The 288,358-nt window shown below is 36.5% G+C and overlaps 6 protein-coding genes and 1 long non-coding RNA gene across 8 annotated transcripts; 3 read left to right on the top strand and 4 right to left on the bottom strand.

Annotated features, from left to right (window-relative positions):
* Positions 1-38,125: 38,125 nt before the first annotated feature.
* slc30a1a (solute carrier family 30 member 1a) lies at positions 38,126-45,128 on the bottom strand. The gene is made up of 2 exons (XM_030128661.1): positions 44,153-45,128; positions 38,126-41,906 (listed from the first exon to the last, which is right to left on the bottom strand). Exons 1-2 carry the CDS (start codon positions 44,724-44,726, stop codon positions 40,981-40,983), a joined length of 1,500 nt encoding a protein of 499 aa, XP_029984521.1. The 5' UTR covers positions 44,727-45,128; the 3' UTR covers positions 38,126-40,980.
* A 391-nt stretch (positions 45,129-45,519) lies between these two features.
* nek2 (NIMA-related kinase 2) lies at positions 45,520-51,695 on the bottom strand. The gene is made up of 9 exons (XM_030127790.1): positions 51,201-51,695; positions 49,190-49,407; positions 48,287-48,527; positions 47,810-47,892; positions 47,553-47,679; positions 47,200-47,434; positions 46,684-46,738; positions 46,536-46,612; positions 45,520-46,377 (listed from the first exon to the last, which is right to left on the bottom strand). The coding sequence occupies exons 1-9, from the start codon at positions 51,294-51,296 to the stop codon at positions 46,169-46,171; spliced, it is 1,341 nt and encodes a 446-aa protein (XP_029983650.1). The 5' UTR covers positions 51,297-51,695; the 3' UTR covers positions 45,520-46,168.
* Positions 51,696-69,341: 17,646 nt separating this feature from the next.
* Positions 69,342-175,657, bottom strand: lpgat1 (lysophosphatidylglycerol acyltransferase 1). 2 transcript variants are annotated; one of them, XM_030128463.1, is made up of 8 exons: positions 175,032-175,657; positions 174,191-174,443; positions 145,354-145,472; positions 138,330-138,425; positions 126,672-126,951; positions 110,369-110,495; positions 75,125-75,231; positions 69,342-71,941 (listed from the first exon to the last, which is right to left on the bottom strand). In XM_030128463.1, exons 2-8 carry the CDS (start codon positions 174,426-174,428, stop codon positions 71,790-71,792), a joined length of 1,119 nt encoding a protein of 372 aa, XP_029984323.1. In that variant the 5' UTR covers positions 174,429-174,443; positions 175,032-175,657; the 3' UTR covers positions 69,342-71,789. The 2 variants fall into 2 exon arrangements, with proteins under 2 accessions (XP_029984323.1, XP_029984324.1); XM_030128464.1 differs by lacking the exon at positions 175,032-175,657 and adding an exon at positions 174,549-174,655.
* Positions 158,874-177,040, top strand: LOC115415049 (uncharacterized). Its single transcript, XR_003934758.1, has 3 exons — positions 158,874-158,883; positions 165,092-165,094; positions 176,883-177,040. It is a non-coding gene; the product is annotated as an uncharacterized LOC115415049 (long non-coding RNA).
* Positions 177,041-178,909: 1,869 nt separating this feature from the next.
* On the bottom strand, positions 178,910-196,585 carry ints7 (integrator complex subunit 7). The gene is made up of 20 exons (XM_030127793.1): positions 196,410-196,585; positions 196,137-196,266; positions 195,092-195,238; positions 194,786-194,923; positions 194,637-194,683; positions 194,212-194,411; positions 193,981-194,103; positions 192,738-192,852; positions 192,477-192,611; positions 192,275-192,372; positions 190,778-191,017; positions 189,777-189,914; positions 188,212-188,418; positions 187,770-187,964; positions 186,174-186,277; positions 186,000-186,068; positions 184,348-184,480; positions 183,647-183,745; positions 182,092-182,277; positions 178,910-179,315 (listed from the first exon to the last, which is right to left on the bottom strand). The coding sequence occupies exons 1-20, from the start codon at positions 196,501-196,503 to the stop codon at positions 179,034-179,036; spliced, it is 2,880 nt and encodes a 959-aa protein (XP_029983653.1). The 5' UTR covers positions 196,504-196,585; the 3' UTR covers positions 178,910-179,033.
* A 2,407-nt stretch (positions 196,586-198,992) lies between these two features.
* On the top strand, positions 198,993-213,103 carry dtl (denticleless E3 ubiquitin protein ligase adapter). Its single transcript, XM_030127794.1, has 15 exons — positions 198,993-199,129; positions 201,254-201,391; positions 201,505-201,597; positions 201,683-201,744; positions 203,070-203,190; positions 203,872-203,937; positions 204,090-204,205; positions 205,474-205,547; positions 205,638-205,744; positions 205,826-205,930; positions 207,625-207,737; positions 207,835-207,924; positions 208,095-208,218; positions 209,533-210,182; positions 212,464-213,103. The coding sequence occupies exons 1-15, from the start codon at positions 199,078-199,080 to the stop codon at positions 212,527-212,529; spliced, it is 1,977 nt and encodes a 658-aa protein (XP_029983654.1). The 5' UTR covers positions 198,993-199,077; the 3' UTR covers positions 212,530-213,103.
* A 2,510-nt stretch (positions 213,104-215,613) lies between these two features.
* Positions 215,614-284,397, top strand: ppp2r5a (protein phosphatase 2, regulatory subunit B', alpha isoform). Its single transcript, XM_030127795.1, has 13 exons — positions 215,614-216,677; positions 238,501-238,697; positions 251,979-252,080; positions 252,407-252,499; positions 265,393-265,523; positions 266,222-266,281; positions 270,046-270,154; positions 271,676-271,729; positions 271,922-271,972; positions 272,072-272,191; positions 273,034-273,161; positions 274,880-274,981; positions 282,587-284,397. The coding sequence occupies exons 1-13, from the start codon at positions 216,530-216,532 to the stop codon at positions 282,858-282,860; spliced, it is 1,569 nt and encodes a 522-aa protein (XP_029983655.1). The 5' UTR covers positions 215,614-216,529; the 3' UTR covers positions 282,861-284,397.
* The last annotated feature ends 3,961 nt before the right edge of the window (positions 284,398-288,358 follow it).

Genomic DNA, 288,358 nt, shown 5'->3' with positions numbered 1-288,358 from the left:
TTAACAATTAACTTCATACTTTAACCAAAAAGTATGAAGTTGAAGCCTGTGGGGTTTTTTTCCCCTTTTTTTTTTTTTGGAGTATTTTCTCAACATAGTAAAAAATTTTGTGCGATTTGTACGAATTGTGTGTGATTGAATGTGTTTTTAGTCTGTTTCTTTACTTTATGGATAATAATGACTCATAAATGATTAGTTTTACACAAATGTCAGTTTATTTTCAGGTTAATTTGTTTAAAAATAAAAGTGATACTGTAGCTTTATTGGATGTAACAGGACATATGAAGAAGAAAATAAAGCAGGTTTATCACAACAGGCATGAAACCTGATAACAGGCGTTTCTCTCAGGGTTTTTATCTGTCTCCGTTGCCCTGAAGAATTTCTCCTCGTCAGACTGTGTTATGCAATCGTAAAGCTGCGGCTTAACACACATGTTCTTCAGCACATCTGACTGAAAGTGAAATTGGCTGGTGCTGTGGGTATGTGTCTGCCCTCTGGTGTGACTACAGGGAAGGAAGTTCAGGGCAGATCACATGAGCGCAGGGGGAAAAAAACTCGGATTTGCTGACATGTCTTTTTTCATTGGCCTTTGTCCAACATCCCATTTCAATAGAAAAGCCTGTGTGGACTGTGGACTAAGGCCAGTGAATCTGCACCGGGAGCTAAATATTCCCACAGCTCATCAGGGACTGGGCCACTGGACCAGCACATGTGAATACAGGAGGTGGAAGTGGAAGAATGAGTCCTGAAAAGGCTTCAAACTGAGACGGCCTGGCTTATTTTTAGGCTTCAATGCTTTTAGTTTTGTTTGGGTTTTTTTACACACATCCTCATTTGGTTTTATTACTTTTGGGATTTCTAGTTTTGTAATATTTTTACCAATTCTACACAGCAAACAGTGGCGGTTTTGTAGAAAAACACACATATCAGGATGAATAACTTGTTCTTTTCTTCATATTTTCCTACACTTTTTCAATGTTTGTTGCAAGAACCTCCTGAGACCCAGGAGAGAGAAAATTTTAGCTTTTTTACATTAACTCATGCATGAATTATGATTACTGAAATAAAGATTTTTTTTTCCTGAATGTTTTTATTCATCTTTAGGCATGAAAAAAACAATGTGACTGAAATTTCTTTATGAAGCTATTTTTCATGGAGTTACAAAAATGTCCCCTCAGCTGGACACCATACATTTAATTTTGGAAGCAAAGAAACATGTATTTACTGACATACTGTGTGAAAACTATGAAATAAAATAATTTTTAATGCTGTGAATCTGATGTTTCCTCACTTTTTAACATACTATAATACTAGTTATCATTGAATCAGATAATATGCAAAAAAAAAAAAAATTGTTTAAAAGAAATTTAAATTACAGTCTAATAACAATTAGCAATTGATTTAGACTCAAATATGTTACTGCAGATCAGGTTTAACAAGAACAGGCACAGTAATGGTATGAATTGTAATGTATGGGGTGTTGCATAAGTGTCCACTGTGTTGGCTGATATGGAACTAAAACAACAAAACCCATGAATATACAGTAAAACAGCTGTAGGAGAACTGTCCACTGTAGTGACCACCAAGGGTTAACCCTTTCATGCATAGGTCACTCCAGTGCACAGTTCTTCTCCAGCTGTTTTACTGTATATTCATGGGTTTTGTTGTTTTAGTTCCATATCAGCCAACACAGAGGACACTTATGCAACACCCCATACACTGACATTCATACCATTACTGGAACTGTGCAGTTCTTGATAAACCTGATCTGCAGTGACATGTTTGAATGTAAATCAATTGTTATTTGTTAGACGAAAAGGTTTTTTTTTTTTTTGCATATTATCTCCATGAAGTGAGTAATTACTAGCATTAGAATATGTTAAAATGTGAGAAGACATCAGATTAGCAGCATTAAAAATGTTTTTATTCCATTGTTTTCATGTCACTTTCTGATATTGGGTTTTAAACACGTTTCTTTACTTCAAAAATTAAATGCATGGATATTTTTGTAACTCCATAGAAAAAAAGACTCGATCACATTGTTTTTTTCATGGCTAAGGAGGAATAAAAACACTCAAAAAATAAATCTTGACTCAAGTTCTCACAATTCATGCATGAAAGGGTTTTTTTTTTTGTTTTTTTGTTTTTTTTTTAATGGAACATCCTTTACAATGGACAGCATTTTTTAAGTTAAACTGTCAAACTTTTGTCCCCTACAGAGGACAAAAATGCATTGCTGGGTCTCAGGAGGATATTTCATCTCTAATTTTAAACATGTTGTATTACCTTGTTTTATACCAGGAGGTATTGTGATCACTTTGCTTTGTGTGTTGTTTGTTTGTTTGTTTGTTTGTTTGTTTGTTTGTTTGTTTGTTTGTTAGCAAGATAATTCAAAAAGTTATGGATGGATTTGGATGAAAATTTCAGGAAATGTTGATACTGGCACAAGGAACAAATGATTAAATTTTGGTGGTGATCAAGGTGGTGGTGGTGGGGGGGGCACTGATCTGCTTTGGCGGAGGTCTGCGCTCTCCGAGTGTTTTTCTAGTTACTAACAACTAGCGGCATTGTACCCGTGGTGCCATTGTATGATAGCGCCCTCCCGCAATAGAGGAATTAATAAAACATCTTTAGTTTCACTTTCACTGTATGGTGTCCCCCCCCCCCCCCCCCAAAACCAGGCCCGGCATCATCTGTTATTATTATTTGTACATACTGTATATGTTATATTTTCTGTGCAGAGATGGAAATATAAAAGACAGTTAATGCTAACACACCTGTTTGTACTCTTTTATTCCCTCACCCGATGAGAATCAATAAGAGAATCAATACGGAGTTGGATTGATAAGCAAAATTGATAATGGAATCGGAATTGTTAAATTCTTATCGATTCTAGGGATGTAACGATATGAAAATTTCATATCACGGTTATTGTGACCAAAATTATCATGGTTATCATTATTATCGTGGTATTGTTGAAATTGGGCTCAAAATGTTCCAAAAGTACTAATACACACATTGAAATAATTTAACCAAGTTGTATTAAAAAATAAATAAATAAATAAATAAAATAATAGGCACAATGTACCTTCTGTTGGCAGAAACGGTCAAGTATTAACCCTTAGTGGTCTGAGCCTATTTTGGCCGTTTTTCAGTCCTTTTGATTTTGCCTTTATATACTATATAAACAAATGTTTACTATACCCATGTTTGGTATCTGTTTTTTTCAGCACAACTTCATCTATATCATCTGCCTATTATTTTCTTCACTTTAACCTACTATAAAAACACAAAAGGACAGAAAACACAAAAAATATATAAAATCCGATTTGAAAAATGTATATAATTTATTGCATAAATAACACACAGATGCTTAACAAACCTTTTCAAAGATTTTAAAAGTGAATATTGGTTCCAAATATTAGGGATATAAATTTAAAGTTGGAATAAATTAAAATTATACTCAAATATTTGACATAAAAGCAGATCTTTACAAAGGGTTTATTTCCCCTAAAAGTGCGGTAATCAAACGCGGTTATCAGGATAATTAGAATTTAAACGGTAATACTAACCGTCTGCAATTTTACCGTGGTTTATCGTGATACCGGTAATCGTTACATCCCTAATCGATTCCCATCCCTACCAGCAGGTGAAGGTGGGGTACACCTTGAATGTGTCACCAGTTCATCACAACAACCATTCACTCTCGCATTTACACCTAGGAATGATTTATATTGACCGACTGACCCATGCCGACACTGGAGTAAAAGTAAATATACTCAGTGCCGATGAAAACGCAACACTTGAATGTGTTTTATTGTTCCTGAGCTGCATCAATATGTTTAAGTTTCACCTGTATAAGATAATCCCAGACAATTTCTTAACAACCTGAGAAGGGTTGAGCTATTGTCACGCTTGAATGAACTTGTCTGCATTCATAAGACTTGTTTTTCTCATTTACTCAACAATGAACTGCTCAGCTTAAGGAATTGTGGTCAGTTAAGGAGTGGTCATGTTCTGTATATAAAGGCAAGCTGAAAAGCACCAAAATCATTTGCAATAATTCAGCGATGCCTAGACTGACACGTGACCAAAGACGCCATGCTATGGGGCTCCTGGAGGCCGGAATCGCTGCTCGGCAGGTGGCGCGCCGTTTTGGATGCAATGTGTCCACCATAGTCAGGATGCAACAGAGACATGAAGAAACTGGCTCAACTGCAGACGGACCTCGCCCTGGACGAGCACGTGTGACCACGCCACAGCAGGATCGCTACATTGAGCTGCAGCACCTCCGGGACCGCTTTGGGACTTTTGGTTTTGGGGGTCCTTGAGTGTCTTTCTTTATCCTTATTTTTTGTCGACAAATTTGGATGTGATTTTTTATTTTTACTGTATAGAAATGGCCTATGATTAATTCCAAAGAGCTTATGGAATAAAAATCCTCATCGATTTAAAAAAAAAAAGTAAGAATCTTCAAGTGTTGCGTTTTCATTGGCACTGAGTATACAGGGTGGGGAAGCAAAATTTACAATATTTTGAGGCAGGGATTGAAAGACAGTGTATGACCAATTAGTTTATTGAAAGTCATGAGAATTTATTTGCCACAAGAAAATTTACATAATAGAAAATGTTTTTATTCTATGTGTCCTCCTTCTTTCTCAATAACTGCCTTCACACGCTTCCTGAAACTTGCGCAAGTGTTCCTCAAATATTCAGGTGACAGCTTCTCCCATTCTTCTTTAACAGTATCTTCCAGACTTTCTCGTAATAGTTTTGCCCATAGTCATTCTCTTCTTTCCATTATAAACAGTCTTTATGGACACTCCAACTATTTTTGAAATCTCCTTTGGTGTGACGAGTGCATTCAGCAAATCACACACTCTTTGACGTTTGCTTTCCTGATTACTCATATGGGCAAAAGTTTCTGAAAAGGTATGGATAATAGTGTTAGGTATGATTATGACATTAATATATGTTTGGTTTCAAAACAACTGCTGAGAAAAAACAACTAAATGTTCATTGTAAATTTTGCTTCCCTACCCTGTAAGTGCATTAAAACTAAATTAATGCACCTGTTTGACGAATGTAATGAGTGTAAAGTAGAGTTATTTAGAGTAAAGGAAGCTCTCGGTGATGATACAGATGGCTGATAACTGTGAGACTAAGTCCTTGTACTTTGTTTCTTCCCACCTGTGTTGTTTGGAATCTCTACCTCACTGTTTCCATCTGCTTTCAGTCTGAGATAATCGAACCTCCCGGGACGATGGAAGACTCTCCCTCTCATCTCACTGTTGGCAACAAGAAGATAAAATATTTGTGGAAAAAACACTGAACTATGAGCTTCAACAATATCCTCTTGAAACACGAACAAAGGCCTGTTTTCATTCTGTAGAAACACGTTATGTAAAACTTGGCCGTGTTCATCCGACTGAGCCCAGATCAGATCAGTGCCAGTTCGTAGTCAAATCGCCCGTTTGGCACCGACACCCCGAGGCCTGAATATGTGTCTGTGCTAAAGTCCATATTGCAGCGACAGATGGCGAGAAATACAACGAAATGACAAACATTCCTCTGCGTAAAGTTTTTAGGGCCAGTGAATTTGCAGTTTATTGACTAATTGATTACGTCTCTACTGAATGTTTGTCACTGATAACATCACATCGTGTCATCTGCAGGTTCCTTTCATGTTTTTATGTGAGAGTTTTCATCTTCTGAACCAGGGGGCTGAAGATAGAGGGTGTTCAGAGCTTGATTTGGGGTTTTTTTATATGAAAAATCCTCATCTTCTGGGTCAGTGCTGCTGTACAGTTGCCTCAGGAGTGTTTTTGCCAAAGCTGAGATAACATGACCCTCTGACTTCTAAAGTAAAAATGTCTGTAAACTCTGACTTATAAGAGAAAACGGAAAGACTGTTTTTAGTTTAAAAGTCTTTCCTTCACTGAGACCATAGTGTCTGTGTAATTTATGTGTTGACAAGAAACAGAACACATTCAACTACTCTGTTTGTGAAGACAGTGACTGCTACGAGGTTATTTATATCAATAAGATATTTACTGAGATCATTTTTTTAGTTACTGATGGTTGTCAGATAAGATAAGATAAGATAAGTTAAGATAAGATAAGATAAGATAAGATAAGATAAGATAAGATAAGATAATATGATAGATAAGATACGATATGATACGATACGATAAGATAGTTAAAAGGCAAGATAAGATAAGATGAGATAGGATAAGATAAGATACAATTTGATATGATAAGATACAACACAATAAGATACGATACGATACAATACGTTAAGATACGAAAAAAAAGATAAGATACCATACAATATGATATGGTAAGATGCGATGCGACACGGTGGTGCAGTGGTTAGCACTCATGCCTCACAGCAAGAAGGTCCTGGGTTCAATTCCAACACCAGTCGACAGGGGGTGGGACCTTTCTGTGTGGAGTTTGCATGTTCTCCCCGTGTCTGCGTGGGTACTCCGGCTTCCTCCCACCATCCAAACACATGCACTAATAGGTTAATTGGTTAATCTAAATTGCCCATAGGTGTGAATGTGAGAGTGATTGTTTGTCTCTATATGTTCAGCCCTGCGATGAACTGGCGACTTGTCCAGGGTGTACCCCGCCTTCACCCCTATGTAGCTGGGATAGGCTCCAAGCAACCCCCGTGACCCTAGTGAGGATAAAGCAGGTTCAGAAAATGAATGAATGAATGAATGAATGAAGATGCGATGCGATAAGATACAATAAGGTAAGATAAAATAAGATAAGATAAGATAAGATAAGATAAGATAAGATACAATAAGATACGACATGACAAGATACGATACGTTAAGATAAGATGCGATGAAATAAGATATGATACGATACGATATGATACGTTAAGATAAGATAACATAAGATAAGATAAGATGTGATAAGATAAGACGTGATAAGATAAGATAAGATAAGATGCGATATGATATGATACGATAAGATACGACATGATAAGATACGACACGACAAGATACGATACAATACGATACGGCACGACACGACATGAAACGATACGATATGATACGTTAAGATAAGGTAAGATAAGAAAAGAAAAGATAAGAAAAGAAAAGATAAGATAAGATAAGACAAGATAAGATAAGATGCGGTAAGAAAAGATGTGATAAGATGAGTTAAGGTAAGATAAGATAAGATATGATACGATAAGATACGACACGACAAAAAATGATACGTTAAGATAAGATAAGGTAACATAAGATAAGATGTGATAAGATAAGATATACGATAAGATACGACACGACACAACAAGATACGATACGATACGTTAAGATAAGATGCGATAACATAAGATAAGATATGATACGATACGATACAATGCGATACGACATGACATGACATGATACGATATGATACATTAAGAAAAGAAAAGAAAAGAAAAGAAAAGAAAAGAAAAGAAAAGAAAAGATAAGATAAGATAAAATAAGATAAGATACCCAGCACAGTGAAATGTATTTTTGTACCAGCAGTCTATAATAAAATAGTAATTAAACACACAGTACATAACATAAAAACATAAATGTATGTATTAAAAAAGATACATTTAAAAGGGGTGTCTGTTGTATATACATACATTTACAGTACAGTGCTGCAGCTGTCTGAAATGACAGTGTTTCCACGGTAACAACGGAGCCTCTGAATGTCCAAATGGGTCATATTTGATGACCATGAAAAGATGACAAACAGCATTTTACACCAATTATTTACATGTAGTGAAAGGACTAATGGTTCAATAGTTATTATATATTTTAGATCAGTAGATGGTTTTGGTCAGTGGTGGATGTTTGGGTCTTTATGGGTTCATTTATTTATATATTTATATAAAACAAAAGCTTCAAGTAGACAAGTGCTGTACCTTTGTGTTTCACTAAACACTTAATACAGTGCGTCTGGTATTGATTTATGGTATTGATTTATGTTCCAGTTCCAGTGCTACTGTTGTGTTAATTCATTAACTCAAATAAAGTCATTATCAGATGCAAAAAAAACAACTCATTGTTCCAGAAACTGTTTTTTTTTTTTTTTGTACTGAACAAACCAACTGTAATGGATGGATGGATGGATGGATGGATGGATGGATGGATGGATGGATGGATGGATGGATGGATGGATAGATAGATAGATAGATAGATAGATAGATAGATAGATAGATAGATAGATAGATAGATAGATAGATAGATAGATAGATAGATAGATAGATAGATAGATAGATAGATAGATAGATAGATAGATAGATAGATAGATAGATAGATAGATAGATTATTGTCAATGCATAAAACACAATAAAATAACATTAAAGCATTTGATCAAAGTCCATTTTCTGGGCCATGAATTCTCCATAAATGTGAAGTTAAAACAGCAGTGACACACATGTGTGTGTTTGGGCTGATGTGTGTGTAGGATGGTACTCAATCAAACCAGTCATTTTCACAGCTTCTTGTCAGATTATTACCCACATCACCATCACCATCATCATCGTCATCTTCGTCATCGTCATTGTGTGTCTGTGTTGAAGGGAGCAGATATGTCATAACAACCCCAGCTTTTCGCACCATGTTTCTTTCTTAAGATAAATGTGACTCATAAAAACCTGTGAGCAGCAGCAGAAGGACATGAGGAGCAAAAGCAGTAAACACATTGTGTAACAGGGACTGTAGTGGCGATGTGTTCACAGCGCTGTCGCTAAAGGAGACAGGAAACTTTTGATCATTTTTACCCCCACCAGGAGGTATTATGATCACTTTGCTTTGTTTGTTTATTTGTTTGTTTGTTAGCAACTTTATGGGAAAACTATTCCAACCATTCATTCATTCATTCATTCATTTTCTGAATCCGCTTTATCCTCACTAGGGTCACGGGGGTTGCTTGGAGCCTATCCCAGCTACATATGGGCGAAGGCGGGGTACACCCTGGACAAGTCGCCAGTTCATCGCAGGGCTGAACATATAGAGACAAACAATCACTGTCACATTCACACCTATGGGCAATTTAGATTAACCAATTAACCTATTAGTGGATGTCTTTGGATGGCGGGAGGAAGCCGGAGTACCCACGCAGACACGGGGAGAACATGCAAACTCCACACAGAAAGGTCCCACCCCCGTCGACTGGTGTTGGAATCGAACCCAGGACCTTCTTGCTGTGAGGCATGAGTGCTAACCACTGCACCACCGTGTCGCTATTCCAACCATCTTTCCCAAATTGTCCCCACAGATAGGCCTAGGCCCTGGGATGAACCCATTAAATTTTGGGCCAAGTAGGTCAAAGTTCAAGGTCACAGCAAGGTCACAAAATCTACAGTTTTCCTATCTCTCATCATTGAGCAATTTTTGAAAATTCATAAAAAATTCAAAATGACTCTGATTAGCCTCCAATTTGATCCACCCGTAGCTTATAACAATATCTTGTATCTGGTACAAAACTGTCCACCTCCACTGTAGAATGTGGACTCTGTGGATATTTCAATTTAACACTGAAAATCCCATTTACCACACATTTTTCATTATAACTCAACAAATAATGATTGGAATTTAATATAACTTGACATCCACATGACTGGTACCGAGCTTCAACTTGTTCTGCTGTATGGAACAACCTTCGATATAGTCGATCCACACATGCACACCGTTCGGGGTGCTTGGCAGAGGTTTGCGTTCTCTGAACACTTGTTGACAATATCTTCTTTCTTATCTACCTTTGTCTTATTGTATCTTTATCAATGTGTTTCTAAATGTGATCCAGAATTAGTGTCATGTCCAACCGTCACGAGTTTACAAGACATCTAAAATTAAATTAAATTAAGTTAAAAATCAAAGCTTCATTGACATCTTAGTTTCGAAAAAAATACATCAAAATGTGAAAGATTAATTTTTTAAAAATGCAGGTTTTATTACATAATGAATTGACAGTCTATTACTTGGTGCATTCAGGTTTTTAATATTGCGACAAATGATTAGAAAATGTAGGTGTTGTTACATGATGAACTGATCTTTTTTGTGTGTTTTTACATATTTTGTCGCAAATCAAAAGTTGTGAAACTCAAACTTTACTCAAATTTCACTTAAAACTCTAATATTTACAATAATTACTCATTTTTGGCCAAGATACAGTACTACAAACCCAAAATTACTACATGAATTATCTGATTTTTTTTTTTGTCTGATTAATATACAGTAGTGGAAAAAAATTTGTAAAGTGTCTTGTAAAGATAAAACGCCTCTGAAAAGTAAAGGTTGCGTGCAGTGAACTGAAAGGAATGAAATGGTGGCACCAGACTAATTAGTTGTAGATCATATTTACCCAGAATTCATAGTAAATCAGACTTATTTAAGAAAATAAAGGACAAAACAGCATCAGAAACACTGAGGTCAAGGTCAAATTTATTTACAATCCTGGAAAAATTATTAGACCACAATTTGTTTTCTTCAGTTTCTTGTTCATTTTAATGCCTGGTACAACTACATTTGTTTGGACAAATATAATGATAACAACAAAAATATATCATAGTAGTTTAATTTCAGAGCTGATATCTATCCATTTTCCATGGTTTTCTTGATAATAACCAAAATCACTTCAGTTCTTACATCAGTATCTATGGCATTGTACTGATAAAAACAGTGCTTTTAGGCATTCCATGTTTTCTTTTCTGTCTGTTTTAGTCACATGATACTCACAGGAGTTAGTACTGGATTGCATAACCATTGTTTTTGATGACTTTTGATGATCTAATCATTTTTTCCACGACTGTATGTGTGTCTAAAAGCTTCACTTTTCTAAGATACAAAAAAAATTGCCGTAACAATCCCAGTCGCATACAGATACTTTACATTTATACATTTTGTTATTTTAGTGAGTTCTTTTTTTTTAATTCCAGATACTTGTGAAAATAAAAGTAGAAACAGTGATTCATCTTCTCTGAAACTCTGAAATTTATAACGTATCCATGGTATAAAATCCATATCTATAGAAAAACAGAAACAAATAAATTATTGAAGCGATTTCTTCCATCAATATCTATGTCATTGTACTGATCAAAACAGTGCTTTTAGGCATTCCATGTTTTCTTTTCTGTCTGTTTTAGTCACATGATACACACACGAGTTAGTACTTGATTGCATAACCACTGTTTTTGATGACTTTTGATGGTCTAACATTTTTTTTTCCGTGACTATGTATCCACTACAGTTACATTTGACATGAAGTTTTCCTTTGAGCACTATGTTAAAAACTTATTTATGATTAAAATTGTGTTTAAGCACCAAACAATTGTAATAAACAGTTTGTGTGTCACTTACTGTGGACACATTTAAGTCATTTTTGGGAGAAGTAAACACATTCAGTTTTAAAATAATTTATGCATGACTGGGTCAATTTGTAATCAACAAAGGTTTTTTAGTCTTCCGTAAATAATGCATACTAATGACGAATGTCCCAGTTAAAGCAGATAAAGTATTGGATGTATTTTGTGTTGAGTTTGTGAGTCTTTACTCACTGATTAACGTGCACATGGACATAAACAGCTATGACGTCTTTTATCTTTACTGTTTGTAGATTACATAACAATGACAGGGGGAGAGAGAGAGAGAGAGAGAGAGCGTGTTTAGGGTTTTGTCTTCCCAGACTTTGTTATCAGAGAGGAATTAATTATTGCACATTGAACCCATTCAACTCCTCGATCAAAGTCTGAGAGGGGGACGACGGTACAAAGGGGGTAACGAGTCAAATATTAACCTCAGCGCTTCTCCATCTCATTTATTTCATCAAATGCTGTAGTTTCTATAACGTTAACCTCCTAAAACCCAGCTATGGGTTTTCTGTCTACATTTGTGGACAAGTTTCACAACTTTAAACAAACAAAAAAAAAAAAAACAAGAAAAGAAAACTGTCCAGCACAAAGGACATTCCATAAAAATGTTAAAAACTGCATCTGAAAAAACTGTTGCATCATGATGTTTCCAATATAGGCACTTATTTAACCCTCTGGTATCCGGGTGTGCTTTTTAGGCACACTTTGCACTTCATGTTAAAAAACTTCATATTATTTTTCACAATTTAAATAAGGTTAGAATTCAAAAGTTGTTCATTTTTGTATGATCTTTAAAATTCTGGCCACCAACTCAAATGTGCACATTGTCAACAAAAGAAAATTACAAGACTAGCATCTGTCTCCCAAGTGTGCCTAAAACGCACTATTTCTTCCATTCTAACCACTGTTTTTGATCTGAAAGCCATTAAGGCATAAATCCTGCTTTTACTGATATCTGGGCTTCATTTGAGAGGTGAGGGACTAAATTAATTTATTAACGTTGTTAATGTTGCTGTTAATCATTGACATATGCCAGGCTGCAAAAATCTAATATTATGTAATCCAATTTTTATGTAGTATATTGAAAAAAAACAAAAAAAAACATATTTTGTGTTTTTTGCATCAAAAAATGTAGTGATATCATGATGAAAAGAGATAATTTAAAGGGTTAAAAACATCTAAAATGAATAATTATTTGATATGTATGATTAGGGCTGACCTTGATTTACAAAAATAAAATCAAATTAGAGCAGAAAAATCAATCAATATATAATATTTAATAGTTTGATTTATAGGTGTGCATTTTACGCACGCTTGGTGACAGATGCTAGTATTTATGAACATTTGACCTAGTGCCAAAAATAATAATGCAAATTAACCAATGTTGTTAATCACTGACATATGCCAGGATGAAAAAATCAAATAATATGTGATCCACTTTTTATGTAGTATACTGAAAAAAATTAATTTTTTGTGTTTTTTGCATAAAAAAAAATGGTTTGTTTACATTACAAACACAGCATTTAAAGGGTTAAAAAATGTGACAAGTATTGAGTATTTGGTATTTTTATTTACAGCTCAAGTTGATAAAATAGAAAAAAGTGTAAAAGAATTAAAAACAAATTGTATGAATTTTTTTTTGACATTATTCCACAAGTGTGCAAAAAGGCACACTTGGTGTTTAGTAAGGGCCTCGCTGGACGGGATACTGGAGGGTTAATAAATAGTATAATAATAATATAGGAAAATACCTGCTTTTCACTGAAAAAATGCATAATATAGAGGATAATATTATAATAAATGGTGATAAATCACTTGGTGGAACTGCCACAAAAGTAACACTGGGTCTTTATGGGTTAATGTGTGTTTTATAAAGTATATGTGGCTGTATGTCTTGTGGTGTATAATGGAACAAAGATCATCTTGTTTGGACTTGATGAGGTTCTTTATTTTTAGCGATGACCTGATGAACAGTTTGAAGGAAGTGTGTTGGGCCTAAAGTCAGACATGGCGGCAGCAGCTTCATGACGAAAAAAAGTGTAAAAGAAATGACAAAAAAGTGTAAAAGAATTAAAAACAAATTTTATGAAAATTTTTTTGACATTATTCCACAAGTGTGCCAAAAAGGCACACTTGGTGCAAAAAAAAAAAAAAAAAAAAAGCTTGTACTTTGCTGAGATTTCCTGGGTCTCAGGAGGTTAAGACGATCTGCTACAGCTCAGGTCTGATGGAGAAGAGGGTGTTAACTGTGGAAGTTACAGCTACATGTTTGAGAGGTTCTACTTTTTTTATATAATGTATTTTTTCATCAATATTGCATTGAAATTTTGTTGCACAGATCTACTGTTTTTCACTTAAAATGCAAATACTGGTGTGTGAATGTGCTCATGATTTGTAAAACCTTAAAAATCTTTATTTTTGAGCAAGCAAAAAGACTATTAATGTTCTTTTTTTTTTTTTTTTTGTTTTTTTTTTTGTTCATTTATGGTTTTAACCCATATAGACTCAAACATCCCCTGGTGACCAAAATCATTTACTGATATAAACTGTTTAATACCTGTTGATCCACTAATCCTATCAATTCATGTAAATAATTGTTGGAAAATACAGTTTGTCATCTTTTCACGGTCATCAGATATGACTCATTTGGACGTTCAGAGGCTCTGTAGTTACTATGGAAACACCGTCATCTACTCATGTTAGTTCAGGGGCCATATTCAGCCTAATATGATCTAAAGTGGGCCAGACCAGTAAAATAATATACATAATAGGATAATAACTTATGAATAACGTCGACTCCAAAGTTTTTTCTATATTTTTGAGTGAAAAAAGTAGGATTCTGTAATGAAAATGTTTACATCTACAACTGTACTTGAACATAACATGAACTAATATAAACACCCTGAAAATTCTTAAGAAAAATAAGTGCAATTTTCCTATATTTCACCATAGTTTATCATTTATACATGTGCATTACAACTTACAGATCACAATGGATCTACAAATACACAAAACATTTAATAACAGGCAGAATATTAGTAAAACTCCACATACTTCTATTAAGACATTTAAGGTTGTTCACGTTTGTTCAGGTTATTTACTTTTTTTGTAAAAAGCTAGTCTGTAAATGTAAACATTTTTGCATAATTTAACTGTTTGTTTTTTTGTTTTTTGTTTTTTTTTTTTTTTTTACAGTAAAACAAAGAGAAAAGTTTGCAGTTTTCATTATTTATAGGTTATTATGATAGGATTTTACTGGTCTGACCCACTTTAGACTGATTGGCCTAAAATAATTTTAACATCCTTGTTAATATCTTCAGTGTAATTTTTGCATTTCACAAATTCATCCCACAGGCCGGTTTTGGCCCCCGGGGCGCATGTTTGACACCTGTGTTCTATAACACTGATTCACCACTAAAACCCATAGAGTTGGATCAATGACAGTGGATTATGAATTTGTGAAATGCTAAAATTACACAATCAAGGGTGTCAATTCATTGTCGTGTCAGACCAGTAAAATTACATTTATAAACTATGAATAACCTGAACAAATATCAACAACCTGAAATATCTTGAGAAAAATAAGTGCAGTTTCAACAATATTCTGCCTTTTATTAAATGTTTTGTGCATTTGTAGATCCACTGTGATCTGTAAGTTGTCAAAATTGCACTAATTTTTTAAAAGAAATTTAAATTATTATTGTCATTATTTACATATATGTGTTATTGTATTATGTGTTTATGTAAATCATATTATATTTGTTCATAATAATAGAAAGCCAGAAACCAAATTTTTTAATAATAAGTTTCAGTCATATTATAGTATATAGTATAGATATGCTTAGTCTAGGAAGGTTATTATTGTTATTAATTATATAAGGAGAAAGGGTGGGAGTTTATAAGTGATACTTCTTCTCACTCCTTTTCATATAAGCGTTATTTGTCTTATATTTAAGTGTTTTGTTTATTTATTTTCTTCTGTTTTGACATTTGTATTCGAAATAAATACATGAATCAATCAAAGAAATTTCAGGTTGTTCCTGTTATTCACATTTTGTAAAGTATATTATTTAGATATAAACACTTTCGTAATGTAATCTAATTTTTTTCACTCTAAAACATAGAGAAACATTTGGAGTTGACCTTATGTATAGGTTATTATATTATCATTTTACTGATATTTAATTTTTTATTTTGCTGTTATTTTACCGATCCACTTCAGATCATATTAAGTTGTATGTGTCCCCTGATCTGTGGTCATTTTAGTGCAAGAAATTTAAGGATCTGTTTTTCCACTGAGGTCATATTTGTGTAAAAACGTCAGAAAATTTGTTCAGTAAATCTCAGCAAATCCTTTTAAGGGTTTTCCTCAGCGTTGGACAGATAAAAAATAAAACTTTAACCCTTTCATACATACTGGTCATTACAGTGGACAGCTATTTTACAGCTGTTCTCTTGTATATTCATGGATTTTGTTGTTCTTTTTGTTGTTGTTACCTCCGCCAAGGAGGTTATGTTTTTGCCAGGGTTTGTTTGTTTGTTTGTTTGTTTGTTTGTTTGTCTGTCCGTTAGTGTGCAACATAACTCAAAAAGTTATGGACAGATTTGGATGAAATTTTCAGGGTTTGTTGGAAATGGGATAAGGAAGAAATGATTACATTTTGGTGGTGATCGGGGGTGGGGGGGCCCACGGGGGGGGGCCACTGATCAGCCTTGGCGGAGGTCTGCGCTCTCCGAGTGCTTCTAGTTTTTGTTTTGTTTTTTACACATATCTTTATTAAAGTTTTAAGACACTACATATCTTTTCTGACATGAATTGGTAATATTATGTAGATCTCTCCTGAGCATAAACCCCCAGAATCACAATCCTTCCCCATAGTTTTTACACAATTTATCAGTAAATACATGTTTCTGTGCATCAAAAATTAAAAATGTGGTGTCCAGCTGAGTGGAAATTTTTGCAACTTCATAAAAAATAGGTTCATAAGAATTTTTTTTTTTTTTTTCATTATTTTTTTTAATGTTTTTTTTTTTTTTTCATTATTTTTATTTTATTTATTTATTTTTCAGATGAAATTTTTCAATCGCATTGTTTTTTTCATGTCTAAAGAGAAATAAAAACACACAGAAAAAAAAAATTTGATTAAGGTTCTCATAATTCGTGCATGAAAGGGTTAAATTGTAAAAAGGTGGTCCTCATTGCTTTTACTCCAACAGAAATGTCACTTTAACTATTGTTCTCCTTCTTTTTAGTCAGTATTTTCAATAATCTACAAATACAAAAACAGGTGAAATACAAAGTGAGCACTGCACCGTCATAGCTTTAACCAGCTCTAAAATGAAATAAACAGAAATAAAAGTACCCTTGAGAAAGTGCAGAGGAAGTGAAACAAACCAAAGGCTCCATTTGCGCTTAAATCCATTAAAGTCTGAGTCATGAGTTTCATGTCTTTACGGCCCACGCAACAACTGACGTACACGAAAAGTGCACCGGTAATAAGGTTAAAGTTCTGCTTTTAGGCCGCACTGTGTTTCATTTCAGTATTTCTGTTTTTGTGTCAGTGAATGAAAAGCTGAGATGAATCATAACTGAGAAAGTCATCGTTTTCTGTGGAATATTACCTGTGGAATACGTCAGCAACGGAAGCACAAAAACATCAGCGTTAATCCCAAAAAGCCGTTTTTATACATTTGTGTTATTTTTATTTTCTGATGTGGTGAATATTATAACTGTATTACAGCTTATGTCATAAATACATGCCAGAGTGTGTCTATTTACCTCCGCCAAGGAGGTTATGTTTTTGCCAGGGTTTGTTTGTTTGTCTGTTTGTCTGTCCGTTAGTGTGCAACATAACTCAAAAAGTTATGGACAGATTTTAATGAAATTTTCAGGGTTTGTTGGAAATGGGATAAGGAAGAAATGATTAACTTTTGGGGGTGATCCGGAAGAAATCCTGGATTCTGGATCACTTTGAAATTTTCGTTAACATTGTGGTAAATGGGGCCAAAATTTTCGTTTCCCAATATCTCGCTTAATTATTGACCAAAACTCATGAAATTTAACTCAGGAATTGACAATGGGGTCCTCTATCTCATTTCAAAGGCTGATCCGGATCTGATCCAGAAGGCGGATTTTATCTCAATTTATATAAAAAATGGGGGTGCCCTTACTTTTTGGCCTACTGTGCCTTTAATATTAAAGGTAGAAATTTCTGACAAGCGCCATCGTGTAGCTCAGTCAGTTCCGCATCGGGAGTATGCCACCGGATTTCATGTAGCTTTAATACTTAAGGAGCTAGATCCAGAAGAAAACCGCCATTACGAGAAATGTGATTTTCGTGAATAACTACTGAACTAATAAGGATATAATTATGAATCCAGTTGCTAATGGTATGTTTTCATGGTCAAGGAATCTTCAAATATAGGTAAAATAAATATGGGACTAATATTTATGGTGGAAATCACAATATGGGGGAATTGTGCAAATCTCATGCAATTTGACTCAGGGATTTACAATGGGGTGTTCTATCAAATGGCAAAGACTGATCCGGATCTTTCAAAAAGTTATGGACAGATTTGGATGAAAATTTCAGGAAATATTGATACTGGCACAAGGAACAAATTATTAAATTTTGGTGGTGATCGGGGGGGGGGGACTGATCTGCCTTGGCGGAGGTCTGCGCTCTCAGAGTGCTTTTCTAGTTTATATATATTTTCCTTATCTTATTGTCATTTGCTCTTACAGGTTGATTATACACTACAGATACATATATATACATGCAAATAAACTTCTATAAAATCATCTTATATTAATATTTTTTCTGCTTTTTTTGCTGCATAAATCTCTTAAACCATATTAAAAACAACACAAAAGCTTGTTTCTGCATAGTGTTAGCTGAGAGGTGCAAAGTTTTTCACATTGAAATCTTAGAAATATTCATTGCACTAAATTTGCATACCAGTGTCCTAACATTATTGTTTTTAAAGCACTTTTTTACAATTATTTAGGTAATTTGAAGAACATTATGAATTCTAAAGCGACTAAAACAAGGAGACTATGTCAAGTATATAATCTTATTTAACCCTTTCATGCATAGTGGTCACTACAGTGGACAGCTATTCTACAGCTGTTCTCTTGTATATTCATGGATTTTGTTGTTCTTTTCATTGTTTTTTTTTTTACACATATCTTTATTAAAGTTTTAAGACACTACATATCTTTTCTGACATAAATTGGTAACATTATGTAGATCTCTCCTGAGCATAAACCTCCAGAATCACAAGCCCTCCCCATAGTTTTCACACAATTTATCAGTAAATACATGTTTCTGTGCGTCAAAAATTAAACGTGTGGTGTCCAGCTGAGTGGAAATTTTTGCAACTTCATGGAAAATAGGTTCATAAGAATTTTTTTTTCATTATTATTTTTTTTAATGTATTTTTTCAATTTTTTCAATAATTTTTATTTTATTTTATTTATTTACTTATTTATTTATTCAGAAGAAAATTTTCAATCACATTGTTTTTTCATGCCTAAAGAGGAAAAAAATTTGATTAATGTTATCATAATTCGTGCATGAAAGGGTTAATGTATATAATTTCTATTTTTATACCTCGAGCTCTTTTATTTTATTTTGATTTATTTTTCATTTTGCCTACATTTGTATCTATATATTGGAAATGTAAAATATTTTGTAAAGTGTGACTATTTTGTTTTTTTATCCTACTTGGTTGTAATATTATTATGTATATGTATATGTTGTTCAATTGTTCATTGTTTAAATAAAAAAGTTTTTCACATTGTTTTATTAAATTATTCGTGACACACACATATATGGTCTGTACGCTTGTTTTAGATATTCACTCATTTAAGTGTTTGTTGTTTGGTTGTGTTCTATTGTCAGACACTTGGTTTTGTTGATTATTTAGCTGATATTCTTCTGGTTACGTAGATGTTTAGATTGGATATATTGTTACAAGCATCATCGCATTACCGTGGCAACACAGATGGAACTGTGGGCAATGGAAGCAACTGGGCTTAAGACACTATGAGATTTATGCCCAAAAAAGCAGGAAATATTATTGATATATGAAGATTTTATAGCATTTTTTGTGCATGTACATTTTTAGGATCAACAATAAAGCAATGAAGTTCCAAAACTAGCAATAAAAAGCCTTGAAATGAACTGAAAACTCAATTTGAACCCATAAAGACCCAAACATCCACTGGCGACCGAAAGCATCTGCTGATCTAAAATATTTACTAACTGTTGATCCACTAATTCTATCAATACATGTAAATAACTGGTGTAAAATCTTTTCATGGTCATCAGATATGACCCATTTGGACAATCAGAAGCTCCGTAGTTACCGTGGAAACACTGTCATCTTCTACAACATTGATTCACCAGTAAAACCCATGGAGTTGGATCAATGACAGTGGATGGAGACGCTAGTTTTATGTTCTGTTATTCGTTGCTTTACCATTGACCCTCAAATTGCGCAAATATAACTTGTGCATAAAAATTTACTTAATGGAAAAACGACAATTTCGCAAAAAGTTTCATTTTTCGATTAAAAGTTTTTGCGCTGGCAAGAGGTGGTTTTTCAGGCGCAGCGCAAATGGTATATCACGCAAAACTGCAATGGAAAGACCTTTTTTTCGCAACTAGAGTCAGGTGAATTAAAAAACAGATGTTACAGCAAGTGAAGAAGAAGAAACATGTTGCAGTATGTGTGGACACACCAGGAAACCCACTCATTTTTTAATTTAGTACGAAATAGAGGGGGAATAAAGAATAATAATGAATATATCTGTAAATCAACACCATATTTATGTTCATCGCCATGTTTATGGAATGACTTCTCATGTCATCTTGCGATAATAAATAAACAAATCATCACATTCGTGAATTAATGGAAAAACTGACATTACGTACTTCTGTTTTTTCGACATTTAGTAAATATCGGTAAAGTTTTACGCAGATGTCCAATGGAAAAGCGACTAGTGATAGATTTGCTGAAAAAGTCACTTTTTCTTATTTTTTCTCTGTTTTGATGGAATAACATTTAAATTTACTCTGAGTTTTCATGAAGATCTACATCATCAGCTAATTGAATAGAAGGGAAAATACATGATTTACACTGAAAAATGAAAAATACAAAAGATAATATTACAATAAATGGTGATAAATCATATAAGAAAGGTTAATTAGAAAAAAAAAATGTAGGAGCTGACACAAAAGTAACACTGGGTCTGTATGGGTTAAGAAACTGTGCATTATTCTTGGTGCTGTTTTACAGTGATTTCTAGCTTTAACGTGACACTATTCCAGATTGTAAATGTCAAAATGAAGGTTTAAAGTCCAACGTGAAAAACGCAAGCTTGTGCATCGACTTTACAGAGAGTCAATCTCAGTCTGTACCTGAGGCGTCTGACTTGTTCTGCCTAAACAAAGCTCAGAGGTCAAACTGACTGCAGCTACAATAGTTACACTTTGACTGCTGCTTTTGTGCCTTGTTTTCATTTGACGGGTCAGAGGACAGACCGGGCCTCTGTCTGAGTTCACACCGCTTTTGTTTCCTTGTAGACTACAACAGAATCACACATACGGCTGTGTTAACACCACACAATTAGACCAAAAAAACACACTAATGAAGAAGAACGCAACGATATGAGACAGACAGCTCTTTTTTTGTTATAATATTCAAATGTTATATCAATCAATCAATCAATTTTATGACAAAATTATTAAAAACAATCAAAATCAACAATTCATTTACAAGATACGTTTTGTAATAGGACACCCCAGAAGCAGTCCTCACACTGTAAGCCCAGACTTTGTACAGTCTACTCTTGTTATACCGCCAACTTCCGTTCACGGCCAAATTGGTGGTATAGCGACAATGGCGTTACAACGGGTTGCGTCCATAATGTGCATGTCTTTACTGTATGATGTCTATGCTGCCTCCGTTAACCCGTTCTAATTGCGTTTCTAAATAAATCTTGATTCTGTTATGTTGTAAGGGATCATTTAAAGTGGGGAAACATTTTAAGCATTATTATACCGTGTCGGGAAATGACACCCCATCATCTTGAGGCTTTGGCTTAATCCCACGTCCTCTTCCCGACATCCTGACCTACTGAGTGTTCTGCGATAAATGAACGGTGGCCGTTCCGTAGACCTACTCGTAGCTTGTCGCGATCAGCGTCTGGCGGGTTTGTTTCAGTGCATTGTTAAAATTTATGTGTACTCGATGGCAATCACGCTGGCGGTATAACGGTCGGGAAATCAATGGTAAAAGTGTTGTTTGTGCATGGAACTGGGCTGGCGGATGGCGATAGGCGGAAATGGCGGTAGCTAATGGAATAATGCATTGGGGATTTTTGTGCAATGGTTTTGGTCAGCGGTGAGCGAAAATGGCGGTATAACGGCGGGCGGTTTAACGAGAGTAGACTGTATTTACTAAAATGCTTTAATTACAATGTACTTAAATGATTTAAGTTTTATTATATTACTATAAAGTGTTAAATATATTCTACTAATTTGTGGACATAGTTGAAAGTATGAAAAAGTTTAAGTTGAATGGATTTAAATCACTAAGTTTTAGTCATGACCACACCTTTTTGTGTCTGCATTGCATTGTGGGTATTGGGCATGTTGCTGAAAATGTGTTATTTTTATGTGCAGGGGTTCAGCGGGGTTGTGGTGTTAGTGTTAATTTGGACTTAAATGTGTGTATGTCAGTGTTTATTGGCCTTTTTGTGTTTGTTTTTGTATTTTTGTAGAGCTGCACCATGAGTCAGAGCCACAGGAAGAACAATGGCTTTACTGTTCATCTGTATTTGTATCAGATCAAAATTTAAGACAATGATTTGCCAAATTAGAAGTTCTTCCAACGTTGACAATGCTTAATGACCTAACATCTATCCATTCTACATTACATTAAGATAAATATTTCTACAAAGTAACTTATGATGCAAAACATTTTAGGTCAAAAGAATTTGGAATTGGTGATGGGACTTTTGGCTCTTTGAAGTGAGCCGTTCAATCAGGAGTCGTTCAAAAGACTGGCTCTTTTATGTTATTTGCATTATTGTAAAACATCAATGTTTTAATGACTAAATAGGCTACATGTGATGATTGACGTTACATTTTAAAAGTGTTTAATTGGCACAGCAGTAAATATTATCTTACCGTAAAAAAGAATAGTACAGTCGGGTGCTGAGTTTTCAAATGGCGGTGCAAATTATTCGTTGACCCAGACTTGAAAGATTTTTTTTTTTTTTTAGCAAATATTGCAAGTTGCATGTCCATCTTTTCTTTCTGAAAAGTGCATCCAAATACTACTCCTTTTTCTTTGGCTCATTACTCACAGGTGGTCACTCACTCACTCTCAAACTTCTCTCTGGTTTCGACCAGTCTTCCAGCTCTGCCTCCTCCAGTATGTTCACCTCACACTTAAAACTGTTGTTTTTTTTGCTAACTTCTTGCCATGAGACATGCACAGAGCACTCTTTTTTTTCTGCTCGAACATTCTCCTCCTGCCCAATGCCTCCCCAGTGACGCTAAATTGACAGGCAATTGGACACTCCCTCCTTTAAAAAAAAAATAAAAATAATAAAAATAAATGAACGGCTTTTTACAAAGACTCGGTTCCCATCATTCATTTCAAAGAGCAGTTCAAAAGATTCGATTCGTTCGTGAATGTCTCATCACTATCAGGAGCCGTTCACTGAAAAGAGCCGTTCAAAAGACTCTAAATAGGCTACATGTGATGATTGACATTCCATTTTAAAGGTGTTTAATTGGCGCGGCAGTAAATATTATCTTACTGTAAAAAAGAATAGTTAGTTCAAATGTGTGGGCTAAATACATGACATGAGAGGTGACATTAGGAAAATGCTGGAATTTGACCAAAAACATCATGGTACATTATGTGGACTAGTTTGTAGCCTAAAAATGAAGAAGAAAATAAAACATTTTCTGATTAAATAACATTTTATTCTCCTCAAAACAAGGACAATAAATGTGTGTAAACATACAGAAAAAACTGCACAAAACACAACAGTGATTAATCACTGTTATTAATCCAAAAAAAAAGTGGATGCTAGTCTTAAGTGGTTAACCACTTAAGACCTTTCTGAAGTGAATTATCACTATTTATTACTTTATCCACATTATTTTTCAGTGAAAATCAGATATTTTCCTATATTTAATTAACTGATCATATAGATCAGGGATGTCAGGGACCACATACATGTATCCAGTTTGACCTCAAATGGGCCGAAACAGTAAAATAATTGTATAATAACTTAGAAATAATGACATCTCTAAATTTTTCTTTTTGTTTTAGTACAAAGAAGTCTTACATTTCCAAACTATCCTTAAACAAATAACCTGAACTTCCATGAACAAAAATAATTTCTTAAGAAAAATAATTGCAAATTCAACCATATTATGCCTCAGCTTATTATTTATTTGTGTGCATTACAACTGACAGAGGATCTACAAATACACAAAACATTTAGTTACAGGCACCTGGAAATGAAAAATATAGAATTTAGCTTTGTGATCAATACAACTCGTCAATGTCTTTTGTGTAATCTTTGCAAATTCATCCTGGGGGCCAGACTGAGGCCTTTGGAGGGTCAGTTTTGGTCCGTGGGCCTTATGTTTGACACCTGTGATGTACAGTCGTCCTCAAAATTATTCATACCCCTGCCATTTTTTGTAACTTTTTGTTTTTGTGATGAAATGAATGAGTTTTGTCAAGTTTGTTTGTGTCTTATATGTGATACACAAGTGAGGAAATAAGAACAAATGATACTTGGAGAAATAATTTTTTTCAGGAGTATTTTATTAGAGGATTTCTAAAAAAAAAAACGCCATGTTCAAAATTATTCATACCCCAGGTTTATTAAGTCCAAAGTCTTTTCTTAATAGTCAATAGAGTAGCCTTTGTTCTTGATAATGGTTCCTGTAAGTGTCCACAGGTTCTCTTCTGTCTCCTGTGGGGTTTTGGTCCACTCTTCCTGGACCAAAGCCTCCAGCTGGGTCCGGTTGGATGGTCTCCTACCCATCACGCTAGTCTTTGGCTCCCTCCACAGATTCTCTATATGATTTAGGTCAGAGCTTTGACTGGGTCATGTCCTTGAACCACTACTGCACTACCTTGGTGGTATGCTTGGGGTCAGTGTCCTGCTGGGACGTCCAGTCAGGACCAGTCTAGAGTTTCTCAGCAGACACTTCCACATTGTAATCCAGGATGTTGATATAATCCTCCTTTTTCATGATGCCCTGTATCTTGATGAGGTTCTCGGTGCCACTAGCAGAAAAGCAACCCCATAGCATTATGTTGCCACCACCATGCTTGATGGTTGGGGCTGTGTTCAGCTTGCGTTCTTCTCCTTGCTTCCTTCAGATGCAGTCAACATCCATGTGGCCAAACAACTCCATCTTTGTTTCATCAAATCACTGGATTGATGACCAAAAGCTTGGATCTTGGTTAAGAAGAGCTCTAGGAAATGCCAGATGAGCCTCCTGATGTTTCATCCTGAGTCATGCCATCTTCCTGTGTCTGCATCCATGGAGAACTCCTTTGTGCAATACTGGCTGGATGGTTGTCTGTGATACCTTCATACCTCAGTTATTTTGGTGGCAACATAATGCTATGGTTATAACCTATAATGCTAGGATGCTTCTCTGCTAGTGGCACTGGAAACCTCATGAAGTTACAAGGCATCATGAATTTAACATAATTATATCAACGTCCTGGATGACAGCGTGAAAGTGCTGAGAAACTCTAGACTGGTCCTGACTGGACGTCCCAGCAGGACACTGACCCCAAGCATACCACCAAGGTAGTGCAGTAGTGGTTCAAGGACATGACCCAGTCAAAGCTCTGACCTAAATCATTTAGAGGATCTGTGGAGGGAGCTAAAGACCAGAGTGATGGGTAGGAGACCATCCAACCGGACCCAGCTGGAGGCTTTGGTCCAGGAAGAGTGGACCAAAACCCCACAGGAGACAGAAGAGAACCTGTGGACACTTACAGGAACCATTATCAAGAACAAAGGCTATTCTACTGACTATTAAGAAAAGACTTTGAACTTAATAAACCAAGGGTATGAATAATTTTGAACATGGCGGTTTTTTTTAGAAATCCTCTAATAAAATACTCCTGAAATAAAGTATTTCTCCAAGTATCATTTGTTCTTATTTCCTCACTTGTGTATCACATATAAGTCACAAACAAACTTGACAAAACTCATTCATTTCATCACAAAAACAAAAAGTTACAAAAAATGGCAGGGGTATGAATAATTTTGAGGACGACTGTAGATGTTCATACAACTTCAGAGTAAATTCAAAGGCTATTATATCAAAACCAATAAAAACAGAGGAAAAAGTGACTCTTTCAGCAAAATATATCATGAATGAACATAAAAACAAGCATCTTCAACCACAGTTTTTTGTTTTTTTTTAATCAAAGTCCATGGGTTTTATTAGTGAATTAATGTTGCAGATGATGACAGTGTTTCCACGTTCACCATGGAGCCTCTGAACGTCCTAACGGGTCATATCTGACCATGCAAACCTGAGAAACTGCATTTTACCTTAAGTTTTTACATGTATTCATAAGATACGTGGGTCAAAACGTATTAAATATTTAGATCAGTACATGAAAAATTTACTCAAATTGAACCAAATTTTACTCTGCGTCAGATAACATTTGGTCCCTCTCTAAAAAATGTACTCTTTTTGAGGAAAATACTTTTGACTCTGATAAAAACGCTCAGTAATTTTTCCTGTGTAGATGCTTTTTGTCAGCGGCATTAAATATTGTGCATTATGTTCTGTTGTTTTTCTATTTTCACATGCTCGAAATAAATGATCAATCTATCCATGCATGTGAATCTATAAACAGCTATACAATAATAAACCTAATGTTGTCACACATGACAAACAGTATCTTGTGTTTGAATTGTTTCTGAGTTGTTTCCTCAAAAATCCCCACAGTGAAATAAAAATGTCAAAGGTTGTTGACATTTGTAGTAGAAGACAAGGGAATAAGCGGATGTTGAAACTAACAACAAATGCTTTCATTTGTGTCAAAACGAGAGTGGAAGTCAAACTCCAGATGTTGTATAATGATAATTAAATGATAAACTGGTTACACTGTGGATATAGAGCTACTGTACATTAAAAGACACACAGCTCCGTGTATTTATCCATTAAATATAAACTCAATCCTCACCGCAGACCACATCATCCTCTTTTTTTATGTAAATGGACCACGTCCTATTAGACTGTAAATAACATCTGTATTCTGTGGTTTATGACGTACTCCCTAGTGGATCAACAGGTACTGAACAGTTTACATCAGCACAGGGTTTAGGTCAGTGATGGAAGTTTGGGTCTTTATGGGTTAAAAACCATAATAAGTGTGTGTGTGTGTGTGTGTGTGTGTGTGTGTGTGTGTGTGTGTGTGTGTGTGTGTGTGTGTGTGTGTGTGCGTGTGTGTGTAGTATGTATGTGTGTGTAGTATGTGTAGTATGTGTGTGTGTAGTATGTGTGTGTGTAGTATGTGTATGTGTGTGTGTAGCATGTGTGTGTGTGTAGTACGTGTCTGTAGTATGTGTGTGTATGTGTGTAGTATGTGTGTGTAGTGTGTGTGTGTGTGTAGTACGTGTCTGTAGTATGTGTGTGTATGTGTGTAGTATGTGTGTGTAGTGTGTGTGTGTAGTATGTGTGTGTGTAGTATACATGTGTGCATGTGTAGTATGTGTGTGTGTATGTGTGTGTATGTAAGTGTGTAGTATGTGTGTGGGTGTAGTATGCGCATGTGTATGTGTGTGTGTAGTATGCGTGTGTGCGTGTAGTGTGTGTATGTGTGTGTGTGTGTGTAGTATGCATGTGTGCGTGTAGTGTGTGTATGTGTGTGTGTAGTATGTGTGTGTGTGTACATGTGTGTATGTGTGTGTCTGTAGTATGTGTGTGTGTGTGTGTTGTATGTGTGTGTGTGTTGTATGTGTGTGTGCGTGTGTGTGCGTGCATGCGTGTGCGTATGTGTAGTATGTGTGTGTGTGTAATATGTGTGTGTGCGTGTGTGTGTGTGTGCGTGTGTGTGTGTGTGCGTGTGTGTGTGTGTGTGTGAAGTATGTGTATGTGTCTGTGCGTGTGTGTGTGTGTGTGTGTGTGTGTGTGTGCATGTGTCTGCCTGGGATTTTCAGTCCAGTCCAGGATGATCAGGACACGGGTTCAGGGTGGGTGGGTGGGTGGTGGTGGGGTTGGTGGTTGGGGGCAGGTAGACCTGAGGCCAGAGGTCAGCACAGTTCAAAGGGTTGACCTTTGCCGACACAGCATTCGTAGGTGACATGTGTAAGCTAAAAACATAGGAGTTAGCGGACAAAAGAGAGGCGGGACGCAAAACAACGATACATGAAGACGTCAGCACGCCGGCCATGAAAAGAGACAGAGTGAGGAGTGAGGGAGCAGCACTGAGGAATGCTGGGTAGGGCCCTGCGCTTGTTGCCTTTGGTATGCCCCCGGGCCTCTTACATAAGTCCCCCTCGGGCCGACGGCGGCTGCTCCGACAGACTCAGCTCCGGTCACAAACCAACTCCACCATCCACGTCTTCACACAGTTTGGAACGCTGTCAGGACACACTTCTGGAACTCACACTCACCTCTAACCAGCGTTCATGTGTGTACTCTGTGGTTTGGTAGCGCTACAGGAGAGGTGAACCCCAAATATCCTGTTGGGGAGTTTTACATAAAGATCTAAAGCTCCAGTTCTAAAAATAACAAAAAGCAGAAACAAGACTGAGGTTCTGACATAAGAATTAAAGTCCTTAAAAGATTAAAGATTAGCCCATAAACACCCAGATATCCACCCAAAGGATCTACTGATCTGAACGCTTTCATACCTGCTGAGCCACTGATCCTACCAATGCATGAAAGTAACTGGTGTGAAATCTTTTCATGGTCATCAGATATGACCTGTTTGGATCATCAGAGGCTCTGTAGTTACCATGGAAACACCGTCATCTTCTACAACATTGATTCACCAGTAAAACCCATAGAGTTGGATCAATGACAGTGGATGGACACACTTCTTTTATGTTCAGTTAATGAGAGATTTGCTGAAAAATTAACTTTTTCTTTAGTTTTCTCTGTTTTTGGTTTAATAACCCTCAACTTCACTCTGAGCTTTAATGAACGTCTACGCGATCAGTAAATTAAATATAGCAAAATACCTGATTTACACTGAAAAAAGGCAAAATAAAGAAGATACAATCAATGGTGAGAATAGATAATAGAAAGGTTAAATAGAGAGAAAAATTCATTTGAAAACTGACACAAAAGTAACACTGGATCTTTATGGGTTAAGTAAAACAAATACACAATATAAAATACTACATATTAAAACACTATTAAAAGACCTAGAATAAACTGATTAAAACAAAACAAAAAAAAAAACAGTAAGAATGCCCCCATGAAAGGTGGGTACAGTAGTTATCGCACATTGTTTATTCTGATTATTGTACATTGTTGATTATTGGACATTGTTGATTCGGATTATTGCACATTGTTGATTATTGCACATTGTTTATTCTGATTATTGGACATTGTCGATTATTGCACATTGTTGATTATTGCACATTGTTGATTATTGCACATTGTTTATTCTGATTATTGCACATTGTTGATTATTGGACATTATTAATTATTGCACATTGTTGATTATTGCACATTGTTGATTATTGCACATTGTTGATTCTGATTATTGCACGTTATTGATTATTGCATATTATTGATTATTGGACATTGCTGATTCTGATTATTGCACATTGTTGATTATTGGACATTGTTGATTATTGCACATTGTTTATTCCGATTATTGCACATTGTTTATTCTGATTATTGCACATTGTTCATTCTGATTATTGCGCATTGTTGATTATTGGACATTGTTGATTATTGCACACTGTCGATTATTGCACATTGTTGATTATTGCACATTGTTTATTCTGATTATTGGACATTGTTGATTATTGCACATTATTTGCCACTTTCATAAAGAATGTTTTTTTTTTCCTCCAGTGTTGGCATGTAACTCATATTTACTCATGTAGACAATGTAAAGGTGCAGGAGGCAACAATCAAAGAATAATAAAGGATTTTTTTTCTTTCTCTTGATGTTGCTTAATTACTGCAGCTTTGAGTACCTGTACTAACATTTCTCAGTATAAAGGTGGTGCGGTAGTGAAGTTGTGGTCAGAAGGGTTGGGAATATAGTGTAGATGGGTGAAAGTAGACACAAATAAAATAGGATTTATACCTAAAAAACACAATATAAAGAAATACACAGTATAAAGAAACAGTATAATTATAAGAAACACTCAGTATAAGTATATAATATAAAGAAATATTCAGTATCTCCTAAAAAAGTTTAATTGAGACTCTCCAAGCAGCACCTTTATGGGAACTTTGCATTCTGGAATTTGGTGTCCCACAAAACAAAGAGTAGAGTTTTTGGGAAAACTCAGCGGTATGGACAGTCACTTAGAATCTGAAATTATGTGACTATTTAGTGTGAGATCCTCTGTGTTTTTGGAGCAGCCTTGATCTTATTGCAGACTGAGTTGACAGAGATGAGCAGGTGTTTGCTGAGATGATCTTCTGCTCTTCTGTGATGACTTATCTCAGCAGCCTGAAACTCATCTAGTGTAAATAGAACAGTATGTATTAGATCTGTGAGTTTGAGCGTCATGGAGCTGCTGCCGCCATGTCTGACTTTAGGCCCAACACACTTCCTTCAAACTGTTCATCAGGTCATCGCTAAAAATAAAGAACCTCATCAAGTCCAAACAAGATGATCTTTGTTCTACTACACCACAAGACATACAGCCACATATACTTTATAAAACACACATTAACCCATAAAGACCCAGTGTTACTTTTGTGGCAGTTCCACCAAGTGATTTATCACCATTTATTATAATATTATCCTCTATATTATGCATTTTTTCAGTGAAAAGCAGCTATTTTCCTATATTATTATTATTATACTATTTATTAACCCTCTGGTATCCCGTCCAGCAAGGCTCTTACTAAACACCAAGTGTGCCTTTTTGGCACACTTGTGGAATAATGTAAAAAAAAAATTCATACAGTTTGTTTTTAATTCTTTTACATTTTTTTCTATTTCATCAACTTGAGCCATAAATAAAAATACCAAATACTCAATAATTGTCATGTCTTTTAACCCTTTAAATGCCATGTTTGTAATGTAAACAAACCTTTTTTTTTTATGCAAAAAACACCAATTTTTTTTTTTTTTTTTTTTTTTTTTTTTTTCCAAAATACTACATAAAAAGTGGATCACATATTTGATTTTTTCATCCTGGCATATGTCAATGATTAACAACATTGGTTAATTTGCATTATTATTTTTGGCACTAGGTCAAATGTTCAAAAATACTAGCATCTGTCACCAGGTGTGCATAAAATGCACACCTATAAATCAAACTATTAAATATTATATATTGAGTTATTTTTCTGCTATAATTTGATTTTATTTTTGTAAATCAAGGTCAGCCCTAATCATACATATCAAATAATCATTCATTTTAGATTTTTGTAACCCTTTAAATGATCTCTTTTCATCATGATGTCACTACATTTTTTGATGCAAAAAAAACACAAAATATGTTGTTGTTGGGTTGTTGTTTTTTTCAAAATACTACATAAAAATTGGATTACATAGTATTTGATTTTTGCAGCCTGGCATATGTCAATGATTAACAGCAACATTAACAACGTTAATAAATTAATTTAGACCCTCACCTCTCAAATGAAGCCCAGGTATCAGTAAAAGCAGGATTTATGCCTTAATGGCTTTCAGATCAAAAACAGTGGTTATAATGGAAGAAATAGTGCGTTTTAGGCACACTTGGGAGACAGATGCTAGTCTTGTAATTTTCTTTTGTTTACAATGTGCACATTTTAGTTGGTGGCCAGAATTTAAAAGATCATGCACAAATAAACAACTTTTGAATTCTAACCTTATTTAAATTGTGAAAAATAATATGAAGTTTTTTAAAACGAAGTGCAAAGTGTGCCTAAAAGGCGTACCCGGATACTGGAGGGTTAACTGGAAACATTACCCACTCATTTGTATCAGCAGAATAGAATGTCAGCTAAAAAGGTCATTGCGGACCACAGATTCTATACAAACATAGATCAAATTTTAATTCCTCTCCATATTTGTTATTCTACAAAATTTGACCAAACACTGGCTAAAACCTAAAGCACACATGCAATATATCTTCCCCGAGGTCATTTCAGACGTTTCAGGTGTATTTCATGGCAGATTTGTGTTAAATTGTTGTCTTTCGGATCAGTTCTTAACCCATAAAGACCCAGGGCTACTTTTGTGGTTGTTCACAAATATTTTTTTCTCTCTATTTAACCTTTCTAAAGTAATTTATCACCATTTATTATAATATTGTCCTCTGTATTTAGCCTTTTTTCAGTAAAAATCAGTTATTTTCCTGTAACTAATTTACTGATCATGTACTTGAATCATCATGCTGAGATTACATTTGAGGGTTATGATATCAAAAACAGAGAAAAGTGAAGAAAAGGTGACTTTTTCTTTCAAATCTATCATTAACTGAACATAAAACATCCACTGTCATTGATCCAACTCCATGGGTTTTACTGGTGAATCAAACAATCAATCAATCAAACAAAAAAACAGAATTTTTTTTTTCTAAAAAAAAAAAAAAAAAACAGGAAAAAAAATTTAGTGGATAAAAAAAAACAGGAAAAAAAATTAGTGTGAAAAAAATAACCCAGGAAAAATTTTATGTGGGAAAGAAACCCAAGAAAAAAATTTTGTGGGGAAAAATAAAAAAACAGAAAATGATTCTATCATATTCTATCATATCATATATATTGTATCATATGGTTTGTCGTATCATATTTAATTGTATCATATCACATATCGTATGCACTTAAAACCCCAAGATAAGTAACAATATGTCATATCTCTCATTAACTGAACATAAACCCAGTGTCTCCATCCTTTGTCATTGATCCAACTCCATTGGTTTTACTGGTGAATCAGTGTTGTAGAACTATTTTTAACCTTCCTAAAGTGATTTATAATCATTTTTTTCTAATATTATGCTCTGTATTTTGTATTCTCCAGTGAAAATCAGTTATTTTCCTATATCTAATTTATCAGTCATGTAGATGTTCATAAAAGGTCCAATTAAAGTTGAGGGTTTTTCATATCAAAAACAGAGAAAACGCAAGAAAAAGTGACTTTATAAGTACAATATATTATTAACTGAACATAAAACAAGCGTCTCCATCCACTGTCATTGATCCAACTCCATGGGTTTTACTAGTGAATCAATGTTGTAGAAGATGACAGTGTTTCCACTGTAACTACAAAGCCTCTGAACATCCAAATGGGTCATATCGGATGACAACCTGTATTTTACACCAATTATTTACATGTATTGATAGGATTAGTGGATCAACAGGTATTAAACATTTGGATATTTGTGTCTTTATGGGTTAACTTGTTGGCAACTTTTTTTTTTTTTTTTCTCCATTAGTGTTTTCATGGCAGTGGCTGGTAATACTTTTTGGAAGACGTTACATTTTTCTTTGATTCTTGAGCTGAAAGATTTTATTAATGAAGTACACGAACACTCGCTCTATAGATAAGCACAAAGTGTAATATACGAAATGTAAAATAAGAAAAACTGTACACGAGTAGACACAAACAAAGTCCATTTACATCGATAACTAAAGTCCTTTTTTTAAGTTTGAACATTTCATTTATTTTTTTTAAAACGTGTTTGGGTTTTATTTATTTATTTATTTTACATTTCAGCATGTAATCTACACACCCTAAGATTTAATTTGTGCATTTTTACTATTTTTGTCCCATTAGTCTCCATTATAATCATGCATATCTGCACCACAAATGCATTGTTGTTCTCATAAATAATTAGTTCCAGCTGCCTCACCCATCTGCCCATAAAAGCCAGTTACTCCGATCACTGTCACCCACTGACATTAAGTGGTTTTAATTGACTGAGTGATCAATTGATTCCTTTTTGCTGATTTTTCCCAGAACAATGAACACATAGAGGCTTAGATCTAATTTGACGTGTATTTGTCCCAGATTTGTACAGCAGTTTGAGTTGTTTTAAATGTGCTATATACAGTTGTGGAAAAAATGATTTGACCAACAAAAGTCATCAGAAACAATGGTTATGCAATCAAGTACTAACTCCTGTGTGTATCATGTGACTAAAACAGACAGAAAAGAAAACATAGAATGCCTAAAAGCACTGTTTTTATCAGTACAATGCCATAGATATGGATGTAAGAACTGAAGTGATTTTGGTTATTATCAAGAAAACCATGGAAAATAGATAGATATCAGCTCTGAAATTAAACTACTATGAGCTATTCCTGTTGTTATCATTATATTTGTCAAAAAGAAAGGTACCTTTAATTGTAACAGGCATTAAAATGAACAAGAAATTGAAGAAAACAAGGGTGGTCTAATAAGATACAAAAAAATTTGCCGTAACAATCCCAATCGCATACAGATACTTTACATTTATACATGTTGTTGTTTTAGTGAGTTTTCTTTTTTTTTTTTATTCCAGATACTTGTGAAAATAAAAGTAGAAACAGTGATTCATCTTCTCTGAAACTCTGAAATCTATAATGTATCCATGGTATAAAATCCATATCTATAGAAAAATAGAAAAAAATAAATTCTGTGAAGCGATTTCTTACCTCAATATCTATGGCATTGTACTGATAAAAACAGTGCTTTTAGGCATTCCATGTTTTCTTTTCTGTCTGTTTTAGTCACATGATACACACAGGAGTTAGTACTGGATTACATAACCATTGTTTTTGATGACTTTTGTTGGTCTAATAATTTTTTAAAATGTAGAACTGGTCTGACTCTATAGCCAACCAATTGGAAACACATTAAAAAAAAAAAAAAAAAAAAAAAAAAAGGCAGCTCAGGGGTATAAGCGTTTGAGCAGATGCAGTTTTAGTTCCTTTAGGCTTGTATTTTTTTTCTATTTTCATTTTTTTCTGTGCTTTTTACTCCACCTCTAAGCCATGTTTGAGCTGTTTTGTGCATGATTTAATGTTAAAACACCTGCATAATGAGTATATATTATCCAAGTGTCTGATGACCGTTGAACTTTGAGTTAAATGAACTATATAACCTACGTTTAAAGCTGCCTCTTAAACCCATTCAGATTAGCCTTTAGTGTTCTCATTCTTATAGACGTTTGCATTTCACTAAGACTTAAACAGCCACTGCAGAGCTACTGATCCTATCAATATATGTAAATTATTCAGTTACAATTCAGTTTATGAGCTTTCCATCAGCATTAAGTGTGTCTTCTTTGTGGGGCTCTACAGTAAAGACAGTCATTTTCTGCAAAACATTCACCTGTAAAACCTGTGTAGTTTGACAAATGAGTGGTTCCAGACGCTTATTTACACGTTAAGATGATGATATATTCTGTGAAGTCACTTTTTATGACATTTTATTTTACTCTGAGCTTTAATAAATGGGTCAGTATATAATTGAGGGACCTTTGAAGTCCATGGGATATACCTTGCATACATCTTTATTAACCCTCCGGTATCCTGTCCACCAAGGCCCTTACTAAGCACCAAGTGTGCCTTTTTGGCACACTTGTGGAATAATGTCAAAAAAGGTTTCATACAGTTTGTTTTTAATTCTTTTACACTTTTTTCTATTTCATCAACTTGAACCGTAAATAAAAATACCAGATACTAAATAATTGTCACATTTTTTAACCTTTTAAATGCCATGTTTGTAATGTAAATAAACTTTTTTTTTTTTGGATGCAAAAAACACAAAAAATTATTTTTTTTCAATATACTACATAAAAAGTGGATCACATATTATTTGATTTTTTCATCCTGGCATATGTCAGTGATTAACAACATTAGTTAATTTGCATTATTATTTTTGGCACTAGGTCAAACGTTCATAAATACTAGCATCTGTCACCAAGTGTGCGTAAAATGCACACCTATAAATCAAACTATTAAATATTATATATTGATTGATTTTTCTGCTCTAATTTGATTTTATTTTTGTAAATCAAGGTCAGCCCTAATCATACATATCAAATAATTATTCATTTTAGATTTTTTTAACCCTTTAAATGATCTCTTTTCATCATGATGTCACTACATTTTTTGATGCAAAAAACACAAAATATGTTTTTGTTGGGTTTTTTTTTCAAAATACTACATAAAAATTGGATTAAATATTATTTGATTTTTGCAGCCTGGCATATGTCAATGATTAACAGCAACATTTACAACGTTAATAAATTAATTTAGTCCCTCACCTCTCAAATGAAGCCCAGATATCAGTAAAAGCAGGATTTATGCCTTAATGGCTTTCAGATCAAAAACAGTGGTTAGAATGGAAGAAATAGTGCGTTTTAGGCACACTTGGGACACAGATGCTAGTCTTGTAATTTTCTTTTGTTTACAATGTGCACATTTTAGTTGGTGGCCAGAATTTTAAAGATCACACACAAATGAACAACTTTTGAATCCTAACCTTATTTAAATTGTGAAAAATAATATGTTTTTTAAAACGAAGTGCAAAGTGTGCCTAAAAAGTGCACCCGGATACCGGAGGGTTAAAAATGTTAAAAACAAACAAAAACAAAAACTTTTTTTTATGTTCATTATGATCATGTCTTTAAAAATTCCATAATTATTTAATTACGTAAACAATCACTTTTTAAGAAATGATTAATAAATAATTCATAAATGACTAGATACACAAAAATGTCAACTAAATAACTGTCTGAATTTAATAACAACCACCTTCTAATTAGCTAAACAATAATAAAATGAGCTTATTCAAAAATTGTTTGGATTGTGTTCTTTTTATTAAGTTGATATAATCATGACAGATATTTATTTTTTGGCAATATATCAAATTTCATATGGAAAATAACAAATTGTATCTGTGTCTGAAAAATCACTTCCAACTAAGTTACCCATGACAAGAACACCTCTGAAGGAAGTGTGTTAATTCTAAATCACATGACCTGCTCCACATGATGTCATTTCCTCCTGAAGAAAACATTGGCAAGACTCTAAGATACATTCTTTCTCCTCTTTCTTAGTTATTTGATATGAAGTAGTGTGAGTCAAGTGTGTATTTGTTACACTCTTATGTCAACAGTGTCACTACAAGATCTTTATAACTTTTGGTTTCAATTTTACTCCATTGGATATATGATATTTAGAAGAATCTTTCTGTAAAAATGCCATGTGGTCTTATGGTTATGTTGATTTTAGGCCTGAAAACAGCAAAAATATTAACTATACCTGTCAACAATGTTACCCTGTAGAGGCAACTCAAAAAGTCCCTCAGTTATATATTGACCCATATATAGGATAATACCTTCTGTTCATAGAAAACTGCAAAAAGTAGAGGATATTATGACAAATTGTGATAAATCAGTCACCAAAAATACAGTTCTAGGTCTTTCAGGGTTAAATGACAGCTTATAAGAGAGTTTAGGAAGTTTCTGGAAGTATTGTTAATAACATTTCCGACCAGAAATATAACACTTTTCATAAATTTGTTTAAAATGCAATTATAGTAGATTCAGAAAGGTTCAATATAAATGTTCATTGTTCCTGAAGGCAAGGTTCTAATAGTTTTGGATTTTTCATTATAGTTTAATTTAGTTTTGACTTTTTTTTCTCTCTAATTCAGTTAGTTTTAATTTGTTTTTAGAGCAGGTTTGCTAGTTTTTATTAGTTTTCATTTTTTTCTAAACAGTTATTTTTTTATATCCTTTCTCTTCTTCTCTGTCGTCGTATTCAAATAAATCCCAGACAGGACTCTGCTTTCTCCCAACTTTAGTCTCCATGTTTCCAGGTAGAGTGGGGACCAGAAGACAACTGGAAACCACAAGTGACGGACCGTTAAATATCCTATGGTGACAGCAGAGAAAATTGCTAGAGCAAAATAAATCACTTTCGTATCAATCTGACATTGACAAAGACGAAAACAAAGGGAATTTTATCCATAATTTTTTATCCGTTTTAGTTTTATAAGCACACAATACAGTTTCAGTTAGTTATTTTTTGTTTTAATTATAGTTTTTATTTCTTTCAGTTTACAAAAACGTTTTTTCCAATTCTAGTTTTTGTCATTTCGTTGACGATTATAATCTTGCCTGAAGGACAGAGTGTGAACATCAGAAGTGTCCATATGCCTGTGGATCATACAGAAATGTGTAAATTTGTGATTACAAGTTACAATTTTACCAGGTTTCTGAATGCATTGTCAATAAAAATCTATTTCTACCACAGATATTCAGATTTGCGGATTAAAGCCTATCTTTTTAGTGTTTACAGGAACAAACAGAAAAACACTTACACCCTGTTTCAGTTGGATTTCCTCGTGGAATGCTAGCTGAGCACAGTAAAGTGACCCAGAGGTCAACCTGCGCCTCTTTAAGCCTAAACCTCCTTATAATCTGTATCACGCCTCTATGGATTTCATAAATTACAGTCAATTACATAACAAGGTTTGAGGTTAAAAACTACTGTAAAGAGTCTAGAGGAGGTTTAGAAATATAGTGAAGGAAATAAGATCAAACCAACAGACACATTTTGGTTCATCAACTGTACCAAACAGTCACATTTTTTTATTTCACTGACACATTGAACAGGTACTGTGGATATACTGTATATATCAAAAACACATCAGCTGACATGTCATATCTAAAATTAAAAAAAAAAAAAAAACACAACACTTTGTTTTGCACACAGAGCTCAAGTCTCAAAGACGCAGCGTAAAAGTGACCGAACATTACAAATGATGGAACGCATCCCAGCACATATTGCATACACATTGAATTGAGAGAAAATCTAAAAATGCATCGATGGCTCACCTTATAAATCATGTCTGAGGTGATGAGGGAGGATTCTTACAATTTCAAAGGCCACTAAATGGACTTCAAACAGCCTGTGGAGGACAGTACGCGCTGTGTGGTGAGTCGTTACCTACAGTTACGAGTTTCGTCGGAGTATACCAGCAGGGACCGGTAAGCAGCAAACGGGAGCTCGCACTGAGCTCAAACACCGAGTCTGGGTTTGGTCATCCAAACAGTAGTCTGGAATTTGGTATTATGCGCTGGTTTGAGGGCGGTGTCGCATTATTTTCGATTGATAAAACCCAATCGGGGAACATTCGCAGGAGTCTGAGTCATTGATTCTAAAAGGTCCCCCCGTCCTTTACTCCGTTACACAGTACAATACAATCCTCGAGTTACAACCAGAGTAGTGTGGACACAAGGTAGAAACGCAGCACAAGATACGCGTTTGAACACAGGAACGTATCAGTGTGGACATGGCCTTGGATCACAAGGCATTAAAACTTGAACATAAACATACTTATGTGACTGTGCCATTGGAACAAATTCATATACACCGTGTCGACTATACTTAGTGCTATAACCACAGCAGTTTATGCATTTAAAAAGGCAAGGTGAGAGGAGTCGAAACAGCGTTTGTATCCAACTAATGACTGCGATAAAGTCTGAGTCAAGGCCGGAGAAAGAGTCCGAGAAGGAAAATCATTATAAAACATCACATTTGAAAAACTGACTACAGCATAAATGGTCTGTCAAAAAATCCAAGACACAAAATTGCAAAAATGTTTCTATATATAATCCAAACTAAGTATTACAAACAGCATCTACTGAGAGAAATAGATCATTTCTAATAACTTAAATACTTAAATTATTATGCAATACAATACTCTTCCATTTGGGGCCAGAGGTTAAGAAAATAGATCTGCTTAAAGCCTACTCATAAAACACAAGGTAGACTCTTTGCAAACAGGTCCATAGGATAAACAAAATAACCCAAACGTGTGTGCTCTGACTTGCATGTAATTGTTTTGTGTGTCCTTGTGGAGGAGAAGAAAAGCGTCTCTGCGTTCCCTTCAGTCCTGCAGTGAGAAGCTTTGGCACAGAAACACCATGGGACGAGATGACGCATCACGACACGGTGCTAATGAGGGACACTCATGCAGGCCTCGCTCCAGTCCTGGAGGAGATAGCGAGGTCAGTGAACCCCGACATGCATCGGCGCCGTACCGCCAGGGCGACGGGCGGCAAGAGAGGGTCCGAGTAGCAGAGGAGAGGCCGGAAGGAGGGGGGAGTGAGGGGGGGGTACGAGGAGATGATGAAGGTAGGTGAGGCTCAGAAACAGGGAGGGCCCTGCAACAAAAGGGGGGCAATGACAGACTAAAAAAAGGAAGATCGTTTCCTTCCCACAGTCATTTTCCTTTTCTAAAGTCCTGGGCAAAAACAATGAGGGAACGGCTTTCATCATATTTTGTGCTTTTAGTTTTTGTTTGACTGAACAGAGGCATGTGAAATGTGTCTCTGTCAAAATGTTTTGAATCGGTTTTTCTAAAAGTTAGACATTTAGAGGTGAATAATAAAAAAAGAGCTCTAATTTTTTTTTTTTTTTGCTTTACTCTAATTATCAGGTAATTCTTTTATACCTATACTTCAAGTGCTTCATTTAACACATGCATATTTTAATGTTGGATATTATCATAATTTCCTGTTCTACCTCAATAAAGAAGAGTTTAAAACCACAAATAATCATTGTGACAATTACTGATGGTCTGATAATACTTTGGACAAAATTACATGGGCTGATGAAGACCGATTGGATAAGGTCTTAATCCAAAATGTCTCACTGTTCTAGAGTTAATTAGAATTGTATTAACCCCTGCTTACACCTTATCTTTAAGAAAGAGCATTAAAGGATGAGTGGAGGGTTTAGCTATGCATTTTTGCATAATCGTAGATTTTTTTTTTTTTCACAGAATGCAGCTCAAAGAAAAACAAATCTATCTTAACTCACTGATGAAATTAACATACAGTTACAATTCTGCAAATAACAGACACTTCCCACTTTTTAAAAGGTTTATCTCCAGGAGTAGAACAACTATTGTATTCAATCTAATGTTACCTCGTCTCGTCACAGTAGTTGAGAAATTTCAGTTTACGAGTCTTCTAATGGTTTGAAAAAGCCTATAGAAATAAAATAGAATTAACTTGACATCAGTTACGAATGAATTATAAAAATCATTATATTAATGTAATTTCCTCCAAGTGTGTGTAAGCAGGTCAAAAAAGCTTAAACACATACATAAACTTGGTACTTTATGGTCGTGTATCTTACTACCAGGTGGTTGGGATAGGATGCAGAACCCATCACAAACCTACAGATGATTAAGATGTATGGAAAATGAATGAATGACTGAATATTTTACCACTATTCAATAAAACAGCAACACAAATATCCTGAAAACAGGTTACCTATTTTAGCCCAGGAGTGAACAGATCAAAAAAAAAAAAAAAAACAACAAAGACCAACGTCCTGAAATGATGACTATTTCTGCTGGACATGGTTGTGTTTCAGCCTCTCCCCTGGTTCCCACCCTCCATCTCACAGAGACGACTCCACCTCCCTAGTGATGGTGACCTCTGGGTTTGTACGGGGACACACCTGGACGGTGGCCTGCTCCGTAGTCTCGCTGATCACCTCCAGGGCAGAGGAGGAGCTGGCGGCGTCGGCAGTAGCAGCGGCAGCGGAGGCTTTGCCGTCACCGCCGGCCTTCTTGTCAGAGTTCTGTTTGTCCGCGGAGCCACAGCACAGCTTTGGAGCGCACTGAGTCCGACAGGAAAGCTCACAAAGGGAGTCTCGAGACTCTGAGCTGAATGTGACAAACTCCGGCTGAATGGTGGTGGCGTGGATGCCTTCGTCGTGGAAGAAGTCCTTAATGCGTTTGGCCACCTCCATGTAGGATGTGGGGTCGTGGCACTTGATGTGCGCTGTGGCGATGATGCGGCTGCCGGCCAGCTGCCAGATGTGCAGCTCGTGGATGGCCAGGACGCCATCCAGACTCAGCAGCCGCTCGTTGAGTCGGTGCATGTTGATCTGCTTCGGTACGGTCTGAAGCAGGATGAGGGCCGACTCCTTCAGCAGCGGGTATGTAGTATACAGCAGGATGCACACCATGATGATGCAGAGGGTCGGATCCAGGTAGAGAACCCAGCAGGGGCCGGCCCTCTTCAAGGGCGATGTAGTGTTACCCTCCTTCAGGTCCACCACTGTGTGATTAATATGCCGGTGGTCCGTGATGTGGCTGTTGACACATAAATTCTCACAAAACTCATCTGTGCACGGTTGCCACACTAAATAAAATATTATAGCATTAACCACCACGATGACGGAGCCCAGGGCGTCGCCGAGCACGTGGAGGAACACGCCACGCATGTTGAGCTGTGAAGACGAGCTGTGCTCCTGGTCCATCTCCTCATAATGGGTGTTGCCGTTCATCTGCACCTCTGTGCTGTCTTTACAGCTGATTTCTGAAGATAAGACAGGAAGAGGTTGGTTTGGTTTATTGGAAACAGATCTATAGGATACAGGATTGTCAGATATATTGTGTGATAGCAGAAATGTGTAATGCACTAAGATGGTTTGCCAAATGCCACAGAAGAAGAGTGTGACAAGAAAACATGGAAGAGGGGAAGGAAAATACAGTGCAGCTGGAATCCCATTTGGAAACTTAAAGCCTCTGTTTTGAGAGAATGTTAGTTTCACTGCTTTGAGCCTTTTATTGTTTTTAATTAAGTTTTGTCTCATGCCATTTTTTTTAAATGGAAAATCCAATAAACAAAGGAAATCAAATGCGATGACATATGGTCTGATTATTTTAGACCAATCAATAATTGAATTATAGATCAGCTACTGCTTTGTTACTGATATCACCCACCCCCAAAGAAATAGGGTAAAAACATAAATTTAAACAAAGAGGTGATGCTGCTTTGAGAAATTACTGGCAAAAACAACGACAATATCATTAGAGAGGAAATGCAGATTTGTAAGAGATTAATCAATAGTAACTAGATTTCAATCATTTGTGATAAGTGAAAGTTACAACCTCAGGAAACTATCAACAGGTGACATGTGGAGTTCCTTTCAGATATAGGTGGCCTGAGGACAGTGACTGAGAAATGAGTTTCAAACATCATATTGGGAATGTTTTTACACATTTTGCTTGCTATACAAGTAACACATTTGGCAGGAATGGTCATTTTTTGCCTTTAAATGTTACTACCATTTTGTAGGTCAGACACAATGTTTTATTAATAATAGTAGCTATGTTGTCACATACTCCACCATTATAATAGAATTTGCAGGTCCCACCATTTTGGTATTTTTAGTTATTTCTATAGCTTGTTCAGCCCCATTTACATTTGTTTAATAGTACATTATGATGACATATTAATCATTTCTGTACTAAAAATACTCAGTGGAGATTCTGAATTGATTGAATGCTGTGTCTGTGGAAGGCAGACCTTTTGCTTCAGGCTACAAAGACAAGTCATAACATACCGCCATGGTGGGTTATAGAAAGGAGAAGCATGAGGGAGTTTCAACACTACAAAACGCTCCACAGGAACTTCCATTAAAGATATTTAATTAGTGACCACAGTCAGCGTAGCAGTGGATACAGCACTGAGGGAATGGCACCTGAGCAATGGCTGCTCTCTTCATCCTGGGACACGGCTGGTAGGGTCATTCATCAGCGGCTAATGGTGAGGCAGGGGCTGTCGGCTGCACTGTTACACTGATGTATGACCCACTAACAGCGATCAGTGCATGGAGCTTTAGGGTGGGGGGTGTAATATAGTAGCCATTTATTGAAACTGGCAGGGTCTAACAGTGTGGGGGAGAAATGGCCTTTTGTATGTGTTTAACCCTTCACAGAATGAAGAGAGCAGCATGTGTACCTTGGAAAGATAATTTGAAAAATGTTGGTGATCCCTCAAGTTATGTTAAAGACAACAAGCCCTCATTATCACTTTGTCCTTCACCTTCTATGAAAAATTAAGACCCTCTAAATGCGCAAATATTGCATATTTGTGGTCACTGTTACTTCCGCAGTGTTGGTGCCCAACTTTGGGCACTGACTTTCCATATCACCCTCAATCTTAAATCACATTTGGTTCAAAAAATATTTGGGATGCCACAAAAGCAGTTATGTTTCTCTTTAAATTCAGATTTTCTCTGAGCACAGAGGAACTTTATCTCTCTAACAGATGGACTTGAAAAAACTTTGAAATGTCAATCTTTCCACAGTAAAACACAAAGTTCACAGTGAATGATCAATGCAAAGTACGTGTTTCAGAATCTGTGAAAAGGCAGTGCAGCTTCATACATCTTGATGGTTGTGACACTTTTCCTGTTGAAACTTGTCTCCAACAGTCAGGTAGGGTTATGTTGCTGACAGAAGTCAGACTTCACAAAGCTGAAACCTGAGGCTTCACCTGTTTTATGTCACTGAACGTGGCCACGTTTCCAAGGAGAGAATGACCCAACACATATCTGATAACTCACACATATCTGAAAATCTCCGCCAAACAATAAAGATTAGTCACTCTGGCAGTGTTTCCTCGGGACAGATCTTGCGTCTGTCTAATTTTGCAATCAGGCCTTCAACAATGCAGATACAATCTGGCACATGCTGCCAGCTTAAATATGAGACACGAATGGGGCTGAATGTGTAGTATTTGGATACACACATATCGTACACAGATTCCTAACTTACCATTTCTCCTTCTCTCTGAGTGGACTTCACCTGGGCTGTTGTGATTTCCCACTAAGTTGTTGGTCTCCTCTCCTGAGGACCCATTCCCAGCCTTTTGGTTTTTACCCCTCTTGCTCTTACTCCCATGGGAGTGACCTCCGTGGGAGTGTCCGTGACCCCCTCCACCCTGTCCATGGAACAAGCACAGTCCGAGCAGGTTGATGAGGAGCCCCGCAGCTCCGACCCCGGCCACCACGGCGGGGCCCTCGATCTCATGAGGCTCGGTGAAGCGCTCGATAGCCTCGAGGACGATGGTGAAGCACAGAGCCGTGAGGAAGACGGCGTTGACCAGAGCCCCCATCACCTCCGCCCGGATCCACCCGAAGGTGTTTTTGTTTGTCGCATGGGTTTTTTCCGCGAATCGTACGGCGACCAGAGCCACCACTAACGCAATGACATCCGACAGCATATGAAAGGAGTCCGACAGCATCGACAGAGAGGAGGTAATCCGGCTGACCACCACTTCCACTATGAAAAAGCCAAAAGTCAATGAGAGCATGCATAGCAGCCGGGCACGGTTGGGCTCACAGGCCATTTTCCCTTTCTCACACTTAGAGGATGGAACTAACGGTGAAAAAGCGTCTTCTCAGGAGGACATGGGCTAGCTAGCTGTCCGGTTTAACTCAACTGCCGCTAATGACTTAGGTTAAGCTAGCTGCTTCCCTGAGACAATACGACCCAAAGCTAACGGCGTCTTCATTCACTACAGTAATCCAAGCACGGCAGCATCACTCGACTAATAGTCTAAAACACAAGTAGAATAAATCGGAAATATGATACGGACTGTACTTATGTGTCCTTTAAACACACCCTGGTAGGTTCCAGCATATTTCAGATGTTTGCCGACGAGCCACTGGTTTGCAGACGGCTGAAACTTTGCACCCGAGCCGGTAAAGTTTTCACACGGAACAAACCCTGACATAGACACGCCCCGCTTGACTTCTATTGGTGGACGCGCTACGAGGTGAAGTGTCATTGGTTACATTTTGCAACTCTCGCAAGTGGGCGGAGCTATCAAGACAGACAACAGCGGTTGCTACGCACGCTAACGGCTTCTGTATTCTCGCGATAGTGTCCTTATGTCAGTATTTGAAAGGATATGTACACTGAAAGCCTCATTTTCTCATGTAAATAACTGTTTAAGCTTCTTGTTTTACCGTATTTTCTCTTTGTTTTACGGATAATTTTGATTATTCTAATAAAATTCTGTCACTGTTTATCACTTTGAACATGTATAGTGTACACACTTTAGCAAGCTTAGCTTTCTGGTGTAATAAGGGTATTATAATTCCTCCTTACCTTTGGCTTTCAATTCCTATTTTGAGAAATAATTAGTGTTGCTTTCTTTTTTGGAAACAGGCTATGTTGACATCGTCTTTTAGGCCTTTTATGTAATCAGTTTTGACTTGATGGTCCACTTTAACCCAATCACGATATAAAAAAAAACAATGTCCCTTTTAATTATAATCTGCCATTAATCAAGAGCAGATTACTTTCAGGTGAGAAAGCTCATTGCTGTGTTGGCTGTTGAAATTCCTCTGGCTGACAATTGCTGAGAAACTGCTGACCTCTTGTGGAAGCTTTTAGTCTTTGGAAACAGAGCTCATATCTGATTTATTCTTTCCAGCAGGGTTTTTGAACCAGAAAACACAATTGCTCATTGCATAGTTAAACGTTATCTACCGTCACAGGTTCTGTGGTTCTTTATAGACGGTTTTCTAAACAGATTTTTCAGTCAAAGATCTTCCTTTTTATGCAAGTTACATCAAGAGTATACAGCACAATCACAGTAGCTGCCTAGAAAAACAGTTATCCACACACACATCAGTTATTTTTCAAATCTTGCAGCCACAATTATACAGCACCTTAAGTCATTTGGCTTCACTACTCAAGCAGCTACATATTATATAGATATTTCTTCATTTACATCCAGTTGTTATGACTTGTAGCCTTTCAGAACCTTTTGCCGTCTACTGATCAGCGGATTCCGAGTATCTGTCTGCTTTTAAACTGACAGATCTTTTCCACATCACTCAGAGTTTGGGCACGCAGATTGGCCGCCTGCAGCCTCCTCAAAATCAGCTCATGGGGCGTAGCACTCATTCGATTGTCGGGCGTGTGGTTCTCTTTACTTTCACCAGCAAAGTGCACCTTCTTCTTGCCAGGCGAGATGTTCTCTGCCGCATCTAGAACCAAACAGGAGTTATGAATAAACCTGGCAGATTGCATTTAAATTATGATTTATTGGTGTATATGAACTTCATTGAAACATGATATAACACATAATAAAAACAGGCTCAGTGTTTCTCTTGTAGGCCCGGAGGTCTTCTTCTGATTTCCATACCTATGTCTTTAGCATGGAAAGGTGCCAGGCCCCTCTGCTGCTGTAGGCGATTGAAATTCTTCAGTAAACTCTCTGCTCTGAAACAGAAGATCACAGCTAGGTTAAACAAATCAAAATGACAGATGACAAAGACTCATCCATCTTTTACCTGGAGAGCTTTTCATTCGCCAGTCGTTCACGAACACAAAGCTCCTGCTCCCTTTCTGCAAAGAAAAGACAAAAAATTGGACTTTTTTAAAGCACCTTTTTCATGATACAGCAACATTTTTCATTTGTTCAAATCGAAAAGTCCAAAAGATCAGGACTAAACATGGCAGGTGTGAAAACACCCTTAAATATGTCTTTTCAGGTACAATGAAATTGTAAGATGTCACAAAAAATGACACTATGGCTATTATTAACATGTTATTTTTCCTGATTAGGTTAAGGAGGGAGTATATGTGGATTATCACCAAAGCATTCTCAAAATAAAAATGATACATCTAATGTTTCTACACAGCTATTAATCTCAACTATAAGCAGCTTAATAAAGTTTGCTCCAATTGTGACCTGCTCTAAGCTCAGTTATGTTGTAAGCAGGCTGTAGTACAATTAAACCCCGATCAGGTTTGGCTTTGAGGCTTTTCAGGCACAAAGTGGAGAAAAGAAAAAACAACACACTCACGCTCCAGCCTCTCCTCACGGTCCTTCAGTGCCTTTTCTTTGTCTCTTAGTGCCTGTTCTCTGAGTCGGAGCTCGGCATCAGAGGGTGGTGGCGACTGAGTGGGCTTCTGAACAGGACAGCTAGAGTCTGCTGACCTCCTTCGGATTCGTTCTTGAGCCCTCCTGTGCTCCTCAGTGACTGCTTCAGCCAATAGGCTGCTCTGCAGGATGGACTCTACAGAGGGCCTCAGATAATCCTGCATGGTCAAGTGAACAAAATCCACAAATTCTTAAATGATAAACGTGCCTTTGGAGAGTCATTCACCCAAGTCATGGCATATCCTGAAAGTTCTTAGATCCAACTGGATTTCTGACCTTCAAATTGAGCATTTTGCTGAGGAGAGTGTTCAGTTCCTCAGAGTATCGATATGGGATTCTTCTGAACTTCCCCTCTCTGATCTTCTCTGCCAGTTCTTTCTGGTTGTAAGCAGTGAAAGGTGGACTGAATAAGAAGAAGAAAAAAAAAAAAAGAAAACCAAAAAAAATTAAGCTCCATGATCAATAAAGCTTTTAGATGATAAAACTACTGTGGAAACAAGTTTAAGAAGAAAAAAATCCATTGGAAAACTCACGATAAGGCACAGAGTTCATATAATAAACACCCAAGAGACCAAATATCTGACTTCTCGTTGTAGGACATCCTGTTAATCTGTTCCTGAAAAACAAAACATGAAAAAATTAGGGAAAATGTTGTGAAATGTGGCTAAATATTTAAAATTATGGTCAAGAAGTCAACTAACGACCTAGTGACCTAAGAAGCTCGGAACCATATGCAATTAAGCAAATTCTTTGAAATACCACCTGCAAAGTTTATTAAATAAATTTGATGTTACTAGATCATAACAGTACAGAGACTTTAGTAATTTTAAAGGAGTGCGCCTCAGAGTTTTCATGGATTTCTATATCCATCACTTCCAAAGATCACTTCAAATAAACTAATTTGTGTCCAGGATGTGCTGTTATTTCTATATATCTATGGTGAGATAAAAAGTTACTAATGGTGAAGAAAAAAAAAATCCCTCCACAAACAGGTGGATTAAAATACTCACTGGAGACATGTAGTAGGGTGTCCCAACAAATGTCTTTGCAAAACTTGTGTCATGGTTCAGGATCCTTGCCAGGCCAAAATCACCCAGCTTTACATTCTGTCTGATGTCAAGGAAAATGTTTGCCGGTTTCAGGTCTCTGTGAAGAACCGTAGCTCTGCCATCACTGCGTCTGTGACACTCCTTCAGGGCTAAAGTGAGCTGAGCCATAACCCGCAAGATGAACTGCTCCTCTAAATATCGCCTGCGATGGTAAAAACAGCTTTAAGCACTTAAAAGCAGGGGTGTAAAACATACAGCCAATAAAACGGTCCTATTCAGCCTGTGGGATGAATTTGTGAAATGCGATAATATTGAATACATTAATCCTTTTAGTTCAGGGGCCACATATAGCCCAATGATCACAAGTGTGTCAGATCAGTAAAATAATAACATTACTTATACATAATGACAACTCTAAATTTGTCCTTTTGTTTTAGTGGAAATACATGAAAATGTTTACATTTACAAACTGTCCTTTCATTAAAAAAAAAGGGAATAACGTGAACTATCATGTACAACATCAAATGTCTTAAGAAAATTAAGTTCACTTTTAAAAACATTATATCTGTTTTGTGCCTTTGTAGATCCATTGTGATCTCTGAGTTGTAATGCACATGTGTGAACAATCAGCCAAGGCATAATATTGTTTTCACTCATTTTAATAATTTTCCTATTTTCACTCTAAAGCAAAACAGAGAAGTTTAGAGTTGTTAGTATTTAAAGGTTATTATTTTACTGGTCCAGCTCACTTGAGATCATATTGGGCTGTATGGGGCCCCAGAAATAAAATGAATTTGACACCCCTGCTTTAGAGACATAAATACACAACATACAGTATATTTTTCCTGATTACAAATCAGTCACCTTTCTTTGATGCATCGGGTGATGAGACAGGACAGATCCCCACCCTCACAGTATTCCATGACAATGTACAGAGTGGTGTTTGTCCGGTCGATGATGCGGTCATAGTACCGCACTATGTTTGGGTGTTTCAGTTCTCTTAAAAGGTTCACCTCTGACACAAGCATCTGTTTTTCACTCTCTGCCATTGTGCCATAGTCCAGCTCCTTCCATACGAGGATCTATAACAACAATAACAACAACAACAACAACATTTTATTAATTCGGAACAGAGGTCAAAGGTGAAACTTGTGTAACTTTTTCTATAAAACGGCTCTCAAATGTGGAACACACTGCCAACAAAAATAAAATTAACACAAGATATAAAAACATTTATCAAAAGCATCAAAAACTGGCTATAGCAAAATCAGGGATGTGAGCATTTTTAAAGATTCTGATTTTACTGTAATTTTATAATAATGATAATAGTAACAATAATAAATAGCATTTATAAAGCACTTTTCATTCAGTGGAATCTCAAAGTGCTACAGAGAGAAGACAGTCCAAAAAAATAAAATACTGTGTCAGGAATAAAAGACTAAGCAAATAAAACAAAGCATCATAGTGGGCCATAAAAAGCCTGTCTAAACAGGAATGTTTTTAGACCCTTTTTGAAGGAGTCCAGTGACTGAGGAGCTCTAAGGTGGTCAGGGAGGGAATTCCAGATATGTAACTTTATGTAACAATATGAAAATTTCATATCATGGTTATTGTGACCAAAATTATCACGGTTATCATTATTATCGCGGTATTGTTGAAATTGTGCTCAAAATGTTCAAAAAGTACTAATACACACACTGAAATAATTTAACCAAGTTGTATTTAAAATAAATAAATAAATAAATGAATAGGCACAATGTATGTTCTGTTGGCAGAAACATTCAAATATTAACCCTTAGTGGTCTGAGCCTATTTTGTCTGTTTTTCAGTACTTCTGATTTTGCTTTTATATACTATATAAACAAATGTTTACTATACCCATGTTTGGTATCTTTTTTTTTTTTTCAGCACAACTTCATCTATATCATCTGCCTATTTTTTTTTTTTTCACTTTAACCTACTATATCAACATAAAAGGCCAAAAAACACACAAAAAAATATATAAAATCCGATTTGAAAAATGTATATAATTTATTGCATAAACAACACAAAGATGCTTAACGAACCTTTTCAAAGACTTTAAAAGTGAATATTGGTTCCAAATATTAGGTATATCAAATCAAAAGTGTAATATATTAAAATTATACTCAAATATTTGACATAGAAGCAGAGCTTTACATAGGGTTTTTCCCCTAAAAGTGCAGTAATCAAACACAGTTATCATGATAATTACAATTTGAACGATAATACTAACCGTCTGCAATTTTACCGCGGTTTATCGTTATACCAGTAATCGTTACATCCCTAATATGTATATATGTGTGTGTGTGTGTGTATATATATATATATATATATATATATATATATATATATATATATATATATATATGTATATTTTTACATTTGTGATTGGAGCTTGTCATATTATGCAACCTTAAATGTTCTTTAATTCTCTATCTTTCTTTGTTTTTCTGTACTAAAAGCCTGACTAGGGTTAGTTAGATGGAAACTAGCTCTAATCTCTTTATGAGAACCATCAGTTACTACAGCTTGTTTGTAACTGGTAGAAGTTATAATATGTAATTTGCATTATTCCTATCAAATACATTTAACAAATAAAAATAAATAAATATATGTTTTATTATTTGTACAACTGTAATGGCAGCCAATGAGGGGTAGCTACTGCAAAAATCCTCGGTTTGCTTAAAACTGGCCTGTCATTCTACATAAAATAAAAGTTTGAAAACAGTTGAATAAAACTACTGTTGGTGTATCACTAACTGGCGGCGTAGGAGACATGTTATGTAATGCACTTGTCTAAACGTTTCGTTATTAATACAGTTCTTCGGGGCAGAAAACAGATAATTTTACTCACTTTCCCATCAGATTTGCGTCTTATTTTCTGGCATCTTCCGTAGGATCCAGAGCCTATTGTGTACAACACTTCATAATCATCAACACGAGACGGCATCTTCAACTTTAGCCAAACAAACCAAAGCTACTAGCTTAACTGAGCTAGCAAACACTGAATGTTAGGAAAGACTCAAGAAGTACAACTAAACCGCCGAGGCTTTTGGTCCTGTCTCTGTTGTTTCAGTTAAAGAGGATTCAATAAATAAGACGCCGTGTTTCTGTTGTTTCTCCTCTTCCTGGTGTGTATTTGCAGGTAACCAAACCGAACGGAAAACGTCCGCTCTCCGTTTAAATTGGTGCCTAAATTCTCGATTGTGATTGGTCCGCTCTTCTCGTGGGTTGATCCTCATTGGTTGATGCCGTGAGGTTGCTAGGAGCCCCAAAAGCCGCGAGAGTAGAGCGGGGAACCAGGAAGTTGAAATGTGTTCAAGAATCCACATGATGGCGCCAAAAATACACGAGTGCAATGAGACCAGCGCTGCAGAATCTATGGAGAGACATTGGTTATTTATTATTTTAATTCAGAGTCTTCCCTGATGTATCTCTGCTCCTATATGTGAATTTAAAATGACTAATTATTTGCAGTGCATTGTATCTGAATGTACATTTTGCTGTTCATCTGTCTAATGCAGGGGTGTCAAACATGCGGTCCGGGGGCCAAAACCGGCCCCCCGAAGGTTCCAGTCCAGCCTGAGGGATCAATGTGCAAAGAGCAAAAATTACACTTAAGATATTAATAATCAAGGATGTCAAACTCATTTTAGTTCAGGTTCCACATACAGAACAACGTGATCTCAACTAAAATAATAGCATAATAACCTATAAATATTGACTCCACATTTTCTTAGTTTCATGTGAGAAACATAATATTACATTACACCAATAAATAAAGACAACTCCAAATTTTTCTCTTTGTTTTAGAGCACAGGTGTCAAACATGCGGCCTGGGGGCCAAATCTGGCCCGCCAAAGGTTCCATTCCGGCCTGTGGGATGAAAGTGCAAAAATGAACCTGAACAGTCCAGGTTGTCCAAATCATTTTGGTTCAGGCTCCACATACAGACCAATGTGATCTACAGTAAAAATAACAACACAATAAACCATAAATAATGACAACGACAAATTTTCTTTGAGAAAAATTATGTGGAAAAAATTTAAGTGAAAAAAAAAACATTACACTGTGAAAATATTTATATTTGCAAAACTATTCTTTCACAATAAAATGCAAATAAATACAGAAATAAAAACAAAGACGAACAACCCCAAATGTGCAATTTGAACAATATTCCACCTGTTACTAAATGTTTTGTGCATTTATGGATCCACTGTGATCTGTAGTTGTGTTAATAATAATAAGAGATGGAATATTGTAGAAACTGTTCTTATTTTAGTTCCAAACTCCAAAATTTTAACAATATTCTGCCTGTTACCAAATGTTTATGTAACACTGTGTGTAATATACATGTATAAATAATAGGTCAAGGCATAATATTGTTAAAATTGCACTAATTTTTCAAATGAAATTTCATTTTTTTCAGGTTATTCACATGTTTTTTGTAAACTGTAAATATTTTCATTATTTAAATGGGATTTTTTTGTACTACAACAAAAAGAAAAACTTGGATTTGTCATTATTTATAGGTTATTATGCCATTATTGTTATTATTATTATTATTATGTCTGGCCTGCTTGAGATCAAATTGGACTAAATATGGCCCCTGAACCAAAATGAGTTTGACACCTCTGCTGTAATGCATAAGATGTACATAACTAAAGTTGTCAGTATAGTACCTGAATAGTGAACAAAGCAATACAGCACATACTGTTTTACAATTTGTTGTGTGACACTGAATAACCTGAGCTGCAGGGTTTTGTTCACTTCACTACACACAAAAAGCGTCTGGCGCTCATCAGGGCACTTTCTACGTGTGCATATGTGAGACATCGGGGAGGCTGATGGGTGTCTTATCGTCAGTGGTCATTTTATTTGACCAGCAGGACCACATGAAGAGTCACCATCTGAGAGCGGACTCACACCGTGACCTCACACTCTGCTCCTATTTATGGGTATCACACATATGTCGTCAAAAATAAAAATACTATGCAGGTCAGGGTATTGAAAGGAAACATTCAGTCCAGTTATTCACACATTTTCTATCATTAATTCTTTTCTTTATCATAGACTGATCTCCATGTTTATATCCTCGTGCAGGGGTGTCAAAGTCATTTTAGTTCAGGGGCCACATTCAGCCCAAATTGATCTCCAGTGGGCCGGACCAGTAAAACAATAGCATAATAACCTGGAAATGATGACGACTCCAAATTTTTCTCTTTGTTAAATTATGAGAATATGTACATTTACAAACTATCCAAACAAAAATGATGTGAATAACCTGAAAAAACGGAAATTTCTTGAGAAAAATTTGTGCGATTTTAACAATATTACACCTCAACTTACCATTTATACATGCATATTATGGATTGGATCTACAAAGACACAAAATATTTAATAACAGGAAGAATAATGTTAAAATTTCACTTTCAAAATTTCAGGTTTTTCACATTTTATTGTTAAAGGACAATTTGTAAATGTTCATATTTTCATAATTTAATCTAAGGTTTTACTCTAAAACAAATAGAAAAAATTTGGAGTTGTCATTATTTATAGGTGTAATGTAATATTATGTTTTTCACATTAAACTAAGAAAATCTGGAGTCAGTATTTATAGGTTATTATGCTATTATTTTAGTTGAGATCACATTGTTCTGTATGTGGAACCTGAACTAAAATGAGTTCGACATCCTTGATTATTAATATCTTAAGTGTAATTTTTGCTCTTTGCACATTCTCTCGCGGGCCGGACTGGAACCTTTGGCGGGCCGGGTTTGGCCCCCGGGCCACATGTTCTGTATGTGGAACCTGAGCTAAAATGAGTTCCACAACCTTGATTATTAACCCTTTCATGCACGAATTATGAGAACCTTAGTCACATTTTTTTTCCTGAGTGTTTTTATTCCTCTTTAGGCCTGAACAAAAAAACAATGCGACTGATTTTTTTTTTAACAAACCTATTTTGTATGGATAGTTTTGTTGATAGATTGTTTGGATAGTTTGTAAATATACATATTTTCATAATTTAACAAAGAGAAAAATTTGGAGTCGTCATCATTTATGATTGATTTTTGATTTAGTGATTTATTTTCCGAACATGCAATGAAATTTAACATATATGCACTTGCAAAACATACATAATAGGTTTTAACGAACCTATTTTTCATAGAGTTACAAAAATGTCCACCATGTGTTTAATTTCGGAAGCAAAGAAACATGTATTTAAAACGCAATATCAAAAACTGACATACTGTGTGAAATCTATGAAATAAAAATAATTTTATTGCAGCTAATCAGATGTTTTCTCTCATTTTAACCCATTTTAAGAACAATGTGATCTCAACTAAAATAATAGCATAATAACCTATAAATATTGGCTCCAAAATTTCTTAGTCTAATGTGAAAAACATAATACTACAATACACCTATAAATAATGACAACTCCAAATTTTTCTCTTTGTTTTAGAGTAAAACCTTAGATTAAATTATGAAAATATGAACATTTACAAACTGTCCTTTAACAATAAATTGTGAAAAACCTGAAATTTTGAAAGTGAAATTTTAACATTATTCTTCCTGTTATTAAATATTTTGTGTCTTTGTAGATCCAATCCATATCTTGCATGTATAAATGGTAAGTTGAGGTGTAATATTGTTAAAATTGCACTTATTTTTCTCAAGAAATTTCCGTTTTTTCAGGTTATTCACATCATTTTTGTTTGGATAGTTTGTAAATATACATATTTTCATAATTTAACAAAGAGAAAAATTTGGAGTCGTCATCATTTATGATTGATTTTTGATTTAGTGATTTATTCCGAACATGCAATGAAATTTAACATATATGCACTTGCAAAACATACATAATAGGTTTTAACGAACCTATTTTTCATAGAGTTACAAAAATGTCCACCATGTGTTTAATTTTGGAAGCAAAGAAACATGTATTTAAAACGCAATATCAAAAACTGACATATATTATAACTGACTGTGTGAAATCTATGAAATAAAAATAATTTTATTGCAGCTAATCTGATGTTTTCTCTCATTTGAACCCTTTGGGGTCATACTCTAATACTAGCTATTACTCACTTCATGGAGATAATATAAAAAATATAGAAAAAATACTTAAACATGTTAGTGCAGATCAGGTTTATCACGAACAGCAAAGTTACAGTAATAGTATGAACTGCAGTGGATGGCATGGTGCGTAAGCTAGGTTATTATGCTATTATTTTAGTTGAGATCACATTGTTCTGTATGTGGAACCTGAACTAAAATGAGTTCAACATCCTTGATTATTAATATCTTCAGTGTAATTTTTGCGCTTTACACATTCATCCCATGGGCCGGACTGGAACCTTTGGCGGGCCGGTTTTGGCCCCCCGGGTCTCATGTTTGACACCCCTGTCCTAGTGTCAGAAATTTCTGTTTAAAATTTATGTTTCATATAAACGAACATAGTTTAACATAATCTACTAAAATTAATCTAATTAATGTGGTTTTTCAGAAGTGACATTCTACTTGTTTACACCAAGAAACTGAAAAAGACAGAGGTCACTGGTTTCAGTTTAGGTTTACATAATATTAGTGTGTTGCGTCTCATTATATCACATCTTATCATAGCACATTGTATCCTACCTCATTGTATTGTATTTCGTCGTATCATGTAACATAGTCTTTTGTCTTACTTTTGGATCAGATTTGATTAAATACAGCTTTATTGATCCCATGGGCAGGGCCCTCCGGGAAATTAAGGTTCCAGTAGCAGCACAGCACCAGAAGTACAGGTATAAGAAGAATTAGAAGATAAAAAAGGAAATAAGAAAATAATAATAACAGCAATAGTGGTAAAAACAGTCAACTGCACATTAGAAATACAATTAGTAATAAATAATAACATCATATAATATTGTGTCTTGTATCGTATTGTATCCTATTACATCATGTTTTGTTGTATCATATTATATCATATCATTATAGATTGTGTAGTGTCTTATGGTATCATCACATTTTTTTTCCTGTATTGTTAAATTGTATTATACAATATCATAACACATTGTATTGTACTGAATTGGATCATATCATAGAATGTTGTGACTTATTGTATCATATCAAAAAAAATTTTGTGGGGGGAAAAAACAGGAAAAAAATTTAGTGGGAAAAAAAAGAAAAAATTTAGTGGGGAAAAAAAAGAACAGGAAATAAATTTAATGAGGAAAAAAAAAACAGGAAAAAAATTAGTGAGGAAAAAAAAACAGGAAAAAAATTTACTGGGAAAAAAAAAAACAGAAAAAAAAATTTAGTGGCAAAAAAAACAGGGGAAAAAAATTAGTGGGAAAGAAAAAAACAGAAAAAAAATTAGTGGGGGAAAAAAACCCAGGGAAAAATTTTGTGGGGAAAAATCAGGAAACAATTTAGTGGGGAAAAAAGAACAGGAATAAAATTAGTTGAAAAAAAAAACCTAGGAAAAAATTTAGTGGGGAAAAAAAAAGGGGAAAAAAATTGTGGGAAAAAAAAAAAAAAAAAAAGGGGGGGGGGGGAATTAGTGGGGAAAAATAAAAAAAAAAAAAACAGGAAAAAGACATAGTTGGTTTTAAACAGTCCTACATACCTCACACATCACTAATTACTGCCTTTGGGATTTTTTTAGAACTGTCTTCTTCCCTGGAGTCTCTGTGCTTTGTTGGCTCACAGGTTTTCCCTGGATCATCTCTGGATCTGCTGCTGTGGTCCTGCCTCTCTCCTATCTTCATCACTGTCACTCTCTTATCCATATAGGGGGTGTGTTCCATAATAGTATGAACTGCAGTGGATGGCATGGTGCATAAGCGTCCACTGTGTTGGCTGATATGCAACTAAAACAACAAAACCCATGAATATACAAGAGAACAGCTGGAGAGGAACTGTGCACTGTAGTGACCACTATGCATGAAAGGGTTAATATCTTAAATGTAATTTTTGCTCTTTGAATTAAGTAAAAAAAAAAAATCTAGAATCAACAACTTAATTTTTTTCCTTTGTTTTACTGTAAAAAATAACATTAAATTATGAAAATATTTACATTTACAAACTATCCTGTAACACTAAAATGTGAATAATCTGAACAAATATGAACAACCTGAAATGTCTAAAGAAAATTCAGCACAATTTTAACAATTTTCTGCCTGTTCCTCAGTGTTTAGTGTCTTTGTAGATCTGATCCATAATGCACATGGACAAATGATAAATTGAGGGATATTATTGAAATTGGACTACATTTTCTTACATTTTTAATTTAAATTTCATTTTTTTTCAGTTTTTTTTTTTTTTTTTGGATAGTTTATAAAAGTAAGTATTTTCATAATTTAATGTTGGTTTTTTTACACTAAAACAAAGACAAAAATTTGGAGTTGTCATTATTTATAGGTTATTATGTTATTATTTCACTGGTCCGGCCCACTGCAGATGAAATTTAGCTGAATATGGCCCCTGAACTAAAATGAGTTTGACACCCCTGACATAGATTTAGTCAGTAAAATGGTAGGCTACCATTATTGGCATCTGTTGAACTAACTTAAACAATAATCTAAACGCCATTAACACTCACCTGACCCACGTACTTAATGCTGTATCATACAATGAGAACTTCCTTACGCTATTATCATCTAACGTCAATATTCTACGTCTATCTTTCGCGCACATAATTGCTTCCATGCTTACTGCTCAAAAGGCACTATTAAAGAAATATACGGTAACACTTTACTTGAAGCTCTAGTTTATAATGCATTAAGCGCACATTCATTAGACATTATAATGCATTTATAATGCATTATAAAAGTCATTACAACAGTTTATGATCATGTACAACAACTTATACCAAGGTTAATAAAGTATTACAAGTGTAGGTATCATGTATTATAAATTCAGCTTTCATTATGTTTTATACATCCATACCAAAGTGACAACAGTGTCTGAAGGAAGAATCTCCAGTCCTGGGTTACAGAACACATTATCAATTGTATGATATTATAACACAAGTATGATGACGTATGAGCAGTATCTGCTGGCTCTAAGGAAAGTGTAAGTCAAAAATTATACATCCAAGTGTTCTGAATAACTCTTTATTTTGCAAAAACAAAATATTAAAAGAACAGAGACAGTAAATATAAGTGTTACATGTTGCTTTATACATAAATAAAAAATAATGTGGCAGCTCTAAATCTTTAATCCAAACACATACTTTTTTTTTTTTTTTTTTAATAAATATGAAATCCCTAAAATAGATGGGTATAGGGACCAGTGACAAAACCTAACAAAAGTTCATCACCTAAAAAAATAAATTCCTTCACACTGCTTTGGTATGGATGTATAAAACATAATGAAAGCTGAATTTATAATACATGATGCCTACACTTATAATACTTTATTAACCTTGGTATAAGTTGTTGTACATGATCATAAACTGTTGTAATGACTTTTATAATGCATTAAAAATGCATTATAATGTCTTATGAATGTGCGCTTAATGCATTATAAACTAGACCTTCAAGTAAAGTGTTACCTAATATACTTAGAAAACATGACTCACTTCTGCCTGGGGGAGCACAAATCGATGGGCATTTAAACTGTGAAAACGCTTAGGGCCATGTGCATGCTCAGTGGCGCTAAGTAGCTCAACTGGACAGGTAGGGTGGCTCGACAGGACACCGGACTGGAACCTTTGGCCGGTTTTGGCCCCCGGGCCGCATGTTCGACACCCCTGGTCTAAGGACTCACAGTGCCAGTTGTGTTCAGATGATCGTCCCAGTACCACACACTGACACCAGCAGAGTCAGTCTGCCTCTGCAAAGGGCACTCCTACAAAGAGCTGGAGAAGTTTGGATGTCAGCCAGGAACAGTTGGGTGGAGGGTGGAGGGGGGGTGGAGCTGCTGGTGGTGGTGGGGGGGGGGACTGACAGCTAAAAACAACAGAGACTGGGGTGCCCGGGGGCCACCGTGACGTCAGGCGACCCCGTTAAAGGCCACGAGTTGCGAGGCGGTGACATGACGACAGACAGACACATCCCACAGTGACCCCCCCTCACCTCTGCAGCTCTGTAACGGGGGTGACAGGAGGCTTATGGCGCTGGTGTCACCTCTGACTCTGTTGTCGGGGGCAACGACTGGTCACAAAACCTTCAACACAAAGTTACATGAAATTAATGCGGGAAAATGAATATTAAAATCACTCACCCGTTTTGATGCTCTTGTGGTTTTTAAGTATCGATCTGATTACGGAACTTAAAAATGGAGATACTTTCACTTTGTTTTCTTTATCCTTCTGCTCCGTAGAGATTTTTTAATGCATTACATTTGTCTGACAGCTTTTTTTTTTTTTTTTTTTACTTTATTTATAATACTTTTCCACATTTATAGAACTTTTCATCATTTAACAAATATAATAATTATAATTTCAAGTAATGTGTTCATAATACAGGGATTGACACCAGACATGATAAACAAACAGAATCCCAAAAAAAAAAAAAAAGGCAATACTTATAATAGATGCATGTCAAGACAATGCATTCTGGTACATTTAAGGAAAATGAATGAATGAATGAATGAATAAGCAAAGAGGTCAATCACAATATAAACTACTAAGATGTATTTACAGTTAACAGGTAACATATTCACGTAGTGTAAAAGAGGCTCCCATATTTTTATTTATTTATTTTTAACAGTAAAATTGACGCTTTCCTTTTCAGTTAAATGTAAAAATCTCCAACATGAGTCCACTTTGAATGTTTTTTTAATGGGTTGAGAAGGTTCTAATCCTTAATATGTTGTGATGAGATGGAAAATGTTTTGTCACAAAACTTGTGATAATGAAAAGTTTATTTTAGAGCCCAAAGCAACACAACAAATGTGATGATCTTATTGGATATTGAACTTCTATTTATACAATTCTGTGCAAAAGTCTTAGGCAGCTTTAACCCATAAAGACCCAAACATCCACCATATCAAAATAAATAAATAAATAAAATAAAATAAAAAATTAATGAAATGTTCAAACTTAAAAAGAGGACTTTAGTTACAGATTTAAAAGGACTTTCTTTTTGTCTAACTCGTGCAGTTTTTCTTATTTTACATTTCTTATATTATACTTTGTGCTTATCTATAGAGAGAGTGTTCGTGTACTTTATTAATAAAATCTTTCAGCTGAAGAATCAAAGAAAAATGTAACATCTCCACTAATCGCTAATCACTAATGGAGCAAAAAAAAAAGCAAAAAAACCCAGAACAAGTTAACCCATAAAGACGCAAATATCCACTATGACCAAATTCATCTACTGATCTAAACTGTTTAATACCTGTTGATCCATTAATTCTATCAATACATGTAAATAAATGGTGTAAAATAGACGTTGTCATCTTTTCATGGTCATCAGATATGACCCATTTGGACGTTCAGAAGTTCCGTAGTTACCATGGAAACACTGTCATCTTCTACAACATTGATTCACCAGTAAAACCCATGGAGTTGGATTGACGACAGTGGATGGAGACACTTGGTTTATGTTCAGTTTATTGAGAGACTGGGCTGAAAACGTCACTTTTTCTTCAATTTTCTCTGTTTGTTGATGAAATAAGCATTAACTTTAATCTGAGCCAGTGGATGTTTGGGTCTGTATGGGTTAATGCTGACTTATTACTTATTTTGTTCAATGACTTAACCCTCCGGTATCCTGTCCAGCAAGGCTCTTACTAAGCACCAAGTGTGCCTTTTTGGCACACTTGTGGAATAATGTCAAAAATTTTTTTTATACAGTTTGTTTTTAATTCTTTTACACTTTTTTCTATTTCATCAACTTTAGCCGTAATTAAAAATACCAAATACTCAATAATTGTCACATTTTTTAACCCTTTAAAGGCCGTGTTTGTAATGTAAACAAACCATTTTTTTGGATGCAAAACACACACACAAAAAAAATTTTTTCAATATACTACATAAAAAGTGGATCACATTATTTGATTTTTTCATCCTGGCATATGTCAGTGATTAACTCCAACATTGGTTGATTTGCATTATTATTTTTGGCGCTGGGTCAAATGTTCAAAAATACTAGCATCTGTCACCAAGTGTGCGAAAAATGCACACCTATAAATCAAACTACTAAATATTATATATTGATTTATTTTTCTGCTCTAATTTGATTTTATTTTTGTAAATCAAGGTCAGCCCTAATCATACATATCAAATGGAAGAAATAGTGCGTTTTAGGCACACTTGGGAGACAGATGCTAGTCTTGTAATTTTCTTTTGTTTACAATGTGCACATTTTAGTTGGTGGCCAGAATTTTAAAGATTGTGCAAAAATGAACAACTTTTGAATTCTAACCTTATTTAAATTGTAAAAAATAATATGAAGTTTTTTAACACGAAGTGCAATGTGTGCCTAAAAGGCGTACCTGGATACCGGAGGGTTAATTAAGAGTGAATCTTAATGCAATTTATTACAAATGCATGGGGTGTCCAACAGTGTTTTTCCACTACTGTACTTACTAGTTAATCTGTAATCCACATTTCAGGAGTAAATTCCACTAGTGGATGGAAATGTGCATATATTTGCATTTACTTTAGCAAATTTCCTGAATTCTGACAGAATTTATGATCCATCAGTGCCAGCGTCACAGTCATGTGAGTCTCAGGGTCTGGTCTCTGGTGTCAGATGTGCTTCTTCAACATCCATCACTCTGTTTCGTGACTGTGTGTGTGTGTGTGTTGCCTGCAGCTGTTGCACTAACATTCATCCTCTCCTCTCCACAGCTGGATGTTGTGGCGTTGCTGACTCCAGGGACACCACCGTGATCACAAATACACCAGGAACAGCCGTCAAAACCTGACACCGAGGACCGTGGGGAGCACTTGAGTCGCAGGTGTCTCCTCCAAGACACACCGGTGCTTCAGCAGAGGACGGGACCAGTGGGTGACCTTCAGAGGAGGCTTTCCACACAGGGTGATACTTCTTCATGTCGACTCCACGCTGAGCGACAGCCATAAAGCCCCCTCGGTGATGTTGGGGGAAGCGTCGTGCATATTTAATTCCATTTTCCAGCTCACTTCCCGCTGTTTTCACCCTCTGTTCCCATTGGCTGCCTGCAGCGTGTGGCTTTCCTGCAGACCTGACCCTCCACACATCACCCCCCCCCCCCCCCCGCCCCCCCCCATTGGGATGGAAATGCAGCCCATGACACGCCACACTGCCATTTATCCTGTGAATCAAGCATTTTAAGGAAAAGTGGCTCATGTCAAGACCAGTCAAACACGCATTCAACTTAAACATAAATATAAAACACATCAGACAGTACGTGCTATCCACACTGAACCCTTTATCGGGCAAGTCAGTCATTTTGGTAATTTCCGCAAACATTAAATATGGGGCCAATCCCAAACCTCAGTGAGGTCAAGAACAGTGGCGATTTCTCATAGACTGCAAGGGAGGCCCGGCTTCCCCTAAAATTACAAAAATTAAATGGTTAAATCTGTTCAGTTGTGTTGACATTTCATTGACTACAAATGTGTTAGAACACGTTCATCTTAAAGATGACTTCGTTCAAATCAGCTTTATCACAAACCAATGGACGCGATGTTGTTCACTTCTCATCCATTCCCGTTGCGCTGTTTTCTCATTCGATCTCTGCTCAGTGCATTTGTTCGTAGACTGCGGGCGTCTCTGGGCTTCAATGGGACTGAGTGGAACAGATTTTTTCATTGCGTCAAAACTGGACGGTAATTGGATAAATGTCACGATGTTGTCCCGCCCCCGGACGCCGGGCGTCTCTGGGGGGGAATGGAGCTGTGGGCGGAGCTCGGCCGGGCTGGACGCCAGAATCCCATGTGCTGATTGGAGGATCGGTCAAAAGGCTGAATCCCGTTTGATTGACAGCTGTTTTCAGATCTCCTCCTTCACTGACACAGTTCAGTTTAATACCGTCACACATTCTGCTGTGAAATTGAGAGAGAAACCACTACGAAATTACTCGTTCATTTCTTGCACTGTAAATAAAACACACTCATTGGACTTCCTTGTTTCAATTTAACATAATTTCAGTGTTTTCTTGTTTCAGTTACATAATTTAATCATTTCTTGTTCGAGTTTAATATCGTTTTGTAGATAATTAAATCAATTAAACTGTCGGCTAGGTCGGAGTGAAAGGAGCATCTCTTGTTTAAAAGGCTGAAGTCTGACACCTGCAACACAACAGGCCAAGGCAATCTAAGCAGAGAGGACACTGGTCCAGTCCCTGGAAAAGACGCCTACTTGGTACGATAAGGTCACAGAGCATTTTCTTAATTTTTTTTTTTTTTTATGTAAGCCAACAATGAGCTTCCCCTGTCTGAAAGATGAGCAGCCACCACTGGTCAAGAAGCATGTTCATTTTTAAAACACTAGCAGCATTGTACCCGTGGTGCCATTGTATGATAGTGCCCTCCCGTGGTGCAACATCTGGACACGCGCCGGACAAAGACGCGCCGGACACAGAAACGTCCATTATAGCAGGATTATACAATGATTCAGACAGATCACAGACCACTTTACATTGGGAATGAACAACGATCTGGACATGCTTTGACCCAGTATTACGACTGTTACAACTGATTCCTTGTTAAAGCTGCTCAGATCCCTACTTGTGTCCATTTTGCTCTTTCTAACCCAGGGGTGTCAAACATGTGGCCCGGGGGCCAAATGCGGCCTGCCAAAGGGTCCAGTTCGGCCCCTGGGATGTTTTTGCCAAGAGTAAAAATTCCACAGTCTTGAATTGAATTAAGCAAAAAAAAATTAGCTTGAATTAAGGAAAAAATCTTGAATTAAGCCAAAAAAAAAAAAATCTTCAATTAAGTAAAAAAAAAAAAATCTCAAATTTAGCAAAAAAATCTTGAATTAAGCCAAAAAAATCTTCAATTAAGTAAAAACAAAATCTTGAATTATGCCAAAAAAAATCTAGAATTAACAACTTAATTTTTTTTCTTGGTTTTAGAGCAAAAAATAACATTAACTTATGAAAACATTTACATTTCCAAACTATCCTGTAACACTAAAATGTGAATAACCTGAATAAATATGAACCTGCAATGTCTAAAGAAAATTCAGCAGTTTTAACAGTTTTTCTCCCTGTTCCTCAGTGTTTAGTGTCTTTGTAGATCTGATCCATAATGCACATGGAGAAATGATAAATTGAGGAATATTATTAAAATTGCACTAAATTTTCTTACGTTTTTAATTTAAATTTCAGTTTGTTTGGGTTTTTTTTTGGATAGTTTATAAAAGTAAGTATTTTCATAATTTAATGAGTTTTTTTTACACTAAAACAAAGACAAAAATTTGGAGTTGTCATTATTTATAGGTTATTATTTTTCTGGTCTGGCCCACTTCAGATCAAATTTAGCTGAATATGGAACTGAACAAAAATGAGTTTGACATCCCTATTCTAACACATTAACTTCGAGGGTTAAATGGTCATTTGTTGCCTAATATATCCCTGACAGGTCGTATTGTAACAAGATAATCAACATTAATACAACTTTACCTGTCAGTGGTCATGATATTATGACTGATCTGTGTAAATGAAGTCAATATTACATGTATTTTTAGTATTTTTGAAGTACTGTTTGCCTGTTTTATATACTCTATTTAATTAGTGTTTAATCCCTTTCACTGTGGGTTAGAGACAGACTTTTATTCTTCTGTATGTCTGGTCCATATGTTGAATTGACAATAAATCTGACTTTGACTTTCCTTATTATTAGAATCTACTATTACTCTGAATAGGTCTTTAAAAACTGGTCCAAAAAGCCTGATGTGAATGCAAAGAAATTCAGCCGTTAACTGGTGGATTTTTTTTTTTTTTCTTTTTTTTTTTTCAGTACATCCAAAGTTAATTTGAGAGTACTTTATTGTTAACGGCCTCAAACCAAGCTCTAAATCCAGTAAAATTTTAAGATATTTTAAGGGCTAAAATTCAGATTACTGGATTTTTGAGTTTTTAAGGATGTAGAAATCCTGTGTTTTTCCACCAAAATGTTCAATGACTGCATGAAAAATAGTCAGAATCATGATCCCACCCTGCTCCTTCACTTAAAAAATCTGGAATTTCTGCTGGATGCAACAAGTTTCTTACTCACTATGGACATTTTACTCCATTTGGTACATTTTTCCTCTTCACTTGACATAATTTTCTTTGCGTTAGTGCATGTGAAATAACTTTTTGGAACAAAGTCTCCCTCTTGAAACACTTTAAAATTCTAATTTTATTTTTTCAAACAGATCATCAGAACACTGAAAAAAATGACTACCCTCTTGAGTCCTTTACAAAAACACTTCCAAAAAACTGCTATAAAAGCTTTACAGATGAATAATTTTCCACCTTTTTCTGCATAAATCACTTCAACTTCAGCCCTGCTCAAAATGATCAGACTCAATCATTTAAAGGATTTTAACCCTTTAAATGCCAGTTTGATTTAGTGAAGTCACTGTAATTTATGAAAAATACACAAAAAAATGAGTTATTCAATCCATATAACAAATGTTTGAGAAGCTGAGTGATTTTTTTTTTTTTTTTTTAACCCATAAAGACCCGGTGCTATTTTTATGTCAGTTCCCAAATTAAATTTTCTCTATATCCAACCTGCCTTAAGTAATTTATCACCATTTATTACCTCCGCCAAGGAGGTTATGTTTTTGCCAGGGTTTGTTTGTTTGTCTGTTTGTTTGTTTGTCTGTTTGTCTGTCCGTTAGTGTGCAACATAACTCAAAAAGTTATGGACAGATTTTGATGAAATTTTCAGGGTTTGTTGGAAATGGGATAAGGAAGAAATGATTAAATTTTGGTGGTGAACGGGGGTGGGGTGCCCACTGGGGGGGGGGCGCAGACCAGAAAATTTCATCAAAATCTGTCCATAACTTTTTGAGTTATGTTGCACACTAACGGACAGACAAACAAACAAACAGACAGACAAACCCTGGCAAAAACATAACCTCCTTGGCGTGGGGGGGCCCACGGGGGGGGCCACTGATCAGCCTTGGCAGAGGTCTGCGCTCTCCAAGTGCTTCTAGTTACCTCCGCCAAGGAGGTTATGTTTTTGCCAGGGTTTGTTTGTTTGTTTGTTTGTTTGTTTGTTTGTCTGTCTGTCTGTTTGTCTGTCCGTTAGTGTGCAACATAACTCAAAAAGTTATGGACAGATTTGGATGAAATTTTCAGGGTTTGTTGGAAATGGGATGAGGAAGAAATGATTAAATTTTGGTGGTGATCGGGGGTGGGGGGGCCCACGGGGGGGGGGGGGCACTGATCGTTAGTGTGCAACATAACTCAAAAAGTTATGGACAGATTTGGATGAAATTTTCAGGGTTTGTTGGAAATGGGATGAGGAAGAAATGATTACATTTTGGTGGTGATCAGGGGTGGGGGGGCCCAAGGGGGGGGCCACTGATCAGCCTTGGCGGAGGTCTGCGCTCTCCGAGTGCTTCTACTTTATAATATTATCCTCTGTATTTTGTATTTTATGAGTATAAATTAGGTATGTTCCAGTGTTTAATAATAATTAACTGTGACTTTTGAGTATTTAAGCAGGACATTAAGTTACAAAACGATTTAGATCAAAGTAATGTTAGAGGCCTTTTTTTTTGGTTACACATGGAAATTAACCCATAAAGACCCAGTGCTGCTTTTGTCTGTTCCCAAATGAATTTTTCTCTACTTCTAACCTTTTTCTATTGATTTATCAACATCTTTTTTTCTAATATTATGCTCTATATATTGTATTCTCAAGGGAAAATCAGCTATTTTTCTATATTTGATTTACTGATCATGTAGATGTTCATAAAAGCTCAGATTAAAGTCGAGGGTTATTGTATCAAAATAAAATGTGACTTTTTCAGTCAAATATACCATTAACTGAACATGAACCAAGCATCTCCATCCACTGTCATTGATCCAACTCCATGGGTTTTGCCGGTGAATCAATGTTGTAGAAGATGATGGTGTTTCCATGGTAACTACGGAGCCTCTGAACGTCCAAATGGGTCCACCAGAGACCAGACCCTGAGACTCACATGACTGCGACACTGGCACTGATGGATCATAAATTCTGTCAAGAGTTCAGGAAATATGCTGAAGAAAATACAAATATATGCACATTTCCATTCACTAGTGGAATTTACTCCTTAAATGTGGATTACAGATTAACTAGTAAGTACAGTAGTGGGAAAAAAGCTGTTGGACACCCCATGCATTTGTAATAAATTGCATTAAGAACTAGAAGCACTCGGAGAGCGCAGACCTCCGCCAAGGCTGATCAGTGGCCCCCCCCGTGGGCCCCCCCATGCAAAGGAGGTTATGTTTTTGCCAGGGTTTGTTTGTCTGTCTGTCTGTCTGTCCGTTAGTGTGCAACATAACTCAAAAAGTTATGGACAGATTTTGATGAAATTTTCTGGTCTGCACCCCCCCCCCCCGTGGGCCCCCCCCCACCCCTGATCACCACCAAAATTTAATCATTTCTTCCTTATCCCATTTCCAACAAACCCTGAAAATTTCATCAAAATCTGTCCATTACTTTTTGAGTGATGTTGCACACTAACGGACAGACAAACAGACAGACAGACAAACCCTGGCAAAAACATAACCTCTTTGGCAGAGGTAATCACTCTTAAGTCATTGAACAAAATAAGTAATAAATCAGCATTAACCCATAAAGACCCAAACATCCACTGGTTCAGATTAAAGTTAATGGTTATTGCATCAACAAACAGAGAAAACAGAAGAAAAAGTGATGTTTTCAGCCCAATCTCTCAATTAACTGAACATAAACCAAGTGTCTCCATCCACTGTCATTGATCCAACTCCATGGGTTTTACTGGTGAATCAATGTTGTAGAAGATGATGGCGTTTCCATGGTAACTACAGAGCCTCTGAACATCCAAATGCATCATATCTGATGACCATGAAAAGACAACAAACTGCAATTTAAACAAATTATTTACATGCGTTGATAGGATTAGTGGATCATTAAACAGTTTAAATCAGCAGATGCTTTTGGTGGGTGATGGATGGTTGGGTCTTTATGGGTTAAATCGGTCTGGGATGTGTCAAACATGAGCCAAAATATAGACTTTGATGCATTATTAGTTTCTGTGTAGCATCAGATATCAAATTTACTACCCTCTTACTACTGGAGTCGTTCAAGGACAAAAATGTCCTATTAAGTCCCATTACGAACTTGACATTTTTGTCCTGAATGACTCAAGAGGTTAGTAAATTACACTGATGCCTGAGAGTGAAGTCAATTTCAAGAGGATATTACAAAATAAATCCTGACTGAATGTAACATTGATGTTGTCAGGAAACCCTGCTTTTACATAAAGCACTTCAAACTCTTTCCACTGGCAGTTTGTGCTGTCGTATGGGTTAAATTTTAGCATGAAATAGTCAAAAGAATAAAGGATTTTGATCAGAATAGCACCTTTGATCTTTCCCCATTCCGCTTTTATGTTTTAGTAGCATTTCCCTTTTAGCAGCTGCAGGTTTATAGTAGATTTTTGCAGACATGAGGGTAAATCCGAGGCGTTTTTTTCTGCAGACGTGTGCTTACTGAACCCTGACATCATCGTCTGTCAGAGATTCGCTGCTGTAATCAGAGCGCTGCAACATGAACTGACGACTTTCAACGGGCGGCAACTGACACCGCAGTTAAACAACAGGCAAGACGACTGAGCAAACAGGCTTCGGTTTCCTGGAGGCTGCAAAACTGACCGACGACATTTACAGAAACCACAGCTTTAAATTCAGCGATAGTGTTCCTGTCTAATGGTAAATACAATCCTTAACCTGTTGACCTATACATATCAAGGATTTCACTGCTATTAATACCTTTATAGATGGAAAAACTGAAATTAAAGAAAGTGAAAATTAAAAAAAAAGACAAATTTAACAACTATTGTGCATAAAATGAGTAAAAAAAGCAGTACACTGTTAGGATCTTTATGATGTTTTATTCCAGCACAAGTTCTTTGTGTTGTAAAATGGCTGTGTAGCTAGGAATTAAAGGAGAAGTACAAAATGGAAAATTACAGACAGTTCTAGTATAATTTGTTTAAATCCCTATGGTGTTTATTTCCTAAAACCACATCTAGGAAAACATTATTTCCCTGCCTTCTTTGGAAAAAAAAAAGGTAAAATTAAACGTGTAGAAAATGAGGAAAGGAAAACACGATGCTTCTTTTACGTCATTCTCACGACGGAGGGAAATCTGAAAGAGTCGTGGACACATAACCCACCCGGTCAGGTCGTCGTTAAACTTTTTTTTTGCGTTACTCTGTGAAAACTGTTGCGGTTTTCTGAGTATTATTTAAAGCAGGCCGAGCAAATGACGTATAATTAACCTCAAAAACACTATGAGTACATTCGGGACAAAACAGCTGCCTCGTAGCAGAGCTCTGTCAGGTTTCCCTCCGTTAAAGTGAAGAACGACTGGTTTCTTCTCTCTCACCCAGTTTCAGCTCGACCCCTTGAAACCAGCTCTGGACCTTAAAACCACCGTGACATCAGGTAAGGCTTGAGAGGCGAGGTTTTCCACCGGATCCTTAACAGCATTTTTAATGATTTATGGTGTCAAATGGTACAAGTCTGAAACTGGGTACGAAGCTTTTATATCGTGAAGTAACACAATAATACCCTGGTGAAGGGGCTCGATGAGAAAAAAGAATACAGGGGTTTAACACTGGAAGTGAAGGGAAAAATCCTTTCTTTCGTCTTTTTTTTTTTCTTAAAACATTCAAGATATTAGAAACTAAAATTCTCTGAAATATCACGGACCAAGTCATTTCCAACAATGAAAAACTCCTCCTCGGCTTCTTTATGTACAAGATTAAACATACCATGACATGAGGACGACAGTTTATGTCATTTAAAATGAAATAAAATCGGACCACTCGTTGGTGAAACTGCCGCCGAACTCTGACGTCACAGAGCAACACGACATTAATCATAGAATATCAAAAATGGGGGGAAAAGACAACCACACACTCACTTAGGCAGGTTATGCTGTAAATTTACAGTAATGACACCTATAGTTCTGTAAGCCAAAATCTCTATTTTAATGCTGAACATTAGGGTAGCTTCCTATAAAAATCATATTTGATGTCATTTTCCCACCCTGACAACACTAAGCATATGGCTTAAATATTTGTAAAACAATGTAGTCCGATGGGGAAAGAAGAGTCTCTGCCTTCTCGGTTCTCAGCCTGGCCCGCTGAGATGATCCTCGACTCCACGCCAGCTCTGCTTCGTGTAGCTGCACATGGCGGTGTGTGTGCAGGTGTGTGTGTGTGTGTGTAGCGAAAGGTGAAAGGGAATCCACAAAGAGGGATCACTTTTCAGGTGATCAGACGGCAACTTCTGCCCCATTTTTTTTTCTTTTTCGTTAACTTTTTCACATCCCGCTTTTTATTTTTCCATCAGGCGTTATGGGCCTTCAGCAGCGGAGCCAGTGTAAACATGATTCCAACTCTCTCTGCCTCGACAGTTGGGCGAACACAGGAGGAGGGGGAAAAAAAAAAAAAAAAATAGACGAGAAAATAAAGTTCGGACGACAAAAGACGTCAACGACAAAACGTGGTGGTCGTTGTTGTGGAGATATGCAGGTTAAGGGGAGAAAAGAAGAAGAAGAAGAGAAATGAAAAGACTTAAGAGCCACCGTTCAGGAGGGGGAGGGGGGGCAGTTAGGGCAGTATGGATCCTTAGTGCAATGACAGCCAGAGGAGCAGCTGGCTGCGGAGCCTCAGCGTTCATACGGCCGCCGCCTCCGGACGGGGTGGCCAGAGGTCCAGTGGGCTTCATCAACTCTCACCAGGAAGAAGAAGAAGTAGAAGTAGAAGAAGAAGAAGAAGGGCAGACAATATGCTTCTAGTCATACATTATTATTCACTCATACATGTCCACATATACACACTCTTTAAACTCTGTAAAACTACTACGGCTAAAGCCTGGGGGGGGAAGAGGGTCCGGTCCAGAACGTCTTCTGGAAGGAGTCCTGAGCCTCACGTCGTTAACTCGGAATAAAAACATTATGTGAGCGTCTACGTGTATGAGGACGTGTAAACATCAACATGTGAGTCGTGACGAGTGCGGGAGATTATTCTGCTAGGCTGCTGGAGCGAGTGTGTGGTGTTAAGAGTTGTGTCAAAGTTAACTATGCCTGTGTGACCACGTTCATATTGTATGGGTTTTCTGTAAATCTGTGTTTTACATCTTCGGAATTTTTTTTTTCTTCTGCGTTTCCTGTCGAGTCTCTCCGCCTTTTTTTTTTTATTTTTATGTCAATGTACATTCATCCATCGTGGGCAAGTATGACGCTGGGCCACACACCAACTGATCCTGAGGCATTTCCAAATGTCTGATAAAGACTTCCGCCTCATCAGCGCACTCAAAATAAACAGCAGTAGAGGTACTGGAGGACGCTGTACCACATGTAGCCGGAGACGAACGCGAACGACTGGATAACGCACAGCCACACCGGGTCGAGGGTCATCTGCCGGGAAACTGCCTCCTTCTGTCCTGGCAGTGGAGGAAACGCTCCTGTGGAGACACCAAAACATAAACACGCTGTAGGTTTACTCCGCAGGATGGTCATTTAGTTTAACAGACGCAACACAACGATCAATAACATGACCCTGGACTCACCTGAGGTCAACGCAGAAGGAACAAGGACTAAGCAAATTAAAGGCTCATCCACTACACAATGTTTTTAACAATGTGGTAGAAACAGCATCTTCATACTCAAATCATGTATCAAACAACTCTTTTCTGGCTTTGTGTGTTGTTGTAATATCCACATTGTATTCTTCTGTTCTCAAAAGTGATGTAATGTGAAAAGTCGCAGAAAGTCAAGTGAATGAAAAGTGGGTGAATATGGTAGATGATCATTGGCTCATGTCTGATTGACGGCTGAATCCACTAGTTGGGGAAGTTGCATAGGCAAGGGAAGGCAGATGTATTTGTATAGCACAATTCATACACAGGGCAATTCACAGTGCTTTACAAAAATGGAAAAGAGACAGATTGAAAACAAACAATTACAATTAAAACATAATCAATAAAACAGAAATAATGAGTTAAAACAAAGTAAAAGGTCAGAGTGCAGATAGAACCCTTTCAGTTGTTCTATCCACAGCTGAACAGAACTGTTTTCAGCCTGGACTTAGAGGTCTGTCTCATGTCATCAGGTAGACTGTTCCAGAGTTTAGCTGCATAGAACTGAAACGCAGCTTCACCCTGACTCTGGGCACCAGCAAAAGACCTGTACCAGAGGTTCTCAGGATCCGAGATGGTTCATATGGGACCAACATGTCACAGATGTACTTTGGTGCTAGACCATGGACAGACTTATAAACCAGCAGAGCTGTTTTAAAGTCTATTCTCTGAGCCACAGGAAGCCAGTGCACAGATCTGAGCACAGGACTAATATGATCGTATTTCCTGGTTCTAGTCAGGACTTGAGCAGCAGCGTTCTGGATGGACTGCAGCTGTCTGACAGCTGGTTTAGAGAGTCCAGTCAGAAGGCCGTTACAGTAGTCTAACCTGCTACAGATAAATGCGTGGATAAGTCTGTCTAAGTCTGGTTTAGACAGTAAACCTTTGATTCTGCCAATGCTTTTGAGATGGTAAAAGGCTGATGATGTAATTGATTTCATGTGGCTGTTAAAGTTTAGGTCTGAGTCCATTATTACCCCTAGACTTCTAACCTGGTTTTTAGCTTTTAGAGTAACAGATTCCAGATGACTGATGACACTTTCTCTGGGTTTTTCTGGGCCAAAGACAATGACTTCAGTCATAGACAGCACGAACTAGTGGAGACTCAGACAAGGTGCGGTGGGAGGGGGGGGTGCTGCTTTCAGGGACCAACTAGAGGCTCTGTAAATCTTGTAACTGACCACAGATAAAACAGACACCTTCTACACAAAACAATGATGTGAACTGGTAAATAAATGCTAAGTGTTATGCATGGTTTTTGGTGGAGATATTAACAGAAATGTGCGGTGTGCCTGCACAGAAATGTGTGACTTTTAGGCCTGAAACATAGTTAATTATTTTTCTTATTATCCCACCCCCCAAAGGGGAGGCAAGGGGTATTGTTTCTAGTTCGGTTTGTTTGTTTCTTTGTTTACACTCTAGCAACAAAACTTTGGGGTGAGTTCATACCAAATTAGGTTTATAGATTGCCGGTGACTCAGAATAGATGTGATCACCTTTTGGGAATGGTAGGTCAAAGTTCCCAATTTCTATGAATTTTTTTTTGCCCCCATTTACTTATAATGGGTGACATTTCAAATGTCTGTAGTAGCAACACTATTAGTTGAATTCAAACCAAATTGGGTTTATAGATTGCCAGTGACCCAGAATAGATGTGATTACATTTTGGGAAGAGTAGGTCAAAGTTCATATTTTTATGAATTTGTAAAATCTTTTTTCTTCTCCCATTTACTTATAATGGGCAAAATTTCAAATGTCTATAAAAACATCAATTTTGTTTCAATCTATTCAAACTTGGCACAGATATAGAGGCAATAGATATGCTGACATCAGCACACGTACAGACATGATGACATCAGCTGGATCCATACCAAAATAAGCTACAATACATGCGAGGGGCGGGGTTTGTTGTGCTTGGAAACACTTGTTGGTCATTATTATTATTATCATTATTACTTACATACTTATATATTGTTGTTATAACTACTATTACTGTTATAACTTTATTATAACTTTGATCACTTGATCATCCATCCATCCATCCATCCTGCTTATTATATTATCATAATAACATAATAGTTATTATTATTATTACCTCCGCCAAGGAGGTTATGTTTTTGCCAGGGTTTGTTTGTTTGTTTGTCTGTCTGTTTGTTTGTCTGTCCGTTAGTGTGCAACATAACTCAAAAAGTTCTGGACAGATTTGGATGAAATTTTCAGGGTTTGTTGGAAATGGGATAAGGAAGAAATGATTAAATTTTGGTGGTGATCGGGGGTGGGGGGGCCCACGGGGGGGGGCCACTGATCAGCCTTGGCGGAGGTCTGCGCTCTCTGAGTGCTTCTAGTTTATTATTACTACACTGATATTTTGCTGTTTTTTATTACTATTTTCTAATGTGCAACTGCTTGTTTTTTCCATTAATTTTCTTTTTTTTTTTTTTTTTTTTTTTTTTTATAATTTTTGTAGTACTGTTTTCTTATAATATCTTCTATATTGTATATAGGGTTGTGCCCAAGGGATCAATAAAATTCCATCTAATCTAATCTAATCTAATTTTATAATAATAATATTAATAATAATAATAATAATAATAATAATAATAATAATAATAATAATAATAATAATAATAATAATAATAATAATAATAAACTTTATTTGTATAGCACCTTTCATACAGAAATTGTAGCCCAAAGTGCTTCACATTGATTGAAAAAATACAATATTAAAATACATTAAGATTTGATTATACATCAAGAAATAAAATGAAATTTGAGAGAAATACAATAAAATAAAAATAAAAACAGCGCACATTAAAATATTTGATTATGCATAGAATTTTTGAAGTGCAAGAAATAAGATGAAATTTGAGAGTAATTTGTAAAGTAATCTAATCTAATCTATACTTATCAACCCCTTTTCCTCATCTCCCATCTACTTCCAGTGCTCTGCAGCTCACACAACACTCTCTCCTCTTATATGATTTAACAGAGTGCGTTGGTGATACAGACCTGTGTCATAAAAGTGGGCCAGCAGTTCCTCTTTCTCCACAAACCTCTGATAGAGCCAGTCAGTCAGGGCCTCTGCCTCCACAGGAACCTCCTTTATCGGGTACATCCTGCAGGAAACGGCAGAGACAGGCAGACAGACAGAGATGAAACCAACAGAACACATCACTGGAGTCTCACTCAGCAGAAACTGTCGGCATTGATCCGCCGTGGAAACTGCAGACCGAAACCCAGGTGTCGGCCGTGGTCCCCGAGCAGAGCAGTCTATTTCCAAACGGAGTCTATTACAGCAGGATGCGTGTGTGTTTGCTGTAGCTTCAGCTTGTTTTGGGAATTCATTAAGGCAGCAGACTCATCAGAGTGTCACAGCCAGACAGAAGTGCTGACAGGAGACGGACAAGTAATGGAGCTCCACAAAACGGCTTGGTTAGAAAGTGAATGGGAAGGAAACCTCCAGAGAGGAAAAATCAAACTAAGAAACTTAAATCAGTTTCGCCATCAAGAAAGTGAGGGATCAGAACTCAGGACCGACACCGAGCTCAGAGGCAAGGGACGCCATTAAACCCGACACGTCTGCCGTCTTCACCCCTGAAACTCGCAATCACATTCATTTTCTGTTCATCTGCTGAATATTAGACGATTAAAGATGAATCCTCCATAAAATGAAGGAAAATGAAGCTCAAAACACGGAGTTAAGCCTAAAATAATGGGCATAAAAAAGTCTAATTAAATAGTAATCCAATCCTCACACCTCAACCAAACCTCATATACACAATTTTGACCTTTTAATTTAAAAATTATTGTGATTAAATCCAGTTATTCAATGAAAAGTTAATCAGACTGATAATAATTTTACATTTATATTTAAAACCCCCAAAAGTCACTATTTTGCTAAACGACAGCATGAAACACTCGCATGAAAATGTACGATTTTGTAATTTTAGATATAAAAATAAAATGTAAACTATAAGTTAAACATGTATTATTTTTATGCAATCTATTGTCTGACACTACATAAGTATATAAAAAAAAACAATTAACCCAAATGGAATTAATTTAATCAAAATATAAATCAAAAAACATCAATCGTCAATTTGTGGAATGCTAAAATTTTAGCTTAAAAATGTACTTGAATTGCAGTGATTAATGACTGATCAATGTTGAATAAAAGAAACACTGAACAAAAGAAGGAAAATGACAGTTTTTAATTAAAATTTAAAAAATGTCACTATTTTGTCACTATGAAAACCTCATATAAAAACTTACAATCTTGTCATGTAAAAAAGTGTTCACTTTGATGTAACATACGTCTTATTTTTTATGTGCATTCTTTTCACAATTTAATGTCTGACACTACATAAGTATTTATATTAGTGCTGTCAAACGATTAAAATTTTTACTCAGATTAGTCACAGGGTTGCAGTGAATTAATTTCGATTAATCCCAATTAAATATCATTCATTTTTAATCTATATTAAGCACGTTTCATTTTGTATAAGCAAACAGACTCAAGAAAGAAGGGAATATATATATGCACTTAATGTGTTTGTCGCAAGCTGGCTGAAGTGCTAGCAGAATCCCAGACAAACGTATGCTTCGCGTTAATGTGGTATTTTAAGATGGAAGTTCTTCGATGAAAAAAAAACTCCTTCCTGCAGAGTGTGAATAATACTTTATGTCAGTTGACTGTTCCTTCTTAGTTTTTTTATTCTCATATTTCCATCCAGAGGGCCAATGTGCTGTTTAGTGTCTTCCATCTTTATTGGTTTGATCTGCTGCCACCACTACCAGATTAGCACATGCATGACGGGAACTTTACTTGGAGAAACTGACCCAAATGAGTTGCCAGAGACGTTCAGAGTCATTCTGTGCTGCAGATTGATTAATTGTGTTAAAAATTTTAATCAGATTAATCGTGATGATGGATTAATCCGCATTAATGCATTAATTTTGACAGCCTTAATTTACATATAAAATAATCATTCATTCATTCATTTTCTGAACCCGCTTTATCCTCACTAGGGTCACGGGGGTCACTTGGAGCCTATCCCACCTACATAGGGGCGAAGGCGGGGTACACCCTGGACAAGTCGCCAGTTCATCGCAGGGCTGACATATAGAGACAAACAATCACTCTCACATTCACACCTATGGGCAATTTAGATTAACCAATTAACCTATTAGTGCATGTTTTTGGATTGTGGGAGGAAGCCGGAGTACCTGGAGAGAACCCACGCAGACACGGGGAGAACATGCAAACTCCACACAGAAAGGTCCCACCCCCCGTCGACTGGTGTTGGAATCGAACCCAGGACCTTCTTGCTGTGAGGCACGAGTGCTAACCACTGCACCACCGTGTCGCCCATAAAATAATCACTTAAAATTAAAACTATTGATTGATTTTTACAATGACCCCAAAAATCATTATTATTATTATTTTATTTTTTTAAATTTAAAATATAAATACTTGTAAATGTAATTAAAAAAAACAAAACTGTATCTGAACTGCAGTGATTAATGGCTGATCACTGCTGAATAAAAGACAAATTGAACAAAAAAAAAAAAGTAAAATAATGACAGGCTTAATAAAAGTACCAAACGTGAAGCTAATGTGATAAACAATAAAAGCACAAAATCTGCATGAAAAAGAAATATTTGGACATTTTGGCTTAATTGCGATGATTAATGACGTCTAGTCCCTACACACACACACACACACACACACACTGTCTGATTCTAATGAAAATCACCAACAGGAGCCTGATTTGATAAATGGTGTCTGAACCACTGGCGTCTAATAAAAAAGGGTCACTTCCAGCAGCTGATGGCAGTGCTGATGAAATGTTATTTGTAGCCAGAAGGGGTCCCCAGTCGGCTGCATCCCACACAGCCAGAGAGAGCGCCTGGTCACCTTCAAATAGAGGTTACAGTCTCCTCCCTCAGACGAGCATTTCCTCTGCACTCTCATCTGCTCAATATTCCTGATGGGATAATGTGCACTGTAAAAGTACTTCTGTGCTTCTGTGAAAAGCTCTGCCAGAGGAGCCCAACTGATCAATAATTATTAAAACGCAATCTGCTGTTGCTCTGTCAGGATGTCGTCTGTGGATGAAGATGACGTGCCGTGTTTCCTCTGTTTTCTTGGAGCATGTGTAAATGACCTTTGTTTATTTATTTATTTATTTATTTGTTTATTTTTTTAAATCGTCTCCAGCAGCTACAGGAGCTAATTTGCAAACCCAACAGACGACTGCAGCAAAATTATCCACATGACCCTGAATATTAATTAGATCAATGTTTAAAAAAAAAAAAAATTGCAAAAACAGACTGATTCAATGGGGAGTCATAACAGTTAAACAGGTTTTTATGAAGGCATTTACCTGAGGCGTCTTTATTCTTATGCTGATCATTATCGGTCTAAAGAGAAACGCAGTACAGATCGCAGACGGGGACTAGAATCACAGTGACTTGTAAACCTGTGTAGCAACTGTTGACACCATTAATTATCAGAAAAACTGTCTCTTTTGAAGCCCAGTTTAAGTATCTGAGGAATCAGTGGCTGCACCATGTACGCAAAGGTTACATACATGTTTATTTACAGTGTTAGGTCAAGTTTGGATTAAAAAAAAGCTTTATTTTTGTTGTAATATAGCTTTGAGGACAAAAAAAACTACATAAAAGTAAATTTCTTTTTGTTACGTTGGTTGGTAAATTATTGGTACATGAGTAAAATAATAGATAATGACAAAGACAAGCAGAAACATTTAGGTTTTGAGCGATTATTGAATATTTTATTCATACGGAAACAATGAAATCTGAAGCGAAGAGAGAGTGGAATACAAAAAAAGTTTAGGATAAAGATTTTCCTTGTTTTTTTTTTTTATTCAAGTTTTTATTTGATGTTGTAATGGAGAATTTACACCTTTTACATTCACCTGCACATATAACATTTTACAATATTGTTTTTCTATATTTCTTTTCAGAAAAGAAAGATTTTCCTTGTTTTGAAAGAAGCTTCCATTATTGTTAAGGGGATGAAGCTTTAATGAATGAATGGATTTGGGTTCTTTCAATAAATCAATGAAAACATTTTGGATCTCTGACTTTAATTGGATTTAATTATGGAATACGAGTCAAAAGTTTCTTCTCTGTTGTGATAAATTAGTTTTGGATTTTTTTTTCTTTTAGTTTTATCAACCTACATTAAGTCCCGCATTGATACAAGTATCAAAAATAACAAAATAAAATACAATAAATACTCAAGAACAATCTTTATTTTGTTGTGGCGCATTAAAATCAAGGAATTATTTGATGAGATTGAGATTTTTTTTTTTTTTTTTTTTTAAATCAACCTTCATTAAGCATCGGTATTGATGGTAGTATAAAAATAAATAAACAAATAAATAAAGTGAGTAAAATAGAATAAAATGCCTGGCTCTAGTGACCGGAAACTCAACAATAATCTTTATTTTGTTGTGGTGTATTACAATCAAGGAATTATTTAATCAGATTGAGATTTTTATTATTATTATTTTTTAAATCAGTCTAAATTAAGCATTGGTATTAATGCTAGTATAAAAAAATAGAGTGAATAAAAAATAACAAAGAAGAAATAAAAAAAAGTGAATAAAATAAAATAAAATACATGGCTCTAGTGACTGGAAACTCAAGAACAGTCTTTATTTAATTCTACTGCATTAAAATCAAAGCCATATCTCATGATCTGACTATTATGCCCATTGAAATCTTGGTAAAGAAACATCACATGATGCCCAAACAAAAGAAACAGCTAAACACAAAGCCTTTAGTGTCAAAATAAACGACACAGGATAAACCACATTAAACACATGGATGTTAATGTTAGCTACTGCAGATGCTTAACAAACATGCTCAAATAAGGATAAACTGTCAAACGTTAGACTAGTTGTTACTCGTTTTGTAGCTAAGGAAAGACAGGTTTGTGCACTTGAAGATCTTTAAGATAATGTGGCAGAACTGTAATGTTTTACACCAACTGGATGTTAATTATAAGGTGTAATATTTTCTATATTTGGCGCGTCACCACGAGGATCAGATACACAAGTCCTGTCTTCATCAAACTGTGGCTGTGTTCTGTTACAAGAAAGCTTTCAATGAAACTGCCTGTTTAATATAATCATAAAACAAATATTTAATGAATGCTGCTGCTGTAACCTAATATATAAAGGAGTGATGATGCAGTGCATACTTAGAATTCCTCAGATACACAAGTGGACAGAGAGTTCACGACAACCAACAGAGACAGAGTATCTGCGCATTTGAAGTACAAATTTAATGTTTCGAATGTGCAAATGAAGTCATGTATATGTATAAGTTTTGTTTTTTTGTTCTTTCCATGACTTCTTATTATCTGTTTTATTTCTAAGGACTAAGATTACTTTGTCTTGTTGCATATTCAAAATAAAAAAAAAAAAAAAGTAATATCTCTAAAACGGGGGTGTCAAACATATGGCCCACGCATCAAAACCAGCCCACCCAAGGGTCCAATCTAGCCCATGGGATGAATTTGTGAAAAGCACAAATTACACTAAAGACATTAACAATCAACAGTGTCAAAATTATTTTAGTTCAGGGGCCACACACAGAGCAATTCAATCTCAAGTGGGTTAGACTAGTAAAACACTATCATAATAACCTTTAAATAACGACAACTCCAGATTTTTCTCTTTGTTTAAGTGTAAAAAAGTCAAATTACATGAAAATGTTTACATTTAGAAATGATCCTTTCACAAAAAATGTGAATAACCTGAATAAAGGTGTTGAACGTTAAATGTCTTAAGAATAATATGTGCAATTTTAATTGTAATTTTTTTCTGCTTGTTACTAAATGTTCTATGCATTTGTAGAACCACTGTGATCTGTAAGTTGAAAAATATATGCGGAAATGATAAACTGAGGCATAATATTATTTTTATTAATACATTTCAGGCTGTATATGGTTGTTGGTGTTATTCGCATTTTTTTCCCCCATATCTTTTTATTGGGAATTTTTTTTTTTCCACAAGGGTGGATAAACAACATTTATGCTTTCATGGGGCCCACAAGTGGTAGCAGTGCCCCTGGTCACACATACGTGATACACATTTTTTAAAGGACAATTTGTAAATGTAAACATTTTCATGATGCCATTTTACTTTTTTCTCTTTAAAACATAGAGAAAAGCTTGGAGTTGTCATTATTTTTCGGTTATTATATCATTATTATTATACTGGTCCGGTCCACTTGAGAGGATATTGGGCTGTATATGAACTAAAATGACTTTGACACCACTGCTCTAAAAAGAATAAATACCGTTACAGGGTCGTTGGTTGTTATTCTGAAGTGTATGAATGGTGTCAGTGTGTTTGAAGTTGCACAGTGTAAGTAATATATGCTTTACCACAGTGGATAAACTCATAGTACACACATCATCTCTACTACGTACAGCCAGAGGGAAACGGTCAAAGTCATGGGAAATACCAGTAAAATAATATATAAGTACTGAACAAAACACAGACGCGCTCATTGATTCTCCTTTGTTTTAGACTCTAGCTCAAAGACTTGGACTTTTAATGTGGTGGGGACAGAGTCTGTGGAACTGGAGCAGGAAAAGGCATGGCCTGTTTGTTCCACACATCAGTCAGCTGCGATCTGACGGTTCGACGCAGACTTCCGTTGGCATATTTTAACTGTGTTTTCTCAAACTCTTCCTCTCATTATGCAGCAGTTCAGTGTGTGGGTGCTGCTCTGTGGCGAGTCCGAACACATCACCCTCATTTCTGTCACCGAAGCCTCGCAAGGTCCTGTTTAAGTAGAGCAACTTCAATGTCCCTGGTGGCAAGAAAGTGCTGTAAAACTCAAGATAAACAAGAATAAAATCCGCCACTGTAACTATCTGTTAAAGCTGAATTTTTCCACAGCCACGCTGCCCGTCAGCCTAAACTGGAGCCAAGCTGCTGGAGCTACCTGATAGGGTGATTAGAGGCCACAGCGGGACGCTTCGCCGAGCTTCTCCTACTGTGTCTGCGGGTATCGGATAGCCTGAGCCTGCGTCTTACTGATGTGTTACAGGAAGCAAACACTGGCAGCGATGCATCCTCCAACCTGATTGCTACGACGACAGGGACCCATCAGTATCCCCTAATAATAAACCTGATTCAATAATAATAATAATAATGTAGGAGGGAAGATGCTATTAAAGCAAAGGTGAGCCATCAACGGAACCATAACAGCGGTGTACAACTCCGTCTGTCTTGCCATGGTAATGCGACACAACACTTATCGCAATACACACATTCTATACATTCACTAGAAGAACATAAGGGAAAAACTAAAGAAAACTCAATCCGAACAACAAGCACTTAAAGCAGGGGTGTCAAACTCATTTTCTTCTGGGGGCCACATTCAGCCCAATTTAATCTGAAGTGGGCCGGACCAGAACAATAATAGCATGATAGCCAATAAATAATGACAACTCCAAACTGTTTAGCACAAAAAATAACATTCATTTATGCCAATATTTACATTTACAAACTATCCAAACAAAAAGGATGTGAATAACCTGAAAAAAAAAAGAAATTTGTTTAGAAATATAAGTACAATTTTATACATTTTCTGCCTTGACTTATCATTTATACATACGCATTACAGATCAGATCTACAAAGGCATAAAATATTCAGTAACAGGCAGAATATTGTTAAAATTGCACTTAATTTACTTCAGACATTTTAGGTTATTCACATTCTATTGTTAAAGGATAGTTTTCTTCATGTAAACATTTTCATAATTTAATGTTTTTGGCATTAAATCAAAGAGAAACAATTGGTGTTGTCATTATTTATAGGTTATTATGATATCATTTTTAAGTTTGATGCCCTAACTTGCACTTTGCAAATTCATTTAGCGGGCCAGACTGGAACCTTTAGCCGGCCGGTTTTGGCCCCCGGGCCGCATGCTTGACACCTGTGACTTAAAGGAACAAACACCTAAAACAAAATAACAGTCCGAGACCAGCGTACATCATGAATAATCTCATAAAACAGACAAATCAGACAACTTTGCATCACTAAGCTAACACCAAGAAGATCCAACAGTACAAGTATTATTTGTCTACTGATCAAAGTCACTGAACGACACAAAGAAGAGCAAAAATAAAGGTCTCGCTATGAAGCGCTGATCATGAATGTCGTCTTATCTTTGCTGTTTTCTGATCATAACTTTACTTAAAGGAGTGATATTTTGCTTTTTTTTTTTTAAAAAAAAATGGAATTATGCATTTTCAAACATTTCCCTGTGGTCTACATAAACTGTAGATGCTATGCTTGGGTCTGAATTCTTCATTAATTCAACTCCACAGGTCCATCTTCAACCCTATTTCTGAGTAATGACACCAGAAAGGTCGTTGGGAGCGCTAGCCCTTTAAATGCAAACGAGCCACTTCAGGCCCCACCCCCTCCAGGTTGCTGACTGTGCTTTCTGTCCCGTTCAGTCATTTGTATTCGTTAATTCAACAACTGAACATTTTAGGTAATTGGATCGAAGTTTGGACTGCTGCTGCTGACCAACAACTATGGCGTACTCTGAGAAATGTTCGTTGGAAGTCTTGACCTTATATGCAAATGTTGTGATGTAACTAGTTATAAAACGTAACAAATTACACAGGAATTAAAACAGGTTGTAGAAATCCACTCTATTTTTGCCGGAATGAATATAAAGATAGCATTGCACCACCTGGAGGGTTCAAATTCAAACTTTTTGGTCTATTAGGGTCCAAATACACAGATAAATGAACCAAAGACTAATAAAAGTGGGTTTAGCAAAATATGACCCCTTTAAATGAATGAAATTTCTGGTGTGGGCTAATCCATCGTTTTGTGTTGTATTAAAACGACTCCCACTGGAAACAAAAGGCCCAGGGCTTAACAAGTTTTTAACCTTACAATTCATATCTACTAAAGACGGGCTATAAAAAAAAAAAAAAAAAGCTGAACAAGTAAGAAACCAATTATTTGCTACTTCCATGCAGAACTGGAGGAGGACACGTTCTAAGTACATTCGTCTGATCTGTCTATCTATCATTACTATTCCAAAGAAGGGAAATGACACTTTGAAAGCAAGGTGAGAAAGCAAAAGGTGAAGGACCTAAAGTCAGATTATTAAGTTAAAATAGCGTTCCTTTATGACTGATGATCATGTGGACCATCTGCTTGAGGCTGGAACCAGCAGATACTGTCCGGACTATGCCACCCTGACTCCACCCGACTCCATCCAGTGCAATTTATCAGACTAAGGTACTGACCACAAATGTATTGAATTGTATTGTGCCATAAGGGTTCATGTAGATATGCAAGGTTGTATATCCTCTCGAGACCCAGCAATGTATTTTTGTCCTCTTTAGGGGATGAGACCTTCACAGTTTTACTTTATAAAAACAAAAGCATTGTCCACTGCAGAGGATGTTCCATAAAAAATATAAACAAGTGGTGCTAGGCACAACAAACCCCACCTCTCGCACGTATTGTAGCTTATTTTGGCATCGATCCAGCTGATGTCATCATATCTATGTATGTAGTGATGTCAGCAAATCAATTGCCTCTATATATGTGCCAAGTATGAAGCAAATTGAAACAAAATTGATCTTTTTATAGACGTGAAATTTCGCCCATTATAAGTAAATGGGAGGAAAAAAAAAAGATTTAAAAAATTCATAGAAAATTTGAACTTTGACCTACTTTTCCCAAAATGTAACCACATCTATTCTGGGTCACTAGCAAGCAGGAAACCCAATTTGGTCTGAATTCAACCAATAGTTTTGCTGCTACAGACATGTGACATTTCATCAATTATAAATAAATGGGGAAAAAAAAAAGATTTTAAAAATTCCTAAAAAATTTGAATGTTCACCTACTTTTCCCAAAATGTAACATCTATTCTGTGTCACTGGCAATCTATAAACCCAATCTGGTATGAATTCAACTAATAGTTTTGCTGCTGGGGGGGGGAGGGGTGGGGGGTTGCATCTGTAATGTAATGTGAAAAACTGTTGCATCATGATGTTTCAAATCAAGACAATTATTTAATGTAAAAAAAGCCAAAATCAATAAAATTTTCTTTTTATATATCATTACAAAAGTTATCTCATGATACTTTACATTTAGAGCTGGTCTAAACCAAATATATAACATGTATATAATAATAAAAGCAGCTCACAAGTCTAAAAAATATGGGCGCCCGTGTTTGAGATGCTCATTTGTACTACTATTTTTTTTATGAATGAATAAATATTTAAATAATGAATGAATGAAGATAAACCAGTCACACATGCCGGGCTCAGAGGACCTTTCACACCTGCTCCCATATACAACGCCGTCCAAAGGCGCCTGTGCTCTGTAAAGTAAACCGATAGCGCCGGGGAAAACCGGAGACGGCTTGGACTACTTAACGGAAGGTTTGAGCATTTAAGGCCTAGGGTAGCAGGCGTCCGCGGCGGTGTTTTTCCTGCAGCTGAAATATTCATGCCGAAATCAGGATCTTTGGTGTGTGGAGGAGCAGCTGCAGCACCGGCCCGAGGACAGCTGAGGTTGGAGGAAGCGCTGCTGATTCGACATAACAAAAGCTCAGATGCAGCGTGCTGATGTCGCCGTATCAGCTGCTTTCACTAGTCGAGCCACATCTGTAGAAGCGGCTGCAGAAAAAACACTTGTAACCCGACATGTGTACAGTGATTATGGTTTGTTTCCTGCACTTGATATTTTAAACAGTATGTGCTTAATGCAAGCTACTTAATGCTAACTATTGCAAATGCAGCTGCCATATATATATATAGTAGATGCTACTTTGGTGCGATTGTTCCTGAAGGACTTCTGAAGCAGTTGAACAAATATTAAGGAAGTTGCAGCTTGTTTTCTGCATAAATTGACATAAACTGGTTCATCCGTCCGTCAAACTCTCTCAATTATGTATCATACGGACTAGAAAGATTAGCATCTTTCTAACCCATAAAGGCCTGGTGCTACTTTTATGTCAGTTCCCAAATTAATTTTTCTCTATATTTACCCTTTCTTAAGTGATTTTTCACCATTTACTTTAACATTATCATCTATATTTTGCATCTTTTCAGTGTAAATCATGTATTTTCCTATATTTAATTGACTGATCATGTAGCTGTTCATTAAAGACCAGAGTAAATTCATAGGTTATTATATCAGAAACAAGGAAAACTGAAGAAAAAGTGACTTTTTCAGCAAAGATATCATTAACTCCATTGTCTCCATTCAGTGTTATTGATCCAACTCCTTGGGTTTTACTGGTGAATCAGTGTAGAAGATGACTATGTTTCCACGTTCACTGTGTAGCCTCTGAACATCCAAATGGATCATATCTGATGACCATGAAAAGACGACAAACTGCATTTTACACCAATCATTTACATGTACTGATAGAATTAGTGGCTCAACAGGTATTAAACAGTTCAGATCAGTAGATGCTTTGGTTGCCAGTGGCTGTTTGGGTCTTTACGGGTTAATAACAAGTGTTGAAATGTAAACTATGTCTAAAAATAAACTGCACTCCATTGTAGGGTCTTAAAGCATGACAGGTATTTTCACTCAGGATTAGATGCAAAAAAGCTAAAATTACTCGCTGACATGTAACAGGTTGTTCAAGTGTTCAATCAGCAGCTCATTTTGGTTCGTAGAAAACAAACAGACTTTGATCAATCGTCTCATCTACAGGTCAAGCAATTCCATCGAACTCAAACTGTGAAGATGTTCCAGAGAGGCGTGAACAATAATCTGTTTTTTTTCCCCCCTCGTCTGCTGCTCTGAATAGCGGAATCATTTTTACTACGGTGTCAATATTATGCTGAGCGAAAAGAAACTGAGTATGAGTGTGTTTGTTGTGCAGCGGCATGTGTAACAGGGTACAGTGGGGGTGATTTTGAGGAACCGGTGGTGGTGGTGTGTTGGCGTGGGGCCTCGGCAGTGTTCTCATTTCCACCCTAACCCACTTGGCACTGGCCGGCTTGTTAACCTGACACTCTGGCGCACAGACAGACAGCTGGAGGAGCTGCAGTTTCTTCTGTCAATAACCTTCAACATCAGGTTTTCAGCAGCGGCGAGACTTTCCGTTGCTTAATTTAGGCGTTAAGGAAGTTAACTGGTGGCATCACAACCCCTATATTCACACAGAACCAGTAACATTAGATAATTTGGAAATTAACCCTCTGTGTCTGTGTTTTATTCAATATATTTGCATGGAATTAGACTGTTTTTTACTTAAATTTCTGATCTCATTCCTCAGTCCTCATGTCAAGGGCAGGTTCACCACTTACAGATAACTGCTGAAAGTGTTCCTCGCTATAGCAGTCATGCATGTCATCCATCTCATCTTTTCAGAGTTTGCACTTTTTTGATTGAACTTTTCTCTTTAAGTGAAAATCCTTGCTATATTGCAGTGTTTTTCAACCTTGGGGTCAGGACCCCACATGGGGTCACGTGGAATTCAAATGGAGTCACCTGAACTTTCTAGCAATTGATAAAAATATATTAAAAAAATGTACTAATAAAAAATATATGGTGAGTTGAGAGAGACAATCAGAATACATCACAAACTATGAAGCTGAAACTAAAGCACCATGGTTCTGTTTATCTTTAAATGTCCATTGTGGTCGGTTTCAGGTGCTGCAGCTCTTTCATAATTCATAGTAGAGCTGCACGATTTTGGCAAAAAAAAAAAAAAATCCCGATTTTTTCCTCTAAAAACTCGATTTTCGATTTTGATTTTTAGGTAAAACTACAAAAGACAACAGAAGTCAGCATGTTGTTTTCGTGAGCAGCCCACAATGCAAGGCACTGCTCTGACCTCAACTCTGTGATGGTATCACATGATGAACCCACAGAAGTTTATTTTTTCTTAATTAAATCTTTATTGAATGAAGTAGAGTACACAAACAATGTATACAACAAGAAAAGAACTTAAGTTTGCCAGGAGGAATGCACTATAATACAATGTCCAAATCAGAGCAAATACTTATGTTTTTTATACCTTTTTTATACCTGCCTTTTTGTTTCCAGATTTATCTAACAGCTTTAAATAAAGTTCAACATCTTTCAAAAAATAAATAATATTTGGTTTTGTGTTACAGAACTTACATTTGTGAATGAAAAAATTTGCAAGTAAGAGAACTAAATTAATTATTAAAAAAAAAAAAAAAAGTGACAGTGACAGACATCAGTCGTGCGTCTGTGGACCATGTTAATATGAGTGATCCACATGTGGTTTTATTTAAACTGGGGGATCCGTGCGTGGAACAGACCGACCCAGGACACACTGGAGGGATTCTATCTGTGGAGCTGGTGCATGTGTGTGGGCACAGGGCTGTGTGGGCTCCTCTGCTGAGGCTGCTGACCCCGCGACCCGGACCCAGATCGGAAGAAGACAGTACGGTACGGATCCAGGACAACGTAAGATGAGTGATCCGCATGCAGTTCTATTTCAGTTGCAGGATCCGTGCATGAAGCCACGGCTTACATTGCTGTAAGTACTGCGGGCTCATTAACACATTTAAAGTCCGGTCATTACACGGACTTCTGTGACAGACCGCTGTCACTGATAGGAGGAGGAGCCTACAGGAGCCCGCAAGCGCACAGCCCACAGGCACGAGAGAGATGAAATCGATTTTACGATTTCCCTTTTTTAAAAATCGTCCTAATTAAAAATCCGATTTCAATTTAAAATCGATTAATCGTGCAGCCCTAATTCATAGTTTGAGTTATTGTTTGTTCAGTATTAATTGTCAGCCTTGTAAATCCAAGCTGGACTGACTGTACATATCCTGACCAAGGAAAATAAAATTCTCACTTTGTGCAGTAATCTGCACCTGGCTTTTCTGCCTCCATCCATAATATTATACATTATATAGACTAAATATCGTCTAAAATTAACGTTTATTTGCAACATAGTATAGTAAACTATCACATGATCAAAAACAAATTAATTTTAGCAAAAAAAAATTCTCCGTTTTGAATGTCTGGGGTCGCCAGAAATTTGTGATGTTAAAATGGGGTCATGAGCCAAAAAGGTTGGGAACCACTGCTATATTGTGACATGGACCTCTTGAATTTCCATCTAAGATGCTTTAAAACTTTGATGTATCCTCACCGGTGCAGTCTCCATCATCCTCAAGCAGGAAATAGACTAAATAAATGTGCGGAGGAAACAAAAAAATGTTGCATACCTCACCAAATTACGGAAATGACACATCACATGGGACTGATATTGTCACAGGACCTCAGTTTGCTGAAATCTCATCGGAAATTTACTGTGGAATTTTTACTTTACAAATTAAAGACACGGCGGATTCACACGGCAGGATTAAGATCACAGACAACCTGCACAATTTTTACAAACCACAGAAACAGCTGGCCAACAGTACTTAAAATAACTGCTGAAAGTACTTTTTTAAAAAAATGTTTTTAATCTATTTCTTGTATTTTATTCTTTTATTTAGGTTATAGCTATTCTTCTGTATTTCTATTTATTTATTTATTTATTTTACAGTTGTTCTATGCCTTTTAATCTATTCTTGTATTTTACTCTGTTATTTTGGTTTTAATTATTTTTCTGTACAGCACTTTGGTCCACTGTGGTTGTTTTAAAGTGCTCTACAAAAAAAAAAAACAATGTGGTTGATCTTTGATGTAGTTATTTTGCATAAAAGGTGGAATAAACTGCAACAAAAATAAAATAAACCGAATAAATCATTATTTATAAAGATTTTCCTCATATACATACAGATTCATGAAACATCAGATAAACATCAACCACTGCACTGATTGCAGCCAAAAATGTATTTTCTCATCGGATCAGACTGATACAGCATCTTTTTCAACTTTTTTTCCTGGGCATTCAACCAAATTGTCGTTTAAAGAATCACTACTGGTCGACGATTTCAGTGCAATCCTATTTTTTTTCATATTTTAGCTGTGCAAAAACAGCAAAACTTGAAAAACTGAAAAGAAGTCATTGGTATTTTATCATATTAACCTGTGCCACATCAGGCAAAAGTTTGTTTGTTTATTTATTTAGAATACTGCAATAAAATCAAACAACAAAAGAATTATATGAAAAGAAAGTAAACCATTCGAAAAGGAGCGGGATGAAGTTTAATTTATAATCTCCTGCCCCCTTACTCTGACTTTCACTGACCCTAAATTCCTGTCAGATTCCCTAAGTAACTCAAAAATCCTCACATATCAGACTTAACTGTGACTGTGCATAAAAAACAAAATTGTTGTACATATCAAGGATTAGGGGTGTGTATTGGTAAGAATCTGGTGATACGATACAAATCACAATACTAGGATCACAGTATGATATATCACAATATATCATGATACTGTTAAAAGGCAATTTTTTGCTTGTTTCTTTTTTTTAAATGATTATTTCCTGAAAGAATTGCATTACACCAGAAATATGCACAAATACTAAACACATTTTTATTTGATCACAACAGGATCTAATGCTATATCACAAAATTTTCCAGTGTTAAAACTTAAATTATGTTTTACAGACATTACAGTTTAAGATTCCGCTCAAATGTTCATATTCTATTAGTTCATAACTAACATCATGATATTATTCTTCTGCAGTCCCAACAAAGGAGCTAAGATCTGCCTCTCAGACAGTAAAAACTGCTTTTAGGATGCTTCAAATAAGAATTATTTAATAAAACAGTGTTAAATAATAATAAATTAGATATAAACAATAAAGAAAAACAAAAAACAAAAATGAACTTCCGCCATATCTGCATTTCAATAAATACCTAAAATTATTGATACAGTATTGTGAAACGAAATATCGCGATATATTGCAGAACCGATATTTTCTAACACCCCTATCAAGGATAGTTGTATTTTATTGAAGTTTATTAAATGCATGTATATTTTTTATGTGGGAAAATATTCCAAACATATATTTTTCCAGTAGGAGACTGTGCAAAACAAATAAAGGATCTAAACAGTCACAGGCTTCTGATCCTGCATATTTATGACCTGGTTTGAACCATTAGGCTTCTGTGCAGCTCTTATTCTTGAGATATTGTTTCCCCTCCTGACGGGGGCGAGGAAGCTAATTAAATGTGTACTGTAGCTGGAAAAGTCTGTCCAGTCAACAGGCCCCTTTGGAGGGAAGCCAGTCATTGTTTGGGGACTCTACGTGGCTGTAAATCTCTCTGGCTGTGAAATCTTGAGAAACAAAGAGGTGCCCTGGGAGTCCTGCTCACGGTCACGGTGTTGCAAAAGGTGAATATTGAGATTAGCCGCCGACGTGGCTGAGGGACTAAAGCGTCTCCTGTCCTGCTTCTTTCGCTCTCTTCCTAGTTAAGATAAGAAACCTCACCTGTCTGGAAGAAACCTCCAAAGCCCAAACTACTGCCTTTAACTTCTTTCTTTCAATCCTTGTGTGGGCTCAGGGTCTATGGTGTCAGCAGCCAAAGTTAAACAAAGAAAAGTACTGGAGGATAAAAGCTTCATCGCTGATTTCCGGGGGTCATTTTACCTTTGTGGTTGATGGGGATGCCTAAGTAAACCGCACACTGTAAAGAATCGCTTATGTGCAATCAGAGGGAGGTTGAGGGATGATAGGAATCTGCTTGTTAATTGCTCCACTTAGTCTTCAATCTGTTTCCTTTCAGAGCGGCCGGCAGTGCGTTCCAGGAAATGGTCGGAACAGAACAATGGACCCGACCCACAGCGCTGCGACAAAGGTGACGTGGACTCACAAGATTTCTGTTTGTTCGAAAGGAAACCTAACAGGATTTTACTTGGACTATAAACCGGCGGAAAAAATTATTAGACCATCAAAAGTCATCTAAAACAATGGTTATGCAATCAAGTATTAACTCCTGTGTGTATCATGTGACTAAAACAGACAGAAAAGAAAACATGGAATGCCTAAAAGCACTGTTTTTGTCAGTACAATGCCATAGATATTGATGTAAGAACTGAAGTGATTTTGGTTATTATTCTTTGTTATAGACCAGGGGTGTCAAACATGCGGCCCGGGGGCCAAAACTGGCCCGCCAAAGGTTCCAGTCCGGCCTGCGAGAGAATGTGCAAAGAGCAAAAATTACACTTAAGATATTAATAATCAAGGATGTCAAACTCATTTTAGTTCAGGTTCCACATACAGAACAATGTGATCTCAACTAAAATAATAGCATAATAACCTATAAATATTGACTCCAAATGTTCTTAGTTTAATGTGAAAAACATACAATTACATTACACCTATAAATAATGACAACTCCAAATTTTTCTCTTTGTTTTAGAGTAAAACCTTACATTAAATTATGAAAATATGAACATTTACAAACCGTCCTTTAACAATAACGTGTGAAAAACCTGAAATTTTGAAAGTGAAATTTTAACATTATTCTTCCTGTTATTAAATATTTTGTGTCTTTGTAGATCCAATCCATAATATGCATGTATAAATGGTAAGTTGAGGTGTAATATTGTTAAAATTGCACTTATTTTTCTCGAGAAATTTCAGTTTTTTCAGGTTATTCACATCATTTTTGTTTGGATAGTTCGTAAATATACATATTTTCATAATTTATAGTATAGTTTATCATCATACTAAAAAGTAAATAACAATATAGAATTGATATTTCTTTATAAAAATGCTTATTACTAGAAAACTCTTGATTTAAAAAGTGACGTGTGACATTCTTAATGTATGTATTGGCGTAAACTAAGCAGGATGGATCAGCACCATACTCCATATTGCAACCTGTACAAATAAAACGTGATATGTAGTATATAATCTGGTAAGAAAAATTGGGGAATCTAAAAGAATAGAATATTTGTTTTTCAGGTCAATTCAGTTCAAATATAACTTGGCCATTTGTGACATGAAAATATAGGATTAATTGTGATGAAATTGGACATTTTTGACCTGAAAACATAGTTCATATGACCATCAACATGTTGCAACAGAACTTGAAATCCTGTAAATTTGCATAACTTGCATTTACCAACACAAAGTTCCTTTGGGGATTCACTTATATTGATTTCTTAGGCACGAAGACATAAATAAGACCTCTGAGCAAATTTTAGCCGAATTACAATCCTGGCAGTAATACACAAATATTTCATCAGTGCATTAAATCAGTAGAGTCAACTTGATTTTATATAAAATAGTCAAAGCTGATCTACATTTCTTATAAGTGCTGCACTGACCTCATTCAAAGCAATGGTAGAAGAAATAGTCAGATTCTTTAATTATATGAACGTGTCAAATACAGTCGCAGCAAAAAAATTATCAGACCACCCCTTGTTTTCTTCAATTTCTTGTTCATTTTACTGCCTGGTACAACTAAAGGTACATTTGTTTGGACAAATATAATGATTACAACAAAAATAGCTCATAAGAGTTTAATTTAAGAGCTGATATCTATCCATTTTCCTTGATTTTCTTGATAATAACCAAAATCACTTCAGTTCTTACATCAATATCTATGGCATTGTACTGACAAAAACAGTGCTTTTAGGCATTCCATGTTTTCTTTTCTGTCTGTTTTAGTCACATGATACACACAGGAGTTAGTACTTGATTGCATCACTAACGCAACTAATCCAATGTATGCAGGACAAGTAGCTGCAGTTAATTTACAGAACTGTCCTTGGTTGGATTGAATCAAACGCTCTACAGGGCTGCTTTAAGACTGTAAGATCACCAATATAGATGGAGTACTAACCCTAAAGTGAACATGTGACCATTAATCATAACGTGATTAAATCATTAGCAACAAACGCCCTCTTTTCTGTTCGTCTCAAACCAACAAGACTGTGTTTATCTTGTGCAACTGGCTTCAAACCTAAAACAGTATCACTGAGCATGGCGATATTGAGCTGTCCGGCTTTTATTAAGTCTGAAATCAATTCATTTTCTCATTTCTGTTTTTAAGACCAGTAATCAAAAGCTACTGTTGCCAGAGCAATAATGTATCATGTGGGTAGAAGTGCTTCCTGGACTGAAAATGGACTTATCTGAGGCACCTTTTGGAAGGGAAGCATATAGACATAAAAATGCCAACACGTTACACAGTGGAGTTGGTGCAATGGGTTTAATATGATTATGCCATGAGAATAAAGGCATTTTAATTGCTTAGAATAAAGTGCCTTGAGGTTTCTTGGATTTTTAATATTAGAACAGTATTGATCGTTGCTGAAAATGCATCTCTCTGTTTGTTCAGCACTTCTTGAGCTGGGTTGTATTCACAGTTGTGCAGTGACACTTAAGCACAGCAGATACACTATACAGACAAAAAGTATTTGGACATGTTGAATTCAGAAAATATTGATGTTTATATCTCAAATCGGCATGAATATAACATATTATGAGCTGTAGCCATGACGTGTCCAAATATTTTTGTCCAGATACTTTAAAAACTTCAATATTTCCTTAAAGTTCAATGGGAGATTTTATCACAATATAAAACTATATTATGAGATTTGTCTTTTTTTTTTTTTTTTTGTAGCCCAGACGCATTACAAAAGAAACACCTGAATTCAACATGTCTAAATAATTTTGTCCATATAGTGCACAGGTGTCAAACACATGGCCCATGGGCTGAAGATTTTAACAGTCAAAGGTGTCAAACTCATTTTAGTTCAGGTTCCACATACAGACCAATGTGATCACAAGTACAGTACTATCATAATAACCAATAAATAATGACTCTAAATTTTGGTCTTGTTTAATATGAAAAAAATATTACATTATGCCTAAAAATAATGACAACTCAATATTTTTGTCTTTGTTTTAGTGCAAAAAATAACATTAAATTATGAAAATATTTACATTAACAAACTATCCTTTAACAATAAAATAAGAATAACCTGAACGAAGTGCAATTTGAACAATATTCTGTCTGTTACTAAATGTTCTGTGCTTTTCTAGATCAATTCATATTGTGCATGTACAAATGATAAGTTGAGGCATAATATTGTTAAAATTGCACTTATTTTTCTTGTGAAATTACAGTTTTTTCAGGTTATTCACATCTATTTTGTTTGGATAGTTTATAAAAGTAAATTTTTCATGACACATTTTTTTTTATTTGCACTAAAACAAAGAGAAAAATTTGAAGTTGTCATTATTTATAGGTTATTATGTGATTACATTACTGGTCCAGCCCACTGGAGATCAAATTGGGCTGGAAGAAAATGAGTTGGACACCCCCGGTATAGTAAAGAACCTCAGCTAAAAGTAATGCTAACACTGGACTCATACGGTATTGGGTTTGAAATCTGCAGATGCATGTTTTTCTGTCCTTTACACCAACTTTGGCCTTTGTGTCGACGTGGCACTAGCCCATTTTCACCCCGACCATATGGCTACGACAGTGCAACCGTTGTCATTTGCGGACATAAAGGGAGTGGGAGGCGGTTAATGACAGCCGAGCACAGAGCACTGACCGCTTATCTGCTCACAGGTCAGGAGTAAGCGGCCATAAAACCGCTGTCACCAGTTGATACACACTATGTGGCCTGAATTGACTCCAGAGTCACAAAGATGTTAGTGTTCATGGAGGTTCATGTTTGAGGTCAGTCTGACTGTGATGAAGCAGGACGTTCTCAAAGACAAACAGTACCGGGTAAAGAGCAGATACGCTGGTTTTCCGGTTGAAACAGGCCTCTTATCTACGGTTTAATGACCGTTTTTCACTTAAAAACCAAAACAAACCCCATTTGCAGAGTATACTGACACAACCATGACACTGGTCTTTGGACTCCCAACACTTTCAGGAGGATTTTGCAAAGAATAATATCGACGGCTTCCTGATAAAACCTGCTATGTGACTTTTGGCAAATTTTACAGGAGAAACAAAAAAACTGTTTATATAACAGGAAACTGAAATATGACAAAAAATATCTGTTCCTTTAATGTTGGTACTTATGATGGAATGTAAACAACTTTCACAGGAGACTGAAATATGAAGCTATAATAGGGTAGATAGCAGGTTTTTATTCCCAACCAAAAATGTCACTGAGCAGGTTTTATCAGGGCCTGCAGAAGCCAATAAAGTAATAACAGCCAATAACGTAATAACGGTCGATAATGTAATAAATTTGCCATTTTTAAAATGTAATAAGCCAATAACATAATTAAAGTCCTGAACCGATAACGTAACAACTTTTGGCCAATAACGTTATAACTTATTGGCTGGTTATTACGTTATCGGCCTGGTAAAAAATAAATTCTTTGCAAATGTAATAACTGAGCCAATAACGTAATAAGTTATAATGTTATTTGCCAAAAGCTATTACATTTTAAAAATAGCAAATTTATTACATTATCGGCTGTTATTACGTTTTTGGTTGTTATTACATTATTGGCTTCTACAGGGCCTGACCAAGCGAGTAACGGAGTGAGAAAGCCCTGTGCAGCAATACTAATCATTCCATATCTGTTTTTAAAAATTAATTTAGCAGCAACCATAATAGCTCAAATTGTAGGTCTAAGCAAATACTTTAACATGTTATTAAGGAATAATAACCAAATATTTAATAAAAACATGAATTTATCATCATTGACAAAGTAATGGAGTGAGGAAAAATATGCAGCAGTTATTAAAGGTTTGGAAAAAAACACCAAAAAGTGCTGTTCCTCAAGGAAAGTGCAAATATTTAGCATAGTATACTTTTCTTAATATATATGAGAGTACATTATATCCAAAAATTAAACTGATATCATTTTTATTTTAGTTTTAAAAGACATTAATTCATTGGTAACGGAGTGAGAATCCAAAAAAGTAATGGAGTGAGATGTTTGTTCAGTGTGATGCATCATCATCATCATCATAATAATAATAATAATAATAATCAAACATTTTATTAAGATACTGATCACATTATCAGTCTTTGGCGACATATGTTTATTGCTATATTTACTACACATCTTTCTGCTTTTTTTCCTATAATAAATAACATTTAAAATCATTTTAGTATTAGATTATTATGAAATATAAGATTAGACAAAGGCATATCTTATGAACATATTTATTTACATTTTGTTATTTCCATTCTGCATTTATGCTGTATACATTCATTTACAACCTTTACTATTCTTAATTTACACTGTATTCTCATATATTTTCTTATATATCCAATTGTAATTCAGGTACCAATTAAATAAACACAGTTTTAGAAAGAAGACACATATGTCTTTCATGCTGAGTAAACAAAAATATTGTTTTAGAGAAAAAAGAAATGTACTCTTATGTTCACTTTAGCTTAGCCAGGCCTGTATGTGAATGTGGATAGCACTTTGTAAAACCCAGATTCACTGATTAATCTTTATCTGAAAATCCTGTTACAGGTTAAGACAAGATACTGAACACAATGTATGACTATATGCAATCATATAATCCGTCTCAGTATGTAAATAGTAGTAAAAAGTCCTTGTGTATTGCATTAAATGTAGGGGTGTGAATGGTCTTTGGTTAATTTGATTATGACACTGTAGATGAATATTTTTGCTGAAGTCTTGCATAAATGCTCTAAATCAGGGGTGTCAAATTCATTTTAGTTCAGGGGCCACATTAAGCCAAATTTGATCTGCAGTGGGCCGGACCAGTAAAATAATATCATATTAATATGTAAATAATGTCAACTCCAAACTTTCCTCTGTTTTAGAGCGTAAAAAAGTAAAATTATGCGACAAAAATGTTTACATCTGCCAACTATCCTTTAAAACAATGTGAATAACATGAACAAACTGAAATTTATGACGAAAACTAAGTGCAATTTTAACAATATTATGTCTCAGTTTATCATTTATACATGTAAATTACAACGTACAGATCACAGTGGATCAACAAATGCACAAAAGATTCAATAACAGGCAGAATATTGTTAAAATGACACTTCAGACATTTCAAAATGTTCATATTTGTTCAGGTTATTTGCGTTTTTGTGAAATGATAGTTTTAGTGTAAATACAGTAAAATGACATGAAAATGTTTACATTTACAAAGGGAAAAATTTGGAGTTGTGAGTATTTATAGGTTATTATGATAGTATTTTACTGATTCGACCTACTTGAGATTAAATTGGTCTGAATGTGGAACCTGAACTAAAATGATTAATATCTTCAGTGTAATTTTTGCATTTCACAAATTCATCCCAGGGGACAGACTGGACCCTTTGGCGGGCTGGATTTGGCCCCCGGGCCGCATGTTTGACACCTGTGCCACAAATAAAAAGGATAAAAACTGGATATTTAATCTGTTGATCATACAATTCAAAATAAAATAGCAAAACAATATATATTTCCATATAAAATACTCACTGAATATGTGCAATATCACACAATCTAATCAGGAGATATAACTGAATAAAAACGAGCAAAAGAAAATGTGTGTGTTTTTTTTGTTTTTTTTTTATATGCAGTGGCTACAGACAGAAATAAAACCTGCCTGGCATATCTTAAAGAAGCGGCGCAAGCTCAACACTTCTGTGCGAGCGTCTTGTCTGGGAAAGGAAGCCAGGTGTGCAACTCCAAAGGATCCATGTGATGACCAGGCAGAGTCCGACTGCATAAATCACGTCACCTTTCGGATATTTTCTAATGGCAGCTTTCACAGGGAAAAAAAAGCACACAGCAGCACAAAAAAAAAAGGGAAGGTGCAAATAAAAGAAAAGGATCTCAACATATTTAACACCCACTGCTGCCCTGGCTTGGCCTCTGTACACCCACCTAGCTCTCCCATCTGCCAGTCACAGAGGGCTTATGATGCTGCAATCTGGGAGACTGAGATTATATGGGGAGAGGGCGACAGATAGACAGACAGATAGACAGGCACGGTGAGCGAGGGTGGGGCTGAGGACTGGAGGCGAAAAAGAGAGAGGTAGAAGGATTAAAAAAAAAAAAAAAAAGTGCCAAGCGCTTGACGTGGAATCATCTAGATTACTCCTCAACACTCCGCTGCCTGTTTTAAAGCTGCAATAGTAATTTATACAGCCTTATAAAATAAAAAAAAAAAAAAAAACAGCACCGCAAGAGGATGGAGGCCTGATATCAAGGTCAGTTCACACGGAAACAAGCAAAGGTGAGGGAGGTGGCGGCCGGATTTAGGGCTCGGAAACGTCAAAACACCTGCAGAGAAGTACGAAGACTCATCAAAACTGTTTCCACCTCCTAGTGTCTTCAGTTTAAGTTGAAAGTCCACTCGACATGTGCATGTGTCCGGAGCTGGATGTGAGCGGAAAACACCAGTCACGTGTTTTATACCAAGGTTCTAATAGTTTGGGATTTTTCATTCTAGTTTAGTTTTATTTAGTTTTGACTATTTTTTTCTCTAATTCAGTTAGTTTTAATTCGTTTTTAGAGCAGGTTTGCTAGTTTTTATTAGTTTTCGTTATTTTCTAAATGCTTGGTTTTAGTTTAGTTTTAGTTTCTTAATATCTTTTCTCTTCTTCTCCGTCGTATTCACATAAATCTCAGACAGGACTCTGCTGCTTTCTCCCAACTTTAGTCTCCATGTTTCCAGGTAGAGCGGGGACCAGAAGACGACTGGAAACCACAAGTGACCACATATGGTCACTTATCATATGGTAAAAGCAGCTAAAATTACTTGAGGGAAATAAATCAATTTTATATCGATCCGACACTGACAAAGACGAAAACGAAGGGAATTTTATCCATAATTTTTTTCAGTTTTAGTTTTATAAGCACATTATACAGTTTCAGTTAATAATCATTTTTTTCTTTTAATTATAGTTTTTATTTATTTCAGTTAACGAAAATGTTTTTTCAATTCTAGTTTTCGTCATTTCATTAGTTTTCGTTAACAATAATAACCATGTTTTATACTGAACAGGGGATCATGTTGACCCAGTGGTTCCAAACCTTTTTTGGCTTGTGATCCCATTTTAACATCACAAATGCAACGAGACAACGTAATCTTACTTAGTCCTTCGAAATCAAACAGGTAGTAAGAAGTCGTGGAAGAAGAAGAAGAAAAAAAAACAAAAACAAAACTTATACATATACATGACTTCATTTGCACATTTGAAAAGGAGTGGGAGGAAGTATAACTTGCAATTTCTGGTGACCCCAGACATTTTTTTTTGCTAAATTTAATTTGTTTTTGATCATGTAATCGTTTGCTATACTATGTTGCATATAAACATAAATTTTCACTGACATTTCGGCAATATAATGTATAGAATGCACCTTTTTGGCATCTGCTTCTCAGTTTCTCTTGGAGATGTTTTAGTGGGACAAGGTGGGCGAAAAAAATCTTTCCATTCTCTGTTCGGTCTGGTTTTCTGACTAACTTTGTCCAGGCAGGTTGAAGTGTAGTAACACACACGGTCACATGATCAGGTCAATCAAGATATGCCCTCTCAAATATTATATCTTGCATTTTATTTGAACTTGATTTTTAATAGGAAATGTGTGTGGTGTTTTCATTATAATGAAATATATATTGAATCATTAAAAACTTTTTTTTTTTAGTATTTTTTTTTTTTTTTTTATCAATTACTAGAAATTTCAGGTGACCCCATTTGAATTCCAGGTGGCCCCAAGGTTGAAAAACACTGCATTAACCCCTTCAAGACTGCCATTATAACAGGCCGCCTAGGTGTCTTCATGTTTTCTTTGCAGTAAAAGTGTCAGAAAATGTCTTTTTTCGCCAATTATTTTGCACTTTTGTTTTCAGGAAGAACTTAACTTTCAATATCTGGCCATTAATTATCATTATTATAAATAATAAATGCTTAAAACAGTGCGTTTTAGAAAAACAAGAAAAAAGCAGACAAAGTTTTTAGCATATTTATTATCGGAAACAACTGTAAATGTCCGTAATGAAATTTTTTGGAACTGCAGAAATAAACTTTCAGCTATTTTGCATCTCAAACTTGCTTTTTGGTCTTGAACATTCAGTATCCATATTATGGCTTCAGATTTTTTGTTCTTTCTTTGAAGTCTGAGAAACAGTTCCTTTCTACTTGTAATGGAGTCCAACACAGCTGCTGTAAAGTGTTATATAGTGTCCGAAAGCTCAGAATCTCAGCTTAACGTTGCTGCTTGAATTTTGCGGATAGCGCAAACGGTTCAGGAGTTACAGTAATTCGAATGCTGTAAAGTGCAAAATGCAGCGCCGGAGAGATTGCAGTTCTTAAAGGGTTAAAATGTGTAAATTCTGCTGATTTTACTGATGCAATTTCAATATAGAGTAGGGAAAGGGGAAAAGGTTGAATTTAAACAATGTTTGTCAAGGAACATAAACAAACAAAGTACATGTCAGCCTATTTAAAGGTCACATTACTATGTTTACACACACTAATATTCTATTGCCCTTAATGTGAATATATTCGATTCAGGTCACATAAACGGTACATTTACATATGACTGTTTTCCAAATACAACGTGGGTTACGTGGATACGGGCCAAACATTCCATCTAGATTTTTTTCCCTCTAGACACAGACGATTCTGAACTTTTCTATAATAATAATAAACAAGATAGAAAAATAGTTTCCTTTAAACATATATGTGCAATATCAACATTTAACATTAACAAACAGCTGGGATGTCGAGGTGCATTATGAAAAAACATATTAGATTAAATAAATCACCATTGGAAAAAACATATGGTATAATAAACAAATATGCATTCTGAATATTTGTTGAACAAGAAAGATAGAAACACAAATTTTTCACATTTCACACTCTATTAATGAAACTAAACTGATATTATTGTGCATATTAAGGACATAAATACAGTCCATTCAGATACATATCAGTTTTTTTAACTACAGACTGGAACACACAGCCCTCTTGTTACAGTCAAAGATCCTCTTTGATGGAGATGGACCCCTAGAAGACATGTCCACGTTTCATTTTTCAACAGTGCCCCTTTTCTTTCTTTTTTTTTTTTTTTTTTTTTTTTGATAGTCTGTGTTTTTTTGGAGGCTGTTTTTAAAGGGTCAAAACATCTGCCACCAGTGGAAGCTTTGAAAGAATCCTATTTTTAAATCATGTAAGTGCAGCTACGTGTTAACAGGCACATTAGAGGAATGTTCATTTTCATTAGATATGTCGCATTTGATCATTTGGTTTTCAACTTATTTAGTCTGGAAAGTGACTGATAGGAGGCCAGTATTTTTCTCAGTGGTGTTACAGTTTGTTTGTTTTTTTGTGTGTGTGTTCCTTTTCTGTTGGCTTTTTGTGTGTGAGGTGAAACTATTAACACTTCTCTTACTGCTATTAAGTGTCATAAGTGCAGAGGAAAGGATGATATGGCAAAAGTTCAAATGATGAAGTTTTGAAGAAGGATCCTGTTGTGAACCATGATTTTGTATTCAAATATAGGTGAGTAATAGTTGATTAACCCTTTCATACATGAATTATAAGAACCATAATCAAGTTTTTTTCCCTGACTGTTTTCATTCCTCTTCAGGCATGAAAAAAAAAAAGTGATTGAATTTTTTCATTAACTTATTTTTCATGGAGTTCCAAAAATGTCCACTCAGCTGGACATCATGCATTTAATTTTAGAAGCAAAGAAACATGAATTTATTGATATACTGTGGGAGAACTATGAAATAAAAACATTTTTAATACTGCTAATCTGATGTTTTCTCACATTTTGACATACTCTAACACTAGTTATTACACACTTCATGGAGATGATATGCAAAAAACCCCAAACACTTAAAAAAAAAAAAAAAAAACCTGTTAATTACAGTCTAATCACAATTACCACATTTTTTTTTTTTACACACAAACATGTTAGTGTAGATCACGTTTATCTAGAACAGCAAAGTTACAGTAATGGTATGAATTGTAGTGTATGGGACGATGCATAGGCATCTGCTGTGTTCGCTAATATGGAACTAAAACAACAAAACCCATGAAAATAGGAGAGAAAAGCTGTAGAATAGCTGTCAACTATAGTGACCACTATGCATGAAAGGGTTAATTGTTTACATCCCTATCAATTAAGTGTCGATAAGAATTTGCTCAACTAAATTATTAATTGTGGGTTAATTGCCCTTTTCCACAGCGGGATCTCTGCTGAAATCTCGCTCCATCATGTCAGTGATGCAAAGTCAAAAATGCCCATTTCTTCTAAACTGCCCCTCTTCAGATCCATTTATTTTACTGAATTTCTCTGCAGAATTTAATTAGTTCTACTCCATAAATGTCATTGCCTGTACTGTATCCCTAATGGTACAATGAATCAATCATTAAGGAATATGACATGCTTTTTTCATGAAGTATATCAACAATATTTAGCTTTAATTATTTTGGACGCTATTAAAAGAGAAATTCAGGTTATCAGGAAAATTGGTGCTTATCAATTAATCGTTAATCGATAAGGTCAACCAACCAATGATTAATGAATTAATCGATAATTTGCATCCGTAGGAAGTAATATTTCAGATTTCTGTGTGAAATGTAGAGAGGACATAGATATTTTATATTATTGTCTATGGGAGTGTACAAAGCTACAATGATCCTGGAAATTTTGATTGAATAAGCCTTGTAGCTGGGAAGGAAGTCCCATCATGTGCTAAAATTTGTGTGCTGGACATGTATCCAGAAGATTTTGCTGTAACCTTGCAGCAGTCACTACTCATTAAATTTGGACTTTTACAAGCCAGACGGATAATTGAACTTTTATGGAAAAGTATGGACACACCTTCTGTTGGTTTAAAGATGAAAGAACTGGCTGCTAGTCTTGCCTTGGAAAGGCTGACATATACAGGGTTATTCAAAAAGAATGAACCGATTTCATGACACAATACTTGAATAAGGAACAGCAATAGAAAACTCCAGCCAAGCCACAAGGATTCTACTCACAATCAACTTTTATTTCCTGTTTTACAAGTGTTCGATGTGTCCACCACCTGCAGCACAGACAACAACAATGCGATAAGAAAATTCCTCCCAGAAGTGTATCAGCATATCACAATCCACTGAGGTGATCGCTGCTGCTGCTGTTATTCGATGTTTAAGGTCATCGAGGTTAATGGGTAGCTCTGTCATAAACGTATCCCCACAAGAAAATATCACACACGATGAGGTCTGAGGATCTCGCAGGCCCCCTTCCGACCAATCCATCGCTGGGTCACTTTTTCATTTAAAAACGCTCAAACTTAGAAAACTCCTCTTTCAAATGGTCACTGACTCATTCCATGATGATACTTGAGAACTGAAGCAATGCGTCATGAAATTGGTTCAGTATTTTTGAATAACCCTGTTTTGTTAAAAAGAAGGACAAGAAATTTGCCTGTTTATGGGGTCCATATATGGCTTTCTTGAAAAACCACAGCTCTGTATGACTTGATTTCCTATGCTGTGGTACAATTGTAAACTACTATGGTCTGATTTTGTAATTGTACTGTTATTTTATTTTATTTATTTAGTTTCATCTATTTATTTATTGCATTTACTATTTCTGTTTATCTAGAAATTTATCTATTTATCTGAGATCCAGTTTACAAGCAAACATTTTCTGGCACAAAAAGTAAGCTTTTGATATAGTTTTTTGTGATATTTGTTGGCAACAACAGGATCAGTTAACCCAAACATCTCTCCTTTTTAAGGTTAATGTATATTGTGCATTGTCCCTGTGTAAATAAATAAATAAAATGGAAAAAAAAGAAATGAAATATGTGGAACCTGAACTAAAATGATTAATATCTTCAGTATAATTTTTGCATATCACAAATCCCTCCCACGGGCCAGACTGGACCCTTTGGCGGGCCGGATTTGGCCCCCGGGCCCCATATTTGAGACCTCTGACCTAGATACTGCAGTTAATTGGTAAAGTTACTGATTTGCCAGAGCAGATTGAACATGCTGAATAGCCAGTTCAAGCACAGTTGAGCAACACGCTGTTTAGTGTTTGCAGACTCCTTTTCTGCAAACAGGTTGACTCTGGTTGGGTAACAGGACTTATACTGTGCAATGGTAGCAATGCATCCATATATAAATATATAAATATATACACCCCAGATAGGACGGCTCTGGTTTCCGCCATGGGAGCTCTTCTTTCTATCTCTTATACATTCAGGCCATGGAGGCTGTGTAGCATGATCTTACAAATCCGGCTGTCTCATTTGGACTGAAACTAGACTTATATGTTTACCAGACATTTTCACACTTTTATATATATATTTTTTTAATTGTGGTAGTTTCTCATTCAGAGCCTCAAAGAAGAAAGACTGAACGTTAGTTTTTTCTGCTGTTAACAGTTTTGGCTCGACTGAAGTGGTTGTTTTTGTTTCTACGGAAGTTGTGACAGAAGGAAATAATCCAATGTGATGAAGTACAATACGGTTGAATTTACAGTGTTGTAAAGAGGCGCTGAGTGTGAAACTCTGGGCTGATACTGATGTTTAAATAACAATTTGGTCGATAGCTGATGCTGTGATGCCACTGTTATTTCAGGTTTGTTAAGCTTTTGTCATTTATTTGTTCCAGGGAAACAAGGACATCTTCATTATACAAAAACAATGACTGTTTTAACGTCTTTTAACGTTTTTATTAGTTTTTGGGTCCCTTCCTCTTTTAATCGCTGTAATGTGTTACCACTTTTGCTATTTTTATCATGTCTCTTTTCTACCTTTTATCCCACTGTTACTGTGATCAGGACTGATCTGACTTTTTGTTTTCTTTTTAATTATTGTCCAAGTTAATTATATATTTGCTGGTATTAACTATCTTTACCAATTTTATCTGAGCTTTGTTCATTATTGTTTGGTAATTATTCTAATTATTCATCGCACTATTACTGAAACAGGTGAAATTCAATCAAACACATTTACAACAGATTAACATCAGCCACTGAAACCTAATCTTATTTGCTGATATTGGCATGCAAAGATACGGTGTTGTGATATAAACTGGTACTGTGACTAGGGATGTAACAATTACCGGTATAACGATACACCGCGGTAAAATTGCAGACGGTTAGTATCACCGTTTAAATTCAAATTATCATGATAACTGTTTGATTACTGCACTTTTCCGGAGAAAACGCCCATGTAAAGCTATGCTTTTATGTCAAATATTTGAGCATAGTTTTAATTTATTACAATTTTGATTGTCTATATGTAATATTTGGAACCAATATTCACTTTTAAAGTCTTTGAAAAGGTTCATTAAGCATCTGTGTGTTATTTATGCAATAAATGATATACATTTTTCAAATCGGGTTTGATTTTTTTTGTGTTTTCTGGCCTTTTATGTTTTTATAGTCGGTTAAAGTGAAAAAAATAATAGGCAGATAATATAAATGAAGTTGTGCTGAAAAAAAGATACCAAACATAGGTATAGTAAACATTTGTTTAAATAGTATATAAAGGCAAAATTAAAAGGACTGAAAAACAAAATAGGCTCAGACCAGTAAGGGTTAATATTTGAATGTTTCTGCCAAGAGAAAGTGCATTGTGCCAATTATTTTATTATTATTTATTTTATTTTATTTTATTTTTCAAAATACAACTTGGTTTAATTATTTCAGTGTTGGTATTAGTACTTTTTGAACATTTTGGGCACAGTTTCAACAATACCGTGATAATAATGATAACCATGATAATTTTGGTCACAATAACCATGATATGAAATTTTCATATCGTTACATCCATAACTGTGAGATAAAATTACAAACACCAAAAAAGAGAGTAGATGACGTCAAACTGGAATCACTAAATTCTTCTTAATTCCCACCTCTATGAGCTACGTAAAATTCTTTGAAAATTCTTCATATCTGAGGAAAAGAAATCGACCGAACAAACAACGCTCTCGCTGCAGAAACTGTCCTGAACTGACACAACAGAAATAATGTAGGGTGGTTTACTTGTCTAGCTGTCTGTGCTCTGTGCCTCGCCATCCCATTTCTCACTCCCCCACAGTGTTCTCTTGATCAGCAGTCAGATTAATCCTCTTGTTGACTCTGTACCTGTACCAGCATGGGTCTAACTCCTCTATGATCAGCACTGTCTCCGCGGCTGGTACCGACTGAGCACACTTGTAAGGCACCAGCTGTGCCTCGGGCCTGGTCGGGTTCCTCCCACTAAGGCCCCCCTGACTGCAGAGCTGCTGACCGTGTGAGGGCAGACGACGGTGTCTGCGGCTGATTAGAGCGTCCCGGAGGTGGGGTGGGACCGGTGCATCCTCTGCCTCTCTAATTATGGACTTAATGAGTCCTTATCCTTATAGTCTGAGTGGGCGGAGAAGCCTCCTGAGAGGCCTCGGCAGACCGGGGTTCATAAATCATGTTACACTTTGCCCGAGCCCACCCTGCACATGAGCTGCGTCAGGAGGTTGAGCGTCGGTCGCAGGTGAATCTAAGGGTCAAGATGACTTATACCATAAGACTTGGATCCAACCTTCTGATCCTACAGTGTCAAGACAATGCGCAGAGGGACACACTTATTTTCAGAATCTAATGCTGCGCCTCTCATCATTTCCTCGAGTGGATGGATTAACAACAACAACCTGGAGGGCACTGAGAGCACAAATGCACAGAGTGACAAATACATTAGCCTTGCATCAGAGCAGCGACACTAAGTAACACACAAGAAGATCTAGGAATCGGAAAGTGTATATTGTGGTTTTCACCCATTATGGTCAACGTTTTCCTGTTATTGTTAATTCCTGCGTGTCCACACATCCAATAAAATCCACTAGGCTTGTGCGACACAGATACAAATCGCCCCATCACTATGTTGTGAAAGTAATATCTGCTGGTGAAACATGAGTGACCTACTGTTGTCACACAAAACTGCAGTGTATGTAATGTTCAGTGGGAAATACCAGCAGGACATGGGAAAGTAAAGCTAAACCAGCTAGCTGCAGTAGCAACCATGACATATTGTAAGTGTCTTAAACAGCAGTAACAAAAAAAACAAACAAAAAAAACACTCAGGGGTGAAAAAAAAAAAATCCAGACATTTTCCAAACCACACACACACACACCATTAAAACCAAATGATTAAATACATGTGCGAGTGGAAAATGTCAGACTGGACAAAGGTGACTTGGTACAATAACACATCATTGATTGGTCTATTGTTATTTGTGTTTTATTTACCTGTGTTTCTTGATTAATGAAGCGCTTAAACTCAAAGTACGGCCCTTAAAGATAACCTTTTGTTTCCTGGTCTTTGTTAAAAATACAGTAGATCATTAAACAACAATGGTGAATTCAATCGCATGTGTCCCCTACCCATTATGATCTGTTGATCATGCAGTTCTCTGAGCTACTACAACTAGCGGCTGGCGTTTCCATCCACAATCCTTACTTCTTTTAATTAGTGGATTATTTTCTCATCCTTGAGACCCAGTGAAGTAACACATGACAACAAATGGACAAATTCAGTTGATACGATCTGCTGCTTCACAGACTGAATCTTTAACCCTGAAGAACTATGTTTGTACTAAATCAATTGTCTTCTACATTTAACCTTTCCTAATTTATTTATCACCATTTATTATGATATTATCCTCAGCACTTTGTATTTTTCAGTCAAATTCAATTATTTTTCTATATTTAATTTACTGATCATGAGATGCTTATAGAGTCAATTCAGAAGTTCTTATGTCAAAACAAGAAAACTGGAAAAAAAATGAGACTTTTTCAAGAAAATATATCTTTAAGTGGATCTAAAAAATAAACACCAACTACTGTCATATTATCCTCAGCGATTTGCATTTTTCAGTCAACATCAAGTACTTTATGTTTAATTTACTGATCATGTGATGCTTATAGAGTCAATTCAAAGGTTATTATGTCAAAACAAAGAAAACTGAAGATTAAGTGACTTTTTCAGGAAACTATATCTTTAAGTGGATGAAAAAACAAGCACCAACTACTGTCTTATTATCCTCAACGTTTTGTATTTTTCAGTCAAAATCAAGTGTTTTTCTATTTTTAATTTACTGATCATGTGATTCTTATAGAGTCAATTCAAAGGTTATTATGTCAAAACAAAGAAAACTGAAAAAAGTGACTTTTTCAGGAAAATATATCTTTAAGTGGATGTAAAAACAAACACCAACTGCTGTCATATTATCCTCAGCGATTTGTATTTTTCAGTCAATCAAGTATTTTTCTATATTTAATTTACTGATCATGAAATGCTTATACAGTCAATTCAAAGGTTATTATGTCATAACAAAAGAAAACTGAAAAAATGAGACTTTTTCCGGAAAATATATCTTTAAGTGGATGTAAAAACAAACACCAACTACTGTCATATTACCCTCAGTGATTTGTATTGTTCAGTCAAAATCAAGTATTTTTCTATATTTAATTTACTGATCATGTGATTCTTATAGAGTCAATTCAAAGGTTATTATGTCAAAATAAAGAAAACTGAAAAAAAAAAAAGAAGACTTTTTCAGGAAAATATATCTTTAAGTAGATGTATAAACAAACACCAACTACTGTCATGTGACAAACTACATGCGTTTCATTAAAGAATCAATGTTGCAGAAGATGATACCGTTTCCACATTCACTACAGAACCTCTGAATGTCCAAATAGGTTGAATGTGATGCTACTGAAAAGCCTTATTATTTCAATGCAGTGACAGGACCGGTGGTAACATTTTAGATCAGTATATACGTTTGATTTCTGGTGGACGTTTAGGTCTCATGTTTAGGTTCAAATACAGAAAGAACATGAAGAACACATTCAACAGAAGCAGACTGTCCTGTCCGTTTTCTGTCTCACATTCTCTGACTCACATGGTATAAAAAGCACGGAACTTGTATTTCAATGAGCGACTGGACCAGGTGCTCCTTCGGTACAAAAGAACACTGAGTGACTGTGATTGAGGGTACGGAGTCTCAAAGTCTCCGTGTTCCAAACCTAAGTGATTTGTAATTCTATTATAGACCTGTCATGAGCCTCTTTAGTAATATAATTCCTCTCAATATGGAAATATATTTATCCTGAGGAGGACATTGATACAGACAGGGCTAAGAAAACTGGTTCAGAAAACTGCCAACATGCCATACGCCATAAAATCCATCTGTGTCTAGCCTAATCCATGCGCCATACATATAATAGCAGCGATTACACAATACAAGAGCAATGTCTTCATGCGATATTTCTGTCATAATATCATATAATGTATTTTCATGTGACAGGTTGGTAACATGTGACTGAGGCATTACAGCTGATCTCCTTACCTGTAGTGTACATGTGTGACTGTGGGAGGCCTGTAGCCGAAGATCCAGGTCTGGATGTCCATGGGCCTCGCCTTAGGGTAGGCTATAGTCACGTCCACCACCCACTGCAGACCTTTACGCTTAATACCTGTCAGTGAGGAAACACAAACACAAACACAGGAAATGAGCAAAGACAACATGAGATGCTCCATCTGCGATAAGACGTGCCCCGACATCACAGTGTGTGTGTGTGTGAGATGTGTTAAACTTGAATGATCTCAACGGTGAAGAAGAAGAGCCTCAGGATGTTTTTCGAAGCCGAACGGTTTAATCTAGGTGAACCAGTTTTCGGGCTGGATATCAAACACGTAATGATGAAAGAGTTATAGGATTACGAAGCTTACTGAGGTATGGAGTTACGATGATTTGTTGTTAAGTTTGCTGCCATTTGTTGATCCACGGTTCAGGCTAAACTGCTCGACTCAGCTACTGACAACACAAACTGGACAGAAAGTGGATTTGTGGTCTTACTGTGGCTGTTTTCTGTTTAAATCCAGCGCTATACGGTAAACTATCAGATGATGCAGCACATGAAGAGAACATTTTTTGGCTGTCGCATTTCTGTAAACTCATAAAGACCCAGAGCTACTTTTGAGGCAGTTCCAACATATTTTTTTCTCTACATTTAACTTTTCTTAAGTGACTGATCCCCATTTATTACAATATTCACCTCAGTATTTTGCAGCTTTTCAGTGAAAATCCAGTATTTTTCTATATTTAATTTACTGATCATGTTTATGTTCGGTCGAAAGTTGAGGATTATTATATCAAAAACAGAGAAAACTCAAGAAAAAGTGACTTTTTCAGTCAAGATATCATTAACTGAACATAAAACAAGCATCTCCATCCATTGTCAATGATCCAACTCCATAGGTTTTACTGGTGAATCAATGTTGTAGAAGATGACGGTGTTTCCACATTCACTACTGAGCCTCTGAACGTCCCAAATGGGTCATATCTGATGATCGTGAAAAGATGACAAACTGTATTTTACGCCAATTATTAACATTTATTGATAAGATTAGTGGATCAACAGGGATTAAACAATTTAGATCAGTAGATGGTTTTGATTGAAGGTGGATGTTTGTGTCTTTATGGGTTAAAACTATCAGGACTGTATTAGTGTACCTGTGACATCAACATAAATCTCGTATGTGTCATATATAACATAGTATAACACATGTATTGATAGGATTAATGGTTCAGAAGTTATCAAACATTTTACGTCAGTAGATGCTTTTGGTTGCCGATGGCTGGTAAAAGAGGAAACCTGATGTTCATACTAAAGATATGTATAAACAATGAGCTTCACATTGTATTCAGTGAACAGATCTGGTCTGTGGAGACATAGGATGAGATCATTTTATTAACTTGCATCTTTTTTTTTTTTTGACAAATCATCTTTTTCTTATTCAAGCCTTGTATAGCAGGGGTGTCAAACATTAGGGCAAAACATTCATGGTGCTCCGGTTGTCTCCTGAAAAAGCCACGGATCCACACGACATGGGCTCACCTTATCGACCGAACCACTCGGTGATATATCAGGGACAACGAAAGTCACTGTTCTTTTCTTTGCCCCAAACAGGCTAACAGATATAAACGTACTCCCTGTGAACAGACCAGTCGCTCGGTTGATGACGTAAGGGTGTGTCACTTCCGCATTTGTTGGATAGCTACAGAATTCCTTCCCCACCGCCACCTACTGTTTCGGCCCTGTAACACCCATTCGTTCTCGGGCAAGGGCTGCGGGGTGTGCTTGTGAACGCAACATCTGCGGGAAAGGTGTGGTCGTATCCAGGTACAGCACAGATCTGGATACCCAGTCTAAAAACGCCATAACAAAGATAAACCCATGGCTGCAACTCTGAGATTTTTAGATTACATCAAAGCGGGCAAAAAAATGGCTGGTTACCTGCCAAAGTGACTGGTGCAACACGTCATCTTACCAGGTTGACAGATTTTGGCTGGCAGCTTTATTCATGAGTCACAGTAACTCAACAGCTTCATGTAATTTTAATGCAAAACTGAACAGAAACATTGCCAGGGGAAGCTTTTCAGAAATAAAAGGAGCAGAGAAAAACCTAGAGGACAAAATATTAACCTAGCGGGGCTGATATTTCTCTCATTGGAAAGATTAAGACAAAAGGAAAAGAACTAATGGAAGTAAAAAAAAGGAGGAAAACACAAATGGGACAAAATATGACTATTTAGAATACTTTAAATGTTGACATCTGTGGGTAGGTAAAGTTACAAGCAACAAACATATTAACCCATAAAGACCCAGTGCTGCTTTTGTGGTAGTTCCCAAATTAATTTCTCTCTAGATTTCACCTTTTTTAAGTGATTTATCACTAGTTATTATAATATTATCCTCTATATTGTACTTTTTTTTTTTTTTCAGTGAAAATAACGTATTTTCCTGAATTTAATTTACTGATCATGTGGATGTTCATTAAAGCTTTGATTAAAGTTGAGGGTTATTATATCCGAAAAAGAGAAAACTGAAGAAAAAGTGATTTTCTCAGTAAATATATCAATAACTGAATGTAATCCCAGGGTGTCCATCCACTGTCATTGTCATTGATCCAACTCCATAGGTTTTACTGGTGAATCAATGATGTAGAAGATGATAGTGTTTCCATGTTCACTACAGAGCCTCTGAACGTCCAAATGAGTCATATGTGATGACCATGAAAAGATGTAAAACTGCATTTTATACCAATTATTTACATGTATTGATGGGATTAGTGGATCAACAGGTATTAAACATTTTATATCACTAGATAGTTTTGGTTGCCGGTGGATGTTTGGGTCTTTAAGGGTTAATATAAATGAAATATTAAAATATTAATGGAGCTTCATGTTGAGAATGATCAACCTCCTGCTTAGTGCTGACATCAGGTATCATGAGACATGTGGTAAAATATCGATCATTTCCTGATACTTTTATTGGCTGCTGAAAATACACACTTTTACACTAACACTTTATTATTCTGATGATGCTTTCTTTGTGTTTTATATGTTTACACAGGAAGTCAGAGCTAAGCGATATGGCCAAAGAATTAAATTTTGATTAATCTATTAGACTCTGTTATATATGTTGTCTGTAAAGTTTTTTTATTACTATTATTACTTTTTATTTTATATTGTTGTTTTGTTTTGTTTTTCTTCATGCATGTGCACTATTTTCTTGCGTTTTATTCTGTTTCTGCCTTGACCACTGAATTTCCCCATTGTGAGATCAATAAAGTCTAATCTAATCTAGTCTAATCTAATCTCATGTAGTGGATAATGTTTCTGCCAATATGAAACGACAAAACATGACTCAAAAATATTCTTTCTTTACTAATACTTTGTGCCATATTTGACTGAACAAAAACATTCACAATACACATATTTCAAGAAACTAAGAGGCTGCATTATGAATTTTTGCAGGAAATGGCTCTAGAAGAAAAATGTCGATTGTGTGATTTAGGCATTTTTTCAGTTTTTATAAAGCAAACCCACGATTAATTAAATTAATTTGATATATTGCCAAGCCAATATAGTAATATTCAGCTGCTTTTGTGTTAAATGTTTTCATTTGGTATAGATATTGTCACAATTCTTCTGCTCACAATATCAGCCTGTTCAATTACATAACTGCAAAAGGCTGCACTTTAAATGTGAGAGTTTAGGATCAAGTCGAGATACTCTGCAAAATATTAAAAATTAAAACTAGGGTTTGAGTTTTGAGTATTTTTAAAAACCTAATGTTAAATTTTGAAGTTTGAGTTGGAAAAAAACATTTTACTATGATTTAATTTGAAGTTTTCTTATTAAATAAGCAGGTCAAATTAAATCATGCGGTCTTAATTGGGTATTTTACACAAACAGATAATATGTTGGACCCCATAAATCATTTTTAAGTGCTCATTCAACCATTACAGTCTTAAAAAGTATTAAATCTTTTGCTATTTTCACCATATTCTTATTTGGGTGTTCTCTGTTTAGCTGCTTGTACTTCATATATATTAATAGTTTAAATTTTATTGTATGCTTGATTGAAAATTAGCACAAATATTCTTGAAAAATGGCGAAAAATAATCTCATGAGTCAATACTGAAGTATTTTCGCCTGGTCATTAAAGGGAAACTTTTTTGTGTGTGTGTGTGGTTGTCTTTAGGGGTGTGTATTGGCAAGAACCTGGCAATACGATACAAATCACAATACTAGGATCTTGATACGATATATCACAATATATCATGATACTGTTAAAAAGGCAATTTTTTGTTTGTTTCTTTTTTTTAAATGATTATTTCCTTGAAGAATTGAATTACACCAGAAATATGCACAAATACTAAACACATTTTTATTTCATCACAACAGGATCTGATGCTATATCACCAAACTTTAAGGCGTTAAAACTTAAATTATGTTTTACAGACATTACAGTTTAAGATCCTGTTCAAATGTTCATATTCTATTAGTTCAGAACTAACATCAGAACATAATTTTTGTGCAATCCCAACAAAGGAACTAACATTATTTAATAAAAGAATGTTAAATAATAATGAATAAACAAGATATAAACAAGAAAGAAAAACAAAATGAATCTCCACAATATCTGCATTTGAATAAATACCTATAAATATCGATACAGTACTTTTTAACATCGATACAGTATTGTGAAACGAAATATCGCGATATATTGCGGAACCGATATTTTCTTACACCCCTAGTTGTCTTATGATCTATACTGGTCATATTGCATAACTTTTATTCAATTAACAGCTGCAGGACTGAAAAATACTGTGTGTTTGGTGAAAATAGCTCACATATTGGTGCACGTCTGCCTGTGTAATGGGCTCAGATGGGAAGATGGGAGTCTTAAGAGAAATAGAAGAGGTGCTCAACCACAAAAACACTGATAAGTTCATTTTTATAGTCTTGTGGGCGGAAGCTTCATGTCTCCTCCAGCCTCCAGCATTTGAGCAAAGTTGTTTTTGTACTGGACCCACACATTAAACAGCCTTCACATCTGACTGCGTGTTTGGACGGTAAACGACTACCCGATGCTTTCGCCTTTAAATTAAACACCAGGAGAAACGGGACTTTTAGCACCGGAGTGTCAAATGTAAAGAGACTGATGTGAAGCAGAGCACCACAGCGGAGCTTCCCTTCCTCTGCCTTTATTGGAGGTAAACATCGCAGGCCCGTGTGACAAACTGAGGCTGAATTTACAACTGATGGGCTGTGTTACATTACCCTCACTCAGTGTCAACAGCAGTAAACCGAGGAATGTAGCAATCAAGTCATAACTCCAGTCCTTTCACATGCAGCTTATGTAAAAATGAGGCCGAGAAGCAGCAGATAAGAGAGGAAACGTATAGTTACAGAGCTGTATATTTGTTTAAGGTACACTATGTCCATGACACTTAAAGACGCTCCCTCATCTACATTCCCTCTGCTTGTTAGCCTTTAGATTGTCACATCTTAAAGTGCAGAGATCATAAGCACAGGTCATTAGTGTGAGCTGCAAAAACAGCATTTCACAAAAGACTGAATAAATATGAGAGACATATTCAAAGATATAAAATAAAATGAACAGACCACCATTCTCATTTTGCTATTTTCTGAGTAGCAGATCTATAGTTAGAGTAATTCATCTCATCTATTTAATTACACCTTTAGTTTTCATAGGCCGCCTTTTTGGATCTTAAATCTACAGTAACAACATGAGTCGTAGATATCTAATTTTATAATTGGAGAACTTCAAGCATTAAATCAAACATGCATAGATAATTTAGAAATAGGGGAAAAAAGTGTTTCTTGTCGTTTCTACTGTTATCAACACAGAAAAAAAAGAAAACGTACACATATGTTTAAAAGAAATGCATTTCTGTACAAATGCCAACCAAAAGGTTAAAGGTTAACTTGCTTTAAAACCCTGTTGTACAATTTAGTCTCTGCATTTTTAGCCTGGCCAGCCATGTGTCTTATCTCAATGGGAAATCTGTTTGGAATCGTGGGGCTTGAATCCAAATATGAAGGTGGGACTAACAGGCACCGAGTAAACCAATCACACATAAGACAGACATGACACTCTTGTCAGAGAAATTTAAGAGTGCAAGGGTGTAATCTGTAATTCAATCTTTATTTTTGAATCAACCGACAACAGCTGTAAAGAGATTTGCGGACTTTGACTGACTTTGACTTGCGACAAAAAGAAGTTGGTGCATATGAGGCATTGTGAAACAGCCGCCCCCAAGACTTGTGATTGCTTCGGTATAGAGTAGATCGTGTATATTTCACAACGACAGGCCCAATTCCAGACTGTTTTCTCAGAACTGAATACACTGAGAAAACCAGATGGCTGGTCAGGCTACTGCTTTTAACCATTTCAATATACTCACACAGTACCTAGCATTAGCTTTAGCATGTATCACACAGTAGGAGCAGTGAGCTGCCATTGAAGGCACACAGGGACCAACTCCAGATCTTCATCAGTTCCATGGTCATGGGCACTGACAGGAGAATTAACCTATATGCACTTGTTTTTTAATGGCGGGGAAAACCTGAGGACCAGAGGAAACTACTGCATCCCATATCTGTCCATCTGTTCTGGAAGAGGATTCCCATCCTGGGGTTTCTTTTTCTTGTTTTTGACTAAAGGTGTCATATTTTGCACAGACTGTAATATCCCCTTGAGACCAATTTGTGTTAGTGGGTGATTTAAAGTAGTGATATTTAGCTTTTTTTAATGGAATTATGCATTTTAAAACATTTCCCTGTGGTCTAAATAAACTGTAAATGCCATGCTTGGGTCTGAATGCTTCATTAATTCAACTCCACAGGTCCATCTTCAACCCTATTTCAGACAAATGACTACGGGTGTTAGAAAATGTGGTTCCACAATATTTCATTTTTGATACTGTATCGATATTAAAAAAGTACTATATCGATATTTTTAGGTATTTATTCAAATGAAGATATGACAGAGGTTCATTTTTGTTTTTCTTTATTGTTTACATCTTATTTATTATTATTATTTAACACTGTTTTATTAAATAATGGTTATTTGAAGCATCCTAAAAGCACTTTTTACTGTCTGAGAGAGGCAGATGTTAGTTTCTTTGATGGCACAAAATAATATTATGATGTTAGTTATGAACTAATAGAATATGAACATTTGAGCAGGATCTTAAACTGTAATGTCTATAAAATGTAACTTAATTTTTAACAGAGGAAAATTTTGTGATATAGCATCAGATGTTGTGATCAAATAAAAATGTGTTCAGTGTTTGTGCTTATTTCAGGTGTAATTCAATTCTTCTAGGAAATAATCTTTTTAAAAAAGAAATAAAATATTGCCTTTTTAACAGTAACATGATATATCGTGATATATCGTATTGTACTCCTAGTATTGTGATTTGTATCGTATCATCAGATTCTTGCCAATACACACCCTTACTAATGACATGAGAAAGGTCGTTTTGAGTGCTGGCCCTTTAAATGCAAATGAGCCACTTCACGCCCCACCCCCTCCAGGTTATTGACCGTGCTTTCTGTCCTGTTCAACCACTTGTGTTCGTTAATACAACCAACAACTGAACATTTTACGTAATCGGCTCAAAGTTTGGACATATTTTAAGTTTTTACTGCAACCGCTGCTGCTGATAAACAATTATGGCGTACTCAGAAAAATGTTTGTCGAAAGTCTTGACCTTATATGTGCAAATGTCGTGACGTAACTAGTTATAAAACATAACAAATCAAGCAGGAATTAAAACAGGTTGTAGAAATCCACTTGATTTTTGCCGGAATTAATATAAAGATACCTTTGCAGCACCTGGAGGGTTCAAATTCAAACTTTATGAACTGTTAGGGTCCAAATACACAAGTAAATGTACCAAAGACGAATAAAAGTGGGTTTAGCAAAATATGACCCCTTTAAAGTCGAAATGCCACTGACAGCTGCAGGGGTTGGCGCCAAAAACCCTGGCTCCCATAGACTTAAATTGAACTTCGGTTTAAAAACACTACCTCACTTTTTTCCCAGAGGTCAGTAGAGTCTGATTTTGTTCCAATAAATATTCTGGGTTTCCATCTTTCATTTTTTCCACTGTTTACCAGATTTCTTGATGTCTTCAAATATTACTCCTTTAAGTAAAATCTATTTGGATCAATGTATAGAAAATGTGGTAGTTCTCATTCTCACGTGATTGACTGAATTCGTCATCAGTTAGACTTGAAATGGTGCCCAGTTTGAGGTGAATAACACTGATGCCGTTTTTTAATTTAAACATACTTATCACTACAGATGGGAATGACTAGCGCCGCAGCTATCCCTGTGTGGGTAACTGGATCTAGATCTGTGTCCAAGTGCACTGAAAGGCAGCCATCGTCTCCTGCGAGCGGCCGGCCAAAGTCCGAGGCCCTGAGCCAAGGTTTCCCTGCTGCCCTATACGCTGTGACAAACAATACTGTAATAACAGTCGCCGTGGTAATTTAAAATGACATCAGAACAGCCGTGTCCTCCTGTAAACGGTTAGAGGGAGGAAACACGCTGGCAGATATCTGGCTCGCCATCAGACCACTCTGCGGGCCAATCGCATGAAACGAGACACACACCTGACCCTCCCACAGAGCACAGACGGTGCTTCTGATTGGTCAGTGCTGATAAACAGGTTGAACTTAAGGTGCTGTGAATTTTAGTACAGGAACTGCATGATATCAGCTATGACCGAAACTTACAAATAGTCCGCTCATTTTAGGTAACCACTATTACATTATATCACTTGTGTTTTATTACGGTTTCTAGTCTTACTTTGTTCTCCTTTTGTCTGCCTGTTTTTCCATTTTTATGTGTTTATTACATAGCACCTTGTCAAACAACTACACAAAAAAAAGCTTATTATGAGCATTATTACTTATTTGCTGGTGCTTACAACTTGTAATCCTTCCAGCTCAATCTGAAAACAGACAATAAAAGATTAAATATTACTGAAATGCACATTCTAGGGATCCATTTTTTTTTTTCAGGCCAGATTCCCAGGCTTTACTTATCAGCTGATACTGAATCAATACCAATGTTTATTTATTTCTAGGCGCTGTGTGGAGGAGATTACTGAGCAACATTGAAACGTTTGGATTTATTTTCTGGAATTTACTGAGTGGTATTTCATAATTATTGGCTATTATTTGATTTTATAAGCTGGGACATTATTTTTTCTTGTGTGGAGATTGACTGGTATTATTTATATTATACACATGTAGAATTACAGAACTGAATAAAATAGATGTACCATCAAATCCAGTTGTTAAGGTCAGTATTGCATTCATTTCTGATAGGACGATCAGATCAGAGCGACCCCCTGTACTTTCTTTGTTTAGACAGTCAGATTAAACGTCCGAGTTTGTACACATTTTCAAATGTCATTTTCAAGGTCAAAATTCAAGCACTTTTAAGGGTCATTTTCAAATTTGCCTTATCGCTGGGGTAAAATACATATCTACCGGAATATATATACTCATGATGATTATTTGTTTTGCTTTTTATAACAATGATGCATATTGTATTATGCTATAAACATCTAAAATTATGTTTCAAAATAGCAAAAAAGTTTAGAAATGAAAGGAGAACATAAAGTTTTATCTAAAAAAATGGAAGCCACTTTGCATTCCTCAGGCACACTTGCACTGAGCCAAAGATTAAGATAAAAATTTACCTGGAGTCAAACTGAAAACACCTGCTAATTTATTTTTTATTTTTTTTATTTTTTTCATTAATTTTTCATCACCTTTTGCATCACCTCTCTGTCAGTAGCTTTGGTCTCCATCAAACCTGGCAGAGTTAACATTAAAAATAAATAAATAAATAACATCACAGTTATAATAGCAAGAACTTTCAAGCACTAAAACTGAAATTCAAGCATTTTCAAGAATTTCAAGCAACCGTACGAGCCCTGTGTTGTGCGTACATTGGCCTTTATTTTAATTTTTAACTTAAATTCTTATTACTCAATTACCAGGATCTTTCATCACCCATTGGGATCGTCCCTTGAAAAAACAAAACAAAACACACAATTGGCCGTTATTCTCATGGTAAATGAGTCACAGTCGTGAACTTTGCTTACTAGCCAACAGTAAATATCATTTTATAACACATTAAACAGCAAACCTTATCAGTCCTGGCTGAGTTACGGGGCGTATCTTCAGGCTGTGAACTACGCCGGCAACCAGTGACCCGTGTGCTTTGTATCTGCACTTAACTGTTTATTTAGCCCGGGTGACATTGTAAGGCTGATACACAGCGGCACACACATTTACATCAGATCCTATTTTCTCCAAGTGGCCCATTTGTCTCTGAGTGAGTCAGCAAGCTCTGGGCACCTCTGCAGAGAGTCAGGGAGGGTCAGAGGGAGACAGCGCTGTGTCTTTGATCAGACGAATACAGCAGAGGATACAGAGGGACACGGCACTCTTCGGGGCATGTGTGTTTTCTCTTGCCCTGGGTTTTAATGCCATTAGCTAGATTCAAGTGGAAGGACGAGCTCTACTGCAGCAACCAGCTTCCCCTCCTCCTGAGCTGCTGCTGAACAGAGGAAGGACATCAGGATGTAAAGAAACAACCGGGATATGAACTGGAGCAAAGCAGGGGGTGGGGTGGGGGGTGCAGCTCCTACAAAAGGCCTTAATACTTACAGTAAATTAACAAGAAATGGCACAAATAGCTTATTGATTCAACCTCAAATTAATCTGTTGTGATTAGGAATGTAAACAATTAATCGACTATAGGGCTGAACGATATGGACAAAATTTCATATCTTGATATTCATGCCAGATATCTTAATATCGATACGATATGACTACAGGTTTGGTGAAAACCAAGCATTTTTCAGAAAAATACAAACATCATAATACAAAAGAATGTGGAAAGTGCAGTGGCTTCAGCTGTCGATCCACAGCAAGCATGAAATAAGGTTTGTGGTTGGCTGGCCTTAGCGGTGCATTCAAGGGCAATCGTAAAAATGAAATTTGTTGTGACTTCCAGAGCTGTACATGCAGGGCGAGCGCAGGGGAAATCTATATCGTTGCTTTTTCAATATTAATATCTTGAATGTTCACACCTAGATATAGATACGATAACGAATTTCTTTCAGCCCTAATCAACTATCAATTAATTGTCGATATCAAATAATTGTCGATTTTGCACTCTCCTTTTAAACACTTTTTTTATTCAAATTTATACGACTGTTTGTTTACGCGTATGTGTATGCTTGTTTGTATCGTATGCGTTTGCTGCTGATAACACTGTGAATTTCCCCACTGCGGGATCAATAAAGGAATATCTTATCTTATAAGAATTTGTTCGATTAAATTTTTAATTGTCAGTTAATTGTCCTTTTCCATGGAGAGATTTGTGGTGTTGCTGAACTTTTATCTGAAATCTCTGATGCAAAGTCAGAAATGCCCATTTCTTCTAAACTGCCCCTCTTCAGATCCTGTTAGTTTATTGAATTTCTCTGCAGAATTTATTTAGTTCTACTCCATCTATGTCATTGCCTGTACTGTATCTCTAATGGTACAATATATCAATCACTAAGGAACATGGCATGCTTTTTTCATTAGTATATAAACAATATTTAGCTTTTATTCTTATAGACCCGATCGAAAGACAAATTCAGGGTCTCAGGAAAATTGCCGCTTATCAATTAATCGTTAATCGATCAGTAAGGTCAATCAGCTAATGATTAATGGATTAATGGATAATTTGCATCCCTAGCTGTGATCTTTTGGGGGTGTAAGAAAACATCTATACACCTGAATTTTGCAAACAGCTATAATAGACAGAATTTGGTGGTAAAAGCAGTGCAAAAATGTGATGCTCTCCATTCTCTATCCTAAACACAAACTATATAAAAATGAGACAATGCTAATTCACACTATGAAAAAGTAAAGGGAATCATGTTAATAACAACACTATTTGTGGCAATTTTTTTAAAGGAGTGATAAATTGCTTTTTTAAATAGAATTATACATTTTCAAACATTTCCCTGTGGTCTACATAAACTGTAAATGCTCTGCTTGGGTCTGAATTCTTCATTAATTCAACTCCACAGGTCCATCTTCAACCCTATTTCTGAGTAACGACACCGGAAAGGTCATCTTGAGCGCTGGCCCTTTAAATGCCAATGAGCCACTTCACACCCCAGCCCCTCAAGGTTGTTGATCGTACTTTCTGTCCTGTTCAACCAATTGTGTTTGTTAATACAACCAACAACTGAACATTTTAGACAAGTTTGGACATATTTTCAGTGTGGACTACAACCGCTGCTGTTGATCAACAATTATGTCGTACTTGGAGGAATGTTTGTCAGAAGTCTTGACCTTATATGTGCAAATGTTGTGATGTAACTAGTTATAAAATGTAACAAATTAAGAAGGACTTACAATGGGTCGTAGAAATCCACTCGATTTTCGCCAAAATGAATATAAAGATAGTTTTGCAGCACCTGGAGGGTTCAAATTCAAACTTTATGAACTATTAGGGTCCAAATACACAAATAAATGAACCAAAGACTAATAAAAGTGGGTTTAGCAAAATATGACCCCTTTAATGTTCATGATAGTTTTTATTATTTCACAAGGTGCAGGAATGAGGCAGAAAACTAGCGGGAAGCCACTGCAAAAAGTCAAATGCAACTGAATGAACGTAAAGAACAATTTTTGTGATGATATTTTTTTCTGATACAACCAAATTTGTTCATGTAAGACAGAAAAAAAGACAGAAAAGGCCCAAAATGAGTCAAAATCCTCTGTCATAGGGTACATTTTCATACATTCTTGTCATTTACATGCAAATATCGGTGGTTGACAGTTGTCCATTTTGTGTTTTATGTCTGAACAATAGTTAATACAGATCACACTATTTCTGATTATATCACAACAGTAACTACATACTACTATAAAAATTCAGATTTTTTTGCATAACGTGGTGTTCTCTTCATAAATACTGTGGTTTTCCAGAACAATTTTTAAACAGGTAACACTTTATCATCTTATACTATACATAGATTCTAGCTCATACATAGCTACCTTTGTATTTATGTACATTTTACGACGGCACATTAAGCGATACTTTGGTCCTGCAGAGCGATAAACAGTTGACTCTGCTGTTAGTGCTGAGGCTGTAGTACACAGAGCTGTGTTAGCAAACTCATGGAGGGCTGAAGCCACATTTTCAATAATGCTGGCCCAACGTCTCGCTAAATGACTATGAACACAGCAAACCCTTAAAATGGATTTTGAAGCCGAGCCAGAAGTGTCCACAGGGTAAACTCAGTGTTCAGTGTGCACAGACATTGGGGACTCATTGCAGTTGCCTGTTTATGGTTGTTTTAATGCTTAGCCTTTTGCTGGACACTTTCCTAAAACGGGGGCTTATCAAAGAAACCATTGCCAAAATAGAGCCAAACCATAAACATGTGCATTTTTTTCTGAACATGGGCCTCATTTAAGGAAACAAGCTTATCTCTGAAAGTTCCTGGTAGCTTTAAAAAACCTAATTATTGTTTCTTAAATTCTGCTCAAGAAAATTCCCTCTCAGAAGGGTTTTCACTGCAGTTATCTTCCTGCTCGTTGGATGTATTTAGGGCTGGTCTCTAGACAGAAAAATTACTCGCCTGCAAATCACTGCTGAGATTTCAGGGACCTTGATGCAATTTCTGGCACCTTTGAGCATGTTAGGCCTTTCCTGTGCTGGCGTTCGTTCACCAGCAGCTTTTCATTTAAGAAGAGGACTCCCAGAGGACAGTGGGCCTCAGAGGTCACACTGCTAATGCTTCACATTTGAAGCATGCTCCACCGCTGGCCTTCCAGCAAAACATAAGACCTGGGTACTTTAAAAGCTACTGTACACACCACAGCAGGAAGAGTTCACACAGACGGTGAAGTCAAGGAACGGAAGAAAAAAAACATCTACCCGACTTCCCCAGAAATAGCACTTTATTTCAAGAGACCTGAAAACCTCAGCAAGAAAAATTCCTGCAACTTCAAAAGGAAAAAACAAAAAACCTTCAAAACCAATTTCCAACTCCATTTATACTTCACACCTCTCATCAATGCCCAATAAAAACACACAAGAAAACTATTAGAATGGTTTAAAGCAATAACTGCCAGTCCACCAGTGAAGAATAAATAAAATCCTTGCGACTTTGATAATGTAAACAGACCGGTGTGTCACTGCCTGAATATAAATCATTACAAAGTGAAACACATTCATTATTGGACTATTGTGAAACTTCATCTGACACTTGGACATGAATTACATTTTTGTTATTAATTATAGATGTTTCCAACAAGACATTGTTTCCTAAGCTGTTGTAATGTAATGGCCTTGAGCATTTGGAAACTCAAATGGTCCTTTAACCCATAAAGACCCAGTGCTACTTTTATGTCAGTTCCCAAGTGAAGTTTTCTCTATATTTAACCTTTCTAAAGTGATTTATCACTATTTATTTACAATATTATCCACTGTATTTTCTATTTTATCAGTATAAATCACGTATTTTCCTATATTTAATTTACTAATCATGAAAATGTTCATAAAAGCTCTGATTAAAGTTGAGGGCTATTACACCAAAAACAGAGAAAAATGCAGAAAAAGTGAATTTTTCAGTAAATTCTATCATTAACTGAACGTAAATCAAGTGTCTCCGTCCATTGTCATTGATCCAACTCCATGGGTTTTACTGGTGAATCAATGTTGTAGAAGATGACAGTGTTTCCACGGTAACTACAGAGCCTCTGAATGTCCAAATGGGTCATATCTGATGACCATGAAAAGATGATAAACTGCATTTTACACCAATTACTGACAAGTATTGATAGGATTAGTGGATCAACAGGTATTAAACAGTTACATCAGTAGATGGTTTTGGTCGACAGTGGATGTTTGGGTCTGTATGGGTTAACATACAGGCGTTGGTTTTGTTATTATGCGTTAACACAGATGAGAAATATGACTTTAGAGGTGTCAGTCAGTTTTGATCCATGATGTTTTTATCAAGTGACAAACTACGAAGGATAAAAAGATATTAATTCATGATATGTGAATTAGGATGGTTGAAAAATCTCATATTGTGGATGATGTGCTTTCCAGAGAATGCCTTTATTGAACACCTTGTTATAAGGGAAGTGCAAGAATAGTTGATTAGTCAAGATGGTAAGCGTAGTCAAAGTGTGTTTTTTAAAGTTGACTAACTTTTATTTGAGGTTGGAGGAGATGTAAAACACATCTTATGTTAAGGTGTGTAGTAAAGTCTGAAAAAGTGTTTACTGTTTGAAAAATTAAATGTTATAGCTATGGTTCATCCACTTCTTAGCTGGTCAGGTTTGTTTTTTTTTTTTTTAATGATTGATTTATTTTAGGTGGGAAGCACATGTTAGTGATGATGAATGAGTTTAAATTGGTATTAATGAAAATAGGAAATTTTACAGAGACCTAATTAAATGCTTGATGTACTCTTTGATATAATGCAAGTACAAAAATCGAAAAAATACATGCAACATGGGCCTGGTTGTTTTTGGATATTTTAATCTGAAAATGCTACATATGGACATTTTTTTACCCTATTAAACCCTGGGCCATTTGTTTCCTGTTGGAATCATTTTAATGTAACGCAAAACAATGGATTACCCAGCAGCAGAAGCTTTGTTCATATAAAAATCAAGTGATGATCAGAAAACAGCAAAGGTAAGACAACATTTATAACTGTCGCTTCATAATGTGACCTTTAATTTTACTCTTCTTTGTCTCATTCAGTGAGTTTTAGCGTTTGCTTATTCATGACATACGCTGTTGTCAGATGGTTTGTGTGTTTTCAATATTTTCCCATTTAAGTGCTTGTTGTTTGAGTTGTGCTGTCTGTAAATTGGTTTTGTTGAGCCATTAGCTGATGTTCCTCTGGTTACATGGTTGTATGCATGTGTACATTGCTACAAGCATAGTGTAGCATTACCATGGCAACACAGACAGAACTGTGGCTGCCCCCAGGTTTAAGAGGCTCCTCAAAAGAGAGCTCTGACATACAACTGCCTCCTGCACCAAGGCATATGATAGAAGCATGCTAACAGATTTACTGCATTTTATAGTATTTTATCATCCATAATTACATCTAAATTTGTCCACCTTGACACATACAACCATGCTACATGCTGTATGATACACCCTTAACTTCCACTCTACTGAATTTCAGCTTTTTTTTTTTTTTTACATTACCTGTCTGGTTCAGGGTCCCAGCCTCGCCTCCCACGCTGCCGTTCTCCTGCTGGGCTGACAGGGTCTTCAGGATAATGTGGGTGGCCCCGAGACGAGGCAATGTGACATGGGTCAGGTGGGGGAGAGAGTGTTTCTTGGCGAACAACTGACTGGTTTCCCGCCGCTTTCGCAGGAAACCGCCTTCAGGGAAAAGCACTATCCACTTCCTGTCCCGGCTGTGGTAGTATTTGTCTAGGTGATCCTTCAGGTAGACCAGCTGCTTGTCTCGGTGAGCTTTACCCTGAAGGAGCACAAAGAATAAAAAAAAAAAAAAAAGAAAACCGGGGCTTAAGTAGTGATCTAGTGTTTTTAATCAAGTCGAAGTGTCATTTAATGTCACTATAATGGTACAACATTTTAGATGTAGCAAATGAAATTATCTGAAGCAGTCAGTAGGTTGCTAGAATTGCCCTGAAGAAGCAAAACAATCGAGGCTAAGAGCTTAATTAACATATTAAGATGGGTATTACCGCTATGGTACGAGTGTCCAAACAAATGAAAATACAGAATAACCCAAACCAGACATAGGCTACAGTTGCACTGCAGAGGGCTCGGAATTAATGGCATGAAATGGATGCAAAACATGATGACCCTGACAACATTAAGAGCATTAGCGGTGACGGGACGAGGAGGAGTAGGATTGATTTTTAGTTAGGCCCGGTCAAAAGCCATCCTAAATGCATTCACATAACACAGCTGCACACAGGAAGACTACTCACTAGACTATGAAAACAAAATCTGTGAATCACTATGGAAGAAAAAGCATCTCGACCCTACACATGACCTTCATACTGCTGTGAGGGTTTTACAGCTTCAACAAGGGGCCACGTGCACTCAAGGAAATGGACTATATAATGTAATGTTTTTACTGAGACGTTCTATATGGTGTTGAGATAAGAAGTACTTCCCCTTGACCAATCGCTGAGAATGATGTTCTACGTCTGGTTTAAGGAAGTGTATTTATCTCAAGAAGCACAAAATACTGACAATACTAAAAAGGCAGGTGGAGACTAGGGATGTAACGATTACCGGTATAATGATAAACCGATAAATTGCAGACGGTTAGTATTACCATTTAAATTCTAATTATCATGATAACCGTGTTTGATTACTGCACTTTTAGGGGAGAAAACGCCTATGTAAAGATCTGCTTTTAGGTCAAATATTTGAGTGTAGTTTTAATTTATTACAATTTTAATTGTATATACCTAATATTTGGAACCAATATTCACTTTTAAAGTCTTTGAAAAGGTTTGTTAAGCATCTGTGTGTTATTTATGCAATAAATTATAAACATTTTTCAAATCAGATTTTTTTTTGTGTGTTTTCTGTCCTTTTATGTTTTTATAGTAGGTTAAAGTGAAAAAATAATAGACAGATGATATAAATGAAGTTGTGCTGAAAAAACAGATCCCAAACATGGGTATAGTAAACATTTGTTTATATAGTACATAAAGGCAAAATCAAAAGGACTGAAAAACGGACAAAACAGGCTCAGACCACTAAGGGTTAATATTTGAATGTTTCTGCAACAGAAGGTACATTGTGCCAATTATTTTATTTTGTTTTTTGTTGTTTTTGTTTTTATAAATACAACTTGGTTAAATTATTTCAGTGTGTGTATGAATACTTCTTGAACATTTTGAGCACAATTTCAACAATACCGTGATAATAATGATAACCATGATAATTTTGGTCACAATAACCGTGATATGAGATTTTCATATCGTTCCATCCCTAGTGGAGACTAAATAAAACTCATGTTCACGATTAAAAGTTTGGCTCTGCAGATGAATTTACAACTGGCTGCTGCTGTGGCCAGATCAAAAAGTGGTGTGGGGAAAAAAGTTAAATAAGAATTTCTTGTTGTAACAGAATGAAACAGTGCTGCAGGGTAGTTTTAAATTTAAGACTCTCAGTGAGTTTGACTGAAGCAGGTCCAAACCAGTTAGATTTAAAGGTAATCTTAAGGGTTACACTGGTGATTTAGCTGTGCTTTTTCATTAATTTTACCAGGCAGAAACTGCATATTACTAAACAGGAACCCTGATTACTTATTAAAAGTGCCTATCAAATGTAAACATTAATAAATAGGTTTAAAAACAATAAAACCTGTATTGTTTGCGTAAAACAGCCACTTATCAGACAAGTAATCACCTTGAACATTTGACTTGTAAATGCAGCCACTATTAAATGAATATTACACTCAGAGGGACGCCAACAGTGTTAACATTAACAAACATTTAATTTGAGATCGTGAAAAAGGCGAAACTGTCAAACACAGAGCAAAAATTTACGCACAGAAAAACGTCTGTAGGTTCTCATTTACCCAGGTCATCATTCTTCTTGGTAGTTCTTCTCAGTTCAACTGGACTGATTTAGCTCTTTTTTTGAAAATGTTTCGTCCCTCATCCAAGAGACTTCTTCAGTTCTGAGTGAAGAAGTCTCTTGGATGAGGGATGAAACATTTTCAAAAGAGCTAAACCAGTCCAGTTGAATCTCTCAGAAAAACGTATGTTTTACTGTCACTGTTTACAGTGTTAACTTTACTGATGGAGAGCTTCTTTTCAGCTGAAACGCTTCAACTCTGAGCCAGAGGTGAAAAATATAACTGGAGGGGACTGATCTGACCTACTGGCACAAGAAAACTGAAAACATCCATTCGTAGAAACTGATCATGGATTTTTAAAGGCAGATAAAGCAAAGATAACTTGGGAAAAGCAGTTGTGCCATGAACCAGCTGATGAACTGTTCTATTATATTAGAAAAATTTTACATATTGAACTGAATGTCAAAGAAATTAATCAGTACATGTTGAAATAAACATAAAAAAAAATAATAATGTAGGAGGGATTGAGTGTCAATTTATGAGCTACTATTTTCTCTAAAAGTTACAGTTTCCAGATTAAAGTTTAATATTGGCCGTTGGCTATGATTGGTGGAAACTTTGGCTAATACACAATTTGCAAAAACATCCTACTAGTATGGACTAATTGCTCCTCTAGTGTAAAGATGTAACATTATTATTTTGTTTTTACATTACATGCTTTGCATCTATAATCTGTAGATGGACTAAAACTAAAACAAAACTTTAGACTTGTATTCCAAGATTACATTAAAATACAAGTGTAGATCCCATTTATTAAATATAATTAGTCAATGGAGGAACCATAACGTTCCCATTGTCTCTGAACTGCTGTGTTGAGGCCAGTAGTTTGTGATTTGGCCATCACTGTGGTGCGTAACAGAGTGCATTTATGGTCTTATTAGAGGAATGTTTTAACCACTCTTAGAGTTGCCTCTTAGGATAAAAGTTTGTTGTATTAATATAATAATAAACAGAAACTTCAAAGTTTCATTCAACAGATGATCAATCTGAACTGTCACTGAAGAAATCTGATTAACGGTGGAAAAAATGTAAGATGAAACCCAGATATTTATTGGAACAAAATCAGACTCTACTGACCTCTGGAAAAAAAGTGAGATTGTGTTTTTAAACAGAATTTCAGTTTAAGTCTATGGGAGCCAGAGTTTTTGGCGCCAACCCCTGCAACCGTCAGTGGTGTTTCAACTTTAAAGGGGTCATATTGCTAAACCTACTTTTATTAGTCTTTGGTACATTTATTTGTGTATTTGGGGACCCAAACAGTTCATAAAGTTTGAATTTGAACCCTCCAGGTGCTGCAAAGCTATCATTATATTCATTCTGGCAAAAATCGAGTGGCTTTTTTTCAACCTGTTTTAATTCCTTCTTCATTTGTTATATTTTATAACTATTTATGTCACGACATTTGCACATATAAGGTCAAGACTTCCGATGAACATTTCTCTGAGTACGACATAATTGTTTGTCAGCAGCAGCAGTTGTAGTCCATACTGAAAATATGTCCAAACTTCAAGCCACTTACCTAAAATGTTCAGTTGTTGGTTGTATTAACGAACACAAGTGGCTGAACGGGACAGAACGGGACAGAGCAGCACAGCCAACAACCTGGAGGGGGTGGGGTGTAAAGTGGCTTATTTACATTTAAAGGGCCAGTGCTCAAAATGACCTTTCTTGTGTCATTACTCAGAAATAGGGTTGAAGACTCAATCAACAGACTTAAACCCAATTGAACATTTGTGGAAGATCCAGATTCACAAGAGGGCCCCTCACAACCTTCAAGATTTAAAGACAATCTGTGTAGAGGAACAGGCCAAAGTCACACCTAAATACTCCAGGTGATTATTTACTTCATATAGAAAGTGCTGTCATTACAAAGGATTAAATTCGGTTAATGTGTTCAATACTTTTTCCTGTTTCATTCCAATTTATTGCACACAACTTTATTTACATGCGGACCTTGATGCTTAGATTTTCTGTGTGGATTTTTTGAGTTACTACCAAAGTTTGGAGAAAATTTCACTTGAATAAGCTCACTGGAAGTACATTTACTGGCCAAAATGTTGATGTGTTCAATACTTTTCCCTCATTGTAGAGGGTTAGCAGGTTGTGGTAGAAAATTATTTACAGACAGAGCACGAAAAATATTTTAGAACATTTAAAATCATTGTCATTGATAGAAAAAAATCTAATTCAATGTTGAGAGAAATGACAGAAACCATCTCTGAGGCATTTTGGAAGCAAAGATAACAATTTAAACAAGAAACTATTTATTTAAGATTGCTTTTAATGTCTAATTTTAATGTTTAATTGTTTTATATTCATTTACCTGCCTTTTGCACCTGCTTTTATCTGTTTTTAATGTGTTTGGTTTCTGTTTTTATCTGCTATATGTAAAGTGTCTTTGAGTTCTACGAAAAGCACTATACAAAAAAAAAAATTACTATCATTATTATTATTATTATTATTATTATTAATAATAATAATAATAATAATAAACAAAACTAACCAATGCAATGATACTTATCACACTACAAAACTACATTATGACATTTGTCATTATTGTTTTGTAGCCCAGACTCCTGTTGGTAAAACAACGCCTAAATTGAACGTGTCCCAATACTTTTGTCCACATAGTGTACATATTTCTGAAGAATTTCTGTGTTTTTCCAATTTACAGATGGCCCTCAGTTTTGCGGTGAAGTCTTCAAAGGCTGCAGTGTTGTGTTGTGTTGTGTTTAATGATGTTGACATGTCTGCCGGCTGAAGTGGACCGCTGATGCTTCAGAGGCTGAGGCAGATGCTCGCTGTGCTGTGCGGATGTGTGAGGTGTTCAGTGGAAGGATGTCAGGAATGTACATATGAGAATGCCAAAGGGGATCACACATAGAGAGACGGGCCTGCAGAAATGACCGAGGCCTTCCTCCCTCCGACAGCCCGTCTGCCCGTTAGCAGGCTCAGGGTGCTTCACCCTCGGCACGCTGCCTGATGTGAAATTCCACGGCAAAGCATTTCCATGACCTAAAAAATTTAATTCCCTCATGCCACAATGTTTCTGCAGCTCAGCGAGATGAGGCAAGTGTGGGCTTTATCATTAATTTTCCACCAACGCAAATATGGACAAACAAAAACTCATCACTTTCCATAATTTAAAAGCAAGTAATGATCTTTTTATATTGTTTGTCCTGTTTGAGTCGGTGCCAGCGAGTCCTGTGCAGCCGTCCACACAAAAACAACTCTACTAGGATGAAGTCAGATATTACTAAATATAACAAAATTGTCTTGTGTAAAGCAAAAAACATCTAATATCTGGCTTGGACTGGGTCTCTTAGAATAAATATGTAGTCACCGGAAGACAGAAAAATAAAAAGTCGTGCTTATTATAAGCAATGACTGATTTAACCCATAAAGACCCAAACATCCACCGCCGACCAAAACCATCTACTGATGTAAACTGTTTAACACCTGTTGATCCACTAATCCTATCAATACATGTAAATAATTGGTGTAAAATACAGTTTGTCGTCTTTTCATGTCCATCATATATGAGCCATTAGGACGTTCAGAGGCTCCGAAGTTACTGTGGAAACACCATCATCTTCTACAACATGGTTTCACCTGTAAAACCCATGGAGTTGGATCAATGACAGTGGATGGACACACTGGGTTTATGTTCAGTTAATGATTTATTTTACTGAAAAAGTCACTTTTTCTGCAGTTTTTCATATAACCCTCAACTTTAATCTCAGCTATTATGAACATCTACATGATCAGTAGATTAAAAACAAGAAAATACCTGATTTACACTGATAAAACACAAAATACAGAGGATACTAATTTAAATAAATGGTGATAAATTACATAAGAAAAGTTAGATACAGAGAAAATTTAATTTGAGAACTGACATAAAATAGCGCTGGGTCTTTATGGGTTAATAACCTTACATTGAGAATATATGATCCAAGAAATGGTCTCATTAATAAATTAATACAGTAAAACCATCTCTTTCCTTTGCTGGTAGGTTGTAAAGCATTATTTTTTAGCATGTTATTGGTTCAGTCAATATTAGCTGGAATACCTTTAGTCTATTTAAATTGTGAGTTAGACTTTCTTAAAATTGCTTTTTCAGTGATACCAGGGTATTTCTGTTTTGCACTGTAATGAAAGTTTCACCAGTGTGCAAATGAGATCAACTTAGAGGCAATATCTAAAGCAACTAACATGTACAGAGTCTTATTTCAAAACTGGGTTTAACTTCATAAGTGATAACACTGTTTCAGGGATGCAACAATTATTGATTACTTGTCAACAAACATCTCAAGTGCAAAGTGTTTCGATTTTTTAAGAAATGCGTTCAAAGTTCTCCAATCGCAGCTTCTTAACTGAGTATTTCCTACTTTCTGTACTCCTCTATGACAGTTATAACATTCTTTGGGTGGTGGATCGGAGGACATCATCATGGTTTTTATAGATGAGAAAATAACCGACAGATTAATTGGTAACGCTAAGTGCATCCCTAATCTGTTTAATTTGTCTGTGTTATCTGTTACTTCACATTTCCATGTAATTCCAGGAATTCGGGGTTACGGTGGGAGTTCTGTGGGCTCCACATGCAGGCCTCTATGAACAGGCCGATCTGTTCCAGTTACCCCCCCCACAACAAAGGGTCAGTGTGAGTGAGGGGAGCTGCTCAGCGGGCCTCCAACTCCACTGTCCACCGCCTTTATCCTTCTCAGAGGACGCCGCGGCAGTAGGAGGCCTACTTGCATATCAGCTGTGCAGCTGGGACAAGCAGATGGGTGGTTTACAGAGCGCAGTAAAAACAGGCCAACAGTAGCCAGGAGGTGGAAAACGCAGCCTTGTGACCTTAAGGGCTACGGTTTGAATTCTCAGACCTTCTGGGAAAAACAAGGTGTTGACAAGTGAGGAAAATGTTCTTACATCTTCCAACAACAACTGCTGATGTGCCCTTGAGCTCCATTTAGCAACTAAAATAACCTACAAGGCCAGGAGTGAGGATGTGTGCATAAGGAAACAAATGGATGCGAAGTTCAGCTTTTAGATAAACACTGTGAGAATATAACATGGTTTACCAGTGAATCTGGGAATTACATTTACTAAAATACCTCATTTACACAATTTGGCAGCAACCTTACTTCAGTATTTACATTTTGTACCCCCCTTCATTTAAGAGAGAAACACTGTGCTTTGTACTTGTATGACGTTTTCAGCTTTAGTTACTTTTACCTCATAAAATATGTTCATTTTCTGAACCCGCTTTATCCTCACTAGGGTCATGGGGGTCACTTGGAGCCTATCCCAGCTACTTATGGGTGAAGGTGGGGTACACCTTGGACATGTCACCAGTTCATCGCAGGGCTGACATATAGAGACTAGGGATGCACCGATACCACTTTTTTCCAGACTGAGTACGAGTACTTACATTTGAGTACTTGCCAATACCAAGTACCGATATGAGTACTTAATAATCCCATTCTAGTTGTTGGTTCCTTTTGTAAATGTGCTTTATTGTTGTTGTCATTAGTCTGACTGGAAAAAAAGTGCTGCTACTGACATTTAATGTGTTGGAATGAGCGTTTTTCAATTAATCCACCAGGGGGTGCTGCTCTGAATTAACCATACTGGACAAATACCACGAAGAAGAGTAAAGTGTTTTTGAGAAGAAGAAGAAGAAAGTTAGTTTTAACAAACATGGAGACGACAGAGGCAACTAATGATGATACTAATATTGCAGTGTTTTTGCTGGTAAGGTTTAACAGCTTAGCTTCAGCAGGTAGAGAAAAGAGAAATGAGTGATAAGTTTCGTTTTCACTTCTGCTGGCAGTGGTCTGCACCGCTCCGTACTCCCGGTGTCTGACTCTGTCTGGGTACGCACCTGCCAGCACCTGGAAAATGGATGGAATGTACGCAGAGGATGGACAGAACGCTCCGTCTGTGTCTTTAACGTTACTTGCAGTCAGCGTTACTTTTATCACCGTCGTTTATTTTGAAAAATCTTCACACTCTCCACACATTTTTCATCACCACGTACCTGCTGCACTGAACTGTGAATGTCACACGGTCATAAGTAGTATCGGTGCAGTTGTATCGGATATCTTTTACGAGTACACGCACTGAGTATCGGAGCCGATACCCGATACTCATATCGGTATCGGAGCATCCCTAATAGAGACAAACAGTCACTCTCACATTCACACCTATGGGCAATTTAGATTAACCAATTAACCTATCAGTGCATGTTTTTGGATGGTGGGAGGAGCCAGAGTACCCAGAGAGAACCCACGCAGACACAGGGAGAACATGCAAACTCCACACAGAAAGGTCCCATCCCTGTCAAATGGTGTTGGAATTGAACCCAGGACCTTCTTGCTGTGAGGCACGAGTGCTATCCGCTGCACCACCGTGTTAAATACAATAAATTATTAAAGATTACATAAGCCGGGTTCCCACTCTTTCCCTGAAATGATTTTCCGGGACATTTTCAGCCGCTACAGTGACAAGTTATCACATCATTCACTAATCCATTCCCCTGTCCCTCTCATTCTTTGGAAGTGGTCTTTTCTACAGTTGTAACTTGCGTTCACCCAGATTGTTTCTATGTTTATTATTCAGACATTTGATGTGCAGTCTATGGCTATAATTTATCTGTGAAAAATAATCATGACAAATGTATGATAGAATAGTACAAACACACCTACAGATTACAGCGTAACACTTCATTAGCCTGACAAACTGGAGTTACAATGTTCAACTGGGCAATTCCCAACTCACCTTTCTCTTCTCTCTTACTTTCTCTAAAAATATTTGTACATTTTCAATAAATCACTGAAAAACAATTTCCTTTGTTTCATCTCAGTTTATGTTTATGTTTACGCATTTGGCAGACGCTTTTTTCCAAAGCGACTTACAGGGGAAAACCAATTAAATCACTCAATCAATCAAATTTTATTTATATAGCGCCAGATCACAAAAAAGTTATCTCTTGACATTTTATATATAGAGTTGGTCAAAACCAGACTCTAAGTCAATTCTACAGAAACCCAACAGAATCCTCCTGGAGCAAACACTTGTGACTGGTGACAGTGGCGAGGAAAAACTTCCCTTTAACAGGCAGAAACCTCGAGCAGACCCAGACTCCTGGAGGATGGACGTCTGCCTTGACCAGTTGGGGTTAAAGAGAGAGGGTAGAGAAGGGGAAAAAGAGAGAGCGATAGAGATAGGGACTGGGGGAGAGGGGGAGAAGGGGGGAGTAGGGGGAGACACATGGAGGCGGTTGAGGATAAGTGAGTGGTGATGATGAGGGCAGGGAAGAGGCTGGACCACCGCAGCAGGTCCAGAGATAATCGTGAAAGAATCTGTGGTTGTCCTGGGAAAAACCTTATTAGAATATTTAAAATGGAATGTTTGAAAGTGCTAGGACAGGAGGTGCTCTCGGAAGAGCTGGGTCTTCAGGAGCTTCTTGAAGATAGGCAGGGATGACTCTGTTCTTGTAGCACTTGGTAGAGCGTTCCACCAACGTGGAACGACCCATGAAAAGAGCCTGGATTGTCTTGTACAAGGTCTGGGGACCACCAGACTACGTTCCCCAGACGAGCGGAGTGGTCGTGGGGCGACATAAGCTTTTATTAGTGCACCTAAGTAGACAGGAGCAGACCCACGGAGAATTTTGTAGGCTAGGATTAAAGATTTGAATTTGATGCGGGCAGCTATGGGTAGCCAGTGTAACTCAATGAGTAAGGGGGTGACATGTGCCCTTTTAGGCTGATTGAAGACCAGACGCGCTGCTGCATTCTGGACCATCTGTAGTGGTTTGACAACACAAGCTGGGAGGCCCGTTAGAAGAGCATTGCAGTAGTCAAGACGGGAGATAACCATAGTCTGCACCAGGAGCTGGGTGGCCTGTTCGGTTAGGTATGGCCTGATCTTTCTTAGGTTGAACGAGTGAAACGGCATGATCGGGTGACAGAGGCAACGTGATACGTGAAGGTCAACTGATTATCAATCATGACTCCCAAGTTACGTACTACACTGGTAGGAGCCAGTGTAGGAGCCAGTTTAGGCACACAAGGTCACAAGGCAGGGGAAGGATAAATAATTTTCCAGGATAACTTAACCCAGGGGTGTCAGTCATTTTAGTTCAGGGGCCACATTCAGCCCAAATTGATCTCCAGTGGGCCGGACCAGTAAAACAATAGCATTATAACCTGGAAATGATGACGACTCCAAATTTTTCTCTTTGTTAAATTATGAGAATATGTATATTTATAAACTATCCAAACAAAAATAATGTGAATAACCTGAAAAAACTGAAATTTCTTGAGAAAAATAAGTGCGATTTTAACAATATTACACCTCAACTTATCATTTATACATGCATATTATGGACTGGATCTACAAAGACACAAAATATTTAATAACAAGTAGAATAATGTTAAAATTTCACTTTCAAAATTTCAGGTTTTTCACAATTTATTGTTAAAGGACAGTTTGTAAATGTTCATATTTTCATAATTTAATGTAAGGTTTTACTCTAAAACAAAGGAAAAATTTGGAGTTGTCTTTATTTATTGGTGTAATGTAATATTATGTTTTTCACATTAAACTAAGAACATTTGGAGTCAATATTTATAGGTAATTATGCTATTATTTTACTTGAGATCACATTGTTCTGTATGTGGAACCTGAACTAAAATGAGTTCGACGTCCTTGATTATTAATATCTTAAGTGCAATTTTTGCTCTTTGCACATTCATCCCACGGGCCGGACTGGAACCTTTGGTGGGCCGGTTTTGGCTCCCAGGCCGCATGTTTGACACCCCTGACTTAACCGTTTCCAGGATATTAGACCTTTTTTTTTCTCATTTTCCATGACTGGAAAACTGGTCAATCATTTTCCAGGTTTTCCAGGATGTGTGGGAACCCTGATAAGTTGTGCAATTGTCTTAGAAAAAGAAATGTGTAATCATCGCGTAACAGTGATTTTTTTTTTTACTCCATTGCGAAATTTTATATTTAATTTCAATGTTCAGATTGTCCAATATGCCTCTAAAAATAAAAGAAAAACATTAGAAAAAATATATCTGAAAACAAAACTGCACCCAATACCCTTTTTGTTTTGCCTACTATTATCCTCCAAAATATGATAACAGTCAGTTTCCTTCTTCCATCTGTAAATTTCTGCTCTTGTGAAGTCTAAACAAATATGGTTTTCTCACCTGTCTGATGAAGAAGTCCCCGTGGATCAGGGAAACTAGGCCAAAGTTGGTGTATTTGAACACATGGTCCATCAACCACATCATTTTTCGTACCACCTGAAAGAGACAGTAGAAATGAAACAAACATTTGTCACTATCTGCGCAAAATTAAGCTCGATCTCACATTTTTCCACTGAACAGTAAAGTATTCCGTCTTTTTTTTTCTTTTATTATGTAAAGCTGAAACCCCTCCTCAGCACTTCCACCCTTATGACCTGCACCCATGCAGCTTTGGCTTACTGTCCTTTCACAGCTAAGAGGATAAACTGGGCCGGGGATGCAGTAGTTGAGGCGGATCATGTCATCATGTTTGTGCAGTGCAGCTCGGCAACTCCACTGCAGCGTCAACCTCCGCCAACCCCCCCCCCCCCCCCCCCCCCAAAAAAAAAAAATCAAAATACAAACACATACCAACACCCCCGATCACTCAGAAGAATAAAAACCCAGTCGTTGTCGGAGATGATGTGTATGCGGTGGCGGCATGTTTTAGAAATGCAGCCTCGTAATTGATTGTTTGAGAGAAAAGTGACAGATTTTTCTCTTGAGCGTGACAGTTAATGTGACTTTCCTTTCCTGATATGGCACTTTCAGACTCATTTCGGGTGCTGACGATATTTTTGGGAGTATCAGTCAAAGCGGTGTGTGAGCAATGTGCATCCAGTTATAGAAAAGTGTTGTTTCCGCTCATTAATCTCTTCACTGTCCACACAGAGATGATCTTTAAATGGACAAAATACAGGGTGTCTTCACAGTTTAGCTAATTTATTACAAAAGACAAATCTGTGGAAATTATTACAAAATGTCAAATAGATATTGACCTTTTTAGCCTCATTTAATACGGGTACCATTAGTTACACATCAAGGCGGCACTGGATTTGTTTTCATGTTGACTGTATCATAGCCTCATTCATGGTGTCAACTGCATCAGTGATCTTTTGCTTCAGGTCGTTGATGTCCCGCATCTTTGTTTGATACATGATATTTACTGATTTAAAGGGGTCATATTTTGCTAAACCCACTTTTATTAATCTTCGGTACATTTATTTGTGTATTTGGGGACCCTAATAGTTCAAAAAGTTTGAATTTGAACCCTCCAGGTGTTGCAAAGCTATTTTATATTCATTACGGCAAAAATTTAGTAGTTTTCTACAACCCGTTTCAATTCCTGCTTAATTTCTTACGTTTTATAACTAGTTACATCATGACATTTGCACATATAAGGTCAAGACTTCCAACGAATATTTCTCCGAGTACGATATAATTGTTTGTCAGCAGCAGTGGTTGTAGTAAAACTGAAAATATGTCCAAACTTCGAGACGATTACCTAAAATGTTCAGTTGTTGGTTGTATTAACGAACACAAGTGGTTGAACAGGACAGAAAGAACACTCAACAACCTGGTGGGGGCGGGGCATGAAGTGGCTCATTTGCATTTAAAGGGCCAGCGCTCAAAACAACCTTTCTCGTGTCATTAGTCAGAAATAGGGTTGAAGATGGACCTGTGGAGTTGAATTAATGAAGAATTCAGACCCATTTACAGTTTATGTAGACCACAGGGAAATGTTTTAAAATGCATAATTCCATTTTTTTAAAAAAGCAAAATATCACTCCTTTAACATAACCCCATAGAAAGAAATTTTGTTTCAATAAACCATGATACACATTGCGCCTTTTCTTGAGAAGTAAATATTTTTAGGGGTTAATTTAACAGAACCCATTTCATCAACAGGTACCTGAAATACACAAATGTAATGTGATGAAAAAAAAAAAAAAATCTGATAACCTCTGAGTACATAAAACAAATCTGATTAACATCTCTCATCAATTGCTTTTGTAATAATTAGTTTAAATCATAAAAAGACTTTGTTGACACCCTGTACTGGATCCTGGTTTTTGGCTTTATTCCAGAAAATACAACATCTATATTAAACTGTATACATTCAGCAGTGAATACTCCAACAACAATTTAAACTCATTTCATATGACTGCTCCATAATTACTTCCTTTATCCACCGTCTTTGGAAAGGTCAGCATTGGTGCATTTCCAAAAAAAACTATTGATATCCAAGTATTTCATCATGGAGGCGTTTCTCCTTTAGCCAAGGTTTTTTTTTTTTTCTTCTTCTTTCTTTTGGCCATGTATCTCTATCCCAGCCTGAAAAACTCATGGTGACTTGGCTTGTTTCCAACACACAGAGGTGACAGGAAACAGGCAAGAGGTCGTGTTTTGGAGACTGAGGTAAAAATAAAATCCAAATGAGGCCAATAGACTGAAGGTGTAAATACCCTAAACCCCCCAGAAATAGCATAATCAGCATGTGTTAATTAGAAAGTTCATAATTTAGAATAAGTCATACAGCTAAAATATCCATTGTATCCAACCTGTAAATGGAAAATTGGTGTATCTAGTCGATTTTCCATTGACCCTCAAATTGCACGAATGTAACTAGCACATAAAAATTTGCTTAATGGAAAAACAACAATTTCGTTTTTCAATGAAAATTTTTTTGCACTAGCAAGACGTCATTTTTCAGGTGTAGCAAAATTGGTAGGCATATATCTTGCAAAACTGCAATGGAAAGACCTTTTTCCGCAACGAGAATCACATGAATTAAAAAAACCCACACGTGTACAAATGTTACAACAAGCAAAGAAGAAGAGTTTTAAACAAAACATGGGTAAACACATCAGGAAACCAAATCATTTTTTTTAAATTTCGTATGGGATAGAGGGGTAATATAATAATAATGAATATATCTGTAAATCGACATGATATTTGATATGTTGATATGTGATGTTTATGCAATGACTTCTTGTGTCATCTCGTGATAATAAATAAACAAATCATCGTATTTGTGATTTAGCCTAATGGAAAAAATGACATTACACACTTCTGTTTTTTTGACATTTTGTAAATATAGTAAAGTTTTGCACAGATGTCCAATGGAAAAGCCACTACTGTGTTCATAATTTCCCAGCTGATGGTGAATTTACATGTCAGATAAACTCTAACTAAAGCTTATGCTCAAACCAGAAATCACAGAGTTTCCGTAAAATGTCAACATATTTAGAAGCAAACTTTTGAAGAGTTGCAGAAAGAAAATGTGAATTAGGTGCATTTCCGTGAACTGGTTTGGAGCAAATAACCAAGAGCTGCATAGTTTTTTTAGAAGGTGGAAGTATGGATTACAGTGAACATGACTTTAGTACTTTAATAAAGCAGAAGCAGTACAGTCATTTGGGTTAGATATGTATTATTAAATAATACATCAGAACTGACTAGAAAAGGGTGTTTACATTTCCAGTAATCTTTATTCTCCAGGGTTCCTATAGGTGTTTACAAGGTAAATTTAAGGCATTTTAAGACCTTTTCAAGACTACTAGAACAGAATTTAATGGCCATTTCACAGCCATACTGCAAAAAACTCGTGACTTCAACAAGTTAGGAAAATGTACTTATTTACTCCAACACCTTGATTCTCATCATTCCAAATTGAACTAACAGCTGCACGTGTTGAACTGAATGTTCTGTCATCATTTCTCACCGGGGGTTGCAAAGTTATCAATAACTGGTTTGTAATTTCTATATAAATTGTTGAGTTGGAATGGGTGGAACTGAGTAGACTAACGTTACTTTCTTTGCAGCTTGGACATTTCCCAGACACATTTAAATAAAATACAGCAAACAAGTTTACGGGAACATAACTTAAGACCTACCATATCAAATTTAAAAGTTTTTAAAGACTTTTTTAAGATATTAAATGCAGATTTGTAAATTCAAGACTTTCAAAGGCCCTGCGGGAACCCTGATTAACTCTTGCTCAAACAAGACATGAACCACCTCAAAACTATGCAAACCTAGCGATGAATTTCAATACGTCCTTTTCATTTGTTTGCGGTTGAAGTGTTCAGTTGTATCCAAAACCATAAGAGATATTTACACCATGGCGATTTATTTGCAGATCGACGTGGATGATTTGACCTGTGTTTATGTTGACAAACAAAGCCATATTTGCTCTGGACTAGCATAACCTGAGGACCCTGTGGGTATTTGGAAATCCAACCTCCATGCCTGTGTTTCACACAGTGCATTTACAAAGGATAAGTCTGTTTGTTTACTCAAACGTACTGACATTATTCTGTGCTTCTGATGTCAAGGCTCACCACTTACAGATAAGTACTGAAAAACAGAAAGAAATATTTCTTAATGGTAGCTGTAATGCGTGTCATCCATCTCATCTTTTGAGAGGATTTTACTCTGCTCTTTCAGTGCATATCCACGCTACGGTGCAAAATGAGCCTGAATTTCTACCCAAAATACTTTCATTTATCATCACTCAATTATGAGCCTCCATAGACCTCGGTCAGAAAATAGGCTGAATAAATGTGCGAATTCTACCACAGACAAGCTAATTCGCATAGGACTAATATTATCACGAGACCCCTGTACTTGCCGAAATAGTGTTGGTAATTTGCAGTGGAATTTTTTTTTTTTTTTCACAAGTTACACACATGGCAGATTCACTTGGGATTAAGATCCTAGACAACCTTTGCAATTATTACAAATTACCAGAGGTCCATAGGTAATACTAGTCCCATGATGTAAATGATGTAGAGCTTTTCTCATTAACCACAGGCCCGAGAGGTCGAGTAAAACAAACAGGTAGTCTGTTGAAAACAGACTCCTATTTAGGTCTAAGGATCAGTATCGGACAATGCAAAGCAGCAGCAGCAGCAGCAGCAGCAGCAGCAGCAGATACTTTGTATGTTGGTTATCAGCTGAATGAGATCACGTATTGTAATTTGAATGCAATATGTTGTAGCGTCAAGTTATAATGCAGTCACCGTCTACCTCAGGGGTGTCAAAGTCATTTTAGTTCTGGGGCCACATACAGCCCAATATGATCCAAAGTGGTCTGGACCAGTACAATAATAACATAATAACCTATAAAGGGTGTCAACTCCTAACTTTTCTCTTGGTTTTAGAATGAGAAAAGTAAAATTACATCATAAAAATGTTTATATTTACAAACTATCCAATCCAAAAATGTGAATAACTAGAACAACCTGAAATTTCTTACAAAAAATTGCAATTTTAACAATATCATGGCACAGCTTATCATTTGTACATGTGCATTACAACTTACAGATCACAGTGGATCTACAAATGAACAAGACATTTAGTAACAGACAGAATATGGTTAAAATTGTATGGATTTTTCATAAGATACTTCAGGCTGTACATGGCTGTTCATGTTATTCACATTTTTTGCAAAAGGATAGTTTGTAAACATAAATATGTTCATGTAATTTTATTTTTTGACACAAAAACAAGGACAATTTTGGAGTTGTCATTATTTATAGGTTATTATGATAGTATTTTACTCATTGACACACTCAAGATCAAATTGGGCTGGACGTGGCCCCTGAACTAAGATGATTTTGACACCCCTGATTGTGAATCTCCAGTGTAAATTTAGCATTTCACAAATTCATCCCACAGGCTGGACTGGACCCTTTTTTGACACCTCTCGTCTTCATGATGTTGACTTACGGGGAAGAAGAAAGGGTCTTCCTATCATAAAGACCATCCCTTTATTTATTAATTTCATTTATTTCAAACATGCAAAGAAACAAAATAAAACAACGCAAAATAAGACAAAAACAAAATAACATTTAAATGAACAGAATCTATGTTCAAGTACAAACTTATTTAATCCTACCCCTCAAGTGCTTTTACACCTTTATCAATAACTTAATACATGAATCAAACAAATTTTTCCTAATTCCTTTTTATCAGAACTTTAGGAAAGTCATAAGTGAAATCAAGAAAATCTAAAAATAATAGTCCTAAATATAAAATATAGCCATAAAAAAATAAATAAATAAATAAAAATCACCCGTAACTTAATTTTTCAGTTTAAGACATCTCTGGGTGTATTTTTCTTGACTTTGAATTACATTCCTTTAGGGATGTAACGATTACCGATATTACGATAAACCGTGGTAAAATTGCAGACGGTTAGTATTACCGTTTAAATTCGAATTATCATGACAACCATGTTTGATTACCGCACTTTTGGGGGAAAAAACACCTATGTAAAGTTATGCTTTTATGTCAGATATTTGAGTATAGTTTTAATTTATTACAATTTTGATTTTATATACCTAATATTTGGAACCAATGTTCACTTTTTAAGTCTTTGAAATGGCTTGTTAAGCATCTTTGTGTTATTTATACAATAAATTATATACATTTTTCAAATCGGATTTTATTAATTTTTTTGTGTTTTTTGTCCTTTTGTGTCGATATAGTAGGTTAAAGTGAAAAAACAATAGGCAGATGAAATAGATGAAGTTGTGCTGAAAAAAAAAAGATACCAAACATGGGTATAGTAAACATTTGTTTATACAGTATATAAAGGCAAAATCAAAAGTACTGAAAAAATAGGCTCAGACCCCTAAGGGTTAATATTTGACTGTTACCTGCCAACAGAAAGTACATTGTGCCTATTATTTTATTTATTTATTTATTTATTAAATACAACTTGGTTAAATTATTTCCTTATGTATGTAAGTAGTTTTTGAACATTTTGAGCACAATTTCAATAATATTGCGATAATGATAACCGTGATAATTTTGGTCACAATAACCGTGATATGAAATTTTCATATCGTTACATCCCTACATTCCTTATTCTCACCTTCATATGACTTAATTTTCACAGCTGTCATCTGTCAACTAAACCATGAGCCAACCTTTGACAAACATTTTTAGAGCTGTGTACAAAACTCCTTACGAGCAGCGACAAAACCCTCCAGACGAACGTCGACTGCAGCATCATCGGCTAAAACACACAGAGCCACACACCCCGCGGGTTGAAACCTCTTTGAGGACGATGTCACCTCATTTAACACTGATGTCTTTCTGGGTTTTCCTACAAGGGACACGATGAGGGAACACATGTTTTTTTGGGTCTTCTTACCGTGCCCTTGTCTTGCAGGCACATCATGAGGGTACACACGTCTCCTGTGGATTGGTGGTTGACGATGACCATGGCTTCCTCTTCAGAGATCGGCCGTACGTCGTCACCCCATTCTGTTACTGTGGACAAAAACAACAATCGCTGTTTTGTTAAGCAGTAAATAATGGGGTAGTAAATTCTGACCTCAAGTAAAGGACATACATCTGCTGAGGATGCACAAATACTATCACAGCATCCTACAATACTGTCACAATGGTCCAAGATGTTGATAAAAGGGACTTTAGGAACCAGGCTTGATGCTTTGTTTTCCCCTGAAGCAGCATATGTGCTAACAGAAGGGAAATTTGGAGGAATTTACAAGCAAAATTACATGAATACAAAAAGCACAATAGGCTTATGAGTTGTATTTCTTTCAGGGTTGCCACTCATTATCGGGCGAAGTCAAAGGAAGGTTAACATCTGGTCAAAAAAAATAAATTACAAAAATCTACACCAAACTTATATTTTTATGTAGGTGATTATTATATTTTCAGGAAAATGTATTTTGAAATGAGAAAAAAAAAAATAAAAAATTTCAACGCGTTTTATGAGTGTGAGTGTTTGGAAAGTGACAAAATTTTCTGCCGTCACTCTGGGTTCATTTTATAAACTCTCATAAATAAACTAAATTTATCCCACATACACTGATATTTGACTATTATATTATTTGTCATATTCTACACACACAGTATTTAAAATTAATAAATGTATATATGTATGCAAAATACATTTGGATATAATGTTAATATTATTTGTATGTTGTAAATATTGTAAAAAAAAATTTAAATAATATTGATATTTGAAATAAAAAACGTTATTTTGATATTTACTATTGTTGTCCATCTGTGATGCTGCCATTTATCAAAACTCTTGCTATTCAGCTACGATAAAATATCTTCTTCCTCTAACCAATTATGAGGTTATAAAATAGAGGGTTTAACGTATACATTGAATACATTTTAGGATGAAAATGTCATAGGAACTTCACTTTTGAGAACTTTGGAATTCTTGCAAAAAATAGACGTTTACTTTTTGTCCATCTGTGACGCTGTAGTTTTTGATATTTTTCATTTAAAAGTATTTGAAACTAAATTTTGCCCTTTGAGTATGTTTAAGATGGCATTTAGACCTTTCCAATTATGTGTAATATTTGTCTTAAACTTCTCTGGTTCAAAAGTTATCAATCAAAACGTAGTGGGCTATCCATCTGTGACGCCTTTGACCTCACCCTCTTATTCTTATGGTTGACAACATTTTTGATTAATAGGTGGACTCTTTGGCATATTGAATGTCAAAAAAAGATGGAAAGGCGCTTCCCAAATCTAAAAATACCACTCGTATGTCTCAATAGGTTACAACTCAAAGATATTCAGTTTAGAGAAGTGAAGAAATCAGAGAGAGTTAACGTTAAAGATGATGAAATCAGACAACTTCCGACTACTTTTCCATTAATCAATTGCTGTAATTTATCTCAAAGTTATCTAATTATTTATACTTGGACTTTCTTTAAAATGTGTTCACAATACAGAAACTTCAAAACAGGAGATTGTTTTTAGCAGCAAAGGTTTCTGGGTGTACCTTTCACAGACTATAGTTTGTACAAACACCACATCCTCGGGCGCCGCCCTCCTTTGCTAAATAAACGTTACTCAATCCATACGACTAAAGCCTGTAATCCTACACTTTAGTCACTGGTAAGTAAACTCTCACACTGTTGAGCACTGCAAAAACTTGATTATTAGGTCTTCCATGGCTGCAATTTTCTGTGAAGGTAGAGCTGGGGGATATGGTAAAAAAAAAAATCTTTATGTTTTTCGATGTTATGGACAATTTAGGATTTTAATCAGCTCTTTTTTGTCTGATGAACTGATAAACAAACACACACTTTATTAAAACAGTACACCATGTATGTTTAGAGCAGGGGTGTCAAACTCATTTTCTTCTGGGGGCCACATTCAGCCCAATTTAATCTGAAGTGGGCCGGACTACTACAACAGCATGAGAACCAATAAATAATAACTCCAAATGGTTTTAGCGCAAAAAAAATGACATTAAATTATGCCAATATTTACATACTATCCAAACTAAGAGGATGTGAATAACCTGAAAAAAAATGAAATTTGTAAAGAAATATAAGTACAATTTTATCAATATTATGCCTTGACTTATCATTTATACATGTGCATTCCAGATCAGATCTACAAAGGCCCAAAACATTTAGTAACAGGCAGAAGACTGTTAAAATTGCGCTTAATTTTCTTTAGACATTTCAGGTTGTTCATATTTGTTCGGGTTATTCACATTTTTTTGTTACAGGATAGTTTGTCAATGTAAACATTTTTATAATTTAATGCTTTTTGGACTAAATCAAAGAGAAAAAAATTGGTGTTGTCATTATTTATAGGTTATTATGATATTATTTTTGTGTTTGATGCCGTAACTTGCACTTTGCAAATTCATCCTGCGGGCCGGATTGGAACCTTTGGTGGGCCGGTTTTGGCCCCCGGGTGCATGTTTGACACCTGTGGTTTAGAGTAAGCTTTTCATAATTAATATATTACAAGAGGCAAACAAGTTGCATTTTGGATTTTATTCATCAAGATATGTCTAATGATTTTGCGATTCTGGTATTTTTCCTGACTTTGTTTTTTTTTTTTTTGTAAACACATACTGCCCAGCACTATATAAGGCATTTTTGAGCTATCCTACTAAGTAGTAAGGCTCCTAAACTGAAAGCAAACAATGTCTTTGTTTTATCATTGTACTCTGGCTGACGGGTGTGGTTCACAATATAAACATAACTTAAAGAGGGAGTGCTCTTACTACAAATCCAGAGTGTCATTTCTGTGAGTCGGTTACATCTTTTAAAGCTAACAACCCACGCTGTGTTGTCACTTCTCTCCAAATCCAAAATGCAAATAATATCTACCTACTGTCAGTGTCCTGGATAAATATTTGTACTTGCAGTCAGTGAGGTGAAATCAGTCTAAGAGAACATGATAATAATTATTTTCAGTGTTTTTTTTTTTTTTTACTGGAATTTTCTCATTTTAATGCAGTAATGTCATTAACTCTTAGGGGTAGGGTTAGAGAAAACCAGAGAAAACGCCTATGTGAAGATAGGCTTTTATGTCAAATATTTGAGTATAGTTTTAATTTATTACAATTTTGATTTTATATACCTAATATTTGGAACCAATATTCACTTTTACAGTCTTTGAAAAGGTTTGTTAAGCATCTTTGTGTTATTTATGCAATAAATTCTATCCAATTTTCAAATCGGATTTTGTATTTCTTGTGTGTTTTTTGCCCTTTTGTGTTGATATAGTAGGTTAAAGTGAAAAATAATAGGCAGATGAGATAGATGAAGTTGTGCTTGAAAAAAACAAAGATACCAAACATGGGTATAATAAACATTTCTTTATATATTGTATATACAGGCAAAATCAAAAGTACTCAAAAAAAGCCAAAATACGCTCAGGCCCCTAAGGGTTTAATAGACACTGGAAATTAAAGAAAATATGTAGACATGGTTCAAAATGTGAAGTGAATTTGAGGAAATTGGACCCTAATCACTTTCACTGTTGACCGCTTTGAGCAGAACAGAGAAAAACAATATCAGAAGGACATGGATGGTGTGTAGATTTGACAACTTTCATATCCTATTCATGTGGAGGTCGGACAGTGAGTAGTAACATGTGGTTTCTAGTAAACCACAAGGTGTATGAGGTGTACAACTCCATGTTTGCAGTTTTAAATGATTCTACTGCCTCAACTGAGTTAGCTTTATTTACATAACACTTATTTCATGTAAATTCCATTATGGTATCTACATTTCTATATAGCTCCTGAATAAAATCAAAAAGGCAGGAATGTCACAGGAAATGTAATGAAAATAATAATAATTTAAGCTTTATATCTGAAGTTGCACTTGTTCACCCCCGTCTTTTTTTAGTCTGCTTTCATTTATTTTTAGCAAAGACAACTGCGGGTGTGCGACAAGGATTACAGCTCTTTAAACTTAAGTCCTGAAGTTTTAGAACTATTTATCATCAGGCTTTGTGTCGACACATTATGAGACTTGTTGTCTTGGGAGCTCCCCGCCTGAAATAACGTTCCCCAGTTGAAAAAGCAGCAGGTTGGGTTTACATGCTGCTACAACAGGAGATCTGGCTTATTAGCATGTCTACAATCCATAAATAATGCGTTCCTCTTTGGTAAAACCACACAAGGCACCAATGTACGGCTGAGAACAGAACCGGGGCTTTGTTCGCTGTCAAAGTGATAAAAATAATACAAAGCAAAATATAGCTGCAAGCTGCAGTTCTTTGGGCCAAGTACAGGCATATCAAGCAGGGTACACTGAACACAGGTACAGTGAGGTCTCATCTACCCACATAACAATTTTGATCATTTTCTGACAAAATGTTGCAGAGATGTGACTCATTTCCTGTTTTTGTGACTTAACAGCTAGCTTCATTTACATGCCACAGCAACGAAGTTTGGATTGTTAATGCTGAAAAGGATAAAGGATGCACATGATCAATGATTTAGTTCAATCTCTGCAGAGGTTTTTTTTGTTTTTCTGGGTTCCAGAGGAGGATCGAGTGCTGTGGGGGTCATGGGGTTTAGTAAATATAATATTAATTGACTAAAAACTGTGCATTTTCACATAATATTTCATTATAATCATTACAATATACACTCCCGACACACAGGAAAGTAAAAGTTTTGGCCTTTTTACATTAGATAATTGTCGTGACGGTAATGCAACAGTTTTCAGATACATTATTTTTTAATGGGATGTCCTTTGTAGTGGACAGCTAAAGTAAAACAAGTAAAACTGTGAAACTCTCGTCCCCTGCAAATGACAAAAAATACATTGCTGGGTCTCAAGAGGATATATAAAAACACACGCAGGTTGTAGATTTTCATATTATGCATAGAAAAAGTGTGACATCCTGATGTAATTCTTGACACCATTATGTGTATTAAAAAGAATTGACAGAAACTCCAAGCATAATCTTTCCCCATTTTATTAAGCTTCACTGCTATGAAAAAACACTTGAGTGCAACAGTTACATGTTATGGAAACCCTCCTCCCTCAGACAGACTTTGGCGTGTAATAAAATAAAGTGAGATCCCACTGTACTGCTGTTGAGACCCCTCATTTGCCCAAACAAAGCTGACGTAATGCTGCTGCAGGAGGATGCAATTGGTGACATTTTGGACAGTCTCGTCTCGGTTCCCGTATGATAGCTATTAACTGTTTATTTATGTCATCTATAAATCCCCTGGTGCCAGTTCACATTAATGTCACACTCCCACTCTTCCGTTTGTGTTTCTAACATGTACGTCGTTTCAGTTCTGCAATTGCCTCCACAGCTGGCTTAAAAGGTGAAACGACGATTCCTCAAATGGTACGAAGTGGAATAATTGCACAGCATCCTCACCTACAACAGGCTCAAGGAGCTAAACATGTGACCACAGTAAAGGCTTTTCATCTGGGTGATGGTCCACGCTCCGTTTTCACATCAGGTCTTACTTGTAACATCAGGTAAACACATTTTCTCCAAAAGAGGAAGAACAGCTACACCAATATTTGACAAGACAGCCCGCCTGAATTCAACATAAGTCAACACAGCTGTCAAAAACTGTCCGTACAAACAAGTGTGTGGTCCTGTAGCTGTGCATAGCCCCCCCGCCCCCCATCACCGGGTAGTGAGACATGTTCCTCAATCACAAACCTGCTCCGAGCAGTCTGCTTCCTAAATAAATTTCCACACTAAAAGAAATGCCAGCCTCTGTCACATACACTGCTGCCTGCAAAATGTGCAGCAGTATCATGAAAAACGCCGGCGGCACTGCAGACTTTAATGCCAAATTAAGAAGGCAAGTGTCCTAAAGTAACTGACAGGAGCAGTCACTCACAAACAACAACTGTCTGTAGCCGACACCGCTTCTTCCAAAGAAACAGCTCTAGATGCAAACGATCCTTTTCTTTATTTACAAGAAATGTCTCCATGTGGCACTGTTGCCGAATTAGTGAATGTTTTTCCAGAAGCAACACACTAAGGAGGCTTACACTGATGGGGGCCGACAACAAGGGTATATCCCCGAAATCCTCCCAATCCTCTGCTATATAATAAAGCAAATAAACAACACGATGTACAAAAGATACCAACTTAATTTTGGATGATCGATATGAACCAAATTTGAGTTCGATTGGCCAACTATATCTATTAATGATGTCCAAAAAACAGATTTTTTAACAGAGGCCCCCCCATTTGGACAAGTGATAATATTCATGGAACACCCAAAATCAATAGGGTTCTTCCCCTAGGGGTTACCTATGTTGGTGCTAAAGGGGGATAGTTATCACATTCACACAAAGGATATCCGGCCTGATAATGTCAGAAAAGATTTGTTGGACGATCAATAAGAACCAAGTTTGAGCTTGATTGGCCTACTATTACCTTAATAATGTCCCAAAAAATTGAGTTTTTACAAAAACTCCCCCTGCCATTTGGAAAAAACACACCACCTGTTGTCAAAATATGACATCATGTAAAGCAAAGGTAGTGGCATGAAGAAAGATATTTGTTAGACAATCGATATGAACTCAGATTGAGCTATATTGACCTGATAGTGGCAAAATAATGCTCAGAGAACCAATTTTTCTCCACAAAACTCCCCTTAGTGAATGAAAATGACACCATATGAACTCTCGATGGTAGACAGAAAATGGACATTTGTAAGACCATCAATATGAACCAAATTGTATCTCAATCAGCCTATTATTCCTTGATTTATGTCCAAAAAACTGATTTTAAACTAAAGCCCCCGCATTTGGTGACTTACAATACTCATTGAGAATCTGAAATTGATAGGGTTCTTCCACTAGGGGTCCCCTATGTTAGTTATCAAGGGAGAACAAATCCAACCAAATCTGTTCTAGTTATAGCGTTCACACAAAGGATATAAGGCCGGGGCAGATCCAGCGGCGTTCGGGGTAAAACAGTTACATCCCCCAAACTCAGTTTCAGGGATATAAATATGCAATCTAGCATTTTACTAAAAAGATTAAGCTACTTCATCTTCTAATTTTATTCCAGAATACAAGTGCATGGTAATTAAAACTGACACATACAGTATCTTGTGGTTCTTCTACACTTAAACACAACTCATGAACTGCTGTCAACTGGTTCAAAACAGTTTTCCTGAGGCAGCGTGACAAACCACCAATGATTTTGAATAAATAAGCACTACTGTGATCTTCAACAGACCTACTATGTGGTAAATCCGTCAGTCAATGCTGTTTATAATTTTCATTGATCTGATGTCAAAACAAATTCTTTCAACTTGACAATGATTAGCATCTCTATCAGCACCTAAAGGAATTATTCTCCAGTGACCCTCCAGGAACTGATTTACATCATCAGGCCTCTATTCAGAGCACACGGGCTACTCCACTAACCATTCGCCTCCGTCTGAGTGTTGATAGGATATACACAGAGGCTGCAACAAAGGAGGAAATGGGGCTTCTGTTATGTGAGGGACACTAACAATGGGCCTCCCGGAGAACACATGAGCTTCCTTTTGCAATTTAAAACACACAGCAGCTCTCTGGGCTGCATATTAACAGAGAACCGAGGAGGTCTGCGAGGTGAGCCTCAGCCAAAGGGTGAAAAGATTCATCTGGGTCACAATTGTTTAATGGGAATCCCCATAGTTCTGGGTGGGTAGGCCAGCCCAGCCTGTGTCGTGCAAATGTTTTAATCGGTCAGGACTTCGGCTGCAGAGATTTGAGAGTTACTTCTCTACAGGAGAGTTAAAGAAAGGACAGCAGCTGCAGCAAAAGCCTAATCGGTAGGGGTGTGTATTGGCAAGAATCTGGCGATACGATAAAAATCACAATACTAGGATCACGATATGATATATCATGATGCTGTTAAAAAGGCAATTTTTTGTTTATTTCTTTTTTAAAAATGATTATTTCCTGAAAGAATTGAGTTACACCAGAAATATGGACAAATACTAAACACATTTTTATTTCGTCACAACAGGATCCAATGCTATATCACAAAATGTTCCTGTGTTAAAACTTAAATTACATTTTACAGACATTACAGTTTAAGATCCTGCTCAAATGTTCATATTCTATTAGTTCATACCTAACATAACATTATTTTTGTGCAATCCCAACAAAGGAACTAAGGTCTGCCTCTCTCAGACAGTAAAAAGTGGTTTTAGGATGCTTCAAATAACCATTATTTAATAAAACAGTGTTCAATAATAATAAATAAGATATAAACAATAAAGAAAAACAAAAAAACAAAAATGAACCTCTGCCATATCTGCATTTGAATAAATACCTAAAAATATCAATACAGTACTTTTTAATATCAATACAGTATTGTGAAATGAAATATCGTGATATATAGCATGAACGGTATACCAATAAAGCAAATAGGGTACAAAACAACATGCAAAAGGGTCTGAGCAAATTATGGAACTGAAATATGAGTCAAAAACATGTATCCCACAACTGTATTTTAAAAGACAAATTCAGGAAAAAAAGAGTCAACAGTTTTAAAGGTAAAAAAAATTATAATAAAAGCTGCACATGGCCTTAGAAGTAAAAACTAAAAAATACTGTATCCAATTTTAACAGGTTAATAAAGACCAGGTTAAATCTAAGCCTTTTACTTTGAATATAATAGCTTATTATAAAGTACACACAAATGGCAAAAGACAAATCAGTAAACCACTTAAAGTCGCATTTATTCAATCTGACATTTTCCATGCAGCGCAGTCTGTGGAGGGTCATTTGGTTGAAATTGCTAATAGCATCACACTTTTTTTTTTTCTTCTCCTCTGGGTGGTGTCGCAGTTGATTTGACATTGCTGCCATTTTTTCCAGCTCATATGACGCTTACTAACACTATGTTCAGCTCTAACAACTTGGTAATAACTTACTGATGTTTCACAGTTGATATTACAAACGCTGCAGCAGTGTGAGATGAATCAACGGTTTGTCATTGGTACATTTTGATTTTGTGCCATGGAAAAAGTAACATGTTCATTTAAAACGGCAGTAATGAAGAGATATACGTTGTCGGGGTCAGTCAAGGTGAAGCCTGATTTATTTTTCTCATGTGGACGGTTAAGTGAAATCAGCGATTAATGATAAAAGTCATGTTTTATGTTTGTCCTGGAGCATAAATGAGTAAGATCACAGACAGGCAAAGATAAATTAAACATAGCAGAAGCTCAGATGGCAAGTCTTCCACTGACAGCAGCTTAAAAAATGCAATACAACTACATGTTTCACTTACACAGTGATACTTTCACTTTCCTTTACTGTAAAAGCTCATTCTCTTGTTCATTCTATCTGCATAATAAGGTCATACACACATATTTTAAACCCAAAATAACAACGTAATGTGCGAGTTGGAGGTGTGGAAATTTCTCGACTAATATGAATCGCAGTGCAGATTTACGCATCAATGCAATAATCGAGAGTCTGCAGTGCACATAAAAGTTACACTATAATAACACTTATTGATTTTTCAGCTTCATATCAGACAATAAAGTTGTAAAGTTACATGTAAAGTTGTGTATGTATGTAAATGTAAACTTACATTGCTATGTTGTACTCTTGCAGTGAATTGTGGGTTAACTCAGGATATTATGAATGACATGGTAAAATTATAACATTTTACTATAGAGGTATTTAGAATTTTGTTAAGGCATAGTGTCTATGTTGCCATGGTAACTGAGGTTCAGGTCTGCTTCATCTCATAGATTTATTATGTTCTGTCAGTGTTGTCTTTTTGATCCACCAGGTTCTCAGTTCTGAAGTTACTTTTCTCCTCATGAGATGGATGTTCAGTGTTAGAGTTACGCTGTTGCACCAAGTGATTCTGAGGAGAATCAAAGTAAGACCACATCAGTTACCAGTTACTGTCACTGGAAGAAACACATAGACATGTGCAGAGCATCTGTTCACTCCATAACTTACTGTGGATTTGTTGCCATTAACATTTTTACTCATGCTATCTCATTGAGTTGGGTTCATATAGCGGTTTCAGAGGCTGCTGGTTCTGGGTTTGGTTTGGTTGTTCCTTTTACGCACAGTAAGGCTGCATGATTTTGGCATAAGTCAGCATGTTGTTTTCGTGAGCAGCCTGCAATGCAAGGGACTGCTCCCTACCTCAAATCTGCGATGGTATCATGGAATCCCCGAAAATTCTGTGATGGACCCACAGAATTTATACCAATGTAAGTCAGTGACAGGCATCAGTCATGTGTGCATGGACCACGCAAGATGAGTGATCCCTGTGCAATTATATTTAAATTGGGGGATCCATGCATGGACCACGGCTTACATTGGTATCACTACTGCAGGCCCATCACAGATTTAAGGTCCATGGTCATTACAAGGACTTCTGTGAAAGACCACTCTGCTCTCACAGTTAGGAGGAGGAGGAGCCTGGAGGCGGGTGGCCCAGAGACACCAGAGAGATTAAATCAATTTGACGATTTCCCCTTTTTAAAAATGGTTCTAATTAAAAAATGTGATTTCAATTTAAATTCAATTAATTGCGCGGCCCTAACGCACAGGTGTGTACACACACACACACACAGTAAAAATGGAGTTTGTGTGATTAGCTTAATTTTCATTCAGTGTGCTTTAAAAATTGTCCCAAAATTAATTAATTTCATGATTAAATGAGACCACCACAATATCACCATAATATTTTAGATCCATTGTAAGACAATGGCAGAACAAAATACACAGTCTTCATCGTTAATACGAAACTAGCGCATTGACCCATGTGGAACCCCGGATTCTAGATCCTCTGATACAGTTCATACCTTTCCTTTCTTGGTAAATTCCACTGGTACTTTCAGTTGAATAACCTCTCAGCTGGCATGTCTGTTTCTCCACATGAAATTTGACACCATAGCAATGTGGCCCTATTGTTTATCTGTTGCTAGGTAGCCCACTTCAATGATGATTCTATGATTCTGGGCATAGCAACATGATTGTAAGGCTATTGTATTCCAAAATTACCCATAGCTCCCAAAATATCGGTCCTATCAACTTGCCATTTTTGCTAGTCTGTTCCTTGATCAAAATACATAAGTATGCCAAACTGCAGCAGTCAGCTCTTTCTGGAATGTGTGTGATGCCTCAGATACATACACACACACACACACACACACACACACACACACAGAGTCCACTTCCCTTTATAACATAGACACTGGGTAACACAGTGTAGTGGTAGTGTTAATTTAGTTACATGACCTTTACTTGAGCTGCTATATGAAAATAAACAAGAAAACAAGCTCTATTTAGAATGCACTGTCTACAGATTCATTTGGGTTTGGTTTTGTCATAGTTACAAACTGAGGTCGGTCACACAGACGCTGCAATGGGAAAATGTAGCCGTTTATATTAGACTGTTTTTAAAACCCATTATTAATAACAGAAAGTTTATTTCCCTTTTTGGAGACTGTTTGCATTAACTGATGGAAAATTAAATGTGCTGTCTTATAGACAACTGTGGACGCATAGTGCAATCTTAAATGAAATATTGTGTTTTCTTTGTGCCAAGACTGCATCGGTTTCTAGACTCTTTGATCTCAGTTCAAAACAGAGAACAATCACAACTCAAAAGGCGTATTGTGATTCAAAAACATCGCCTGAGCTTCCAATAAAAAAGCCTATTAATGGCAGATATGAGTTCTGTGAGTCCATTATGATATATGGCTCAAGGAATCTAGTGCAAAGTAAAGTGACCAGGCTTCTGTCACTGTAAAACACATGAAAATACAGATGTTTCAAAACCAAAGCTGCATAAAGGCATAAACCCGAATATCATGTCTGCTGTCTGCCTTAAACGTTCACCTTGTCCCCCAAATTCCTTTCAAATCCATGAAAAAATTCCAGCTTGTGTCCGCATGCACTGTGTGAAAACTGTATGATGTCTTATATTTGTGCTTTGTATTATCTTGTTCTTCACTGAAAATTTTGAAGAAAAGGGTTCTATGGTAGCACACCAGTTGCAGCGGCCCAATGTCCCTAGCCATTGAGCAAAATCTCGTTTGATGTACTCTGTGCTGTATGTACACTGTGCTGTCAAATGACAATAAAGAAATCTGTAATCTGTAACAAATGGAATAAGCAATAAACGTAGGATATCTTCATTCCAGCTGATGTTACCATAAGTTACTGCTCAGCAATTGCATGGCATGATACTCAATCAGTCATTGGAGGCTGCAAACCGGTGTCACTCCACCTTGAAATTCAACCCACTATACCTGCTGCTGGCTATTCGTCACACTCACACCGATATTCAACCATGAACACACATGCACAATTCATTCCTTCAGGTATGCGAGAACAGACGCCGGATAACTAGAAATGTTTAATGTGGGGAAGTCTCTGCCCTTTCAGATTACATTTTAACATGGAATATGTGGAAAACGGCATATTTTCTGATGCACTTTGACATATTTCTGCTGCAGGGTGTCATTAGTTGTTTCTGGATATTTTGGAATATCTGCGATTAATTATGAAATAAAAAATATTTTAAAATAGTAGGACTGGAAAGGGGGAATTTAGGATTGGGGACTTTGTTTCACCCTCTGCACTCTGGAGAATAAAAATCAATCCTCACAAGTGCAGAAATCAAGTGCGTACTTTGAGAAAAATGACACATCTGTGACACTTGGACAGGGGTGTGTGGGGTGTGTGTACCCTGAAGGCAATGTCATTTCAGAAGGAGCATGCCTCCACGCTCGCTGAAGTCCCCATTGTTGCGGAGATGAGCAGAAATGATATCACAGAGATGGGTCATCTGTCAGATAGAATACATTAGGGAAATTGTCTTTGAGAGATGACACAGTTAGTGCAGTGGGATGACAGCCATGCTGCAGGCACACTGTCTAATCCGGTATCGGTGGTCAGCTAAATGCTGTACTGCTGACCTTGCCGCCCATCACTACATTTCCTTCTTTTCCGTCTTAAGATGAGTGAGAATTTCACAGCACCTCCTCGATAAAAACAGGTGTCACTGTCATCAACTGGTGGAAAGAAAGAAAAAAAAAAGTGCACAGAGGAATTACAAGAAAGTCTAATTAGAGCGAATGAGGCTTAAGAGGAAAAAATTCTGTTACTGGGTGAAATGGGTAAAAACACAATTCACAGAGTAGCGGATTAATACCAGCTAGAAAAAAAAAATCCTTTTCTGCTTCAGTTGTCATATTTACCTGCCTTCTCAGCTTTGGCAGCAATCGTCTGGAGTGTCTGCTGCTTTTTCAAAGATTTTTTTTTTTTTTTTGTCAATTCAGTGGATGCACAGGACATACAGAGAATGAAGATGCAGTTTCTCTCTCACTTTGTTCTAAAACACCATGCGATTTGTTTCTAAAAAAGAGGCAAAAATAGAATAAGAAGTAGTACACTAGTACAATACAGTAACGGTTAGGGGTGTAAGAAAATATCGGTTCTGCAATATGTCACAATATTTCATTTCACAATACTGTATCGACATTAAAAAGTACTGCATCGATACTTTTAGGTATTTATTCAAATGAAGATATTGTGGAGGTTCATTTTTGTTTTTTTGTTTATATATTGTATTTATTATTGTTTAACACTGTTTTATTAAATAATGGTTATTTGAAGCATTCTGAAAGGACTTTTTACTGTCTGAGACGCAGATGTTAGTTCCTTTGTTGGGACGGCACAAAAATAATGCTATGATGTTAGTTATGAACTAATAAAATATGAACATTTGAGGAGGATCTTTAACTGTAATGTCTGTAAAACATAATTTAAGTTTTAACACAGGAAAGTTTTGTGACATGGCATTAGACCCTGTTGTGATCAGATAAAAATGTGTTTAGTATTTGTGCCTATTTCTGATGTAATTCAATTCTTCCAAGAAAAAAAATCTTTAAAAAACAAAAAACTAACCAAAATATTGCCTTTTTAAGAGTATCAAGATATATCGTGATATATCGTATTGTGATCCTAGTATTGTGATTTAAATCATATCACCAGATTCTTGCCAATACACACCCCAGGTAACAGTTATGAGCTGAGGAGGTGCATAGTAGAACAAAACAGCAGCAGATATGGTAAAAGTGAAATGTGTAATAAAGTGCAGCAGACAGTAAGCAGCCACGTGAGATCATTGTTTTTTGGGGTTGTGTTTTTCAGAAACAATGATCTGAAGTTACAATTCTAAAGAATCTAGGAAAGGTTTCTACTCCGGACACTGTCAAATATGATGGAAAACTGAGCAATGTCCTCTGCTTTTGTTTGCTTTCCGCTGCATTTTCTATCCATTATAAACTAAATATCAAGGCTTAAGCTAAAACTACAGATTACACTGGAGAGACTGTTGCTGAGGAAGGTATTTAGGAAGGCAACAAAGCAGATGCAGGGAGGTGTGATTGAAGTGGTCATTTTTCTGCCAAAGACTCCATAAAATCAGCACAGAACATGAATTAAAATAAAATAAGCTCTGTAAAATCGTCAAATTTTTATCCAGTCCCGTCATTCATTGGATCTTGACAAAATATCCCTGAACAAATGTCTGATTAAGTTTCAGAATTTGAAGAACAGTTGAATTTTATTGCTTTTATTATGAAGTTACAGCTCACTGCCAATTTCAACTTGGCATTAACTTCCAGTTTCAATTATCCTATAAAGTCATCATCAGTATCATTATTTATATGCTAAGATAATGGTCTGTAATAAAAATTATGATATGCTTAATGTGATTTTGTGTTTACATTGTGACAGATAAATCAGTCATTTCTAGTTTGTCAGTGCTTTTCCAAGGTGGGAAACACTCATTTCAGTTCAAGTCATGGATTGTAATTAGGATCAAAAACATTATGATACGATCTTTTGGCTGCATTGCATAAGTCAATAAAACAGCACATTAATAAAGTATACATAGTCAATAAAACAGCACCGTAAGGTAAATGTAGCCACCAAAGCAGCACCTTAATAAAGTATATGTAGTCAAAAATACAACACCATAATAAAGTATATGTAGTCACCAATACAACACCATATTAAAGTATACGTAATCACCAATACAACACCATAATAAAGTATACATAGTCACCAATACAACACCATAATAAAGTAAACGTAGTCAATAAAATAGCACCATAATAAAGTATGTGTAGTCACCAAAAAAGCACCATAACTAGAAAAGCATGCGGAGAGTGCAGACCTCCGCCAAGGCAGATCAGTGCCCCCCCCATCACCACCAAAATTTAACCATTTGTTTCTTGTGCCAGTATCAACATTTCCTGAAATTTTCATCCAAATCCATCCATAACTTTTTGAGTTATCGTGCACACGGACAGACAGACAGACAAACCAACGCCAGCAAAAACATAACCTCCTTGGCGGAGGTAATAAAGTAGACGTAGTCACCAATACAACACCATAATAAAGTATGCATAGTCAATAAAACAGCACCATAATAAAGTCACTGTTACAACACCATAATAAAGTACATGTAGTCACCAATACACCATAATAAAGTACATGTAGTCACCAATACACCATAATAAAGTACATGTAGTCACCAATGCAACACCATAATAAAGTATATGTAGTCAATAAAACAACACCATAAGAAAGTATATGTAGTCAATAAAACAGCACCATAATAAAGTATAGTTACCAATACAACACCATAATAAAGTATACGTAGTCAATAAAACAGCACCATAATAATGTATATGTAGTCAATGAAACAGCACCATAATAAAGTATATATAGTTACCAATACAACACCAAAATAAAGTATACAAAGTCAATAAAAACAACACCATAAGGTAAATGTAGTCACCAAAATACTGCTATAATAAAGTATACGAAGTTAACATGTAAAAAGAATTAACCAGATTTCTTATAGCCAGAGAATGGTCAGGTTATGACTTGATTTTCCTGTTGTACGAACTGAAGACACAACCTACTGACTAAGGTCTAAACCCAGTTAACAGGCCGGGCCCTGTAGAATCCATGTTTGTTCAATAGACTAAATGGGTCTCCTGACCTGCCTAATTTCTTGTCCTCATTAAAAACTAAAAGCTCATTTAACGGCGTAAAAGTTTGGTGCCTCAATTTCAATATGGCACATTAGCATTAAAATACAGATTTACCACATAATGTGAAGTTCATCCACATCAATACCCCGCAGTCTTATGGCACTCGAGGGAATAAAACATCATTGTCTGCTTATATAAACGCATTTCAGAGCTCCAATACACAAGTGATTTTAATTCCTGTTCATTCCGTTTGCCCTCATGACTCTCATCTGCACTGCCATTTGTTCCGTGCTGGCTCACCTCTTTTCCTAGCTCTGCCATACTGTAAGTACTTATCTCTACCTACAGTATGTTGTCATGCACTATGCACATTAAAGTTTTACCAAAGTCTGCTTGCTACACACCAAAGCATCCTTTCCCTAAATAAAAGCTTTCAAACGGGCACAATGCTCACGCTTTTAGAGCAGCTTTTATGTCGTTTTTTTTTTAGGAGAACATCCATGTTTCCACCGTCTACTGTTGCTCATCGCTTTGCATTGATTTTGCAAACTCAGAGACACAGTAGGAAGACAGTAATATGACCAAAATCTCATATTCAGACAAAAGGTCATTGCATATATCTATGATACAACACATGTTCTGTAAATTCAATGAATAAATACAGAGAAGGTCTATTTCATACTCCATCAAAATGCACTTATTCTTATTGCTTTCAACTCAAAATGTAAAATATTAATGATTAAGTGAAGAGTGCATTCACAGGTGAGTCAGTGAATCAACAGTGCCCCTTGTTGTGTTGAACAGTGTGTATCTCTGATGTGAAGTAAGTGCGGACAGTATACAAAAGTTACTTGAAGTCATAAATGTTAGTCAGTTAACAACATGGCATCATCTAGTGGGTTGAATTTCAAGTAAAACAAACAAATAAACAGTGTCTGCCAAATTCTTCATGTAAATATAACCACCCCAGAGCATCTGGATTGGTACATCGTCAGTGTAAAACATTAAAAGAGTCGATATAATATTATTTAATTAATAAAATAAATGCAGGAGTTCTATAAGCAAACCAAAATGCATCTCAAAATTCAATAGTACTGGAAAAAAAATATGAAAAGTAAACACTTTCTACTTTACGCTAGAGCAATGAAATAAATCTGAACATCAGCATTAGCCAATATCGACCTTGAGTGACACTGGCTTTTGGAAAATTAGATTACATTTACCTGATAGGCAGTGACTGACTAAAGGTTGTTTTAGAAATTTGTATGATTGAATTTGCAACCTCTGAAGATAGTGTTAAGATTGGCTGGAAGACAGTTCGGCCGTCACTGGTACAGAAAGTGTTTCTTTGGCACAAAAAGAGGGAAGAACTACTCGCAAACAGAAAATAAACAGAATATAACATCAGTACTGGCATCTGCTATGAGGCAAAATGTCATTTTAAATATTGTCACAGATTTTCAGCCAGAACCCAAGGAAATAAATGAAGAAAAATATGAAAATAATAGATATTCTTGTACCATCACACCATATACATCACTATATAGCTGCACAATGTAGAGCGGGTTGTCGGTTCGTATCCTGCCTCCGACTGTCCACATGTCGAAGTGTCCTTGGGCAAGACACTGAACGCTAAATTGCTCCCAGTAGGGTCTGGCAGCGCTTTGCGTGGCAGCAGCCGCCCACTGGTGTACGAGTGTGTGTGTGAATGGGTGAATGTGAGGCTTTGTAAAACGCTTTGGGCACCATGAAGGTGTGGAAAAGCACTATATAAATGCAGTCCATTTACCATTTAGCATCAGGAATTATTCAAAGCAAAATTTAAAACTTTACCCTAAACATTCACCTGCAAATGGAACAATCGACTTCTGAACCACTAATCCTATCAATACAGTAAATAACTGAGGTAAAAAAATATTTTCATGGTCATCATATATGACCCATTTGGACGTTCAGAGGCTCCGAAGCAAATGTGGAAACACTAGGGGTGTAACAGTGCACTCGTTTGGACCGAACCATTTCAGTTTAGGGCCTCCAATACAATACGAAGGTGTACTGAATGAATACATGTAGCCTACGTGAAGAACGCACACACTCGCCTGAAGTTTCCACACGAACCTCACGGTGCTGCTGAATTCTCAGTGCCGCTACAAAAAAAAAAACCCTAACACTTTATTCTGAAGCTGGGGTGCCGTGCAGTGCACCCGACTGTTTCACTTTCAGGTTTCAGTAGTTACGAAGCACAACCCTCCATACCTCCCCTTTTACTGGTCTCCTTCACTATACCGAAAACATATTAAAAATGTATAAAACCAAAATTTTTCTGTACCATTACACTCCTAGGAAACACTGTCCTCTTCTACAAAATTGATTCACTAGTAAAACCCATGTAGTTTGACAACATTGTAGATGCTTGATTCATCTTCAATTAATGATCAAATGCTGAAAAAGTCACTTTTTCTTCAATTTTCTCTGTTCTGATAATAACCTTTGAATTTAATCTGAGCTTTAATGAACATGTATATAATCAGTGAACTAAATGTATGTATATAAATCACAACTTAAACATTGGATGAAGGAAAACCAAGCCTGTGACCATCAGTAGATTGTCCTCACTGTGTTGTTCTGTGTGTTTTTATGATTTTTTGCCTTTTGTCGATTGTCTTTCTTGTCACCTGCCTAGGGACTACATATAGAAATTAGCACTGCTGCTACAATCTGGCATATTTACAGCTGCAATTGTTGTAGATGTTCATTAATATGCACTATCCCAAATAAATAAATAAATAAATAAATAAATAAATAAGAAATATAGGAAAATAGATGATTTATACTAAAAAGTGCAAAATACAGTGAATAATCTAGTAGTAAATGGTGATAAATCACTTAGAAAAGGTACAATTAATTTGGAAATCAACACAAAAATAGCTTAAGTGTTTAAGGGTTAATATATTAACTATACGACGGATACTGGAATACTAAACTCCCTGATCTAAGGAAGTCCAATAAATCTAATATGGGACAGTGAAGACGACGTCGCTCAGAGACGATCAGCACACCTACACAGTCCAGAGAATAAGTCTATCAGCCAAGTAACTGATAACACTTGTGTGGGTGTTAACCATGGCTGCACAGGGGCTTTAACAGATGAACAGTCATTTCTCTGCTTCAAAGTGAGATGATCGAGGCTCTTATCTTACAGTAAAAGTGATAAGATGGAGAACTCCACAATACAGTGTTAAAAACGCAACAGGTCAAAGCGGTCGTGAACCAGCGGTGAGGTGAAAAGAAAAACTGTGAAGCCAAGGACGTGCAGACGGATGAAAAGTGAGGATAATGTTACGTTAATGTGAATAATCGCGTTACTCCGTCGCATATCGAACATGATCAAAGACTTGAATCATATCTGGGAAACAAGTGCACATTGTCTGCGTGTCCTACAGATGCAAATAATCTTTGATCTCCCACCAGGTCAAGCAGACCACCCACTCAGGGAACATGCAATGAAAACTTAATCCTGCCGGCTTTGGTGCACCTGTTTGGGCCCACTGGTGTGTACGTGCTCCAATCACAGCTCATAGTCGACGGCTTTTTTGAGAGAAAGGGCGTCAGGTCGAAAAACAAAACGAGTTACAGGATGTTGCACGGGACGCGACACCGATTCCCTGCATGTCATACCGTCTGAGGTAAACTGCGACAACCCACGAATTAATTTTTCAAACTGATTTCAGGATGATTCATTGTTGACGTACGAGGCCAACAGTGCTCTGCGAGGTACAAATGACTGAGATTAATTCTGCAAAGGAGCTCGACATTTGTTGTAGCAGCCGCAAACTGCATCTGTGTTGTGTTTCTGTTGGCATTTTCTCTAAGGTTATGGTCGTCTTAGACACATGGGTAGCGGGTTTAGGGTAGAGATCGACAAAATTGCCATTTGGGCCTGTTGTTTACAGTTGAAATCATTTCAACGTAACACAAAACAATGGATTAGCTAGTTGATAGCCGAAGTTTCATTCATATAAAAACATATCAAAACAGCAAAGGTAAGACACAATTTCTAATAATCGTGTCTTTGTTTTTGCTCTTCTTTGTCCCATTCAGTGAGGTTTAGCGATAGAGAAATAATACTTATACTGTTGGATCTGCTTAGTGTTAGCTAGGGATGCACTGATGCCAACACCAGTATCGGGTATCGGGTCCGATACTCAGTGTGTGTATTTGTACTCGTACTTATAAAAGTACTCTGATACAACTGCACCGATATCACTTTACGGCAGCGTGACATTCGCAGTCAAGTGCAGCAGGTACGCGGCGGAGGAGTAATGTAAGCAGTGTGGAGATTTTTCAAACTAAATGACGGTGACAAAAGTAACATCGACTGCAAGAAACGTTAAAGACACAGACGGATACGGATGGAACGTTCTGTCCGTCCTCTGCGTACATTCCACTTGTTTTCCAGGTGCTCACGGATCCGTACCCAGACGGAGGATAACACTAGGAACCGTGGAGGTAGAGGATCTGTTCAAGAAGCGACTGTGTGTTAGTGAAAAACTACTGACATATTTATGACAACTACCCTCATCAATATCAATATTAGTATCCACATTAGTGTTACCTCTGTCGTCTCCATGTTTATTACTACTGATTTTCTGCTTCTCAAAAAACTTTATTCTTCTTCGTGGTATTTGGCCAGTATGGTTAATTATACTCCCATCGGTACTCATATCGGTACTCGACATCGGCAAGTAGTCAAATGTAAGTACTTGTACTCGGTCTGGAAAAAAGTGGTCTTGTTGCATCCCTAGTGTTAGCTTAGCGCTGCAAAGTTTGTCTCATTGGTCTGTTTTACGTAATTATTCATGACATACGCTAGTCTCAGACTGTTTGCTTGTTTTAGATATTTGCCTATTTAAAGTGCTTGCTTCTCATGTTCTGTTGTTGAACAATTGTTTTCAGCTGACATTCTTCCGGTTATATGCGTGTATTGAATGTGTGCATTGCTACAAGTGTCGCGTTGCATCACCATGACAACACAGATGGAACTGTGACTGCCCTCAATAACTTGGGAAACTGGGCTTAAGACGCTACAATCAGATGAGCACCAATAGGATGTTTTACAAACTTGTGTAGTATGAGCAGAACGTAGCTGTGATGGTGTCACATAGATTAATCGGGCCGATTATAGCGTATCACCAATTTATCAACATCGGCCAATATGTAGCCGATGTAGCCAATATATTAACTTTTTTTGCTGCGTGGAGATTCTGTCGCTCGCTGCTCCTGCGTGTGTGTGTGTGCTGCCCGGAGAATAAGAGGAACTTTAAAGCGAGTTAGTTTCACTTTAACTCCTGCTCAGACAATGACGCTATCACCCCCCCACACATTAATTATTTTTGTGATTACATAGTTTGCATTTGAAAGTTGTGTAAATTATATTTGTGAGATAAACAAAGATTCATGCAACTGTTAATCCACCTGTCCACAATTATCTAATATAAGATTAGTATATCTAGTGTAGATCAGTGTTCTTATTTCATATATCGGCCAATATATCAGTTATCAGCCGATATATTGGATATCGGCTTTTTTTTTAGCCCCCAATATCGGTATTGGCATCGGCCCCAAAAATCCCATATCGGTCGGGCTCTAGTGTCAAGCTTCACAACACAAGTCCTGACCCAAAATAAATTAAAATAGTTCCTCCAGTCTTGATGTTCACCTCAAGACTAATTTATATGCATTGTTCTTCCGGTAAGAGATAAATATTGTAATAATTTCACTTAATTTTGGACACATATATAGGAAAAAGGGATCGAAAGTACAACATGTGTAAATACAGATGATTAATTTGAGAAAGAGACCGCATTTCCTATTAGATCTGGGAGGATTTGTTTTGATGCTCTCCGCATTGATTTCACATTTGTTTGTCTGTGATTCCTAAAATGGCTTGTGTTCTGCATCTAAGCCTAATACTTGTGGGGAAACCCTACTTTTTGCTGACATAAGGTAGTGAAAATGTGCTGGTACCTGACAGAAGGCACCTCGGCAGACTAGAACAAAAAGCTGCATTTTGATTAAAATCTCATGCCCCTGCACTGAGCAATATTAAAGATCTTTTTGGCAGCCCTGTCATGCTCGTGGATCCCGATCGTGCAGTTCCAACTGAGCAGCTGTCTGCTCTTGAGAGGCAGCTTCAATAATCACATGCAAGTATCTGATGTTACAATGCCATTAGCTTGTATAATAAAATCTGCACACGACGCGCTCGAGAAAGGTTTAATGACACTCCGGTAAGCTAGCAGCAGCGAGTATTAGCTTAGCTGGAGCCAGACACTTCCTCAGTAAAAGGAGTTTCTTTCAAGGGTTTATGCTCAGTTGTTTTAGTGATGGATGACTGAGTTAAACACACACAGCACTGGATAGTGCTCTAACCTAATGCAATGAAAGCTACAGCACTCATTGATAGATGCTTGAAAGAACACACACTTTGACCACATAAATCCCCTTTCAATTAAGTATTATCAAAATCACTTCCTACGGAATATTTGACCAGTTTACTTCATTCCTCAAAAGGGACAGTTTATGAGAATTTGGACTCCATATCTTCGTTTCACTAACTTAGTGTTTTTCAACCTTGGGGTCGGGACCCCACATGGGGTCACCTGATATTTCTAGTAATTGATAAAAAAAAAAATAAAAAATTACGAATAAAAAACATATGATGAGGTGAGAGAGACAATCACAATACATAAAAGACATGACAAACTCTGAAACTGAAACTGAAGCACCGTGGTACTGTTTATCTTTCAAATGTAAGTTATGGTCGGTTTCAGATGCTGCAGCTTTTTCATAATTCATAGTTTGAGTTATTGTTTGTTCAGTATTAATTGTCAGCCTTGTAAATACAAGCTTGACTGACTGTACATATCCTGACCAAGGAAAATAAAATTCTCACTTTGTGCAGTAATCTACACCTGGATTTACTGCCTCCATCCATAATAATATACATTATATAAACAAAATGTCATCTAAAATTAACCTTTACTTGCAACATACTATAGCAAACTATTACATGATCACAAACAAATCAGTTTTAGCAAAAAAAAAAAAAGTCTTGGTTTTGAATGTCTGGGGTCACCAGAAATTTGTGATGTTAGAATGTAGTCACGAACCAAAAAAGGTTGGGAACCACTGCACTAACTCATTGGTCACTTCTATACGTTCATACCTCATCAATGACTGAAAATCTTTGGTGTGTGTTCACAATAAGATCACTACGGATCTCACCTGTCACTGATTGATTGTCTGATCTTTGTTTTATCCTCACTATAAGTCAATACTGTGTATAGGGATGTAACAATATGAAAATTTCATATTTCAGTTATTGTGACCAAAATTATCACGATTATCATTATTATCGCGGTATTGGTGAAATTGTCCTCAAAATGTTCAAAAGTACTAATACACACTGAGGAAGACTAGAGTCAAAGTCGAAACTGTCAAGCAGTTAACATCTAAAAACTATAACTTGTCGGAACAAAAAAAAAAAGAAAAGCATAATTGTAATGAAACTGAATAAAGATAACAGAAAAAAAAACAAACAAAAACTATCAAAATCACACACTATTCAAAGCTGCACAACTGTATAACTGTTACATCCCTCTCGCATTAACATCTTGCAGCTGGATTCTGATATTAGCACCTTGAGCGTCTCTTCTTCTTCATCTTTGGTACAAGGTAAAAAGGTTCTATACATAGGCCCGGGTATTTAATTAGGTTTTAAAAGATCATCAGGCCTGCTGGAGGCATTCGGTTTACAGCTCTTAGATGAGTTTCAAGGAAAAGTTCAAGAGAGACTTAATGATACACACTTGAGAATAACAAGTGTTTTCTGCCCCAGCTACTTTCACCTTCACCCTTCACTTAATGATCTCAAACTAAGCTTCTCTAAGATGCTTCAGATGGAACTTTTAATTCACTTGAGGTCAATATGAAAGCTTTTCCTGCAAAGTCAAATAGTGTTGTTTTTAAGAGTATGTAAATGTACAGAAAACATGATGGATCTCTATAGTAGAAATGAGTCAAAAACTGAAATAGGTACAAATAACAACTGCTAACACCACTCAGAAAGAAAAGAGTAATAGTGAGGAGTGTTTTGCTTTAGATTCTACTTTATTTACCTGCATGCTATAATTAACTGCGTAAGTATAATCATGACACATTTATCTGCTATATCAACCAGGCCTAATACTGCCATTTGATCCCCAAATGCAAAAGACAAAAAGGCAACAACTGAGAAGAAAATGATACAAAAATCTCTCAAATAAATAAATAAATCTTCAATTACACTGAATCTGGTAACTGGAGTGGCTCTTCTATTCATGCCACACTGCTTCCACTTGAAACCAGTGCTAATGATACTCATGCATAGACAGAATGTGGGAAATCGTGCAAGTACAGTAAAAACAGCCTGTAATGATCTCATCTGTCCAAATAAAGCTTGTCATTGTAAGCAGATGTGTTATTGTGACTAAACCTTTAATGTGACACCTGTCTGCGAGTTTTATTAGTGACAATGAGGTTTATTTAGGCTGTCGGAAGTGGTAATTAAAGATTAATATAGATAAGATATTTTGGCACCTGTTACATCACACATGTATGTTGCTGCGACAGAATAATACATGATCACTTTATCTCAGAATAGCTGTAACCCAGAACACGTACACATGCAAGGGTCATTTATAAAGTGCAAAGGACTGACGTTTATGAATGACTGCCTTGTGAGGTAAAGGTAACAAAGCTGATCGACCCACCTTTACAGGAGTGTCCTTGAGTGCAGGTTACACTGCCAGTGTTCTCATATAATCTAAAACTACTGCTCCGGCACATTGACCTCTACACTAAATTCAGCATTTAATGCCTCAATTACATTGAAAGCATTAAGTGTTCAAGGCTGATTTACTTCTCAGCTCTGGTCTTTTTGCTTCTTCTCATGTCAGACTATTAATATTCTTTTTATAACAGGTAATATCTGATAGCAGCTCTTTGAGATCAAGACTCAACAGCTTGACTGTGCAAATAAAAAAAAAAAAACTGCATGTCATCCAACTTTGAGCCCATTCATAAAAGAAATCCCATTTGTTTCACCTACTTGAGATTCCAAATATGTAATAATGCACCGCCCCTTCGCTGAACACCTCTGTTGCAGCTGTTTCTCAGGTTCCAGCTCAGAAAAGTGATTAATATTGCACCGGATTTTCAGAATTGCATAAATCGTGACTACTTCATGCCGAGGTTATTAACTCCAATCTGATATGCATCACAGTTAAGATACTCTGAATATAAAATGAAACACGTTTTTTGCTGTTCGCCCTTTAATTAAAAACACATCTGTGTGACACATAAGGGGAATGCAGCTGGGTTATTTCCACATGCTAAATTTAGTTGAATACATTGAGTAGTATATACAAGTGCCTTGGAGTAATGTGAGAAGTACCAGATTGCAAATAACACTTGAGATCTCATATATGACACTCCTTACTAATTCCTACCACTTTTAGCCTTCATTCACATGATGATTGTGTGTGGTATTTTACTTCTGAACACTTCAAGCCAAAGTCTGTAACGCATATTGCACAGCGCAAGACCAGGTGTTCTATAGGCTGAAAGGTTTGCATTATTAATCAGCTCGCCTTGTTGCTCCCCATGTTCGCCACTTAGCAATTTGTAAGCATTTTGCTCTCTGCTCTGTGCAACCGAACACCACCAACTCCCTGAATCACTTCAAGACTTTCAACCGGCCAGCTAAGAGGAACACCACTCATAATGCAATGTGTTTATTTTTACTTACGCTGCCAAAAACGTAACTGTAGTGGCAATTACTGCACAATGGCTGAAGTTGATGAAATAAGTCATACACTCTTTCATTCAACGTTCAAGTAACACCATGTATGTCAGTAGAACAAATGTGAATAAGATATGAGTAATGCAAGTTATGTGTTTTAAGAGAAGGGAACAATCCAGCTCATGCAACCCTGTTCACACAAAAGTGAAAAAAAGCTGAAGACTATACAAAGTTTTAGGGCATCCTTCTCCATACGGTGAGCAGCAACAATGAACCGAGCACAATCAGCACATGAATATTAACTCATTAAGAGCCAAGCATCTGCCAGCGACCAAAAGCATCTACTGATCTAAAATGTTTAATAACTGCGGAACCACTAATCCTATCAATATATGAAAATACATCAAGAAATATGACAGATGTCCCTCTATCATCAGACAATATACATCACTGTTTAGCTGTATGCAAAGCAAAAATGGGATGGAGTACACTTAAACATTCACCAAGCGACTGGAACAATCTACTTCTGAACCACTATTCCTATCAATACATGTAAATAATTTAGGTAAAACTCAGCTTCTCATCTTTTCATCATCATCAGATATGACTCATTTGGACTTTCAGAGGTTCTGTAGTGAACATGGAAACATTGATCTTCTGCAACACTGATTCACCAGCAAAACCTGTGTAGTTTGACAAATGACAGTGGTTGTAGATGCTTGTTTTATGTTCAATTAATGATTTGTTTTGCTGAAGTGTCAGTTTTTCTTCAGTTTACTCTGATCTGAGCTGAGCTTTTATGAACATCTACATCACAGGTGTCAAACATGCAGCCCAGGGGCCAAATCCGGCCCACCACAGGGTCCAATAGGATGAATTTGTGAAATGCAAAAATTACACTCAAGATATTAACAATCAATCCTTTTAGTTTAGGGACCACATAAAACCCTACTTTAGTCTGAAGTGGGTCAGATCAGTAGAATACTATCATAAAAACCTGCAAATAATAACCTGACAATTCCAAAATTTTCCTCCGTTTTAGTGTAAAAAAGTTAAATTACATGAAATTGTGTACATTTACAAACTAGCCTTTCACAAAAAATTTGAAAAATTAGAAATGTCTTAAGAAGTAAGTGTAATTTTGCTAATATTCTGCCAGTTACTAAAACATTTTGTGTATTTGCAGATCCATTGTGGTCTGTAAGTTTTAATGCACATTTACAAATGATAAGCAGAGGCATAAAATAGTTAAAATTGCACTTATTTTTCTTCATAATATTTCAGTTTTTTCATGGTTGTTCATGTTATTCACATTTTTAACCCTTTCATGCATACTGGTCACTACAGTGGACAGTTATTCTACAGCTGTTCTCTTGTATATTCATGGATTTTGTTGTTTTAGTTCCATATCAGCCAACACAGTGGACACTCATGCATCATCCCATACACTGACATTCATATCATTACTGTAACTTTGCTGTTGTTGATAAACCTGATCTGGAGTAACATGTTTGAGTGTAAAAATTTGCTAACTGCTATTAAATTATAAATCAGTTTTTTGTTTTTATAAAAAGTTTTTTTTTTTTTTGCAAATTATCTCCATGAAGTGAGTAATGACTAGTATTAGAGTATGTTAAAATGTGAGAAAACATCAGATTAGCTGCACGAAAAATGTTTTTATTTCATAGTTTTCACACAGTATATCAGTAAATACATGTTTCTTTGCTTTAAAAATCAAACGCATGATGTCCAGCTGAGTGGACATTTTTGCAAGTTCATGAAAATTAGGTTCATTAAAAAAATTTCAATCGCATTGTTTTTTTCATGCCTAAAGAGGAAGAAAAACACTCCTAAGGCTCTCATATTTAATGCATGAAAGGGTTAAAAGGACAGTTTATAGATGTAAATTGTTTCCATAATGTAATTTTAATTTTTTCACTATAAAACACATTGAAATGTTTGGAGTTGGCATTATTTCTATATTATTATGTTATTAACCCTTTCATACATGAATTATGATTACCTAAATCAAGATTTTTTTCCTGAATGTTTTTATGCCTCTTTAGGCATGAAAAAAGCAATGTGATTGAATTTTTTTTTTATGAATCTATATTTCATGGAGTTACAAAAATCTCCACTCAGCTGGACACCATGTGTTTAATTTTTGAAGCAAAGAAACATGTATTTACAGGCATACTGTGTGAAAACTATGAAATAAAATAATTTTTTAATGCTGTGAATCTGATGTTTCCTCACATTTTAACATACTAAAATACTAGTTATTACTCACTCAGATAATATGCAACAAAAAAAACAACTTTTTGTTTTAAAAGAAATGTAATTTACAGTCTAACAACAATTAGCAATTGATTTAAACTCAAATATGTTACTGCAGATCAGGTTATCAAGAACAGGAACAGGAACGGTATGAATTGTAATGTATGGGGGTGTTGCATAAGCGTCCACTGTGTTGGTTGATATGGAACTAAAACAACAAAACCCATGAATATACAAGAGAACAGCTGGAAAATAGCTGTCCACTGTAGCGACCACTATGCATGACAGGGTTACTTTACTGGTCTGGCCCACTTCAGATCAAATTGGGAGGATATGGCCCCTGAACTAAAATGAGTTTGACACCCCTGATCTACATGATCAATGAATTAAATAAAGGAAAATGCTCGCTTGTCTACATGATCGATGAATTAAATATATGAGAATATGTGATTTACACTGACAAAATGCAAACTGCAGAGGGTAATATGATAATAAACGGTGATCAATCACTTGGGAAAGATTGGATTTAGACAAAAATCATCACAGAAGCAGCTTTGGGTCTTGAATGGTTAAATATCTTACCTGTATAACCTGCAATCCAGCCCCACGAAGACACCATGGCCAACAACCATTTAAACATGACTCCTTCAATGTGCCAGAATGTGGAAGTGTCCCATATTCTCAGTGGTTGGAGAAGGAGCAGGTATAAGCAGTAGGATGGGATGGCTACACAGTTATTGAAGAACATAAACACAAAACGGAGCACAGACTTGAGCAGAACCCAGCCCAGTTTGCCGGCCCCGTCCAAGAGCTGTGCCATCCTGAAACACACCGTCTGAAACAGAACAGAAAAAGACACAAAAAAAATCAGCCAAAAACAAACTGATGTGCACTGAACAACCCAATGACAGTATGGGAAAAAGGCTGGGACTACACTCACTGGCTGAGGGTGAGGCTATTTCAAGGAATTTAAACGCAACAACCCTATAGGTGGAAGAGGCTAGTTTGTGATTCTTTCTGATTCTAATTTGGATTTGTGCTGTTTGTTATTCGTGACTGCCTACAAGCTAGCTGCCCCTTAGCCGGACTAGTAATACATGCATAGATAGGACCATAAAAGGACCAGTCGTACGGGACGTGGTCGAGTACTTTCATGACATGCTAGCTAGCAGTGAGCTGAGTTAGCATAACGGGAACAGATGTTAAGAAACGTGTAAGGTATGACAACATAACAGCTATCACCTAATTGCGAAATAACACTTGAGGAAAATAGCTAGCAGGCACAAATATCATTTTATCAGATGATACCAGGCGTTACCTCGGATGGTGGATGGTGTCCGGAGCGCAATATCCGCGTTTACTCTTCCAGAATATAGCCCGACCCTCAAAATGAGTAAAAGTCCCAGTCGCTGATGTTACTCACCCAGTTAATGTCAGTGAAGCATCGAAGGACGGACACCAAAAAACGGAGCTAATAGCTGGAGCGGAGATAAATTATGTCACGTGTAGCTAACCTAAATGGTTTAGCTAGCGAATTTTGCTAGTGGACATGGTTAGTAGTATATATCTATGAAATCTGGGGACGCTGCTGGAAACGTCTGATAACGTTACAACAAACCGTATGCCATAAAACTGCAGCTGCGCCCATTTAAGCTAATGTTATCCAGGGGTCTGCTCCGGTAAAACGGAGATTCCCGGCGGATACCGTTAGCTCGCTAGCTAGCTAGCAAGCAAGCAAGTCCACTTGAGCGTCGCTGGCTCCATCTCAGTCAGAGACACCGGGATAAATCCTCCAATGCATCATCATCATCATCATCATCGTCGTCGTCGTTTGTCGTCAAGTTAGCGAGCTAACAGAGCTGGAATAAGCTAGTGAAAACAGTCCGAGCCAGAGCTAAGATCACCGCTGCTGCTGCTTACACAAACGCCCCGATACGTATAGACAACATATGCGCCTTACATGTGAAAAACACAGATTTTTGTGTGTGATCTGCCGGAGACGTTATCTGTCCAGACCTCCGACTCACACACAGTCACACATCAACACAGCAACAACACAAACCAGCCCCTGTGGCCTTCAAAATAAAAGCTACAGCACTGACAGGAGCAAGTAAACACAACCTGGATGGATATTCTGGTAATGAGACGTTCACTGTCACCCTCTTGTTGTTATAAGAATGATAATAAATTTTATTTATAGAGCATTTATCAATCAAAGTGATTCATAGGAGAAAATGACCAAATGCAGCATTTAACCCTTTCATGCATTGTGGTCACTACTAGGGCTGAACGATATGGACAAAATTTCATATCTCGATATTCATGCCAGATATCTCGATATCGATACGATATGACTACAGGTTCGGTGAAAACCAAGCATTTTTCAGAAAAATACAAACATCATAATACAAAAGAATGTGGAAAGTGCAGTTTTATTCATAAGAACTCACTGCCAGTCATCAACATTAACATAAAGTACAAATAAATTAAATTTGTTGTGACTTCCAGAGCTGTACATGCAGGGCGAGCGCAGGGGAAATCGATTTAATTTTCGTTTATATCATTGCTTTTTCGATATTAATATCTTGAATGTTCATATCTCGATATCGAAACGATAACAATATATCTTTCAGCCCATTTCTCTACAGTGCACAGTTCTTCTCCAGCTGTTCTCTTGTATATTTATAGATTTTGTTGTTTTAGTTCCATATGAGCCAACACAGTGGACACTTATGCAACATCCCATAATACACTACAATTCATACCATTACTATAACTTTGCTGTTCTTGATAAACCTGATCTGCAGTAACATGTTTAAGTGTAAATCAGTTGTTATTTCTTGACAAAAAGAGTTGTTTTTTTTGCATATTATATGAGGTAATAACTAGCATTAGAGTATGTTAAAATGTGAGAAAACATCAAATGAACAGCCTTAAAAATGTTTTTATTTCATTGTTTTCATTTCACTTTCTGATATTGGGTTTTAAATACATATTTCTTTACTTAAAAAATTAAATGCATGGACATTTTTGTCACTCCATGAAAAAAAAAAAAAACTCGATCGCAATTTTTTTTTTTATGCCTAAGGAGGTATAAAAACACTCCAGAAAAAAAAAATCTTGACTAAGGTTCCCATAATTCATGCATGAAAGGGTTAAAAGAATTAAAGTAGTACATAAAACACTACCCCACGTGGAATTTCTAGTAATTGATATATAAAAAAAAAATTACTAATGAAAAATATGTTGTAATGGTTCAAATATACACTCCCAGTCAAAGTTTAGACTCACCTTCTGATTTAAATGGTATGAGATGGACCTCAGATGGCCAACAAGTGCTCAGCATCACTGGGAACTCCTTTAAGACTTTTGGAAAACATTTCAGGTGACTACCTCATGAAGCTCATCGAGAGAATACCAAGAATGTGCAAAGCAGTAATAAAAGCAAAAATGTGGCTATTTTGAAAAATCTAAAATATAAAACATGCTTTGAGTTATGTCACACTTTTTTTAATGACATAATTCCATATGTGTTCATTCATAGTTTTGATGCCTTCAGTGAGAATCTACAATGTAAATAGTCATGAAAATAAAGAAAAACCAGGTGAGTCCAAACTTTTGATTGGTAGTGTATATGTCATTATAATTCCAACACCACATACTTTTCCTTTAAAAAAAAAAAGTGCATTATATACATTATATAGCCTAAATGTCATTTAAAATTACTGTTTATTTGCAACATAGTATAGCAAACTATTACATGATCAAAAACAAATAAATTTTAGCTAAAAAAAAAAACGTCTCCCTTTTGAATGACTGGAGTCACCAGAAATTTGTGATCTTAAAATGGGGTCACAAGCCAAAAAAGGTTGGGAAAGACTGCACTAAAACAAACATGCAGCTCAGATAGAACCAGATAAAAAAAGAAAATTTAATTTTACTTGAATGAACATTTTATTTTTTTCAGACATATAAAAAAAAAACCTGAAGCAACACTAAACACTCAACACTAAATAAATAAATAAATACATTTTTTAGTTTTATTCACACATCAGAAAAGGAGTGGGAATAAGTAAACAATTATTTAATCCCACCTCTTTGCTTTTATATAATTGTGAATTAGACAATGAAACTGTTACTTAAGAGGTCTTTAATTGTAGAAATTTATCTATAGGCTTTTTTTTTCACTTGTCAATCAAAGTTTAGTGTTCGAGGCTTCTATCAGTAGATTCATGAGTATTGAATTTTTTTTTTAATGAATATCTGTAATAGTTTGATTGATTGATTGATTGATTGAATGAATGAATGTTCATCACACACACAGACCTCGATTTTATGAACCAAATGAATTTAATATGTCACACTGTATTAAGATTTCATCATATATATTACTTTTATATTAAAAATAATAATAAAATGGTTGTAATTTTGTGATTGCATGTTGTTACTGAGTAGATCTACTGAATTTGCACAATAACACAAACATAAATTAATCCATACTATGTTTCATCTAATATGTGTGATCTACTTGACACCCTGCAGAAGCCATCCATGTAAAGATCTGCTGTAAAACCCACACTTGCAGTCTCTTCCTGTCCTGGTATCAGAACATCTTATTATGCATCCATTCCCTGACAGACAGGATGGAGTTTTACTTTGAAAATGAAGTGCGGATGTATAATATTTATTCCTCTCACTTCACACCCTGTTTCATTAAACCTACCTGACGCCAGTTTCCAGCATCAAGTGCGCAGACTCTGGTGCCAAATCCTGATGCTTTCATTTAATGCAAAAAAAAAAAGAAAGAAAAAAAAAAAAAAAAAGATACAATTATGACTAAATCCTTGTTTGAAATCATTTCATTCATTCCATGGTTATTGTCAGATTACACATCCTGCCATTGTTCACTGTTAGTGCGTGAGTGCAATATTAAACATGGATCAGATATTAATCAAATTATGTTAAGCTGTTAAAACTAGTCATAGCTGGAGAATTTTGTTTTGACTCTGTTAAGCTACTAAAAGTGTCCTGAGGTGTAATTCTGCACATAAACTGAATCAAACTTTGTAATATTTGACCATTTGCATCAGAGATTCAGATGTCAGACAATTTTGTGATCTTTTGTGATGTTGTAATTGACTATAGGCTGCCCCCTGCCGGATTTCTAAAGTACTGCACTGTAAGAAAAGAGCAAATCCAAGGACATGCAAATGCAGAGACATTTTGCATTATCTGATGACCTACCCTTTACAATCAAGTTATAAATAGAGATATTTTAAAAGGATGGAATGCAGCGTTAAAATAAGTTCTTCTGGTCTTTTAATCATTAAAAAAAAAAACATTTACATACAGACATTTTCAATTTCAAGATCTAACAGGTCAGAGCTGCGGTTGTTTTGACACTCGAACATCAAGGACGTGTGTTCTAGAAGCGGGTGTACGGGCCCCTCTGCGGCGGAGGCTGAGGTCCTCCCTGCTGCAGCTGGTGGCGGAGCTGCTGGGAGTACGGATCCTCCAGGGATTTCACGGACACCGTCGTCTTGGGTCCGGTTTTCCACTCGGTGCCACTCTCGTCCACCACAGAGGCCTCCACGGTTACAGTGTGCGTGCCCAGAATGGAGAAATTCAGCAAAAACTGGGTGCTGAAGTAGTCGTTGTGTGGTTCGACGCGCTGCTCGATCTCGTTAGTTTTGGCATCTAGCGCGATCTGGAATGGAGAAAAATATGTACGACGGAAAAAACATGAGTTAATGTGGTCGTATAGGCACCAACGAAGCCACAAATGACAGCAGAAAGGTCAAAGTTAGTCCGAACATCACATATTAACCCTTTCATGCATGAATTATTAGACATAGACAGAACTTATTATTATAACAGTGTGTCCTGGCTAGGGCACACATCAGCAGTTCACCGCCTCACCACGGGGGTCCCCCAAGGCTCTGTGTTGGGCCCCCTCCTTTTTGCCATATACACCACCTCACTCGGTCAGATCATCCACTCACACGGCTTCTCATATCATTGCTATGCTGATGATACCCAGCTCTATCTGTCATTCCCACCTGATGACTCCACAGTCTCAGTGCGGATCTCAGATTGTCTCTCTGACATATCTGCATGGATGAAAGCCCATCACCTTCAGCTGAACCTGTCCAAAACTGAACTGCTGGTCTTCCCAGCTAAGCCAACCATACAGCAGGACATCTCCATCACTATTGACTCCATACCTCTGGCTCCTACCAGTGTAGTACGTAACTTGGGAGTCATGATTGATAATCAGTTGACCTTCACGGATCACGTTGCCTCTGTCACCCGATCATGCCGTTTCACTCTGTTCAACCTAAGAAAGATCAGGCCATACCTAACCCAACAGGCCACCCAGCTCCTGGTGCAGACTATGGTTATCTCCCGTCTTGACTACTGCAATGCTCTTCTAACGGGCCTCCCAGCTTGTGTTGTCAAACCACTACAGATGGTCCAGAATGCAGCAGCGCGTCTGGTCTTCAATCAGCCTAAAAGGGCACATGTCACCCCCTTACTCATTGAGTTACACTGGCTACCCATAGCTGCCCGCATCAAATTCAAATCTTTAATCCTAGCCTACAAAATTCTCCGTGGGTCTGCTCCTGTCTACTTAGGTGCACTAATAAAAGCTTATGTCGCCCCACGACCACTCCGCTCGTCTGGGGACTGTAGTCTGGTGGTCCCCAGACCTTGTACAAGACAATCCAGGCTCTTTTCATGGGTCGTTCCATGTTGGTGGAACGCTCTACCAAGTGCTACAAGAACAGAGTCATCCCTGCCTATCTTCAAGAAGCTCCTGAAGACCCAGCTCTTCCGAGAGCACCTCCTGTCCTAGCACTTTCAAACATTCCATTTTAAATATTCTAATAAGGTTTTTCCCAGGACAACCACAGATTCTTTCACGATTATCTCTGGACCTGCTGCGGTGGTCCGGCCTCTTCCCTGCCCTCATCATCACCACTCACTTATCCTCAACCGCCTCCATGTGTCTCCCCCTACTCCCCCCTTCTCCCCCTCTCCCCCAGTCCCTATCTCTATCGCTCTCTCTTTTTCCCCTTCTCTACTCTCTCTCTTTAACCCCAACTGGTCAAGGCAGACGGCCATCCTCCAGGAGTCTGGGTCTGCTCGAGGTTTCTGCCTGTTAAAGGGAAGTTTTTCCTCGCCACTGTCACCAGTCACAAGTGTTTGCTCCTGGAGGATTCTGTTGGGTTTCTGTAAATTGACTTAGAGTCTGGTTTTGACCAACTCTATATATAAATGTCAAGAGATAACTTTCTTGTGATCTGGCGCTATATAAATAAAATTTGATTGACTGAGTGATTTAATTGGTTTTCCCCTGTAAGTCGCTTTGGAAAAAAGCGTCTGCCAAATGCATAAACATAAACATAAACTTACTATACATCAAATGTGAAATCTCGATGCAACTGGCTCATGAGGCAGCAGCAATAAATAAAACAGGCACTATATATATACACTGGATAGAATAAATATGAATATAAAAACTATGTGTAGCTATTGGTTAGAAAACTGAATGTGATTATTTCTCCCAAAAAAAGACTTGAATAAGTGAGATACAGTCGCGGAAAAAATTATTAGACCACCCTTGTTTTCTTCAATTTCTTGTTCATTTTAATGCCTGGTACAACTAAAGGTACATTTGTTTGGACAAATATAATGATAACAACAAAAAAAGCTCATAAGAGTTTAATTTCAGAGCTGATATCTATCCATTTTCCATGTTTTCTTGATAATAACCAAAATCACTTTAGTTCTTATATCAATATCTATGGTATTGCACTGACAAAAACAGTGCTTTTAGACATTCCATGTTTTCTTTTCTGTCTGTTTTAGTCACATGATACACACAGGAGTTAGTACTTGATTGCATTACCATTGTTTTTGATGACTTTTGATGGTCTAATCATTTTTTCCGTGACTGCATATGAATTATAATTGATTGTTTGTAACTTAAATAGAACTTTAATCATAAATGTCCAAAAGCCTCACTCAATGAAGATGAGATTAGATGAAACTTTATTGATCCCACAATGGGGAAATGCACTGGTCAAGGCAGCAGCAAGGTAAAAAACAGATAAACAATACAAAAATAATAATAATAGTAGTAAGTAATAACAGTCTACAGGCTATATACATATTTACAAAAAAAGTAGAATTATAATATGTCAGACAGTACAGATGGGAGACAAACTAAAAAAACTAATAGGATTAATTTATAAAAATTTAATGTAAAATGTAACTGTAGTGGACATATATTACTAATTATCTGACAATCCATATAGTAATTTTGGTTGTGTAGTACTATATCTAGACCAAAAATGACTAATTAGGAGTAATTATTGCAAATATTATGGTTTTAAGTGAAGTCTGAGTGACACCGTGCATGTAAGGGTTAATGTTTTTTGGATGCCAGATTTATGAGTGTAAATATAAGGTGGCTCTACCTTAAAGTCAGGTCCTGTCTTGCTCTGTAGAACTGAAGTGACATTGAGACAGACAGACTGGATCTTCCTGAAGAGGCCTGGGGTGGAGCCGTGCTGCACCACACCCTCCACCTTCAGAGTCAGCTGCTGACTGTTCTGAACTGGGATTGGCTCACTGGGTGTCCGTGGCGATGGAGAGAGAGCGAGCTGCGGGATTAAAAAAAACACACCAGGATCAGTATCAAGAGTTTACTTCAGTCACTAATATCGGAATCAGAATAAACACTATTGGCCAAGTATGTTAACACATACAAGGAATGATAGGTGCTGTTTCTAGAAATTTATAAATACAAGATATATAACAAGTGGTCCCGGGCACAACAAACCCTGCCCTTCGCATGTATTGTAGCTTATTTTGGCATCGATCCAGCTGATGTCATCATGTCTATGTGTGTGGTGATGTCAGCATATCAATTGCCTCTATACATGTGCCACGTTTGAAGGAAATTGAAACAAAATTGATGTTTTTATAGACATGAAATTTCGCCCATTATAAGTAAATGGGAGAAGAAAAAAGATTTTAAAAATTCATAAAAAAATTGAACTTTGACCTACTTTCCCCAAAATCTAATCACATCTATTCTGGGTCACTGGCAATCTATAAACCCAATTTGGTAGGAATTCTAACAATAGTTTTGCTGCTACAGACATTTGAAATTTCGCCCATTATATGTAAATGAGAATAAAAAGATTTTAAAAATTCATAAAAAATTGAAACTTTGACCTACTTTTCCCAAAATGTAATGACATCTATTCTGGGTCACTGGCAATCTATAAACTCAATTTGGTATGAATTCAACTGATATTTTTGCTGCCAGAGTGTTAACAATTAAACAAACAAACAAACCGAACCAAAAAGAATACCCCTTGCCTCCTCTTCGGAGGTCGGGGTCATAAAAATTGTAAGAAAAAAACCCAAAAAACTACATATACAAGGGCACAATATCAACTTTTGTGCAGTTTAACGTACCAGTATAATTATTATTTCTCTTTTGTGGAGTTTATTAGACTATACTGTAGTGGAAAAAAGTTTCGGACACCCTTAATATTTTACACAATCTAAAATATTATCATAAATGTGGAAAAATCGCTTTTGTGTTTCAAAAGGTGTGGCTGCATCACACACACACAAACAAATGCAAACCTTAAAAAAAACAAAAAACTAAACTAAACTCTTGACATTTTCAACATTATGCCTTGGATGTGTTTCATTATCTTGCTGAAACATCCAGTTTTGGAGCATGTGCAGAAGGGAGCATGTGGGTTTGGAGAATGGAACAATACTTGGCAGAGTTCAATGACTTAATAGTGATTCTTAATGTAAACAGATCCAAAATGCATGAGGTGTCCGACAGCTTTTTTTACCACTGTATGTGCACATTTCCATCCACTACTATGTGAATATTAGCAGAGTTTGCTTCTGAAATGTAGGTTTTTATAAGATTTCTACAGTTGCTATAAGAGACTGCAAACCATTATGAATGAACACAGACTAATTGCTGGAATGTGCAGTTACCTTAATGCTGGTAGACTGGAGTTTTTGGAAGAAATACCTCTGGAAAGACAGTGGGACCTTGAGCAGAGCTATGACAGCATCACAGAGACAACCTGTGTGCTACAGAACGACAAAGACAAACAGTTACAACTTGATATAAAATGCACGTATTGGACATAACAGATGTCAGCTGTAGGAAGTAAATCATGTCTTCATGTTTGTTTTATCGTTTTTTATGTTTGTTTCTTTTATAGCAGAACTCAGACATAGAAGGTTAGTCTATATTTATGTTGCCACGTCTTGATTTAATTATTCCACTACAATCTTTATAAGTCTTTTCATTTAGAATAGAATAGAATAGAATAGAATAGAATAGAATAGAATAGAATAGAATAGAATCTTATTGTCAGTTACAGGAAAAATGAAAATCAGTTTAGCAGCTCCGTTTCCCTTTAGCAACATATATTTAAAGTGCAAAAAAGACTGTATAAAAACATCACAAACTGTACCAAAAAAAAAAAAAATCGACTTAAATTAAACAAAAAATATGAAACACATCTGTACTTAAAAAATGGATGATAACAGTCTCAGCAACTTTACAGACTCACTTAACCTCAGTACATTCTCTTTTGTTCATAATACTCATGACACCAGTTGAATATCTTCCACAAGTTTAAGACTCTCAAGTCACACACCTCAAAGTGTCAAGTCATCAGACATACCAGATATGAAACAGGAGGGTGTTTCTTGGTCAGACCCTCCACTTCCTCCAGCACTCGGTTGAAAACTGACATCATGCGCCGCTCATATTCACTCTCAGTTTGGACCGAATCAGGGGTCCCGTACTCCTGAAAACTACAATACAGATTAGAGAGAGATGGTAAATTCCACCTTTACATCTGTTAGCTGAATGCCTTTATAGTATGTGTATGATAAAGCACTGAAGCCGAAGCAACAGCAGAATAAATCAGATACAAAAGGTTTGTTTTTGAAAGGTTAAGGCTTAAAAGGTGTTTATAAAAAGCTCCTTCCATACAGCGCGATGTGGCTCATCTCAGCATGAATGCATTCCTCGAAGAACTTTATTTAACATGTGCATACTGATGAGGTTGACTCATCGACAACTACGTTTGTCTCAAAAGTCAGAGCAGTGAAAAGCCTGTAACTTCATAAGTTAATGGATGCAGAATTCGCTTTAGTTCACAGCAGTTTTACTTAAGTGAATAAATGAATAGAGTAAATGAATGATGTTAAGTATTAAAGTATCTCCTCCTACATCCAACTGGGGTAAGAGGTACTTCTGCACAACACTTTATGATTACTGACCAAGAAAATTTGAAAAGAAATAACATAACGTCTAGAAAAAAGTATAAGAAAAAACAAATAAACAAGTGGTGCCGGGCACAACAAACCCCACCCCTTACACATATAGTAGCTTATTTCGGCATCGATCCAGCTGATATCATCATGTCTATGTGTATGCTGATGTCAACATATCAGTTACCTCTATATATGTGCCAAGTTTAAAGTAAATTGAAACAAAATTGATGTATTTTATAGACAATTGAAATTTTGCCCATTATAAGTAAATGGGAGAAGAAAAAGGATTTTAAAAATTCATAAAAGATTTTAACTTCGACCTACTTTTCCCAAAATGTAATGAAATCTATTCTGGGTCACTGGCAATCTATAAACCCAAATTGGTATAAATTTAACCAATAGTTTTGCTGCTACAGACATTTGAAATTTCACCCATTATAAGTAAATGGGGGAAAAAAAGAATTAAAAAATTCAGAAAAAATGTGAACTTTGACCTACTTTTCCCAAAATGTAATGATATCTATTCTGGGTCACTGGCAATCTATAAACCCAGTTTGGTATGAATTCAACCAATAGTTTTGCTGCTAGAGTGTTAATAAACAAACAATCCAAACCAAAAACAATACCCCTTGCCTCCCCTTCGGGGGGCGGGGTAATAACTTGACATACATTTGGAGGATGGCACAAATGTAAATATAATTACAAAGCTGACTGTCAAAACAAGTATTCTGAAACCCTTTAACACCAGATGTTGCAGTTGAGCACACACAGACTAATTAGCTGTCTAAATGTAATATATGATTATGTGATTCATGTAGGGGCTTCATGTAAGAAGAAACAAAGGGTTAGAAATGGATAAACTAAGTAAAATAAATACTGCTTTAAGTGTAAGCCAAATGTAGCCAAATGTATGAATTACACAATTAAAACAGCAGGATAATGATAATTTGTAGAATAAATATGTAGGTCATTTAAGATGTAATTGCGAGTATGTGGTTGCAGTGTTTCATGCAGGACACACTGATCCACCTTCCGTGATGACATTTCCACTCACCTGGCGGCCTGCGGATCCAGTATCAGAGCCTCAATCACATGGGAGACCAGCAAACAGCTCTGTTGTTGTCTAGACAGGCAGTTAAAGAGGAATACGTTCCAGGAGAGAAAGTCAGTGTCAGCAGAAATTTAATAAATAAAAAAATGGTGCGATGTGAGTGATGTTCAAGGATACAGCTCCACGTTGCGCAGAGTGGCATAGTCAGCATCAAATGACGACTGATGCAAATCAGCGTAGCGAGCAGCAAGACTTCTAAACTCGTCCATGCATACCTTCATCTGAAACAGAGTAACAGCTGTGACTTTAGTATGTTTGAGGCATATCACATATTCTTGAAGATATAAATTGCAAATCTGCCATGGATTTCAGTCATTAATTTCATGTAAACTGGACAGTAAAACAGTTGTCTGCACAGGTCTATTTTTAGAAACCCATCATTCTATTTCCTCATATCCTCTTGAGACCCAGCAATGCTTTTTTGTCCTCTGTAGGGGACAAGAGTTTCACAGCTTTACTTAAGGAAATCAAAATGCAGTCCACTGCAAAGGACATTCAATAAAAAAGTATCTGAAATTCTTTGTCACACCCAGGATTAGAAATAGACACACATCAGCATCCCAGCCATGTTGGAGAAAATGTGGAGATATGAATGTAGCCCATTCTCATGTATTTGGGTTTTGTCCTAAAATCATATTTTTTGGGAGAATGTTCACCAGGTAATTACTAAAATTCTGGGCTATAATACACTCAAGTCATGTGTACTATTGTATCTGGGAAATATGTCAGGCAATGTTGTAATAAAAGAGAACAATCACAAGAAAATCTGCCAACACAGCATGACTGGCAAAAAATTGTGAGTGAGATATATGTAATGGAACTGTTGACCCATAAGATAAGGACTCAAGAAGAACAATGTGGAGAAAAGTGGGAGAAAAGGTCTGTTTATACAATGACAGGATAAGGACAATCCTATTGATAACAACACAGGAACAAACTGTAGAGATGGCAATTCACTATGTTCTTTTTCTTTTGAGGTTTGTATTTATTTATTTTTTGTCTTCCTTCTGTATGTCCATATCTGCTGCATATTCTTAACCCTATAACACCACACGTATCATATTTGATACACGACTTTTGAAGCCCTCTACATGATCGGTGTGATATTTTTTTTCCTGAAAAACCTGATGTATACAATTAGATACATGCAATACACGGATAATCCATCGGGGGGAGGAATTTGTTCACCAGAGGCCTTTCCAGTGACACTACAAGACTGTCATTAATGAGGAAGGAGACAGAACTTTGCCAATTTTGAAAAGGAATTACCAATTTGTTAAACATGTTTGTGATTTATTATGTTTTTGCTTGTTCAAAAATAATAATATTTGAGCATTGAGACCCGATGTATCAAATATGATACAAAACTGAAACTCACACATGTAAAATAATATTTAAAAAAAAAAATTGGGGTTGTTCTGAAGGACCAATAAAGGCTTCAGTTTCAAAGAACGGAAATTTTCTGTCAGTGATTTAATGGTTCAGGCTTTACAGGGTTTAAGATGAAACAATAAAAAGAAGGTGTTAAAAAAAACTGTTGTATCATGCTGTTTCCAATCAAGGCAATCGTTTAATGTAAAAAAAAAAAAAATCCCAAACTTCTAATTTCCTTGGTCTCAGGGGGATGTTATTTTAAAGCAACGGCTCACAGTTAAGTGATTTAAGATGAAATATGAACAAACCGCCTACTACAAATCAAGTGCGGTGGTTTACCTGCATGGAGATGCGACCGCAGCGCTGCAGCTCATTTCCTGAGGTGAGAGCGATGGTGGTAGCGATGGCGGGAGGAGGGCTAGTTTTCAAGCTGTTGCATGTACAAATGAGCTGTGACAGGGCTTGCAGAGTGTCGATCCGCAGCTTAATGAACTCGCACTGGAAGGTGAGCGGGCTCAAGGGAGTGCTGGCAGCCTAAAGGGACGCATTAATCAGATCACCACACATAGACACTTGAATGACAGAGTTACTCGTCTCTTTGAGTTGATCTAACAAGATACAGTTAGGTATTAGGTGACTTAATCCATTAACAATCTGGGATGCTGTGAAATCAAATCCAAGACTCTCTAGGTTTAGTCTGAGCAGCTTCAAGCGGCTGTCATTGCTGAAAGAGGACTGCATTAATGTTTTCTGACAAGCAGATGCTGGGCAGTTCACTGACTGTGAGGGAAGCGATGCCCTTTTGGTAGGAGCGCAGGGCCTCGGCGATGGCGCTCATGGCTCCGCTGTAGTCTCCGTCCTGCACGTGACTCAGGCACTGTTCTGCCTGGGAGAACTCCTTCAGGCTGTTCAGCCAGAAGTAGAAGTGCTCTGACGCCACACGGGTCCGCAGACTCTGGTACAGCTCACTGGAGAACTCATGACAGCCCTGAAGATTAATTATAGGAGATTCAGCCGGTTTCAGGTGCTCGATTTGACACTACTGTGACTGTACGCAGCAAAATAACAAAAAAAGACAGATACGGAGTCATAAAAGCATGACCTGAAAATATTATCAAAGTTCTACAAGCTCCTACAAACGATTATCAACAAAGACAATGCAGGATGTCATGTTTGAGAATCTAGTTAAAATGAAAAAAGACACAAAAATTACAGTATGATATGTCCTTAAGCACAAATATTGTTCTGTTAAAGACACTGAGAAAGTTATTGGGACACTGTGAAATTACTAGTAATATTTATTTTGATTTGATGGTATTTTTAACATTTATTGCTGAATTATCTTGAGATTTATGATGAGAAAAAAGGAGACACCATGTCATTTCTGAAATTGGAGAAAATCAGATACACTGGAAGGTTCTATACCAAATTTTGAGAGTTTGGGATCCTTTCGTGTCATGAGAACATTCAAAGCTCATTACAAGTAGAGTAGATGCCCCGCCTCTTATTTTTTTTATTTTTATTTATGTATTTAATCTTATTTTATTTTTTCTATGTGGGTGTCTACCTGTATTATTCTGCATTTGTATTGTACCTTACTGTACTTGTATTGTAATGTTTGACCAAGTAAACGCCCCTCTGTTTTTTTTTTTTTGTTTTTTTTTGGGGGGGGGGGGGTGTAAGAGGGTGGGATGTCTGGATGGGTGTTATGATGACTGTAATTGTATTTTTTTTCTTTCTTGCTAAGAAAATCAATAAAAAGTGTTAAAAGTAAAAAAGTGACAGCAAATGCATGAGCTACAAGAACATCAAAAAGGAAAATACATAAAGTAAAAACTTGAATTCAAGAAAAAAAAAAGGAGGACAGAAATAGACGATGACCTATGTAACTATGTTATTACTTAGAAAGGGGCAGGCAATGCATTTTTTCTGCTTTTTCTTCTTTTCTTGCTTCACTTTTCTCTGTTCTGATAAAATAATCTTTGAATTTACTCTGAGCTTTACTGACCACTTGCATAATCACTAGATTAAATACAAGAAAATACCTAATTTTCACTGAAATTTGCAAAACACAGAGGATAATATAATAAATGGTGTAGAATCACTAAGGAAAAGTTAAGTGTAGAAGAAAAATTCCCTGGAAGTCACCACAAGAATACATCCAAGTCTTTAAGGGATAATTTGACTAATCTGACTAAGTGTTGGTTCCTCATGGTCATCTTAGTAACATTCTACTTTGAGTGTCTTTTTGCTTCTTCCTCATGAAATATGTAGAGGTATTTTGGGTTACTGAGTATTATTTGTTTTGCAAAACCAGATCTGGATATGATGAACTGAGCAGATTACCATGCGTGAAGCTTGCCGTGCGATGCGATAAACCGTCCATCCATTCGCCACGTTCTCCAGCTGCTGTTTGATGACACTTTTCACCTCGGCCGTCAGAGACGACTGGCTGGCAACGAAAATGACTGTTGCCAGTGAAACCTGCAGTTGAAGGAATAAGTGTTAAATCAAAATACAGGGTAGAAGCAACCGTTTTAATGTAGTTAAAGCTTAATGTTGAGGAAGCTGTAACACCACCAGAGTGCGAATGTGAGAGCGAATGATTAATGGATCAATAATGTAAAGCGTTTTGGGTGCCTTGAAAAGTGCTATAGAAATCTAATCCATCATTACTGTTATAACATAATAACTAACTTAATTCTAAAGGAAGCCTATTTATTCCGCTGGGACAAAGATTCTAAGCCTCTACAGTCTGTGTTTAACATGTAATAGTGTTTCTGCAGGTTTCAACAAATGAAATTATAACTTCTAAGATAATCATTAATAGAACATAATAAATAAATAAGAACAGTCTGTGACTATAGAACAGTACTTTTACTAATGCTTTTATTCCACAAGTTTCTAATTTGATGATTTTGTGGCACAAAGTAAAGGAGGATCCAGATTCATTATTTTCAATGGGCTTCAACTAAATGAAGCATATTGCCAACACTAATTATGCTGCTGTCCAGCCAGAGCTGTGGAACTTCCACAGAAGTAACATTAATGTAATCAGTTTGACTCATTGCCTCTAGAAGCAGGTATTTTTAATGACAAGGGACGCCACATTAGCCCACACATCACATTTTTAAACACTAGGTTTGTGTGATCTGGTATTAGTTGCCTGATGATTTGATAACAGTGGGATCATGACAGTTTTTTTCCCGTAACACATTGAAAATCAGACACTAAGTTCACACAACATTATAAAACTCATACCAGAAACCCTGATATAAGTGTTCTTTCAGACTTTAAAGGTAGTGTCTGAACACCAACTCATGTCTGACTCATGCTCAGTCTCTCACCAGAAGCTCTTGCTGTTTGTCTGTGGAGGAGTGACTGGCCACTCTGTAGAGGTCCACCAGGTCTCCCAGCATCCCGTCACCCAGGACGGGCAGGTGGGTGGTGATAGCCGCCAGAGCGTGGCACATGAGGACCCGAGAGGAGTCGCAAGATAAGTGGAGCTGGCCCAGCAAGAATTCCACAACTGATTGGCTGAGATGGGGTCGACTTTTCAGCAGCTTAACTAATGAGGTGAGGGCCGTCTGGAAATCAGAGATGACACACAAAAGCCAATAAAAAAAGCATAAAATAAGTCAGACATGCTGTATATGAAAGCTGGCTAGAATAAACATTCCTTCATCATCTTTTGGCTATAATTAGCAAAATTTTCTAAATATTTGAGCTAAAATATAACTAAGTGGTTTTCCAATGACCAATGCTAACTATTTAGAAAGTAAGGAGGCCAACTGTCATTATATATTGATAATGTAAATGCATCAACAATGCATAAAAAAAACTATTAACAAGTGGTGCCAGGTACAACAAACCCCACCCCTCCCACATATTGTAGCTTTTTTGGCATCAGTCCAGCTGATGTCAGCATATCAATTGCCTCTATATACGTGCCAAGTTTGAAGTAAATTGAAACAAAATTGAAGTTTTTATAGACATCTGAAATTTTGCACATTATAAGTAAATGGGAGAAGAAAATAGAATTTGAAAATTCATGAAAAATTTGAACTTTGGCCTACTTTTCCCAAAATGTGAGCACATCTATTCTGGGTCACTGGTAATCTATAAACCCAATTTAGTATGAATTCAGCCAATAGTTTTGCTGCTAGAGTGTTAACAAACAAACAAACAAACAAACCGAACCAAAAACAATACCCCTTGCCTCCCCTTTGGAGGGCGGGGTAAAAATATTATAACTAGCACTTAACTACATCTCTCATTGCTAAAAGAGCAAATATTAAATGTTTGTATTAAGTCTCAAAAACCTAGAGTCACCAATGACCCAAAGCATCTACTGATATAAAAATTATTAAAACCTATTGATTCATCAATCCAATAAATACATGCAAATAACTGATGTAAAATCCACTTCTTCTGCTTTTCATGGTCATCAGATATGACCCATTTGGAGTAAAACTAGTAAAACCTGTGTATTTTGACAAATAACAGTGTTTGGAGATGCTGGTTTTTATGTTCAGTTATTCATATATTTTTCTTTTTCTTTACTCTTCTTCACTTTTTAATTATACTAATCTTTGAATTTACTCTGAGCTTTACTGAACATCTACATGATCAGTAAATGAAATAAAGGAAAAGACCTAATTTTCATAGAAAAATGTAAAATGCAGAGAATAATATTATAATAAATGGTGTTGAATCACTAAGGAAAGGTTAAATGTGGAGGAAAAAATTCATTTGGAGGACACCACAAGAATACATCTATGTATTTAAGGGTTAATTTGACTGATCTGAGCACCAGTTGGTTCCTCGTGGTCCTAATGTCTTACTTTCAGTGTAGCCTGGGCACTGGGGCTGCTGTCTTCACTGCAAAGCATCAAAAGAGACTCTACTCCCAAAATCGTGTCCTGCTCCAACTGCACTATGTCTGAAAAAAACAAAACAAAACAAAACACCACAGTGTGAATGTGGAATGGACAGATGAACTGCAATTAATTGAAATGTCCAACATCATTTATCACCCTGACTAACCTTTTTCAGGACAGGAAATGGCGATGTTGGACAGAACTATGACCCCGTGAGCAGCCACTGCCAGGTTGCTATGGTAACAGCATTCTTGTGCCAGTTTAACCAGGTCAGTGAGCCGAGGAGGAACTGAAGACGTACCTGAGAAGAATAATTCCACAAATCGAGAATCCAGAAGTACTCTCCTTTGCTCAAAATACTAGGTCTTCACAACAGCTTTGTATGTAATATGTAATTTACACTTTGACAAGGACATTTGAACATTACCTGTCATATTAAAATACTGCTTTATAGCGATGGTTCCAGATAAAGTGGAAATGACGGCCAACATCCCCAGCTTCAAACTGATGTAAGGGCTTGTTAGTGCACACTCACACAGAGTCTGCAAAAACAGACATACACTTTATTAGACACAGATTAGTCTGTCATAGTAGAAAGTCTGTTAGAATACGGTGTTCTGCTTCCTTTCTGCTGACTGTATGTTACAATTATCAAAACACTCTTCTCCACATAAAAAGAGCACTCCAAAACCTCATCAGGGTTCCTAATCTTTCCCTGAAATTATTTTCCAGGACATTTTTAGCCGCTACAGAGACAAGTTATCACATCTTACGCTAATTCATTCCCCTGTCACCCTCATTTTTAGGAAGTGTTCTTTTCTACAGCTGTAACTTGCATTTACTCAGATTGTTTCTATGTTTATTACTCAGACATTTGATGTGCAGTATATGGCTAGAATTTATCTATGAAAAATAATTATGACAAATGTATCATAGAATAATGCAAACACCCACAGATTACAGCGTAGCACTTCATTACCATGACAAACTGGAGTTACAATGTTCAACTGGACAATTCCCAACTCACTTCTCTTATTTTGTCTCCTGCACTTCCTCTAAAAATAGTTGTATATTTTCAAAAAAATCACTGAAAAACTATTTCCTTTGTTTCATCTCAGTTTAGGCATACAATGTCACAAGGCAAGGGGAGGATAAATGAATAATTTTCCAGGATAACTTAACCGTTTCCAGGACATTTGACCTTTTTTCTCATTTTCCATATGTTTTCTATGACAGAAAAATTGGTCAACCATTTTCCAGGTTTTCCAGGATGTATGGGAACCCTGCTCATGACTAGACAGTGAAAATGGTAGGTTTCCATTGAGTCTGGATCATTCAGGGCTCTTCGATTCCTTGTGGTGTTCTCTTTTGCATGGATTTAGATATTTTAATATCCAAGCCTCACCTCCACACATGCAAAAACAAGTTAACTCCCAATACTTAATCCAAAAGCACCAATGCCGCATGTTTGGCTTTGTCGTATCCCTCAAAACTGTGACTGTTTCAAAGAAATACAGTACTAACAAACTATTCTTTTATCTATTTCAGTATTCCAGTGAGCCAGCAAGACCTTTCTCCAACATTTGAACAAAAATTAAGTGTGGAGATGGTCTGGCTATGAGCAGCTACATACAGATTTCCTACCAATATTGAGAAGGAAAAAAAGCTACCTGAGTATTCTCTCTGATCCACAGGTGAGGAGCTTTTTTAGCCAGGAGCTTTAGGTCATTAATTGCCAGCCTTTTGACAGCTTTTCTTGGGTCATCTTTCAGATACTGGAGAAGGAGCTGTAACTGTGTAGATCAATTAAACAGGAATCATTAGTTTTTAAAGGTATTATAATACAGACTTAAATGACAGCAACAGTGCTTTGTCTTTCAAAACATGAAGGTGACTGGTACCTGTTTGGGGATGTCTATGAGGGAGGAGGCAGCCAGCTGTGTGAAGGTGTGCAGGGTGACGATGACCATGGGGGTGGAGGGGTATGAGTTCACCAGGTTCTGGAGGAGCTCCCTGCTGCTGGACGCCAAGCTGGCATCATGGTGCATGTGCTGCAACATGGGGATCAACTTCAGCTTCAGCTCCACGGGTGTGTCTAAACCTAGAGTCCAGGTAGAGATTAAAAAAAAAAAAAAAAAAGTGATCATAACTATAGCTATGTAGTAAAAAAAAAATAATAATAATAATACCTTACCTGTTAATGAGTTATTGCTTTGTTTTTTTTTACACATTAATGATATGTGAAAATTTAGAGGATATGAGAAAATGGAGGCAGAAGAACCAGTGTGTGTTAAAACATGCGCAGTGTGTGCTCAGTGCTTTTTACCTTGAATCATTTCACTGACTTTGTTGCAAATTCCAGCTGCGAAGTCTCTGAAAATAAAAACCAGCACATGAAGTTTTAAGTTAACAAATATTCAGTTCGTTCTTGCACATTGATTCACAGCTGAACTTATTTCTTTACTTGTTCCTTACTTTGACTGTGCTGAGAAACTTGCAGCTGCAAATATGGCAGCTTCCACTTCCACATTGTCATGAGAGTCGAGACTTTGGCGAATACTGTGGTGGGCGTTTTTTCTCTCTGGGATGATGGAGGCCAAACTACCAAGCATCCTGATGTGAGGAAGCAACAAAATGTCTCAGACAACAAGAAAAGAGTAGCTGTAAAGCATGTATCAATATATTGATCCTAAAAAAAAACAAAAAAAAACCCTGACCACTAGCAGAGCAATTTGATCGAAATCTTCTACCAACAAGAATAAAACAAAATCTGTTCCTTACCTCAGTGTGATGGCCCTGGCCACAGGGTCATTGCTATGGATGACAGAAAACACCCGTTTGACAAATTCATCCACATTGAGGATCTTCTCCAAATGTTTTTCACTCTGTTGTGTTACTTTCAACACACAGAGACGCAGGAAGTTATTCCTGAAAACAGAGGAGAGGCGCTGCGAGTGAAGTAGTATTTAGGAGACTTGAATATGTGTTTATTATAATGATACAAATCATAAAGAACAAGGCTATTATTTATTATATTTACAGTTAACAAAGACTCATCCCTAGTAGTAATAGCATTGAACATACTCAAGAACTGTAATTAAGAACTCATTTTAGATACTTGCATTGTACTTGAGTATTTGCATTTTCTACAGTTTTATACAACCACGCTACAACATGTCAAAGACAAGCTGTTCTTTTTACTCCAATACACAACTATGACAACTTTTGTACTTGTTATTATCACGTTGTTACCTCTTTAAGCCTGTTCTGTCTGGATTTAATTTCTTTTATTTTAATTTATGTACCTCAGCCCCAATGAAAAAAGTTTCCCTCCATGTGTTTTTCAAGACTTTATATAATTAAATGATATTGATGATTTATCTATGCTGATTTTGAAAGTTTGTGATAAAATGAAGGTTCTTCTCCTTAAACTGAACAACTCTGGAAATGCTGCATGCATTGTCATTAAGCTATAAATGTCAGTTTCTCTGAGGCCGAGAAAAATCTTTTAAGTGATACGTGGTTTTCACAGGACTGTGATTCTACAAACATGATGATATTATTAATTATGATGCTTTGCTGTAGATTAAAGTACCTGCCCTATGCAAAATAGCCCAAATGAGTGCAAACATAAAGATCTTGAATGAAGTAGTAATACTGAAACAAAAACATCCTATATAATTGCAAAATGATATCAAGAACAATTTTATATCACAATATCTACCTTAAAATTACTATTTTTTCTTATGGGGAAAAACTGGACACATCTTCTACATATGTGGAGTAATATTCACTGTTTTTGACAGGTGTTTCAGAGCATCCATACCCAAGTCTGAAGATATCTGCCAGTTTCAGGAATGCAGAGTTGATGAGGATTGGAAACGGGTATTTCTGGAAGAGTTTTGGGAAAAGCACCACAGCCTCACACTGCTCTCCAAGTTTACCCGACCGCAACCCTGAAAGAAAAAAAACAATTTCACCAGCGTCAACAAAGCAAGAAGTTCCTTAAATGTCACTGACAGAAAGGACACATCACAGAGGCAGAGTACAATCAATGAACCATATGCTAACTGTTTCGTTAGCATGCTAGCTAACGCACCTTTGTCCAGCTCCATAAGAGCGGAATTGGCGTCAAGTTCTTGTTCGCCATAACAAGCCTCGGACAGGAATGAACGTGCTGTTGAAAGCGACATTCTTTTTGAGTTTATTTCACTTTAAATGATATACTTGAAAACAGCCATGAGCATTTCACTGTATAAAATGCGATGAAGATTAAACCGGATGTTAACAAAGCTATGCTTCCGGTGTCGGCAATATGGGTTTTCATAATAAAAGCATTCACAGTAACAAAATACTGACTGTTATTTCTGTAATTTTCATGACATTATGACTTCGTGAGACCATAATTTTTTCTTGAAATCAGCGAGTATGTTCCTCATATAATATAACATTTTTTTCATAATATTTTGACCTACTATTTTTTAAATTTAACATTGTGTAGTATGTTTTTTTCTAAAATTAAAAAAAAAAATAAAATAAAATATATATATATATATATATATATATATATATATATATATATATATATATATATATATATATATATATATATATATATAACATATATATTATGTGATTTATGTGATTATGTGATTATTTACATATATATTATGTGATAACTTTATTATGGTAATATTTCATTTTTAATAGAAAAAATATGTATTTATTCTGCTCATTTATATTTTTCCCTCAAAGCTTTATGACTTAATTCTTATTTGTTTGTTTTTTTCTTTTTATTTAAAATACAAGGCTTTATTCTTGTAATATCATTACTGCATGTTTTAATGGGGAAAAAAATGCGTAAATATTCTCTTAGTTTTTCATTTTTGGTCAAAATATTACGACATTATTTTAGCAATACTAAAACTTTTTTATTTTTTTATTTTTTAAGTATTTTTCTTTTTTTTTTTATACTTTATTTACATAATACCATATAAACATAGAACAGAACATGGCATGGCGAAAACATAATGCTCAAGGTGAGGCAGGAAGAAATTAAATATAAATACATATATAGGTAAGTAAATTAAATAAATAAAAGTAAAGGAATAAACAAGAAGAGAAAATAAAAAATAAAAAATATAAATAAATAAATTAATTAATTAATTAAATTCGTCACACAAGGCTTTAGTCTTCACAGCTTTAGGGTTAGTGCAAAAGTTAAGAGTGTCTAGGTAGGATTTTAAGTAAGATTTAAAGACCACAAGGCTGGGTTTCTGATTGGCAAATTTGCTGGCATGTACATGAAATTTGGCCAATAAGTAAATGAGATTAAGAACAAATGATTTCCGAGTAGGCAGATCAGTAATAAAGAAACCAAATAAAACATCTTTGATTTTGAAGTTAAAAGAAATATGTAGCTTTCTATTTTAAAAAAAGATTGATATCACACCAAAAAATTTGACAAAAGGCACATTCCCAAAACAAATGAGTTAATGTTTCATCCGAATTATGACAAAATGAGCAAAGAGGGTCGACATTGATCTTATACTTAACTAAAGCTGAATTAACTGGATAACACCTGTGTAACAGTTTTAAAGACATCTCTCTCACCTTACTCGAAATAAAAAACTTCCTTGGTAATAACCATACTTTTTCCCATTCCACATCAGAATATAAATTACTCTAGAAAAAAATAGAAGCTGGCTTACAAATTGTATCCCTTTGGATAAGTTCTCTAATGCATTTATTATTAGTTTTTTTTACTCAAGAATGTATCTAAATTTCCTATGTATTATTCTGATTGTGCAATTTGAGGGGTAATGGTTGTCGAAGTTCTACTAGTAGAAGATAGCAAGGTTTTTAAACCTGAAGGGATAGCATCAAACACAATGGCGTATTCTCTTGGGAGTACCGGAATTTTATATTCTAACAAAAATTCACTAGGAGTAAACAACTGACCTTCCTTGCTAAAAAACTGACAGACAAGCAGTATTCCGTTGTCAACCCAATTCTTTAAAAACAATTACTTACGTTTGAAACATACATTCTGGTTATTCCATATATAACATTTGTGAGGGGAAAAATGATGTGTATATACCAAGGACCGACATAAAAGTAACTGTTTATGAAAATTAGAAAGTTTAACAGGAAGCTTTTCTATATTGTAGTTACATCTTAATACAAAGTCAAATCCTCCTAAAGCCTCAAATACATATGTAGAAATAAAGTTCCATAATGAATTTGGGTGTGTTAAGTACTTTTTGACCCATTTAATCTTAAATGTGGAGTGCAGAGTATGAAAATCTAGGACATTGAACCCACCATTACTCCGCTTGTTTATCATTGCATTTTTTGGATTTTTATTTTATTTATTATTATTATTATTATTATTATTATTATTATTATTATTATTATTATTATTATTATTATTATTTATTTATTTATTTATTTATTTATTTATTTATTTATTTATTTATTTACTATTTTTCATCATTACCGTACCGGAAGTTGTGTGCGTAATTTATGCTGCCTTCACTGACCCTCGGAACAAAGAGCCGGATGTAGAGCCTGCCTCATACCGGAAGTGACTGCTTCAGCCAATGGCAGAGCGGAACGCAGCTTTAGCGGGGGATTCAGTCTGGTGTTTGGCGTTTCTGTTCGCGGGAAAAAAAAAAAGACACACCGAGCTCAGGTTACGATCTGACCGATTCTTCCCCAATTTGATCACGAAATTAGGTCACATCGTGTATTAGTAAAACTTAAGGATGCTTTTCCGCTCGGTCGTTGACGGACAAGTTGGCAGACGGAGGCAGAATGGTGAGACAATCTGTGTATTTATCGGTAATATTTAGGTGTTTTGTGGGTCACCGGGGTGGCATTGTGCTACTGATAATCTTTAGCTAATTTTACATTAAGAATAATCCAATATAACCTTATGTATGTGTCGTTTTTCCGCTCTAAACTACCACTAATACTAACGTTAAAGGTGTTTAGCAATGAAAATAGTACTCAAATCCATTACTTTAACAAAAGTACTAATACTAAACTGTGAAATTACACCACTACAGTCACATCTAACTAAGTATTATCAGTGAAATGTACACCAAATGCGTAAAACAGATGTAAAACGGTCTTTGTGAGTGCTTTACTGTAGCTACTATATGGTGTAATTAGACAATCTGATCCATCACCAGTTAAATTCTCATGTAAAGTACAGAAATACTCACTTATTGGTGGTATAGTTTATCCCCAACATTTTACCAGATGGCTACATATGATATAAACAATCAATCCACAAACCCTTAATACTGAGAATAAAACCTCATCAATAATTTACAGAACTTTTAGGATCCTAAACTGGCCTGTGAGTGACCCAGACTTCCAACCTGTACTACATGACTACAGATTTAGACAGTGGTCTAAACATGGTCTACTTTCAAAAGGACAGATGGACAACTTTCAAAATCTTTCTCTCAAATTTGGACTTGGTAAACATGATTTTTTCAGTAAAGGTGATGTTGATAGCTGCAAAAAAATGTATAACAAGGAATTGGGGGAAGATGAACATACCATCAAAGGATCAATGGATAACTACAATCGAGGACATATTTCTAATGGAAAAACTAACACAGAGATTGAGACTACAAGAACCACAAATGAACAAAAAGTGGAAAAAATGGACATTATGTAAGCAAAATAATTGAGAAGACTGTGCTACCCAAACTTATTTATGTTGTTGTGTTTTCTTTTTGTTGTTGTTCTTTTAAAACTAATAAAAATATAAGTTACAAAAAAAAAAAACATGATTTTTTTCAGATATCTCCAACTCCGTGATTACTTTGTAAAGGAAATACAATGTTCTATGACAGAGACTCCCTCTCATCTAATTCAAATACTGGTAGAAGCCTATAAAGGTTCCAGTAACAAAAACATCACTGGTAAAATTAATACAGCTTTCAAATTCAAAAGACAATGAGATATATTTTCACGGAAAAAATCAATGGGAGAGGGACCTGCATGAGAAAATACCAAATGAGAATATGGTCAGAGGGGTGGAAATGTCAGAACTGTACTACAAACTCACTATCATGGAGGGATTTTTGTTGGAAATGTCTGGCCCGTTTCTTTATTACACCTGCACGAAAATCACATTTTTCTGGAGTTCATTTTTCCTGCTGGAGGGAGTGCGGTTCACTCGAGGCAGATCAAGCACATGTATTCTGGTCCTGTCCTGGTATTGTTGGCTTTTGGGGAGAGATGATTAAGTTGATGTATTCAGATTTTGGTGTTCATTTTGATATGTCATTGGCTACTTTGTTTTTTAGCATTCCCCCAGAGGAATTACAGGAAAGTGACATATATTTATTTAGAATACTGCTTGCCGCAGGCGAAAAAGCCATCACCAAATACTGGCTTAAAAAGGACCCTCCCTCAATTTCTTTGGTGATAAAAATTGTCAACTAAATCCATTTAATGGAAATGATGACATACAGTCTCCGCCTACAACAGCATAAGGGTGTAAAGCACTGGAAAAAATGGGACTCTTTCATTCAATCTGTGGACAGTAAACAGTACGTAAATGTCTGAATGTACCTGTGCCCTGTGTTTCTTTTTGTTTTGTATTTTATATTAAAAAAATAAAAATAAAGTGCAAAAAATTTTTTACAAAACTTAAAGCTTTCAGTTTTGATGGTAGGAACTCCATTCTTCCGTTGAACATGCTAGGAATAACTACTGGTAATTAATAAACGAAAATATAACATTGAGAAACAGCTTTTGTTGGTTTATTTTTCCTTTAAACTGTTGAACAGAATTTGTCATCCTGATCGCTGGGATATTGTGATAAGACATTTTTCTTATAAGCTAAATAAATAATGTAGAAAATAATGGTAGTATCTCTAAATATATAGTATCTAATCATGTATTATTCTCCATTTCCAGCCCTCCCTGTTAACTCCCTGCCCAGGTATCCTCTGAGCTCCCTGCTACCAGGCTTCCAGTGTGTCCGACATGATGAATACATCTCCTACGGGAACCTGGGAGATACAGTGCCCCCGTTTGGATTAGCCTTCTCCTCTGGTAATCCTTCTATTACAGGCTGTTTTTTTCATTAGATGATGGACAACAGAGCTCTGGACTGTTTTCATGTATTAATCTGACTGATACATTCGTGTTCTCCCTTGTGTCTTCAGCCACGAACCTGCAGAACATCCTCACTGTTGCAAATGAAGAAGGCATCGTTAGAATCTACAACACGGAGAGCCGAGAAAATGTGCTTCTTAAAGGTATGCACGTCTAGATTGTTCTCTTTTCTCATTATTAAACATCACAGGGGAGTATCAGTGGGTGATAGTGTGTGAACTTCTGCAGAGTGGCTGGCTCATGAGAATGCTGTGTTTGACATCGCCTGGGTTCCGGGAGAGCCTCAGTTGGTATGTACAGTCCATCTTTAGTTTTTTTTTTACATTTGTCTAATTCGTTGCATCTCTGTGACGTTGACTTACAATGTAATTAAAACATTTATGGTAAAATTATCCAGTTGTATCTTAATTGGACATGTGTCATCAGTTATATGACAACTACAAGCCATAGTTTTGCTGGTTTGCAATTTTTTTTTTTCTCCATTGGTCTGAATGTAAGAAAACATTCAAATATGGGAAAATATTGGTTTGTTTGTAAACGGCACTAAAATCCATGCATTTTCTCACACTTTACACATTGTTCTAAACTCTGTTAAGTAGTCTGTATGTGGGTCTTTCCATGAAACTGGGTTTATTTTGGTATCAGCATTTTAGACCCAATAATAAAAGAGAAATTTAGACATATTCCCCCCAGGATGTACCTAATGATGACCTCAGATAAATGCAAAAAAATTAAACTCTTGCTCTGAGCCATCCCAAAATTAATGAATTTTTAATAACCAAAATTGGGACATGAAAAGGTACCTAGGTGTCAGTGCATTTGATCTGGAAAACACCGCTTGAAATGGTCTTATATACTAAATAAAGACACTGTGTTAAATGTGATGATCCTAGTGGTTTTTCTAATGCAAACATGCAGGTTTTTCATGAATCGGCAGTCTCATTCCAGGTTTCGTGTGTAACCCACTCGTGTTACATGCAGAACCTGCCCATTTAAACACAAATAAATCGCAAGTGATTTTGCAACAGCGGTCATTTTTGTGAAACACTCTGCCTCGCATATTTTCTTCGATTCCCAAAATGTACCTGTGAGGCAATAAAAAGACATTCAAAAAAATAGTAGCACGTTATTTTTGTGTCCTTTTTACCTTTTTGTATGCACACGTCAAATAAAATGTGTTTTATCTGAAAAATAGTTTCTCTTTTATCTCAGTAAATATTTATTTCTAAAATAGTCCCAAAGTGCTTCCAAATTTGCTTCATAACATTAGTCTACATCTGGTTTGAATTTTTAGCCCCCATGTCCTGCTTTTAGTTTCCAGTTTCATAGAAGTACCCATATACATGTTGCTTCATGCTCAAATATGCCGTCCATCAAATTGCATGGAAAATGCGCTCATTATGTGTTTTTTTTAATGCCTTAATAGGAAAATAATCCAGACTGTTATACTTAATGCATGAAGACTTTAATATTTGGTCCTGACAAATATATTTCAACTCTTATTTTGCTTATTCTTGCTTATGTTTCCTTTTGATGTTTGTATAATTGCATAGAAAATAGTGGTTTATGATTCTTTTTGATTAAAGCCTTGACCATCCTATGTGATTGTTTTCAGGTGACTGCTGCTGGTGACCAAATGGCTCGGCTTTGGGATGTGAAGTCAGGGGAACTGTTGGGCAGCTTCAAGGGTCACCTCTGCAGCCTCAAGTCTGTTGCATTCACACCAGAAGAGAAAGGTATGCAAGAATATTTACTGAGCAGAAGTACAGGGGTTGGACAAAATAATGGAAACACCTTCACCTCAAGATGATAATGCCCCAATCCATACAGCTAGAACTGTTAAAGAATGGCATGAGGAACATTCTAATGAAGTTGAGCATCTCGTATGGCCGGCACAGTCCCCAGACCTCAACATTATTGAGCATTTATGGTCAGTTTTAGAGATTCAAGTAAGACGTCGATTTCCACCGCCATCGTCTCTAAAAGAGTTGGAGGGTATTCTAACTTAAGAATGGCTTAAAATTCCTTTGGAAACAATTCACAAGTTGTATGAATCAATACCTCGGAGAATTGAGGCTGTAATTGCTGCAAAAGGCAGACCTACACCATATTAAATTATATTTTGTTGATTTTTTAAGGTGTTTCCATTATTTTGTCCAACCCCTGTATTACTGAGAGAATTAATGTTTTCTGTAGTTGCTTACAAGTTTCAACTGAATGATGGGTTATAAAACATAGCTTCAACTGATTTTATTTTTAAGCAACTATACCATTTGGAAGGCAAGTAAACATCTGGGAAATGCATTTGGAGAAATTAATAATCAAGTACATTATGCAACTGCAAATCAGGTGACATTTCCATTTAAATGTGATATCTGTTATGCTAATATAGCTTTTTTTGTGCTTTTTTTCAATAGCTGTTTTCTGTACTGGAGCCAGAGATGGAAATATTATGGTCTGGGACACCAGGTGCAGCAAAAAAGGTATTGATTTCATTTTAATATTGAGCAGGACATTCAATCTTTATAAACTGATACAATCATAATGTGATTTTCGGACCATATATAGACAGTATGAGCTTGTTCTGTTTAGTGTACTGTATTTATCAGTGTTTAATGGAGTGTACGTCTGTCAGATGGTTTCTACAAACAGGTCAAACAGATCAGTGGAGCCCACAACAAAGCAGAGACAACTCTCCCATCTAAGACAAAGAAAAGGCGAAACGGAGCACGTGGCATGGCTCCCAGTGTGGTGGGTTTCTTTACTGTTTAAATATTTCAAACAAACAAAAGTAAAAACAAAAAAGAATGTTCAAGTCAGACATGGTGTATATGAAAGCTGGGTAAAATAAACATCTCGTCATCATCTTTTTGGCTGTAATTAGCAAGATTTTCTAAATATTTGAGCTAAAATATTACTAAGTGTTTTCCAATGACCAATGCTAACTATTTAGAAAGTAAAGAGGCCGGCTATCATTATATACTGATAATGTAAATGCATCAGCAATGCATAAAAAAAAAAAAAAAAAGATTAACAAGTGGTGCCAGGCACAACAGACCCCGCCCCTCGCTTGTATTTTGTTTTATTTTAGCATCGATCAGCTGATGTCATCATGTCTATACGTGTAGTGATGTCAGCATATCAATTGCCTCTATATACTGTACGTGTCAAGTTTGGCGTAAATTGAAACAAAATTCATGTTTTTATAGACATGTGAAATTTTGCCCATTATAAGCAAATGGAAGAAGAAAAAAGAAGTTGAAAATTCATGAAAAATTTGAACTTTGACCTACTTTTCCTAAAATATAATCACATCTATTCTGGGTCACTAACAATCTATAAACCCAATTAGTATGAATTCAACCAATAGTTTTGCTGTGACAGACATGTGATATTTCGCCCATTACAAGTAAATTGGGGAAAAAAAGATTTAAAAAATTTAAACTTTGACCTGTTTTTCCCAAAATGTAATGTACAGCTGTTTTTATGTCTTCCTAATCTATTCTTCTATTTTTAGTCTATCATTTTGCTTTTTAATCTTCTGTATGACACTGTTTTTTAATTGTACAGCTGCTTTATGTCTTTAATCTATTCTTGTATTTTATTTTTATTTTTTATTCATTTTTTTAATTTTTGGTTTTTTTTCCTGTAAGTCGCTTCGGAAAAAAGCATCTGCCAAATGCATAAATGTAAATGTAATGACATCTATTCTGGGTCACTGGCAATCTATAAACCAAATTTGTTATGAATTCAACCAATAGTTTTGCTGCTACAGACATTTGAAGTTTTGCTCATTACAAGTAAATAGGGGGGAGAAAAAAAATAATTAAAAAATGTATAAAAAATTGAAACTTTGACCTATTGTTCCCAAAATGTAATTAGATCTATTCTGGGTCACTGGTAATCTATAAACCAAATTTGGTATGAATTTAACCAATAGTTTTGCTGCTGCGGGGTAAGAAATTAATTCATCAGGTGTAGAAACAGTGTAGACTTTAGTGTTCTTGTCTTTTGTTCAGGATACACAGCAGAGCGTCACAGTGGTCGTGTTTCGGGATCAACACACCCTCATCTCCTCTGGGGCTGTCGATGGGTAAGAAACATCAGAGACCAGAAGCATCTACTGACTCTCAGAATATACTTGCATGTTTGTTAATTTCTTCCACGTATTTCCCTGAACCAGAGTCATCAAGATGTGGGATCTGAGGAAGAACTACACAGCGCTCCGTCAGGATCCTGTTGCTCTGCAGACGTTTCCGTATCCAGGCTCCTGCATGCGTATGCGCCTTGGTCAGTTCTGCTCCAATCCATGGTCATCAGGCTGATATTCAAACAAAATGACATTTACTGAACATTTCGCTTGTGTTACAGGTTATTCTGGACTCGTTCTGGATTCCACAAGATCAAATGTCATGTGTAACTGCACTGATGATAACATCTACATGTTCAACGTCAGCGGAATAAAAACTTCTCCAGGTAAATATGTTGTTTGTTACAAATGTGTTCCATTTCCATTGTGTTTCACTAGATGGGGCTGCAAACTCTTAGTACAGATGTATTTTGCTGTTGGGATCAGGGGGAACTGATGGTGAAGCAACAGGAGTTTGGACAAATTTATGATGAAATGCAGGGAACTTTTTATGTCTATGCATGTTTGTTTGTTTTTTTAACCCATGAAGACCCAGTGCTACTTTTGTGCCAGTTCCCAAATGAATTTTTCTCTTCATTTGAACCTTTCTTAAATGATTTATCACCATTTATTATGACATTATGCTCTGTATTGTGTGCTTTTTTGTGACAATCATGTATTTTCATGTAATTAATTGTCTGATGTAGAGCAGGCACGTCAAACTCATTCTAGTTCAGGGGCCACATTAAGCCAAATTTGATCTGAAGTGGGCCGGACCAGTGAAATAATAACAGAATAATATAGAAATAATGTCAAGTCCAAACTTTCTTCTATGTTTTAGAGCAAAAACAGTAAAATTATGCGATGAAAATGTTTACATCTACCAACTATCCTTTAAAACAATGTGAATAACATGAACAAACTGAAATTTCTTAAGAAAACTAAGTGCAATTTTAACAATATTATGTCTCAGTTGATCATTTACACATGTAAATTACAATTTACAGATCACAGTGGATCAACAAATACACAAAACATTTAATAACAGGCAGAATATTGTTAAAATTACACTTCAGACATTTCAAAATGTTTTTATTCATTCAGGTTATTCGTGTTTTTGTGAAATGTTCGTTTGTATTAGTGTAAATACAGTAAAATGACATAAAAATTTTTACATTAACAAGGAGAAAAAATTGGAGTTGTAAGTATTTATAGGTTATTATGATAGTATTTTACTGATCCAACCCACCTGAAATTAAATTTTCTGTTTGTGGAACCTGAACTAAAATGATTAATATCTTCAGTGTAATTTTTGCATTTCATAAATTCATCCCAGGGGCCAGACTGGACCCTTTGGCGGGCCGGATTTGGCCCCCGGGCCACATGTTTGACACCTGTGATGTAGAGGTTCATAAACTCTCAGAGTAAAGTTGAGGGTTACTGAAGAAAAAGGGACTTTTTCAGCAAATATATCATTAACTGAACATAAAACAAGCATCTCCATCCACTGTCATTGATCCAACTCCATGACTTTTACTGGTGAATCAGTGTTGAAGAAGATGACGGTGTCTCTACATTCACTACGGAGCCTTTGAATGTCCAAATGGGTCACACCTGATGACCATGAAAAGATGACAAACGGCATTTTACACCAATTATTAGACAGGATTAGTGGATCAACAGGTATTAAACAGTTTACATCAGCAGATGGTTTGTGTCACTGGTGGCTTTTTTGGTCTTTATGGGTTAAATCCATTTTTAACACATACAGCAGTCAAACATGCCTCAAACCAACAAGAGTCTCCACAATATATGAAAATGAATAAAATGAAAACAAAAACATGCAAATAACATTGAAAATTAGACATACCTAAATAAATATATAAACAAACTAAGTAGATATATGATGAATAATATAAAAATACAGTAGCTCATGCGTGTGACGTGACAGAACCATTGCTTTCTGGAGATAAGAAAGTCAGTGTTTCTGTAGGAGTCAATGCACGACGCTTTTAAATCAGAGCTGTCTTTTTCTTCACAGTGGCTGTTTTCAGCGGCCACCAGAACTCCTCCTTCTATATAAAGTCCTCCATTAGCCCTGATGATCAGTTTTTGGCCAGTGGTTCAAGTGACAATCACGCATACATCTGGAAGGTCTGGTCTCTCCGTTTTATTTCACCATAATATAACAGAACCTCGATTTGTGTTCCCAGCATGCAGTAACAATGATTGTTTCGATACTGCATTTTAGATATCTGATCCTAAACGTCCTCCCATGATGCTCCAAGGTCATAGCGAGGAAGTTACATCTGCAGCGTGGTGCCCGACAGACTTCACAAAGGTATGACGACAAATATGCATTTTATTGTCATGTGGTGTTTTTAGATGGTTTCAACTGTAAGACAAAATAAAATACATCTAGTGCAGATCTTTCTGTGTGTCTGAGTCCTTTTTAAAAAACACAGAATGATAGATTTTTACTCTGTATAATCCCACTTTCCTTCTCTGTAGATCGCTTCCTGTTCTGACGACCACACTATACGGCTCTGGCGGCTTCATCGGGAAATGGATGGAGGCCAGTCCTCTGTGGGAGAGGCCAACCTTGTCGGCTGGACACGTCCGAAGTCTCCATCCAGTTAGTATTTTAACTTCTCTACCTTGAAAATGCCTGCCTTGGACTACCCCATAATCATATCCCCAATATTTTTACTCCTCTATATATTCATGTATGGGTAAAACTCCAAAAACATGCTTTAATTTTCCAACCGAGTTGAATATTTGGACTCGTATGTCAGTGTACATCCAAAAAAGTAGATCCATGCTGCTTTTTTGTCAGCTCAAGCTTTACATTTTCAAACAAATCTAAGAACTAAGAGGAAAAAATGTAGCTTGACCAGTTCCTCAGACTGCATCAAACAAAACATCAAACTAGCTTCATTTATCATTTTATGGATTTAGTTTGTATTTGGCAAATACCAGGTTCATAATAATTCATACTCGACATTTACGATGTACTTTATGCTGTTTGCTCCATTCTCTCAGGTCTATGACATTATTTTCCTTTAGCAAATATGGGTTCCACATACAGTCTCGGAAAAAAATATTAGACCACCCTTGTTTTCTTCAATTTCTTGTTCATTTTAATGCCTGGTACAACTAAAGGTACATTTGTTTGGACAAATATAATGATAACAAAAATAGCTCATAGTAGTTTAATTTCAGAGCTGATATCTATCCATTTTCCATGTTTTCTTGATAATAACCAAAATCACTTCAGTTCTTACATCAATATCTATGGCATTGTACTGACAAAAACAGTGCTTTTAGACATTCCATGTTTTCTTTTCTGTCTGTTTTAGTCACATGATACACACAGGAGTTAGTACTTCATTGCATGACCATTGTTTTTGGTGACTTTTGATGGTCTAATAATTTTTTCCGCAACTGTATTTCCAACTTGTGTACCTGCATCATTACCCAAACAAATGACTGAGCAAGAACATTAAGTACATATCAAGCAAAAATAATTTCTATTGCCAGTTCACTCGTTCATTTCATATCTGTACTTTTCCTATAACTGTCTTGCTGATATAGTTGTTGTTGTTGTTGATGATGGTGATGAAATTCTTTATTCAGTTATCACATAATACAACCATCGTCAACACTACAAACATTACCAACAGGTTAGTGACTGAAAAGACACAGACAGAAGCAGAATGCTTATATTAATGCCTGTCCTACACAACAAATTCAGTTACCCAGCTTTCAATATAGGAAAAAGAAAAAAACAACAATGCATACAACCAAACAACCAAGCAAAAACCTTTCCTATGTTGCTGTATTATTTTGTAAATGTGAAAGAACTTTATGTTGATTGTTTTCCTGCAGAGTGTAATTCAGTGTATTAGTGGTGACATCTGAACTAATGGAGACTTTTGTTGTAAATTAGGGCCATTAATCCAGGCTGAGACAACCCCTGCTAAGAACCAGAGAACACAGAGCCTTGGCGGACTGGCCTCGCCCCAGCTCGCTGCCTGTGCTCCCAGCGGTGCAGCTCTGCCTCTGCCTTCCAGCACCACCTCGCCCTTGCAGTCTCAGGATCCCAAAGCGGCCGCTGTTCGGCAGAGAACACCGTCATCCATCAAACAGTGGTTGTCCCCCAGCCACGGATCCCCCGGTCATGTAAGCCCTGCTGTCCGGACGGCGCTGAGCCCCCGTCCTCAGAGTCCACCGAGCAGCAACTCATCGCCCACAGAGAGACGAGCCAAACGCCGACTGGACACGGGTGGCGGTGTGCGTCAGTGTTGTGAAAAAGCAGAGCAGTGTGAGTGTGTTACTGAATTGCTCCCTGAGGCAAAGAGAGGCAGGGTGCTGTCAGGGATCTGCTGTCCTGCCCAGGAGGACCAGGTCCAAACGGACTGTCACACAGAGGACAAACGAGCCTCACCAAGACAGACCGGCAAAGAGAACTGCTCTCCTGGAGCAAAGGACTGGTTGTCAGTGATGGGCCAAAAGATGAGGAAAGGTCAAGGAGGTCTGAGTTTTCCCAGAAGCCCCAGTGCTTCCAAGAGACAAGAGGGCAAGACACCAGCTTCTCCGGTAAGAAAACAAACATCTTTAGAAGTATATTTATGACACAGTCATGATAAATTATTAGACCACCCCTATTTTCTTCAATTTCTTGTTCATTTTAATGCCTGGTACAACTAAAAGTACATTTGTTTGGACAAATATAATGAAAGTAGATCCATTCTGCTTTTTCGTCAGCTCATGCTTTACATTTTCAAATAAATCTAAGAACTATGAGGAAAAAATGTAGCTTGACCAGTTCCTCAGACTGCATCAAACAAAACATCAAACTAGCTTCATTTATCATTTTATGGATTTAGTTTGTATTTGGCAAATACCAAGTTCAGATTAAGACTAATTCATACTTGACATTTACGATGTACTTTATGCTCTTTGCTCCATTCTCTCTGGTCTATGACAATTTTATTTTCCTTTAGCAAATATGGGTTCCACATATAGTCGCGCGCAGAAAATATTATCAGACCACCCTTGTTTTCTTCAATTTCTTGTTCATTTTAATGCCTGGTACAACGAAAGGTACATTTGTTTGGATAATTATAATGATAACAACAAAAATAGCTCATAAGAGTTTAATTTCAGAGCTGATATCTATCCATTCTCCATGGTTTTCTTGATAATAACCAAAATCACTCCAGTTCTTACGTCAGTAGCTATGGCATTGTACTGACAAAAACAGTGCTTTTAGGCATTCCATGTTTTCTTTTCTGTCTGTTTTAGTCACATGATACACACAGGAGTTAGTACTTGATTGCATGACCATTGTTTTGATGACTTTTGATGGTCTAATAATTTTTTCCACGACTGTATTTTCATTGATTACTGAATGGGCAAACATATGCAGTTAGCCTTTTTCTGAATTTTTCTCATTTAATCCATAAAGACCCAAACAGCCACTAGGGACCAAAACCAACTACTGATGCAAAATATCTATTTTCTGTTGATCCACTAATCTCATAAATCCATGTAGATAATTGGTGTAAAATACAGTTTGTCATCTCTTCATAGTCATCAGATATGACCCATTTAGACGTTCAGAGGCTTCATAGTGAACGTGGAAACACCGTCATCTTCTACAACATTGATTCGCCAGTAAAACCCATGGAGTTGGATCAGTAACTGGATGGAGAAGCTTGGTTGCTCTTCAGTTAATGACATATTTTACTGAAAAAAGTCACTTTTTCTTCAGTTTTTTCTGTTTTTGAGATAATATCCCTCAACTTTTATTTGTGCTTTATTTAACATCTGCATGATCAGTAAATTACATATTGAAAAATACCTGATTTTCCCTTAAAAATGCAAAATACAGAACATAATATTAGAATAAATGGTGAGAAATCACTTAAGAGAGGTTAAAAATACAGACAAAAGTACACACAAAACTAGCATTGGGTCTTTATGGGTTAATGCCGCTAGTATAATATAAGCCTAACAGTTGTTTACAGATACATATACAGTTAATGAAGAACAACCATTTATTGGCAATGAACACTACATCTGCTTTTGCCTTTTTAAGCTTTGAACAAAAAAAAAAAAAGATCCACAAAGAATTACCTAAAATAGAAGCTAAATACCTTCAAATGACATCATTAAAAGAACCAGACAAATCTTTTATAATAGAAAACAAAATAGCAACAGTAATGACAGTATGGCATTAATTGTAGCTGTTTATATGAAAGTCAACAGAAGAGGAGGATTATCACGATTATGCAAAATAATTGCGGTTTGCTGAAATACTCATAATTAGGCATTTTAATATTTGTAATTATTTTGAAGACCCAGCACACAAACATCGGCTTCTGAAGTATTTATTTATTTTTGTGTTTTTCTTTCCACACTCACTGTCTATTCTTCATTGGAGCTTCTTCTATAGAATGCGAAGGACAAAGACAAATGATCTGCAAAGGTTCTTTCATCCAAAATGTTAATAAATGTCTATTTTCCACACAGTGTGAATATAGACTGTTTTGGCTGTACAATAAAGCCTATTGTGTTCTAAGGAAATTCTCTTCAAATTTCATTAAGATGATGATGTAGGGTAATAAGAAATATTTGTTATTTTTTTGACTGTGTTGATTGATGTCTTGCTTTCACCTTTATGGAATGTAACTCATCTAGAAATGCATGCTTCACCAGATAATTACAGCATTACAATCCAAATACTCAGACCTGAGAAAATGTAGTTTTGTGATTGAGGTTTTGTTCTTATCGGTTCTAATGTTTACACGCTTGAACCTTTGTGGCCACTAATGTGTGTACTGACGTTGACCTTGTTCCACCTCTTGTTTTTCAGACCACCCGTTCACCACATACCATGAAGAAAATCTCCACATATTTCACAAAAAGGACTGTGGAGTGACCTACCCAGCGCTCTCCAGATGATTTTTTTACTTGTTTAAAATTCTACCTTTTTATTCAGAGTAATTTTAATCAGCATTCACCTATGTCCAAGTTATTTGACTTTTTGAACTTGGACTGCACAGAGACTGACAGAATAGATTGTTCTGAATATTTAATGCTGTTTTCACATCCTGAGAGGCTGTTTTTTGTATTTGAATTGTCTGATAGGTTTTGCAGTTGCCTCCTACACAGTTTCTTGATGCTGTGCAAAATCTAAAGTTGAAAGTTACAGCTGAATGTCACTGACTGAATCTATGATTTTTCTCAAACCTAACAACTCAGAGATGCCTGAGATTTTTTGGGGGGATTTATATACTACAAATACTTCACTAAAATGGAAATCATCACCAGATCTGTAACTGCCTTGAACTCTTGTCCTGTCTGTTACTTGTATGAAATCTTAAAACTGTGACTTTCTGTGAGTAAGTGCTTGTTGTTTGTATGTACAAAATTACCAGTGATGTTTGCTTGGTTCCTTTTGTATTTAATTAACTGTTGCTGTCAGATTTTTATTAAACCGAGACATTTTTTCCCATGTGTGCCTTGTTAATTTTGAAAAAAAGCTCTCAGGCGTTACAATTATAAATTAACTCAAAATAAAAATGAAGACTAGCAGAAAGTCTTAAGGGCAAACCTAATTTTATGTGTTCATATGTTTGTATGTTGGTATTTACCACATTACGTAGTTAAGTCACAGATAGTATAATGACGTGATCTTTAACTTTCAGTAGATTCAAGTTTATATGTGTCCTCTTTTTTCCCCTCTAAAATGTATTCTCTTATAGCTATCGGCATTAGATGACCTCAACTTAGAAATATTGCTAACAAAAAGCGACAGATGTTTAGCTTACCCAATACACATTTTTTCTGAGATCACAATTTTATTAAAAAAAATAAATAAAATTGCCAACACTCACAAAAGTTGAAAGTGTTTATGTGCTGCTCAATCTATACCAAAGCACCCTAAATGACTGTTTTGAAGGTACCTGCTTTAACTCCATCTCATAAAAACTCACTACAGTTTTTTTTTTAATTCAAGAATGTGTTTCTTATTCAATAATAGAACGTACAAAAATATGAATATATCCAATCCAACTTTATTTGTAAAGCACTTTAAAACAACCACAGTGGACCAAAGTGCTGTACAGAAGAATAAATAAACAAAAGAAAAGGGTAAAATATTAGATTAAAAGACAGAACAACTGTACAAAAAAACAAACAGTGCTGTATGGAAGAATAAATAAAACCTAAATAAAAGACTAGAATACAAGAATAAATGAAAAAACATAAGCTGTACAATTTAAAACAAAAAAAGAACAATAAACCAATGCCAAATAAAACAACAGAATACAAATAATATATTCAAACATCTCACATGCTTTCAAAGGCCAAGGACAAAAGATGGGTTTTAAGAAGGGATTTAAAAACAGACAGAGAGGAGGCTTGTCTGATATGGAGAGGCAGATTGTTTACTGAAAATGACAAGAATATACAGAACATCATACAGTCTAAGACACAATAATCATATACTACTGTAACAGTATCTTCTCTGGTCTGCCTAAAAAGTCTATCAGACGACTGCAGCTGATCCAGAATGCTGCTGCTCGAGTCCTCACTAAGACCAAGAGAGTGGACCACATCAGTCCAGTTCCAGACTTCCAGACTTGTTCTTAAACTTAATATCTTGATTGTTCCAAATGAAATATTTATGGGGAGAAAAGTTGTGTGAGTATAGCATTAACCAAGATGATAAGAGTTGACTATGAAAGTTGGACAGTTTTACCGGTAATTTAGATATATTGTAATTGCATCTTAGCAGAAAATGCATTCTTTCAAGTGAGTTAAAAACCTGAGCAGTAATAAAGTTCCAGATTGAATTGGGATTTTTAAAGAAAAGTTTGATCCGTTTAATTTTAAAAGAAGAGTTTAGGGAGGTGAACTGTAAAGAATTTAAACCACAAGAACACAGCTTATTTATTTATATTTATTTATATCACAGCTACACTTTATATCACTGTTTCACTTTCTTTCTTTTTTTAATGCCCTGAAATGTGAATACAATCAGACGTCTTTATGCACAGTACTGTACAGGAAGCACTTTTAGAGTAGTTTCTTTAGCAATTGTCTCTTAGAGTGTATATACTAACCTTTTTGTTAACCTGGTACTAACCCACTTTTGTGTTGTGTGTTGTATGTAAGCTGCTGAATACTTGAATTTCCCCCCGGGGATCAATAAAGTATCTATCTATCTATCTATCTATCTATCTATCTATCTATCTATCTATCTATCTATCTATCTATCTATCTATCTATCTATCTATCTATCTATCTATCTATCTATCTATCTATCTATCTATCTGTCTATCTATCTATCTATCTATCTATCTATCTATCTATCTATCTATCTATCTATCTATCTATCTATCTATCTATCTATCTATCTATCTATCTATCTATCTATTTACAGTGGCCCTAATCCTCTTCTGTATGTTTGTCCAGATTTTCTACAGTTCTTCTATATTCTGCTGATTTATTATGTATAGTGTGTTTGCTCTTGCATTCTATTTTTATACTTATATTTTATTTTTACTGTCCATCATGCTGCTGCTGCACAACAATTAAGTCTATCTATCTATCTATCTATCTATCTATCTATCTATCTATCTATCTATCTATCTATCTATCTATCTATCTATCTATCTAAACCACAAGAACACAGCTTATTTATCATGACTTTTTTTTTATTATATATATATATATATATATATATATATATATATATATATATATATATATATATATATATATAATGTATTCTCTTTTTCCAAATGAAATTAAATAATAAAAAACTTATTTTAAATGCCACTCCTCATTCATCGCCACAACGTCACATATTGTTTTCACATGTCACATGGTCAGGGCCCGCTTTCTGTGCATTTTGATTGGTTTAAAAAGTTTCTAGTTTGGTAAGTCTCTATCGGTGATTGGCCGTTGGAGCTATCAGTCAATGACGTCGACCTGTCAGGCTCTGCAGTCCACCGAGCTGTGAAGTCAGACGGACAACGACTGAACGCCTGAGCTGGGAGTGTTTTATGGCTGCCTATTCAGCACGACACCCAGTAATGTGTACTATTTAAAACATCCTCGTCTTTTTTTTTTTTTTTTTTTTTTTTTTTAAGACGTGGAGAGAGCTGAACTGCGGCTGCACGTTTCACGAAAGATGTAAGCTGAGGCAAAGTCGCTGTGCTGCGCAGACGGCTAACTTTTAAGTGCGACTTCGTCAACCGAAATTGAACTTCATCGATCTCGGATGGTTGGTCTGAAAAAGCTACCCAAGCGGATGTGTAACCCGGATTAAACCCAGTAATTGAAGACGTGGGGTTTGTGTTTTTATGAAGACCCACAGGAATCGTCCGGTACAGCTGCATACTTAAACTTTTTTTCCTTCAACAGCCGTAGTGACATACATCAACGTCAGCTAATTTTAGCAAGCTAGCTAGGTGTGTTAGCCTCCATTCCAGCAGCGCAGTAGTCTGCGGCTGCACCAACTTTACAACTAATTTAGACAACTTTTTATGACAATGTCTGGTATACATTTTGTAACAGGTGGACCTTTTGCAAACACAACGAGAAAGCATAAAACATCAGTCATTTAGAAACTTTGCTAATATTCGTTGTCTGCTGATTTTTACTGCGAGCAATGTCATGAGTTTGTTTGTTTGCATCGGGTTTTAAAGGAAATCTCACAAAAACAAGTTACCCCCCAATGATGCAGCCTTTGGAAACAGTCTAACCCCGACACATAACGACCATGTTGGATCGTACAGAATAACCTCAGAAAGGAGACGAGCTTCCATGTTTTTGTGCTGATGCGAACACTTGGATCACATAAGGAAGCCTATCATTTGGCCTAGGGATTCAGTAGCTTGTCTGAAGTCTCCATCAGTTTTTGCAGCAAAATGTCGGCCATCTCTGCATCCGAGAAAGTGGACGGGTTTACTCGAAAGTCTATGAGGAAGGCCCAGAAACTGAGGAAATCCCAGGGCTCGTCTCAGTACCGGACTCAGAGCGCTCCGGTTGAGCTTTCACCACTGCCGCAGCTCAAAGGTAAGAGGATGAAGGGTCTGCTTAAAATAGGCTCCCGTGACCCACTGTGCTGTGTTGTGTCCACTAACACTGTGGATTTGCACCAGACACTCTCACTACACAGCCGATTATCTGAAAGAAGCCAAAACAAACACAACAGCTGTTTTTTTTTTTCTTCTTCTCTTCAAATCATCCCTTGAGAATCAGCTGGTTCTAAGTCCACTTTTTGCAGAAATGGAGTTAAGCATATCAGGACATTCTAAAATCATTTAAGTTTATGTCCCAAAGTGCTTAGTTCCAAGCTAAACATCTACACACACTCACACCTAGAAACATTTATTTCTATGTCCTGAGTTTTCAAATCAGGTAGTTCTGTGTCCAAGAAGGACCCAATCAGGGGCCATACCTGGATCCTGTGACATTTGCTCAAAAGTAGTTGTTAAAAATATAAAGCCAGAAACCTAATTATTTACTAGTAAGTATCAGTCATATTATGGCATAGTGTATAGATATGATTAGACGAGGAAGGTTATTATTATTAATTTTATAAGGAGAAGGGGTGGGAGTTCATAAGTTATACTTCTTCTCCTCACACCGTTTTGAATATGTATTATATGACTTATGTTTAAGTGTTTTGTTTATTTATTTTCTTCTGTTTGACATTCATGTTTGAAATAAATACATCAATCAATCAATCAATCAATCAATCAAGCAGTTCAGTGTTCAAATTTGGCATTTTTAGATGGGCAAGGCTTTCCCGGAGTCAGGTCTGAGAAGGTGGCTCATTGATAAACTTGTGTATTTGATAGTCATTTTATATTTGATTGTATGTGGCATTTTGATGCAAAATTTGGCATTTCTGGATAAGTTTTATTTTTCATCCTTTCATTCTTTCATACTAGATTTTGGTCAAGTGGCCAATATTGTCCCTGCCTCAGGTTCAAATGAGAATTTGGCTCATTTACAGACTTATCATTGATTTGATATAATCATTTTATCTGTGAATGTATATTTAATTTTGATGCAATTTTTGCATTTTATACACTTTTTTTCTAATTTTTATTTTTTATGTTGTAGATTCTGGTCAAGTGGGCAATGTTGTCCGGTGTCAGGTTCAAATAAGAATGTGGCTCATTCATTGACTTTTATCTATGAGTGTACGAAGAATTTTCAATACTCATCTTCCTCAGTCTTAAAAAGGTGGTTCATGGTGTACACATCCTTTGCCTACATTCCACAACTAATTCTCCTGCCTTTGAGGATTGAAGTATGGCTGGAAAATGGTTGTTTGCCATGAAAACTGAGTTAACACAATTTACTCAGGTACTCCAGGTGTCCTAACACGTTTATTCACCATTCTGCTTTTAATGAAAAAGGATAGATGTGCTCATTTTAGTTGTCAACCTTAAATACATGGAAAACACTAGCAAAGGATGGTTTTTAATGTTGCATTTTGTGACATCAGTATAAAATACATGTAATCACTGACTAAAACGTTCTTAGTTTGTTCATACTTTTTTTTAAAAACAACTCTGGTGGACATAGAACTTCCTGATTTCGATCATAAGTAACACCTGTAAAGGCACAAGGTCCTGTGTTGGACATAGAACATGTTGACCAGGGGCAATTTGCATACCTTGGAATCAGAAAGTTCTATGTGCATTTTTGACTTCTTATATCTCTAAGCCTATGGAGATTTAGAACATGTTAATATGTTTAGGGTACCTTCCACAGTCAACACTATTCCACACAAAAAAAGATGATTGATAACTCTCCAAATATCAGAGATCAGACAGGGGAAATTTTCAAACTCTGTTTTCTCAAAATGAGGAAAAGTGGACATAGAACCAGCTGATTCTCAAGGGATGAAATGTAGCCTTGATGAGTTGCACAAGTTCACTGCATCTGCTTTGGTTTATTGAATACTTACACTGTTAACACATGTGTTCAATTTCCCCACATACTGATGCTTACTTATAAGTTCTAACATGTTTTTATAGAAGCCCTTAAAGGCCCAGAATAGTTCAGGCTCACAGGGGGAACTGTGTTAGTGAGGAGAGCGGTGGGTACATGCTGAGACTCCACATCCTGCATGAGGTAAAGTTACTACAAACTGGAGCTACAGTATGAGGGTACAGCATGCAAACCACCATGCCAGGGATGTTGTACACTGGGGTCCTTGTTTTTGATGGTGGAAGAAGCTGTTGATAGTAAAGACACCAGTGAAGGAGGCGTTCTCTGTAAGTTTCGGGCATGTTAAGATGTTGACCTTGAATTAAGATGAATACTTAAAACTCTTATGCCATGTCACAGGTAGATCAGCTGGAAACGCTTCAGCAAAGAAGCATAAATCTAGAATAAGTTGTCTTCTTTCACTATCAGACTCGACATATTGCCAGAATATCTGAAAATTTATTTCAAGGACTCAAGACGCTTTGTCATTCAAACATGCAGACATAAAAGAACGAAATTTGTACTTGAAGCCAGGAGAACACAGTAAGATAAGAAAATAGGACAATTGAATAAATAGACACAATTAGACAAAATGTGAATGTACCAGCATTTACGCATATGATGTTTGTCATTGTAAAACACAATTTTATGAGTCAAGAAAGTCACGGTTTGTGGTAAACAAAGCAAAGAAGCAACGTGTTTTGTGTTAAACAGCTGAATGGGCTTCATCTCCTGTTGTGTGTAATGCAGGTCACCAACACTATGGCCATTTTCAGACTGGGTATCCGAGTCTGTAGGATCCCAAAGTCCACTTAATTTTATCAGTGTAAATGCAAACGTTCCATGCGTGAGTACCGTACCCGAGTCCAGCTGTGAAGGTAGTCCTGGGTATGGACTGCATGGATTCCAGTACAGAGCCTTGCCATGTGAAAGCAATCTGTACCCGAGACCGGAAGTGACCTAATCACCATGAGACCATAGACATCGCTCCTCTTGTCTCCTGAAAAAGTCTCGGATCCGCACGGCATGGGCTCACCTTACCAACCAAACCACTCGGTGATATATCAGGGACAACGAAGGTTGCTCTTCTCTTTGCCTTAAACAGGCTAACAGATAGAAAAGTATTGCCTGTGAAAAGAACAGTCTCTTGGTTGATAACGTAAGAGTTTTTCACTTCTGCATTTGTTGGATAGCTACAGAATTCCTTCCACATCGCCACCTACTGTTTCGACCCTGTAACACCCACTCGTTCTCGGGCATGGGCCGTGGTACGTGCTTGTGAACACAACATCTGCCGGAAAGGTGTGATCATATCCAGGTACAGCACGGATCCGGATACCCAGTCTTATAAACGCCTTAAAAGATCCAGTACCTTGATACATTTCACCTCAAAAAATCAGTACAAGTCTGGTCATTTTGAAGCTTCAGACACGTCTTCAGCAGCTCTGAGCAGATTGTGGCTAGAGTCGTTACAATGATGTCACAACCATGACTTTTTGTGTGTAGTCACAATCTGATAGTTCAACAGTTTTACCATTAGCTCCCACTGTCTTTACTTATATTGCTGTATTGTTTTATGAATGGACAAGTTCATGTGTGTAAATGTAGATATAATTCTTGTCTCTCACTGTCGATTGCAATGCAGATTTATTTATTTTTTCCAGAATAAATTCCCATTTTCCATTTAATGACTGCATGATTCCTCCGAAAACATTGTCCAAAATAAACCATCATCAGCTTGCCCAAATGAAAACCTTATGAGTAAAGACAAATAACTAGCCTATTACTCACATCCATGCTGCTGGAATGTTCTGTGTACCACTTCTCAAGGCTTAAAGATGGACGATAAAAGTATAAACAAGCAACAGCCTAAGAAAACAATATGTTATGTGACAGGTAGTTTGCATTTGATTGGTCATTTTGTGCAGCATGCATCTGTAACGGGCTCATCTGTGGCCTGCAGTGTGTGTTTATCATCGTGCAAGTCTAAGATGAACGGAGCACAGACCAGATAATATGGGTGACCACTATGAAACTGGAGTCTGTTATCGGTACAGGCAGATCCTTGTGTTTTACGTCAGATTTGTGTGTGGGGTGTGGGTACGGTATTCTCATGTGGCCTTTTGCCTGACAGTCACTTGTCGTATTTTTCAGTAATTATTTATAACATATATTTCATGCATATTTGTCCAATTTTCTGCACGTTCGCTGTATTTTTGTACACGTTGTGACCTTATTTCTGTGTCAGGCAGGTATATGTGTTATAGTCTATTAACAGTCTGTTGCATTTGCTGTTACCATTTGAATATTTCACATATAGTGAGTTGTTGGAGTGCAAATGCTGTGTTTCATAGATAAAAAAAGATCTCTGTGTGTTGTAGTTGTTAACATGTTTCCATGCTTGGCAGCTGTAAAACTTGTGTTAGAAGACTGTTGGCCAGAGCTGTCTGCTTCAGGCTATGTGGCTGCTGATATGAATCCAAAACTGTTAAATCTGTGGCGTTGTTGTTGTTTTCACCTTCCATTCACAATAATAAGTGCTTTTTTTATCCTCTCAAGGTGTTTCAGTTGTAGTAAAGCTAAATATAAAGTTTACAGTCATTTGAAGTGGAAAGTTTTTAAACATATCAACTTTTTCTAGCACCCGAAAGTGACCCATAATATTGGTTTCACACCTTGTTAAATAAGACGGCTCATCCTCCTTGTTTTTTGTTATAATGTCATCGTTAACAAGCCTCAACAGCTTATCAACAGTGTTTATGTTACTGGAGGAAAGAGTGCAGTTGAAGTAAGAAAGACTTGCCTGGTCAGGTATTTCAAACACGATGCCACTCCTTGTGATGCTTAAAACAAAAATCTTTCACGGATGACGTGGTATCCGCGAATGCTGTCGCACAGTTTTTTGAAAGTTTTTGCTTTGAAAACTTTCCTTCGATGCTCAGAGCACTTAATAAAAAGGGGCACAGTTTTCCAGGAAACGTCTGAAAGCACTTGATGTGATTTCACTAGTATTATCCAAAACTGACATGAAACAGCATGGCAGACGAAGCCTTGTTGACAAGAAGGGAAGTGACAGCCAAATTATCCTCCTTTTTCCCACTAAAAGCTTTTCCACAAGAAAGGAGACTTGGTAGCCAGTTATACATCAGATACACACACTGGGTTTACATGTACGATAATATTCAGCTGCTGTTGGGAATGTAGCAATTTTCTGATATTTTGTTACAGGTCATTTAAACATCATATTCCATTTGGTGATTTGCCCTGATTAAGACGTTGGATAGTATTTATTGGGCTTGTGTGCAGATTATTCAGAATATACAGCTCAGTTCAGGTTTTTACCCAGATTCTCCTACTTATTTTATCAATATCAATGCCATTGTCAATTCTGCTTCCAAATCCAATTCCTTATTGATTCTTCTATTGATTCCTGAGTGGTTTTTTTGAGTGGGAAAAAAGTAGTTTGACAGGTCACAGTGGAGTTTGTTTGACCAGCAATGTTAGCACTCATATGCAGGCGGTCGAACACATGACATTCCTGGAATTTAATTCCATGCCGGGTTGACAAATGCTTGAGCATTTTACTGGTAATCGCAACCTTACATGAAATTACAGCATTACACTGATTACACACGGCATTATTCTCATCTCTTCTGGTGAAATGTTGCCAAGCTTTGGATCGCTTTTTCCTCCATGATTCCTTGTGGTTGAAGCAGGTCAGCGGGTGATGAAATTACGAAATTTACTGCAACATGACGTAGAGACAACCAGAAAACTTCATCCTGGGAAATGAGAGAATCGTTAAGAATTGATAACACCGGAGGTGTACATTTTTGATGGAATTGATCAATCAAACTGGTTTTCGATTCCAGCCCCTACTTATAATCAGGTGATTTTGGATGTGCACATGTTTTGAAACATAAAAAATGAATGAATGTGGTTAAAGGAATTAACTACGATAGATGTTTTACATTAATACGTGGGTGTCAAACTCATTTTAGTTCAGTTCCACATTCCGCCCGATATGATCTGAAGTGAACCAGTAAAATAATAGCAGTGAAAAAAGTAAAATTGCGTTATGAAAGGGTTAGCATCTACAACGTTTCCTTAAAAATGTGAATAACATGAACAACCTGAAATGTCTTAAGAAAATTAACTGCGATTTTAACAGTATTCTGCCTCAGTTTATCATTTACACATGTACATTACAACTTACAGATCACAACAGAGCTACAAATACACAAAACATTTACTAACAGGCAGAATATTGGTAAAATTACACTTAATTCTCTTCTGACATTTCAGGTTATTCATATTTGTTCAGATTATTCACATTTTGTGCGAAAGGATAGTTTCTAAACATCAACATTTTTATACTATTTTACTTCTTGCATTAAAACGAAGAGAAAAAATTGGAATTGTCATTATTTATAGGTCATTATGGCAGTATTTTACAGGTCTGATCCAATTTGGATCATATTGGACTGTATGTGGAATATGAGCTAAAATGATTAATATCTTCGGTGTGATTTTGCATTTAACACATTCATCCTGTGGGCCGGATTGGATGCTTTGGCGGGCCGGTTTTGGCCCACGGGCCATATGGTTAACACCTGTGCATTAATAGGAGTGCTCACAAATGTTAAATAACTGAAATATTAGGCCAATTATTTTTTGTTAGTCATGTAAACCACTTTATAGGAATGTTGATTTTGGTTTTGAGGAAAAAACTGAATACAAGACTTGAGTGTTTTAACCTGAAAACAGAGATTTGGAAGTTTTGCTGACAAGAAAGAGACTTAATGAAGCAGTGCTGCAGATATTCATATCCACCGTCCCTTTGGGTTTTGTCAGTCACTATATATCCTTTCTGGATTCATTGAGCCCCTGTTACGTGACCCTTTTTGGACAAAAATGAGACGACAGCCAGATGTTCATTCAACATGGATACCGAATTGCAGGAGATTTGGTCCATGTCTCTGTTTGCAGCTGGTGTGCAGCAAAGTTTCAGAGTTTCATGCATGGGAGGATGATAATTTTCTGGAAGTTTAGCCAAAATGCTTGAATGGATGGAGATATTTTTCAGTATAAAATGCTGTTTTAACATGCATTACTGTGGATGCAGCCTAAAACATATTAAAATCAATAGGGAGATGAATTCCTTCACTGAGGCTTCCATCTGTATCTTAAACAAGACATTTGCAAGATCTGTCAATAGTGATATGAGATTGATTTTTTTTTTTTTTTAAATTTTTTTTTACAGGCCTCACAGTTATTAGCTGTCTACTAATATGCACAAGAATAGTTGACAGTTGTCATTTTAAGGTGTTAATTTCCTGATATGAAATTGGAAGATGGAGGAGGATTTTGAGTCTAGTTATGAAATGAAAAGTTAATAAACCATGATGTATCTGGTTTGTATTAACTGAGCTGTCGTGCAGGGATAGCAGTCATGCTGTTTGTGACAGTAAACGCAGTAAATGTAACCCTTTATTATATCGGTGTGAATCATGCCTTTTTAATAAGGGTTCTTTTACCTTGCCCACTCTAAGTCAGCGATGATGTTGAGTTCATCTGCACTTTCCTGCTTTTCTGGACTAACTAGACTAAATCAGGATATCTATGTGGCCAATATGTATCATGTCCTAAACGACAGGCTGAAAAGATGCTCCTTCCCTCCTGCCGTGGAGAGGTTGGAGTGATTTTGGCTCCTGTTGTGTGATAGACATTGAAAAGATGAGTCACTCAGAGACCAACCATTGTTGCCATGGTAGCCAGAAGCCTTGAGAGCAAGACATGGAAATGTTTTACTTTCCAAATACAGCCTGCTTCGTTTGGAGTGATATTTCTGTCACTGGAGTGAGATTTCTGGTTTGACCTAAGCTTAAATTTAGATGGTGCAGTGGTTCTAGAACCTAAAATGTACCAAACCTACAATTCATATCACTCAGGAAGCGCATTGATTTAATTTCCATCTTTTGTTCTTGCATAAATAGTCATAAAACGGTAAAGAGAAACCTTTGATTTTTAACATCACTGATTCATGCTACCCTAAAGTATTGCTACTCTTTTCTGCAGTGCATTTACTCTTAATATTCTATCAATAGGATTCCATTTAATCATGAATGTAGTTACTAAGTGAAGATTTCAAGCAATTACATGATTGATTGAGACACGTTTAGACTCTGTGGTATGATATTTACTTTGACCATCGACAGCTTCTCTCTGTGTCTGTTCTTTTTATAGTTTACGCACCATTCCACAATCCTAGATACACACCTGACATACATGCAGTCACCATGGCTTTTCCAATCTGTTAACATGTTCGCCAAAATGAAAAATCAACAGGTAACGTGACAAGCTTGCAACATGTAGTCATTGTGTTTCAGGCCTAATATTGATAGAGAAGCTACATTTAGAACCACATCCTCAGACCCTGCATGTATACAGTATACTACATGCTCCTTACTACTGTAGGGAGTAGTGTAATGTATATGTATGCAATATGTAGCGTGTTCCAGGCATGATACTGATATAGAAGCAACATTCAGAACTTGATACTTGGAGACTGCGTACTACATACATATGTACAGTATACTACATGCTACTTCCTATTGTAGTATAAAAAGCAGTATGCAATATGTGAAATTGCTGTAGTTCTACATAGTCACATGACCACCAGGCTTGTAAGATCACCATGGAAACAGTTACATGGTAGCTGCTGGCAGGCATTTGGGTACTTCCATGAAACTGGTACCTAAAAGCAGGACAGAGGGGCTAAAAATTCAAACAAGATGTAGACTAATGTTATGAAGCAAGGTTGGAAGCACTTTGGGTCTATTTTAAAAATAAATCGTTACTGAGATAAAAGAAACTATTTTTCAGATATAACACATTTTTATTTGAGTGGGTTACATACGAAACCTGGAATGAGACTGCTGATTCATGAAAAACCTGCATGTCTGGATGAGAAAAGCAAGTAGGATCGTCAAATTTAACACAGTGTCTTTATTTATAGCGCTATATAAGACCATTTACAGCCATGTTTTCCAGATCAAATGCACTGACACTTAGGTAACTTTTTCTGTCTAAATTTTGGTCCTATTTTTGGTCCCAACATTTTATTAAAAATTCATTAATTTTGGGATGGCTCAGAGCCAGAGTGTAATTTTTTTTTGCATTTATCTGTGGTTGTCATTAGGTACATCCTGGGGGGGAAATATGTCTAAATTTCTCTTTTATTATTGGGTCTAAAAATCTGGCAAAATGCCAGATACTAAAATGAACCCAGTTTCATGGAAAGACCCATTTGCACAATTTTACATTACCTTCTTACATTGATATCGATTTCCAGATGTGAAATCATTCATTTCAATGCTGATTTTGGCTGTTAAGCTGATTTTAGTGTTTCAGACTGGAAGAGTCTGCTATTTTTTTGCCCAAAATCCATACGTGAATGAAAGCGCATTGTAGCTAATTTTGGGAACAAAACTCTGTTACAGGTTAGAACCAATAAGAAAATGCAACATATCACATACCTGTAAACATTGTGAATTTTGGCTCTGCTTATCGGTTTGTAAATGTGGATTCATATGCAGCTACCTAATATATTTTGCCAAATGGGAGTACGCCTAATACCACAGATAAAGTCTTGAAAGGAAAACACTTTTAGACCAGTAGAGTATAAAACAAATGAAATTGCATACTCTAAATGGCTCCAAACTGATCTGTATCTTGTGTTATTTTCATTTATTATCCACTACGACATATGTTACTATTAACTTTTTGAATGTTTTACCCTTTAAAGGAAAGCACAGAGCTAACATTGTCATGAGCGCCTTATCACAGCACATCGTGCAATAGCAAGTTTATGTACCTAACCCTTGTAGTTGCTTGTCTCACCTACAGCTTATGGATGTTTATAGGCGCCCACCCACTGTTTTTGCCTAAATTTCCTGAGTGGAGAGAAGTGTAATGCACCTTAAACACTAGTTTCAACCTGTCATTAAACAAAAGGTGAAGAAAATTAATGTCAAGTGTTGTGGAATACAACACTTTGTGTAGCTATCTCAAGTAGTGTCTCTTTTTTTGGTTGCTTTTGTCTTGTTTAATCCAGTATTGCATTACTTCTGTAGTGGTTCGTCACTGTCACTTTATGAAAACGTCTGTTGTATTGGCGTATTGATTGACAGATGTACAACACAGTCTGTTTCCATGGTGTCTGCCACCAGAGGGTGAATCAATAAATAATTTTCTAGGAAACAAAAGGACAGAGCCTCTGTGTTGGACTGCACTGGTGTTCGTCATAGTGTAATTGTGGCCCCTGGCAGGTTAGGATTTGCTTGCACCTTTCTGTACAAAACTGCTGTCTCAACTTTATTCCGTGCCTGCAGTCTGCTACTGCTGGAAGACGTGGGTTGTGTGAAGCTCAGCTCCCATAATGACCAGCTGCAACTCAAGCTGGGCAGTATTACATAATACATTTATATAAACTAAAGATGGATTTGGCAGTATAGAATCCCTCCTCACAGTTTAATACTGCTCAAACATCCATGACAGCACTTCCTTAAGTAGGTATATTCAACATGGAAATTGTGATTGAGTCTCATTTCTTCTTGTACAGCTGCCCAGTTTGACAGCAGTTTGTTTCACTTTCTCTAGATTCACTTTAGCAGCTTGTGGATAAATAGTCCTCAGTTACAGCATCTCTGTTACAGCAAATGCTTAATATGCCGTCAAACTTGATTTATCTTATAAATCAGCAGCTATTCAATGGACAAGATTAGTGCTGCAACAATGAATTGATTAAATGGATCCAAATCGATTCTTAAAAGAGTTGGCAATGAATTCGGCAATCGATTCATTGGGTCTTGAGCACATTGGTATTGAGGCATATGGGTAGTGTAACAGGAAATCACAGAGCAGCATGTCTGAGGCTTTGGATGCCAGACAGATTTTTACAGCTTTACATTATGTTCCCGGTGACCACGACAGCCCTGTTTGCCCGAAACAAAGTGCACTGTTAATGTAACAAAACTTGAATATGGAGAACAAAATGGTCAAAATCCCATGGCACACTACGTTTCCGGCAACCGAGGCTGTTGTGGCCCCCGGGAACATAAACCTAGCTTAAGATGCACTACGTGTCTTGATTATTTTAGCCTGCTAGCTAGTTAGACACTATTGTCATAATTATAATGTTTTTATCCATCTCCATTTATCAGGCCACCAGACTAACATTACCTACCGGAGCTGGTTGAAGATTATAGCTTGCTAGTCTCTAGCCATAACTAGTCTCGGTAGTGGGCTAGTCCTCGTTAACTATACCGGAAGACATTGCGGGGATGTAATCATCAGTGACCTTTCTGCAACCTATATTGCTTTGGGTTAAATACCTATCATTGAGAATTGAGTCTTTTGTGTTTATCCGATGAATCGATTAGTTATTAAAATAATCTACAGATTAATCGATTATTAAAATTGTCATTAGTTGTAGCCCAAGACAAGATCATCTAAAGCTGCTTATGTCAGAAGTTCTGCATGAGAAACATTCACTACATGCAGAATTCAGGCTTTTATTAGCATGCAAATATGTGGTGTCGCTTAAAAAGGAAGTATATGCTGATGCTGCATACTTCTGTGCACATACACTGTACTCGGTTTGACATAAGTTGAAAAATAGTGAGGCCAAACGCAAATTTATATCGTGGTATATGCACGTCTCAACTTGTGTATAATTAACGCATGTTATTCGGTAGCCCCTGTTGTCAAGAAAGAATAAATGTGTATCATGTAACATTTGACAGAAACTCTTGCAACAGAGCAAATGAGCTCCACACTTACTCCTCGTGAATAAACAACAGTTCCCCTCTCTTGTGCAGCCTTTCTCCATTTTCTGAGGACTTTTTGACAGCTACAGTGTATATAGTACCTCAGCTCTGTCTTCAGTGCACCCCGCCTCAGGCTAGTACCTTTCCAGCATCTGCTTTCCACCCACCTTGTGGCCGTCCTCCATTGCCTCAAATATAAAACTAAGCTCTGGCAGCTTGAGGAGAGGAATAGTGTGAAAGTGTCTTTATGAGAATGTAAGGACCCGAGGAGCCTGTGATGTGAAGGTAGACCCCAACGTGTTGAAATGTCCTAGCCCAAGTGAAATGTCCGAGGCGTCTGGCCGACTGGTTTGTTCACTCTGTACATGCACAACTCTGACCTCCCCTGGAGACCATCTGACATTCATCTTTCTCAGCAACTGTAACACATGCTCAAGTTTCACAGGAACACACAGAGGTAATGTGAGTAAAGTAACACTTGGATTCTCGGACACAGTCGAGAGTTATGGCTTTCTGCCTTTTGTATTTCTGTTTTTCTTTTCTCTTTAAATGGACACAGGATACTGGTTTTGGTGTTGAATGGGCTTGTAATGAGAAACCAGTCATCAGAGATTAGTTGGTGTCCTGAGTCGTCACAGATAGTGATCCAGTTGAACTCGACTGTTTATAGGTGCACCACTATCCCAGTTATTAGCCTTATCCTGGTTTTGATCAACACAGCGAAATCTGGTCCTTTAAATCCCTGTATACATGATAAATAGTGGTATCCCAGTTACTGATTACTGCATACTGTGTGCCCAGACACCAGTGATGTTTACAACACAATCCAGCAATTTAAGCTGACATTCCTCTAACTGTTAATTTCAATAGGGGCATTGCATTGTGGTCTATGTCAGGTATGTGGAATAAGAGCAACAGGCAGTATTAAAGATGCTACCACTGTTGTATGGGACAAATGCCATTTTTCTGCTACGTGGAACCAGCTCGACTCGGCTCAGCTCGGTATTCCTGGAGACCGTTTCCATTACAGAATACTACTGACTTTACAGTACCTGGACATCATAGCGATACAGCGCGTTATTTCCGTGTCGCCTGTTCAGAAAGTTGCTGATAAACTTGCTCGTTACGTGTTGTCTCGTCTGAATTTTTACGTCAGCCACCAAAGACTGAATCTCCTCGACCGACCATGGTGTAGTTTTTGGCTGTTGTTATATGGATTAATGTACCGCTATATTTACTGTCCTCTTCCGCATCCGTTTTTTGTAAAATGGCGGGTCACAGAGAAAACTGTCTGACCAATCAGTGGTCTCCAGTGTTTATACGTCACGGGTTTAGTATCACTTGGAACCTCGGCGGAGGTGATACCAAAAAACTAGTACCGGGTACCAGATTCCAGGTCCTTTTTTGTGATGGAAACACAAAAAGGCAGAGTGAAGTTGAGCCGGTACCATGCAGTGTAAATGCGTCAATAGACCAGTGGATTAAAATATGCAGACCGGTGGTGTAACAGTGTACTCGTTTGTACCGAACCATTTCGGTTTGGGGCCTTCAATACAATATGGAGGTGTCCCGAACGAATACATGTAACCTATATGAAGAAAGCAAACACTTACCTTAAGTTTTCACATGAACCTTGAAGTATGACACACACAGTATGAGCAGGGTGGCTGCAAGCAGAACCCATGTGCAATGTATGATATTCTAGAGGGATGTTTTAGCGGTACACGCACCGTACACATGTTGAACATAAACCAGCATGGCAGATCAGAGCAGCGTCACAGGTACAAAGGCAGAGTTGGAAGACCCTCCATCTTCTTTAAGGTCTCAGATTTGGGAGCATTTTGGAGCAATGGCAACATTTCACTGTACCGAAAACATATCAAACCAAGGACCCCTGTACCAAAAACTAGGGCTGCATAATATTGGAAAAAACTGACATTGCAATTTTTTTTAACCCTGCGATATATATTGCGATATGAAAAAATTCTCTGGAGTATATAATAACTGTGGTGCTGACGTAAATGGTCAAAGTAATTAGCTGTGTTTCCTCTCGTGGCAACAGGTGCAAGGCACTATTGTCACAGAACACATGTTTCAGTATCATCCTTCTTGTAGCTGAAATAATTCCAGATAACTGACATTGCTTTTCTTTATGGCACCAAGTCTTCGTTAACGGTGATTTTCTCTTGTGTGTTGCTAATTTTTCAATATTGTTACCAGCGATTCACTCCCAACTGATTAAAAATGATTGTGATTGGTGGATCGCTGCATGCAGTGTGTGTCAGGTACCCAGGTTGAAATTAGATGAGAACACGTTGCCTTCATTTGCCTCCTACATTGCAGGACCTGCGATGTGACCAGTGCGCACATGTACGTCGTGATGTCGATGCTCAAACGATATATTGTGCAGCTCTATCAAAAACATACCGAACCAAAATTTTTCTGTACCGTTGCACTCCTAATGCAGACCATGACTGTGAACTGGCATCATTGTGACAGAGTTCGATGTACCTGAGTGGACAGAAAGTTTTGTATGACTGTTTGTTTCATTACTGTTACATTCCACTCTGTTTTTTTTATGCGACACCAGGCCTGTGCAGGTTGTCAACAGCTGTCAGGAACTGGAATGAGATATTGACATGCACAAGTATCTTTGTATCTTTTGGAATACTCTGGTTAAGGTCATACAGAGTTTACAAAACTAAAGTAAAGGCTGATTCAGGTATCATCAGGATATGATAGTTATATGCACAAATGATGATGAAAAAAATCTCAAAATAACATGGAGGGAACATTGCTGGAAAAATATAACTCAATTTGTCATAACACCTAAAATTACAGCTAAATATGTGTCCAGAGTTCATCCTTGTTGGAGAGAATGTGGAGATGTAAATCATGCACATGTCTTTTGGTTATGTCCTAAACTTGCATCATTCTGGGATAATATATATTCAGCAATTGTTAAGATATTGGGTTATGCAATTCCTAAAACATGTTTGGTGATGTATTTTGGATGTATTATTGGTAAGAATGTAAAAAAAAAAAAAAAAAAGATATTTGTTTAAAATACTATTAGCAGCCTGTAAAAAGGCTATTACTGAAAAATGGTGCAGATTAGAACCACCTACAACTAACGACTGGGTACAAACTGTGAATGGAATGTTTGAGATGGAGATTCTGACGCATAGACTGAGGATTCAAGAAAAACAGTGTCATGATAAATGGAAGAAATGGACAGTTTTCATTTCACCATCACATTACTAAAAACAATTGTTAGTCACAAGATTTATTATGGTCATTGTATCCCAAATGTCCCCTGTGATTGTTTTGTTTTGTAATGTACAAAAATCAAACAACAAAAATAAAGTAAAAAAAAAAATTGAAAAAATTGAAAAAAACTAAACAACCATAATAGACGGTTCCTTTTTTTTAACTGTCAACAACCTTCAGTTTCTGATGGGGAGATTTTGCTGTATGTGGCCTGATAGGAAGTCAGGGTGAGTCATGATTTACCTCTCAGCATGATCACATAGTTTCTCCTAAATACCATCCACTGACAGATGCAATTTCCTCACTACCACTTACTACTTGCTGTGTTGTGTGACCCTCACCGTGCACAGCTCATGATACTAGACGGCTCCGTGTTCCACTCTGGGGGTCCTCTAGTCATTGTTGTGCCAGCATTGTTTTAAAGTGCACTCTAAACAAATGCACAGAATCCAAATGAAATAGTTCATCATACCAGCTCACCCAACCAGTCCAGCAGCTGCAGTGTGACCTACGTGGCGTCACTTTGTCATGCATTAATGGCCACATTTGGCCTACAGTCGTCTGTCACTCCTGTTTTATTACAACTCAGCAGACATATTCTGCACATGTTGAGGCTCATGTCCCTTTGTGCGTGATGTATTAAGATATTTTCAGTCTTGTGATACCAGGAGGGTGTTTTCCTCTTATGTTTTGGATTAAAAGACTGTGTGACTGTATTATGCATAGTACATGTGAGGGTATACAGCGCCAGAGCAGATATAACATTTGAAGCCTTTTACTGTCCTATTATGTTATGTTTTAGCTGTTGCATGCAGTCTGGAGACCCTTTTTAAGAGATTAAATGTATGGGTTGCATTTCAGTTCACTCTGATAAACACTGACATGTCTAAGCTTTCAATGAGACCTTGTTTTTGTTGTGATTTCTCACCTGTGGCTTGACGTCTAAAGTGAAATCCATCCCTCTGATTAGGTTGTATAAGCACCACGAGGTGAATCTGTGGCAGTAAGTGTAAGGTAGTAAGAGAAACTAAGCCGTCTGTCTACAGAGGTCACCTGACCTGCATACTTTCCTTCAGTTTGTTTTGGGCTCTTTCTGCTTGGCTGTAGTTCTGTGAAGTGTTGATGGGCACGTAGAGGGCATGCACTAGTGCCAGGCAGTTTTCACGTAGTGAGTTGAGGTTTCTCTGAATATGTTAGTCTATATTTACAGTGAAGAGGTCAAAACTGCCATCATGGTGATTGTTTTTTTTTTTTTTATGTTCATTCTGTAAATCTGATTCTTATCAACTCTTACAGTCGCAGAAAAAATTATTAGGCCAGCAAAAGTCATCAACAGCAACGGTTATGCAATCAAGTACTAACTCCTGGGTGTATCATGTGACTTAAACAGACAGAAAAGAAAGTATGGACTGTTTTTGGCAGTACAATGCCAAAGCTATTGATGTAAGAACTTAAGTGATTTTGGTTTTTATCAAGAAAACCATGGAAAATGGCCAGATATCAGCTCTGAAATTAAACAACTGTGAGCTATTTTTGTTGTTATCATTATATTTGTCCAAACAAATGTACCTTTAGTTGTACCAGGCATTAAAATGAACAAGAAACTGAAGAAAACAAGGCTGGTCTAACAGTTTTTTTCTGCAACTATATAAAGTTTAATGAGTTGAAACATTCCCTTTTGGTTGGCCAACTGTGTTTTTAGAGTGGAGGGACAATATGGTATTTGTACATCATAGCAGTATTAAAAGTACACATTCAGGTCAAACACTCATTTCTACCTGGCCTGCATAAAGTTTATGTTGCTGTTCTTATGCAGTAGTATATATAAAGAGTGAAATGTATATCTTTTAAAATTTTTGTTGCACTGAGTTTCTATGCTTGTTATAACTGGACATTCTTATTTTATTCATACTGCACTTGAGACATGTATAACCCAAGACTGGAGTATATTCTGTTGTGAGTATTATATTTTTCAGAGCATAACATTGCATTTTATGGTACTGTATCTGAGCATAGTATTGTAGGATCAATAAAAAACACTGTTACACTTTTAGTCTGTTTTGTTATCATGAAAATACACAGATCGCAGATCATGTTGAAATGTGGAAATTTATTCCAATTCATTAAAACATGAACTCATAAAACTGAAAATGTCTAGAATTAATTTGATAGAACACACAAAGGATCTTTAAATTGCAGCATTTTTCTAATTATATAATGACAGGCTGACAGTGTGATCCCAAATGTGTATATGATTCAATTAACTGTGCCACTCTAACCTTTATGTAACATAATATGAGGAATAAAAGCAGTTCTTTATTGTGAATTTATCATTTTGATCAGACTCTTTCACCAAGCTCTTGATTCTGTTTAATTGCTCTGGTGCAGTCTGTGTTGCATTTCTTCCTCCCACGACTGCTGACCTCTGCTGCAGTAAAAAGCAGCGACACGTCCATCAGTGCTATGAAACACAGGATGCTAAAATGGAAAATTGTTGCATAACTGCAGTTATCAGACTGCACTGTGGTCATTATGCTTTCTGTTAACATGCAGCACAAATGAAAACTACAGTGCGCTGATAGTGCTTTGTGCTGTTTTGAACTTTACTCTGCAAATGGACTTTACTTTAGGCAGTACAGTCACTTCCGTGCACGGTGAGGTTTGCATTCAGATGCATTTGCTGCAGTGTAATCTTTCTAGTAAGAATAAATTCACCACATAATTTCTTCAAAGTGCTTTTTGTGTGCTGTGGTTGAAAAACTGAGATCATATTTCCTGTGTTTCTCACCAAATCAGAAATTTGCCTTGTGTTTTGCACAAAAAATATCACTTGGAAACCAAAAAGATTCAGACAAATGTAGGAATATGACCCACATGTTAAATTAACTTAAATGTGCAAATTATGGCATATTTAAGCAGAATATATCATCACCACCGCTGTGCATGATGGAGCCAACCTAACAAAAGCAGCATAACGTTAATGTCTTGGTGACAAACCAATGTGGAATTCACCCATTTACAGTGGGTTAAGAAATAGTTACTACCATGAAAAAGAGCAACAAAACTCCTCAGAGTTTGAGCAACATTTGGTTTCTTCATAACAGAAGGCGGTAACAGCTGGAGTCTGGTGTTGCTAAACAGAAACAGCTGCTGTGTTTGAGAAATGACTAGGTTTTGTGTGTGACATTCATACACACATCCATAACATGCATGGAGCTTTTATACACTTTTTTTCTTTGCAAAAGTTCCTCTTCTTTTCAGTCCTGTTTTATAATACTTGACTAGTAGTGTTATGCAATATCTGTGTGGCGCGTTCTTGGTAAAATCTGAAGTTATGGTACATTTTGACATTTCTGACATTATTATTATTATTAGCCTCCATATAGAAAATGCCAGAAGCACTAAAGCTCACTATGCTTACTACAGTCACATGCGTTTAATCTGTATCCAGTGATATTCTGGTATCTACATTGAGCATTTGGTGATTGTATGTTGCTTCAAATTGTCAGGTTTAAGTCGATTTTTAATGTGCGGGACAGAGCCAGGTTCGCTGTTTGATCTTGTTTCCAGTGTTTGTGCTAAGCTACACTAATTGGCTGCAGCCTTACACTTAATAGTAATGCCTGTCGGCTCTTCTTAATTTCAGCGTGATTATTTTAGACTTGGTGTCTGATGTCTCAAATACTTTTTTTGTTTTTGCTCTCATATGTATCTTCTAAGCTGAAATGGAAATGTTTTTCTTCCTTGTCAAGGACCCTGAGGGATTTGTGCACTAATGCATCTATGTCTGAAAGGCAAAAATAGCTTCACATTGGGAAAAGCATTGACATGTCAGACTGTGTCTAACAGGCCCAGCCATCTTTGCTCCTCCTAGGGGAATAAAAACTCCCTCTAAAGAAATAGAAAAGATGCTTGGATTGTTTCCATGAAACAGTAAAGGAAACAGAGGTCCTCATCTTATGCATGATCGTGACTAGGGCTGGGAATCTCAGGGTATGTCATGATACGATACACAATACATGGCTCATGATAATATCTTGATATGGCGCTGCTGCCATTATCAATATATTGCTCTTAATAACCTACAATATATCCATGTGTTTATAGGGGTGAAATAAACAAACAAAATTTCATAGTTTATATTTTGCAGCATAATTTAACCAGAGTACAAACAGCAATTGTGCAAAAACAATTACACTGTTTTAGTGCAACATAACTGTAAATAGGATTTATTTTAGGTGTCTGACAAACAGTGACCCTATTTTAAACTGATTCAGAAAACATGACATCTCATGTCTCTAAAGTATGCATATTTGTTGTGCTGCCCCGTCTATCGTACTTTTTTGAGACAGTTCATACATACTGCAGAGTCTTCATCCAGCTTTGTCCCATCCACACTATAAAACTCAGAGTCCACACTTTTGATTTAAATGATACCGGTGCATTTTTCAGTTTAACTTCACTGCTCGAGTCCGCCATATTAGTGCCGTTTTTTTTCTTTGGTTTTCTTTCTTCTGTGACTTCAGCCTAATTTTCAGCCACTCGTGCAAGGAGCACCCCCTGGATGACATGTAAAACACAACTCACTAAGGATGAATGATAAAAGAAGTTTACAGCGGCTATATTTTAATATAATAATAATAATAATAATAATAATAGAAAAAAATTATACGCAGCAAGAGCGCATCAATAATCCATCGTAAGATTAGATATCATGATATCACTCCTAATCATGACTTATAAAGCAGTTTTGCATTGGAAATACATGACAAATCCTTACAAGCTGTATTTACACTGAATACAGAGCACTATACTGTACACGTGTTGTTAATAACAGCACTAAGGCTGGAGGGGTGTGTCATGATCCTTTTTTATTTCCAGTTGTCCTTTGATAGGGTATACTTTGGAAAATTGGCATTTAGGCAAAGCAGCGAAACCTGGTTTAGTTTCACTGAGGTGTTGGGTTCATTCATTGCATAGCAGGCAGCGGTGTGACCTGGAGCGTTCAGTTGCATAAGTACATAGTCAGCTGTCAACACGACTGGAACATTTCCACTAGGTGTGAGACTGATTGTGATTTTTTTTTTTTTTTTTTTGGCTGTGCCTCACTCGGCTGTGTGCCGTGTTGCACGGTTTTCTAGGGTAATGTCTGCTCAGTTGCATAATATAATATAACTCATTGTGAACTCCATTAGACCACATCGGACCCTGACTTCACTCCTGTGGCTTTACATATGCATATGTTCACATGTTGTTTTGAGACAGAGGTACCAGTAACTGTATATGAGTGTCACTAGCTACTGTAAGTGTGTAAATAACAGCTTCACTGAATTCTGTGTAATATGACACTGACACACAAATGCATTATAGGAAATAGTAGAACTGAAATTTGCTGATTAACAACTAAAACATTTTGAATTCAACATTTTCTTTACATTTTAGTCAGTAATTAAGTTGTAGTGTAATCCTAGTAATAATTCCACTAATGTCAGAAAACTGCGTTTCTGAAAAGGCTAATATGCTTGTTTGATCCACATTCCAAAGATTGTCAGTTTACAATCTTAAAGGAGTAAAGAAACCAGAAAATGATCAAATTTAAGGGACTGAAATCTGAAAAATGTGAATGTAATTTTATAACGCACATTAATCCTAATAAACACCTTTCTGGCATTTAGGTGGCACTGAGATCTGTCTACTGAGACTGCAGATGAAAAATAACCTTGGCTAATGGGCACATCAACAGCAGTGTTTATTAATGTGCCCTGTTAAATACAACATCAAATCAAGAACCGTTACTTTGCCATTGAAAACTGGAGCATATAGTTGAGAATTTGAAATGGTTATATTGGTGTTATTTGCCTTGTTTGTTCTAATTAACTGAATTTTGATGACCAAGGAACAAATGTCTTACAAGAGTGAAAGTCAAACAGTGGAAAACCATGTAGAGTGATGCAGAAGATTCTGACAATTATACAGAATAATTATGGTTATCTCAAATAATCATAAACAGGTGATCATGTAATAATTGCGATTGGCCTAGAATTTAATAGAAACACAAAAGTGTCATTTATACATCTACATATGTTATGACATCTCTTAGCAGTATCATTTGCAGTAATGTACTTCACTGTGTGTCAACAAGTGTTCTAGATGGCAGCTATATTTGCATAACCTAACAGCCTCTTGGTGTTGGGTTCTCGAGGTGCTGTAAATCAGACCTGCAGAGTTGGCTTTGCCTCTTAAATATTCTCCTCCTACATTACAGAATGACGGCTGTGTCTACAGCGATGAGCTGGTGCTGAGTTGGAACAGGACATCACTGTACAGTGTGTCACTGCATTTCTGAACGGCTGCCAAATGCTGTTTATGGCTTAGCCGGGGTCAAGTTTGACAGCTCTAATAACCCTGAACGCACTCACCGTCTAATCCATAAAAGGCTTTACAATCAAAGCCGAGAATGACTGGGCCCACTCTGTGTGGCAAAATGCTTTGTTCAGTGTGTCTCTTTAGTTGTAATAGTGTGCAATCCACCAGCTGACTGGAACAGTTGGAATATTTAGAGGGGTTTTTGTTGTGGTGATGGATGTCTTTTAGTCCCATAAACTCAGTGTGTACTGTAATTAACTGATGTCAAAAACAAGAATTATTCCAAAGCACAGTCATATTCCACTATTCACTAGTTCCTACACCACACCACCCATGAAAACATTTGCAATATTCCATTTCTTCGGCTTGTTAGCCTGTTCTGTTCTGCTGATTTGCACAATAATCCTCCTTTTGTGTGTTTTCAGATGCCCCCTCTACAGAGCAGCAGGAACTGTTCACCCAGAAGCTCCAGCAGTGCTGCATGCTCTTTGACTTTTTCGACTCTGTGACAGACCTGAAGAGTAAGGAGATCAAGAGGGCCACGCTCAATGAGCTGGTCGACTATGTTTCCACCAACAGAGGGGTGCTGGTCGAATCTACGTATCCAGAGATCACAAATATGGTAAGGATATCTACCGAGTGTTTTTTGAGATACAACAACAAACAGCAACAACCTCAGCTCTGAGTGTTTGTCCTGTGCACTTGTGCAGGATTAAAACACAACAGGGGCTGATCATTTGTCCACACTGGGAATGTCATATCAGTAACATTTGAGATATATTAGCAGCTTCTTTAAGCTAAACCCAAGACTGGATTTCAGTATCAACACTTATTTCCTGCCCTATTATTTACACATCAGTTCCATCTAAGGCTACGCTCAGACAGCAGGTCTTAATGCACAATTTGGATTTTTTTTGTGAAATCCGATTTTTTTGTATGCTCATTATAGCGCATATTACACATTAAATGCGACTTCTATCAGTTTTGAGTATGAACTGAATGTGACCCTGAAGTGACCCCCATGCACAAAAGAGGTCCTGGCGTAATACGTGACCATGCAGTCATGCACTGTGTTTACGTAAGTAAATATGTTTTTCCCGCTGCTCGTCCATCTGGGATGCAGAATTGTGACGTTTGTTGCATTTCAATGATGTAAAGGTCAGATAAATGCAACCTGGCCGTTGAGACTGAAGTCACGTTGCAAAATATCATATATGTATCAGATTTAGGACCACATATGAAAGTGGCCTGGGTCAGATTTGTGCTGTTCAAACTGTCTTTAACAGATCAAATACAGGTCACATATGGGCAAAAAATTGGATTTGGACCACATATGCCTTCACTCTGAACGTAGCCTAAGTACAACATCAACTACACAAAAACAGAAGCAGATGAAGACTCTTGTCTGCTGTATTATCTTCTAAAACACTGAAGCAGACAAATGCAAGATTACTGCCCCAAACACTTGACAACTTCATATTTCTGTTTTTTAGTCCACCATTGTAGATGTCCATAATATTTTCAGTTCAGCGGACCATGTAGGACATATTCCGTCTTCATACTATTAATCGCCTGCCTGTTCAAACCTCCACTCAGACTTTAGTGAACAAGTTCCACTACATCCTATAATACTCTCTAGATCTTTAAGGGGGGCTTTTTTGACAAATATGGAGTTGTCACAGTGCAAGACATATTTCCTGCAGACATGGTTTTTTAACATTTCAGTTCATCCTGCTTTGACTTTGTTGTAGATGTAATGTATAATGCCTTAGCCACAAAAATTGGGCAAGAAGCTCTTTGCAAAAGGCCGGTACTGCTGCCTTTTTAATAGGCTCTGGCTCGGAGTCAGACGAGGACATCTCTACCAAAGGTGCTGTGTCAGGATTAGGCATCTTATCGGGGACAGGGGAGACAGGCTGTTGAGTGGTCACCTCTGCTGATTAAACTGGGTCTTTCAAGGCCAGGGACAGGTAACAGGCACCACAGCATTTTTCTCCAATGATAAAGCAATCAATAGTTTGCTTAATTTTGAACTACTTTATGTTGTTACACACCGGAGACCTGCACTGTGGAGTGGATTTAAGCCCAAGTGCAGCAGTTGGAGCATTCGGTCATGTGATACCCTGGGTCAAACACAATCATTGTGTTCAGGAAACTGGAGTAGAGATACAAACAACATGGATGATTGAACAATTAGGTTGTGTTTTTCTCAGAAATGATTTCCACCACTGCTTTGTGTTCATGCACATTTGCAAGTAATGCCACACTTTTATTTCCATCAGTATCTGTATGATCAATGTCCACACCATGCATATCAGTATTTTACTTGTGCTACACCATATACTGGATGTGCATGAGAGGTAATAATACATGTACTTGTTATGAAGTCATTGCACATTCATGATGGATTCAATCTAAGTATCAAACAGTGTGGAAACATCACAAAATTTCAAAAGATGTATAAAAACCTTATTTTCCAGAGATATAGTAACAATGAACGTGAGTACAACAGTAATAGTTATTGATAGTATATAATCATTTTGTCTCTTTTTTTATAATTTAATGACCTATTCTTTGTTTTGGACTGTATATATTAACTAATTAACCAAGTCATGTAAAATTGGGGTAGGACAATATAAGCTTGGCTTCTTCCTGCTCCTTTTTGGACATTAAGGGGGTCATATTTTGCTAAACCCCCTTTTATTAGTCTTTTATACATTTATTTGTGTATTTGTACCCTAATAGTTTAAAAGTTTGAATTAATTTTTGGCAACAATCGAGTGGATTTCTACAACCTGTATTATTTCCTGCCTGATTTGTTGCGTCTATAACTAGTTATGTCACGACATTTGCACATATAAGGTCAAGACTTCCAACGAACATTTCTCTGAGTACTCCATAATTGTTGGTCAGCAGCAGCGGTTGTAGTCCATCCTGAAAATATGTCAATAACCTAAAATGTTCAGTTGTTGGTTGTATTAACGAACACAAGTGGCTGAACGGGACAGAGCAGCACAGCCAACAGCCTAGAGGGGGTGGGGCGTGAAGTGGCTCATTTGCATTTTAAAGGGCCAGTGCTCAAAATGACCTTTCTGGTGTCATTACTCAGAAATAGGGTTGAAGATGGACCTGTGGAGTTGAATTAATGAAGAATTCAGACCCAAGCAGAGCATTTACAATTTATATAGACCACAGGGAAATGTTTTAAAATGCATAATTCCATTTAAAAAAGCAAACTATCACTCCTTTAAGTATTGTTGAAGAGCCACAATGAAATTGTGATACATTTGTGTGATATTTCTTTTCTTTTTCGGTTGATTTATTTCCATTTATTGGAGTGTCCTTTTAAATCTGGAATTTCTTTTGCCTACTTATGCTCGAAATAAAGTCTATCAATATACAGTAGAGAGGTGAGAGCATCGACCTTACAAGTTCACGGTGCAATAAAAACATTAGATGCTGCAGGAATCTTTTTACATGATAGTATGTTTGATAACCAATCCAACCTTCTGCAAAATATCTTTAGCAAACACATTATAGATTTGTGCTCTTGTAGCAGGTGCCCCCAGGTGCTCAATTCTCTCCTGCAGTACAATAATGACTCATGTTCAACATTTACAACACAGCAGTCAGTTCTTTGGTCAGTGCAGCAGTGATTCACTCCACAATGCAGATTATCATGATGGATACGAATGGGCATATCCACAGCTGAGTCAAGGAGTCTTCAGATTACTAATAGATTGTAGGCAGTAATCCAGGTCATAACCTGTGTCTGGTGACTTAGTCTTCAGTCTGTCTCTTATGATTCAGTTTAAAGTTTTTTTTACAGGTGAATTGTTAATTTAATGAAATGGAAAGCACGTTGTTTATGATGTGTATCTAGGTAATACAGCTGATAAATGTATCAAAATAAAATGTTTTATTAGAGTTGATATTGATAGTGGTCATGTCATAATTGTATCATTTTAATAAAAAAACAGGTGGAGGTTGAAAAATATTGAATTGAACTTTTTGATCAAGGCACATGGGAAAGAATTAGTGTCTTGATTAATTAAGTAGAAACAACAAAAAAGTCAGTCTTCAATTTCCCACTCACATACATCTGTGAATGTAACATAGTGTATGCATCTACCATCTGGGCTCAGCTGATCTGAATTGGCTCTCAGGTTTCACCGTTCAGACGTAGAAATGTTTGATCCAAGCTCACTTATTAAAATGTGTCTTTGAATAAAGGATGCAATTATCATGTCTATGCATGTGCTGATGTCAGCATCTTAATTGCCTCTATATATGTGCCAAGTTTGAAGTAAATTGAAACAAAATTGATGTTTTTATAAACATTTTAAATTTTGCCCATTATAAATAAATGGGAGAAGAAAAAAAGATTTTAAAACTTCATAAAAAAATTGAAACTTTGACCTACTTTTCCCAAAATGTAATGGCATCTGTTCTATGTCACTGGTAATCTATAAACCCAAATTGGTACAAATTCAACCAATAGTTTCACTGTTACAGACATTTGAAATTTTGCCCTTTTATAAGTAAATGGGAAACATATATATATTTTTTTAATTCATAAAAAATTTGAGCTTTGACCTACTGTTCCCAAAATGTAATCAGATCTATTCTGGGTCACTGGCAATATATAAACCCAATTTGGTATGAATTGAAAGTATAGTTTTGCTGCTGGAGTGTTAACAAACAAAGGAACAAACAAAGAAGTGGGGGCGGAGTAATTAATGCAAGTCACATATTGTCTGAAAAAAAGGGTTAAAGACAAGTTAAGTGCAAAGGGGGTCACACTAAATATGACCACTTTGGATTTTGGGGGCTGTTTTTCCCTGATACTTTAGTTTTTACTGATGTACATACTTCATATATATGTAGATTGGACCTTAAAACAGTGACAGAGAAATTCATATTTATGGTCATTGCAACTTTACTAAACCAGCAAACCTAGTGTTGGACCTGGATATTTGCACGGTACTATATATATTCTCATATTGTAACACTGTTTGCAGTTTGCAGTTGCAGTTAAAGGAAATACTGGTCTTAAAGTGCTGCCTGTTGATTTAACACTGGTTTGGCAACTGTTGTTATTGTTAGAAAAGCACAGTAAACTGCAAATACGGAGCTGACACCTAACGCAAATAACCACTGTCTCTTGCAACTTGATAGTTTACATTTAGTTTCAGCGTTTACACCAGCCCCACCCATCAATGCAAATGAAAACACATAGTAAGGTGGAGATTGAAAGAGGAAGCTCCACAGATGCTTATTTCTGCTAAGGGCACCAGATTGTAAATGATTACCAGGTGTCTGCTTTTACTTTGAAAGTGGAGTTACATGGGTTGCACAACTCTACAAGGCAAGTGAAGCAAACCCGTGGTGGCAAGAAAATACTAGTTTAACTGTGTAATGATAGGTTTGTAATCAGGGAGCCGTGTAACTTCGTCAAAACGCGCATATGCAGAGTGGCGACCGATCCACAGGTACCATCAGCGGTCTTTTACTAGAACAGAGAGGCGCGAGTCAAACTCCAGAGAAAGCCCAGTTCAGAGCTGCAGACTGGCTTCTGAATGAGGTTAGACAAATAACAGCTGCACTTTCAGAAAGCTGGGCTGATAATGGCTCTCGCGGACACTCCATGCTTGGCATCACATGATAATGAAGAGGTGAGTGTTTAAAGTGCAGCCCATTATTCTGCTGCAGTGAAGGCCGCTTTGATCATGCAGCTTTGTAAAAGTACAAACAGCTACGTTTCTCATCTATGCGGAAGGACACGCCACCTATTTTGCCAACTCGGTACCGAGTAAATTACTAAAAAAGTATCTTCTTATATGCCAGAGATGGGAATTAAAACAGCAGCGTTTGAAAGAAGACCTAAAAATTCCCCCTTTTTTTGCAAATACTTCCAGTTTTCTCACATTCCTACCCCACTCTCACCCCCGCTCCATCATCTCACGTGTTGCTAGGTGTTGTTTGCTACTACTGCCACCCTCAAACTGACCTCACACCGAGCTAGAGCCTCCCTTGTCATTAGCAAACTGTTACTGGCACTGTCACATAGGAACAGTGGAATCCTTCTGCATTGCTTGGCTGTTTTCCTTTCCTCTCCTTGTGAAATCTCTCATGTGATGTCCATGTTTGCCATCCTGCCACAGTATGCTAATCTGCCTCACAGAGCTCACAGAGGGTTGGTTTATTCATCAGCATCTGCAGATAATGATGTATAAATGGAAAAGGTCAACAGGTTCTGCTACTATTTTCAGAGCTTTTCATAAGCGCCGACTGCCAGCCAAAGAGCCGACAAGTCATTTAAATCCAGCCGACCGCTTTATCACATGAATTTTAGATTCACATGAAATGGTTGTGATTGCAATGTCAAAGTAACAGACATGATTCATTTTAAGTCCAGCCGTTTTGCACCGTACACCTCTGCATCCTTTGTATTCCTTGCTATTGTTCAGTTATGCAAAGTAATGACGGATGGTCTAAATCTGCAGGAATACGAATGAATGAAAGAGTTAAGTACAAAAGCTCTAGTGTGGCAAAAAATAGGCTGCATTTTTTTATTAGCTTACCAGCCGACAGGCCATAAGCTATTGTCGTCATGCGGCGTCCGTCGTCGTCATCGTTGTCTGTCGTCATCTGTCGTCTGTCGTCATCTGTCGTCATCTGTCGTCATCTGTCGTCGTCTGTCGTCCATTACAAAAATTTCAATAGTCATCTTCTCCGAAACTACAATTCCGATTGACTTCAAACTTGGTATACAGCTTCTTTATGATGATGTCAACAGAAGTTAGTGAAATTATTTGGATCCGGATCTGATTCTGGATTTGGTGTGACTTTGAAAAATTTCCCCATGAAAAGAGATAGGAAGTGGATTGCTGCAGTAACTTAGTAAATATAAATGATATCAAGTTGAAATTTCTACAGTCCAGCCCTGATGGGGAGATGACCAAAATATAATGTCCACATGCTGATCAGGATCTTCTTCTGGATCTGGGAACTTATGGAAAATTTTACATGGGCTCTTATGGGGAAAAAATTTCAATCGTCTTTTTCTCCCAAACTACAGTTCTGATTGACTTCAAACTTGGTATACAGCTTCTGTATGATGATGTCAACACAAGGTATTGAAATTATTTTGATCTGGATCTGATTCTGGATTATGTGCGACTTTGAAAAATGTTCCCATTATAACAGATAGGAAGTGGATTGATGCAATAAATCAGTATCAATGATATCAAGTTGGAATTTGAATTTTTTACAGATCTGATTGGAATATGACCAAAACATGGGCTATTTCTGTTATATAATAAATATACATAACTGGGTGACAATAAATGGCATCTGGATACATTTCCCAAATCTTTTAATTTGGCCGGTAAGCTACAGGGCCATTGGTTCTATTTTTAATATTAATAGCTGTTAACAGTCCATGTGGGCTTAAAACAAACTATAATGGGTGGAACTGGAGAAGAGAGAGGGATAAAACTGGAACACACATGAAAACACACACCACATCCACCAACATGGAATAATAAACACCAAGTAATTTCATCTGCTTAAAAAATGTTAACACATACAACTTGGTTTCATGACAGTTATGAGTATGAGCTAATTGCCAAGCTAGCTGGCAGATCGTATATAATTCAGTGCAAATTAATGCTAACATTAGCTAATGCAGGTAAGCTATTATCAGTTATTGTAAGTACCAGTAAACTTCATGATTGTCTGACAGTCTTATTAGTGTAACTGTAGCAGAGCTGAAGAATAGGTTTTGTTCAGTAAACAGGAGCTCCAGATGATGTACTCTGCAATATCTGTCAAACAAAACCCACACCGTTCACTTCTGTTCAAATCTGTTTTATTCATACCGCACCAATCTCAATACTTGATTATCTGAAGACATTTCATGAATTCAGATCCAATCCAACTTTATTTGTAAAGCACTTTAAAACAACCACAGTGGACCAAAGTGCTGTACAGAAGAGTAAATAAAAACCAAAATAACACAGTAAAATACAAGAATAGATTAAAAGACATAGAACAACTATACAGAAACAGTGCTGTACAGAAGAGTAAATAAAACCAAAATAAAAGAATAAAATACAACAAAAGATTGAAAGACATTAAAAGCTGTACAATTTAAAAACAATGAAAATAAGAACAATAAACCAATACCAAATAAAACAATAGAACAAAAATAATACATTCAAATATCTCACATGGTTCAGATCACCTTAAGAAGACTATACAGAGCAGAAACCCAGTCAATCACAGTGGACACTCCCATAATCATACAAACATTGTTGGCTTTTTATAATCTAAACAGGTGACTTGTATAGACATTCACCCCTGAGCAGACATGGAGGGAAATGAAATATTTAGTTGTGGACACCCTTGTAATTTTACACAAACTCAAATATCTAATAGGTTAAATGGTTAAGCTAAATTGCTCATAGATGTGAATGTGAGTCACACTATATGACCGTACAGTGAAACGGAAACTTACGATGCTTAATGTCTCCATCTGTTGTGCACCTCATTTTCCTTGTCCCTAACTTCGGAAACTTTTATTTGAGGGGGCAGGATGTTTGTTGCCCCCACCAGAACCAGGCCTGGATGATGCCCTGGTGTTTGCTCTTCCACTAGATTCACAAGCGTCGCTAAGTAGCATATCAAACACGTGACATTCCTGCAAATGAATTTCATGCTGTGTGGACAAATGTTTGAGCCTATTGGAGGTATTTCCCCCCTTTGAAGAAATGGAAGCTTTGCAAGTGTTACAAGTGGCCCTGGTGTCATCTTTTCGCATGAAATATAGCCATACTTTAGAGTGTCTCGGACTCGACACTGTGTTGGCTACGTTCTGAACCAAACCAATGCAGCGTACGTGTGACGTCATCATGCATGTGCAACGAAGGCGGAATTGATAAGCAGAATCGTTAAGCAGACAGGCAGATGATTCCAAGGAATTGAGCTACTGAGATTGGGTCTCAAAAAGAACCAATTCTCAATTCCCATCCCTAGCTGTAGCAGATGAATTTACACATCCAAAACTGTTTTACCTAAGTAGCAGTGAACCATTTTTCATTTCGCCACGACAACAAAAGCACTTGAACGCAATGCACTGGTAATTTCAAATTCACAAGCGCAAAAGATCATCTTCGCGATGGCATGTGAAGGCAGCATTAGAATTAGATTCACTTTTTCAACCCTCTCAAGTCGCCACTTGGCTACAATGCACCGGAAGCCTAAAGGTGGCCATACACTGTGCGATTTTAGAGACGATTTCTCACTCGTGCAACTATTTCTGGGGTCGGGCCGGATGTGCCTCTAATCATGTGTCGTGTTTCGTGCAGTGTACATGGGGTAAAGAGAAGCGATTAACACGTCACAACCACCTCACAACCAGCAATCGTGTGTTCGCAAGAAAAACGGAGCTGTTTGAAATCCTGCTCGCTCCTCGTAAGGGTATCACATTGTCAAAGCAGTGCCATGAGCCGATGTGCCTCAAATTCTCACACTGTGCATGTGTGAATACAATAATAGCCAGCTACTGTAAGCTAATTCTAAGCTTACAGTTGCTGGCTATTGGCCTAGTGCAATTTAGCTTTTGCAGCTTACCTGTAGTTCCCGCTGTATGATTGACAGCCCATACTGTCTACGTCTGGCCAACCAATTCCTGCACCAAACACATCATCGTCTTTTCTTCTTTTTTGATTCTACGCAGATAATGGCACATATTACCAAAGCAGCTCGTTGGTTTTTGTTTAGCACTACCATTTCGTGACTCACGCCAATACACAATCGTCTATGCACTTTCGGATTTCTTGGTATTTTAATGTTGTATTTCCGGATACAACACTCAAACGTGTGGTGCGTCCTCTGGTGTGTGGTCCTACAGTGTGAGCAGTCAGGTTGCATACGAGCATCGGTCCGTACAGTGTGAGAACATGAATCGTGAGCCTGACTTTACGATTGATTCGCGTAGTTTGAGATGGAGCTGCGTGCAACGATCGAAATAGTCGCTCAGTGTATGGCCGCCTTAAATCAACCAAAATGTCTCTCCACAGAGGTTGTACTCCAGAGCCTGTAGCTGTGTACTTTTTCCCACGAGCTTACTAACTCATGTCCTTATGGAAATCTCCACATCCCCGGCATCCTCTTGCATCTCAGATCATGATATATACAGCTCTGGGAAAAAAATTAAGGGACCACTGCATTTCCTCTGAAATCAGCAAGTGTGCACGCATGACAGTCATTCCATTCCTGTGTCTCTTGAATTCCAACACAAGCACACCTCATTTTACTGAATAAATACCTGATCCATGTCTTATTTAAGAAGGAGAAGTATAAAAACCACTACTGTGCCTATTACTATCTTCTTGCAATAGGCAAAAACAGTGCTATTAGTACCACAAAAGTAATTGGAAACCAAGAATAACTATTGAAAACTACTGGACTTCTGCTCTGACAGTGTTCCCAAATTCTGAGGACCGGTTTTTCTATCAGGTCAATGCTCCTGGCCTCAGCTAGGTCAATAAAGGTCTGGGTGACGGACCATCAGATGAAGACCCTGTCATGGCCAGCCCAATCTCCGGACCTGAACCTACTTTTAAAAGTTCTGGAGGAAAATGGATGGTCACAGGACAACGAACATTGCTGAGCTTCTTGAATTTCTCTGCCAGGAGCTGCATAAAGTCATCCAACAGTAATGGTGGAGAGCCAAGACATGTGAAAGCTGTCATTGAAAATCAAGGTTATTCCACCAAACAATGATGTCTGAACTTTTCCCAAGTTACAACATTAGTATTGTATTGTTTAGAAATGAATGTGAACTGGTTTTCTTTGCATTATTTGAGGTCTGAAACCACCTGCATCTTGTTGTTATTTTGACCATGTGTCGTGTTCTGCAAATACACGCTCTAAATAACAATATTTCTATTTGGAATTTGGGAGAAATGCTGTCGGTAACATTTTACTCAAACACATACCTATAAATGGTAAAATCAGAGAAAGTGATAATTTTGCGGTGGTCTCTCTCATTTTCTTCCAGAGCTGTAACATAAACAGGTTCTGTTATAGCGCTGCTAACGAACAGCTGTAATGTTTAACATAAGAAACTTAAGTACCAGATGGTGAAGCAGTATCTCAGAAGCAGCTGCACATCAGCAAAACAGGAAGGCCACCAGCAGGAAAATCACAGTTCAGTACTTAATACAGTTCAGTGGTGAGCATCTCTGAACACACAGCTCACTCAACCTTGAAGGGCACGGGGTGTAGCAGCACGCGGGCCAGTACGCTACTTTCTTCTTTCTGTTCATAAAGAGAACATCAGGCTACAATGGTCATGTGAAAAACAAAAGCGGATCATCTGAATGTACCAGTACCTTTGCCTTGTTCCTGTCTGGGAGGCTGTTAGAGATGCCAAATCATGTGAGAGCTGCAGCCAAAACAAGAGATGAAAAAAAACGTCAGGAAGTGCATCATTATAGGGAGGTAGATGTAATGAAGGAGATAAAGGAGAAGATAAGACTTAAGCAATATTTAGTTTAGTTTTCAACAATTGGAGTGGTTTTTTTGGAAGTAAAACAGTGATGCCCACAGCTCAGACATGTCATCTGTGTGGAAAGTGTTGCTGTGGGGTTTTTCTGCTTGTCACATTCTGGGCCTCTGGCAGGTTAAAAATTCCTTTGCCACCTTCCTCTCCCATTAGTGTCATTTGGATTTTCCAGCTGCCAATAGGTAATTTGATGTGGTCTTTATCGCCCTGGCATGAGAGCGTGCATGCACTCACACATCTATCCACTCGCACCACGCCAGCTTTTCCCGCTCGGCTCTGCTGTGTGTCACTCTCAGATTTACCCTTGCTAAAAATAACAAGGTGGAACAGAGGTGGTGTTGACCTGTCTTCATTGTCTTCAGTGCAGAATTTCAATAAGAGCCTGTGCCACATGCAGAATCTGTAATGGTTTTTACTCAGACCCTCTCTGTTTTGGTAGTGATTTTAAATAAAGTGAATTAAAAAAAGGCTAGAGGAACATTTTGCAGATGTTTGTTTGTACTGGGTTTCTCTCCTTTAGCTCATTTTGGATGTTCATCCATTAACCCTTTAACCCACAGGTGTCAAACATGCGGCCTGGGGGCCAAATCTGGCCCGTCAAAGGGTCCAAATCTGGCCCGTGGGATGAATTTGTGAAATACAAAAATTACACTGAAGTCATTAACAATAAATAGTGTCAAAATCATTTTAATTCAGGTTCCACATACAGATCAATATGCTCTCAAGTGGATCAGAACCAGTAAGATACTATTATTTTAACAACTTTATTTATCATTTTTCCATAACATTGACATCATTAATGCATTTCTTACACAATTTGTGACCCCCCCCCCCCCGTCCAGAGTAAAATACTATTATAATAACTGGTAAATAATGACAACTACAAATTTTCTCTTTTTTTAGTGTAAAACAGTAAAATTACATGAAAATGTTTACATTAAACTATCCTTTCACAAAAAATGTGAATAACCTGAACAAATATGAACAACCTGAAAATGTCTTAAGAGAAATACTTGCAATTTTACCAATTTTTGCCTGTTACTAAATATTTTGTGCATTTGTAATAGTAATGTGAGTTGTAATGCTCACGTGTAAATGATAAACTCATAAATTTAGGCAGAATATAATTGAAATTGCACTTGTTTTTCGGAAGACATTTCCAGTTGTTCATATTATTCCGATTTTTACAGAAACTTTGTAGATGTAAACATTATTATAATATAAATTTATGTTTTTCACTATTATTATTTTACTGGTCTGGCCCACGTGAGATCATATTAGTGGGAATGTGGCCCCTGAACTAAAATGAGTTTGACACCCCTGCTTTAACCCCTGTAGTGAGCGTTCTGAATGTATAATGTATTTTAAAATTCATAAAAATTCAACCGTTTGCTCAATAGGGAAAATTTCAAAATGTGCTCATAGAATAGACCTTGCGTTTTCCATAGACATCTGAGCATGCTCAGTGCACTCCCCGCTGCCTGTGTAATGGGGGGCAAAACACTCCCTATAACTCGCTATAAAAATAGAAGGTTTGGGCTTATTTTCAGCCTTTTCTTTGACGTTTTTGTTTTTACGGTTTGCAGTAAGGTTGCACCAATTCCGACTCAGATATCAACTTTTTGGCTAGATCGGGGATCAGTAAAAGCAACTGATCCGTAAGACCGATCCCTCCCCTTGAAATGCTTGCGACACAGGGTATGTCATGCATACTGAACATAATTCTAAAAGTAATGCAATGGACCTGTATGTGGAAGACTAGGTGGGTTATATATGGAGAACCTCTGCTCTAAATCAACTATGATATCGGATCGGTATCGGGTATCGACCAATATGCAGGGCCCCAGCATCGGTATTGGCATTGGAACTGAAAAAGTCAGACTGGCGCATCCCTAGTTTGCGGTGTTGGCGGGATTTTCCTTTTTTTTTTTTACTGTGTTTTTACCAAGTTTTACCGCATAACTGCTTTTTGGAGTTCAACCAAGCAATTTAGAAAAAAAGCCCCAAAACAAAAACTACTGGGCCAAAATTGTAATACATGTTGTTTTGTTTGTTCTCTCTTATTAATGTACATTCTTAGTGCCTTATTTAGTAAAAAACTGTGAAACATCAATTCCACTCTTTGTCTTTTTCTGATATTCCACCTTGTTTTGACCCTAAAACACACAGTAAAGCTTCTACTCAGCACCTTTACCTGGAATATAATGTCTCAGGGGTTAAAGGGTTCATTTCAGTATAACGTCGTCAGCTGAGTCTGTACTTACTCATCGTCTGTATCTGTACGTCATCTCTTTGCATCCTTTTGATTCACAATCTTCCTCTCCTCAGATTACCACCAATATATTCAGGACTCTTCCTCCAAGTGAAAACCCAGATTTTGACCCAGAAGAGGATGAACCCACTTTAGAGGCTTCGTGGCCTCACATGCAGGTAATAATCTGACACTTTGCAGCTTGTTTCTGCTTCACTTTACACACTTAATTTCCCATGCCTTTTTCAGGGTTTCTGCAGGTCTTTAACAAGCCTTAAAACTCTATCGTCTAATAGTTTGAATTTTTGAATTTTAATGTTTTTGAGAGGAGCTTTTGGTTCAGGATGAATAATGAATTGGATGTCAGCAGTTGGGTATAAATGTGTTAAAAGTCACATAACACCCTCAAAAGTTACACATTTATCTTGCTGAAACCTGCAGAAAGTATTTTGAGTTGCACTAGATTCGAAATGCATTTTTCAGTTAATTTTTCTTTATTTTCCAGCTGGTCTATGAGTTTCTGCTGCGCTTTTTAGAGAATCCAGACTTCCAGCCCAGCATTGCAAAGCGATACATTGACCAGAAATTTGTTCTACAGGTATGTGTCTGCACTGCATGAGGCCTTTGTTTTAAGAGCTGACAGTGTGATTTTATTTATTTATTTTTTACATTTTATTTTATTCTTTGTTTAACCCTCCTCTGCCATGTATCCTGGTCATGGTATCATGCAGACACAGAATATAACATTCAATGCACATACCCAGACATACAGGGAAATAGACAAATGGGAAAATACATCTATTGATACATGCTTAAAAACAACAACAGTAATGATTTTTAAAGTATTTTAATACATCAATAAAGAGCATTGGTTGGGGGTAGAGTTACTATTTTGTTTTACAAAGGCATTAACATTTTTATGACTTAAATTGCTTCATTGCATCCCACCAGGAACATGTCATCACCTGTTTGCAGACAGTGCAGGGTTATTAATTATTAGAAAAGTTGATATTGCAGAAGTGTCTGCTAAAAGCTTCCTTGACAAATGATAATGAAATCAGAAAGACATCTAAGAGGGGATGAAAATCATGGAGACAGAACGAGCGCATGAGGACAAAAGACCTGTCTGTAATCAATAGTGTTACAGATACAAAGCCACGTCGACATAAATGCAGATTGTGAAGTTTCCTGTGAAACAAGAAAAAATATCAAGGACAATGTAGAGCAGGGGTGTCAAACTCATTCCAGTTAGGGGGCCACATTAAGCCAAATTTGATCTGAAGTGGGCGGACCAGTGAAATAATAACATAATTATATATAAATAATGTAATTTCCAAACTTTCCTCTATGTTTTAGAGGGAAAAAACTAAAACTATGTGATGTAAATGTTTACATCTACCAACTATCCTTTTAAACAATGTGAATAACATGAACTGAAATTAAGAAAAGTAAGTGCAGTTTTAACAATATTATGTCTCAGTTTATGATTTATACGTGTAAATTACAACTTACAGACCACAGTGGATCTACAAATACACAAAACATTTAATATTAGGCAGAATATTGGTAAACTTGCATTTCAGACATTTCAAAATGTTCATATTTGTTCAGGTTATTCACATTTTTGTGAAATGATAGTTTGTTTTTGTGTAAATACAGTAAAATGACATGAAAATGTTTACATTTACAAAGAGACAAATTTGGAGTTGTGTGTATTTATAGGTTATTATGATAGTATTTTACTGATCTGACCCACTTAAGATTAAATTGGTCTGTATGTGGAACCTGAACTAAAATGATTAATATCTTCAATGTAATTTTTGCACTTCTTAAATTCATCCCACGGACCAGACTGGACCCTTTGGTGGGCCAGATTTGGCCCCTGGGCCGCATGTATGAGACCTCTGATGTAGAGGCTTTGCAGGGGTGGTGAATATTGGTTCACAGTAAAACTGACAGTCTGAAGCTCAAACTACCGGACATTCATAACTGTTGAGCACTTATAATGTCTTGCAAGATATCAAAACACAGCCGTAATCTTAGATCACCACTCAGGAAATGTAAGATATCAAGATGGAGTTTTGGCCTAAACACACTGAAGGTCAAAGCAGGAAATAAGAAACTAATGCATTCTGTTCACTGAAACATCAGCTGTCATTTTGTTAATTCTTAAGTCAGATCTCGAAAATAATGGAACGCAGTTATTCAGTCAATATTTGTTCGATGCAGATTGATGCTTATGTCAGTGAATTATGTTCCTCACTGGTGTATGAGAGTGAAAAGGATCCCTTTGGCTAAAAATTGTTTCTCATTTGAGGACTTACTTGTGTGTCTGGATGCTTGTGCGAGGTGTTGTGACAGGATCTACTGGCTGATCCGGGTGTTCAGTTAATATAAGGTTGATTTAGCTGTTCAGTTGCTGTTTTTTTACATCCGATTGAATTACACTGCTTGAATATCACACCAGTTATTACCAACACAATGTTATTCAGGTCAACAGGCTACAGTAAGGTGTGTTTGATGAGTCAGCCCGTTAATTTGCTGCAGCTCGGCTACATCTGCTCCGGCTTCAGCCCCCACCTACTGCAGGAATGCTTCACGTCTTGTCTGAAGCAGCTAACGGGGGACCGCAGGGTCTGGAATGTTGGCTGGGCCGCATCCGAGGTGCCGGGACCGACTTTTCCATGATGTGAGCGTGTCGTGGGGGGAGCTTTAAATAGCTCCCTGTTGTTTACTCTTCAGGAGGGAAGAGGACTGCGGTTGGAGCCGAGGAAAACGAGGTGGAGGTTTGGGTGGCAATGAGGGCAGGAATGACGGTCTGGTTGACTTTAGTCGTCATAGCGATCAGCGGGGGACTGTCAGTCTGGTAGAGATGGAGGTTATGAATATGTATAGAAGCTACAAAGGTGAAAAACAGCCGGGAGACGCATCCCTATAGGAGGCACAGGTTGATGGAAATGAAGCCCATTATGGCCGTTTGAGAAACTTCAGATTTTGCTTTTATAATTTATTCTTTATTGACATTTAATATCAGACATTCACATCCCATATGTACATGTATCATACATCTGTTGTCTGCTCTAAATGCCAAAATAATATTTGTTTTATGTCCAAACACTGAAAAGAAAGGCAGATAACCAAAAAAACAAACAAACAAAAAAACTATATGGCTTCAACTTGATCCATCGTTGCTGGAGGACTGGTTGAAAATTGTTGATGAAATTCACAAAATGGAGATATTAACATTTATGCTGAGGCCGCAAGCTGAATGTTACTTCATAAGATGGGGCAAATGGATTGGTTTCCTTAAAAACAATTAATGTGTGGTTTGTCTCACAGTCCTGTGAAATGTTATATAAACTGCTGCTCTAAAAATTAAATAGTGTAACTTGATTGCTATTTCATAACTAACCTAAATTTTCTTTGCTATTAGATTGTGACTTTTATCTTTTGCAGATTGTTGTGTGTTGTTATGTTCTGTATGAAAAAATTATAAATAACTAATAAAACTGTCAAAAAAACCAAAAAAACTATGTACAAGTAGGGAGTGATCTTTTCTGTATCACACAATCACTGATTAGTGAAAACAAAATCAGGCATATACGGTGTGACATAGGTGACCCAGTTTTCCTAGTATGAAGCAAATTTCTCCAATTTGTGATTAACAAGATTTTTGTTTTAATACACCACATAAAAAATATTTACTCAACCCATGTTTGGCATCTTTTTTTTCAGGCCAACTTCACCTTCATAATGACAATACACAAAAATCAGCAAATTCAAATCAGACAAACATATTACGTATCAGTGAAAACCACAAACATGCTCAAAACTCCAAAGGTTGCAAATCTGAACGTATAAATGTAGAATTGAAGATCTGATCATATCTCCACTTTTCCATCAATGTGAAAAAAGTGAGGGGGTTTCAAATCTGCCCTTTAATGTGAAGTTGACAGCTCCAGGTGAACTAGTTTTTTGGTATGGGGCTTTGAAAATGTCATGTGATCTCGCACCGGCGTGATCATAGACCCTGGAGGGGGTTAAGGACGTTTTGACAAGAGAGGACACATTTTAGTACCGTGGGACAAGCCCCATGAGGAGTACTAGGGTTGTTTTCATTTTCATACTTTTGTTAGGCAGTTTGCACCTGAACGACATACCAGACATACCTGCTCAGGACAAATGCTGCTGTGTCCTTGTTCATTATTAGTACTTGACAGGTACTACTGTGTGTACTGTAGTAAGGCGGGTCTCTCATTGCATCATTCTCAGGCATCCTTTCAGAAATGGGTGTGGACTCACCGAAACGTGGAGCTCATTTACTCAACACGAACTGGGTATCTGCTCTGTGTGTGTGTTAAAGAGGTGTCAATAAAGCTGTGTTTTTAGCCGCGAGCCTATGTAAATGGATGAATACACCGGCTGCAACTGAGCTAAATGGAACTGTTACCCGTCCCAAACCCATGACATGCTGCTGCCGTTTTTCAGAAAAACAGGCTTCGACGTGGGAAAACAGCCATATGTGGAGCTAAGAGCAGATCATGTGGCCAGGGTGTATTTTAGGCATTTTTGTCAGGGAGCACTCAGTTTTATAGAGTTTGCAATGGGGCTGTCCAGCACACTGCAAAAAGATTTAGTCCACTGGGTTCTCTTTTTTTAATCTCCATGGTTTATAGTTTAGTTTTAGAAACCAGGCCATATTTACACACAGAGTAGGAACACTTTAGTCGTAGCTAAACTATTGAGATGCCAAACACAATCTCAGGGACTGTAGAGGGTTATGGATGGTTTTTTTTTATTTGTGGTTATTTGACTTTAAGAAGTGCAACTGTGTATATGTTTGGACCCGTATTATTACTGTATTCAGATTTCACCTAGATATACAGGTATGATACTAATCTGCTCTGTTGAATAGAATATACAATAGAATAGAATATTTTTTATTACTCCGCCCCCTGAAGGGGAGGCAAGGGGTATTGTTTTTGGTTCAGTTTGTTTTTTAACACTCTAACAGCAAAACTATCAGTTGAATTCATACTAAATTTGGTTTATAGATTGCCAGTGACCCAGAATAGATGTGGTTACATTTTGGGAAAAATAGGCCAAAGTTACAATTTTTTTATGAATTTTTAATATATATATATATATATATTTTTCCCCCATTTATTTATAATGGGGGAAATTTCAAATATCTCTAGCAGCAAATGTATTGGTTGAATTCATACCAGATTTAGTTTCTAGATTGCCAATGACCCAGAATATATGTCATTACATTTTGGGAAAAGTAGGTCAAATTTTCAATTTTGTATGAATTTTAAAATCTTTTTTTTTTTTTTTTTACATTTACTTACAATGGGCAAAATTTCACGTCTATAGCAGCAAAACTATTGGTTGAATTCATACCAAACTGACTTTATAGCTCTCACTTTATAGATGTCATTGCATTTTGAGAAGAGTATGTCAAAGTTCAAATTTTTTATGAATTTTTAACATCTTCCCATTTACTTATAATGGGGAAAATATGTGCGAGGGGCGGGGTTTGGCATTATATTCAAGAGTAACTCTAAGGAATATCTTAATTTAAAGACTCTTTCAGTCGTCATGACTTTATTTCCTGTGTCGGCACAGTGCAAACTCCTGCTGGTTAAAGTCAGTTTACCAAACACTTGGGGGTTTCCAAATATTTTCACACAAATTTGTCTTGAATTGACATAAAATCTACATTTTTACTCCACATTTTTCACCTTCTCAACTTTTGCAAGCCCACAACATCTGAAATTAACAGACCAAAAGCGCTAAAACTAGCATTCGTCTATCTGAATTAGGCAGAGGAAAAAAGTATTCAGATCCTTTACTTAAGTAGAAATACAAATACCATACTGGAGAAATACTCCATTGGTGGTACTGTACTTTATCATACATACTAAATTATACAAATATAATTTTTATGTCAAAAGATGCAAGCGGTTTTAAGTCTGAAATAAATGTAATGGAGTAAAAAGTACAATTTAGTAAAAAGTAGCGTAAAATGGAATGAAGTAGAGTACGTCAAACTTACGCTTAAGTATAAGTTAATATTCTGAGTCATTCATTTGATGTATTTAGAACAAAAATCATTTACATACCATTGCTTATTTACCCAGTTTTGTGACCCATTTTGTGTCCTGACTCTACATGTGGTAAAAATGTCTCCAAACAATCACTATAAACAGATTTAACTTATTAACATTAATGCCCCATGATGCTATGCACCCTGTAAAATACTATATTTACACAGATACTCGTCCCGGTTAAGTAGATATTTGATACTGTCGACACAAAATTACAAATTCACAAATAATAGATGACATTCACAGTGTTTATGTGGTCTAATATTCTCTCTTTTCTCTTCAGAACAATGCAAAATTATTGTAATAATTTAACTGTTTCTTCAGTTTAAGCACATCATTGAAATACTGAAGCGACCACAATAGACTAATGATGACTATGTTTTATTATTTCCAGCCTGATCACATTTACACGTGATTGTGGTTTTAGATGCTCCGATTGTTTTCATGCTTTGTGAAACACAGATGAGCGGTGTCCAGTCAGTGTCACAGGAACCTTCACTTAGATATGTAGCTTTTATTCGCCTCCACTTATCTGTCAGCAGAGCACTTCAGTCAACTAGGAAGATAAGCCTTTAAGGGGAATTTAATTAAAACGCAATCTCAGTAATGACCCAGTGAATTAATTTATCAGCAGCTATGAAATGAATTTAGAGATTGATTGAGATTTGATTGAAATTATTTCTAAGAGTATGTTTGGCTGAATATTGCCATAGAATAGAATAGAATAGAACAGGTCTTTATTATCACTGTTATAGGAACAATGAAAACCAGTTTAAAAGTTTTGTTTCTGTTTAGCAGCAAAGTCTTAAAGTGCAAAAAGAAAGATTATATAAAAATATCACACAAAGTTATACTGAAAATATATACTGAAAAATATTGACAATATACAAAACAGCAAAGAAAAGAAATGTATGCAACATATTATGAATATATGGTAATATCAGAATACTTTATTAATCCCAGGGTGAAATTATTGGATGTTACATTTGCTTCATTCAAGTATAATAAAAAGTAGCAGGAAAGAAATCATCAGTACAACAACAACAACAACAACAACAACAAAAAAAACAAATTCTATACATATAAAGCTCTAAATATACAAACATATATATGTACATGTTAAAACACTCTATTAGACACAAAATTAGAACAGCAATTTGTACAATATATACTAGACAATATATTATCAATATGATAATTAAAGAAATATACACAATAAATGTGGAAAAATATAGTTGTAATTAGAATTATGAGGTTATAAGTTAGAGATGTATAACCTTGTAGATACAGGATATATAAAGGTTTACTGGTGGGTTTATGCACAGATGTGTAGATGTGGACAGACCTGGATCATAAGGTGACTTCTTGCGATTGAATATCGACATATCCTCAGGCATGTCTGAATTAGATTTGTTTCAGTACAAAGCCACGTTCCAGCACCCGTCTCATTTTATCTTCACTGATAAAAAAAGTGAAAACCTCATCCTTTTAGTCACCAAGTTCAACTCAAACAAGTGTCAGATATTGTCACACAGCAGGTGAATGTTTGACCTACAGAACCAGATTGAGGCCTGGATTCATTGACCATGAATGAGGGCAAAAATAAATAAATAAATAAAATTGGGGTACTCTCAAGTTAAAACATATTTTCCAGCTGTTACAAGCCCCAATTATGTGGCTAGTCATTAAATGATGTCATTGTCAAAATAAAATGGGAAAGAAATAGGAGATGAAGAGTGTCTGTTAAGACTGTCCATCAGAAGTGACAACGACTTTGTACAATTTGTCCCTTTTTTGGTCTTTATTTTGCTGATTTTGTTGAGATTTATTTCGGACTTTATTGATGATTCAATTCCCTATAGTATTATTACCATTAAGCATTTATACCCACTTTGAATTTGGGCTTGAAAACACTTCATTTTTCCCATCTGTTGTTGATTTTAACATCATAAATTCACCTGTGATGAGGTGTTGGCCACTGACACGAAAATATTAACTACGTGGTCTCACAGTTTACTATTTTCATTTTCTGATTTTTTTAACACCCTTGGTTTGAAGAAAATTGTAAAAATAGGTTTTTCTTTCAGCTTAGTCATGTTGTCTCTAGGTTCCATTAGTTACTTTTACTGTGTTTATCATCACCTGAAACCTGATCTGTCGTTTTCACTACTTGGCAGTAATGTGTGTGCGATCAAATCCATTTGACCAATCAGACGACCTGCCACACACACACACACACACACACACACACACACATACACACCCTCAGATCAAGTACTGTTAATATGGCAGCAAATGCAAAGTTCTATCATGTATTTATCACAAATCATCACTTACACATTCTAGATTTTTCTCACATTGTGCAGGCCTAGCGTTTATGATTATCCCACTTTTCTATTCATTGTGATGCCAATTTGAAAATGGGCATCGACCCGTGATTTCTTTCACAAGGCCAGTAAACAAACACACGAATACAGATACGCCTTTTGTTCTGTCCTGGAGACAAGAAGATTGTATTATCTGCTGATAGATAAATGGTGTATTCAGTTGCACTTAAACCCATTTTTCAACATTTAGTCTTTTTTACAAGGTGGAGTTGTAGGTAGGTAGGTACAGTCATGGAAAAAAATATTAGACCACCCTTGTTTTCTTCAATTTCTTGTTCATTTTAATGCCTCGTACAAGTAAAGGTACATTTGTTTGGACAAATATAATGATAACAAAAATAGCTCATAAAAGTTTAATTTCAGAGCTGATATCTATCCATTTTCCATGGTTTTCTTGATAATAACCAAAATCAGAAGGAATGGATTGGAATTATTAAAGAAATATACAATATGGAAAAACTAACTTTCTCCTTGAACCATAATTTGGACAAATTTACTTTTGTGATTTTTGGAGGGGGGTGGGGGGTGGGGGGTGATAGCGTCATTGTCATTGTCTCACTAACTCGCTTTAAAGTTCCTCTTATTTTCCGGGCAGCACACACACACAGGAGCAGCAAGCGACAGAATCTCCACACAGCAAAAAAAAGTTAATATATCAGCTACATTGGCTACATATTGGCCGATGTTGATTAATTGGTGATACGCTATAATCGGCCCGATTAATCGGCCGGCTGATTAATCGGTCGGGCTCTAATTTCTAGTGGTTCTTAATGGAAGTCTTAATGGAAATGTGAGTAAGCATTACCGTGGACACAGACACCTGTTGAAATCCCGGCGGTTTGACGTGTTCGTTTGACAAAGTAGTGAACTAGACCCGAGCAGAGGAACGCCGTGAGTGTGATGAAACCTTTCCAGGGTAAACGCAGGTTTTAAAATAGCACGCCAGCCTTGTCACCAAGGTGCTGATGGCGTGCTACAGGGGAGATAAGTACCACTCTGTGAAGCTGATCTGAGCCTCAGAAAATTCCCTTTGAACTCGATGCAATTGACTCGGCTGCAACGAACATTTAGCAGAATTACGACTCGACCTGTGCTGCTATTTCGTGACAGAGCAGTCGGGCACAAATCCTGAATGTGTGTTATATAAGATGGTTGTAAATGGCGAGATATAACTTAATAATTTATATTTTTATGCGTAGTTGTCTGCCTCACAGTGAAAGCAGCTCAGTGTATTTATATAGTCTGTTTCCGCTGATGCTATTGTAAGAGTATAATCTCCTCATGCATAATCACAGCCTCACTTTTTAGAACAATATATGCACTTTCAGGCTTGTTTAGTGTTGATAAAATGTAGTCGGAAGCTCAATTTGGCCCATTTAGTTTTCTGTGTGAGCGTAGTCTTGATATAAATAGCTCCACAGCATGAAGACAGAAGACTGTGCATTATTCATTCACTAAAACACCCACAAAAGACACTCAACAAATTCTTGGGAGTTGTAATAGACCACAAACAATGTTGAAAATCTCACATAAATCATATCGAACCAAAACAGCCTGAATCCACTGGAGTACTGCACAAAAACCAAATACTCATTCATAGTTTTGTACATTACATACCAAGTGGAAATGCTTAGAAAACTAGCACTGATTCCATCTTTATATGACACAAAAGACCTGCAAGAAAAAGGTTTATTACAAATAGAAAATGTGCTGCTCTTCAATGAATGTGGATTTAACCTTAAGGAATTTGAAGACAAATAATAATCAGAGCAAAACGCTTCCTCTGACTGTGTGTGATTTTGTTCTACTACAAGAGAGCAGATAATAATTCAGATAATTCAGAAAGTCTGTTTTTTTTTAACTTGAATTTACTGACTTTATTCCCCAGTTCTGATGTCAAGGGCAGGTTCACCGCTTACAGATAAATGTTGAAAGATGGAAAAATGTTCCTTATAGACAGGTCCAGACCAGGAAAAAAATTGCCAATTTTTCCAGTCAAGGTTTTATCATTGGATTCTGGTACTTTAAGATATAGGCCATTTTCTCAATTTCAAGAACGCAGAGTATGGTCTTGCGAACTCGTCAAGTACAGTCTTGGTAAGAACGGTCTCAGAAAATGTATTTTGTAAGAATGCAAGTCTATCTGTAATTGGAACAGCTGCGTACTTATGAACTTTCCTCCCTTTCTCTGCTGTATTTACACCATCTGCTCCCTAAACGCATTTCCCTCAAATCACCACAATGTCACTTGATTTGATTTCAGTACATTTGTACTAGTATTTACATGTGATTTATACATTTTATATATTTTTCCAAACTTTAATACATTTTGTTGAATCCCATATCATGATAATAAAGACGTATTTCTCGCTATTCTGCCTCTCGCTCATGTTCTAACATTATATCATATCATCCAGTGACGGTCATGTTGTCAAAAACATTTCTGAATTAAGTTATCAGAAGCTGTCGTAGCATTCGAGAGTAGTATGAAGTGCATCTTGGGATATTTTGCCAGCCGAGTCTACACAAGTCACCAGCTAGTGCATCCTTGGTTTAAGCTAGCTGACAAGAACAACGTCCGGGTATTCCATGTGTTGTTGGTTTATGCGAACTTGCAATTGGAACAGTGCTTGGGCCGCGACTGATGACGTTTCATAAGAACGGACAAGAATGCGTATTGAGAAACAGCCATACTCTTCAAAATAAGCTCTGGGGCCATCTTGAATTTTGCTGTCAAAATTCCAATACGACTGCCAAAATACCTAAAATATTACCTGGAAGAAGCCTGCTAGGTAAAATGGTGATTTTTTTTTTTTTCACTAATTTGTAATGATAGTAGCCGGTAAATGACCCAACTTGTTAGATGCCTCAATAGTTCGCCATTGGTGGTTAAATCCAATATGGCTGCCGGGCCCACCATGCTTTTTGGAAAATCACTATATCTCCTCAGGGTTATGCGGGTCATTAAAAGCGTTAAAAGTCATTAAATAGATTTTGTGAAAATTAAGGCCTTAAATGGCATTAAAAAGCATTAAATTTGATGTCCAGAGGCATTAAAAATTAAATACACTTGATAGAAAAAAGCATTGTTTGTCGATTTATTTTGATTATATAAACATTTAATAATTTTGATGGGAAGTACAGTGTGATGATTGACAGACCGAACCCTTTAATTAGCTATTGTTTATGGCCGATGCACGAAGTCATCAACACCAGATGCTTGGAATGCAACGTGCTGTGAGCGTGCTCATGCTGTGGCGAAAGAGCGGCGGGAATATTAGCAAATGTCAGAAACATGGGAAAATGCAAGTTTCAGCAGAAGTGATTAGAAGAGGAACATTCAGAACCTGGTTAAATCCTGTCGATAGTAAACCATCTTAAAACTATATATAAAACTGTATCTGCAGTTGGATGTGGGCATTAAATTTGTTTAAAGTGACATTATAAACAGCATTAAAAAGCATTAAATTAGATTTGCTGATACCTGCAGAAACCTTGTTCCTGCTCTGGTGGAGATACGGCTATAAGTTTGGGTATATCCCAAGGTTTTCAGGGGTGAGAAATCCAAATATGCCATAAGATTCAAAATTAGGTCGGTAGCTCACGACACAAATTCAAGATGGCCGCCAACTGCGATGTCTGTGATCTGTTTGTTGGTTTACAGGCTGTTAACATTACAAATTAGTGAAAAAAATTCACAATTTCACCCATTAGGTTTCTTCTAGATAGCATTTTAGGTATTTTGGTGGCCATTTTGGACTTTTGACGGCCATATTGAATTTGAGGCAAAATTCAAGCTTGTTTTGAAGAGCATGTCTCAAAGTACCGGAATCAAATGAGAAAACCATGACTGGAAAAATTGGCAGTTTTTTCCTGGCCTAGACCTGTCTATTACCGTAGCTGCTTGTATGTTATCTATCTTCTGAAGGATTTAGTTTGTCCTTTCAGGGATTATCCATGCCGTATCGCAACATGAGCCTCCTCGATTTCCACCTAAAATACTTAAGTTCATCATGAAAATAAGGTCAATGGGTAGAATGAACATGTGGAGGAAACAACAAATGTTACATATTCCACCAAATTACAGATATAGCCATTTGAATTTTGGCAATAATGTTACACTGGTCTATAAATAAAATGCTTCCAGAATAAAAGTAGTGAAATTTTACCTTGTGTGAATCACTGATGAAGAAAAATAAAGTCAAAATGGTGGTTGGCTGAAGTTTCCAAGATACAGTCTTGGGTCAAAATGTGAAATTCGAGAATTAACAAAAGACTGGGTTTTATTCAAAAGGAATATTTGTCTCAGAGCTACCAGATCTACTGTCTGCACATGACAATACATTCACTTTACAGGTTCTATCTAGTGGAAGGTTTATAAATATATTGCATAAATGTACATAAACCAGTATATATGTGTAATAACACTTTATCATATACCTTGAAAACATCAGCAAACCAGCACTGCTGTCATTTGTTTTCCAATTAATCTTATTAAAATACATAAAATTTAGCACATTTAACCTCTGAGGCAGATAATTTCTTAAAAAAAAAAAAGAAAAAAGTAGACCAGTGTTATCACAGGACTCTGCATTTGCTGAAATAGAAGTAGGTATTTTGGGAATTTTTACTTTACAAATTACACACATGGCTGATTCACAGTTAAAATGGTCCCAAATAAAGCTTAAGAAAGCTGTTCTGCTATGTTTAGCTTTATGCTGCCTTCACTATATAATATGTAAATTTAGCGTTGGGTTTCACTGCTCTATGGGGAAAAACAGCAGTGTGGTTAAATGTTAAAGGTTGGCAGAATAAACTCAAGCTTCATCCTACGCCTTTAGTCCTGCTCAGACAAGATGATGTCTGATATTGATTTAGTTTAGATATAACGATGTACTGTTATTCAACCACTTTCAGAACTGGATCTGACCAGTAATAATAAAGTAAATTAAACCTAAAAATGGCTGATTTCAAGTGTCTTTGTGTCTTTGCAGCTTCTGGAGCTGTTCGACAGTGAAGACCCCAGGGAGAGGGACTTCCTGAAAACCATCCTGCATCGGATTTATGGGAAGTTCTTAGGGCTGCGTGCCTTCATCAGGAAACAAATCAACAACATTTTCTTGCGGTGAGCGTCGACGCGTCGGCGACAGAACACAAAGCTGTTTTTTAATGTGTAAACGATGCACCGCTAATACACGCAGATTAAGAACCACACTGACGACGCCCACACATGTCACAAACACTTTGTATTGTCATAATTGTGGTTTTCATCTCCGGCGTATAAATAACACATTGTGCGAATCATTCCTGCGAAATGTGTTATTGCTTTTTTGGAAATAATCTTTGTAATCCACCTTCAGCCCAAATACAGTCATCAGAGAGGAAGGGGTGCAGATGGAGGCGTTTTACATTCTCAGCAGCAGCGGCAGCGTGTTCCTTCTTGAGCGCTCCTGTTGCTGCGTGACAAAGGGCTTTAGATGATTGAAACAGGGGCCACTTGATGTCGTTTCCAACAGGCAAGGTGGCAAAACGGGTGCACCCACTTTGACCATCTGCCACTGAGGATAAAAATAGTGCCACAGTTGTCAGGCTCCGTCTCTGCACACCCTGAGTGCACAGACTGATGGAAATGGGATGTTTGGATCATTAAGTTACATAAGATTAGCAGCAATTCAAGGCCTGTAGCCAAAGGTTTATCTGTCTGATTATTGTTCAGATAGCCGGAAAAGATGCTCATTAGTTCAAAACCACATGTATTTTACTTCCTTTTCTGCACCTTTTATATCATAACGCCTGCTCTCCTTTTGTTTGTCTCTGCTGCAGATTCATCTATGAATCCGAGCACTTCAATGGAGTCGCTGAACTGCTGGAGATCCTTGGAAGGTGAGTAATTCTAATAATAAAGTCTCGTGACATGTACTCGCACAGAATAATCACCTTTAACTGCTCCCCACAGGATTATATGTCTGAGTGTGTAATTAAATCCTCGCGAAGATTTCAGGTAACATTTAAGTTTGTCACCCTGTTAAACATGTGTAAAGAATCGTTAATTATATAATGATCATATTTTATTTGAAAACAGTTGAGTTATGAGGACATAGATAGATAGATAGATAGATAGATAGATAGATAGATAGATAGATAGACTTAATTGTTGTGCAGCAACAGCATGACGAACAGTAAAAATAAAATATAAGTATAAAAATAGAATACAAGAGCAAACACACTATACATAATAAATTAGCAGGATATAAAAGAACTGTAGAAAATCTGGACAAACATACAGAAGAGGATTAGGGACACTGTAAAAAAAAAAAAAAAAATTAAATTGAGGTCCATTATATATTTTTTATTATTATTCTGAGAAAAAAAGTCAGAATTCAGAGGTTAAAGTTAGAATTCTGACATTTTTCTCAGAATTCTCATTTTTTACTCAGAATAATAATAATAAAGATATATTTTGGAACTTTTTTTCTTTTTTATTCCAATGGCCCTAATCTTTTTCCGTATAAACAGGATCAAACAATAAGGTGCAAAAATAACCTGTAATGTGCAAAGTAACGTGATTTTTCAGTAAGGTCCAATCCAATCCAACTTTATGTATAAAACACTTTAAAACAACCACAGTGGACCAAAGTGCTGTACAGAACACTAAAAGCACAATAAAAAAAATTAATAAAAGCATTAAGAAATAATAAAATCCAATCAAGAAAACAAGTTAAAACATAGAAACAGAAACAAAAATGTCAACATTGCAAGAGTGTTAAAAGGCCAAGGAGAACAGGTGGGTTTTAAGAAGAGATTTAAAAACAGTTGATGGAGATGGAGGAGGTACATCCGTAGTAGTTTTTCATAATTTTCATATAAAGGTTCATTCATAACACGTGAGCCTCGAGCAGCAAGTTTCTGGTTTGAATCACATCTGACTATGTCGTTTTCATGCATTTCCTGTTTTTCTCCACCTTTACACGATCAAAGAATGGAACAAAATCCTCCTAATACATGTTTAACACACTCAGTGATACATTTATGATTAATCTTTTCTTGAGAAAACGTCATAAAATTAGTCGGCTTTAGCATAGCAAATCTTCAATGCACACGTGTTAAAATAAGAATAAGACCTCAAATGTTAAAGCATGAAAAAATGTGTAATAAACTCGCTGAGAATAAGCCTGTGACCCGTGAGTTGACAAAGCTTAAGTGAAAGTAGAAAGTGACATATAGTAACTCACACCTGTCGGTCTAGTTCATGTAAAGCAGTAGCATTTCTTTACAACACTTCTGTCACAACACACAGTTTGTGAAATAACTGGAAGAAGGAAGTGTTTTCAGTGTCACAGTGTTTTGGAACACATTCCATGACCTTGGTACGTGAAAAGAAAAAGCATGTTTTGCCAAGAATTCATCATAGAAACATTTAAGTGAATCTGATGTGTACATCTCATGCTTTCATAAATTTAAAGTAAAATACTGTAATGAATTGTTTTATTCTTCCAGTCAAGTACAAATTTTGTGCTCCGTTCACACTGCAGGTCTTAAGATAAGATATAATTCATATTTTAAGACGAAAGGCATCAAATACAATAGAAAGATAAAGAGAAGATAAAGGAATAAAAATTTGTTAAAGTGACTAAAAATGATATGAATAGTAATAAAATGATGATGATAATAATAATAATAATAATAATACATAGTAATTCAAGTAGGATGTAATTCAAGTCAAGCTGCTTCAGGCTCACTTCCGATTTTTGCCTAAATCCAATATTTTTTTGCATGTTTGTGCACATTATAATTCCATCAGACTTGTAGAAGAACATCACAACATCACACACAGCACACTGTTTACAGAAGTAAATATGGTTCTTGTCGGGCTCCGCCTCTTCCGGTGCAGAATTGTGACATCTGTTGCATTTCAGTGACGTAACAGTTAGATGAAACGGGTCACGGCCGTCCAGACTGAAGTCACATATCTGATTTAGGACCCCATCTGAAAATGGTCTGGGTCTGATATGTGCTGTTCAGACGGTCTAAAAATCACATATGGGCAAAAAAGTCAGATTTAGGCCACTTTGTTTTTTAGGTCACATTGCAAAACATTACATATGTATCTGATTTAGGACCTAAAATAGAATAGAATAGAATAGAATAGAATAACAAATCATTACATATATATCCAATTTAGGACCTAGAATACAATAGAATAGAATAGAATAGAATAACAAATCATTACATCATCCAGACAGCCATCCTTCAGGAGTCTGGGTCTGCTCGAGGTTTCTGCCCGTTAAAGGGAAGTTTTTCCTCGCCACTGTCACCAATCACAAGTGTTTGCCCCTGAAGGATTCTGTTGGGTCTCTGTAAACTTAATTTGATTCTGATTTGAATTGATAAAGCACTTTGTGACTCTGTCTGTGAAAAGTGCTCTATAAATAAAATTTACTTTACTTTACTTACTTTACTTTACATATATATCCAATTTAGGACATAGAATAGAATAGAATAGAATAGAATAGAATAGAATAGAATAGAATAGAATAGAATAACAAATCATTACATATATATCCAATTTAGGACCTAGAATAGAATAGAATAGAATAGAATAGAATAGAATAGAATAGAATAGAATAGACTGCAACTTCAGTCAGTACAGCAATATATACAAACACTTGTGCTACAGAAATAAGAATAGAGTGAATATAAAATTTCAAAAACTAAAAGTAAGATAAGAAAATATAATAAAACATTTCTGATTTAACAAGGCAATATAAGAATAGATCTTAGTAGAATAAAAAATAAGCTGGATAAAATATGAATAGGCGCAATTTACAGTATTAACAGTATATGTAAGAACAATATTAACAGTATGTATCTATGAAACAGCACGTATCTCTATTAACAGTATGCATTTCATATAAAAACAGTATGTGTATCTACGTAAAACAATATGTATACCTGTGAACCAGGTCTATATAAAAATAGTGCATTTATTTTTGATAAATATTGAATCAATATTGCATTGTTATTGCAGGACAGAATATTATTGCAGGGTTATACTTATTGCACATAATTGACATTTGAGGAATTATTGCACATTATGGGAAGTGATTGCGTTGAGGGAAGCAGTAGAACAGGAAGAAAACCAGAGTTCTTATTATGAAAGTGGCCTGGGTCTGATTTGAGCTGTTCAGACTGTAATAAAAGAGTCAGATATGAGTCAAATTTGGGCCCCTTTTACCTGCAGTGGGAATGTAGCGTAGATGGCCTTATTGTCGTGAATATAGTTTAAAACAGTCCGCAAGTTGTTTGATCTGTCTGCAGTCTTGATCCTGAATGTCATAAAGAGTCTACGTTGCGTCTTGGTTAGCTTTGAGACAGTCTATGCTAAAAGGTCTGGATGTGGTCTGTTCAGTAGGGTACCTATGGCCCCCGCTGTGCTCTCCTGCACTCATGAGCTAAAAGGCACCCCAGGCTCCTTTTCTGTCCTTTTGATACTGTTATTCCAGCCAAGTCTCGGCGTATTTCTGTTCCATGTCAGGAGCTGATTCTTCACAGCTGTGCCCTGCTCTGATCCTGCAGACAGCGTTCAGTTCATGCTGTGGTTTTGTCTTTGTGTCGTCGCAGTCGTGTCAAATGCTTTTTGTTTACAGTATCATCAACGGGTTTGCGTTGCCTCTGAAGGCGGAGCATAAGCAGTTCCTGATGAAGGTGCTCATCCCGCTGCACACGGCCAAAGCACTGGCCCTTTTCCACGCACAGGTACATTCAAGTCTCCAGAGTTATAACACATCACATGAAAGATACTTGCAAAGCTGAAAATGAAGTAATTAAATGACAAAAAGGAGCAGGATCTTATCTTACAAAAAAAAAAAGTATGTCCTTAAGAAATCAATAAATAATACACAAATAGGAGAAAATAAACTCTATAATAACCCGTAAAGACCCAATGTTGCTTTTGTGTCAGTTCCCAAATGAATTTCTCACTATTTTTAATCATTCTTAAGTGATTTATCATCATTTATTCCAATATTATACTCTATTTTGCATTTTTAAGTGACAGTCATGTATTTTCCCTTATTTAATTTACTGATCATATACGGAAAATTATTAGACCATCAAAAGTCATCAAAAACAATGGTTATGCAATCAAGTACTAACTCGAGTGTGTATCGTGACTAAAACAGACCGAAAAGAAAACATGGAATGCCTAAAAGCACTGTTTTTGGCAGTACAGTGCCATAGCTATTGATGTGAGAACTGAAGTGATTTTGGTTATTATCAAGAAAACCATGAAAAATGGCAAGATATCAGCTCTGAAATTAAACTGTTATGAGCTATTTTTGTTGTTATCATTAGATTTGTCCAAACAAATGTACTTTTAGTTGTACCAGGCATTAAAATGAACAAGAAATTGAAGAAAACAAGGGTGGCCTTAAATCATTTTTCCCATGACTGTAGATGTTCATTAAAGCTCAGATTAAAATTGAGGATTATTGTTTCAAAAACTGATGAAAAAGTGGCATTCAAATTCAATTTTTAAAAAAAAATATTTTAGATGAAAAAGCACAGGTGTGACAACATTTTTTATGTCACAGTAAAGTTTCAATTAATGTATCAGTGCAGGCATAGTGTATTAATACATCTACTTGAGATAGCGGAGTTAAAACCTGTTTCTTCTATGATAAATGTCTGATTTTTTGAGTGTTTTTATCCGATGGCAACACCTATGTTAAATTGCATTGAGAAATGTTTGTCAAATGACCACTTTTCTGCCCCAACTTGAATTGAAATAGTGAATACATGAAGAAAAAGAGACGTAGAAGAGAAGTAGGGTATTTTTCGTAGCACTAAAGGATTGTCTGTTTTCTATGAACAGGTGCAGTAACTATATAATTAGTATTGGGTCTTTTATTCTCCTGAGACATAATCCCTCTGGGGTTCTATGCTTAAATAATTCACAGAAAATACTTGATATAATGCATCACAACACCACACAGATGTTTATGAGCTCTTTCTCAGCTTTGTGTGGAGTAAACTCTGTACAATAGCACCTTCTAGTGGCTCTGAAGTGAGAGTGCATGTTTTAAAAAATTATATATGCCATAGTAGTTGCAGTTTCTTGCTCCTCCCACAATGTGAGTTTATATTTTAAGTATATCCATCCATGCTCTCTATATTCACATGTCTGATACTAGATGTTGTATATAATCCACACTCTATATACATTGTGCATTTTTCATATATTATGAGTCATATCTGTGTTAATTTTGTGTCTTCCAGTTGGCTTATTGTGTCGTCCAGTTCCTGGAGAAGGATCCTACACTCACTGAACCGGTACAGTTTTGTTCTATTTTAGCTTTTTCCACCCACTTAAAGCACAAAGCCTGGAGCGCTAAATTAGTCTACACTGCAGAGAAATATCTGGTGTGTTGCTACCAACCTCCCACTCAAACAAACTGCCAAAGGGTTTTTTTTTTTTTTTTTCACTGAGAAATTCTGAAAAAAAACCCTCTGTTTTCTGTGCAGGTGATTCGTGGTTTGCTCAAGTTTTGGCCCAAAACCTGCAGCCAGAAAGAGGTGCGGTATCTATAAATACACACCTAAAATACACACAGAGCAGCGGCAGTCAGCCAGGCTTTAATGCTGCTTCATGCTCTGCTCCTTTTGCCCAATCAGGTGATGTTCCTCGGTGAAATCGAGGAGATTCTGGATGTCATCGAGCCAACGCAGTTCAAGAAAATTCAGGAGCCGCTGTTCAAACAGATCTCGAAATGCGTGGCCAATCCGCATTTTCAGGTACGCACAAGACAAACGACCAACATAGAAGTCTGAGAGGACCAAAGAGTTCAGCTGTCATAAGTCAAAAGCCTGAAAAACTTGACATATTCCTCTTGAATGCTAGAGTTTGTTTTTCAGACAGCTTTGGAAACAATTATCAGACCAGTGTGAGTCGGGAAAAGTCAACTTTTATTGTAAACATCAGGGGGGTTTTCTCTACAAATATGAGGCAAAGTTTTTAAAAGCGTGTGACATGTTTTTTTTTTTTTTTACAAAGTTAATATAGCAATAAGCTGTATATAAATTGACAACAAAAACACAATATTGTCAATCGACAGTTAAATCGAATGTCGTTGTTTTATTAATAATTGCCCAAGTCATTTCTTCAGATTTTTTAGCAAATGCAAAAAAACTGACGTAGGCAATTATTTATATGTCATGATGACAAACACCACAATATTAGAACACATTTTATTTCCGTTTTGTTGTAGGTTATAATTCAGCGTATACAACAGTATACACCCATATGTGCCTAAGATAAAAAGAAAATGAAAATAAACCAACAAATTCCTGTATATGATAAATACAGTTGTTTATGTAATGTTATCACTCAGTTATAGCTGTACACTGTTAAATCAACCTGAAATCCTTAAATCCAACATAGTCCTGAGACTTTTGCACAGTACTGTACCTCCACAGTCATTTAACTGTAGATTTCTGAGTTTACCAAGTGTACTTGAATGCACCACGTATTGCCTGTTGGTGCTACAGACATTAGAAACAATGAACAGAATAATTAACAATAAAATGAGTCCTTAGCTACAGTTCTAATTTTCACTATGTCTTTGTTTCCATCACAGGTCGCTGAGCGTGCGCTGTATTTCTGGAACAACGAGTACATTCTCAGCCTCATAGAGGAGAACATCGACAAGGTCCTCCCCATCATGTTCGGTAGTCTGTACAGGATCTCCAAAGAGCACTGGAATCCGTACGTACCTTCATTAAACTACTTCTACTATACTTTCAATATTTACTCTGCAGCGTCAAGACCCATTCAGAGACTCTTAACATGTACATCCGACTTATTAATCACCTTTTTAACATTAGAAAGTAGGGATGCACCGATACCACTTTTTCCCAGACCGAGTACAAGTACTTACATTTGAGTACTTGCCGATACCGAGTACCGATACGAGTACTTAATAATCCCATTCCAGTTCTTAGTTCCTTTTGTAAATGTGCTTTATTGTCGTTGTCATTAGTCTGACTGGAACAAAGCGCTGCTACTGACATTGAATGTGTTGGAATGAGCGTTTTTCAATTAATCCACCAGGGGGCGCCACTCTTAATTAACCATACTGAACAAATACCACGAAGAAAAGTAAAGTTTTTTGAGAAGAAGAAGAAGAAGAAAGTCAGTAATAACAAACATGGAGACGACAGAGGCAACACTAATGTGATACTAATATTGCAGTGTTTTTGCTATTAAGGTTTAAAAGCTTACTCCCCACACATTATTCCACCGCCGTGTACCTGCTGCACTGAACTGTGAGTGTCACACGGCCGTAAGTGGTATCGTTGCATTTGTATTGGATATCTTTTACGAGTACAAATACGAGTACACACACTGAGTATCGGAGCCGATGCCCGATATTCGTATGGGTCTCGGTGCATCCCTATTAGAAAGTGTACGTTTTAAAAGCAGATTCCACCACATACAGTGTTATTCCAGAAGGTCAGTGGTATACAGGGTGTCCATAAAGTCTGTTTACAAGTCAAGGTAAACATTTGCAGTTACTGATCTCGAAGAAAAATGAACCAATGATTCGATTTCACATGATCTCACAATGTAATTAAAAACTTAGATAACCACTGAGTACATAGAAGAAATCTGATTAACAAATCTAATCAATTACTTTTGTAACAAGCGGTGCCAGGCACAACAAACCCCGCCCCTCACACGTATTGTAGCTCATTTTGGTATGGATCCAGCTAATGTCATCATGTCTGTGCATGGGCTGATGTCAGCATATCAGTTGCCTCTATGTATTTGCCAAGTTTGAAGTAAAATGAAACAAAATTGATGTTTTTATAGACATGTGAAATTTCACCCATTATAAGTAAATGGGAGAAGAAAAAAGATTTTAAAAATTCATTAAAAATGTGAACTTTGACCCACTTTTCCTAAAATGTAACCACATCTATTCTGGGTCACTGGCGATCTATGAACCCAATTTGGTATGAATTCACCCAACAGTTTTGCTGCCACAGATGTGTAATTGCATCCATTATAAGTAAATGGGGGAAGAAAAAAAAAGATTTAAAAAAATTCATAAAAAATTGAAACTTTGACCTACTTTTACCAAAATGTAATCAAATCTATTCTGCGTCACTGGCAATCTGTAAACTCAATTTTGTATGAATTCAACCAATAGTTTTGCTGCTAGAGTGTTAACAAACAAACAAACCAAACCAAAAACAATCCCCCTTGCCTCCCCTTTGAGGGGCGGGGTTATAAATTTGTTCAAATTGTAAACAGACTTTGTGGACTCCTTGTGTTATACCTGTATGTGGTGCCTCTGTTGACACATGCACATTACAAACAGACCACAATGTACCACCATCTGCACACTAAAGTACCATGAAAATACTCCTCCGTCAAGTCCAGAATCACCTCAGAACACGTCTCCTGCTGTTGTTCCACAGGACAATCGTTGCTCTGGTTTACAACGTATTGAAGACGCTGATGGAGATCAACTGCACTCTGTTTGATGAGCTGACGTCCTCCTACAAAGCAGACCGCCAGAGGTGGGTATTCGCCCGTCTGAGTCCGCTTGATTTTCTGTCCTTTAATGAAACGATGTTTGTTATATTATAAAAGTGAGGTTACGTCTGGTCACGACACAACACAATTTAGATCCTGACACTGCTTTACTGTCAACGCACTAACGTGTAACTAAAACCCTACTACACATCATGAATGCATGAATATAAATCACATTGTGAAGAAAGTTATGAGTACTTTTTTTTATCTGTGGGAATGTATAAGATATTTTCCAACAATGTGTTTATTGAGTTTTTTTTCCCCAATATTTTTATTGGTATTCAAGTTGTATAATGAAAGGTAAACAAAGTGAATAATAATATACATAAAGAACATGAATCAAAACACACACACACACCCATTCACACCATGTAAACTCGCACCAAATCATACATATACAAATAACATACATATATTCTTATAAACATCTACACATATATGTAAAAATATAATTAAAATACACTAGTCATAATAATATAGAATAAGACCGTAATGATTTGGATGTCATGTCCCTATTTTCCAGTTCATCAAGTTTTTAACAGAAATGACAAAAAAGTGATTTAGAAAAATGAGGTAAAATGAACAAGAAACATAGAAAGGAAATATAAAAATTAAATAAACATGAGGTTTCTTGGTTTAATAAAGTTATAATGACTACATATATGCATTTCTAAGTATTTGTATTACACTCCAATCTGGACAGCCTCTGTAAACCAAAGTGGTAGTGTTTAATGTGCGCACTTAACATGTCTTTAATCCTTTTGTGCAGAAAATATAAGATTTATTGCATACATTTTCTGATGTTTTATACCAGGTTTCATTCAACACGTCAGATGTTTCTAATTGTGCTGCTTCTTGTCATGGGGTCAGGGGTCACACTAAATAGTCACTTTAACCTTAATCTTAAATTGAATCCATTTAGTTGTGTGTCTTTTAAGGCTTTGCACATATTTCCTTTATGTGTTTCTGGTAATAAGAATGAGAAATAATTCAAGATGCAACCGATTAATCAGCTCAAAGTGATTCAAAAAAATCATTCAGCCACAATTTTCCTGAATCAAAGCTTTGTTTCCTTCATTTCTCTGCTGTTAAACATTGGTTCCACTGTTGTGTTTCACACGGACGCTTATTGTGACACACAAAGAAGCTTCAATTCAGGAAAACTGCAATAGAATATTTCCCCTCAATCAATGAGTCAATTAATCGAATCGTGAATTTTTGCATTTGCTTCAAGCACCTAATCGATTAATCAGTTGGAGCTCTAGAAATAATAATGCATGGTTATTTCAACCCTGTAAAAACAACAAAAGTCAAGGTGGCCTGAGACTTTAGCACAGTATTGTACATAGATTACATAATAAAAACATAAGTACACATCACATTTATACTAACCAACATTCATCTGCAAAGGTTACATAGAGAGACTGATACTGCCGCAGCAGAACAAAAGAAGAAAAAAAAATACTCTTAGCCAGATTCATCCGTTTGGAATTTGTCCTTGGGTGTGTATATGTAGTCTATACCGGTGGTAAACACTCAGCCATTCCTTTAAAACACTATCCACTACTCGATTAACATATACATTTCTGTGTTAAAGAAACTATTCCCGACACACAGTCTATAGATGTTTTAATTGTCAAGAGCTTTTCTTAAGCTACACAAGTCCCTCTTACATTTTCAATTGTGCCTTTAGTAGAAAAGTAACAATTAACTGAGGGTTAAACTATTTCATGTTCATTAGAATTTAAGTAAGAATCTACAACATCAATGTTTCATTTTCATGAGTAACGAAAAAAAAACATTAACCTCAGAGTGAACCACTTAAATCATATTTCCATCGTGAGTCAGTCACTTGAGTTGGCTAACTACAAGGGCAGTGCTAGTAATCAAAAAACAACCTCTGAATGTCAGTCTGACCCTGATCTGGTCTTATCTTTTAACAAATGTGAGCTTTTCTCTGTCAGATTTTCCCTTCTCTAAGTAGCAAATTGCAAAAACAACCTAGAATTACCCTCAAAACATCCAGAAATGAATAGGGGTATTTATTTTAAAATAACATTAATGATAATAATAATAATACAATATATCTTCACTGTCGGGCAGAAACCTCTTTTGCCCAAATTAGTTATTTTTCAGGAAACTGGAAAAAAATGTGTATATTCCAAATAAATGAATGGAGTTTAGAGATGTAGTGACAAGGCTTTTTCAACACTTGTCATTGGTTAACCCTGTAACACCAAACTTATCATATTTGATACATGAGTTTTGAAGCCCTCTACATGATCAGTTTGATATTTTTTTCCTGAAAAACCTGATGTATACAATTAGATACATGCAATACACAGATAATCCACCAGGGGGAGGAATTCATTCACCAGAGGCCTTTCCAGTGATACTACAAGATTGTCATTAATGAGGAAGGAGGCAGAACTGCCAATTTCAAAAAGGAATTACCAATTTGTCAGACATGTTTGTGTTATGTTTTTGTTTGTTCAAAAATAATAATATTTGAGCGTTGAGACCTGATGTATCAAATATGATCCAAAATTGAAACTCATACATGAAAATTGATATTTGAAAAAAAAAACAAAAACTGGGGGTTGTCCAGAAGGACCAAAAAAGGCTTCAGTTTCAAAGAACTGGAATTTTCTGTCAATGATTTAATGGTTCAGGCTTTACAGGGTTAAATATTTCCAAAACTGTCAGGCCATAGTGAAGACTGACCAAAAGAATCATTTTATGATTAAAAGAAAAAAAGAAAGGACCAAAAATTGACTAATGAGGTTGTCACCTGACAGTGACAATATGCAATTTATTAAATAATTAATGTGTACAACTGCGCTGTGATGTTTCCAGAGTTCAGAAATCAACAGGTTCATTCTGTTACCTGAAGTTGGTACCAAAGTCTTAGTTGGAGACAGATGTACAATAGTGGGGAAAAAAGTTTTTAGACAACCTTAAAATTTTACACAATATCTCAAATATTATCATGAAATATTAGCAGAAAAATCTTGTAGTATTCCCAGAGGTCCATGTCATGCCCTGAATGTTTCAAGGGATGTTGGTTCCAGACTCAGATCCACCCACTATAGAGGGTATGCACGTGACGTCACCACTAGCGGAAGTCACCGTGGTTACTCCGACTGAGTGGCAGAAAGAGGGAGATGAGTAGCAGCTTTGGCTTGAAAACTGCGAAAACTTCAGAACAATCTAAAAAATGGGGAAGAGCTGTTGTGCCATTGATTGCACAAATAGATTTAAAAAGCACTCGGAGCTATCGTTTTAGCGGTGACCTAAAGCCAAAGACAGAAGAAGCAGATGGATCGCTGCAATTCGTAGAAATAACTGGAATCCAGGCAACGAAACCTGGATTTGTGGTTGACATTTCGTGTCAGGTTAATTTATGCTGTATTCTTGTGTAAAATCCTACCTTAAATTCCATATGGTTTTGGCTAACGTTACTTCTTAGTAAAGCTCTTAATGTTAGCATCTGTCATTTAATTCTATATTTCAGAACTGAAACGTTTTTGTCTTCAGTTGTGTGATTCTGAACCTTGTGTTCTACATAATTTGTAAACTAGCTTAAACTGAGGCTAACCTAGTTTTCCAAATAAGGGGGTACTCTAGCACAAAGCTGTTGTAGCTGTGTTGTATCAAGTATTTGATGTTAACTCTACTTAAATCTCCACAGTACCAGTAGATCATCCACTCACTTGGGTCAATACTAAGGGTTCAACTCCAGTAAATCAGTAGTGAACTGTGAGCACTACTGCTGGGCCTTTACCTTGGAAATCACCGCCAAGAAAATATGTCTGCACTGACAGAAAACCTCAAAAACAATAGTATGTTGAATTGAAAGCACTCACCAGCTGTAATCCTCTAATTAACGATGACGAGGATGTCAACAACTCTTTGGCTTTTGTATGCTTTCAGCCTTTGCATTGGGGATTTTCCCAGCGTTGAAATCAGGTTCATATAAATGTCCGGATACGTGATTTCCAGCCACATATCAATGTTCGTAGACCACTTGTTGTTTGGTAGCTTGTATGGATCCATGTCCAGTCCAACTGTCTTTAATTTCACGTTATAGTCCACATTTTTCCGGGTCTCGCTGTAGTTACTGCTATACTCCACCATGTTGAACCGGTTTGTTTTTGCAACTCAGTCTGACCTAGAGGGGCGTGGCCCAGGGGGGAAGTGACGTATGTGCATTCCCTCTATAGTTGTCTTTCATGGTTCATATCATCGTTAGGGTCATTAGTGGTTATTGGGTGCACCTGCAGTGGTTCTCCACACCTGGCTGTTAATTAGTCAGCAGACGCCTTTAACCCAGGGGGGTCAAACTCCTTCTAGTTCAGGGGCCACATTAACCTCCTGACACCCAGGAAATGTCAGCAGAGTACAAGCTTTTTTGTTTTTTTATTAAATAGGTGCCTATATTGGAAACATCATGATGCAACAGTTTTTTCAGATGCAGTTTTTCACATTTTTATGGAATGTCCTTTGTGGTGGACAGTTTTCTTGTCTTTGGTTTTTTTTGTATAAAGCTGTGAAACTCCTGTCCACAAATGTGGACAGAAAACCCATAGCTGGGTCTGAGGAGGTTAATTTGATCTGAAGTGGGCTGGACCAGTGAAATAATAACATAATAATATATAAATAATGTCAACTTGAAACTTTCCTCTATGTTTTAGAGTGAAAAAAGTAAAATTATGTGATGAAAATGTTTACATCTACCGACTATCCTTTAAAACAATGTGAATAACATGAACAAACTGAAATTTCTGAAGAAAACTAAGTGCAGTTTTAACAATATTATGTCTCAGTTTATCATTTACACATGTAAATTGCAACTTACAGACCACAGTGGATCTACAAATACACAAAACATTTAATATTAGGCAGAATATTGGTGAACTTGCACTTCAGACATTTCAAAATGTTCATATTTGTTCAGGTTATTTACATTTTTGTGAAATGATAGTTTGTTTTTGTGTAAATACAGTAAAATGACATGAACATTTTTACATTTACAAAGAGAAAAATTTGGAGTTGTGAGTATTTATGTTATTATGATAGTATTTTACTGATCTGACCCACTTGAAATTAAATTAAATAAAATTTGATTGATTGAGTGATTTGATTGGTTTTCCCCTGTAAGTCGCTTTGGAAAAAAGCGTCTGCCAAATGCATAAACATAAACATAAATATAAATTGGTCTGTATGTGGAACCTGAACTAAAATGATTTATATCTTCCACGGACCAGACTGGACCCTTTGGTGGGCCAGATTTAGCCCCTGGGCCACATGTTTGAGACCTCTGATGTAGAGGCTTTGCAGCGGTGGTGAATGTTGGTTCACAGTAAAACTGACAGTCTGAGGCTCAAACTACTGGAAATTCAGAGCTGTTGAGCACTTATAATGTCTTAGAAGATATGTAAACGCAGCAATAATCTGAGATAATCATTCAGGAAATGTAAGATATCAAGACAGAGTTTTGGCCAAAACACACTGAAGGTCAAAGCAGGAAATAAGAAACGAATGCATTCTGTGATAAAACATCAGCTGTCATTTTGCTAATTCTTAAGTCAGATCTAGAAAACAATGGAACACAGTTATTCAGTCAATATTTGTTCAATGCAGATTGATGTTTATGTCGGTGAATTATGTTCCTCACTGGCGTACGAGAGTGAAAAGGATCCCTTTGGCTAAAAATTGTTTCTCATTTGAGGACTTACTTTTGTGTCTTGATGCTTGTGTGAGGTGTTGTGACAGGATCTACTGGCTGATCCGGGTGTTCAGTTAATATAAGGTTGATTTAGCTGTTCAATTACTGTTTTTTTTTTTTACATCCAAATTTTGTTTGTTTTAGTGTAAATACAGTAAAATGACATGAAAAAGTTTACATTTACAAAGAGAAAAATTTAGAGTTGTGAGTATTTATAGGTTATTATGATAGTATTTTACTGATCCGACCCACTGGAGATTAAATTGGTCTGTATGTGGAATTTGAACTAAAATGATTAATATCTTCAATGTAAATTTTGCATTTCATAAATTCATCCCAGGGGCCAGACTGGACCCTTTGGCGGGCCGGATTTGGCCTCCAGGTCGCATGTTTGAGACCTCTGCTTCAGAAGGAGTTTAAGGCCGTTCCTTAATATCAAGTTCACCAAGTATGGTCCTGGTAAGAACGGTCCCAGAGAACGGACCTCCTAAGGACACCAGTCCGTGTGTAAATGGAACGGCTGCGTACTTATGAACTTTGCTCCCTGGCTCTGCTGTATATCTGTCATCGGATAAAACTTTGTGATCTTTAATTTCTAAACTTTTTACTATTATGAAACATTTATTTTAAATCAGGGGTCACCAATCCTGGTCCTCGAGGGCCGGAATCCTGCATGTTTTAGTTGTATCCGTCTTCCAACACACCTGATTCAAATGATAAGCCTCTCATCAAGCTCTGCAGAAGCCTGATAATAACCGTCAGGTGTGCTGGAAGAGGGAAACATCTAAAACATGCAGGATACCAGCCCTCAAGGACCAGGATTGGTGACCCCTGTTTTAGATGTTTACAGCGGCCCGGGGGCAAAATTCAGCCTGCCAAAGGGTCCAATGAATGAAGGTGGGATGAATTTGTGAAATGCAAAAATTACACTGAAGAAATTAACAATCAGTGGTGTCAAAATCATTTTAATTCAGGTTCCACATACAGACACATACAGTCCAATTAGATTTGAAGTGGGTCAGAACCAGTAAAATATTATCATTCTAACCTATAAATAATGACAAACCCAAATTCTCTCTTTGTGTTTTTTGTTGTAAAAAAAGTAAAATTACATGAAAATGTTTACATTACCAAACTATACTTTTACAAAAATGTGAATAACCTGAACAAATATGAACAAACGGAAATGTCTTAAGAAAAGTAAATGCAATTTCACCAATATTCTGCTGTTACTAAATGTTTTGTGCGATTGTAAAACACATGCGTAAATGATAAACCAAGGCATAATATTGTTAAAATTGCACTTGTTTTTCTCAAGACAATTCAAGTTGTTCATGTTATTCAGATTTTTAAGGAAACTTTGTAGATGTAAACCTAATTATAAAATAATTTTACTTTTTTCACTGTTGTTATTTTACTGGTCCGGCCCACTGGAGATCAAATTGGGCTGAATGTGGAACTGAACTAAAATGAGTTTGACACCCCTGATGTACATCATTGTGATTAAAAGTGACCAAAATAATCACGAGTGTATGTATTTCTGTACATATGTATTTTCCTCCAGCGATAAGGTGCTGTGCTAGAAAAATTGGCAAATAATCCTTAAAAGTGCTTGAAAAGTGCTTGAATTTACCTTTGAATAATGTGTGCTAACCCTGCTTTACCTGCAGTGTGAACATAGCATTAGATTCCTTTTCTGTGTCGCTATGGTAACGCTCCTTTCCAGTCTCTCTTTCATTTTTATTGTTTTGACCTCATGTTTGTGGAAATGTCATGTAATCTGTCTTTATATTGAGTGTTTAGATGTGGAGTGGGTAAACTGGAGGTAATAATAAAAGAAATGACATGGGTTTGTTTTCAGGGAGAAGAAGAAGGAGCAGGAAAGAGACGAGCTGTGGAAGAAGCTGGACGAGCTGCGACTCAGTAACACGGCTCTGGTACAAAACAACAGCCACGGCCTCCACAACAACAACAACAACAACAACAACAACAACAACAGTAACAATAATCCCTGCGATAACCACGACGACAGCTCCGATACCGTCGCTCCTGTCGACGCAGACGCTCAAGATCCAGACGTCAGCGCGGCGGCGGAAGCGGCTGACGACGGCGGCAGCAGCCCATGTGCCAAATGACACCGGATGTCACGTTTTTACGCCGCAACGGTTTGACACCGCGTTACAGACTGTCAGCGGAGAATTAACCTTGGACAGACCAACACAAACGACACCTCAGCAGTATGTTAAATCTACTTAGAGTGACATAGAGTGCCAGCGTTTCTTTGGCAGGAGATATATATTTCAACTTAAAACTATTTTTGGATGTTCAAGTGTGGCTGCAGTATCTTGTTTATTTGTCTGATCAAAGATTTATCCTTTCACGTTTAGTTTCTTAACTGAAAATGATTTTGTTTTTCTTTTTTTTGTTATATTCATGGTATGATAAGCGGGAGGGGAGAAAATAATGACTTGAATTTGATGTTTCCGATTTGTGCTGCACTTAGACGAGCTGACTAGCTATTTAAAGATGTCTATTTTTTAATGTGCTATCTTCATCGCTGCCAACACACGGGTGCAAACCTTAAGGAAGAAGGGAAAACGGAAGACTGGGGGGGGGGGGGGGGGTATTCGGGGGCAGACGGGACCAGACCCATAGTGAAATCATGTAGTTTAACGCTGTCTTTAGTCAAACATGGGGGGTGAAAAACCAAGATGGCCGCCATTTCCTGTTAGAAATAATAAGGAAAAAATACCCCCATGTTTATTCAAGTCCCGATGAGTTAAAACCTGCTCACTTTTAGAATAAAGTTAATATTTGTGATTATTTTTCAGGTGTTAAATATTTTCTATCTGGACAAAACACCTGCATTTATGAGGAAAACAACAGTAGATAAATATCAGTAGATAAATATAAGAAAAAAAACACATACAGTACTATATTTTTCCAAAGTATTGTCAGGTTAAATATTTTTGAATTGCTTTTCCAGAGGGAAAATGACGGGATGCAGGAGTTGTGTGTGTATATTTGTTTGTCGAGTGTGTAAATGAGTGTGTATATATACATATATATACGTTAGATCGGAGGCTACTTAAAGGGAAATGCCACTCAGTGTATGATTTAATGTACAGTTTCACGCTTCTGTGGACTAGGAAAGAAAAGACGAACAGAGAGCGAAGACGTGACGTTTGTCTTACAACTTATCTAGTATCTGACAGATGCACAGGAGGCCGATTTGTGTTTGTTTTTTTGTTTGTTTGTTTGTTTTTAAATATCTGAAAGACACGATGTGACATAGTGATATCATTACCGAAGAAGAAGAAAATGAATTTTTAAGAAAGATATGCCCACACGTCTTTACCATGAATGCCTGCCTCTCCAGATTGAAGAACCTCATGAACGCTGTAGTTTCCAGTTCGTGGTGTTTATGGACTTGATTTAATTTGACTGCCGTAGAACACACACACACACATATACACAGGACTGTGGGAGAAGGTCCTGAATCCACTGGTGTTCCCTCCGAGTGTCTGCTCTGTACTTTTAAGTTCATATTTTAGTCTTTCTGATGCCTTTCTGTCAGTACAGCATTCCAGTCTCTGTGCGTGGGGAACCTGTTTTGTAATCGCAGATCTTATTTAGGTTTCACCATCAAATAAAGTCAACTTTATCTTTATACTTAACGTGTGATCTGGTCTCTTTTTTTTTTTTCTTTTTTTTTAAATCCCAGCTGAGTTGTAGTACATCATAAGGGTCAACAGGTGGTGCAAGGTTATTTCTGTGTTTCTTTAGCCTCAGTATGGTTACAGGGTGCTTAGTGGTTGTTAGTGGTTATTGGGTGCACCTACACTGTAAGACTGGATAAGTTGTGTTTACTTAAAAAAATTGAGTAGACCGGTTGCCTTAAAAAATTTTAAGTAATGAAAACTTGAGTGTATTAAACTTAAATGCTTGATTTGAATGGAATTGCTATTTTAAGTACTACACTCTTAATACCAAGTTAATTTAACTTAAAATTTGTGGCAATGTCAATTGCTTTGTATAATCATTAGACTTAATATCATTAGCTCATTGTACTCAAATTCAAACTGATTCAAATTAAACCTTTTACAGTATGAATTGCTTAAATTATTGTACTTCATATAGTGTAGTGTGGGTGGACTATAGACAGGAAGTACATGAAGGTTGTCCATACAATGAATGTCATAGATATAATGTAGTGTCAGGTTTTTCATTGATTTAATGCATGTTGAGATGAACAGGAAACCCTTTGTTCGACCTAGGGCTCTGACTCATGGTACAGCTCAACAAAAATACAGAAACAAACACAAACTAGAAAAGCACTCGGAGAGCACAGACCTCCGCCAAGGCTGATCAGTGGCCCCCCCTGTGGGCCCCCCCCACGCCAAGGAGGTTATGTTTTTGCCAGGGTTTGTCTGTCTGTTTGTCTGTCCGTTAGTGTGTAACATAACTCAAAAAGTTATGGACAGATTTTGATGAAATTTTCAGGGTTTGTTGGAAATGGGCCCCCCTGTGGGCCCCCCCACCCCTGATCACCACCAAAATTTAATCATTTCTTCCTTATCCCATTTCCAACAAACCCTGAAATTTCATCAAAATCTGTCCATAACTTTTTGAGTTATGTTGCACACTAACGGACAGACAAACAAACAAACAAACCCTGGCAAAAACATAACCTCCTTGGCGGAGGTAAAAAGCTAATAAACATGGCCATACACATTAAGTTAAAATGAACACACACACCACAACCCCGCTGAACCCCTGCACATAAAAAGAACACATTTTCAACAACATGCCCAATACCCACAATGCAATGCAAAGATAAAAAGGTGTGGTCATGACTAAAACTTAGTGATTTAAATCCATTCAGCTTCAACTTTTTCGTACTTTTGACTATGTCTACAAATTAGTAGAATATACTTAACATTTTATAGTAATGGAGTAAAACTGAAATCATTTAAGTACATTGTAATTAAAGAATTTTAATAAATACAAAGTCCAGGCTTACAGTGTATCATGGTTCGACAGGGTGCTAGTGCAGGTCTTGAAAGTAGGGCTGCACAATTTTGGCAAAAAAAACAAAAAAAATCCCATTTTTTTCCTCTAAAAACTCGATTTTCGATTTCAGTTTCAATTTTTGGGTAAAACTACAAGGCACTGCTCTGACCTCAAATCTGTGATGGTATCACGTGATGAACCCACAGAAGTTTATTTTTTCTTAATTAAATCTTTATTAAATGAAGTAGAGTATACAATGTATACAACAAGAAAATAAAATAAGTTTGCCAGGGGGAATACACTATAATACAATGTCCAAATCAGAGCAAATACTTATGTTTTTTATAGCCTTTTCGGTTCCAGATTTATCAAACAGCTGTAAATAAAGTTCAACATCTTTCAAAAAATAAATATTATTTGGTTTTGTGTTACAGAACTTAGATTTGTGAATGAAAAATTTAGCAAGTAAGAGAACTAAATTATTTAAAAAAAAAAAAATTTTTTTTCTTTTTTCTTTTTTCTTTTTGGGGTATCTGGCCCACAGAAGTGATACCAGTGTAAGTCAGTGACAGGCATCAGTCGTGTGTGTGTGGACCATGTTAATATGAGTGATCCACATGCGGTTCTATTTAAACTGGGGGTTCCGTGCGTGGAACAGACCGACCCAGGACACACTGGAGGGATTCTATCTGTGGAGCTGGTGCATGTGTGTGGGCACAGGGCTGTGTGGGCTCCTCTGCTGAGGCTGATGACCCCGAGACCCGGACCCGGTTCGGAAGAAGACAGTATGGCACGGATCCGGGACAATGTAAGATGAATGATCCGCATGCAGTTCTATTTCAGTTGCGGGATCCGTGCGTGAAGCCACGGCTTATATTGCAGAAGTACTGTGGGCTCATGAACACATTTAAAGTCTGGTCATTACACAGACAGCTGTCACTGATAGGAGGAGGAGCCTTCGGGAGCCCGCAAGCGCGCGGCCTGGAGGCACGAGAGAGATGAAATTGGTTTTACGATTTCCCTTTTATAAAAATCGTCCTAATTAAAAAAAAATCCAATTTCAATTTAAAATCGATTAATCGTGCAGCCCTACTTGAAAGTTTTAAAAAGTATGGAATTTTGAAACACTAATTTTGTGTGAACGTCTTCATAAAGTATGGAAAAAAGTTCCTTCCATAGTAGAATTTTAGAATTTGCTCAAAGGCACATACAGTTAGTTTTATTTGGAGCACATAGACTCATCAGATAAAGAACCATACCACATGGTCAAACCAAATTTTTCTGCACTTGAAAAGGAGCGGGAAGAAGTATAACTTATAAACTCCCATTCCCTTTGTACAAACTAATAATTAAATCAATTCTGCTTCCTTTGCTTCGTTAACACACTTTTTTTTCTGTATATTTTTCCAATAACACAAAACATCCGTACAAACCATTCACACACACTTTGCATAATCAGATGTTTTTAATATAAACTTACACCGATCAGCCATCATATAAATTAATATTGATTACTTCATTCCTACAGCATGTGTCAGTGGGTGGGGGCAGCAAGTAAACATTTAGCCCTGGAAGGTGGTGCGTTGAAAACAGTTTGTACAAGGATAAAATGAGCTGTTGATAAGATATTAATAATAGAAACATGGTGTGAATACAGATGAGCACATGCATACCTGGAGCACATGGAAACCATCCACTGTTTACATGAAGTGCAGTGAACATTATTAACCATTATTAACAGCTCTTTAATAAGCAAATTTAATTAACAAAATCCCAGCCCCGTTATTAAATCAATCATCTGATTTATAAACAGCAGTTCCTGTGACTGTCTCAGTTATTACGTAAGAATCATTCTCTTAAAACTATTGCAAAAAAACTCATAAATACCAATGTTTTCATGTGTAATAATACATTTGAAGTGTTAAAACTTTATTGTTGATATATTACTATTTTCCTCCCAGGTAATACAAATTTATTCCTATAAAACAGGACATTTTTCTAGAAATACTGTGACTTTTTCCTCATAATGTGATTTTTTTCTAGAAATGTTATAACTCCAATAATATTCCAACTTTTTTCACATAAAGCAGAACTTTCCCCCAAAATATCACAACTTATTCTCATAATATCGCAGCTTTTTCGTAAAATCTTACACATTTATTGACATAAAACTGGGACTTTCTTTTTCTCAAAATATGACGTAAAAGTGTATATTTTTCTTAAACTATTACAACTTTATTATTTAGAGTAAAAAAAAATCCGCATACGCATGCAAGATTTCAAAAAATATTCCAAGTTTTTTTCATTTACAGTAAGATTTTTTGGAAGTCTTGCATTCTTATGTGGATTTTTTTTTTTTTTTTTTTTAAACTCTAAATAGTAAGACACACCACGAGTTTCCAAAGAACACCTGTGGATAATCACCAAGAAAACCCAGCAGCACTTCCACTCTGTTGGTTTATTACAACTTTATTCTCCTAAAATGGATTGATTTATGGTTTTAATCTCATAAAAGCATTTTTTTTTTGTATTTTTATTCTTGTAAAATTGTTAACTAGGACTTTTTCTCATAATATTATCAAATTTTCTTGAAATATTACAATTTTAGTAATTTTTTTTT

This window comes from Sphaeramia orbicularis, chromosome 24 (assembly GCF_902148855.1).
Source record: "Sphaeramia orbicularis chromosome 24, fSphaOr1.1, whole genome shotgun sequence".
Taxonomy (NCBI): domain Eukaryota; kingdom Metazoa; phylum Chordata; class Actinopteri; order Kurtiformes; family Apogonidae; genus Sphaeramia; species Sphaeramia orbicularis.
The sequence above is the reverse complement of the archived record's forward strand: the minus strand, read 5'-3'. Positions and strand labels throughout refer to the sequence as shown.

What these genes read in the sequence shown, in the direction of transcription:
- lpgat1 (XM_030128463.1), bottom strand. Translation starts at nt 174,428, where the DNA reads ATGGCACAGCTCTTGGACGGGGCCGGCAAACTGGGCTGGGTTCTGCTC. An exon ending in CTGGATTGCAGGTTATACAG is followed by an intron (nt 145,473 to 174,190) that starts GTAAGATATTTA and finishes TTTTGTCCACAG; the next exon opens with TAACAGAATGGGGTGACGAC. An exon ending in TGGGACCCTGAACCAGACAG is followed by an intron (nt 110,496 to 126,671) that starts GTAATGTAAAAA and finishes CCTCACTGACAG; the next exon opens with GTATTAAGCGTAAAGGTCTG.
- nek2 (XM_030127790.1), bottom strand. Translation starts at nt 51,296, where the DNA reads ATGCCGTCTCGTGTTGATGATTATGAAGTGTTGTACACAATAGGCTCT. An exon ending in GCAAAATGCTCAATTTGAAG is followed by an intron (nt 47,435 to 47,552) that starts GTCAGAAATCCA and finishes TTGACCATGCAG; the next exon opens with GATTATCTGAGGCCCTCTGT. An exon ending in CCGTGAGGAGAGGCTGGAGC is followed by an intron (nt 46,739 to 47,199) that starts GTGAGTGTGTTG and finishes TTTTCTTTGCAG; the next exon opens with AAAGGGAGCAGGAGCTTTGT.
- dtl (XM_030127794.1), top strand. Translation starts at nt 199,078, where the DNA reads ATGCTTTTCCGCTCGGTCGTTGACGGACAAGTTGGCAGACGGAGGCAG. An exon ending in TGGATTAGCCTTCTCCTCTG is followed by an intron (nt 201,392 to 201,504) that starts GTAATCCTTCTA and finishes TTGTGTCTTCAG; the next exon opens with CCACGAACCTGCAGAACATC. An exon ending in GCCCGACAGACTTCACAAAG is followed by an intron (nt 207,925 to 208,094) that starts GTATGACGACAA and finishes CCTTCTCTGTAG; the next exon opens with ATCGCTTCCTGTTCTGACGA.
- slc30a1a (XM_030128661.1), bottom strand. Translation starts at nt 44,726, where the DNA reads ATGGCCTGTGAGCCCAACCGTGCCCGGCTGCTATGCATGCTCTCATTG. An exon ending in CTCAGAGAGAAGGAGAAATG is followed by an intron (nt 41,907 to 44,152) that starts GTAAGTTAGGAA and finishes TCTTATCTTCAG; the next exon opens with AAATCAGCTGTAAAGACAGC.
- ppp2r5a (XM_030127795.1), top strand. Translation starts at nt 216,530, where the DNA reads ATGTCGGCCATCTCTGCATCCGAGAAAGTGGACGGGTTTACTCGAAAG. An exon ending in AAACCTGCAGCCAGAAAGAG is followed by an intron (nt 271,973 to 272,071) that starts GTGCGGTATCTA and finishes TTGCCCAATCAG; the next exon opens with GTGATGTTCCTCGGTGAAAT. An exon ending in TCCAAAGAGCACTGGAATCC is followed by an intron (nt 273,162 to 274,879) that starts GTACGTACCTTC and finishes GTTGTTCCACAG; the next exon opens with GACAATCGTTGCTCTGGTTT.
- ints7 (XM_030127793.1), bottom strand. Translation starts at nt 196,503, where the DNA reads ATGTCGCTTTCAACAGCACGTTCATTCCTGTCCGAGGCTTGTTATGGC. An exon ending in GGATCAGAGAGAATACTCAG is followed by an intron (nt 192,853 to 193,980) that starts GTAGCTTTTTTT and finishes CTGTTTTTGCAG; the next exon opens with ACTCTGTGTGAGTGTGCACT. An exon ending in TCCAGTCTACCAGCATTAAG is followed by an intron (nt 182,278 to 183,646) that starts GTAACTGCACAT and finishes TTAATCCCGCAG; the next exon opens with CTCGCTCTCTCTCCATCGCC.